The following is a 248,269-nucleotide window of genomic DNA, read 5'->3' on the forward strand; positions in this document are numbered from 1 at the left end:
GATAATATATTAAAATATTGCCGTATGATGCCGTCTTTTTTAAACATTAAAATCGGCCTTTTTGGCGACCAGGTTGAACGATCTTGAATAGCTCTTCTTTGAACGCCAGTCAGTTTAAAACCCGACATAATGACTATTTTTTCTTTTTTTCAAATTAAGATGCCAAACTGTTCTCTGTTTTAATATCGATGTGACAAATATTTATCCACTTTTGTAACAGCTCTAAATACAGAAATGTTAAACATCGATTTTTTTTTTCAAAATTCACGCAAATCGCAAATGGTATAATTTTACTCATATCCATATAACCAACTACACTGTAAACAAAACTGGCCATTTTTTTTTACAATAATGGTTTTAGAATGAAACGTTGTTGTTTACAGAAAACTTCACTTGTTTTAAAAATAAATTCAGTTTCAAAACTAACTCAAATCCACAATGTTAAGTTTAAAACCTATTTATGTGCATTTTTGAACACTAAATAACTTCATGAAGGTTGTTTCAACATTAAAACCCTGATAGGGTACTGTTCTTGATTCATGCAAAATTATAGGTATATTAAATATGCCCACAGCAGTTTTTTTCCCAATGTGTCAACAGTTTGATTCGTGGAGTTAGGCAGTTTTGATAATAAGATGTTCACTTATGGGCTGTTGTATCACTATCTTAAAGCTCTCAACACTTTACTAATAATAAACATAGATACATTATTTATTTCGCCGATGGATACCTCAATAACTATTACAATATGAATACACTCTCACTAAATTCTGATCTGTTTAAGAGAGTTTGTTCTTACCTACATATTACTTTTACTAGTTGCACACCTGTTTATCGATTTCAATATTCTGAAACTTTACTTGTGTAAGACATACTACATTGTATTGGACTGTTTACAATTAATAAATTAAGCAGCTTCAAAGAATATTAATAAATCGGAAAACATATTCAATTAAAATGTATGGTTAAGTGGCTGCCTAGTGGAGAGTACGATGTTTCGAATAACTCATGTTAAATTGCTCACAATTTTCTCGCCGCCTGGAAACTTGTTGGAGGAGCTTTAATGAATTTGGCATCACTTGTCAGGTTCGCTCGCTTATGCAAACTCGAAAGGCGAAAATAGATCGATGAGTAAGTAACATCTGCCGTTGCCCAAAGAAAATTCGCAGTTTTTTTATCATTCCTTGATTGATTTTCAAAATAAACTGAGTCATTTTTCTTAATGCAATACGACGATTGCAGTTTTTGTGAACATATAAAAAAGAAATCAAAAGACTGTTAAAATGTTTCTGTGTACGATAAGGATATATATAACTAAAAAATAAATATTCGACATTAACCATAATGTTGAATTTATAATCATAGAGCGATAGTTAAAATAATTGGTTTAAAAAGAAAAATACATAAGAAAAAAAAACTAAAATAATAAAATCACAGAACTAGTCGTACAATAAGTCACATTGGAGCCTGCGCATGCAACAGCCTCATGTTTGGCCTGGTATACTTATAATCTATATATAGGTATATTTTAAATTATTTTGCATTTTTTTACTGGCAATGCTAGACTAGTAGTTCCTTGAGAGAGCTTGACATTAAGTGACTTTCAATGTGGGAAATGTGGGACTAATTTTCGATAGTGAACAAAACCATTTCACGTCATCGAAAAGGCTGAAGTCACCTTGCTGAATGGTACGTACTGCGAAGGTGATCAGAGAGATTAGATGTTTTTTGTGTTGCCTAGTAAATACAAACTTATATCGCATTTTCTCACATTGTTAAAATATGGTTTTGACCAAATTTGAAAACTACTTGTTAATATGCAAAAATAATGAGAACTGACGATGCTGTCGATCCTTTGCCAACGTCATATTTCCTTCTTATTAAGTTGAGCCATCTAGGAGCAGTTTACGTTAAAATAACGAGTGATTTCTTAGAGGCGAGAGCACTCGCCAAGAAAGTTAAAGTTCGAGTCCCACTTCGTCCAACCTTTTTACCTTAGTATTTTGTTTTAATTATTTCTAATGTTTCAGAGGTTTTTGAAAACTATGTTTTTTTCTATACTTTTGTCAATATAGAATATAATATTATATAAGTAATTCATAAATCGATCGGGATACCAGAATTGCCAACATTAGCATCCCATATATCCATCAATAATATAGTATCCGGCATCTGTGAAAGGCTATGTGACAACCCTTTGTATGAACGAATCTATATTAAGCTATAAATTATGTAATATGTTATGTTATGTCATATTATATTAATTCGCGATGATTTAACAGCATGTCAGTTTTAAATCGCTCATCGTCACAATGTGAAGATTCACGGGCGACTTTTTTTGGCACGCCAATAAATTATATTTTACACTTTTAAAGAGTGTCAAAACATTTATCGCTGCTTGTAAACACACACGCAACGCTTTGATGATGGCATGACATATTTGGTTCCACCTACGGTACCATAACTAAGTTTGTAGAGACTGCTTGGTCTAAGAATTCCGGTCATTTACATACAGACCTAGATTTTCTTCGCATTGCCTCCTCAAAGATTTGCATGATCCTGTCTATCGCGCGGCTAACCCATTATCAGCATCATTATGGAATGTATTTATATTGGTTTGTATTTTCTCTAATATTGGTGACCGAATTTTTTTTTGTCGATAACATCTATTTTTTCTCGTAATGTTCTCATTGATTATCATGTTTTTTTTAATTATCTCTTAATGTGCATATAATCATTATCATCATCAGCCTGAATATATGCACTGCTGGATGAAGGCCTCTTCAAGCTGCTTCCACTTCTCTCGGTCCTGTGCGTTGCGCTGCCACGTACTTCCGCACAACTTTATCATTTCATCGATCCAGCGGCCTCTAGGTCTACCTTGCGGACGTTTTATACCTCTAGGATACCACTAGATGACTAAATTTGTTTCAACGATTGTCTCTTCTTCGAGCTATGTATCCAACCCATCTCCATTTGAGGCTTTTAATGAACTCTATCTACAGTATATTCTGTAAATATTAATTTTACCGGATTTACACTAAAAATACAAATAGCTAATTAAAAAGGCATTTTTCAAATGTTAAATATTGTTATAAGTTTTCTTGATTTTTTGCCGTACGATGTTGCACGTCTTTCAACCACTAATGATGTGTCTGATGTATGCAAATTTCATGAATATTGCATGCGTCTGTCTATTCCAACATGATACTCAAAAATCATGAAAAAATAAGATAAAAATGGTATGATGTATTCTATGCACCATCAGACTGAACAAGAAACATACCCGAAGCACAGCAAGGTCGAATTTCGGGCGAGACACTGGTACTAACTATATTTTAGACGACAATTTTGCACACAAAACACATCCGTAACACATTCCCTGAAAAAAAACTTGAATCTCGAATATATAATAAAATTGTGTTATTGGGTGTTATGGTGATATGTAGTTGGAATAGATCTGCTGGTATACAAATTTGTGCACAGTAAATATTTTTTTCCGATGACATGTTTTTTGCAATTGATTGTCAATAAGTAGATTCCTAGTCTTATCCTAATTATGTAAAATACTCGTACATTGACGTGGTGGCAGGTGTTTTGTCTGCCTGGAGGTTTTCATAAATATTAAAAAAAAAATATTTTTCGGACCCCAAAAACCCAGCCATGGCCCAGGCAATTTTGGGAAACACAACTTTAGCTCCATACTTAATATTTATCACCGGAATCACTCGAGAAAGTATGAATTCTATTAGCGAGATACATTTGTAATAAGAAGGCTTAACAGGACATCTCGCGTTGAACCGTGCGAACAAAATTTATCATTTATATTTGGACACAAGAGGTTTTTTTCGGTATCACTTACTCTTCGTATTATTTTTGCTGAGGCGTACAATATTGTATGTAATGTTTGATAATATTTTGATATTAATTAATATTATCTAACTATTGGTAACACATTAGTTTTAGTTAGAAGTTATATAACGTTCGCCTTCGTAGCCGTTTATAGCGGGCTTGCATTTTACTTGATAAAATTCATATGGTATTTTTAAAATGTGTTAATATTGTTTGGTCCATAGCAAGGACTTAATGCAGTGGGTAAATTTACTCCGCCAATTAGTCAACTAGTCTGATAAAGTGACATGCACTCTTTGGATGCTCATATTGAAGCATATGGAGCTAAAATGGTCATTAAATTTATCGATAATGTCCCAAGACTTCAAATATTCTGCCAGCAAGATAGGTTGACGACATGGGGGATCATAATTTTCTGGGTGAGATCCACATATATAGCAATAGTGCAAGACTCGAAGGAAAGAGGAAGACAAACGAAGGCATATACCCATGGCCCCCACATCCTGAAGCGGGCCCCCAGGCCAAGAACTATGGCGGGCCCCCTACCTATCGCTTAGGTTTAAGGCAGTGTGATTTTCTACAGTAGTATTCCCCAAGTGGTTTCCACGGAACCCCAGAGTTAAGACTATTTCGTTTAATATTTTTAATATTCGTATAATTTTAGCGATTTTTAAATAAATCCAGTTGATTTATTGAGTTGTCAGCACTCAGCATAATATTATGAAACACTGCTCGCGACGTCCTTTTGTGGTACCTAACCAAGTCACATGCAACCCTTTGCCATATTGGATAAAAACCCATTTTGTATGTCAGGAAACACACATAAATTAAGTAATTATAAAATAAAATTCTACACGTGAATTATCATTTAATTATATCAATAATTAACATATCACATCAAATTACATCACACAGCCACGTATTTTTTAAATGTTAATTCTTTCATTTAGGAAAATAGCGCCGGAGGCGACTTTTTTACTATTAGAGAAAAATTATGGTGTTTTTTTTCACTAAACTGGTCGACTCACCACGCCAGGCCCCCTCTAAGCCCGGGCCCCCAGGCTAGATACCTGTCAGCCCCACCTTTGTGGGGGCCATGCATATACCATTAAACTTACCAGAATAAATTTGTGATAATGACAGATATATAAGTATATATATAAAACAATACTATCGAGCGGGGAAGGGGGGTATTTCACGGAATTTGAATTTAAATTCTAATTGATTTAAGATTTGTACTGTTTTATTTGTTAATCTTCAGGCAATATGCACACTCACAGTTAATTCTCGTTTATGTAATAAATTAATACAACAAAAGGACACGAAAACGTCAATAAAAGTATAAATTTGAGGTGTTTGGAAATACCGAATGTATGTACCTACTTAGTATATTAGATAACCACTGTTAATATACTTAGCAAGCCTATTATAATGCAATTACACATACATTTTGGAACTCGGTAATCTATTGGAAACCTAATAAAAATAAGTAATGAGATATGTAACTGATGTTTTAAAAATAAAAGCAAATAAATGGAGTTCAGGTATAGTCCATAGTAGGTAAAGCGAATGCATTAATAATTATAATGTATTTTTTTCCACATTGATAGTTAGTTAGTCAACAATTTTTGATTCACTGATTTTAACTTTATATTTAATTCATGTAGAATATCTCAAATAATTATTGATATAAAAAATACATACCAGGTAAAAGTAGAAGTGGGTACTGGTAAAAATAATCGTGGTATCTACTCGTTAATCACTGCTGAAAGTGTGATATATTTATCGCAGTCAACATCGGCACAACAACCAAATATTGTTTTGGCCGCCTCCAAAAACGTCTCCACTTTTATCTGGCTATATATCTCCCCCAATCAATTAAGTTTTAGCGATTCTGCATTTCATTCAATATAGTCCAATCCTCTCCATCACCTGACTCAACCTTTCCCTTCTGGTCTGTTGAATTATAAACAGCAATATAAGTAATACGTCGTAGTATTAAAGATGTTATATTTGTAAACATTCAATGTTTTATCTAGTATGCCTTCATCATAAAATATTGTCATCTTTATTTAAGAAGAACAATAAAGAATTAATTATATATTACTATTAAATAAAACTACACCACTGGATATATTGTAGGTATGCTTTTAGTGGCGTAGGAAGTGTCTAGTAATAGAGTACCGCCACAAATGTTAATCTTGTCATCTTTCGTTTATGTACCGAGACTCCTTGCAAATGTACTGAAATAAAAAAAAATGTCAATTTGACCCAACCATGAGATTTGAATCCGCAACCCTCGGATCAATATGCAAGCATTCTATCAACAGCACGGTAACCGCAACGAAGACTTTTTTTTATTGAAATGCCTAATTTATGTATGTACACATTATGGTCCTAATTGTAAGTATATTATTTATGTAAAACTATTACACAAAATTTCAATTAAATCATACCAATTCTTTTCAATACAAACAAACGAGTTTCTTACTTTTGAAAGGGTAAATGTGGCTAAATTTTATGTAAAGATAACAATGATTTTTAATGCGCGAAAAAATACGCTCATAAAAATTTATTCATTGCTTTTAATCAGTAAGATTTCATTGTTTATATTTTGAAGAAGCAATATCAGTAAAAAATAAGTTTAAGTGAAGACAGTATGAACTACGGAAGCATCTAAGTGATTTTCCTTCTAAAAAAATAGTTCAATTTCCTAGAACCTTTCAGTCAACCGAACACGCTATAAAGAGATTCGGAGTATTTTTTCGATTTATATGTTTTTCTCTCTGAAAATATAACCGAAGCAGTGCCAGAAGAAAACTGTATGGAGACAATGAATTGGAAATGAATTTTCATACTTTCATTGGGTAAAATAATGTGATATTTATTGCAACGTGTTCATAAATCTTATATAAAATGTGTTTATTTCGAATTAAACAAGGTTTTCGCAGAATTTATCCATTTCAGTGGAAATAAACATTTTTTCGATTATAAAAAAAAACGTATATATTATATATTTTTTCCAATTTATTGTATTCAGCGAATAAATTGGGCGGTAGAGCTGTAAGAATTATTGATTTTTAAGATTTATGAATTAATTATGATTGTACTGCATAGGCAGATCTAAATGTGTATTTAATCAATACATATAATGTTTAAACAAAAAATACCTAAGTGAAAATTTTATGGCTATATGATTTAAGTTGAACACGACTATAGTATTTATTTATATATATAAAACAAAGTCGGGTTAGTTACACCATTTATAACTCAAGAACGGCTGGACCGATTTTTATGATCTTTGATTTGTTGGATTTGTCTCCGCCAGGAATAGCAGAATAACTATTAAAACATCGGATAAATCACGGAAAAAATAAATTATGAAGAAAATTCATTTTCTCATACATTTTGTATGGAACGGCTTTTGACTGATATCGATGAATTTGAACGATGAACCTTGCGCATTCGAAAAGTAAGAACATCACGAAAAATTAAATCTGTATACAACGCCATCTCTGATAAATGACAGAAACAATAAATAAGAAATAAACAAACAAAAGAAAGAATGATAATTCGTGCTTCATGTCAACAGCTCAATTTGCTTGAAAACGATACTCATTGGGATATGACAATCGCTGAAGCAATTGTTTCTGCATCTCCAAGTCAGATACGCACATTATTTGCTATCATTATTTCGACATGCTTCCCATCAAATCCACCTGAACTGTGGAACAAGTACAAGGATGGCATGTCAGAAGACATTTTACATCGAATTCGTGTCAGTTCAGGGAATCCCGATCTCGAGGTGAATGGGGAGATACATAACCAGGCTTTGCTTTTGACCGAATAAATGTGTTACCTCATGTGCGGAAGTTTGTTAGTCAAGTTAGGAATGCCAACGCCACATCGTGCAATGAACGACGCTTTCAATCGAGAATTGGAACGTGAACGTGAATGTGAATATGATCGAGATGCATTGAACCAATCAGTTCGAACGAATGTACCAATGTTGAACCCCCACAGAAAGAAGTGTACGATACGTTAATGAAGGTAATTGATGATGGAAATGGTGGCTTATTTTTCCTCGACGCGCCCGGTGAAACTGGGAAGACATTCCTCATGTCATTGAGTTTGGCTACTGTTCGTGCGAGATCCGAAAATGCTGTAGCAGTTGCTTCTTCTGGGATAGCAGCCACGTTGCTAGAAGGGTGCCGAACGTCTCATTCAACGTTGAAATTGCCCTTAAACCTTCAAACGACTGAAAAACTGACATGCAACATTGCAAAACACTCAGCATTTTTCACTTTCACTTCAGCACAGCCAAAGTTTTGGTAGCAAGTAAAATCATCAACTAGGATGAATGCAAAATGGCGCACAAACGCGCATTGAAAGCACTCAATCGAACTATGAAAGATCTGCGCAATGACTCAAAAAATTTTGGAGGCACAATGATTCTACTATCAGGTGATTTCCGCCAAACACTACCAGTCATTCCAAGATCGACCGCTGCCGATGAAATAAATTCTTGCCTCAAATCATCGACTCTGTGGCGCTATGTGAAGAAACTTCAGCTGACGACAAACATGCGAGTTGCATTGCTAAACGATCCATCTGCCGAAGATTTCTCCAAGCAATTTCTGACTATCGGTAACGGCCATGTTTCTGTCGATGAATTGAACGGATTGATTTCGTCTGAATTTTTGCAATTTCGTCTCAACTAAGGACGAATTCATCAACAAAGTGTTCCCAAACATCATTGCCAACCACAAAAATCACAATTGGTTGAGTGAACGAGCATTCTTGCGGCAAAGAACAAAGATGTGGATCACTTAAACTTCTGAATTCAAAATCAAATCGTTGGTCCACTGCATTCCTTCAAATCTATCGACTGTGTAACAAACGAAGACGAAGCAACCAACTATCCAACTGAATTTTTAAACTCATTGGATCTGCCTGGCTTGCTACCGCACAATTTACAACTGAAGGTTGGCTCGGTAATCATCATGCTTTGAAATCTAAACCAACCAAAACTATGTAACGGAACGCGTTTGGTGGTGAGAAAACTCATGGGCAATGTGATTCACGCGACGATAATCAAAGGAATGTTCAAAGGTGAGGAAGTTCTCATTCAGAGAATTTCGATGATCCCAACCGATATGCCATTCGAGTTTAAACGAATTCAATTTAACTTAAATTTAAACGTACAACAAATCACAAGGCCAATCCTTGAGTGTTTGTGGCCTGAATCTATAAAATGAATGTTTCTGTCACGGTCAATTGTACGTAGCATATTCATGTGTCGGCAAACCATCTGCTTTGTTCGTTTTCGCACCTGATAACAAAACGAAAAATGTCGTATATCACAAGGTGCTTCAATGAAGGGAATCGACCCGAGTGCAACCCATCTAGCAAATAGTTTAACAGAAAGTAGTGCAACAATGGTACGCGAATCATTTCGATTCGCTTCAATAAAGCAAATGCCTTGCTGCCACGTGAATTACATTCTTTTTTTTCCGTTTGACCATGTCCGATCCTAATAGGATCATATGGGCCTCCACAGAGTGGAGGTTTGTATTAACAGATTTACTTTTTTACGAGAAATGGATGTCAGCCACTTGCTCAACCTATTAGGACCATATTCTGACTAATGCACAAATTGAAAAACAATATGTGAACTTGCCAGACCCAGGATTCGAACCTGGGACCCTCGACACTATAGACCGGCGCTTAATCCACGCGGCCATCGTGGGTGTACAGTGTGTACAGTTGAATTTAATTAAAATACTTTTCATTTTGATTTGATTTTTGCACATTTATTGAACTTATTCATTTTGAGTATTCATTTTAACTTAATAAAAAACTGAATTTAATTCAGCTAATAAGTTAACACAAATTATTGATTCTGAGGCTCGTTATGTTCGCCGGGTCGGCTAGTTATGAATAAATTACAGTGATAACATAAATACAAACTAGATTTTAATAGTCAGCTCCATATCTATATACATTGGAGCTAAAATTCTGGAAGTCACACTTGCAAAAATTTAGAGCAGTTTGAACGGTAAACAATATATTTAATATCTTTACAAAAATAAACTTTTCCTGTATCCTGGATGTTTTTGTTAGATTTGTGAATCACTATGATTTTTAAATCCACCATTACATATTCTACGATCAACATATAAATCTATTGTATAATTTATAATGTATAATATTTCCTGCGATGAAATTAAAAAAAAAACAAACTTTGAAATTACATTTTCCAACAAATAATCAGTGGCGGATTTAGGCGTGGAGATCCGACGCACTGGCTAATTTTGAGACCCCCACGATAAAAATACAATTAACACCAGAATTTATTAATCAAAATTAATTATTATTGAAAATGACAGTGACGCATAAATAAAATTAGTGGTCTACTTTTTGTGTACAAGTAGGTACGTAACAGTTTGAGTGGCTATGTTATCGCTTCGTTTGATGTAGGATGAAGGGATTTTGTTATACTTTGGGTACTCAATTTGTGAAAAATACGAATAAAAAATTATTAAAAAAATAAAAATATTTAAAAATTTCTCATGCATACCTATACCCACTAGAAAAAATCTTTTTTAGAAAAAAATACGACACCTAGCGGGACATACACCTATAAGCGCTGGATTCGCGCCGGTGTGTTTTTCCAATTAATTACGACTATGTTAACTAGTAATTCTTCCATGAAATGTTTATGATGAGATCTTATTAAGGCCATGCATTAGTTGAGGCACGGTCTAAAAAGATCGTCGCTAGGCGATGCGCGGATTGCGGGTGGCGGGTGAAAATGACGCCTGTCAAACGAAATATTAATTGTCATATAAATCCAACATACGTCCATTTTATGTTCTGTTTATTGTTCTATTATTAACAATAATAATATATTCATTGACATGTTTTCTTTTTAAAGTAAATGGGTAACGTTTTTAGTCATCTTTACACGATTTTAGAATTAATTGGCCCGTCGCCATCACGCAGCAAAGTGACGTGTTCCCGGGTCAACATTCTCTCAGTGAATGGCAGCGAGTCCAAAATTTCGTCGCGCGTACAGTTGAAAATTATTTGGCGTTTCACTGATGCGTCACCTTAAGGTTTGTATGTTCATTGCCTTTTTAACCAGTGCAAAACCTACTACTGTGATTTTGAATAGAAATATGGGTAAGTCCATATTATAAGAAGTTGTGGTTAATTATTTTTATAATATGGAATTTATATAGTATAAAAACGTAATAAAGATAATTAAATTGTGGTTTTGGCCAGCCCAATATCTAACCGAAGTGTAACTTCTAGAATTTCCAATTTCATTATACCACATTGATTACACTATGAATGAGTATGTCCTTAACTTTTTTGTATAGTTTTTTTATTTGGCAATCAGTGCAATGAGTGCTCAAAAGAAGATCAAATCATTTTCACGACGCGGAATATATGAGAAATTGAGTATTTTTTGTGATCGTGAAAGACAAGTTAAATTAAATTTTTAACATCTCAGTGTTCTTAGCCAAATGTAACCCGTTTTTTCAAGTTGAAGAATGACAATGGGCTCTTCCATTATCATTCTCCCGTGGTAGATTATTAGATAGTAGATCATGGTTTATTTGAACTTGGGCATGCCTGACAAAAAGGGTAGTATTGAATCTACAAATGGAATGTAATTGAAAAATATGTAAAATTGAATTTAGGGCAATAAACAACATTTACATTTGTTAATGTGAAATATTCACAAACATGTTTACAAACAATTTTCATTTATCCACTACGAAAGACTCGGATCTGGCCATCTTAACAATATAATTTTATGGAAAACACTAAGGCTAATACTAAAAGTTCTGTAAATTTAGAGATAATGGGTATAGAGTACACGTTGAAACAAATTGAAAATATTACATTACGGTATCCTTGGCCATGTGACACTAACTTCTTATGTTCAAATTTTACCCTCGTGTATTTGGCAACGATATTATGAAAACTGAAGCTTTACCGTTTCCAACCTCTCAAACCAACTACGCTTAATTCCGATAAAAGCCGGAATTTCCAAGTATTCGAATGTTTTCAAAAATTTTGTGACCTTCGGTGAAATCAATAGAATAGAAAATTATTCGGGGGAAGGTTTAAATATTTCCACCGATAATCTTTTGGGTCATAAATTTACTGAATTAATGATTTTAAATAGAGAATATTTCAGAGAATAATGAAATATAAATAATTACAAGATAAAAAGAACTTTTTAGATACAGCGTTTTTAAATTTTCTGTTTAATCTTATAAATTTGACTCGACTAGCTTAAACGATCAAAAAAAAAATTGTATTTGATAGAAATAATACTGAAATGTCATTTTGACACTCATATTGATTTTCATAGTAACGCACGTATATTTTAATAATTTCCTAGCAACCAATAATAGTGGATTGGATTACGGATTTCTTCCGAAATAACTTTTCATACAAAACAGAATTAACTGAAAATGAATTGAATTCTACTTAAAAATGGCTAAAAGTATTAAAAAATGCATTGGCATCGTGTTCGGATGTATTCTAAAAGTTTCAAATGTCTAGCTAGTCGGGAAGTTAGTTAAAAATCGATTGCAAGATTTGTACCGGACAAATAAGAATATGACCTAATAAAAACGTTGTAAAATACGATTTTTTCACAGAACAGGTGATATGTAAAACTTTATTTTTTCATATGATCGACAAAGTTGATCATCATTATTTTCTTTTGTTTATTTGACGAGATACCTAGTTAACTTATACATAATTTGCAACAGTATAACAAAGTGGGCATTTCAACCAAAAATAATTTCTTACCCGGAAATAATTCCCCTAAAGAGGAGTTTTTGCATAATATGCACTATGCATATGCAAATTCATTATAATAAATTATTTACACGTACAACAATAATATGAGTGACAATTGAAAAACTTCCACGTAACCCCTACGTATTTTTATATAAAATATTTTTCAGTGCCCTCTTTTCTGACATAAAAATAACTTATTTCTTGAATAGTATTGTTTATATACCCCGACATTTGCGTTAACCCATACTGCAGTGTTATTGTTTATAAATGTATCTGAATTTCCTCACTATCTATGTGGACAATTTTTAGCGATCCATGTTTCTATCAGATAATTTGTGGTAATAATTTGTGGTAGTTTTTTGTACTATAAAAACATCTAATTGAACATGGAAACTTCTAACACTAATATAAATTACAACATTTTTTGGTTTAACATATTATGCCGAAATATTATTTTTACATATACGTCAGTTGTAATCTAATTTCATTTATTAAGCATTGTTTTTATTCATAAATTTGCCCATGATGACCACGTGGGTCCCGGGTTCGAATCCTGAGTCTGGCGAATACGCATATTGTTTTATAATATGTGTTTCGATTCAGAATGGACCCAATAGGTTGAGCAAGTGGCTAATATCCATTTGTCATTAAAAACAAAAATCTGTTAACATAAATCTTCACTCTGTAGATGATATTCTTAGGATCGGATAAAAAAATAATAAAAGCATTTATTATTAAGAGTTATGGATATTTTACAAGAGTGTAATATTGTTAAGATTAAATACCATAAACTTTGCTATTTAGCTGAAGGCCATTTCGTAATTTAGTAATACTATTAGGTAGATGATAATTATGAATAAACGATTTTTCCTTGATTATACTTATATTATCATTCTTAATCTAACAATTATTTCAAACACAATACCAGTATTATTATTTCTATTTTGTTCATTTGAAATAAACCAATTTCATTTCGGTTAGCTACAAAGTCAAGATGCCAACATTCTGACCAAACATAATATGTATGTAACTTTGATACTCATTAAATAATTTCCTTTGGTGTATGTATAATATACCTCTACAGTGAAGTCACAAATAAGAGCCAAATAAAATTTCTGATGATGCAGACAAAACCAAAGCCAAGAAATTTATCAACCTCGACTTCATTGTATTTCGCCATGTTCTTGTTTTCGTGGGAATAAATTGGACGCGAAAAACCTTAAAAATAACAGATATAGATCTTATTAAATGAATGTCTACATTAAACATGTACTGAAATTTCAGCCTCATAGTATCTTTGGATATAAATCTATTAATCTGATGTGTCTAGCTACGGTCGGTGTTTCGGAAAACGTTGAAAAACGACAAATTAAATCTACTTCTTCTCGTATGATGGCAGGGTGCAGAATATAACACATACATAAAACCACATACCTACATCAATAAACACGCTTAATGTCTCTTGATGTGGCTGTTATTGTTAGCATTGTCAATTCTATTTTGTCTTCTATAATAACAGTTATATGTAAATGGAGCTAGGTACCAAAATCAAGAAATCAGGGTATCTTCGGAAATTGGATGAATATTTGAAAATTGTTTGTCAAATCTTCAGCACACTGCAATATTGTCGTGACAATACGTTTTCGCGATAAGCCGATTACTGTTAATAAAATACCCCGTTTATAGTGACAGTACATCCTATTATCGCGGCCTTAACAAAGAAATGCACGTGTACTATCGTGAAAGTTGCAAGATTGCATATGTGGATCAAAAAAATCAGAATTTTCTGAATTTTCACGCAATAATTATAATTGGTAGGTACTGCATAAGTCCATTGCATCGCGTTCTCTTGCTCGGCGCCGGTCCGACTATAATATCTTTTTTCTAACAAAACTATCGAACTTTTCCCTAATGTGTTATGTTTATACATATTTAATGTTATTAAACGAAACTTTCATACATTTTGAGCAATAATATTCTTAAATTTTGAATGTATCGTGGACCACTTGAGTTTCAAGTACTTTTTAATGATATGCAATAACATGCACGTTATTGTGAAAATTGTATTTTGATTCTATAAATTACATAAGTTCTCTGACGCTAGATTACCTACATCAGAATATTTCAGACGAATAAAACTTTTCAATTGCTATAGAATTAAATTTAAAAATTTATTTTGATATATTAAAAAAATGACTATGGCAATTAATTTAACAAATAATATTATATAAGTACTATTCACAACAGTGTGACAAGGTTTATTATTATATTTCTCACATGGCCATGGTAAAACAAATAATTGAATAATAAAAAAATACACTAGAAAACAAAATCACAGCGTAACCGATAATGCAAACGCCTCTGGTTCGGTTTGTGTATGACTGAAACTCATTCGTGGAAAGCAAACAAGTTATGGGACAAACGCTAAATTTGAGTGGATGTCTAACACCAGCAAGCTTGTCCATAGGGTCTGGTATTAAGAAGAAATTCATCACGTTCAATGCTTGTCAGTCACGTCATCAGGCATCTTCCTGCTTTCTTTCAATCTGAAGCAGCTTCTCGTTTGCAATACAAAAAGGATTTTTGGGGCAAATACTCTTTCTTGATGAAAACGCTGCATATTATACACATACATCGCCAGTTTTTTCATTTGTTTGTATTCCCTCTATATGACCATGTTATGCAGAATCTTTGGTGGACATATTATTGACAACACATGCAGTCATGAAATCGGCGTAGAGGTTACTAATATGTAATACCTACGTTTGGTTGCTTAAAAGAAACAAAAGCTTAACGCAGGTTTTCAATACTGTACCCTATTGAAATGTAGGTTAATTTTTCAACTGTATTCATAATATGTTAACAAAACAATGGAATGGTTGGTGATTATTGCGCGTTAGCTGAAACTATACAATAGATAACGTTATGTACGTTATTCGGTAATAATAATTCCAAATTAATTAGTCCATAATAATATATATGTGGTTCAATGCTCTAAAAACGGACGGGATTGGGTTATAAAAACATCTTGTCGAGCTTAAAGATTAAGCTTACAGCAATGAACAATTGCCAGAATCATTTAACTACTTATTGAGATGTTCAAAAACAGTTTAAAATATTGATTTACATCGGGCTAGTTCATTCGTTGTCGTATTAGTATATTGCGATATGCAGCCAACGTAAATAAATTATGGACAAACAATGAAGGTTAAAATCACCATTGTCACTTTGTCGTCGCGTGTCAAGTGTATTATTTTATTTGTGGGATACGTTATATCGTAAGGCTGTATTGATCATTAATTTTCTTTTACTATATCGTAGTTAGTGAATCCAATCCCGAGCCAAAATCTATATCCCGGGATTTCGGGATTACAATTTGACGATCCCGGGATTGGATTTTTTTTTCAATAGTTAATATGAAATTTCTATATATACAAATAAATCGGCCAAAAATAAATTTAGTGTAATTTATACTATTTAAGATATTTATTGTTAATATCGTGTACGTTTAATCTTGGAAATACATAGGTTTAATGGAGTAAATAATATTTTAATATGTATAAATAATAATTTGAAAGTAAAACAGTTTTATTTAGTTATGAAAAGATAACAAGTTCAATTAAAATAAAAAAGTGACACATGCATTAAAAAACATGGTGGAATCACTTTGTTAAAAGTGCGAAGCATTATTTTTTCCAATCTTTCTCATTTTTATTAATTTATGTGAAAAAATAAAATTAAATGGCAACATATGGGTAATAAATCAAACTTCATTCAAACTCAGTTTATTTCGAATGTATTTGTATGTTATTAAACGTATTTTTTCCGTTACATTTTCGTTTTTATTTTATTTTCCATAAAAATTGATAAAAAACTCAATCCCGAAAGTTTCGGGATTATGTTTACCGATCCCGGGATTCATAGGTATCCAAAGTAGTTCAGTATCCCGGGATTGGAATCCCTGATCGTAGTGTTATCGAAGTATAAAAACTGAACCATAGAAGACCATTAACAAGTATTTTTATTTGAAAGATTGCGACTTAATTAGGTATTGAATTATTGTTGTTGTACACGGATGGTATGTAATACCTACTTACTAATATATAAATGATATTCTCGTGTGTTACTCGTAGAGAAATAAAACACGACATGCGTGAAAAAATCTTAAATTATTGTACTATTGCCTCATAAATGTATACATAAAAAGAAAACGCTAGAAAACCATTAACAAACAAAAAACTAAACGGAGACGAAAAAATATAATTTATTAATTTATAGCAGACTATAAAGTATTATTATATATTATGTATATATTGAGCATAGATTAGAAAAGTTGGTATTGTTCGGTTAAAGCGGATACAGCGGAAAACGCATTTTGAAAATAGCCGATAAACTGGATTATTTGTTAGGTTAACCTAACCAAACCTAACCTAACCTAACCTAATCCAACCTAGCCTAACCTAAACTAACTCAAACTAACAAATAATCCAGTTTATCGGCTATTTTCAAAATGCGTTTTCCGCTGTATCCGCTTTAACCGAACAGTACCGAAAAGTTAACTCGTACTAGATACGTATGAAGAAAAGGCATGCAAGTAGGCTATTATAGTTCGATGTGTAAGCGCAAAGACTTAGCGAAGCGTTTCGCGGGGCGGCGCATGCACTTTAAACAAGTGCACATAATATGCACGCAGCACACTCTTTCCCACAAAACGCTGCCACTGAGACCTTGCACTAAATGTAAGTATTATTTTATGAGGAATTTGATAGCAAGCTAGAGTATACGTTTTATAACTTTGCACTGTTTTTGGACTTTTTACTACACTGATGTGCTTCTTTGCCTGATAACCTCGCATAAAATTAGATCAAATGATATTCACTTGTATTAATATAATACAACATCATTTTCATCTTAGAGCCGGAGTGCAAAGTTATAAAGCATATACTCTGCTAAGGAGGAAATAATATAATCATTTTTTAGTCATTACCTCATAACTAACAAATTACGATCACTTAAAAATACAATCATTATCTTAGCGACCATGACTCCTTACAGTTCTCTGCTTCCCTCAGGGAAAAACGAAGGCTGTCTCCAGTATGTACGTTCTTTTTGTTTGGTTTATCGAGCTCATGCTCTTATTCTGTTTCGGCTTTCCTAAAGGTTACCCAAAATCGAGAATGCATTTTAGACACATTTCAGATAGCCATGTTTTCATTTTAAGTCTCTGAGTGAGTGACTTTTCGAAAAATATGTCAGAATGCATCTGACACATAATATTGTCGATGGTTATCCCTCTCTGGCCAGCTTCTCCAAATAATTCGAAGCGTTTGTAAAGTCCTAAAACGTCATAAAGAATTTAAATTTATATACGATTGTCAATTACCTACGTGTTCGCAGCCATCAACTATTCTGGGTCAGAACTGTTTCATCGAGTCAAGTCTATCAGGCACCATTAGAGAGGGGTGCAAGACTAATAAATGCGCTAGCTAAATACATACACATTTTCAATGATGTAGGTACCTACTTTGGATTTTGTTTTTGAAATTTTATTTTATTGTATAATTTTTATTATTATTATTACTGTCTTCTTCTCTCTTTTAGAGTAATATTAGTTATAATGTAAATTTCATGTTGTGAACGTCCTGAATTTTGATTTGTTATGTCCACAATGTTATGTTTTTTTAAATAATTAAAACAAAATACCTACTTCGAAGACATCAATATATCTTTAATATTTATGCAATATACTTTAATTACCTAAATGAAAACGATCGACTAGTGACACTTGAAAAAATATATAATAAAAATTCAGTTTCTTTCTATCAAGCTGTCAATAACAGTAGGCTGATATATAAATTATTGTTTAATAACTAGGCACTTACTTTAAAAGGGTCACCATGGAGAGTAAAATCAGCATGGTCCGAATGAAGATAACAATTCCTTACAGTATTATTCCACTAAAGTTGTAACGAGAATTCACACAAATGGAAGAAATGCTCTGCTATAATAATAAAATGATATTTGTAACTGACTTTTTGTGTCCACGCCGCTGCAGTGGAGTGGGAAGTGAGCAGACTGAAAGGCACCCTTTCTTTTTGCGTCGCTTTTCCGAGACTTCCTCTTCGCTCAGACACAGGGGTGGTTCGTGGACATAACATATTTGTCTGCTTTTTTGGTTTTATTAATTATAAAGAGTTCTTAAATCAAGGCAATGTAACAGGATGAAAGAATAAGAGTCGGAATATTTATTTTAGCCTGAAAATTGAATTCAAAGCATTTTTTATGGATGATAAAAACTTTAACATTAACCATGCTATAAAATAAATTTATATATACCGCAAGAGACTAAAAATGAAAATAAACATAAATAAACTTATACTGTAAAATCCTTCGTTACAACTATAATGGTAAACGATAATTAATAACATTACATAGGTACCTAATCTTTAAATTTTAGAACATCTATATATATAAAACAAAGTCGGGTTAGTTACACCATTTATAACTCAAGAACGGCTGGACCGATTTTTATGATCTTTGATTTGTTGGATTTGTCTCCGCCCCGAATAGCAGAATAACTATTAAAACATTGGAAAAAATTACGGAAAAGAAATTATGAAGAAAATTCATTTTCTCATACATTTCGTATGGAACGGCTTTTTTGATGATATCTCGAGAACTGATTGACTGATTTCGATGAATTTTTTTTTGTTCGTCTCGGCCTCGAAAAGTTTTCTCGCGCATTGTTAAAGTAAGAAAATCACAAAAAATTTAAATCCGTATACAACTAATATATCCGTATATAGCTAATAATAAACTGCGTTCGGAGGAGTATATTCATGTACGCGATGTAATCAGCACCGAGGGAGATACAGCTAATGTTGGTCGATTGACTATTCCACCGGCAATGTACATTGGCAGCCCCCATCATATGCATAAATATGCGCAAGATGCAATGACATATGTTCGTAATTACGGTCGTGCAGATCTATTCATCACCTTTACGTGCAATCCGAAATGGATAGAAATTTTTCAACCGCTACTCTCCGGACAAACATCAAGTGATCGGCACGACATCACCGCACGTGTCTTCAAACTAAAAATCCTGTCGTTTATGAATTACATCGTTAAGCATCGCGACTTTGGGGATACTCGATGCTGGATGTATTCGATTGAATGGCAAAAACGAGGCTTGCTGCATGCACATATTCTTATTTGGTTAGTGGAAAGAATTCGACCAGACCAAATAGATGACATCATATGTGCCGAGATTCCTGATCCCGAAACCGATCCAGACCTGCATGATGTTGTAATTACTAACGTGATTCACGGACCGTATGGCGCCATCAACCCCCAATCACCGTGCATGGTCGACGGCAAGTGTTCTAAGCGTTATCCATGAAATTTGACGGCGGAGACTATCACTGCTAACGATGGTTATCTACTGTATCGGCGTCGATCACCCGATGATAACGGTAGAACTATCACAACGAAAGTGAAGGGAAACGATATCGTGGTCGACAACACTTGGATTGTTCTGTATTCGCCACTTCTTTCCAAAACATTCAAGGCGAATTGCAACGTGGAGTTTTGCAATTTAGTGAAGTCCATCAAATACATCTGCAAATATGTCACCAAAGGAAGCGATATTGTGATTTTTGGCGTTCAAACTCTCAATACCAACGATGAAATAACGCACTATCAAGTTGGTCGATATGTGAGCTGCAATGAAGCGATTTGGCGTATTTTCTCATTCCCCATTCATGAACGTCATCCCACAGCTGTACATTTGGCGGTGCATCTGGAGAACGGTCAACGAGTTTATTTCAACGCATCGAATGTTGCTCAACGTGCTGAAACACCTAGAGCGACAACATTGACCAGTTGCTTCTTCTGGGATAGCGGCCACGTTGTTAGAAGGATGCCGAACGGCTCATTCAGCGTTGAAATTGCCGTTAAACCTTCAAACGACTGAAACACCGACAAGCAGTATTGCGAAACACTCAGCAATGGCCAAAGTTTTGGTAGCAAGTAAAATCATCACCTGGAATGAATGCACAATGGCTCACAAACGCGCATTGGAAGCACTCATTCGAACTATGAAAGATCTGCGCAATTACTCAAGATGTTTTGGAGTTTGGTTTTTGCAATGACTCTACTATATGGCGATTTCCGCCAAACACTACCAGTCATTCCAAGATCGACCGCTGCCGATGAAATAAACGCTTGCCTTAAATCATAGACTCTGTGGCGCTATGTGAAGAAACTTCAGCTGACGACAAACATGCGAGTTGCATTGCTAAACGATCCATCTGCCGCAGATTTCTCTAAGTAATTGCTGACTATCGGTAACGGTCGTGTTCCTGTCGACGAAACGAATGGATTGATTTCGTTTCCGCTGAATTTTCGCAATTTCGTCTCAGCGAAGGACGACCTCATCAACAAAGTGTTCCCGAACATCATTGCTAACCACAAAAATCACAATTGGTTGAGTGAACGAGCAATTCTTGCGGCAAAGAACAAAGACGTGGGTCGCTTAAACTTCACAATTCAAAATCAAATCGTTGGTCCACTGCATTCCTTCAAATCTATCGACTGTGTAACAAACGAAGACGAAGCAATCAACTATCTAAGTAAATTTTTAAACTCATTGGATCTGCCTGACTTGCCACCGCACAATTTACAACTGAAGGTTGGCTCTTTAGTCTCATGCTTCGTAATCTGAACCAACCAAAACTATGTAATCTATTTCATTTTTATTTTATTTTTGCACATTTTAACACAAGATTATTGATTCTGAGGCGGTACGAAGTTCGCCGGGTCAGCTAGTAATATAATTATTATCACTGTTTTGGAAATCTCCTATACATCTAACCTTTTCTACTATTTGTTTGAAAAATAAATAACTAGTAAATTATTAGTACATACCTAATATGAATATTATAATATATTATTATCATATAATTTTTAATAATTATTTTTTATATATTTTTATTTTATAGTACATAATTTATCTTATTACAATTTAATAAAATAATATATTGTACTATAATTATTTTGTTTTCGAAATAAATAGCGAAAGAAATAAATTATTTCGGAATACTGCCATCTATGATATATTTTTGTCACGTCTAGAATGGTATCACATATAATTATTACTATTTACCTTACTTACAGAATATTTCCTCAGATCCAAACCAAACAAGCATATCATTTTATTATCATATTTTTTAATAGATGGCGCTAGTCAAAAGTTTTATTTAAAAATTGTATAATAATCAAACCGATTGTTGATATTATTATCTACAATAAATTACCATAATAATATAATCAATAATATTTATATCTTACATGATTTATTTAAAAGTAATTAGGAAAAATTTCAAAATAGGTATATTGACGAACTGGTGAAATATATCATTATTATTATTAGTATTTTATGTAGGGCCATCGTATTGGTTCACTTGAGTACTGATAAAATAATAAACTAGAACTAGGTAATTAAAACAAGCTAAATAGAAAGGAGCTTGGGAACTGGGCAGGGATATTTTTTTTATGAAACGTACGGAAACGGATTGGTGGAATTCAAAACATCTCTTTACTCTCCTCTAATAGAAGGACTGATGCAATAAGACGTTTTTTGGTTTGAGCTGGAATAAAGTTAAAAATCACATTAGGCATATACAAACTTTGACAGTAGGCACCTACTTTTATTGTTTAGAGATGTGTTTTTTTTCTATTTCAAGATTTTCGTTTGCTTAACCAACTCAATTATTATCAAATAGTCGTACACGGGGAGCATTGGACGTAGACGCACTAATTGATTTTGAAGCTCCATACGAAAAAAAATACAATCCAATTTTAATTTTACAAATAAATTATACGCATTCAAACAGTTCATTGTTTTAATTTTGAGTAGACTGTAGAATATACAAACATGGTTTAATTGAAACAGTTCCCTTCTTTACAAATAATCACAATACAGAAGTAAATACATAATATGTACCGATACTGCTGTATCACACTGATATTGTATTTGGAAAATGGCTTTTACGAATTTATACTAAACACGAATAGAACGGAAGTGGGTGAATTACAAATAATAAAGATACATTTAATCAAAACCTTTTAAAATATATAAATTCCATTAATGTTACATCGTGTGATAGTAGCGTTGTAAGCAAAAAAAAACTCACAACCACGGAATCTATAAGGATATTGTGTATAATTTCTTCGTTATTTTTCTTTTTCTAAATAACGCCTACTTCCACGTGAGGTCACTGGTTTTATAAATTAAATTATATTAATGAATGCAGGAATTTTATTTTGCTTTGGAATCAGTTTTTGAGAAATATGTTTCTTTTTTTTTTATTAATTTCAATATAATTTAATAACTTTGTTTTAAAATTTTAAATTCCCCCTTTAAAATTTTCTGACGAACCGGTTGCGTTATTTGCATCAAATAAACCCGCCACTGATTATCAGATATTATTGCGTATTTCTCAGCACTGTTTGGAAATATTTCTGTACCAGCCCACATCAGATAATAGCAAAGCCCATCCTTCGCAGCAAGTCTTTTCATGGTTCATTAGGAGTACCTTGGATCCTGATTTTATCACAAGTGTATCGCCTCCCTCCTATCGGCGGCCATTGAGAAACTTAAATGCCTTTCAAGAGCTTGAACGCACTTCAGCCTACCATGGAAACGCCTCTGAGTAGCTGCTAGCTGATTTCATATTTTTCCTCCCCCGATTTTCTCTATACACAGAAAGGATCTTTTATATCGTTATAATATTATACGAAATGTTTTGTTTCACAAATACCTCATATTTTATATCTTATGACAAGACGTTGTACATACAAATTACATAAATGATAGATAAATATGTATCACTTGAGACATGGCGTATGCATAGTAGAATAAAATCAATAATGTTTTACACACAAAGTAATGAGTACTATAAAATATGTTTTCAACATAAAATAAAATTACCACCTGTCACGTTTTTGGATGTGGCTTAGTTTTACAACATAAATTATTTTAATTAAAATCACATTTAGACTTTAAATCATCTGTCAAACTGTAATGAGAGTATTCTATCATCTATTTTCTTTCAGGACCCAATTAAAGTAAAGGATTCTTTTAATTTCGTGTCAGTTTAATTTTCAAATATAGAATTTGAGTTTATGTGTATTTTTACTTATACCTTACCCTATTTAAAAGGTTTTTTCTCTGTCTTAATCTCTCCTACACATTTATATAAAATATGTATTCTCGTATGCGTTACAGACGATTAGATAAAATTAATTTTATACTAATACGGATAAGGTATACTTACTTGAATATAAAAAAACACTTTTGTATTATTGAGCAATGAGGTACTAATGAGAATTTAAAATATTTGTTAAACATCCCTTAACAATTTTATTATATCTATACCTATAGTTAATCGTAGGTAATTTAATAAACTCATTCAAAATTTTAAAATAATCGATAACTTGTAAATAATGCATTAAATATTATATATATGTATTTTCATTGACTAATTGACTGAAGCATTTATATAGTAGAATTCAATTTACATTCATATTTGAAAGCCATTTGATTTGCCACACAATTATTGATATGTTTTACTATTTCATTTGATTGATGATGATTGATATTATGACTGTTGACTATATTACTATTGTATTATACTATATATAGATTAGATAGCATATTAATTTAAAGAAAATGTTTACATTATTATATTACTGCTCCAACCATATTATATCCATATTGATACTCCTAACAAAGTATTCGTTGTTAGTTATTCAATCAGAGACTGGTAATAGAATTGATAAGGGAAGAGAAACACGTACATAATATGGCAAATTAATCGTGTTGCTTAAAAAGTTCAATATGGGAAAATATATTATATCCAAGCCAGTAAAACGTACTTTATGGATAGTGCGCAATATCACCAATAACGCTACTGGGGACGAATTAAAAATAACAACATATATTATATGACATAATAATGATATTTTTGATAAGTCTACATCATATTTTTTGTGTTACAAGCAGGGAACTCAGAAATAAGTGGAACTGAAAATACCTAACGGGCAGGCAACCGATCTCGAGTGCGGAAGAATACAGGATTAACTTAAACATGTGTCAAGAATACGCCATACGTAGAATACTGTCAACTGCTCTTGGTTTATGCAATGACGCTCATTTAATATTGGTGTATTGAAGGTTGCAACACACACTATTGCACGTTTATAATACTTGGTTCATTTTCGTAGGACACTCACACATTCAAAACCCTGCGTCAAATTTACTGTATTGGGATATAGCCTATCCCTATCGGAATTCTATTTATTAATCTGTTATATAATTACGTGCTTTATTAATTTGTATCTAGTCGTAGATCAGTCGTTAGAAATTACAAGTTTTTCAATATGTGTTTGATTATAACCAAAGGTATAATGGATTGAATGGATGGCTAATAACAATATCCCATGAAACTCTGGTAATATAAGTTATAATCTACTGAATTTATTTATAAAAGGAAATGGTAATTTAGGTAGTGCCGAGAAAATCTTTCAATGAAATACCTACACAATATTCAAATATACCAATATATTAATTGTTATGTATATATATCGATTCGATTGCATACATATTTAAGAGAAGGCAGAAATTTGAAGTTAATTGATACTCGTACATTAAATTAATCTATTGACGAATAGTTCTATTTAATTCATCCAAAATAAGTATTTATTTAATGATGTGTATTATTAAATCTGAATAGATGATACGTTTACTTAAGCCAGCATTTACTAGTGAATAAACTTGTTATAATGTACAATCGCAGAATATAAGTAGGTACCTAGCTGGAAGTAAAAAAAACCAAAATCAATGTAGGATATACTTAAATACATCTGTCCATATAAGAAAACGAATTTGTCGTTATATTTTATACTATAAAAGAAATTTCCTCCTGAGTAATAAATCATAACGTTTCCACAGATACTATCTCACAGAAAAATAATGAGTTCTCATTCTTTCCCTTAAGTCAAATACGATTTGTTTGATTTATACGTTCAATTGGCGAGCGTGGCGCTAAAGTTGGTACCTCTGCGGTGGCTTATCCTCGACAAGTGAGTGATAAAACACGACCCACTGTTGACACTCCAGATCGACTTCCACTCACAAGGATTACAGCTCCGAGGTTTGCCGGTTTCTTCTACTTAGGTGGAAAACTATTGCCGCCGTTTTATTTCACTGCTATGAACGTGTGGAATTGTCGGGATATGGGGCGTGTTTCGTTCAGATAAGGTAACACCGATAGTAATGATCATTGTATTCTTGCGTTATATGGTGGAAAAACCACTACAAGAAATGAATATATGAACGGTATATATTTTAAGTATGTAGGTATAAGAAAGATGTCTGCATACGAGTTGATATTGATAAACCACTGTCGAATTCAGGACGAATTTAAGAATATTTAAATAAATAATATAGTATGCTTTTATTTATAAAATGAAAACACTTCCGGTTTTAGTATTTATACAGAGTTTACAGAGAATACTTTAAACGGTACACAAAAATAGATTGACGAGATGACTCGTCGACCAAATACTCAGACGAATTTGTCAAAGAATTAGTTCAGTTCAGGTAAGTATCACATTTGACAATTAGAAATCACACTTATCACTAGAAATACATCTAGATCATGGTTTCCCAAACTATGGGTCGCGACCCACCAGTGGGTCGCGAGCGAATATTGAGTGGGCCCTCGCCACTGTATACATGAATTAAAAAAAAATAGGAAGTGATAAATAAGATATAGATAGATAGATAACTCATTGATTTATCAGAAGATACGTCATCGAAAAATAGTTTCAATCGTAAACAGTTAACGAAATTCTGGCTCTCAGTTGCTGATAAGTATCCTTGCCTGTTCGATTAAGCTATGAAAGTCCTCCTCCTCTTTACTACCTCATTCAATTCATTTTTTTCAATTCATTTATTTTTTTAACATATTGCGGACATTACAAATTATAAGTTTAAGACGGTCACAACATGACATTTAGAAACAAAGATATATAAATATAACAGTATTACATAAAAAAAGAGATATATCAGTAGATGAATTAGATAGGTACAAGGAAGTACACCGGATGAGTTAAGCAGACCCTATTTTAAGAATTTATAAAACAACATCCACCTAAACTCATTCTCACGTAGGTGGAATATATCAACACCCGAAGCAATTTCGTTGAACATAGTTATCACTCTCCCAATTGGCATTACCAGTGGCAGGTTGGTTCTGCACCTTGGGAGAATAAACAACTGGTGGTCTCTATTTCTAAGATAGTTATCAGGGACACACAGGTCAACACTGCCCAGAATGGCAGAGTTCTCATTTATACCTTGTATAAGTCGAAAAAAATACGTAGCTAAATAAAGATTTCTTCTAAATTGTAGACTGCAGTATGTAAGCATGCCTAAGAGAAAGTCAGTTGGATAAAGCCACGGATAGTATCCATACAACCTCAAGTAAAGGAGTCTCAAGAATTTCTTCTGTACCCTCTCCACCATAAGGCCATACTTCAACTGGTGCGGTGCCCAAACAATAGACCCACTTTCGGCTATGGTTAACATTAAAACTAAATACCGAAATAAATTGGATATATCAAACTCACTGCGATTAAAAGTAACTAAAGTTGAAGTTGATGCTAAAACTGTAATGAAGAAAAAAAAGAAACAAATACATCCTTCTCATTGAAATAACTTTGTAAAAAAACCTTGCAGGTGTAGGTATTTAAGTAATATTTTTTTTATTTAAGTTGTGTTTCTTATTTCAACAGTCTTTCATTCATATTGGTAACACTTATAAAAAATATTTTTTTATATCAATTAGAACAAATAAGACAGCATTAAGTAGTTACACGACTCGCCACGAGGGAATCTGAGCATTACCAATATTGATGCCCTCTTTTCTCTAAGACAGCTAAGAGGTGGGTCCCAAGATTGGAAATTTTTGTTAGATGGGTCGTAGCCCTGTCAACTTTGGGAACCACTGATCTAGATAGTGAAAGGGGCTAATCAGACTAAGCTGACTGGCTGGAAGACTACCTACGTACGTGGATATGCACGGCCGCCTTCCACGACGCTGTGAAAGTGTCTAATAAAAGAAGTGATTTTAAGTGCTCATTCCGTCCCGAAACGGAGCCGCACGGGATTGATGCGACAACCATGCACCGTAGTGCTTAAAGAGGGAAAAACATTTTTTTTGGACTGGCTCTGCTATTTGCTGACGTTAAGCCCCCTATGTATCCGCATACTGAGTGTCACGAGTTGAAATGTAAGACTGTGAAATAAAAATTACGGAGTTACATAGAGTTATATCCTAATTCGTCTACATAGCGCTTGCTGCGTCCAGTCAATGGGCAGCGCCATCTATGGGTCTCTTTTCGAAGTCACGCTGATTGTACAATATATTATTTTTGTAAATTACGTTTAGTCGAAAAATTGTAACGCGGCGGTCATAATTTTTGTTAATATCTATTTATCAGTGTCGTTTGGAACGGTCACGGGAATGTTGATCAGCGCATCTATTCTACACACAATACTGCTATAGGCCGCTATCGGCAGCTATCGAGGGTAGTTTTTCATTTTTTGTATCGAAGTATTAGCACTTATTGTAACAATTACAATATGCTATGTTTAATATCGTTAATTTATTATTCCGTATCGCTCAGACGTAAGGTGGTTTTTAGGGATTTTACAATGACACAATTTTGCTTAGTATTATTTGTCTGTTTTCAAAGTATACATTTGTAAAAGCTTACGTAGATAAATCGCGATACGACAGTATCTGAATTATAACAATAAATCATAAGCCCTGAACATTTGTATTTGGAAACACAAAGGATAAAAAATTACGCAACGCTGCGTAACGATGGTCTCCTGTCAATCAAAATCCTCTAAGCATTCGCAGCCTCCTTCAGCGCGCTTTGAAACATTATATCCGGACATCGCCAGGGGGAGGCTCTGACGGACGTCTGATAAAGTTAAAATTGAAATAATTCGACGATAAACAATAAGCGACGCCCCGGGTATAGGGGGCTGCTCCTCTAATGAGGGAACGTTCACAATAATCCGGAAAATCGCCCGGGGACAAAAGCGTCAATCAGGATATTAGTAAATTCGATGAATGCAGGAAGTCGTGAACGAACGAATGGGGTTGTGAAGTTTCACGTAATATTTTAACAAAAAACTAAACCTATTCTGCCATGAATACATAATGGAAAACTCAACTGTTCAATGAAATAGTATATATATTAAGGTGAATGCTCCACGTATTATTTTTAATTTACAGTAAGAGATAAACTTTATCGGACGGCGGACTTCAGGGATCACGAAAAGAAATACGAATACTTCAATATAATAATATTCGACATTTATAACAACTGACAAAGAAAGTCATCTTCGCAATCCAGACAAGTAAACGTAGTCAGTATTAGAGCTTATATCTCGACTTTTTAGAATTTAGAGCTAGGAATATTTTATTTTTGATGACCTAAGTCTGAGTTATTTTCCTTTAAAACACTACACGTGTTGCATTGGGTACTGTTATTTTGAAAAGGTTGAAAAGTCACTATATATATTTACTATCGCGCACTAGTACAATAATTACTACAATTAGTATATTTTTACAAAATTATTATTGGTACGCTATTTTTACATACTATACTACATATTTAACATTTTTATTAGGTCGTATTCTTATTTGTTCGGTGGTTGTTTATCCAGTACAAATCTTGCAATCGATTTTTAACTAATTTTCCGACTAACTAGACTTTTGAAACTTTTAGAATATATCAGAACACGATGCCAATGCATTATTTTAATACTTTTAGCCATCTGTAAGCAGAATTGGATTCATTTTCAGTTAATTCTGTTTTGTATGTGAAGTTATTTATAATATATACGTGCGTTACTATGGAAATCAATGTGAAATGTCAAAATAACATTTCGGTATCATTTCTATCAAGTACAATTTTTTTTGATCGTTTAAGCTAGTCAAGTCAAGTTTATAAGATTCAACAGAAAATTTAAAAACGTTGTATATAAACAGTTTTTTTTATCTTTTTATGTAGGTATTATTTTGTTAGTCGCTCGGATTGAAATTGGGAAATAATAATTTGATTCAGAAAACTTAATTTCAGGAGTTTTCAGACCAACGCGTGAAATACATTGTATTTAAAATTTTTAAATTAGTTTTGTTTCGTACGTCAAAGCAGACGTTCCTAAACTGTTTTAATTACGTCATATATGTACTCTAATTAAACGGTCCAAAGTGTATCCTGTCTTCAATGTTTACATTGCTCACCGTGAACATTTGAAAAGTGTTTACCCGTTTGCTACCCCTTGCCCCGGCCTACCCGCGGGATGAATATTCATTAGAGCGATTGAATCGCAACCGAAATGAAGTGTGATGGTGATGAAAGCGTGAGAGCGGAGAGTCGTGTGGGGAGAATTCGGAAGGGGGGCAAGTCTCCCGCTGGGAGATTTCCCAGGGGACGGCCTCAAATCCCATCTCGATGACTTTTAAGCTACGCGGTTTTTCCGTGGTTGAGTTTCAAATGTAATTGCGGCCGCAATATGCTTCCGCAAACATACCCAATGAAATATCAAATTTTGAGACTATAACGTTTTATTAATATTTATGTAACAGTTTATATTAAAATATGTCAAATTTGAAGTTATTTTTATTGTGTGATTTAGTGTGGATGTATGTCTTCGTGAATATACCCACCAGTGGTTATAGCTACAAGACAGGTATCAATTGCTAAGATAAATGCGTAGAACGCTAACCGTTACTTATTACATTTAAATGTTTAATTATTGATACTAAAATCACGCGGTAAAGAAGTTGATAGACCGTCCATATCTGATGCCTGAATATTATTGTGTATTTGATACAGAGAAAGAACCCAGTGGGTAAAATCATTCCGCTTAAAACGTGTGTTAATTTAACGTCCACTCTGTCGATACACATAATATTATGCTTCGGTTGAGAGTATAAATGATAATTTATTGAAGGCCTTCTTATATAATATATTTGTTTAGTAATATTGAAATATCTCTACATAAATATAACCGATTATTACTCCCAAATAATAATATCCGATTTAAGTACTTAGATAAAATTTGGTATAGTTTTTTGCCTCATTAAAAGTTAAAACCTAAGACTCAATCGATTTAATTTGCACGGAACGTTTTATGAACGGCAAAGTGACATATTTTTATACGAAATCAGTATAGAAATATCTATTAAAATTAATATAAAGAATCTTCTTATTCTTCGGCCAGATCCGCCCCTTAGATGGAGAATATGGACACCACGTGGCGCCTCCAAGAATCCCTGTCGCTCACCAGTCTTCTTGAGTCGTTCCAGGTCATCTCCATAGATAGTATTTAGCGCCCTTCAAGGACGCGGATGGCTTGAACAACAAGCAAGCCTGGTTGAAGTTAAAATGAAAGTTTGTGCACTGATAACAATACACGTGGCACTACAGCCTTTGCCTGGTCTTGACTTCATTCAAAATTTTCCTCCATTCTGTAAGATCCAGTGCCGAAAATTTCCAGTTGCTTTGACCGAGTATTTGTGAGTGTCGCAGTTCAGCTATCTAAGTTTTAGTCAAGCATGTCTTATCTTGCCTATATACTGCATTTTTATATGCCATGTGATCTTTTCGCCCCCATAGCGTGTATATAAGTCCTCATTATACCTCGGCCTCCACAAGATCAAATCAAATCAAATTTATTTATTTTACATATAATGAACATAACAAATTATAAATTCAAAGCGTTTAAAACATGACATAAAATAAGTGTTAACAATTTTTAAAAATAAAAATACAGAGAAGTGTGAGTTAATAATACAATACGTAATAAAATAAGAAATAAAATAGAGTAAATAACAAAAATAACAAAATAAAAGTAGATGGAAGCACACAGAGTGAGCTTTGATAGACCATATCTTAAAAACCTATAAAACAACGTCCACCTAAATTCACCCTCACGTAAGTGGAATATATCAATATCCGAAGCGATTTCATTAAACATGGTTATTATATCTTCTTGAAGATCCCGAATGATTCATCACAATACTATCATAACAGAGATATCCACATTTCTCTCATCCTGTTTGTTGAGTACCCAGAATTTTGATCCATACGTTAATACTAGGTGCAGAAGAGTTTTAACTCTATTGTCTACTTGTTACTAAAATTGATTTTAATCTTAATAATTTACATCGGTGTTATAAAGGTAATGTGTATCACTATATTTATTTAAGAAAACAATACAATAAAATATAACAAAACGCACAAATTATTATATAAAATAACGTATGTCTGTTCGAAATGAAATAATGCATGAAAGTTTCCACCCTTGCTTCCTCGTGAGTATCTTAAAACCACTATCAGTTCTTTCCACGTCAATGAACTTAAAAAGAATTGGGTGATGTGATGTCTACACAGTATACAGTCTATTTAGAATGGAAACAACTCCCCTAGTATTCAAAAGCTTATATTTAGTGCGATTTCTTTGTGTATATGAACATTCAATGTTTTGTTTTAAGTATATAGTAAATGCAATTATAAATTAATCCAACGGTTTGATGGAAATCTTACAGTTTATTTTCCAGCTAAAATTCATAGAGTTTGTATGATATAAAGAATTAATCACTATTTTGAACTACTTCAAGATATAAATAAAAGAAGAAAAAATGATAAAATTATCTTCTAAGTATATCTGTCTGCCTGCCTGTCGATTAAAGTAAAAGAACCCTATTCGGGTCGGTAATTCACATTAGATTTAATAGAAAATGATATGTATACTTTTAAATCATAGCACGTACGTCTAAACAAATTAATAGGTTTATTAATAGAATACTAATTTTATAGACCAAGGGAGTTTCTATAATTAACAATTATAACATTAAAAAAAATATATTTCGTCATTTTTATGAAATACATCTTACTCTCACGGGGAACACGACTGACTACCTGTTTTTTTAATGCTTTACTCTATCCCTTTTAGCATTAAATTTCGTGCAAGGCCTTCGTCAATGTAAATTCTCTCTACTGAATACTTTTGATTTGGTCTGTCCATCTAGAGGGAGCTCTTCCTCGCCTCTTCTGATATTCGATCCTACCCAGCATCACGAGTTTATCGAGGTTGTCATTTTCTCCGTGGGCTATATGACCAAATACACAGTCTGGCGAAGACATACCGAGGAGAATCTGTTTCAAATCTGGTGTTTACGGTTATGGAGTTATTAGTACGTTTGGTCACATTTTAAAATTGTCTAGTCACTTCCGTTCTCTTATCCAAGTCTCAGAGGCATATCTTATATACTTAATATTCGCCAGTTGTAAATTCTTTATTTTTCCGACCATGTCCGATCCTAATAGGATCATATGGGCCTCCACAGAGTAGAGGTTTGCATTAACAGATTTTGTTTTTACGAGAAATGGATGTCAGCCACTTGCTCAATCTATTAGGTCCATACCCTAAATCACACACAAATTGAAAAACAATATGTGTACTTGCCAGACCCATTATTCGAACCTGAGACCCACGGCGTGATAGTCCAACGCTTAAGCTTGTTAATTTTTCATTAATTGATTGATAATGTTATCCATTAATAGCCATGCCTTTATATAATCAGATTTATTTTATGTAATACTTTTATCGTTAGTTACTACTAATTACTACTAAATTTCACATTTGTTTATTACTATAATAAATCATCTCTAAAAAATATAGGTAAATACTCGAAATAAAACTATTTTATCTTATTTTATAAGGCCAAATGGATCCATAATGTAGTGGGTATTGAGTATTCAATGCCTTTAAAGAATTTCAAACAGCGGAGATTCAGTTTGGGTAAGGCACGCAAAGTCCCAGAAGTCTCTTTAACCCCAAATACTTACCTTACAAAGGGGAGAAAAGATGTGAAGTCTGGTGGCTGAAAAATCTGACCCTAGCATCAATCACACGTCCACGGGACCATTTATATTGGTTTGTATTGCTGTTCACGTGGTATGTGCAGGGAACTCTATAAAATATATTTCCCAAGTAAACCGATACTTACGCGACACAAGAACTCCATTTGCTGACCATTTTTCTCTCGCGGCAATAAATCTTTTTTATCGCAAAGGTGTACGGTTTCCATTAAACAATATATCATTCGCAGTTTTAGTATTTTTAATGTTTCCTATTTTTAACAATAATTAATAATCTCACAAGCTAATAATTAATTACATTATTAAAATGTCGGTCAATGAGTCTCTATTTTCAATTGATAGTTGAACTACGAGCATTAATCTGTACATACAATTTAAATACAATAATCTATAACAATAACATCAAATTCATTATTGTTATGTTTCTTAAATATTTTTGTTTATAAATTTTGTGTTTTTATTATTCAACTACTATGTAGTTATATACACAAAAAATCTCACAATTACAGTAAAGAAAATTTTTATCGATATAAAATTTAAATATGAATTACTACTAGGTATAAGAAATAGGCTAACAAACATACAATATAACAAAAATGAATAAAATAATAAACTATGTAGAAACTGTGAAATTAGATATATTAAGAGATATATCTGTTCATTGAACGTTTACGATAATTTGAATCAGGATTATGATACACTTTAAAAGTTAAACAATGTTGATATTATAAGGTTATGTTATTTATATTTACTTCTGAAATTGATTAGTCCTATGGTATTGTAACCACATTTTTAGAGTTACTGATCGTCTTCAAATTTAAATAAAATGCATTGCCATCGCAATAGAGCTTGAAAACTGGAATAGGTATCTTTTCGGAAAATAGGCAAAAAAAACTTTGGCAGTATAGAGGATATATTTTCGATATATATATATTGATATACTATAAATAATACGAGCGTGAAATTAATATTATAATGTCAGTAAAATTGACCACCTACATACATAACTACATAATAATAAATAGTAGCAGACATTATTATTTATAACTAACAATATCCATAATATTATTTTTTTATAATAAATAAAAAAATTAATTAAGATTTTTTTATTCAATGAATAATTCATAAGATTTAAGAATGTAACATTCTAATTATTGAACATACATGGAAAGCGCTTCAGTGAATATTAAACGCCATTTATTAGTTAAAATTATGACTCCTTTAGTATAGTGGTCTATTTGCGTAGGCGCGATACGCGAGAGATACAGGTTTGATTCCTGCGGTGTCTTACTTTTTCAAAAAGATTTTTTATATTTGTTATAATATATTTTCTCAGAAGTGTTTTCAAAATTATGTATGTTCAATAAATAAAATTGTTTTTTAACAGTATTTTGGGTTTAAATATCGATAATAAAATCGTTGAGCTATTTTAATAATAATAAAACGTAATATAATAATAACTGGTTATATAGGTATACAATATTATAAAACAATTGAAAGGACACCATTATACATAAAATATTATATATATTTATTTCATAACAAAAAACATAGTTTTCAATTATTGATAAAATTAAAATGTATTTATTCTATGTAAGAAACATGCTTCTGTTCACTTCTCTAAAGCTAAATGCAAATTAAATGAAGAGATCTCTTCTAGATTGCAGTGGGTAATAGAAATCCGAAAGACGGGGTAAATTGCAAAGGACATCGCTTCAAGAAGAATGTGAAAATTATACAGAGATGAATAGTTTAGATAAAACTTCTTAAGCAACAATGTCTTTATCTTTTTAAAAAGAGATTTCCTTAGACAATGCTGATTACTATTCACATAAAAGATATTTTATACTTAAATTATAATATCTAGACAGTTTTAAGTATTATTAATTTTCTTAATTATAATTTTCTACACATCGAAAGAAGAAGGTAACGACAAACGTATTAAAATTATATTTTTTAAATATTCGTGGCTATCAACGAGTTCCGTGAGAATAAGTATTGTCAGCAAAAATTCTTGAAATACGAATTGCGGAAATATTATAAAATTATTGTTTATACATTATGCGCAGGCCTATAATTGAAGTTAGTTATTTCTTTGAGTTTGCGATAATTGAATACTGGCTGATTCTACGTAAAATGAACTTTAAAAAATAATGTTATAATTGAGATTTAGGTCAGATGGATCCGATGACGGTCACACTTTGCTAAAAATATTTTACTACACACCATATACAATTTATTCATTGAGTGATTAATTATTTGTAGTTTTATACAATTGAAATTATTTACAAGGAAGTATCCAAAAGTCGCAAAATTATTTTAGACATTAACAGTAATAATCTCTTATGTATCATTATTTAATTAAAACAGTTTTTTTTAAATTACGTATTTTCGATAATAGTGCACGATGTAATATATAATATTATATTAAAAGCATTGATTCAAGTTTGATTTTGGTTATTATAAAATGCAAAAAAATATAGCAAAAGGATTGTTCGCAGTATGATTTTTTTTCCGTATAGGTATACTATTTAATTTCATATCAATATGAATGTAATATAAAAAGTAAGTGTAGGTATTTTTTTTAAATTGATATTTTAAAATATCATTTAATTAAAAAAAAATAACTGAGAAATTGTTTTTAGTAATGAATGAATGAATGCGGTATAAGAATGATGAGCCCAGGTAACTGGAGAAAGGCATATTGATATTTGAAAGTAAGTTCATACCTTACAAAGGGTATATTATTCAATGATGTTTTATTGACGGTTGAAAGTAGCAAACATGACTTTAATAAAAAAAGATGTTTGATATCACAGCCGCACAAGAGGGTTGTCTTTATTAAAAGCGACAGATAAAATCAGTAGTAACTCAATATGATCCGGTGGTCCTTTGTGCTCAGCACTGGGGCTTGTTTGTCCTGATGTTCCGATGCACCGTTTTACAGCCAGCAGTCGACGAGGGGAGGGAATGAGCTACAAATAAACAGACAGGATATAGTGAATTATAATGAATATTTGAATTTCCCCTATCGTTTATCGTGGACGTTGCAGTATGCAAAGTACAAAGCTAATAAATGTGGTGGAACGTTAGGGGGTAGTTTTTAAAAGCGTGTATGAATAATGATACCTAGATTAAAATCTAAAGCATCAGCAGAACAAAACGTAAAGATTAAAATAGGTACTAATAGTAATTTCTTCTTCTAATTATTTAAAAAGAATATTGACGGAAAAGATACTTCAATATTTTTATAATATAAATTGATAACAATAACATGTATATTTCTATACAAAACGTTTGTAATATTGGTTTATGCAAGGATATCTCATATTTAAAAATTACATGTATACTTAATTGATTTGGAAAAATACTTATAAAGTTTTTAAAATCGTTGTAATATATTTCTAGCACGTACTCGTTATTTCAATTAATAATTAATGGTAATATATAGCTGGTGTACTAACCAACGGTAGGTACCTGTGATTGATGAGTGGTAAACTGTCCACTTATAAAGTCACGGTTACGGGTTCAAATCCTGGTCTAGTAAATTCCCAAGCTATTTTTTAATGTGTACTCGGATGCAGAGGATGTACTTAATAGGTTGAGTGAATTGGATATTATCAATTTCTTATAAAATATTTGCTAAGAAACCAGTTTTGGAAATATATACTGACTTGAAATCGTTCTCATCAAGATATATGCAAATATAATCATTATCGATTAGCAATATATGGATTTTTGTATAAAATCATGAAATAAAATTATTTTATGTCAAGGCACATTTTACTATCCTTCAAACAAATCAAAATGCAGTGGCATGGGTCGAAATATTTCTAGTGAAAATGGTTTGTATTTTTGTGCGTATTACTATGCACTATAGATAGTTCACAAACGTGAACAATAATGAAACCTTTAAAAATAAACAATGATAAAATATATTCTAGGTATATATATATATAACTAATCTAAATATAATAATAATATAATAACTAATCTAAATATATAACGTTTAGCCTTGCAAAAAATTATCATAATACTAAAATGATACTTGAAATGTATATTTTATAAACTAGTAATAGGGGTGAACCACTTGCTTGTTATCTCGATTGACTTTTTCCATAAAAAATAGTCTACTAATAATTTAAAGTTCGTGACGGAAAAAAATTTTCTTTCGCTCCAAGATTGCAACTGACAAAACCGAAAATATGTCTCTAACGTTAAAAATATTAATGTGTTATGTAGTGATTTATATACTTATTAAATTAAGATATGAAATTTGGAATAACAATTAAATGTTTGGTAATTGATCAACTAATCAAAATTTATTAATCAATTTAAAATGAGGACATTCTAATGAGGACACATCTTCACATATACTTTTCAATTACTATGACTGTAGTGATAAATTATTAATAAAAAAATAATCTTTACTGCTTAGCATAGTTTTATGTGTGATTAAAATATCTTTAGTTTATCCTCTTCAAACAAATACCAGTAACTGCCCCAGAAAACCATTTGAAAAACGCTGTTCTACAACTATTTTATCTTTGCTTCATTTTACGTCCAATATTATTAATTTATATGTCTAGCCTTTATAGTCATTTAACACACTTTTAAAACTCATTATATATTCTTCTTGGCGCGAATACTTACTACTTTCCCCATTAAAAACTTGTGAGTAATCTACTGTGCACGCTCGATGCAGTCACAACCACACTATACATCTTTTATGGTGCAGGCCAGCTGTTTTGTCTGAAACCTTCATTTTTTACTGGCGAGAAGTGACCGATATCATAAATATTGGATATTTCAATGAATATAATTTACTTGACATTTTAAATTCACTAAATATAAGAAAAATACACGGTTACTAAAACATTGTAAAATTTGTATCACGATGGAAGAAAAATATTTTTAAATATAAAAATGATTATGTATTTTATTTAAATCAATATTTATTTAATTTTTAACTGTGCTAGAAGATTAAATCTTATGAAGGCCACATGCTATCTTGTATTTATTACCAATTTTCTTTAATAAAGTTTTTAACTACATTCTATATTTTATATATTAAATAGTTAACGATGTCTATATTATATTATTATTTTCCCATTGAATAAGATTTTTGTAATGGATCAATCCGAAAGTTGTTTTTAGGAGAAATGGATAATAACCACTTCTTCAACATATTACGTTCATCCTTTGGATTCTGGATTAAAACACACGTTGAAGAAAAATATGTGAATATTTTTGTGAGATTAGTACCTGTGAACCACGACTTTATACGTCACATTCTTTTACTCATACATACATTTGGTTACATTTTACACATACACATACATTCGGTTTAAAACTAGAATATATTTTTTATACGAGATTCAGTGTGTACCTACTGTGTGGTTTGACGATACATTAAAAGATTTATTTCGGCTTAATTATTTAAAATCAAAAATAAAATAACGATACAGTAAATAATTATTTAAATATGTTTATTATGGATCCATTTTGTTTGTTCTCGTTATGCAGTCAAATTCTTAAGATAAAACACAATTTAACTTTAAGACTATACCTCAGTTGAGGCATGGTCTAAAAAGATCGTAGCTAGGCGATGCGTGGATTGTGCAAATAACGCGTGCCGAACGAAATATAATTTGTCATATAAATCCAACATGCGTACATTTAATGTTCTGTTTATCGTTCTATTAGTAACAATAATAATATATTCATTGACATGTTTTCTTTTTCAAGTAAATATGTAACGTTTTTTAGTTATCTTTACCCGATTTAAGAATTGATACCCCCGCTGCCATCACGAAACAAATTGACGTGTTCATATCTCGACGTTCGCTCTCCGATTGCCAGCGAGTCCAAAATTTCGTCGCACCTATAGTTGAAAATCATTTGCCGTTTCACTGGAGTACCGTCTTAAGTCCCGTAAGTATGACTGTCCATTCGGTTACTCATAGCTTATTCTATGGCATTCTTTGTCACTAATATGAAGGTAGACACGAATGAAAACAATTGCATAGATGGTAGCGTAAGGAAGATGTCTTTTTGAAGATGGTACTCATCTTATGGAAGCATTCTCGTAGTCAATGTCCTGGCCGCGTGCATCGCTCCCGTTATTCAAACGTCTCAATTTCCTCTTAAGCCTTGGCCGTTTAACGAATTCAAAGCACGTTTACGGCGTTATGTCGTCTTTATATAACTAACTAACGCTCATTGAAGAGTGCCGTCACGTAGGGATTTCCCCACTTTGTATTATGTCGGCGAGAGGAGGGAAAAATTACCACATTGTACACTTTTTTTTAAAGAACAGCCTTGAAAAACACGTGGCACCTGCTGTTTTTGAAAACTTTAGAAGGTACAATAACCTCAAAAGCGTGGCTATTGTATTGAAATTTCAAAGGAAAGTTTTCTCCGCGTAATATTACTGAAATCCTACAAAATTCTTGAAAGTAAATAAGTATTAGAATTCAAAAAAATATTATTCAAGTTAATCATACTTACCAGTACGTAACGGTACTGACAATAATTACGAATATAAGTCCATACAAATTTATAAAATAATTAATCTAGTACCAATTCCTTACCAATTGACAATGTCCTTTTGAAGTGGATGAAGTCGGTCCTGATTAACATTTAACTGAGTGTAATTAGTACTGCATATAATCGTGTTTTATGTTATTAACATAATAATAATAATAATATTATTAAGACCTTTGTAATTTTTGAATATATTTTATTTATCATGATTAACTATTGTTATAGCTGGATCACCTCATGTTATTTACTCTTTTTTTAATGTAATCTTCATGTACTTAATTATAAACATTATTTCTTTTTGATAATTGAATTCTTGTATATTATTATAAGATATTTTTTCAGGATTTTTATCTAATTGGTATGTTTCTATAGTATATAAATATCTAATTCTATAATTAAAAATTTAACATTATTACATATTGTGTGTATTCAATATTAAATAAAACATATTGTTTCATTATTTACAAGTACAAGAACGTCAATAAGAAACATTTAGTATAATTTACCTTAATTGTTTACAGATGCCCATCGCGTCCTGATGGCCGGAATTGAAAGTACATAGCTATAAGAAATAATTTGCATAATAAAACTTTCCTGAAATGTGAAGCATATGAGTTCGAGTCCCATTCGGTCCATTTTTTGTTTATTTATCTTATCCCTATGCTTTTAGTAACGTAGTTAATGTAGGTAGTGAAAAAAAGATTGGCATATCTGTATATATTATATAAAACGGTACTATTATGATATATTTGTTTCTAAAAAGATATATATTATTTCAAATATATTATTATAGAAGGAAAATAAGTACACTATGACGTATACTACAAAAAGAATTATAATAAATATATCATGCTTTTAAGAATACGAAAAAAAATGCCAATGAATAATTGCCAACATAAATTTCAGCCAACCAGAAACATAATCTGTGAAATATTTTCGCGCGAATCCGTCCTTCACAGGAAAAGAATGACAGAGCGATATCGATTTTAGCCGAAATGACGTATTGCCTTGCCTCCTTCTTTGGTTCGGCGTCGCCGCCGAAGATGCGGGCCGGCGGCGGCGAGCGTCGCATCGCAGGCTGGCGCTGGCGGGCGTCGGAGACTGGCGTCGCGACGGCTGCCGACGCCGCCAAACTGTCTGCTGGCGGGACAACAATGCTCTCTACCTATCCGACGATATACCCTGACACACTTATCATATTTTTGTACTTCTTTTATAATTGCTCAGTAGAATCAGCGTCTTCTCTATAATCGATGGTATAATTCTCACATTATTTTTTATTGATTCGAAGATTTTTTTCGATAGTAAAGACGTCCGTAGTTATATAATGTATAAACAATTATATACGCCAACATTATATTGCATACATATAAAAATTCAATAATATGATTTTAGTTTCATTGATATGGATTAATTAACTAAGCAATGTATTTATTTTGATTAAAAAATATTACAGCTCTATAAACTTCCATATTAACGTTAACAAACTTTAAATAATTCCAATTTATATTAATTGGATATGCGCAGTCTATATTATTAATATTACATCAGTAATATATAATTTAATATTAACATACCAACACATCTTTTTTATTTATGTGTATTTCGAGGACATTATTTCACATTTTTAAATTAATAAATATTATTGTTGATTCAAATATTGTAACGAATCATTTTTTAATTTAAAATAGGTCTACAGGAGATTAGTCAAGTGGGCTTTGTCAATCGATATCCTCAAATAAACCTGGTAGGGTGAAATATTCAGCCCGATAAAAGCATCTCATGTGACTGTGATAAGATGCAGGACAATCATATCCTGACATGTCAAATTCAAAGGTGAAAAATACCTGCCTAAGTTGACTCTGTTAAAATATTCTACAAACAATGATAAGTATAATGAAATTACCTGTGAAATAACCAACATAGTACATACAGCGACATATATTTTTTTTCTTTTGAGTTGGAGACTAACTATATTATATTGTAAGCAAAGCTGATAATAAAATTACCGAGGCTAATGATTAAATCAGGTTGGGGTTATTTCGCATTGCAGGTTTATTTGGGGTGGATTTTTATATTACGATAAGAAATGTATTTTTTCGGATCGCAATTTCATCAGTTGGTTTTAAACCGTTTTGTGTGATGGCGCTCTGAAAGATTTCTTTACTGCACCCTAAAACACCAATTAATTGGATGCTTTTTGTGATCAGTGCTGTTTCTCACATATTGGAATCAAATAACATACAAATAAATTTAAGGGGGGACATGCTCGTCGAAGGTCAAAATTGAGTTTTTATTGTATTTTCTAACCATGATCCTGGACACTCCTTAAACGTTGTAGATAATCTATTTATATAATTTTGAAGCCTTATTATCCTTTATAGTTATTTTACACATTTGATGACTTCATGAAGTATTTTTGTTACATAAAATAGTATTCTTTTAAACCTCTCGCTCTAATGTTTTAGAATATAGTCATATTTCGGTACAGAACTGTGCAGTGGTGTTAAGATTTTTTACATTTATTAATTTTTAAACGCATTTATAAAACCATTAGTATAATTTATTACGAGATAATTTTTGTAAAATATTCACGATAAAAAATTATTTTGATAATCTCTGTGATCCCAAATTTGACAAGAATTAGGCATTTTATTATTCAAAAAATCGGCAAGATTAACACATTTGAAGATGATTCTAAAGATATTTATTATAAGCTATGTCTTTGACCATTCAAGTGTGATAAAAATCTTATGAATAATGATTGCTTTATAATAATTATTGACCTAAGAATAAGGTAGTGTTTTTTTGAAATACGCCATTTCTTTTGTCATTCCCTAGTAGTCAAGCTACAACATACGGCCGTAGCCATAAAATGACAAACTATAATTAAAGTAGGGAGTAAAATTATGTTAACGCGCGTGTTTGAACATGTACCTAACCGAATTTTTTTTTATTTTTTTTTTAAACGGTACATGTTCAAACACGCGCGTCAATATCATTTTACTCCCTACTTTAATTATAGTTTGTCAATTTATGGCTACGGCCGTATGTTGTAGCTTAACCACTGGGGAATGACAAAAGAAATGGCGTATTTCAAAAAAACACTACCTTATTCTTAGGTCAATAATTATTATAAAGCAATCATTATTCATAAAATGTTTATCACACTTGAATGGTCAAAGACATAGCTTATAATAAATATCTTTAGAATCATCTTGAAATGTGTTAATCTTGCCGATTTTTTGAATAATAAAATGCCTAATTCTTGTCAAATTTGGGATCACAGAGATTATCAATATATTTTTTTATCGTGAATATTTTACAAAAATTATCTCGTAATAAATTATGCTAATGGTTTTATAAATGCGTTTAAAAATTAATAAATGTAAAAAATCTTAACACCACTGCACAGTTATGTACCGAAATATGACTATATTCTAAAACATTAGAGCGAGAGGTTTAAAAGAATACTATTTTATGTAACAAAAATACTTTATGCAGTCATCAAATGTTTAAAATAACTATAAAGGATAATAAGGCTTCAAAATTATATAAATAGATTATCTACAACGTTTAAGGAGTGTCCAGGATCATGGTTTGAAAATACAACAAAAACTCAATTTTGACCTTCGACGAGCATGTCCCCCCTTTATTTTTAGTATTAAATATTATAAATTTTACGTACTTCTATCATATAAATTATTTTAGACGGATACATGCAAAGATTTTTTTTGAATTTTTATAATATACACATACATAGATTTGAGACTATTATTGTTGTTTGTTATTGTAACAGGTTTTTGGGTTATTACCATGACGTGTTCTTAAACTTACTTTTCTCGACGTTGCAGAGACTTTTCGAAAGAGTTTCTCATTATCTTCAGAATAGTCTCTGTAATGAGCGCAAAACGTCGAGAAAAGAAGGAGGAAAAACACGTGGCTACAACCCAGAAATCTATTACAATATAACAATATATAAATCATTAGCACTGTAGGCGAAAATTGGTCGATTCCAGGGAATCTATCATGGTGATCTTGCACTAGCGAGTTAAATTGAAATTTTCAGGAATTATTATTTATGCCACAGCTTGCGGCAAGTTTGAATACCACTGTATTACAGTTTATATGTATAATCGCCTATTCCTATTGCAAACAGATAAAAAGCTTTTTTTTTTTTTTTTTAAATAAAAATCATTATTTGGTCGAATAATTGCGTAAAATTGGAATTACGCAAGAAAAAAACTAAATTGTGAGCCAGCGGGCTACTGTCAGCATTTTATTTACAATGTATTCAAGTCTGCTCATACAGAGAGTACTAACTGTTATTTATTTTTAATGAATAATTCACAAGATTGGTAACGCTAATTGAGAAAGCGCTACAAAGATTATTGTAAAAACCATTAGTTAATTTTGACGCAATTAGATAGGACACCTACCTCGGTAGTCAAGGCATATGGGCGCGAATCTTAGAAGGCCGGATTCTTATATCTTTCTTAGAAGTGTTTGAAAATCATGTACGAGTATGTTCAACATTGTTCATAATTTTACCACACGAAAATCGTTCTAAAATTACTATTGTTAATAAATAGTAGGGTTGGAGTTGAGAAAATTAGATATTCTGTTTTCTTATTATTCCATACCCTTTGGTATAATACTAAGTTTTCATTAATGTTATCTAACATTTTTATTAATTTGTTCACCCTGTCACGTTCTAGTCGTGGTGAAAAGAACAAACGCAAAATGGCGTCAATCCCCGCTGGCCAGCATCACGCCCCGTGCCACTTGTAATGTAGGTCCACCATCGTAATCACTCTTAATTACGTAAATGTTGTTTACTAATATTTAATTACAAAACAAACATTTACGTCGTAATATTTGTTTACTTTCAAAAGGAATCATTAGAAATTCATTGTTTCAATAATGAATCCACAAAATTTTCGATCGTAGGCTGACTCTCTGATAAATAATTATGAAGCAAAGTCAGTGACGTTTGTCGACGACAGTCATAAGTCTTCATTAAATTTCCCCTGCGCGAAGATTTCTCGTCACTTGACGTCACGGGGACTGAGATGGGGGCGTCAGACTCTTTGTCTAAAGTGCTCCTAACGGAAATAACGTGACTCGTTCTTCTAAGGTATATTTTTCCATATGAAAAATATTTATTACGACGAGTATGATAATTAACTATAACAAACATATTACGACATAAACACTACTCATAATTATATATACATGATTGAAATTATTATGATTTACAATTATTATTTTGAATTTATTTTTTCTAATTTTAACTAAGTATTCGTAATTAATTTTAACGTTTTTTTATATCTTAATATATTTTGAATATTTACTTATTTAGGCTCTAATTATCGGGGAAAATATTAATTATTCCGTATCTATCTATTAATAAAAACATTTTAGTAAATAACCATTTTTCGATCCTTGAAATGACAAAGAATGGAAGTTATTATAAGCTTGAGTTTTACGTAGAATATATGTTAGCCATTCTATATAATATAATATTTTTGCATCGGATCAAACTTTAATTAAAAAATCCAGCACTGTTTTTAATGAACACGGGATTTGAACCTGCGGTCTCAATTTAATCACGGGTGTTTTACCAACAACACCATGAAGACTTTTTTTACATAACTAAATCACCATAGAATTATAATTGTTCAGTTATACCTACATATATTTTTATTGTTTTAATAAATACGTAAATTATTTAAACTAAATATTGAAGTTGTCGAAGAAAATTTTCTTGTATAGAGATTGAGTCTAAAATTACGAAAGTAAAAGAAAAAAATAACTCCAAGGACCTCCAATTCTTATACAAACTGTCATGAATGAAAACACACACAATGTTTTCCAGCATGTTATTTCTTTCTTCCAGACAAAAATATTACATAAAGTTACAAATGTTGAGGTGATGTCGAAGATGAAAAACACCAAATAAATACCTAATCAGAAAAATAAAATTCAGAAAGTTGGCATACTTTGGCCATATCATGCGGTATCTTGAAATATACCAACTTCTGCATCATATTATTGTTATGAAGATCTCCGGTAAGCAAGGCCCTGGTAAAAGAAGAAAAATCCTGGCTTAAGAGTGTCAGAGACTGGTTTAAGGTCAACACTCCATCCCTATTACGAATAGCGCTGACGTCCAAGAACGGATATGGCACAAAAAAAGAAACAATAAAAATCACTGAATTTTGTTTCAGTGAATATTATATGGAAACTACCTACTAATAATTCAGAAAAAGATTCGATATCTTTAGTAGGTACCGATATTATACCACTGAAACATAGTTAACATTTATGAAGTTTATATATTTTGTAAAAATTACAATATAATAATATGTTATGATTGAAATTTAACTGAAGAAAAAAAATATAATCTGTTTTATACTGATATTTATATATATTTTCATTACAAAACTGTTTTAAAGAGATATAAGAAATTTAACAAAATGAGAATTTTTATGTGCTTACTTGCTTATTAAAATTTATTTAATTTTTAAAAAATATTTTTTAATATGTTCGATCCCAAGAAGGGCCTCCACAGAGAAGACGTTGTATTAACAAATTTTTAAATTTTTTTTACGAGAAATGAATTTTAACTACTCGCTGAACCTATAAGGTCCATACTATTGTAGAAGATAATTAGATATTTTCCCAAAACATTGAATTGAGGTGATTATTTTTTATAACATATTGTATTTTTAATTTTTCTAAAATATCCGATTTCAAAATTAAAAATTATATTAATCTACGTTCCCTCTATATTATGTGTGATTTATGAATCCAAATAAACCATTCTATTTTACCGAAAATATTGCCATGTATATGGAAATAATAATAATATTCTCATGATAAATGGATGTCCAGAAGTATTGTGGAATGGGTTGTATTGCCAGTTCCCTTAATATTACGCTACAGTGAACTTAATAGCTATGGTCCAGCTTTCAGTATAAGTGCTTTTCAAACAGGGTATTACATATTGCAGAAACTGTGGAGGGTACCTCTGACAGGAATCGCAATTTAAAGTCTATATTATTTTATATAGATAGTATTAATACCCAGAAACAGAATATTATAATGAAATTGTCAGTAAGTAGAAAGGTACTTACATTTCTTAAGTAGATCCTACTTAGTTACTACTACATGTAAAGGCTATTTGTTTATATTGTGGCTGCCTACTGTATTTATAAATAAATATACGATAAACTTCGAATAAAAATTGGTAGGTGACTTTATTAAAACTATTTTAATATATATGGCTACATGTTAATTAAAGTAAACGCAAATGGTGTAACTTTATACATAATGCAATAATGATATGGACCGGTTTTGTCAAGGTTATTCTTATTTGATACAAAATATACATTATTTGAGCTAATTATACTAGAAAAAAGTGTGCAATTTTATTTTTCTTGGATCGAAATGAATAGTGTCAATTAGCAAAATCTGCCAAAATGTATCAAAGTCATACTGAGGTCACCTCACGCATATCATCTCACACCACCAACCTCACGCGTGATAGGACGTTATTTTATTTTTTGAAAATTAATATAACTATTTTGGAATCACGATAGGAGGGGATATACGGATGACATGTAATTGACACAACGTTTTTGCAGGATATCAGTTATTAATATCGAATGTTTTGATTGTTATAACACATGAGTTCACGTTACGTGATGTTAGTGTATTTCTTGCATAAACAGTATAAAATTAGGTATGTTGATATAACGCTTTGGAATGAAACCGGCTACAAATGAATTGGTGGAAAAAACATAAAAGAAAAAAAGTGCCTACTAATACATTACGTATGCGTATAAAATACTTTTTAATACAACACGTGTTAAAAATAAAATTATTTACACGAAGGAAAAATACAAGGGGCATACAAAAAATAAACATTATGGAAAATAACAATTTTCTCGTCAACCTCCTAAGAAGCAGTATTATTCCACAATCTATTTTCCAGCAATGAAAAAAGAAACGGCAAATAATGCCATGGAACGTGAGGGTTTCCATGTTTCGCTGTTTACACAGAAAACGGTGGTGGAAGTATCAAAGGATTTTCGCGACGCCTGTGACTGTGATAGGGAATCATGTCTACTCGTAGTCCGATCGCCTTTGAAATAAACACTCCCCAATGAAAAATGCAAATAAAACACGTCTGTAATATGATATACTGCAGACATTTCAAATTTTTTGAAGACATACTTCAAATTTTCAATTTAAATTGTTTTTAAAGAATCTTGATATTTGAATGAATGTTGACAAATACAATTTTAAAATTCTAGCGTTGACAAAATTTTTAAATATGTATTTTTAATACAAGAACTACAAAATAAAAAGAACTTTTTATATACAACGTTTTTAAATTTTCTGTTCAATTATTATGCTCAAAATGCTCAAACTTGTACTTGATATGAAGTATATAAAAAACAAACAAACAAACAAACAAATATAGAATACTGAAATGTCATTTTGATTTCCATAGTAACGCACGTGTATATTAATAATTTAATTGCTAGGACCACCCACTTAGCAATCAATAATAGTGGATTGGATTACGGATTTCTTCCAAAATAACTTTTCATACAAAACAGAATTAACTGAAAATGTATTCAATTCTACTTGAAGATGGCTAAAAGTATTAAAAGAATGCATTGGCATCGTGTTCTGATATATTCTAAAAGTTTCAAATGTCAAGCTAGTCGGGAAGTTAGTTAAAAATCGATTGCAAGATTTGTACTGGATAAACAACCACCGGACAAATAAGAATACGAGCTAATAAAAATGTTGTAATAAAAAGTAAATACATGGTTTATACTACATAAGTTTGTTGTTATCTTTGATACCTTTGAAGTCAAATATTTGTAATCCCTTGGACAGACCACAGGACATTCTCAAATTAGTAAACAGCTGTCGACAATGTTGATATATACATAAAAAAATAGTATAATTATATTGATCGTTGTGGTTTGGAGATTTTGAAAAAGCTAGTGGGTTTGAGTAGTTTCCAAAAAGCGCAAAACAAAGGTAGAGCGTTGGCGCAGTAGCTAATGGGGATAGTATTCACTCTGTCCTGAAACAGGCAAAGGATTATAAAAGGTGAAGAGTCGTGGACCCTCAAACATGACTATAGTTTACGGAGGGCGGTATAACGATCGTTGTCTGGTAAGTACACAGATAAGTATATACTATCATGCTAAATAAAAATAATATTGGCAGAATATATTTTAGATAATAACATACTGATTATAAAAAAATGGTAATATAGATCTTCAGTAGAGTATTGGCGGAGCGTCTATCTTTAAAGCTGTGCATAACGGATGGGTTCAAAACTCGCATCGAGAAAATTCATAATATATGTTATTTTTTCTATGAATGTTTAATCTCTGAAAGGACTCAATATTTTGAGGGAATAGCTAAGAAACTTTACACTGAGGATGCCAATATGATTCACTTATAGTAACTTACTTATTTTACTACGGTAATAAGAAATCATAGTAATCCGATGCGTAAGATGCTGGCTCTCATCCAGTGACTCCGAGTTTGATCCTGGTGAGATCATAAAACGTCTATGGGAGTTTTTTTTAGTAAGTAATTGTTTTACTTTTATTATTGCACTACTGTTTCACTGCACTAATTATAGTGCCTTCACATGGCCTGATATAGTGTACGTTAGTATATTTTATTGGTTAGGCCAAATTGGGGTCGCATTCATCCTTAGTCCCGCCCTACTCAAATCCCCTTATTTAGTATTGTCACAAAACCAGACGATGAGCATTTACGGGTCATAAGAAGACCGTAATTGCAAACAACATTCAGTTACTCCAAAACCGCCGAGCGCGTATGCTTTCTAAAGCTGTCGAGCTTTATCTGACACGATACGAACGAGGCCAAGTTAATTGGTGTGCGTGTTAGCCTGTTACCGCATAACCACAGTTTATTGATTAATTCACTTATTATATAGACTGATTCAGAAGTAGTTCGTGGACCCCGGTCGGGTCAGCTTGAGATAGTATGACCGTCGTTCAAGCGATACTTCTGAATACCTGTCGGCTCATCATTCATCAACCTCATTATCATCCATCAACAGTGTACCGTCACGTGCTGCACACCGGGTCACTCACACAAACAATACAACGCGAGTGACCGTGCAACCAGACCACGGAGCCCTCATCAACATCACAAAAGGTCAGTGTCTGGCATCCTGTTAAATCGCTCCCTCCATAGATCTACCATCCACCATCACCTTCAAATTTTACAATCCACTTGCTAAAAGCGCCACCATTACTTTAAAATAATATATACATAATGGATATCGTAAAATAAATCTGTTACGCGGTGATTTGGACCTGTTAGCAATGAGTATCGACAGAAAACGAGTAAAAGCGTTGTATACGCGCGAGGATCTCCAATCCGCGGCTTAGCATGATTTCCCTCGAGGCTCTTTGAATAGACATATCACTGCCATTGACGAGAGACGATGCCAGAAAATTATTTTTACAGACACAATATTGCCAAAGTAATAAACGTGTTGTGATACATATTAATGGGGAGAGTTTTTGCATGGTGAAGTGAATTTCTGACAAAATATGCTACTAGGTACCATACTAGTAGGTACCAGTGGCGAAGAGTGATTTTTGGAAGTGAGTAGACTACGGAAATCATAATGCATATGATCATAGTTAGGTATTTGCCACTCATAATTATGGGATGGAATAAAAATACGATATTACTACGGTTAACGTAGAATTAAGAAAAAAGATGATGTCATTACGTTTTTAAAATATAATTAAAGCCTGAACAGAAAACCATTGAAGATAAAATTTCAATTTTAAATTAATATTAAACTTAATTATGTGGTGCTTATAAACTATATTTTTCATTGAAATGATAGAATTTTAAATCATTTTCTTAAAGGTTAATAATGAGAAGTCGCCAACTCTACTACAATTTTCCGATCTGTTATGATAATTTACCAGTAGATATCACGATATTTTATAAGAAAAATATGATATATTTACGTATAGATTATTAAAGCCCTTAAACGTATGAGTATTCGTGGTAAATTTTGATGCAGCGCATCTGTAGGTATATATTATAAACTAAAACAAATAATAAATTATACAACGTATCGATGTATTTGTTGGTCTGTTACTGACATAATGTAATATAAAATTTATTTCTATTAAAGTAGGTTCTAAATAATCACCTACTAACGAGTTTTTGCCACTGTTAGGTAGAATTACCTACTATAATATATTGGGAGATATAAAGAAATAAATATTATTTTAGCTCGTAATTGTTATTAATTCTCGTTGCCGATGTTTTCTACACTGCTTGATTGTGCCCGACGATCATCTGCAATTTTTTTGTACACTACATATCACTGAGGTCCATTGATTGAGAAAAAAACTGCGGTTTCATCCACCTGATCTATCTAGCGAGTCGGAATCTTAACAGCGCTTTCGGTCTTTTGCTGATGATAATATAACCAACGAGAAATCAAATGACAAGCAGCACAATATCAAAGATCAATTCGAGTGCTTAAAGTCAGACAACGTTATCTACAAAAACTTTTTTTTTTTTGAGATAACGTTATTTTACATTTACGGCTACATGATAATCAAACAACGTTATGTCAATTTTTTCTAATTTCTTATTAAATCGTCAGTAAAGTTTAACGCTAACTACATAAGTTACCCTTGTTTTCAATTTTTTTAAAACTATCCCTATAAATTTTAACATCATCATAAGCAAGATAAATGTTCAATACACAATAAATTATGAAATATTAACATTAGGTTTTAAATAAACATTTCCCTTGTTGAGTAACAAGAATCTAAAATAACGATTATTGGCTCTCCTGTAAAGTTGCACTTTTGTAGATAGTGTTGTTTGACACTAAGCCCTCGAATTTAAACGTGCTTTCTATATTATACTACACACCTCTTAATTATGTAGGTTTTAGTATTCGTTTCACGCAAATAAATAAATTTTAATTTGAATCAGCTTTAGTACCTACGCATAATTTAACTCGGTGTAATTACTTTGAACTATAATGACAAAACATATTATATTGAGTTGAAAGAAAAATAATTGTGTTATTCATATTTAAAATAATTTATCTTACGAGTACAAACCCAATACAAATGGAAAAGGGGCATACTTAAATGATAAAAAAGCTTTTTGTTGTGAAAATGAAGATTCTACATATTCATCTATATAGTACAAAACAGAGCTAAAATAATCTTTTAACTTTATTTGTTAATCATAAAATAGTAAGGTATTTTACAAGTTTTTATATTTAAAATTTAAAGTCTATTCATATTTCAATATAATGAAGATATTACTTCAAATTGCCTTGCGTAGATATTATAACACTTCAGTAATAAATTAATGCTTACTGCAAACCGCAGAAAAAGTGATTCATGAAATGTAATAAATATTTTTATGCAAACACTAATGGACTCGATTTTCACCCTCGCAAAGCTCATAAAGTTTCTCCATTCGTTTTTTGAAAAAGCGTCGCGGCGCGCCGGGCGGCGATAGTCGTTTCCGTTTTGCGCGAAATCGGAAATCACCTAACGAGACAGTGCGCAATATTCTTTGTTACATTTCCTATTCATTTTTATAAGGGTTTGTATTATTTTCACAAAATATGTTCCATTATATTATATAACTGATAAAATGTAGGTATATATAGTATATATTTGGCATGAGATATAATAATATATTATACAAAGAAATGACGTAGATGATATTGAAACTCTATAAATTAGAATATCACAGACAATTTATTCGTAAAATAATAATAGTTATTTATCCTATAATTATATAGAACAACCAGTGGTGATGATAGGTATGATAGTAAATGATAATTTATCGATTAATTTGTAAAAAAAAATATTTTATACAAGAATTCGTTTAACCTTAACCCAATGTGATTGACGCGAATAGAGAAAATTAGTTTATTATTTCATACAAATGTGTACAATAAAAGTACAATGTGGAAACTAATATATCGTAAATTTGTATAAAAATAATTACAAGATAAAAATAACTTTTTATCTACCACGTTTTTAAATTTTCTGTTGAACTTGACAATTCTATGTTTTAACAAATACTTTTTTTTTGTACTTGATAGAAATACTGAATAAATATATTTATTATAGAATACTGAAATGTCATTTTGATATTTCATATTGATTTCCAAAGTAACGCACGTATATATTAATAATGTAGTTGCTAGGACCCCTTAACAACCAATAATAGTGAGTAGTAAATATTACTTTTAACGAGTTTCTTCCGAAACATACAAAACAGAATTAACTGAAAATGAGTTCAATTCTGCTTAAAGATGGCCAAAAGTATTAAAAGAGTGCATTTTCGTCGTGTTCTGATATATTCTAAAAGTTTCAAATGTCTAGCTAGTCGGGAAGTTAGTTAAAAATCGTGGACAAACAAGAAAAAAATTGTACTGCACAAGAAAAAATCTGTACCGGACAAACAAGAATACGAGCTAATAAAAACGTGTTAATAAATAGTGCTGCATATCAAAAATATAGAAAAAATTTAGAAGTTTCAATATTATGACAATACAATTTAATTAAAATATATTATTTTGTTCATTATTTTTCTAATAAAACATTCATCCAGCAGTGGATTGACCCCATATGATAAAAAATGGGCGATACTGTAATATTATACTGGATGTATAACAGATCGAATAATACCTAAGTTTTTTTTGGTTTTTTCTACAATTCTTTGCTCCTCTCTCCTATGAACATTTTAAATAGTTAAACTCAGCAAGCTTAACTAAATCAAGTATACTTTAGTTTTAAATATACAATAAATATTCTATTAGAATAATTTAATAACCAATAATTCGATATAATTTTATTAAGTTTTGATAAGTTGAATAATTTATACTCACCTTTTTGATTTCACCAATACCTAATGAACATAAATTGATTATATAAATATTATAATAAAATTCACCCAACTCACTCATTTACTAAATATACAAATTCATGTTTTCCTTTACACTAGATGATTACAATATATTCAATATAATAATTATGTTGATAAGGTTTTCCCGCCAAATAACATAGTCACTCTCTTTGTTCCGTAGAGTCGTCCCCGGGCCGTTGCTAGAGTCGTGCGGCGGGGAAAAGCTCAAGGGAAACCCCGGGAGGGCGGGGGCAGAGGTAAACAACGCCACGCCGGTCTGTCAGTGCGCGGCGAGCACGTGACGGTGACGCATGAGGCGCGGGCGGCGCGGCGGACACTTTCAAACTTATCTCCACCAATATTGTTATTCGAAAATATGTCAATTTTCCGGTATAGATCACTAATCTACTACGCGAAAGCTACTAAGTTTTTTTTTTGTTAAAATATTTAAGTATTCAAAGTTTTTTATTTAATCTTTAGAATGTTTATAAAGTTTTTATAACAAGCTATCTTGACATCTTGAAGTATTTTCCGATGAAAATGCAATATATATATATATACTGAACATATTTATCAAATTTGTTAAGGCTTATTAATTTTTCTTGTGATTATACTATTTATACAAATACATACCTATATTGGAAAACTCAAATTATTGAAATTGAAATGAAATTGAAAGTTTTTTAGTATTTAAATATTAAATTCATGCATTGTATCTAAATTAAAGACAATCTGATACCTATACGTATTATGAGAACAATATTAATCTTTGCTGTGTATAATTTATTCAATATTCATTTTTAATGATATAAATTATTATTCTGGATGTTTGATGTTGATTTTTTTTGATAAATAATAATTGTATTGATACAAACTCTATGATTATGAATAAGTTAATAAAATGGTGTCAATTAAATTTCAAATCTTTTCTATTTTAACAGGTCCTGGAATATTTGTGAAAGTGTCCGTCACGCCGCCATGGAATGTTTATCTGAATACAAGTAGTTTCCGCCGATGGTCGCTAAATATTTAACAACATTTAATTTATTATTCAACTTTTGAGAATATCAATTTTCTACATATCAAGTAAATAAACGATTGATATCTTATTAACATAAAACATATAATTAAAAATAACTGGTCGTTGTCTATGATATAAAAATAATATTTAATAATCACTTAAAAGTACTCGATGTTAGTCATTATTTTTAACAATAAGTTGGTTCTATTGATTCGTGCAAATGCTGAAGTTTCTGGCGAGATGTAAGTATTTTGATTTTATATAATTCATAGAATGTAAATATTACTTACTATTTTTATATAACTATATATTATACGTAATCTAGAAATATTTTTTGAAAAAAATACATATATCTGAACATCATTACCAATTATTGATTCATGGCTTGTTATCAATATGTGATTCGAAAACTCATTTTAATAATAACCTTTGTTCCACATTATTACACTTTAATAGTTTGGAAAGAAAGTGTTGTTAGCTGTACAATTTTGATATAATAATATTGAGATTGGGCTATAAAGCTATGTTCAGATTGATTCACCTTTGTTTGATTAAACAAAATAAATAAATGCTAAACACATTAAACAAAAAAAAAACAATGAAGATGAATTTAATGCACTGCCTAAAAAAATAATTAAAATTAACTACAATATAATATATGTCTATATTATATAATGAAGATACTAATAGATTGTAGTGACTATAACTGTATGTTAACTCCTATAGGATATTTTCTATATAGGATCTCTTTCTCTCTCTCACATTGTAACTATTCATGAATATGTATTTTTTAATCATTGCATATTTATAAAAATGTCTTATTTTACTGTTTGGTCTGCTTTATTGAAATTTTTGCAAAATTGAGACCCCGTTAAACTATAGAAGGTCTGCCGGAGGGGATGACGACTAGCAGCTCTACCATGAATCACAGCGTATGGGATCCTAATTTTATCCATCTTCTTCACATTGCATTCAATATTTTTTTTATCTTCCCATCTGTCTACAACTTAAACATTGCAAATTTATAGAATTTGTTATTTTTATATGATTTACGAGGGTAGTTTTTTTGGTATCATCGTTTCTAGGATTTGTAACATACATTTGATTCAGACTATGTCGACTCTGGCCTGGATCCCATATTTAATTTAAATACAAATATTGTAAATTTTTTCATAAATTCCCATAATATAAACACTGAAGTATTGAAAACAAGAAGTTGTCGATTCTTTTATACAACATTTTTTTTTGTAGAATTATTAATAATCGTGTCCTTGCTTTTTCGTACAAGATGGTTGTTAGTTATTTTGAATAATCACAAACACCCAGGCTTTGAGGAAAACACATAAATATTGCGTGTCCTGACCGGGAATTGAACCCAGGAACTCTCGGGTGGAAGGCAAGCGCCTTACGCACTGCGCCACGAGAGCCGCCTATACAATATTATTGCACTCACTTATTTGAATACGTACAATGAATGACTCGGTAAAATTTGAATGCTATTTTTCCCTTGTACTTAGCAAATATACTTTGGTTAAAAAAATAGCTAACAACAAATTCTCTTACAAAATTGTAAACTTATATCAACATTGTGAAGGGTCAAGCAAACATCGTAGTTTACTATCTATATTTTATTATAAAAATATTATAGATTGATCTTTGTCGTGTCGGGTTTTAAATAGCTACAATGTGTCGCTCCAAAAGTTGGTGAAGGCAACACTATTTTCCTTGGCCTGTAGGATCTCGTCGAAGTTGCAGCTTACTGGGTGAGCCATGCATGAAAATAGGTGTTACATGCTTTACATATCATGGCACTCGCAGGTTTCGTCATCGGAGATCTCTCATTTCACCATATTGTCTCGGGTTCACCATAGTTCTCAGTATATTTAGGGCTTTCCATGTACAGTACCCGAGACTGTTTCCAGGTGGGAGATGCTTTGCTGGATTTAGAGATCCTCAGAGTCTAGGTTCGCCTCCCATGCGGACAGTCGATCTTCTTGCGGCGGTCAGAAGTATGATTGTCGCAATAAAGATTTTTTTGGATTTATAGATGATAATTGTTAACGGCCCACATGCTCAGCGTACGTCAAAATAGAGCTTTTATGCTATTTTCAAAGCATGATCCTGGACATTCCTTAAACGTTGTAGATAATCTATTTACATAATTTTGAAGCCTTACTATCCTTTATATTTATTTTAAATATTTGATTATTGCATAAAGTATTTTCATTACATAAAATAGTATTCTTTTAAACCTCTCGCTCTAATATTTTAGAATATAGTCATATTTCAGTACGTCCATGTGAAGTGGTGTTAAGAATTTTTATATTTATTAATTTTTAAAAGCATTTATAAAACTATTAGTAAAATTTATGTTGACATTATTATAGTGAAATATTTACAATAAAAAATTATATTGATAATCTCTGTGATCCCAAATTTGACAAGAATTAGGCATTTTATTATTCAAAAAATGGGCAAGATTTACAAATTTAAAGATAATTTTAAAGATACTAATTATAAGCTATGTTTTTAACCATTCAAATGTGATAAACATGCTACGAATAATGTTTGCTTTAGAATTATTATTGACCTAAGAATAAGGTAGTATTTTTTTGAAATACGCCATTTTTATTGGCATTTCCCAGTGGCTAAGCTAAGACATACGGCCATAGCCATAAATTGACAAACGATAAATAAAGTAGGGAGTAAGATCATAGTAACGCGCGTGTTTGAACATTTACCGTTAAAAAAAATTTGGTTAGGTAAAATTCTGAAACATTAGAGCGAGAGGTTTAAAAGAATACTATTTTATGTAATAAAAATACTTTATGCAGCCATCAAATGCTTAAAATAAATATAAAGGATAATAAGGCTTTAAAATTATGTATGTTGATTATCTAAAACGTATAAGGAATGTCCAGGATCATGCTTTGAAAATAGTGTAAAAGCTCCATTTTGACATACGCTGAGCATGTCCTCCCTTAATCTATTTTATTTCCATTGCGATGAACGCACTCATTTCACGCGTAAATATCACCGTTGTTGGTTAACAGACAATTTCACTTTGATGTATTCATATCTAATAAAGTTAAATAGTAAACTAGCCATCTGTCAAAAGTTATAATTTATTATTTTACGGGTACATTTTGTTAAAATATTTATATCTACTCATTAGTTTTGTATGATTTTGCTTGTACGTATTTAATATTGTATATATAGCACCCCTTACTATAATAATATCATTATTAGTCTAGTGACATAGCTTAAAACTTGTGCACTTTTATATAAAAGCATAAACTTTAACATGATTAGTAAGCATTATCATAAGAGTCATTTTTAGATGCGGAGTCGCTTCAAATTTTTCTTATCAGTCAATTCAATTTTAATGAATTTTCTATAATTACCGCAGATTAGATTGATTTTCAGTATGTTTATGTATTTTATAGTGATAAAAACTAATTTGATGTACAAAAATTACGATTTTGAATTGAAAGCTCATAAAATACCAAGATGGCGGCCAAAATATCAATTTGCTATATCATTACCATCGGCTTTGATTCATTTTCGGCTTAGGCATATATTTTAAGATTTTCAATAGTAATTTAAAATTAACCACGATGGCCGTGCGGTTTAAGCGTCGTCGTATAACGTCGTTGGTCCGAGGCTCGAATCCTGGATCAGGCAAGTACACATATTGTTTTTCAATTTGCGTATAAGTCAGAGTATGGACCTAATAGGTTGAGGAAGTGGCTAACATATATGTCTTGTAAAAACAAAATCTGTTAAAACAAGCCTCTACCCTACATATGATCTTATTAGAATCGGACATGGTCAATTTTTTTTTGAAATTAAACTGAATATTGTATAATACGACCAAGAAATACTATGATGGCGGCTAAAAATACATTGTTTATTTTTTTTCTAATTAAGTAAAGTGATTATTTTTAAGGAATTTTAATAAAAAGTTTTCACACATTTTAAAATATTGCTAACTTATTCATATTTCTCATATTTGTATACATACTAATAGAAAAAGTATACTAATAATATTATAGTCTTGACGTTTTGTGTACATATTTTTATTATATAGAAAACAATGTTTTAAATGTTTCATAACATAAGCATACTTTCAAGGAAACTGAACTTTGTATTTGAAATATTTAACTAACGTACAAAAATAAAAATAAGAAGCTTCATTTTTTCCTATCTCATATTGAATATACCGTAAACGCTTTTATAAAATGGTATACGATATATAAATCAATGTAGACAGGTATTTAATATCAGTTGCCTAGCAAAAGTACGATGCTTATATTATAATATATATTCGTGGGTTCAAAATGGAAACCTATTTTCCTTTTCGTAACTCAGTCCATGCATTTTTTCTAACACATCATGTTTCGTTGATTTATAATAAATTGAATTAAACTTCACTTAAATATTTAGATTTCAATTATTATACGGACATAAGACTACTTGCTGGACAGAGGGCCGACTTTTTCATCTATGGGTGGCAGGTTGTAATGTCGCAGCAATTTTGAAAATTGAATTTACAATCAATTGTAATGCCACACTATATTTAATAAAGTAAAACATCAGTTAGTTTAATGGACATGTAAAAATATTTTAAAAATGTAGTGAATGACTCATAAATTAGTTAAGTTAAAAATACTGTATATATTACTTATTATTAATAACGATATTACAACTTAAAATCTAATCTAATTAAACAATTTTGTAAATGCTTGTAAAAATTACGGAATATGTAGAAATTATTCAAATGAATATCATTTTGTAAGTCAGTTTTTGAAAATAAAATTATTAAGACATATTGCACAAAGTAAAAATGCTTCTTTTAGAGACATCTTAGTATAATAGTAACTATTACAAAATATATAAGTTTATTAAAATAAAGTATTTTACAGAAATACAGATACAAATTGTACAGTTAATTCAAATAATTGAAACTTTTTAATGACTGAGTATGATTTTTTAGTAATCCTGTTCATTAAAAACCAATGATATAGTGTAGGTACTTTGAATTTAAATATAACACACATTTTATGACGTATTTTTTTTTGTTAATTGAAAAACATATTTTATTTATATATACAGGGGACATCGATAATTGATGTAAGGATTTATATTTCAAAAAAAGTTTATCCGCGTACTGTCGAAAATTCTTGTGTAATAGTTTGAATATATTTTACATATTTTACAATATCAGAATTATATTGTAAAATATAGTTACAATTTAGTAAAAACTTGAATGAGTTACTATAACATGTAATATATTATTAATATATGATTGTTTTAAAGAAATGGTTTAATTTTTAATATGCAAAGAAATTAATTTTACTAGCGTAAAAAGCGGTAACACGCTATATTACTATTAGTATTATATATGTTTAAATCAATCCATAATTTATATTTTGATGCGTGGAAAAAGCTATGGAAGGTAAGTATGTAGGTGTGCGGGGGAAAATCTCAAAGGCAGGTGGCTACGGCGGCAGGTAGCGTAGAGCTTCAATATTCCATTACGGCGTAGCGGTGGGCGTAGCCAGGCACGTAGCACCGCCTACCAGTTCCGCTTCAATTGTTTTCAACTACCCAGCCATACTGCCTGCAAAATTAAAGCAATGTCAACAAATTTGCATAGGAAAACGTTAGAAACCAATTTAAAAGTTAAATTGTTTTTATTTTAATTAAAATGGAAATATTTATATAATATTTCGAATAAAGGAATCATACAAGTTAGTGATAGTTAGTTATACATAATTTGAATAAGTATTATATCGGTATTGTGTTTTATTTTAATTATTACACAGTTTTTTGCAATACGTGATAATTATTATTAAAACTTAAAAATTGAAATAATTCGTTTTTATTTCCTTAAATTTAGTATACTAGATATTTAGTCATTGATAGTATAAATTAGTAATGTAGGTATCATATAATTGTCTCTTATATAAATATATATAATTGGCAATGTTCCATTGATATCAGTTTGTTATTGAATTTTATTAATTAGTATAATAATGAATGCATTTACGGTACTTCATGGTACTGTCATGTATGGTATTTAGATAAGGGATGTTTTTGTTGACTACGACTAAAATGATCCATTTCCTTTTACATCTTTATTCTATTCACTAAAGTCAATACTCACCAATATAGAACTGATCTCACGTTTTTGAGCTGATTAAAAACCAATTGTTGCATATCTGTAGTCTTAGAAATAAAAAAAGACATCAATAAATACACACATAAATATAAAAGCTATTGGGATGATAGGAAGATAACTTTATGTGTTTTAGTTTTTTGGAAATTATGAATTATTGTAAATGATAGTTTAAGATAAAAATGCGGGGCATTTACTATGAGATTTTTAAGAAGTATGTATTGTATTCTTAGATTGAAATAATCGTTATCTTTTCATATAAAACATTATCTTGTCGTTTGAATTTCGTAAATAACGGTTAGTAAATGTTGAATTAATTTTAGAAATATACTCAAAGTATGAAATAAATATATACCTCATCCAAATTGTTTTTGCTAACTGTACTCACGATATTTTTCAGCGGATGTTTCAGAATCGAAAATGATAAGGAAGTAACAAAGTTAAACTCAGTTTATAAGAAAAACTAATACATATATTATATTTTTCAAGCTGATATACGAGTATCATGATAAATAATTCTTTAGAATTTGATAAAATAGAAAAATCTATATGCTTTTTTTCCATATTCATTAGGTACTATAATTGTGTGTAAAAATATTAAACTTGTACTACCAATTTTTACTGTCTGGAATTTATTTATTTAACCAGTAATAGTTATAAAGCATTACAGCAACGGCCACAAATCAGTCCTGAAATCCTATGTAGGTATTTAACAGTGAAAATAGTTACAGATCAATAAAAAACATATTATTGAGTGAAGTAGAAGACATAATTGGGGAAAACTTTTATCCAGAGGTGGATCGATCATACCCTATGGTGGTATCAAATTAATGAGACAAGTTGCGTTAACGTGAAGTATGATTAATAAAACTCTTTTTCTGATTCTGAAAATTATTACAACTTTCATGAAAAACCGGAATATTTTATTATTTAAAAGTACGAAAAGTAAAATACATACTTTATATTATATAACTGTGGGTAAAAAAAAATAACATTAAACTGATACATACATTTCAGATTAGGATAATTTTATTAAACGTACCTATTTAGTTGAAATTGAAAATTATTTAATAAGATACATATACAGATAACAGCCATCTGTTGTGCTATTGTTACTATTGGATTAACAATTATTTTTATCAGTAATGTCAAATGAAATTAGATTACTTTGAAATATAATAAAACTCACATAACGTGTTTCTATTAGTTACCATCTACTTATTTAAAGATTTTGTTAAGTACGTAGAAGTGTTTATTAAGATTCTCACCCTAATAATTTCTCTCTAAGAAGGGGGAGAGAAAGAGATAAAAACTGCCGATCGAAGAAATCATTTGGCTTAACGACTTCCCCTTTAATGATATCGTTATCAAAATATTATCAAAGGTTGACGTAACGAGACTTATTGATTATGTTTTACATATTAAATTAAATTAAAATAAAGATTTATGATTTTCCAAAATATAATTCAAAGTGGGTACATGAATTACAATGACCGCTGGGCGCAGATTTCAAAAAATAATTATATTCAAAAATCTGATAAATAGTGGGATATGAACTCACATCTTCTATTATTATGGCGAAAGCTCTTATGTTTTGATTTATCTATCCGTTTATGATTCATCTGAATTATTAGTAATAGCTGCGCTATAATTATATAAGCTACAATATATTCCACAAAATGAAAGTTGACAAGCTTTTAGCGTCCAGTGTAATCCAATTTGGGAATTAGTGAATATATTGTAGTTATGATTCATTCTTTTGACCTGCACATACAGGTACACTGTGCATCCACGATGTTCCTCAAAGGTGAGAAGGCCGTTATTGGTGAATTTCATCTTTCTCCGCTTCCAAACCTTAATGCTGAAAAAGTATCACTGAGTAAGCGGAAAATACGTCAAATGACACTGGATGCGGCGTCAAAGACCTAGCAGCGAAAGTGGGATGGTTCCACCAAGGGCAAATACACATATTTGTTCCTTACTAATGTCCAATGGTGCTGTAGCACATGCAACTGTAGCGAGAACAAAAGATTGCTTCAAATTAGCTGAAATGTGCTATTTCTACTGACATATGCGCTAGCGCATCCGTTTCCACCACGAGTTGATTCCGTTCAAGAATCCGTGAAACTATACCAATTTTAAAACCATGTAAAAGTTTACTTTAGGCATTTGTAAAATAAAATTTTCATTTAATTCCGATTCTCTCATTATTCCGAAATTCCGGTATTTTAAATAATCTTTCATCCACAATGATCACTGATATTTCCAATGTTTTCTTCACACCTTTATCAATACTAACATAGCATCATCAATTACATCCATTGTAACTGGCTATATTGTTTGATGCACAATTATGGATAATTGAACGCATGCACTAAACAACTCAGTATTGAAAAGCAAAATTTTAAATTGAAAACGCACAAGTGTGAACATATAATATCTCAGTTTTTAGTTCCTCAGACCAGTACGTATTCGACTATCTACTATAATATTCTTAATAAACTTGTAGTAGGTAGTATTGCCATCTTTAACTTGAACAAGAAGGAGAGAGGATGGAGAAAGTGTACGGCTTTGCCAGGATGATAGTCACATGAAAGGTATATTTTGAATATATGGATTGAAGTCGAAATGCGGAAAGTAGCTTCCCAGCCAAAGTATGTTAAAATATATAAACTTTGAATGATACATATAAAAATTATGAAGCCAAACAGTTTATATGGCAGCAAAATATTTACTTACTTCGTGGCTGGACAAAAATATATTTTAATTAGCATGCAGTAAGGAATATTTTAGAATGTTGAAAAGAAACCAAAAATAAACTATACAAAATATACCATAGGTTGTGATACGAGGATGGGTTATTGTGACAAAAGTTGATAGGACGACAAGGATTCAGGCCTCAAATATCCTTTGTACATGCACTTAAACACATTAATGGATAACAAGATAAAGTAATATTTGAGTCGAATTTGTAAATATAGTTTTTGCTACAATGAAAAATTATTTCATTGTTTTAAAGCTACACACATTTAGTTATAAATATATCATTGCTTTGAAAGGGTAAAGCATTTTAAAATTAGCATACAACATTAAAGTTGGCTTAAACGGCATTTAAATAATAAGTTAGCCAAGCACAGAAATAAAGTTAATCGATGCAAAGTAGCTTCAGATGGATGGGGGTAGAATGTTACGGACGCTGGAGATAGAGAAGGTGAAATTTAGGGGTGGAAGGGTTGGGTGGCTGTCAGAAGGGTAACAAAATCGTAGGCGTAGTACGGCGTCATCACTTTAAAAAATATATCTATTCCTCTTCAATGAGTTAGTTGACAGTTTTAAATTGAGCATTTGGCAGACAAGAGAGTTAATAATAATTAATGAATGCATGATTTCATAAATCATTTGATTTAGGTAAATATTAAAATTAAAGATTTTTTCAATAAAAAATATTTAAACATACATTTCGGTTTATCCCATATCGAAATTACATCAACGGTTCTTGCAAGTTAAGTTCTATAATGTATCAAAAAATCAATCTTTCGAGCGCTTGATCGGTATAGATTAGGTATAATATTTTATCAATGTAATATGATTTTATTTTAAATTATAGAGTAACGATACTTAAAATAAAACTCTTTTATGGTAATTATATTATTTTACCTACCTTTAAAATGTTAATTAACCTGATGAAAAAGGCAGGGCATAATGACATATTTTGTAAAAAATCTAAAAAAAATCTTTACTAACCGGAATTCTTCTCGTGTATACTAACATCGCGTATTTTGAATAAAATATTTAATTATATATCCCAATAATTAGTTAGGTTAGGTTGACAATTTGCTATAAGGATTAATTTGGTACAATCTTGGATAATTTATATGCTACAGAAAGGATTTACAATTTAAGAAAGTTTATTAAAAATAATCAAAGAACTGAAATTAACTCAATTAACTTAAAATCAATAAATCCCAATTCTAAATTAGTATTGGTACATATCCCGTATCACCATCAATTTACGGCTGAATTAGCAAATTGATAGTTCAACTGACTTGAATAATTCCGGAGATTAAGTCCAAAAAAATATATTAAGTTAATATTATCTTATACAGAAGTTTGAGAAGAAAATTTCGGCATGCCTACTTAAATATTTTTATTTCAATACCTCGGTAATAATGATATAATGGATTATCAATGATATCACCATTTTAGTTTCTTCCGGCATTATACACATTTACCAATGGTAAGTATTATTACCGATTAGTTATTTTTTTATAAATTAAATGAACTTATTAAAAGGTTGTGGTCTTCCAAACTATGGGGAAATGAAAAATAGTGGGAGAGGATTAAAAATAAAATGCGTGTCTTGGGTGCTAAATATAAAATACTGGACTAAAATCAGATCAGTTGAGGAGCTGTCTTCGGGCAGTCATCTCGCATTTAAAAAATTTATATTGGAAATTTGACCTCTGCTAGTTCCAGACTGATAAGTACCTGAATCGAATATGCATAAACAAAAATATTTTTCAAGTAGAAATTATTTTTGAAAAATTACGTTAATGTTAATTATATTTTTTACCCGAAAATAAAAAAAAGTATTTTAACTGAGCACCCTGTTTTTAAATCTCAACCCATTTTACGTGACAGTCTAGCTGTAGAAGCAAAGTCGTATATTAAGCAAAAGGGGAGATGGTAAATAAATCTTCAAGTACTTGCTTGCCATACACCAGCAAATGAATTCATTGTGAACGGGTATTTATCTGATACTTAGTTGGTAATTGAGTTCTTTTACTTTAGATAGCAAGTCGAGGATTTAAAAACGGGAGATTTTTTCTGTGAGTTAACTAATCTCTAGGTGATATTAATTATTTCAGATTAATGCATGCATGTTTAGTAGGTATTAACCAATATGATGAAGGTAAAGCTTTTGAAATATATTATGAAAATGATGGCAAAAAGGACAATTACGACTATTAATTTTCATAAAAGTATTAATAAGATACATTTGAATTGATAAAAAGTGACACTTTGGATAAAATGAAATTAATATGAACTTACAGAAGGTCCCGTTTAAAAAGAAAATTGAACTGCCTTTAATTTATACGTGTGTATCAATAAACTCAGCAAAAGAATAAATTACTTACTAGTATTTCTTAATATTTTAATTATTTATATCAACCGTGGTTTGTATACTCGATAGACATTATCAAATGTGAGTATCAAAATATGTTTTGGAATAAGTTTATCTAAAAATATTAAATATAAAAAATTAGAGGAATAATTATTATCAGATAGTAATGTATTTAAGATATGACTGTGGATTATTAGCGGAAAATAATGATCATTAATGAAGATATATGTGTTTATTTCTCATGCTTGATTTATATAATACATGGTACATATATTGTTTAAATTTTTATTTATGGCTAACGTGAATAATTTGTTTGGTGAAGGTTAGAGGTTGGGGCTCCAAGCCTGATGCATCTTATTATAACTTAATGTTAACACAAAGTATTGTTAACACATTACCATTGTAGTACATACGGAAGGTTAATGCTATTTCTATAACAAGGTTATTTAAATTATTTTATTGTGATAATACAAAAAAAAAATAGTATAACAGGGCATTAGACCCAATAAAATTACCTAATAATAATGAATCAATATTGGTTACACTGAAGCTATAATATAAATAAATGCCCAGGTTTAGAGAAAATTACATAGATGTATTGTAACCTCATCGGGATCGAGCCCGGTGCTCCCGGATAAGAAGCCTGTGCATTACGCATAGAGATAAGAGGGTCACATTATAAATTTACTCATATATGTGATAGACTGCTGTAGTGACCGTTTCTGAAGTCATTGGTTGTGAGTTTAAATCGTTTGTCAGAAAATGTTTTTTTTTATTATTTTTTGATCCAGACGATGGATCCAGACGATGAAAGGTTGAGCAAGTAGCTTATTTTTAATTATAATTTAGATATCTCTTTCGGAATTCAGCCAAAATTTGCGTAAATTTGTAGTTCTAATGAAAAAAATGTAAAATGTTTTTATCTAAAATTATCATAAGTAGTATTATCTCTCTGACATATTATTAGGGATGTTGTATTTCGACTTCAGCGTATAGTATAACTTGTCCAATTATATTGTATTAGTAAAATCCACCCTTGACAAAATAGTCAAAATTAAAATAAATCACGGCTAATGAAGCGGCCATCCTTATAATCGGCTTCAAGTCACGTGCCTCTTCAATATGAAATATCCTGCTTCAAAGTTATCATCTACTTTGCCATTCGCACGGTTACTTCCATACTCTTTGATACTAGAAAGCTTTTCATAGTAGGTAGCCCCACAGGTATTGGAGCTTTCACAAATACAAGTTATTAGCTGTTCAAAGTGAGGTTGCCAGGCAACAGACGGTATGCAACCCCCGGCCCTCCAAACTTTCCCCGCCACCCACCCTAGATTGGAAATTAATTCCCAGAATGTGAAGTCAATTGAAACTAATGCAGTATACTACCGCTAAGTGAGTTATATTATAATATAGCATACACCTTAATACTGGATATTGCATATCAGAATAATATGAATATATAGCATTAATTACGAATTAGTGTTCATTTAAGATGTTTGTTTAATTGTTACGTTTGTTACATGATAATATAATTATAGCTAAACACCAAATATAAATTAAACTGTACCCATCACATTGATAAGGTAAAATCCTAGATTTTTTTCTGTTCAAGAAAATAGGTATTTTTAAAGCATGCTCAAAACAAACATTTAATGAATATTTATATAATTAAACTTTTTTTTGATGATAAATGAATAAAACACAAAATTTAAGAATTTTAAGTTTTTTTTTAAATACTGATAGGTACATAATTCGGAGAGTTTTTTTAACAGGTTGAGCAAGTGACTAATATTTACTTAATCTCTTGAAATACCTATACTTTGTAAGGCGATCAAGATTCATATCGGACTATAGAGTTAATGGAAAAAAACCTAAGCAAATACCTGTTTGAAAAAATATTTATAACAAAAATATTGGCCGGACGGGACTCAAACCCATAAATTCTGTATTATGTATGAGCTATGTGAAATGCATCGATAGTAATGAAATTTGATAACGCCTTTGATACATAATAATTGATAGTTAAGTTTGTGGTTATTATATATGCAAGTGCATGTGGCTAAATTTGTAAAATAAGTAAATTGCAACTAAAATTTTAGGAATTAACCTTGATTGAAAATCACAAAAGATCGTCGTCAAACGAAATTTGATAATGTGATGGATGCATAGTTACTATTAATTTTGCCATAGTTGGGTGTGGTGCAGGAGACTAAAGGAGTTGAAGTATGGCCTTATGGTGGAGAGGGTTCAGAAGAAATTCTTGAGACTCCTTTATTTGAGGTTGTACGGATACTATCCGTGGCTTTATCCAACTGACTTTCTCTTAGGCATGCTTACATACTGCAGTTTGCAATTTAGAAGAAATCTTTATTTGGCTATGTATTTTTTTCGACTTATACGAGGTATAAATGAGAACTCTGCCATTCTGGGCAGTGTTGACCTGTGTGTCTCTGATAACTATCTTAGAAATAGAGAACATCAGTTGTTTATTCTCCCAAGGTGCAGAACCAACCTGCCACTGGTAATGCCAATTGGGAGGGCGATAACTATGTTCAACGAAATTGCTTCGGGTGTTGATATATTCCACCTACGTGAGGATGAGTATAGGTGGACGTTATTTTATAAATTTTTAAAATAGGGTCTGCTTAACTCATCCGGTGTATTTCCATGTACCTATATAATAATATTTTTGTATGTACATTTATTTCTATTGTTTAATAACATACTATCTATCTCTTTTTTTATGTCATGTTGTGAACGTCTTAAACTAATAATTTGTAATGTCCACAATATGTAAAAAAAAAAAAATTGAAATTGAAAAATAAATTGAAAATTGAAATTAAATTGGTAAAGCACATTGGAAGAAATCCGATGGATGCAAGACCGAGTTTCACCCGGCTCCAATATTTTTTCGAAATATTTGTATCTAATCGGTATATTTCTGAGTTGTTCAGAATTTTGTAACTACCTAATTATTAGCTGAGTTTGCTTGTACTTGGTAGAAGTTTAGTTTACAAAAATATTGTACTACTTATTGTTTTATTAGTCGATAGATAGTTTGGTTGTCATACTGTTATTAAAGCTGCAAATATAAACGATTCATCTCTGTTTAAGTAGGTACTTTTCTCATAGAAAGAGATTAGATCTTCTCTCATATTTCATCTGGTGATTATTTCAGAAATAATACCTCAATATAAAGTATTTTTAGAAGGTATATTATTCATTATATGGGTATTTTATGAAGAAAATATACGATGGATTATTGAATATGAAAAAAACAAATAATACATTTATCCCTATAATATGATATTTACAATCTTATGTCAATATATATATTCTCAATGTTTATGCATGCTAATATTAATAATAAATAGCAGTCATAAGTCACAAATATATCGTAAAGATGTGTCACTACATGTCGTAAAATATTATTATCAATTATAGTCAGTAATAATAATTCTTAAAGATAGCCATAATCTATTTCCCAACCCTTATATTATTATATAACGCGTAAAAATAATTGCGATGAATTTATTTTCAATATTTTTTTATTAGAGCTATAAGTATGGTAGGTAATGATAAGTGGTGGACTTGTTTTGAAACCTGTTGACACTGTCGTCGTTTATTACTAATAATGGAAATACATGGTACGAGTATTATAAAAAATAAACATTTTAATGTTAATTATATTTTTAGTTTTTGTACTTTTTCCACAATTTTTCATTTAACAGACATTTTCATTGGTCTAATTGAAAATGTCTATTGAAATTGACAATGACTTATGTTAAATTAAAAATCGTGTAATAAGTACAAATCATGTAAATATTACTTTAATATTAAAATATTTGTTTTTATATTAATAATAATTCATCTCAGAAAGTGTATGAGAAATAGAAATGTAAAAAGAAATTGGTGTCAGACGGGACTCGAATTCGTATCCATCGGGATATACAATGGTACATTCTATAATATTATGTATTATTTAAAGAATAAAACAAGTTTAATTTATAAAATATAAATTAAATGGTTAAAAATATAATTTATTACATTTATCAGTAAAAGTTATTTTAATTAATTTTAATAAATGTTACATTTTGAAAAATATACCTAAAATGGGATTTAATATACTAAAACTTTTACTCTGATTATTTTTCCGCGTCATGGATTCTTTTACGAGCAGGTTATTCAGCATCGAAATCGCTCCTCTGGGAATAAAGGCTTATTTATAAACGCTTGAAGAGAAAATACCATTTTTCTAGGTTTTATTTTGATTATTTTTCGCAATATAATTTTCGGATTATTTTTTTATAATCTTATTATTATATATACTTATGTATTTTTTTATTATTAAATTCTGTAATAATTTAATACAAATTATGCATAATTAAGATTTAATATTTCATGCATAATCTTGTGTTTATAAAATACTAGATTACCACTGCAATATATAATTAGAAATTAATATATTCCTCAAACTATAGATATGAATATAACATAGAATTTATTATAATTTCTTTCAATGCGCGTATACATTTTTCAAATTTAAACTTAGTTAAGTTTATTTATTTTACAGTATTGATCACGGTGATAAAAAAGTCAAGTAATTCTAAAAAGTAATGAAAAAACCCATATTATATCTTGGGGAAAAATTGAGAGAGAAAATAAAGGTACCTAAGGGAAAATTTATTGCTGTATGAAAATTTAATTTCACGGGCTGGGCTTTCGTAAATGAAGCCTCCACGCTTCAATACGCGCGGCCATCTTTCACTGAATCTTTTTTGGTCTAAAATATAATTAATTTTAACGTGCCCTCTTTTTGGTATTATTGAAAATCGATTTTATTAATACTTTCATAACCGTTAACGAGCATGGGCATTGAAAACAAAGTCCGTATATCAAAATTGGATATAAAGAATATTATGAAATTAGAGCGGTTAATTTTACAACGTTTTTATTAAGTCGTATTCTTGTTTGTCTCTAAATCTTACAATCAATTTTTAGCTAACTTCCCGACTAACTAGACATTTGAAACTTTTAGAATATATCAGAACACGATGCCAAAGCATTCTTTTAATAATTTTAGCTATATTTAAGCAGAATTGAATTCATTTTCAGTTAATTCTGTTTTATATGAAAAATTATTTTGGAAGACATCCGTAAAAAGTAAAACACTATTATTGGTTGCTAGGGGTGTGGGGTCCTAGACACAAAATTATTAATATATACGTGCGTTACTATTATATTTATTGCGTATTTCTATCAAGTACAATTTTTTTTGATCGTTTAAGCTAGTCAAGTTAAGTTTATATGATTCAACAGAAAATTTAAAAACGTTGTATATATAAAGTTCTTTTTAACTTGTAATTATTTATATATTTTTATGTATATATAATATAAGTATAATATGTATGCGTTGTTTAACAACTTTCCAAATATATGAGATATTAAGCTAAAGTAGGTTTTGTATTACCAGATTTTTGTTTTTACGGGAAATGGAATGTTAGCCACTTCTTAACCAAAGAAGCTGAACAATTTATTATTACATTTTTATTTGGATTGTTATCTGTTATTGACTGCTATAATTTCAAAGATTTGCTTGCCCGCGATGGCCGAACGGTAACATATCTGCTTGGTAAGTCGGAGAGGGTCTCGGGTTTGAATCTCTGGAACTTTTTTCAAATGCTGTTTTTCAATTGAACTCTTAGCATGTATTTCATAGGTTGAGCAAGTGGTTGACATGCATTTATTGTGACAAAAAACTGTTACAAACATCGCTTCGCGAGATGGCCAAAATCCTCACCGGATTGTATAACAAATGAAAAAAATAATCATGTGTATCAATATTGTGACTACATAATATGTTTATAAATACGTTATTTTTAGAATATCACACATATACATTGAAAAGTTGTTGGTACGGAGCGGAACTAGAACTCAAATCTATTGGATTCCGGCTAGCGTATTTTACCAAATTAAGCCACCTGAACTAATTTCTCAAAAGACTATTTTTAGAAAAGACTATTTCTCATTCAATTAAAAATATGTAGTTAAATTTAAAACCATTAGATTAATAATTATTTTTAATTACTGAATATGAATTATTTATTTTAAAAATATAGGTAACTCTACAGTTGTCATAAATTAAATATGTATTCATCATTTTTTATAAACAGATCATAATAAAGTTTTAGAAAAGTTAATGAAATATTATTTATAGACCAAAATCATAAATTATTAGAGTAATAATTTTTAGGTGGGTGGCCCAAATAGAGATAACTCATTTGATGTCAATAATTAGTATTAATTAAACATAGCCGTCGAGTTATTGTATTGATCAGTGAAGACAATTATTTCAAAGGCCACCATTTTGTCAGATGCGTATTTCTAACGTTACATAACCATAATCCTACCAACATTTACGTATTCCATTCGCATACAATATACAGTTTCGGGTATACATTCAAATGAATTTCAACGATTTCACAGTTCCTGAAACAGTCGAAACCGCAAGCTCCGCCCTCTGGAAAAGCGGCGCCTCGCCATTGGTCGAAATAAGTGGAACAGTGGAATTTTCAGTAACGTTAACTACGTATTCCAGCTGGAGGCGGCCAATGGCGTAGCAGCGTAGAGGCACGGAGTCGGCGTAGAGGACCCGCCGCGGGGAAGGGGAGGGTGCCGTAAAGGGAAGCAGCCAGGGTCTACGCCAGACGCGCGTCCTGCTACGAAGAGTTCTCTGCATGCCTACGGTAAGTTTGATTTTTGCTTTATTTCTCTTTGAAAATATGAATTTTAACTGTATTTAATATTTAAACTGACTCTTAGTATTCAATGTCTCATATTTTTACTCAAAATGAAACAAAATGACCGCCATAATCCCTCCCATTTGCTTGAAGGTACATTTTTCAACCGAGGTACATAACTTTGATATGTATATGTGATGATTTACACACACACACTGAACTGATTATTGATTTTTGGTATCTGTATAGTACTTTCATATAATTAGTATAGCATTGACATTTCTGAAACTCATGCTAATTAATTATTTGTTAAATTTACTTGTGCAATATTAAGTGTCTTATTAAATATTATTTATTTTATTTAATTAAATTTTTTTCATAAAACATGGAATTTAACAAGTAGTTAGCTTTTATACAATGTGTTAAAAATATTTGTAGCAATATTTAGAATAAATATTTTAATATTATACCTAAGATTCTATTAATAAAGTGAAATTTTAGAGTTTATAATATGAAATAAGTGATATAAAAAAGTGTGAAAATAAAATATAATTTATATAAAAACTAGTTTCATATATTGGATAATTGTTAAAAAAAACTAGTATATTAAAGCAACTTGATATAAACTTGTTAATTAACCATTTATTCGTGATATCAATTTTTCATCTTTTTTTACGTCTAAAAATAACAATATAATTTTTTTAAATCTGCAATTTGTATTCCATCAATGTTTATGTATTATTTTTTATGTAAATAACTTTTATTATTTACTTCTAAGTCAATTAAAATTTATATTTAAATACATTGATGAGTTATTGAATTTCCGTTTTGTTCATACAGATGGCTGTAGGGTCTCAATAATGGGCCTGCGAGTGTAGATTCCTGCAGTATGCCGGGGCTAGGATCGCTGGGCGCCTTTAAGGAGAAGGCGTCCGGCGTCTTCGGCCGGTGAGTTAATATGCATTTTATTATTTATTTTCTAATTCTTTAAATTAATAGTGATCCGAATGAAATGTATAAAATAATAAATACTACAAGAATACAAAAATCTTTGCTCTTATAATTAGAAGAAATTCAAATTGTGATATCATTATTTTAAAATGCTAATGCAAAGTCAGTAAATTTAAATTATTAATAATCAACACAATTTTTGTTAAAATATTTTCATAAAACCATTTTTGGGAAATGTTTAATATCTTCAGTCAGTTAGACATTTATTTATTGAAAAGAAAAAAGTACAACTAGGTAAGCTAATTTAGGAAAAAACTGAAAGGAAAACTTTTCACAAAAAGAACCCAATACACACAAAGTAATTTTTCCCAATATAATAATTAAAACGGTCGTATAATTAATTATTGAAAGTGATTAAAATGAATTATAGTTTTAGTTTCTAATTAATAATATTTTTGAACTATTCCATAGCAATCGGTTTTAAAGGAAAAGGATTCGCTCTTTAGGGTTTATGTACGTGGAAAACCAACATAAATTAAAATTTGTTACTGTTTATATCCGTAATTAGATAGTTAAACAATCATATACTTAATCTATATTTGAAAATGCAAAATAATTAACCTGGTATTGGAAAGTTTTTAGTATTAGAAATTTAGTAATAATGAACATCATATTAATAAAAGACAATTCCACAAACATTGACAAACTATTAGAAATAACTTGAAAACATATTTTTGAAGAATAATATTGGTACCAAGCAGGTTCTAAATTATGTATTGAATAACGATTGCTACATTCTTAAATATTATGGATTATTCATTTAGTAAAAATTGGCTTATTAACATAATTCGTGTGCTAGTGTGTTGATATGTTAAAATGAACGCGTTAAAAAGAATTGACTAAATTATTTTTTTGTTTATAGAAGTGATGCAATTTTAAAATGATTACAAAATTAGATTTTTACAGTTTTTATTATTAATATTTGTATAATATTTTGAGTGAAATAATATAATAAATATAATTTTTCATGCGTATATTCTAACTAAAGTGTTCTTGGTTATAAAAATATAAATATAATATTATTATTTTACTATGGACCCACTCATGTATGCCTCTTCATAATTCAGGCTTATAGATTTAGCGAGTCTTCAGTATAGTCATTAGATTAAATCCGTTTGAATGGTGCGCAATAGTCAGGGTTTGGTTCCCTCCATCAGATCCCGGTGCGTTTCCGCTAACAAGCGTTCAGAATTGATCCCTCTTTACTGTTGACTGCGCCGCGCTGATAACAAACAGACATTATCCCCGATTTATGTCATCATTTCTTCTGCCCAGTCTGCCTTTTTGGGTGCACCTACCGCCCTCACCTACGCTTGCGAAAAAATCTTGAATTTTCACGTGTATAATAATATTAAAACAATATAACATATAAATATCTTAAGATATTATTTTTTAATAGAAATCAAATTAAAATTATTTGCACATAATATATCAAGCATTAGTAGGTATGTACAGAAAAAAACGTACAATCCACTGTACAATGTAGTTATTAGAGACATTTGTTTTATTGGATGGTTCTTTTTTACAAACGAATACTGACTTAATTTAATAATCCAATACTAGAAACTGTACCATCCTATTTATTTTCTAAGATAACTTAACGATTATAAATTAAATTATTTATAAAAATATCGTCATAATTACCTCTTTCCTTATATCCTCACATTTTCTAATAAAATATAGTCTGCTGAGTGATATGAAAAGACAACCTATTGTAAAAGATGTAATTATTTTTAATTTTTAACATCTGTATAAAACGACTATTTGTTTTTTTTCTATCTATCTCCATATTTATTATTAAATTTTACATTCACAGTTTGTTTGATCACATTTAAACTTCATAAAAGGAAATTAACCGACGGTGCAGATTTTAAGAGAACTATCTATAATTTACCTTTAATTTTCATAGCTATTGACTGTTTCAAAATATTTATTTTTATAGTGGTATTTTATAACGAACTGGCAAACTCAAACTAATTAAGAAAAACCTAAATCATTTGATCTCTACTATAACTAATAACAGCTAATTATTACATTTATTTATATTATTTGTAATATTTATATAAATTATTGTTCAATAAAAATTGATAATTGAAATAATCAATAAATATTAATTATTATTCAGCTGAGATAATATGTAATATTTTCAGTATGAAAAAATATTTTTCTTTGATTTGTGTTATAGTCATAAGGCTGATGATTTCATTTTTAATGGTTTTTGATTTACCGTCGGTCATTTCACTGATACAAAATCATATTTAGTCTGTGCACAAAGCATGAAATTGAGTTACCTCCCTAAAAGCTTTCTACCGTATCGAACGATCCGTGAAAAATTGCGATAGAAGCGGTAGCAATAATATTCGGTAGATGTCTATACTTAGTATACCTAAATATGTATGAATACATGAATATTTTTATGTGGATATACATATATATATGAAAATATCAATAGAATATTGATGTTAATTGATAACAAACTATTGTGATGAAGTATGTTTTTAGGCATCGTAAAAATATCATAAACATCTTTTTAATTCAACAGTACTTATTAAATAACTTTTTTATATTAAGTAAAGTAGCAAATATTGTCTGTTCGATGGAAGTAAAACATTTTTTCATCACAAGGAAATTTCATAATGAACTGAATAGTTTAAAATGTTTAGAATTTAATTTACAACGTACGCCTCTGAACGATTTCAGACCCAATAATTTATTAGTATTTAATAGTGTCGTTTGTTTGTTTCTCACATTATAATTCCTTTTTTTAAACTAACCCTGTTTGTGACAATTGTTTTCTTTTGGGTACTATGTTTAGATTATTCATATTCAAGTGTTTTACGATGCACATAAAACTAATAATCGAATTGTATAAGTTCTTGTCACTGGTATAACAATAGTATTTTAAATAAAAATTGCTATTCATTCAAAAATAAAATTAAATACAGATACAGTATATCATTTTTTGTGTGTGACGAATGTGAATGTGGATATTAACTGCCACCCAAGGATTTTTTTAGAATTCTCATAAAATTGGTTGTTAGCCATTTGTTCAACTTATTAATTAAATTCTCGATCGTTAAAGTCATTATCTTGCATTTACTGCCCTAGTATCTGAAACATTTATATAGATAGAGAAAATAAAATATATCATTAGACGAGATTTTTGTACTAATTTACAAAAATAATTTATAAACTACGACGATATTAAAAAATAGAATAAAATTTTAAACCAAATTGTGTTTACTACTTCGTTTCGGTAAACCAAAATGTAATATTATCTACAATCGCTATTAAGTACTCATGAAATGGTGGGGGTCGTAGTAGGACGATTAAGTGGGGACTGAGTAAAGTCCTCTTAGCATCGGTATACATGTTTCCTTGTTGCTAATGGCTCACTAATGCACGTGGACTTAAACTGTCGTGCCCTTGCATATTGTTGTTTAACGGTAAATTAGACTCGTAGACAGGAATGCAGACATTAATATTTCTAAAGTTGTTCTTCTAAATACGTAAATTATAAATTATTTATTATATAAAATTGACAAGAAAGTCTTTCAGAATATTTATTCTACTGAAAACAAAAAACCACGGCAGATAATTTAAAAGACTACTTGTCTCTTAAGATGTGGGTGCAGGGTGTATTTGATTTGGAGCAAGGACCGATAAAATAAATAGCTGACAAATTCATTATTAAAATTTAAACTTTATGGTTGCCCACATAATTTACTTATTCTTCTTGTGCCGCTTGTGTGCCACTCTTGTGGAGCTTGTCCACTAACAAGACGACCTTTAAATTACTTTGTGTTCGTGGAATAGTTCGATGAGCTGCACTCGTATTAATTATAAAAGTTATCCACAAAATAGGACGACTTACTATGCTACGTTTTTTGTTGATCTTATATTGGACATGTTTGGGGAATGCTGTAATTATTAATATGTAATCGAGGCACTTTTTTGGTTTTATAAGTACACAGAATTTTATTTACTATTTGTTTGAATATATTCGATAAGAATGGTTTTTTTAATTGCCAATGTTAAGAATATAAACATTATTATTAATATTACACTAAAAATGTAGTGTGATTATTTATTACAACTATTTTTTAACAAAGTAGCTTTATTTCAAAACTATGACAAGATTTATCAGATAACTTAAATTAAATTATATATTAGCAGTATTATTTAAATTATTTCTTTAGAAATTATTATACTGAGCAAAATATAACTATATAGTAGTGTAATTTTTCGCTTGATATTCCGAATACTAAATTTGTATGCATGCTGTTGTTTGTGTGTTACAAAATACAGCTCGAATAATTGAATGAAAACTAATTCAATCTCAAACAAAGAGCAAATCCACTTTTGTAGGTATCAATCTCTTAATCAATCCATTAGCGCCCCTCTCATTTAAAAGCTTAAAGCTCCGCAGGAAAGCTCACTGAAAGTTTGCGACGCGCGCTAGCTCTCATCTGCAAAGTACCTGTCCGTAATAATTATTGTTGTATTACTTGGTTGTCATCAGTCTTCATCAGATGAATCAAACATAATGGCTTTTGTCTCAAACTTATCGAAAGATTTCTAATCAGCTAAGAGCGTTTTAAGGTATTCATCCTGCTCATTACATTGATTAAAACTTAGCAAATAATGAACGAGAGGTTTTTAGAACAATAGCTCATTTAAAAAAATACTTTTTACTAACAAGTTTTTTTAATAAAATTTTAAATAAAATCATGCAGCAATGGAACGCTCATTAATATAATATCTTTTCTGGTATATTTCATCTTTTTCATAGCAATTTAGAGTTTTTAAGTGTACAAGTACATACCTAGTAGGTATTGATTATTTTTATTAATTATTAATACGTAGGTAATAAATATTGTAGAACATCAATCATTATTTTTAAAAAATCTCAGTATTTTCCATTAATTAAAATAAAACTAAATATGTATTACTTATTCTACTTCGTTTATTAGAAATCAGGACCAGTTTGGGCGACTTCAATAAGACATTATCAATTGATACATGATATTGAGGGTATACTGACAGAAAGCATTATATCATTAAAACAAGTTCTGAGATAATCGCAAAAAGGACTTTAATTTTTTTTATGATTTAAAAACATTTTTTCTACATTATAAAGACTAAACTTTATGGCAAACACAATATACGACATGTAACAAGTCCTGTATTTTACCTATTGTCATTATCATGCTTTCTATCAGAATAAAAAAATAACAATATGATTTAATAATGTTTCTATTTTCTCACCATTATATCCTATGTCTTTCTGCGTTTTACCAGGACGTAGAGCGTAAAATTGTATACATTTTGGCATTTAAAACAAAAACACAGCAAAAACTGAAATAATGCGTTCTGTCAGTAGACCCTCGATATACAATATAACAGATATTAATTATACTAAAGAGAATTAAAGACAAAATTATTTATTCAATATATCAATAGTGACTTCACCGGTATCAACCCCGGAGCCCCCGAAGTGCTTGGATTACAATGGCCGACAATAGGTACTTTTACTGCATGAAATAAATTTTAATATAAAAAAAAATGCAAATTAAGATAAATTCAATAAATCATCACGAATGAGAAGAAAATTTATAGCCATTAATAAAAAAACCCTTGATTCGTAGTCATTGAAACGTAATTTCAATGAAAACCCCAAAAAATTTTTAGTAAACTAATAATATAGGAATAAGTATTCAATTTCGTCTTTAATTTTAACTAATATATTCTTTCTACCAATAATTGTCAGATAATACCACTAAATAAATAAGTTATTTTTTATCATACATACCATATGCGAACACTTCATCTTAAATTCTGTTTAAATTACAAATCCCTTTAACACATAATCACCCTCTTTGTTAAGCCTATCATTATCACAAAGCTGTTTGGTATTGATTCAGTTTCTCTCGCTGGTAACGTATATCGTTGTCTTTAAGTTATATATGAGATTTAAATAAAACTTCCATACCTTATCCTGTTTATTATAAAAATAACCATAATCAGTACCGGCCCAGAAATATATTTGATTATAATATTTTCAAAATTAAATAAATATGAGTTCTGTCTTCATGCATATTTAGGCGCTTTGTATATCCACGTATAGTATGCATACAAGAAATAATCTTTGTAAGGAGTTATGGTGCAAATAATAACAAGATACACTCAGATAGTAATCAAACGCTTAGTTTCAAACCTCCCTATAACGATTCCAGGTAGTTTTGAGAAAAAATGAGAAATACTCATATCTATTAAATCAGTTAACTTCATGTATTTATTATTTAATTCGTACATTCTAAAGAGTATTTTGTTTAATATCTTTTACTCACTTGAAGCTTTGAAGTTAACACGTATGATTTTAGGAGGTTCTGAAACTTACACATTATAGCGATGCATGAAGAAATCGACGACCAAACGACGATACAACCAAAGACGTATCGTGGTTATTTTTACTGGAGAAAAATAATGTGGTTGGTACAAGCTAAAATTATATTTATTCAAAAAATAGTCAAAGTAACTAAAATTATCAATATAAAATTATGTGTACAACATAAAATTTATTGAATTTTAGCGGGTTTTGAAAATTACCCTGATTTTTGATCATACGCATTAATGGTTTTTTATGTTTTTTAAAGTTCAATCGTTGTCCATCATATAGATTATTATAGGTAACAAAATATACATCCAAATACATATTGGTCTCAATTTTTTTCAAAAACCGTTTTAGGGGATTTAAAGCTTGGCGATTCAGTTGTCAATTTGTTGTATTAGAACTACAGTAAAAAAGAGGCTAGCATATTGAGTTCCGTCAAAATATTCTAAATAAATATAGTTTTGTAGGACAACTTTTGAAATTTTTCGAAAGTTGGCTAGTGAAACTAACTATTGTTATACAAATATTAGTTACCAATACAGACTAATAATTCCATACTATTTAAAGATGTAGCTAATGTAATTACTTATATATGGAATAATTAATCAATTTTCATTAGTCTTAAATTTTAGCAAACTCAAATTGTATAATAGTGTAAGCGTTAAATAATCACTAACTTTGTAAATGAATAATAAAAAAACATATATTTATAATACCTTGTTTCAAAACTAAACGCTTTATATTTGATTTTGTATTTTAAATGTCCAGTGGCAGAACCTACAAGTAGGGCTGTAAATATGATAATTGATAAAGGGGTAAAGTGCTGGCTCGAAATGTTTGAAAATTCCCATATACGTTCAAGGGAATGCATAATGAATCAGTCTTTTAGCACTCTCGATAATTGTTTTGGCCATTTGAATATTGCACCCAACAAGGCATTTAGGTGATTGGCCGACCATTGTCATCGCCACTTAGTTATGGGGGAAAGAAGAGATGCTTTATTTCACTAGACAAATGTCACTCGTGAAAAATTATAAAATTAGGGGTGTAGTAAAACATAAAAAGTACATATTTTATGATTTGTTAAATTTGTCAAATACTTGACAAATGTAATTTTAAAAAATGGTGAAATTTAATTACAGAAATTATAAACTATTTTATTAGCATTATCAGCTGTGGTAAATCTACTGCTGTATGAAGCGCCCCTAGCCCCCTCCACTTCTTGGTCGTTAGTTCTTCGCTGCTATGTAATCTACCGAAATTTGTGACTTCGCCTATCCAACTGGTTTAATGGTGTACCTGTGGTCATTTAGTGCCCCATGGGTATTATTGGGCAGAAAACATGCTAGATCCATTTTCATTTAATCTGCTTAGCGACCTCTAGCACATTGCATACTCTTATCTGTATTATTACGCATTGATTTATTTTGTGGTCTTTTTGCATTATGCCCAACATGTCACGTTGCGCGAGTCGCAATTTTTAGATTTCTTTTACATACTTGAGTACTAGTAGCATGCATATGTTGAACATTTTGCGGTTAAGGCACATTTGAAAATAGTATTCAGGCGCCCAACTCCATGTCAGTTTAGTTCTACGAGCAATCTTGTCATACATACCACCATCAATTGACATTTATTGTCCAAGATAGACGTAGTTGTTGACTTTCTCGATTTAAGTGAAATTATTGATTCAATTTAGTATCAATAAAAATCGGTGTGTGTACTTATGTACGCGCGTTAAAAGTTATACTTCTTTGGCGTAACAAAATAAGCCGTTACCTGAGTCTATTAATATAACAGTGGATTAGGTTGATGAAAACGTACGCGATTAATCTGTGTCTCATATAGCACATGGTAATTGTAATTTGATTATTGTATTGGACCAAAACTCATCTTTGCCATACAGCGGTTATAATCGATTCAGAAGTGCCCATGATGAATTAAAATTATTTACCAATTCAACATTCACAAAATTAATTTATTTATTGATATATAATTTTACTCATAAATAATACTTATATAAATATAGCCTCAAATCTTGATACATAATCTTTACAATAAAAAATAAATAAACACTCCAATATAAATAAAGTTTTATGAATATAAATTAACAGTGTAGAGTATTAGTCTCCAGAAATTTCTTTATAAATATATACTTATTATGGTTATATTTACAACACGTGTTCTTAACTTGGTTGTATTAAATGACTAACTAAATGACACTATACGCATGCGCATGTACCCTTGCAACCGAAATGGATATAATTATAATAATAAATTATGTGTTACATTGGTGCGCGCAACTTTATCACACGCTAAATATACACTCTGATCTGTTTTCCCAAACGCGCCAAAAGAAGTATAACTTCAATAATAATGATACAAATTAACAGTTTACTATGCGTGAGGCTAATTAAAGTGAATTGTTCGTCTACCTGAGATACCAAGGAAGAAAATACGATGCCTGCAATTTTCAATAATGTATAGATACTCGTTGTGATACTTATTGTGACCATGTGAAATTTGATATGCATAAAAAATTTCAAGTGATATATAATTTTATTTATTAGAAAAATCGTTGCTTTTGAAAATAAATATAAACTACATTAAAAACTATGAATTATTCAAAAATATTTTCACTGCATTGAAGAAAAATTAATAACGTAATTTTAATCATACACATAATCATATAATATAAATGTGAGATAGTTCGATGGGATCCTATAACGAATTCATATTTAATAACGTTTAATTATCTTTTAATTAAAATAATATTTTTAGTTTTAATCTTTTTAGTTACGTGCCCATTGATAAATTAAAACACTTTTAAATGTAAATTATCTCAAATTGCAAGTTGGAAATCAATATGAATGTCAAAATGACATTTCAGTATTATTTCTATCAAGTACAAATTTTTTTGATCGTTTAAGCTAGTCAAGTCAAGTTTATATGATTCAACAGAAAAAAACGTTGTATATAAAAAGTTATTTTTATCTTGTAATTATTTCCGTATAGGTGCCAAGTTAATATTTATAACATTTATCTTTTAATTAATACGTTTTATTAATTTTTTGCCCATTGCATTTGGTATAACAACATTCTGTAGCATGGTAAAGGTGTAAGTTTAACTACAAGCTGTGAAAAATTAACAGCTCCATTTCTTTCAACGGTCGTCTGTTATTTCTTCCAAAACTATGCAGCTCTAATAGCCGGTAGATGGGAAAATCCCGAATCGAGATATTTGTTGTTTCTGGTGCAAAGATAAAGTGATATGGTGATAAAGCATGCTTAATTTATAAAGTTAATATTCATAGCGTATACAATTCTGACAATATTCTCCTTCTCTTTATGATAATCTGTTTGTGATGACGTCAGCCATCTTTTCCTTATCTGTTGCTGCTTTGAATAGGTATTGTGTGCTAACCTCAAAACAGTCTTTGAGAATTTTGAGATATTACAACGTGATAAATAAATTTAAAAAAAGGTTTTACTCCAATGCCTTGTTTACTGGAAGTTTGGCAATATTATTAGAGAAATAATTATTATTGAAAGAAATTTTATCATCTTCTCACCCTGTCACGACCCAGCATTGAGACATAGGGCAAGCACAAGTTCGCGCCACTTCTTTCGGTCCATCGACAACTCTTGCACCTCCCACCATGCCAGACCTGCAGTTCGTAGATCACTTTTGTAGCACCGCTGCAGCCTTGAGGCTGTGTCAGAAGAGTACTTAAAATTTATTGTATTTTAATTACATTTTATTGCACGAGTCATTACAGGAAAGAAAATTAAAAAATATTTAATAATAACAATCAGAAAAGTATAAAAATGTGCAATATAAAATGAATAATATGAATAAATATATATATCTCTCAGGTAGTTAATTGCCTGAATGGGACTCACCTTTTTGTCAATCAACCGATATTATTATTTTAATACATTACAGAAAATGTTAGGTAACCAAATTATGTCAAAATAACAAAAAAGGTTATTGATTTTGTTATTTAATTTATAAAAATAACGGTTCTCTAATTATTTTGTTTTAACTATTTATATTTTTAACTAAATATTATTATTACGGTTACATGTAAGTTGTACGTATGCAGTTCATCGTGGGACACTTATTCGTACGCCGCAGTACGTGAAACATGAGTTCGTATAACATTTTATCAAATGACGAGTTCCTCGTTGAACATTTCACTGTGGAATACATTTGTACGTATCTTACAAAATGCGGCAATAGTTTGCAAATAGTACTGTTCCAATTAGATTAACCCTAACCTAACCTAATCTAACCTAGTGTAGACATCTCCACGTGTTGTAGCATACGTACAAATGTATTCCACGGTGAAATGTTCAACGAAGAATTCGTCATTTGATTAAATGTTACACGAACTCATGTTTCACGTACTGTGGCGCACGAATAAGTGTCCTGCGGTAAAGTGTTTACGTACAAATTTCCGGATACGTATTATTACATACATATATACAATTATTTGGTATCTTCTATTAAACGGCTAATCATATATAATGTAGTACAGATTATGCGGTCCATTGACAGTACAAAGACTGTTTTCATAATGACTCTGTAACATGATACGTTTTAGAGGAATTAATTAAAACATGAAAGCTTTGAAAATGTATTCACCAATCCTATGAAGGGATATTTTAGCGTCATTATAAAACATCTCATTGAACATCGAGGGGGAGGAGTAATTAAAACTTTACATATATTACAAGAGACACCGAAAATTATAATACATTAATTAAAAATAATATGCGCTATTTATCTACCTATGTTGGTCAGTAACTAATTAGATAATGTAAATAAAAAATGCGATGGAAATTAATATACTCGTAGTTAGTTATACATACTCGTAGTTCAATAATAATTATATTATATATTACATTAATTTATTTTAAAAGTAGTCTAGATTATTTAACAAATCTCTATAAAAGTGATACCTGTCAATTTTCACGTAAATTAATTTGGTACCTATTAATTAAAATAAAACAATGTACAAATGTACTTTCCATTTGGATTATTTTAGGCAACCAGAATTTCACTTTTTGAAAAACATACAACTTAAAAAATATTGAAAATACACTATTCCCAGTCAGTCAAAAAAAAGTTTTTAGTTGTAAAAAGAAAAATGTTCTATAAATCGATATTAGTAACATGAATCACAGAAATTTATAATCTTATTAACAACCATTTCCATCAAATAAATGATACAGATATTTTATATATAATCTCTCTCTTATCAAGTACACGTAAGTACAAATGTTTTACGTTGCCCGTGAACTTTATTTATCGACAAATATCAGCTGAATTTAACTCCACTGAATAGGTTTTTCAACTGTATGAGTTTCCATATCAACCGCAAGCTATTTCCACGGAATTGATAGAGCAAAGAATATGACTAAGAAAATTAATTGGTGACGTTTCTAAAAGTAGGGCTTGACTATTTAGGGGTTCCGACGGCAGTAAGTTATAGATAAATCAGTCGGGAGCGTCCCGGCGCCGCCGACGCCCGGGAGGCTGTCGAGCTGACGGCGCCGCGGCGTCGCGACGCTCCGGCTGCAGCCCCACAAATATTTTTATTGTGCAAACTTATTGTCTGGTCGGATCGTCTTTATATATCTATACGGAAAACTGTTTCACTTGGAGATGCTTGTTTTGGTTTATTCATTTCCAGCTTTCTGATTCGGGGATATTGATTTTTTATTCTGATATAGTTCATTTTAGTTTGACGAGTGTTTCATATTATGTAGTTTATTAATTACAAATAAATCAATTATTTATTTATACTATGAAAGTGTTGTAATGGTAATTTATTGAATAATATTTTGAAATCGTATCCATTTCTATTAGATGCTTGATTTTTCAATAATGATTTTTTTTATTAAATATGTAGTGGTAGTGAAATAGATTCGCGTGACAACACTCAAACATGTCATCATACATCGCAGGCTTGAGATTTTTTTTTTAAATTTTCTCAAATTTCTATGCGGATCAGTAGGCCTATTCTATACTTATCGACCGCTTAAGTGATAAATATTATCACTTTACCACATTTATAATATATTGAGGTATTATAATAATTATAATACCTTAATATAAATACAATTATTGTTACATTAAGTTAGCCGTCTAAACTGTCAAAATTGTCTATGTCGCTCTAAAGTTAACACGGCCAAGAGAGGTGCTGTTAAAACATAGCACTTATTGTAACAATTACAACAAATTTATTGTAATTGTTACAATAAGTGCTAATATTTCGATACAAACCTACCCTAGATAACTACCGTAGAGGCCGTAAGCAATCTTGTGTATAGTATAGACGCGGAGGACCATATAATGAAAATATTACTCAACAGATTTTTATTTTACGAGAAATTGATGTTAACCACTTGTCCAACTTATAAGGTTCATGCTCTGAGTCTAAGCACAGATTGAAAAACATTATGTGAATTTTCTAGTCCCGGGATTTGAATCCGAGATCCACGACATTATCGATCGCGATGTCACATACCTACTAGAAAAAATATTGAAAATAGTTCAATAAGACAACGGTTAAATTTTCACGTATATTATGGAAGATACTAATAATAATAATTATTAAACAGATTTAACACCAAATTGAGTGAATATGTAACTTTAGCATTGATTGAATACCGGTAAAATTTACATATATATTAATGTATAATATTTACATATCTCTACCTATTAGTGGGAGCAGATTCGGTGCATGTTAGATAGTAGCTACATTATTTCATAAGGGATGATCTCTCCTCACCCCCAGGCCTCCGTCTTTATCGAGCATTTCAAATAAAACTCAACTGTTATTAAACCGTGGGGCTATTGACACAAACGCGATATGGATCGATGTGTACTCAACGTCTAATGCCCATCGGAGTTTCTTTAGCAAATATTGACACAGCCTCTCCTGCCGTGGCAATATAACCGGGTGGTGGGGTTGAAAAGTTTGAGCATCCGACGGTATCAGAATTTTGATTATTCTTTGTTTCTAAATGAGAAAATATTCTTTGATCAGTACAAATCTATGGAGATTATCACAAAACATCACTAATGGTATTATAGATTAGTGTAAGGGCGAGTGAAGGTAAACTCTGGAGAACAACGTTGTATTATATTGTTATGTATCGATGCATATTATTAAAAAAAACCAAATTCCTATTATATTACATTATATGTACATGTTGTAACATTTAATATTATATTTTACATTTGTGAGTTTTATTAGACGTGATAAAATATTAAAGTTTATAATAAATTCTAATTATTCAAATCACCCACAATATTACTGAGTGGTAAAGTATTCAGACACTTCTATAAAATCTATAAAATATTTTTCAATGCTTATTAAGTAAATGACTCTCAGTTATTTCTAATAAAATAAATATAAAGAAATGTCTTAGAGAGGCAACCGCCATCCAAATAGTACGACGTATATTTTAAAAGCGAAAAGATTATAATTTAAATTCAAGGTATATTTTATAGTAAATTATACATACACACTATTTTTATACTGGATGTAAAAAAAAACAGATTAATTTATGGTGACGTATGTCACGTATGTGTATATTTAGTGTTATTCGATAGATAGGTTCGATTTTTAAATTACCATGGATTTTTAAAAACAAATGACTGTACATTTTTAGTTTAAAGTTTGCATTTGATCAGAGTAAAATATGGGGGATATATTAGAATGCATAGTCATTTTCAGCAATGTTACTATTTATTTTAAAGAGAGTTAGTCATCAGGAACCTAAGCTATCCCATGATAACATGGTGAAAGTGAAATCCCATGAGAACTATTACAATATCCCCAGTGAAATAAAAGGAAAGTGCAGTAGTTTTCTACCTTACCCGGTGACACTAAATGGCGTCACGGGCTACTAGATGGCGCGTCGATAGCAAACGGCGGGAAATGGAAACGTCTAGAAGTGGAAAGGGCTTTTGCCTAATGGACAGGAATGGCTGCGATAAGCGTCAAATGATAAATTGAGCGATAATTATTGTCCTGGTTTTGTTTGAATATAAAAGCGTGGGAATGGTATGTAGTTTAGGGTTTAGAGCTTTGGTTTATTATGTCTCTCCCACTAAAAGGGTGATGGCTGTGGTGATTGTAAAATTATAGCATTGCAAAAGTATGAATAAATAATAACGTAACGTTTGTTTATTAATTAAATTAACTATCATCTTTTTTAACTATTCTGAAATATTCTACATATTCACCATAAGATAACCGAATAAATATAATAAAAATATAAGCTTACGTACAAAATTAAGTTACACGGTAGCATAGACATTGAATTATTTCAGTTATTTTAGAACATTTTGGAATGTGACGTATACAGAATGATAAAACTGCGTATGTTTAGATGCCAAAATAGTTTTACACATATTTTTAACAATAGATGGCATCCCAATCAGTAAAATTATAAAATAATATTAATTAGAAATAGGATTATATTATACATAATTTATTAGTTGTAGGTATTAATTTATTATTGTAAATTAACAGAAAAATATATTTTATTAGCACTTACCCCTCCCCCTCCCATAGAGTGAGCACGATGTATCACAAATTTAAATAAAATGACACACACTAAAAACAACCCCAATGACATAAATGCAATGTTTGTATATTTAAATGTAGACAGAACTGATCAACTATTTAAATTATAATATGCTTGTTTGTAACATAATGATGCTTGTCCAGTTGACTCTGTTAAACACACAGTATTACAAGGGTGATAATGACATAATATTATAAACAATATATTATACATAATGTAAATAATTTAAAATGTAATTATGTTGCGTACAGGTAGAATTTATGTGTGTAACAAAGAAGGTTCGCGTGCCATAAATTCACTAATAATTACTAGAAGATAATAATTTGTTTTCTGAAGAAATAGTGTATTAAATATTGAAATATGTATAGAGAAATATAATTTAATTCGTAAGTTTTTTAATAAATACAATTACTATTGTTAATAAGTGGCAAGGTAAAAAAAGCTATAATAACTAAATTATCACGAGTTGTATATCATATAATATGATAGTCAATACTTCCATACAAGAATAAAGTATACGGTCCTACATAGTGTAACTACATTTTGAAAAAAACAAGTTTTTAAACGAGAATTGGATCTAAACTATTCACTAAACTCATTAGATTCATATCTGGATCTAAATATAAAGATTATTTTTTTATAAAATGCACCGAATCCACGATATACCTATGTGGCGAACGTTCTGGCTTCTGCTCCAAGATTTAAAACATAAAATATATAATTATATTGACCATTTTCGATCCTAATAACATCATATGGATCTCCACAGGGTGATGTTTGTTTTTACTAGAAGTCGATGCTAGTCACTTGCTCAGCCTATTAGGTTCATACTGTGACTCCAAACACAAATAGAAAAACAGTATGTGTCAGGTGTATTTTGCCAGACCCAAGAATCAAACCTGGGATTTAAAACATTATAGGCCAACGCGTAAGCCGCTCGGCCATCGGAGCGTAATACAGGAAAATAGGATGCATACAATAATATTATTGCTAAAAGAATTACTATAAATTATTAAACATTAATTTGAAAGTCATTTTATAAAACGATAGCATCTGGATATTTTCAATTAATAAATAATACCTATTTAAAGACGATTTCAATTTATCAATATATGGAAATGTATTTCCAATAAGCGCCTTTGAATCCCATATGCATGATAAATAGAAATAAGGACATATCGTGATATAATCATATCAAAGTGAGTTATCTGAATCCGATGGGAATGCACAATAATGTTATCAGCTTTGGCTTACAACGATAGTTATTACTTGAACCGGAAATTCAATCAGGACTCTGTGCAAGGACGGAAATGCTACAATGAGGCTATCAGCGAGATTCTGCCCCCTCTTATAGAACCTTTATACTATCACATTTTGAATAAATCTAAATCGAATCATATAATATTGATGGGAAATATTCAAGCTAATAAAAACAGAAGTGAAAATATTTTTTATAAGCTTTGTACCTAGTTAAATTTTACGATATATATTTAGACTAATATAATAATATTATATAGTGTGGTTAAGTATTGTAAAATACTTTTTGGATATATTTAAAAGAAATATTATACTACTTTTAAATTAATAAACTTCCTGAATATATTATCAGTACAAATATTTTGGGGTTGATAGATTGCATATTGTCATCATTAGCTATACAATCCTTTACTGTTTTGGCTGTATCTGGAAGCGGGGTTTTCCTCAAGTTATTATATTATATGAGTGGGGCACTGGTTTCTTATATTAGACGTTCCAGTGAGAGTACAAGACGTATTTATGATTTTCTTATGCTTTAATACCTCTATGATTGTTTCGCTACTGATATTAAATTATAAAACTATTACTGAAAAAATGTAATTGAGCCTCGTGGCAAGATGTAGTTTTAAAAAATAAAATAAAATACTCACTTTTCTAACGTACATTGTAAAAGCAACACATGAATTTATTAGACACTGGACTTGAATCCGCTTTTCAAGGGGATTTCGCAAGGGGACACACTGTAGATTGTTATTATTATCGTAGAATCTCATGAGAATAGTTTGAGCTTAGCACTCCATCCATATTCAGATCTGTGACTGATAGGGAAAATATGGTCAAACTTATCACTGATTTCCGGTATTGAATATGGCACAGAAAGAAGAAATTTGACTATCTGCTTATTTTTTCGTAACTTATTTAACTCTAAATACCTAGCTAACATAAAAATTGATCTAATAATAAATTTTAAACTAAAACAAATATAAATAATTAATAAAAAAATAGTGTAATGTACAATAAAAGATTGAATCAATTTTATGCCTCTCCTGCATAGTTGGTAAATTTGTAGATAAAGTTTATGAAATATTATAAGACCGATGTTATACGGTGGAAATACCTTCACCGAAGATAATATTGTTAATATCAATGTCAACGCAATTTACGAGTGAAATTCGGCTTATGCTTGTCGTGGATGCAATTACTTGTCTCGTGCGTTTACGTCGCGAGCCGGGAGTCTTCAGTTACTTATCCCATAAATCTGTTTTCCCTCCCGTTAATCCCCGTTTTGCCTGCACGGCGAAAACATAATCCGACTGACGATCCCATGTCGCGGTCTTTTTGGGGAAATCCCCTTCCCATCCCCCAAACTCGTTCGTCTATCGCGGCAGACAAAATTTGAGATTTTATGTTTCACTTCACTAAAAAAATTTATCATGGCGCGGTAAGCATGCTGCGGTGAGTCCAAACTCTAGTGTATTGTAACAGAATAGTATATTCATTTTAGATTTTTTTTTTAGATAATTTATCTAATACAATATGATATTTTAATAAACAATTTTTTTATTCAACGAATAATACACAAGATTTGAGAATGTAACATTCTATATATTGAATAAATATAATTTGAAAACAAAAAAAATACGACACCCGACGAGATTGGGACCTGTATCTGCTGGATTTGCGCCAGTGTCATTTTCTAATTAAACTACGGGTATCTAATTAAATTACGGCATCTCTAGTTAAAGTAGGCACGGATGAATATATGCAAATGTAGGTAGGTAACGTAAAAGTCTGATACTGCAAGCACTGAGGTATCCCATATACAGAAATATAAGATGTCTTACAATACGTCAAAATAACAAAAAAAACTCAAAAACTAACATTTAAATTATATCGGTAATTATGTTATGTAATTGTTTTAATTGAGGTGTGCCTATAACCAAAAAAAATATTAAAATTTCTATAGAAATACTGTAAAATTATAATTCTATTTCACTTTATACGAATAAATATATCAATTGTTGGGTGAGAATATATTGACTATTGTGCAAATATTTTTAAGAAGACGTTCATAAAGTGAATCTACTATTAAGACTAAAATTTAATTAGCTTTAAGTCATTTCGCATTGACGAGTCACTAGAAAACTCAGGCTATTATCACCTGCATTTTTGTAAAATTTACAAGCAGTTCTGAAGGGCTGGTCATGTTTTATTAACTATTGCATGCAATGACTATTTTTAATTCGGTCTTGTACCAAAACGTAAAAATTTCACTTACTATTTCTAAATATAGCTAACCAATATAGTTATGATATCTATTATTATAATGTATGTGTATCCCGTAGAAAAATAGACCACTCTAATAGTTTTACATACATATGCATAAAATATACTCAATCATATTTAGAATATTTAGATAAGTAATCCCAAAAAATTATACCCACATAAAAAATACTGAAATGTCAAAAAGTTGCCAAAGATGACGGTAACATAATGTTATTTATGTTCCAACCTACAGTATAATATTTTTTCTACAGATAATTTAACTAAAGTTAAAATTGTAGAGAGTCGGTACTAATACTAGAAACACATTACCATCACATCACGTAAACTCATGTGGTAATACCATCAGAGCATTCAAAAATAAAAACTGACAACCTGTAAAAATATTGTGTCAAATAATTACCTGTCATTTGTAGCTTCCTCTCAAAACACTCAAATAAAAAATACGTCATGTGATTCATGAATGTGTAAGCTCACAGAAAAAAAAAGTTCTATCACGTGTTGTGTTTTTTGTATGGCGCGATATGCGTAAAGTGATTTTAGTGTAGTTGTCATACCTTTTGGACGATTTTACACGATTCGTTTTTGGTTCAAAATGTGCTACGAGATGAAAGCATCTATCTGGTAATATTTTATACACCAAGTAAAAGGAAATTGTACCTTTAGTATTTCCTGTTACTAAAGCTTGTGTTGGATTGGTAATGTGTTTTTAGCATAAGAGTTGTAATACGAAGTGTTTATAAAACTTCTTACAGTTACAAACACTTAGTTTTTGTGCGTTATTTCTCGAATCACGTACTGCACTGAGTATCAAGATCCCAATCCAAGGGATGAGTGTTGAAGGGTAAAAAGTATGAAGCCAGGAGTTCCCTTTCTCCCGCGTTACCTCTCTCTGTCATGCCTCATCCCTCCCTCTAGCTTCAACACTCTCCCCGCTCGCTGTATTCATGCGAAGCCATTAACATGATTAAAACTAGACCGGCAGATTCGCGGCTTTTGTAATAGGAATTTAGTAAAGATATTAAATTTATTTTGACCAAAGACAAAAAAAAGCTTTCTAAATGTAATCAATTATATTATGGTGTTTAGGCGAATAGAGAAATATTAATTATTAATTTTATTTAATAAGACGCAAATTTTTATCGTTGTAAAATAATTATTTAATAATGTTAATAATTTTTTCAACTCAGTTGAGTTGAAAATGACTGAGGCGGACTAAACCGGTCAAATATTAATTAATAAACGTAGAATAAGTACGATAAAAATTTGAGTTATATTAAATTAAATTAATAATACAATGCATTTCAACAATGAATTGATAGCTAACACAATAAAAGAAATTGAGAAACAGTAACGCGAAATGAATTTATGTTTTAATTTTGAAGTCACCGTTGTTCATTTTAAAGTTGTATTTGAACTTCTATAATAATATAATATTGTATCATATTTTTATTTATTGAAAAAAGTTTTTCCTATATCACGCGTAGGTATAATACTATAATGAAATAACAATAATTATATACCGACAATAAAAAATCAATAAGCACTGACCTTGGCTTTGAGATTTTAAAAATTGAGATTATCAATATTTTATATTTAAAATGATGATTTAAGTAATTCTAAAACCACAATCTGCAATCTATAAGAATATATATCTTTTAGTTTAGATTTTTCGCAATTCTTGGTTTCATCTAGTATAAAATAAATTTTTATTATTTATTATTTTCTATATACATAATTGTCATATATTTTTAAATATGAACCACATTTTTTTTAATTTTCGTGAAAATTATTGCGTAGTGATAAAACTATTTATAAATTATAATATATATACGTATAAAATCCCATATAATGTGTGGTTGCAGTTTCACAGTTTTATCATGTCGTTTATCGTATGTATAAATATTCTATGTAAAAAGTGATAATACGATTCACTTAATAAGACTATGAAATAATTTATATCGATTTTGAACATGGATAATGAATGCGTGTTTACTGTAATAATCGTAATAAAATTGTCATATTTTACGATGTATTGTAGAAATGTGAAAATTTTCACGTGTGTATTTTACATTAATTTGGAAAATTAAAAAGTTTTCCATGTGGGATGTCACGGCGAGCAACCGTACCACTCTGTAGCCGGTCCATTGTTAAGCAGTGGCGCGCCACAACAATGCGAGCAGATTTTTACTTTTTCATCATTTGCAATGTTTATATGTGAATCCCTATATCACGTTTCATAAAACTTCATTCTTTAATAGTCTAACAGGGTGTTTCTGTAATACCTTGAGAATAATAAATACACGGAATCTTGGGTCATTCATATTGAAATAAGTAATGTAAAAAATAAATAAAAATGAGTATATTTTAACAAAAAATGATTATTTAAATTAAGTTTATTTGTAAATGCGAGTGAATGTTACTTGAATATTGGAGCCATTGGCCACTTTGTTACATTACGTGATTTGGTTTGCTTAATTAATAACGTTTAATTTAATGAAGTTACTAAACGAGGAAATATATATGTATCCTTAAAATAAACTGTCATGTCACTAATTTTAACATCCTTAAACAAACTAAAACTGCATACAACTAGAGTTCGGTATTTCCCGAGAAAATCTCAATCTCGAGATTCGGGATTTCCCGAAATTATAAAATTTTGAATTCTCGAGATTCGGGATTTCCGAAAAAGAATTCTCGAAAATTCCCAAGAAATCCGAAAATTTAAAAAAAAACTGTAAAAATCCTAAAATCGGTGTAAAAAGAGACAATTTCCAAAAAAATATGATTTTTTTTATTTATGTAAGAAGACAAACAAAACAGAAGTAGGAAAACAAAAATAATTGAAAACATTACTTATTAAAATAGAATTTCAAAAAACACAGACTGTCAATCGCTGCGTCTGACAATCGCGTACGCTTTTGAGACACAAAATTCCCTGATGTTGCAAAAATTGCGCTCATTTTGAGTCGACGTTGGCTTAATTGTGTTAAATGCCCCTATCAGTCCTTGAAAGTTTTGTGTTTTATGTCCTTTTTTTTCACATAGAAAATCGTTTTTTCAATTAATATTTGATAATAAAGAAATCCCGAATCCCGAGAAAAAAATCTCGAGGTCCGGGATTTCCCGAAATGTTAAAAATTTCAATTCTCGAAATTTGGGATGGAAAATCTCGAAAATCTCTCGAGAATTGCCGTCGGGAAAATCCCGAAACCCAACTCTACATACAACTATAAAGCTATCTTCAGCCGCATTATGAGAGGATTCAAGTCAAGGGTTAAGTCATTTTTTAAGTCAAAATCAGTGGCATGTGTAACGGACGAGACGACATAATATTTAGTGGGGTGGGTATTTATTCTAAAAATAGTATGAAGCTTCTCTTCCTATAAAAGATAGGAATATTGAAATTTTAGTCAATTTTTATTATTATAACAGCATAATTACAGTAGATGTGGATAATAATAATAAGTAAAATTTACAATAAAAATAACTCACACTGCTCTCTTGATATTACTTATCTTAGTCTCAAGCTATTACAAAGAATGGTCAAAGCATATCTCAGTTTTTTTTCTGGTACTCAGACATGGAATTTCAAATTATATGAAAATAATCCAGCTTGAAGTGTAATATTTTGAATATGCGTCAAGAGAAGACTCGAAATTAAATATATCGATTTAAGAGACAATTATTTAACTACATCACGTGTCGTAAAATTTCATATATATTATTTCGACTAGGGAATTCAGTCCTGGGCCAAAATTTCGATCCCGGGATTTCGGGATTACAATTTGACAATCCCGGGGTTGGCATTTTTTCCATAGTTAATATAAAATTTTTATATATACAAATAACATTGATAAAATCGGTCAAAAATAAATCTAATATTATTTATACTATTTCAGACATTTATTGTTAATATTGTGTACGTTCAATCTTGGAAATACATGAGTTTAATGGAGTAAATAATATTGTAATATAAATAATAATGTGAGAGTAAAGCAGTTTTATTTATTTATGAAAAGATAACATATGAAATACAATTTCAATTAAAATAAAAAATAACATATTTTGTTGAAAAAAAATAAAGATTTAAATAATTAAAATATTATTCTGAATAATATGCCCGAGTAATCTCCAGAATACCATTTTCTGATAGTATGCAATGGTTTTCTTTCTATAAAAAGAAGACAGCTTAGGTGTAAATGGCCGAAACGTATAACTAAATATTTCTTGATTTATTTATTATATTTCTCAAATTCACTTTAAGGATGTTACCTGCAACGTACATATTTTGTGGAATTTTTATTTAATGTAACTATTTACAAATCTGAACGATTTTCATTTATAAAATTTCGTAAAATCAATATTGTGTTTAGTGTTAACATATATTATATGAGATTGCTGTTTCTGATAGTAAAGACTTAATGAATGGGTTAGCGAGATTTAAAATAGTATAGCAAATCATGGTGTATGGCCTTACCGCTTCATAAATCTAATAAGTCAGCTTAACATGAAACTGCCGTACAACGTATGAGATCATGGTGGAATTACTTTGTTAAAAGTGCGAAGCATTGTTTTTTCCAATCTTTCTCATTTGTATTAATTTATGTGAAAAAATAGATTGAATTGGCAACTTACACATGGGTAATAAATCAAACTTCATTCAAACTATTTTTTTTTCATTCAAAGTTTTTTCTAATGTAGTTATTTGTTATTAAAAGTATTTTTTCTGTTATATTTTCCTTTTTATTTTATTTTCCATAAAAATTGATAAAAAAGCAATCCCGAAAGTTTCGGGATTATGTTTACCAATACCGGGATTCATAGGTATCGAAAATAGTTCGGGATCCCGGGATTAGAATCCCTAATTTCGACATATAAATACGATAATTAGGTATTGCTATTGTTAATATAGAACGGCAAAAGTGCTGGGGTAAAGAAAGTAATAAATCCTCAAAGCTTGGACTAGAATACGAGATGCTGAGAAGCTGTTTCTGAGAGTCCCTAAACGCCAAGATCATACGAGGTGCTTGGAGAAAAAAAAGATATTATAATAATTATCTTTATCATATTATTCTAGTCTTCAGATTTAGCGGTGAAGGTTTTTTACTGAAAGAGCGTAGTCTAAATTGATTAAAAAAAATTATACTCGTATCATTTTGCGTATAGTCTACTGATATAATTCGATTTGATCAGCGTCCCCTACTAGCCGTATAACGTTGTTTTCAGGCGAGACCATCGTTTAATATAATTTTGGTGTTTAATAGTAGTAGAATGAACTTGGACTAAATTAATTTGTTTTTCAAGTCAGAGAAAAACAAAAATAGTCAGAAGTTAGAAATATTGTTTTATTTACATGTACTAGAAACAGTTTTCATATCAGCACATATCTAATTTGAATGGTTTAATTTCATTTACAACTTTTAAAATACTAATAAACCAGCAAATATAAATAAATTTAAATATTTTTTCTTTGATCTCTTATATCATTTAAGACTAGACCCACAGAGTGATGAAAGCAGTTATGTAGAATTGATAATGACATACTTAGCATTGAAATCGATTAACTTGACTTGGTTACCTGTACACAAGTATCTCTTTAGTCTCTAGTTCCTCATTTTTTGAATCTAAAGAAAATATTCTATAACTAGTGACTTGATCATGTAATACATATTTATATGTATAAACCAACTTAGATTTCTTATTATATGCCAAATAAATTTCTACTGATGTAATTATGTATGAAATTTTAAGTATTAGTAAATAGGTTCATTGAGTGTTTCTTTTCTTCAGTGGTTTATTTTTTTAGCAACTGTAAAACATAACATAAAAATAATGGCTGACAAAACAGACAGGGGCGAGGTTAAAGAGGAAAATCTAATCTTGATAATGCAATAGTAAAGCTTTTTCGCTTGAACGGCAAGTGCAAACGTTGTCTGTAAAGATTTTGGGATTACGATCATTTCCTGATGGACATAATAAAATCTGAATCCAGATTGCGCTATTATTTTCAATTGTGTAACGTAGAAATGGCCATAATAAATCCGTTAAGATTAATGAGAAAAACTATTAATGTATTCCATCTCCCCTTAAATATGTTTACATACTCAAACATAAAATCTTATATTGGTACCTACTTATTTTTTGTAATATATACTTATATATCTATTTTTAGAGTCTAAGACTATCTACTAAAAAACCTTTCAAAGTATATCAATACTATATCGTCAGCCCCGCTCTGTCTTAATTTAAAGTACGATTCATACATGTTCATAAGCATACGGAAGATTATAATTTGAGCTAGCAAAGTCGATAGATCTATAATGTGTTGAAACATAAAACATTACAAAACCGTGTTAGCGGTTATTTTTGAAAAATCTCAAATAAAAGATAGACCACGTGGACTCGAATCATTTGCATTACACCACCAAGATGAGTGTTCTTGTCCTTTGAGCAATCAGTTTGTCTATGTCTTATGCAAATTATGTATATCATTGAAGAGTTTCATAATATTTTAAATTACGAAATCAAATTGAGGAGACGATATAGTAATACATTTCAATGAATGAATTATCTGCCTAATAAAGAATCGCAAGATGTGATAGATATACAGGTATCGATTTACGATAGTAATGTGAAAAGCGATTTAAAAGACATTTTTAAGGGTTTTTATAAATTTTAAACAACTCTATTTCCCATGAATTTGGAGAAACAATACAGATATAGAAATAGGTAATACACTACTGCCGAAAAATCACAAGTGTATTTCATTTAGACAATATAATTCAAACCGTAGACTTATGTATATCTACAATGAGTAACCTTATAAGCTAGATGCATGTAATTATTTTTTGATTAAAAATTAAGTATACAAAATACAATATAACAAGTTTAATAAACTAAATAGTGAATCATGCTGGTTTATTGCATATTTTTGAAGCCGGGAATTTGAGTTCAAATCCTGAGTTACGTTTCCATATAACCTCCAGTCAGTTAAGGCCCATATACATCGCTTATGAGTGAACATATTAAGTTCCTCAAATATTGAGAAGAAAAATACTTGGAGTGATTAAGTTAACATTTCGTATTTCTAGAATGAAGCAACACTTTATTTTTCTCTCCCCTTTCTTCCAATGTTAAAAATGGTTTTTGATCGTGTGGCAGCAATAATGTAAAATATATTGAAACGTTTTCAGTCGTACAATAGAATCGAAAACAATTTACATGAGCAAATAAAGGTTTCACTCCATATAGATTTTACGGGGTTATTTGCAAATGCAGCAGTTTTCAATCACAATACGTTCTCTCTATGGAAGTTGATATATTGTATTAATTTTATGAAATAAACTCTTTGCATATGTAATGAAAAGTAAATATACGCGGTTTTAAATTTTTATTAAGTTAAAATTTTAATTTGTTTTGCGTTAAACTTATTTGCTATCTGATTATACAATAAATATAGATTTTAGCTACCTTCTGAAATGGTTTCTGAAAAATTTTGAATGATAAATGATTGTTTGAATTTGGCGGCATTGCTTGGAAAATCAAACAAATTTTGCACTTTTATATAAAAGCATAAACTTTGGCACGATGAATAGGCACATTCTAAGGTTCATTTATTGGTCAATATATTAAGCCGCTTTAAAATTTACCCAGAAGCCCGTAAATTCCAAAATGGCGGAGAAAATTCTATTTTATATAATAATCATAAAATGATTTGATTGATTTCCAGTTTGCACATATATTTTATGTATCTAATTCTTTGCTAAGGGTGTATTTATTTTACATAAAGAAAATTAACACAAAATGTAGAACAATTAGATGGCATACATAAACTTATAGAAATGAAATAGAACATCGAAGCAAACGGAACAATAATATTAAAATTTTACCTAGAAAATACAAATTATCATTAAATGACACATTAAAAAAAACAATTTCCGTAGATGACATAAAAACAGTTCATTTACTGGAGTGCTTGACTAACTACATTTTGAATAGAATAACTATTCAAAAGGGAATGAAAGTTGGTTTTACATAATATTGTTATTCATATTTTTTTTAAATGCACATTTCATCTTTGTATATTCATATTATAATAGTCTTCAATACAGCATCTTAATTAAATATGTAGTTTAATTTTTTTACTAAAATGATTTAGAAAATTTAAAAATACATAGTTTTGAATTCTTAGAAATATACATATTATTAATTAAGATTTCCTTGAAACTATAATAGAGAGTTGCGTCTTATTAAGTGCATTTTATAGTGCACCAAAATATAGATGCAGTGAATAAACAGTTTGAAACATTTTACAAAGCTTTGTATTGAGTAGAATTGAAATTGAGTTGAGTATTTAAATGGGTTTCCCATTTATAGACCGTGGAACATGAAAATAGCGTGGCTTTTAGAGACGCTTTCTCTGTTAGGGGCGATATGCTGGGGGGTAAGGGGTTGCTGAGTGCTGCCGCTAAAAGTTAGCAAATTTGTCATACACTAAATAGATGCTGGCTTTCTTTATATTGCCACCATGGTAATAAATAACTTTCCGGAAGTTGAGACTTATAATACATGAAAGCTTCTATGAAATCAATGACTAATGGAGAGGGTATTTGGTTACATTATCATTCTGACTTTGATTGTTTTTTTAATGAATACGTTTCACGTGAGATACAAGAAATTTACAAGAGTGAAGAGAGTGAATCTCGTTGATTTTTGATAAAAATTATAAGTATTTACTCAACAAACGAAATAAAATCTAAAACCGTAGACAAAATCGATCCGTAATTTACATTGGCAAACGCGCACGTCGCCAATTGTGCTATTCTGGGCATCGGATGAGTAACATTTTTTGTACCTACTTATATTTTTTTTAAGTATCAGGATAATCTATTGTATTTTATACTGTTAGCAATTTCAGCATATTTATCATAATTGTGACTGTTATTATTAACCCTGCTAAAGTCAGGAGATATTTACTATCTTCGATTACGTTTTGGTGGAAACTTGAAAACCCAGGAACCTAACTCATCCACAAATACATCGTAAGCCTCACCCCATACAGTGCGTATAACTTGAATATTAAGTAAGGCTCTTTTTTATATGAGTGTGGAGTAATCCAAACCGCTGAGCATGGTCAAGATTGGTTATGCATGCCTTCAAGGTCATAAAAACTGCATTTTTGTAAATTTAGGCTTTATCTATGCTTTTTTATTGCTATGTCACAATGTGATTTTTTGTTTGTGACTATAATTATCTACTGTGGTTTTATGTGAATATTACTATGCTGTTAATAACACTTTACCTTCTTTTTTGCGAATTAATGAATAGTAACTGTATATTATAATATAAGAAGTTGTTTCGACAATTCGCATACAATCTAAAAAACCATCCCTTAAAAAGAATCTTTCCGAATTTCACAAATAATATGTGACATTTCAAGTAAAGTTATAAGAAAATATGTAACAATAAAACTCTTCTAACAATATTCCTTCCGTTTTTTGTAAAGAAAAATATGATACGATTTTTACTGCCATTTTTAAAACGTCCACACAAAAAATGGGTTTTTGTTGTACAAGTAGAGTAGGTAGCCGCGAGAGCTTTTAAAAATGTGAATTCTTGTGACGGTCATACGGAAAAAAAGCTTTCGGTATTCAGGCGGCAGGTTTGAGCGGGAAACGGTAGTTAGCTGAGGGGTGACTTCCTTTCTTCTACTTTCCGGGTGATAATATTTGCATCATAATGAGCTACTGCCTCTTTCGTTTTCGCCTTTACATCATTTACTGCATCTAAAAATGGCTATTTAGTAATATAACATTTATATTTATGTTATAGATACAAAATGTAATACATATTTTGTATCATTACTTCAAGAATATAAAGTATTCAGTAAAGAAACAGTTAATTTTTCGAATATTTTGTAATCAACTCAATTATTATTAAATAAATGTTATTATTTTAAACGTAAAATCGAATGCATACATTTTAAAATAAGTATGCATATTAAGTATATCATAAAAAGCGATGTTTTTCATGTATTCGGTTAATCCATATCCCTCCATATATTATGTAATATGGAGTAATTTCATTAATAAAATATTATTACAATACACAATACACTAATATTTTTTTATCAAGAGTTACATCTTATACTATCATAATTGTAAAACTATTATTTATTTTCTAATTATTGATCTAAGTTTTGTACTATAATATCTGACCTGATCTGATCAAATATAATAGTACAAAACTTAAATCAATTAAAATTTAAATTGTCGATAGTATTTATTATTTATCTGTTGATGTTACGCAAATAGTACAAAAAATATAATACTATTCACTAAAAATATCTTGTAAAGAAAAAAAAAGTTATATTTAGTTCACTAAAAACGTGTTGAAATATTTTTTACTAGGTACTCTTAATTTACAGGTGTCCACAATTGAATCTAATATGTGCAAGCATAATATAAACATGATACAGTATTAGTCTTTTTAATATTCTTAAGATTGATAACAAAGTGTCTTTTTATACTCTCTTACTAATCTTTTCATTTTAATCACAATATCATCTTATTATTCTTTTAAAAAAATAATTTAACATACATATAAGATAAAGATGTCGTTTATTAATCCTAGAATAAACGTTTACAATGTATTATGTACTTATACGGTTTCATTTGTGGAAACGTACCACAGAACGGGTAGTCGAGGTAAAAATATATTTCAATGGAAAAATCCTAGTGAAACCGTAGTAATGTGCAATTCTAAGAAAATGCCCCTAAATGTTTTGGCGATATTTGAAGAAGTCTTGCAAGTAACAAATCTATCCCAGCTCTTGATTTTGATCTCCGTTCGAATACGTTACTGTTATTTTCAATTGTATTGTGGCTGGTCTTTGAACTGAGTTGAAGAGATATAAAGCTTCTATTGTAAAGAAAAAGCGATCTCTAAGCTCCATTTCCTTGATAAGCAAACCTCATTTCCCAAATAGAGTTCATTCGTATAAAGCTCGCTGATCGTAAGTTGAGCTTTGACAATGAATCATTGATACTTGAATTTCATTTTATACACTATTATAATGGAGTTACGGTTTAATGAAAATGATATGATATCAATTTAAACTGAACATTTAGTTGTATTAAAATGCTGTTTTATGTAGGTGCAGTTAATATAATAGCGTGAGATAGATATCACTTATGTTTGTATTGTTGTTTAATTTAATAAAACGTATTTTTTTGTAGTACTTATTCCACTTTTAATAAATAAATTAGGACCGGTTTTGTCCGCCTCAGAGGGACATTTTCAACTCCGGACGAAACCGGTCCTAATTTATTGATTAAAAGTGGAATAAGTACTACAAAAAAATGCGTTTTATTAAATTAAACAACAGTACAATGCAATTCCACCATGAATTGACAGTTAACAAAATAAAATAAACTTATATTTGTATTTAAATATAACGATACTACCTATAATATAACTAATTTATTAATAATACACATCAATTCTTATATTTTTAATTATATCTACAATCCTTTATGTATCTGTGCCACCTCATAAATGGGTTTCTCAATAGCACTTGCTCAACCTATTGGGTTTTGAAAACAAAATGTAAATTTTCCTACTCCGGTCAGCGTGGCTAACGATTCATATACTTACATAACAACTTTAAAGTATATAGTTACTAAAAGGATGCTAATTTGCCATGGGACTTATTTATTTATTCGTATTATTAGTTGCAAAAATTCGACGATAAATGCACTAGGGTTTCATTTAAATATTGTAAAAACAACATTCCTTAAGATGAAATATTCTCGCTTTTGGAAGATATAATGTTTTTGAGCCAAAAATATTCTCGTATTTAGAAGCCAGTGTCAGTTATTATTTGTATTTTTAAACATTGAAATTTTTCCTTCCTTAACATCCGTTAATGTTTTTTCCTATTATCGTAGAATGTAAAGTACTCACAAAATTACTCACACATAACTATATAATATAATAACCTACAGACATTTAATACTGTAAAACTCAAAAATAACTATACATTCTTAAAATAACTGTTTAGTTAAAATCGTGTGTAAAAGTTCTATAAAAACTCCATATTATTATCATTGAGGCAGTCTTGGAATATGTAATACTAGTTGAAGTATTCGGATTTGTACAAAGTCTTTTTATTGATCGTTATAAATTTATCATACTTAACAAAACACTAATGTATTGTTGTTTTTATTTAATAAAACGCAATTTTTTTGTATTACTTATTCCAATTTTAATCAAGAGATTAGGACCGGTTTCGTCCGCCTCAGAGGGACATTTTCAATTCTCTGAGGCGGACGAAACCGGTCCTAATCTCTTGATTAAAAGTGGATTAAGTACTACAAAAAAATTGCGTTTTATTAAATAAAAACAACAATACAATGCAGTTCCACCATGAATTGACAGTTAACAAAATAAAAGAAAAAAAACACTAATGATTACATTTTTCAATATTAAAATAATTATATCTAGGCATACAAAATGTCAAAATAAAAATAATTCTGACAGCGGTAAAAGTCACACAGAAGAAGAACCAAATTAAAATCAAAAAATTCAAAATTGGAAGGAACAAACAAATAAACGTTGTATATGATATTTAGATATAGATAAACATTTTTTACGTTTTCCTATATGTCGAAATAATCAATAATAACACGATTTCCACAGCGTTCGAGATATTTGATTATCTTGCGTTGTCATCTAATGACTTGCAAGTGCATTGATGCATAAGTTATAATGACAGCATTGATGACGCTCTGCAGGTAGATGCACGTTCGATCACGTGGAAACCGCTTGTTTGAGAAACTTTACATGGATTTTGATGATGTTATCTTAATGTTAAAATGAGAAAAGTTTTATTCATAAACTATACAAAATACAGCGTTTTATGTCTGTAATTTATATATACTTAGTTATATTTGATGTTTTGATAGTAAATTTTTTTTTTTGGTTTTATAAAATATTATTTGTAAAAAATATTTTCATCTAAGGTCAATACTTCGCCTACCTGAAGCAACTAGTGAAGAAAATACGAAGCTTGCTTTTTGAGACAATCTATATTGATACATTACATTTAAGTATGTTGAAGTCAATATTGTGATCATGCCGTTATATTTTTTTAGACGTTCCAATGCTTTTTAAAATACATCTTACGACAGATAACATTGATATTAAAACATACAAAAATATTACGTATTGGAAATAAATTAATATAAATAAAATAATAATTACGTATTTCTTACAGATTATGAACTGGTATGTACTTTTATGTAAAGTGTGAAATAGGGTGAAATTTTAATCAATATAATATGATAAAGAATAGTACTTTCATTAAATATTTTGCTAACCATCTTAATTATTATGTTGTTCATTGTATATTTCGCATAAGAAATATCAGTATTTGATTTTAGCAAAAATATGATTTAAACAACCATGAATTTGACATATATATACATAATGTCATGGATATGTATTTGTTTTCATTGAATTAAGACTCTAATGTGTAGAAAGTGTTTGTTAGTTTTTAAAATTCAATAAACCCTGACTAATCTAAGCCGTAGTAGATAATAGTAAAAAAATTATGTATCTATAAAATATTTTTTATCGATAATGATGTCGTTAATCAGAGCTTGATAAATTTAAAAAAAACCAACCGACACCATTTGTAGTATGTATTCTTAATTCAACGAAAACAAATAAATTTGACTGAAAAACTGTGCAGTATTGCCTATAGCATACTTAAAATATTATGGTTTAATTTAGGCAGGGTTAAATTAAATTTTAAAAACTAACCAGCACCATTTTCAAATTGTTTTCTTAGTTTAATGAAAACAAATATGTAAGATTGACAAAGTTTAGTGTGCACTATTTACGTCGAATCTTAACCTATCCTACCTCCACCCGTCGCCACTGATATATACTTATAAATGATGTCAATAAAAATTACTGCAATCGATATCGTACATACTCGTAGATTACCATATTAATTCTTTGTGTTAATCCAAATCCGTAAGTGATACTGATCGCTTTAGCTAATTAAATACAATTTTATTTTTATTTTTTAATCAAATTATTTACATGTATCTGAGCCAAATATTTATGTGGCTAGTAAGACAGATATATAAAATGTAATGGACGAAGTAAAACAAGATAAAAAATACTAGAATAATGTAGTATAAAAATATTTTTTGCGGAAATAACTCAAACAAAAATGTTGATTAATTTAGATGGAAAATTCCGGAAAAAAGCATTATTGAGAACATGAATGTATTAGCTGGAATAATAAAACAGTAAGATAAAAGTGTTGTAGGGTGCTATTAGTATATTTACTTCCTGACGTGGCTAAGTGTTGATCGGAAGAGGAAAGAGGACGACCTCGTCTTGCATCTCACTCCCTGCAAAGCTTTCTATCTTTCTGAACTAGGGGGCGAGCTATCCCAAACATCACACGCATTTTAACTATGCAATAAGAAAAAAACCTCAAACTATTCCACGGCTTCTATATTTTATTGTACGCACAGGAATGACTTGACAATGCGATTCGCTTGCGAAAAATAACGTGACCAATTTAATCGTATTTGTAATACAGTTTGCTTTTACATCTTAAAGTAATATATGTATATATATAATGTATAATGTTGTAGAACAATAATCATTATGTAAAATAGAGATTGAAAAATGAGTGCCCTAATATTTTTAAACATACAGAATAAAAATTAAAGTCATAAATGAACGATTAATATATCTATTGAACATATGAGTTTAAGTTTTAAGAGATTTAGTGTTTACTTGATAGTAATACACGATAATTTTTAAAACTACTTAATAAAGTACAGTATGATAAAAATATGAAATAAAAATATAACAACGTAAATCAGAGAATGTAAAAATGCTTAAACAACAAGTAAAATCAATTAATAATACTAGTACTTACTTATATTTGTATTATACCGTATGGATACATATTAAATACAACATTTTAAATAAAATATATCAAAATAGATTGAGTTTAATCGATCAATACCTAGTACGATATACAGCATAATGAAATATCAATTTGATATTATGTGCATACTGCATAGTCTAAATCATTTAAAAATAATTACAAGATAAAAAGAACTTTTTATATATTACGTTTTTAAATTTTCTGTTGAATCATATAAACTTGACAATTCTATGTATTAATAAATACTTTTTTTGTACTTGATAGAAATACTGAATAAATATAGAATACTGAAATGTCATTTTGACATTTCATATTGATTTCCATAGTAACGCACGTATATATTAATAATTTAGTTGCTAGGACCCCCTTAGCAACCAATAATAGTGTTTTACTTTTAACAATTTTTTTTGGAAACATACAAAACAGAATTAACTGAAAATGAATTCAATTCTAGTTAAAGATGGCCAAAAGTATTAAAAGAATGCATTGTCATCGTGTTCTGATATATTTTAAAAGTTTAAAATGTCTAGCTGGTCGGGAAGTTAGTTAAAAATCTTCAATCGTCCAATACAAATCTTGGACAAACAAGAAAAAAATTATACTGGACATACAATAAAAAAATCTGTACCGGACAGACAATAATACGAGCTAATAAAAACATGGTAATAAAATAGTGAAGTACCTTTGTAAACTTATCAAAATAAGTCTATATCAAGGCAAGGCTTTGTATTTTTTATTAACTTAACTGTTCCACCTCACATTGACTTAACTGTTTCTCCTGTTTATTCCAAAGATGATATTGCAAACATTATTTACTAGATGCAGCCTAAAATCTATGAATTTGAAACTAAAAATTACTCATGTGATTATATTTAAATTAACTATACCTAGCTCATTTTATACTCTATTAATTTGTAGCAAACTTAACTGTCTTTGCCAACATTTGTGAAAATTAAATTTATCGAAAAATTTTAATTTATAAATAATCAAAATTTTATAATGCCTAATTATTCATGAAATGGCTTAACCTAGTATTATTAATACAGTGAAAAAAATGAAACTCAAGCTATCGTAAAATGATTTTTCTTCTCAAATGGCTTTAGAATAATCAATTGAATTGTAATATACATACTTACATAATATATTAGCTAAGTTCACGGCTTTATTAGAACAATTTTACAAATATTGCCAAGATATATCAATAAAAAAGTTACAAATATCGAAAGCTGCCATATGTCAATTTTAATCCGCGCATTTACAAAATATACATTTTGCTTTGGTTACTAAATCAACCACACTAAAAATATCCCAGAATTGCCAACAATAATTGTTTCAATACTAATGTTTCATAATGCTCTCTCTTATTATAAATAGTCAAATTATTTGGAATTAACCGATAAATAAATTATGAGTAAGTATATGGGTTTTTTGCAGTTATTTAGGATTAACCGGGATGACAACATATACTATATTTGCAGATTGACGTATTCTTACGAAATATGAAGTATATACCAATCACTCACTTTTTTAAAGCAAAATAGTTTTGACTGGTCCAATTATACTAGTTTAAGTCTTTCATTGATTCACATAATAGTATATAAAATTATTTTTTGTTAATCGAATAAGATTTTTCGCGAGGGTCAAATGTCTTTCAAGGACCGTTGCTATGTGAAGATGCCTCTCCAGAAGTACTCACTTTCCTCGTAATGGGTTTTCATTTTACGTTCATTCACCGGAACATTTCCATTGAAAGGCCGCTTAGCAACTGGGAGAATAGGGGAACAGAAGGACTGGCCTGGCGCGTGGAGTGAACGTTAATTTGGGTTAGGAGATCGGTGGGTAAATATGATAGCCCATGGGACTAGCGTGCATTGAAATACGATACGGCGATGGTTACATTCAGGTGAAGGACGAATTGTTTACATGTATTAAGGTTGTTAATTGAATATTAACTTGGGTTTATTTTGAGTGAAATAAATGAAACCTTTTGATAGTGTTAAAAGTAACTTTCCGTTGCTTAATGATGATATTTATTTATATTTGGAGGGTTTCGTTGGAATTATATAATAATGTCTTATAGACACAGGGAGAATGTTTATAATTTCATAATAAATATATTATAATAAAGATTGCGAAAGAATAAATCAACCCAAATTGACGTTTTAAGAACGCGTTTTTTTTTAAATTATAACGTATTGTACCATATCCCATCTTTAACAATCTAATATTATTTGATTCGAGTTTAACTTTTTAATAGGATTATAATAACTTAGGAATGATCTCTCATAATAATTACTTATGTTTACGAATATTGATTTATGATTTTACAATGTCATTTGAAGTGAAATAAATACGAATAAATGAGTGACATATAATGAGGACAATTATCATCACAGCAATGAATGAACGTGTAAGATTCGTTATAAATACAGTAATACTATGTATCGGAGTTGGTATTAATCTTTTGCTCATTCATGGTATGTGTATTTTTTTTATTAATGGATCAGTATAATAATAATAAATAGCCATTACTACACTTTTTCCCATTATGCTATAACCTTCACACTGAATTAATAACACTGATAAACAAATATTTATCATTTATCAAAATTTTAAAGCTATATTTTTGTAGTATAAAAAATACTTATAAAAGTAAAAATTGTGTTCATTATAAAACCAGTTTTTTGATCATTTGGTACTGATATTTTATACACTGAATGTTTAAAAATAACAATAAAATATTTTGCAGATTTAGTTAAAGTTATTATTATTATTATTAATATTATATTTCTAAAAAAACAGAATAATATCTTATCGTGAACGAGATATGAATGTAAGAGATGTGTGTCTATAATAATTTGATATTGACAGTGTGTGCTATTTTGAATAATCGCTGAGTTGTTTAAAACGGAGGCGTCGAAACATAAATGATTGTGATATCTATTCACGGAATTGAGTATCACTGTTTTAAGAGAGGCTTTACACATCTAAGGGTGATGCGCTGCCGGCAGTATGCTGGACCCAGTCGAGCCGGGTTAAACCTGCTACGCCGACTGTTCGCTCTACGGATCTCTACGGATCTCTACGCGCCGGATCATCCAAATTGAATTTTATTGACTAAAATGCCCCTCTGCGGCTCAGTGTCTTCTAATAAAGACTGAAAAACGTATTATAAAAGTATTCTAACAGTCGTAATTGTAATTGGAAGTTATCTACCGCAAGTGCTTTACGATATAAAAAAACAAAATGTGGAAATGGATTCTGTGAGTTGTTATTTTTATTATAATATATAATTCGATTTGTGAATCTGCAAGTTTCAAATTATTACAAAAATGTATTTATAAAACATACGGTAAATTAAAAATTAAATTCAATTTGATAAAAATCGTATGGGTGGTTTTATATGAGATTTTTTTGTGATAAACGTCAAATTTACACTGGTATAAATAAATCAAAAATATGTGAATATTTCAGTAGTTTTATGATTACACACTTGGTTTATATCATTTTGAAATAAAATCTACGAGAAAAATGTTAAAATGATGTGTTGGGAACATTTATCACTTCTGAATGTTACACAAATATCACGTTTTCACCCCTTGAGTCTCTCGGGAGCTATCACACGGTTGTAACAACCTGTTGGATTCAACGCGGCTTCAGCTATAGGTAACATTATACGTTACAAGTGTTGAGTAGAGTAAGCAACCTGACAGGTGGGGTTTTAATTTTTTATTATGTATTTTTAAACGTTTAATGCTGAGCTTCATATTTATATTCATTTTTATTATTTAATTAGAATTACCATTCCGTGATACTTTTAAAAATACAATAATATTAATAGGATTTTGTGATTATTTATTGTAATCAATAAATAAATTGTTTTAACATATATATTTTTTTGTTAAAGAGAGGAATTATATATACAATTTTCAAAATATTGTCGCCTCAACCTCGATAAAGTCGACCATGTTGTGTGTGTGATTTATTAGTTTCGAGTGAATATAGTTTAAAAAGAGAATCAAAATATATATATGTACGATATTGCTATATAAGTATAGGGTAGTATTTTAGATAGCAATAATTCAATTGATAGAAAAACTAAATACATATAAAAACTGATTCAATGCAAACAAGTATATTCCGTTCATACATGAAGTCAGAAACGTGGTGGTAATATAAATAATTTATTTTCACGTGCATAGTAAATGAAATATTATAGTTTACACGCTGTTTATTTAGCATTAAAATCACTCATAAGAAAATATTTAAATATATGTATTGTAAACCACTTAATCAATTTTAAACACAGTTTATTAAAACGACTTTTTATATCATGCCTTTACAGGCATGCAATAATTAAATTGATGCACAACCGAACAATTGGATTTCATCAAGAATTACAGCGTTAGATATATTCATGGATTGATTACTATCATCTTGTTATAGATAATCGTGTAAATTTTATTTTTATTTACCTAATTCAAAACTAAAATTCATTTTCTCTCTCAATGTATTTTTATTAATATTTTACACCTTGTGAGTTTTTGTTCGCAGACTAAGGTTTGCAATAAAGTATAATTACGTCTCTTGTGCGACAAATTGAAAAGATTTCTCAGAGGAGTAAGGTTTGAGATTTATGTAAATCTTCCCTCTCACCTGGTAATTGATATTTACTGCTGAGTTGAATTAAATAAACTGTGGAAAGTTTTTCTCAAGGCGTGAACAGAGGAACGAGAAAAGTTGGCTTAATCTTATTTTAAAATGAAAGTACACATTGTTCAAGTATAACATTTAATTAATATTATACCTAGTTACTCTAAAATTTTATTTAATAGTAAAAAGTACAATTTAATCTAAATATACTAGTAATATTCAGATAGGTACTTTACTAAATATGAGGTGATCTTTATTTTTTTTTATTTGTTTTTTAATTAAACACCACAGGCTTGAGATTTTTTAGTGAAATCCTATTGTTTGGTTGATTGTTGTGGCGTACAATTGGAGGCCCTATCAATTTGGTAGCACTGAGTTATAGCCTCTTTAGAATTATGGATCCGGATGAAAACGGAATCCGAAGGAATTACGGTCCCCGGATGAAAACGCCAGCGCATGACGTACTGGACTACGAAGGCCGCAAATGATATGAATGTGGTATTATTGTTAGAAGTCGTGATAGGTAAATTCTTTTAGTATTATTATCATTTACGAATTCAGAATTTACTTGGAAGAATACCATTTTACAAAATTTTGATGTAAATCCTAAAAAAAGTTATTTCAAATGCTATTTTGGTTGTCACACCAATATCAAAACTTGATAATGGGCTAAGAACTGAAATTATGTATAGACAAATGAACCAAAATGTAAAATTTTATATAAATTATATTATTTTCATCAGTTTCGTTAATATAATATTTTAAATTAATACAAAAATATTTTGATACATATAAAAAAAATAATCATATTAAAGTATACTTAAATAATTTTTCAACGGATCGCTGAAAATTGACCATATATTTTGATTTAAGGATTTTTTAAAACTGTTTTTACTTTATGGTTAATAAATAATTTATTAAAAATTGGATTAATACAAAAAAAACCTTGTGTACCTATTTTAATTCGCTATATACTCAAAATATTTAATATTAAAAAATATATTCATGATAGTAGCCTGTATATTTTCGTTCATGAATTATGTGACATACATAATTAATAGATTATGGCAAAGTTAAAAAAAACTACAGGTGAATAAATCATAGAGTTTCTAGGTGGGGTTGATGACCGGGGAGGCGTCATATTGAAGAGTGTTCCCCTAATCTCCGTAGCTTGGTTCTTCGCACGTCCGTAAGATATTCAATACGCCATTTTATTGCCTAACCTAATGCCCTACAACTCTGTGAGGAATCGATCCCTCTGTTACGATTGCATTGGACTTCGTATTATTTCTCATCTCCCGATACCTTCCAGCAAGAATCGCCATTTTCTTAAACAAACTAAATATTTTGTTTACATAGCATGTTTATTAATATAATATGAACCATGAAATTATTAAATACCATAGAATACAAAAATAGTGGATCTTGCACATTATCTTTGTGTGGTTGTTAGAAGGTATGGTCCTTGAGTGTGAAGTGGAGAAATATTCGATAAACTTAAATACGTGTTGAAGAATATTAGGATATTTTCAATATTTACGTATACACTGAAGCTTGTTACGTAAACGTAATGCGTATTCAATATTGGTAATATTTATATACGTAGACAGTTAGGGAGTTCTATATTTCTTGGTTTCATTGTTCTTTAATGGGCTGCCTCTCATTACGTCACAAACCAAAACTGCCGTCATATTATTATTATATGGTGACTGGCTTTTTTATTTATATTTTATTAATCTGTTATTTGTTCAAAATATCATATCGACTGTAGAAAAAAAAAATAACACAAATCATATTTTATTGGAGGCACAAAAACTTTTTTGTTATGGTTTTCGTTAAAAATACAAAATAGACATAACCTTGATAGTTAATAATTTGGTTTTTATATTCCTAATCTGATATTCTGATATTAATTATTGAGTTACTTAAAGAAAAACCAAAAAATATGATGGTTAAGTCGTTATTCCTACTTTACTTCATTCATCCTTGGTTGAGCTTTTTAATTGGACAGTAATTATTTTGTGGGAAGATGAGGAGGTCAGATCTAGGGGTGGAGGCGATGGAACAGAATGCCAGACACTGACCTTTGTGATGATGTATGATGGCTCCGTGGTCTGGTTTCAACTTTCGCTCGCGCGGTATTGTTGTTTTGGGTCACCCGGTTCGTACACTCACGAACTTTGTGACACAGTTTTATGGATTATATGTAAGGATGTATGAATGATGATGATAGATTCTGAATGAGTCTGTATCTATTGAGTCAATCACTTAAGCGACGGAAAGCTATTAGAAGCCCGCTCATGCCCGCTATCGAGATGCAACTGAATGTTATTTATAACACTGACTCTCATGACCCGTAATTGATTATTGATTGTCTGGTGACAATAACACTGGGGATTAGGAGGTGGATGAGGAGATAAGGACTGGAATAGGAACATAAATGGCCCAACCAATCCTTATTTTTTTTTTAAATTTTCAGTTAAATTTAGATAATAAATCGGCATTTGCAGCTTACATCTTTTGAACACCACGTGTATTTTTAGTCGCGTACAACGTTATCATCCAATAAAACCTTTTTTGAAAAAAAACTGAGGGTTACGTCCTTTTTCTTTTTCGACAGTCGATATAATAAAACCAATAAAGCCTTCAAAATATATGAAAGGTATACTTACAGCAAAAACAGGCTCATCGCATTTTTTATTTTTTAGATTTAAATGCCAATTTGTTCAACAGAGGAAGTGCTCAAGAATGGTATAATTAAAACTAATAACATCGATTTCATTGCTTCATAAATGAAGGGAGAAGAAAGTGTAGTTAAGACAAAAATCAGCTCATTGTTTACATAACTGCACAAAAACGTAGGATACTCGTATGTTTTTATTATGTACTTTTTCCATTTTTATTATATTTTAAAATAAATGAGAAATTAATAAATAAATTATTTTACTTAATATTAAATCCATTTTCCAAGCAATAACGATTTCATTCTTGTCTTTGCTCTCCAGGACAATTACATTTTGTCGATGATCCTATTTTTGCCGTGTACCTTTCATATATAATTTTAAATTACTGAAATTGTCTGATGATTTTTATGAATCAAAAATACGGTGTCTGTATTGGCTTTAATAATAAATAATAATATGAATCAGTGGCACACCCAGAATTTAATATTGGGGGGGGGCAAGGAGGAGAATGTAAATTAGTCCCATAGACTCTTTTTCTTCTTCACAGCTTAATTTCTCGTTTATCGGTCTTTTGTATATTGCACTCGGTGTACCTACACCATGGTCCCCACATCCTGAAACGGGCCCTCGGGCTAGGATATTTGGCGGGCCCCCTACCCACCGCTAAGATTAAATGCAGTCTGAAACACTACATTAACGTTTTTCAAATTGTGTTTTAGTTCAAATTAAGGGTACTTATACGGTGAATTATTGGCGATTTTTAATACATCTACTTTAATAATGGACCTGTTGAGTATCGACACATATAATCAAAACATATATTGCACAATTATATAAGTAATTGAAAATGTTCATGGCCATGAAGAGTAATAGCGCCGCAGGCGACTTTTTTACTATTTAAGCTTATTTATGATGCGTGTTTATCTCACTTATCTGGTCAACCCGACATGCCGGGCCCCCCACAGCCCGGGCCCACAGGCTAGAGCCCTGTCAGCCCTCCCCAGCCATGACCTACACCACTCCGGAATTCGGGTGGACACCGAGAATTTTTTGACAGTTCCCTTAGGTATTGGGTTTCTAAAAAAACCTGACATTAGTGTTTTGAAATTTTTGTGTTAGAAATTAAAATCTAAGAAATTTTTCTAAAAAGGGTGATGGAGAATTATTATTAATCCTTTTTTTTGCCGTGTTTTATTGGCTTTCGATGTCAATGTTTAAAATCATTCAGATAATGTTCATGTTTGGGGTGCCAGGGCCCCTTCCTCCCCCCTCCCTGAGTGCGCCACTGGTGTACACCACTCCGGAATTCGGGTAGACACCGAGAATTTTTTGACATTTCCATTAGAGATTGAGTTTCTAAAAAAACCGACATTAGTGTTTCGAAATTTTTGTGTTAGAAATTAAAATCTAAGAATTTTTTCTAAAGAGGGTGCTGGAGAATTTCAAATCATTTTTTTGCCGTGATTTATTTGTCTAATCTATTGGCTTACAATTTAAATGTTGTTGGGGGGGGCAAGGCCCCTTGCCCCCTTCCCTGGGTGCGCCACTGATATGAATGCATTGACATTCGTTGATAGATAAGAAATCACCATGAATAGTAGGTATGTAAAAAATGAATATTACATCATTAGGCTATGTTAGAATAACGTATTGAAATTTATGTAACAAGATAAAGTTATACTATCGTAGTAAGTATAATAATTTATATTGACAGCATGTGTTTTAGATACACTCACGGAGACGTCAAATTTATGGAGATAAATTTCCGAATAAATAGATACTCATTTTACAGAATTAAACCCATTGGCTATGTTCACATCACATGATATTATTTCAGCCATATAAAACAGTGGTGAAAACTAACCATTGAATAGACTTAATTAATTATTATACCACATGAAAAAATAATGATACATACGTATTGAATTGGTTATAAAATACTAGGAAGCTCGTTCTTTCGGAATAAATATAATATTTAAATATTCTTTTGTTTATCGTTTCAACCCATAACAGAGCTTGGCCACCATCAGGACGATCTTTGATCTATCATTATTACCCGGAATGTTTCGGCGAAATTGCACTCTTACCAATTCCAGAGGTTTTTTAATCACGGAATGCAGCGTCGTTCTCCGTTGTATCTTTCCTTATATAATAAATTGCGGAATGCTGTATTTTATACTCAAAATTGGTAATCCTAATTAATAATATTCACAAAAATATGTCCACGATGGCCAAGCGGTTACGCGTCAGACCTATATTGTTATGGGTCCCGGGTTCGAATCTCGGGTCTCTCAAATTCACATGTTGTTTTTCAATGTGTGTTTGGTCCCAGTGGCGAACATATATTTCTTGTAAAAACAAAGATCTGCTAATACAAACTCCACACTCTAGATGGCCATAATATGATCGTATTGGGATCGGAAATGGTTTAAAAAAATACTATTTACGGATACAGATCGAATAATGTCATAATATTATTTAAAGCTGTCACTAGTTTTTCATATTGTAATTTCATTAAATAGTATTTTGAATGATTCTTAACGATTGCCTTAAGGGGGATCATATATGCCAACAGAGAACCTAGCGAAAAAATACGAAGCTTGCAATTTGAGTTTTTTTATTTATTTACAATTTCAACTGTATTAATTAATAAATATGTATCTGAAAACATTAAAAAGATTTTTTTTAAGTCAAAGATAAACTTACAATTGTTGGAAAAAATGTAATAAAATGTGAATTTGTTGCAGGGTCACATCTTATTATTACATTATATTTTATGGTCATATTTATTGTTAAAATTTAGTTTATTAAGTTTTCAATTTTTCGTCGTGTAGATTTTTGACTTTGATTAAAAACCGTGTTGAAATTGTAAATTATGAAAAAAAATCTCGACCCCCCTTAAAAATATTATGAAAATAATTTTAAGGATCTAAGTTTAAGGTAAACGTTAAACTATTGATTAATATCAAGTCTTCATCAATATTATGACGTTAAAAGTCTGGCGTTATGTCTGGCATAATACAATGAGGATAGCCTATTATAATTAAATGATTGATTTAAAATCCAATTTGTAGTTTTACTATAAAAACATTGCATTACAAATGGTGATAAAATAAAACAAAGCAATGAACCGCTGACGCAAAATAAAAGTTCTGACCAGTATTGGGTAGGTATGACAACCTTAAAGCTATGAATTTCCACGTCATCTCTCGCCAGATAGGTAACGATCCCCTGTGGCGGCTGAGCTTCTCAATTCACTCGCCAAATCCCCAGCGCACATAAAATAAATCTGCTCATAAATAAAAACCTCTAACAAGGCAATTCTCAGGTTCCAAACTCATAATTCTTATGACGCGGTCATAAGAAGCCCGCTGTATCCATATAATGCGAAAGAAATAATGCTAAGAAACAGGACTTGGTACGGTAGCTCGTAAATCAGGTGGGCGGGGTTCGGTTCGAATACCGTCTGCGTCCAGGGACAAGGATGTGATGACAGGGATTTTTTTATAATAAGGGGGGTGATTTGATTCAATCCGGGAAAACTTTACTTATACTGGCGATCGGAAAATTCACGTTATATTATATTACACATTCGGTTGCTTGTGTATTGATTTTTACAACGTTTTTATTAGGTCGTATCCTTATTTGTCCGGTGGTTGTTTATCGATTTGAAATCGATTTTTAAATAACTTCCCTAGCTAGACATTTGAAACTTTTAGAATATATCAGAACACGATGCCAATGCATTATTTTAATAATTTTAGCCATCTTTAAGTAGAATTGAATTCATTTTCAGTTAATTCTGTTTTGTATGAAAAGTTATTTCGGAAGAAATCCGTAATCCAATCCACTATTATTGGTTGCTAGGTGTCTGGGGTCCTACCAACTAAATTATAAATATATACGTGCGTTACTATGGAAATCAATATGAAATGTCAAAATGACATTAATTCAGTATTATTTCTATCAAGTACAATTTTTTTTGATCGTTTAAGCTAGTCAAGTCAAGTTTATATGATTCAACAGAAAATTTAAAAACGTTGTACCTATATAAAAAGTTCTTTTTATCTTGTAATTATATTATTTTATACATTACACATTTTGAAGATACTCTGTGAGACTATTTTAATTTTAGTTAATCTGTTTTAGTAATTTCAACATTTCTCTGAAAGAAAAATGATTTATTCAATTACTTACCACAAAGTCATTTTGATATTTCTTCAGTAAGCATCCTTACATAGGTACCTACTATAATTATAAACCAGTGTAAGTCTTTGGTATCTGTAATTATACTCTGTCCTATATAACTTACTTACTTACTTCACCCAGTCACCCACCAGTGTTGGGGCAAAGGGTAAATATATAGTCGTGCCACTTCTTTCGGTCCATCGCCACGTCTCGCACCATGCGAAACCGACAGCGCGTTGATCGTTTTGTAGCACTGCTTCAGGGTGAGGGAGAGTTGGCCTTGGCGAGGGAACCCTTGAGGTTGTGCACAAAGGGCACTATATATATATTTATGTAAAGTCTCAAGCAATATTTAAACTGAAATTGTTGAAGAAAACTAGATTTTTATGGAAAGAGGAAATTATACGTTAAAAAAGGTTATTAAGCCTGATTGTTAAATTAGCTGCAAGTCATTTATTGAATGTTTAGTTTTAATAAACTTCACGCTGTTATCATCATCTGCATTTGTCAAAGACCTCAAGTATTTCAAGAGGATGGAGGAGGAACTGTCAAACTTGATTTGTTATGAGTGGATGATGAAGCACCGCTGTTTAACAACGTGTTAAAACTGGTCGAAAATCATATATTTTAACAAGCCAAACATACAGAATATTACTTTTTCTATAGCTACCAATTCAACCATACGTACCTATTTAAAAAAAATCGGAATTTTCGTCAAGTATTGTAATAAAAATGATCATATTATTATGACTCTTTCTAGTAATAGTTCAAGCTCTGTTCTGCAAATTTTAATATTACACAATAAACTTACTCAACTCTGCTTGATTTAAATTTTACCAACAAGTGTTTGTCCTAAATACCAATTATGCAATAAATTAATATGACAAAAGCGCTCCCAATCGACAAGCTAGTTAGCGAGGGCGCCGACAGATGGCGATGTGGACGTTCAGCACTTATAACTCGATGGAAATATACAGCGCCGGGGCTGAAGGTGTGGGAGCTGAAAGCAATATAGCGGTGGCCTCTTGATGTCACTTCCGCCTGTTTTCCGTGCAGAGCTGTACTCAGATATCAAAAATCACGGCACAATTCAATGCATCGAATGACGTCAGAATATAGTGCAGAAAATTTGCACAGTCAAAAGAAATAACAACAACAATTTATTGATTTATAATATTTTCTATAATTTTATCTTCATCAATCCTGGGGATTTTTCCAAAAAATATTAATCTTTAAATTGGTATTATGCAGAAAGACACCAGTCCAAATTCAACATGAATCGATATGATGAAGTTTAAGTATATTATAAACAGAAACTTTTGATTGGTTGATTCTACCAAATTTTAAAAGTCGCACGAAAAAACTTCTACGGCCACTATCAGAGTGATCCTCATTCTATCATCTGATACTCAATTCGATGGTGCTGCAATCACGAAGATTTTTAAACCAAAAAATGCAACACTCTCTTCTGACACGTTTATCATTTATATTTCTTTAGATTATGGGTGGAAGAAAGTTATACTTTGTCATCTCATAAGAATATGAACGAAGTATTGTAGTTTTCTGTTTTTGATACCATGCATACTTTCAGGTCCAGGTAATAGATTCAGGTATTTAAGTAAATTACTATTTTCACTCTTAAGCGGATTACACGTACCTGACTACATGGGAGTAGATTAAAAGTTATAATGGTATACTTTGTTTTTAGGAATGGTTATTAGTCACTCGTCATCTATTGGGTTATTGCTCTGAACATACTCACGCTGGAAAACAACAATGCTTTGTTAGCAAACTCTTAGCCAGTACTCTACCATGGGTGGGTATATCTAAGCAACTTTTAAATTCTGTTTCTCATGCGGAAAACATTGATAACTAATACTAGTGAATTATTTCCCTACTTTTTCTCATACACATACATAACTAGCGCAGTTTCTCAATGTTGATTTATTGTGTTACACTGGTATAATGATGTAAATCGAATGGCACTATATCAGTCTATTCTATATTATTCTCTTCATTTGCCATCTTTCATACAAGCCCATATAGGTATAGTGGAGAATTTTTGGATGATTTTAGAGTATTTTAATATTGCGGTATTAATATTCTGATATAATAGGACTCAGTCACGAATGCATATGAAACATGAATCCTTAATATATAATATATGAAAATACTGTGAGTAGCGTCACGTGGTATCGAAAGGCGCATGTTGGCTATAAATAACGCGGTAATACCACAGAAAATAATAATGGTGGCAGGCAAGTGTATGCGGTGTGATAGAGGTCAATGTGATGAAATAGCAATTGGGTGGACATGTCACTCAACTGGACAAAAAAAAACTCGACAAATATAGTGATACAATAGTACCCAAGGACACTGCATGATAATATATATTTACATAGGTAGATATGCATAGTACCTGGAGATGTCGAACGCGTCGTTTAAATCAATTCCTATGGAATAGTATAGAACTCATAAATTAGAATTCGATTATGATTAGGTATCTGTTAAAATATTATGGCATTGAAAGTGAATGAAAGAAATCGATATAATTTATTTCTTAATACACGTCTGAAGGTTTTAACTGCAGAGTTATTCATACGCAAGGCGCGTGCTACGCCGATCTGAAGATTGTGAAGTGCATATTGTGAACCACATCTCGCTGGCGCCATCGCCTTCTCATTCTGGGGGTTTTATAAGTGTACAAGTGTATATCTGGCAGCCAGATACACTAAATACTTCTCAATAAATATTTAAATTGCCGAATCTTACCTATTGTAGGTATATTACGTAGTAAGTAGTGGTAATTATTACGATTTCCGAGATTTAAATTGTAGGACCCACTTCACCTTTCAGGAGTAACGATAGATTTTGTTTTAACTAACTATTAATTCATGGTACATTTATTAGGTTTGTGTATATTAATTATTATTATGTGCTCCAATTATATTATTCAGTATGATAAAAAATAAAATCATAAACATAAGTTTCAGCTACCGACGCAATCAATGAAAATATCAACGTATCTTTTTCCTGAAATCACACCTTGTATAATATCAGTGGTATATTTTTCAGTACATATATGTTTGAGTGGTAATGTTATATGTTTGAGGCTAGTTGAAAATATTTTGTTGTGCTTCGTGTAATATTTTATACAAAATTTGTGAGATTTTGATATTTATAAGCGACATGAGTTTGAACTATTTCGAGGAACCTTTTAAATCATTTGATAAATCAATTACTTCATCTGCGCCAAAGATAATCTCCGCTGACTAAGGGCTATTAGGATATGGTCTTATATAGATTAACAATCACCTCTTCTATTTAGTAGTATGATATTTCAATATATATACATAATAATATTTTTATTATGTTGTGGTAGGCTTACTTATACTAAGCTCACAATGTTAATGAAATCAAAGTTTAATAATGATGACATAAAAATCATTATCTATTTTTTTCAATGATTTTACCGAGGCTTTGACAGCGACTCGATGTCATATCACCTCTTTTCATCTAGAAAAGGATCCGCCGATCAGGTTTTCATTCCAATTCTGTTAAACAACTTTACAGTTTTGCCAAGTTCTTCTGTCTTACCCACCGTCACTTTTCAATTCGTCGACATTCTCAAAGATATTCGTAATTTGCAGTTTACAGTTACTCTGTGTCGTTCATATTTAGGGTATTGTACTGCTATATGTACAATGTCTTCCAAAACATCACATTAATCGCAGAGGACATTAAATCTTTTACCCATTGTGTGACCTGTTCTTATCCTCAGTATCAGCTTAAGCTCATTTCTTTCCAGGGCACCAAATCATTATCTATATAATTTATGGTTTTATCGCATCAAGTCTTAGACATCCTCCAAGAATCTTGTCTATCTCCCCGTATCTTGTGCAAGTATCGTCCCGGTATCCGAACTAACGGTTCCAACTTCCTACTTGTGCTCCGTCTAAAGACCGAAATTTTCTCGCGCAACTATCTGATCTGGTATATTAAACAACTGAAGATTAAGTTAGATGTAAAATTAAAAACATTCCGCTTTGAATGTTATTCTTATTTAACAGAAAATAGATTGTTTTAAAGATGTATTATTGTAATAATATGTCCACACATGTTATGTGTGTGTTTGTTAACATTGTTTAATTTAAATGAATTTATAATACCTTTGAAGATTAGGTCTGCTATACAGGATACACCTTATCTGCACATGTGTATCCATGTGCTAGAGATAGCCAAGTAGATGATATGGTAATGAATTGAAAAATTCGCTCGTTGAGTAGACAAGAGCTGGACAAATACAATCATACAGTGAGTGATACCCAATGCGTACTAATCGACCACAGGATATCCTAAATTCGTTGTATCGATGATTTTTTATAGTCAGTAAATATACGTGGCAGCGAATAATTAGGAACCAAGAAGAGTGAAAAAAGCTGGGGCAGGTAGTAGATGATACAATTTTTAATATTGATTCACTGTTGTTATACACATAAATACTGTGATATAATATTATAATATAATTAAATAAAAGATCTCCCTACATGGTTTAACTTAATTATATAGATAACATTACGCTACCGTTCAACATAGAAAAAAAACACGACAAGTAACGCCCCATACCACGCACCCCGCAATCGATTCCTAAAACGTTGTTAAATTTCTGAAATTATACGTCACAGAGTTAGGGGAGCATTAGTGCAACAAAAGGCGACCATTACACCCATTCCCCAAAGGAAGGGGGTTCCCGATCGACTCCGCAACGCCGGGGGATGTTTTTTCACATTGAGATATTTTTGCCATATCAAATTTATTTATAGCGTGTTCTTATGATTCTATTGTGAAAACTTTGAAAACCTTTATCGAGGGAAATCAAATATCGGAGAGTGATTTTGAAAATCAGATATATTTTTTCGATAGTATTATTATCATCCAGAGTCAAATAAAACATGGTTATCATTTTGTACGTATCAATTTTTCGTTGAAAAAAAATATATATAACACATTTTTTTATCTTTATCTATATATGAAAATTTCAAATGAGCTATATAGCTTTAGTATAATACATATTATTATACTAAAATGTATTTTCTTCGCGCGTTCGTATTTTGTCAGTTATATCAGAATTGTATTAGTTTAGTATTTATGTAGACGTCATTACTATATATGGCGCCCACGATGGCCGAGTGGTAACGTATCCGCTTAGTAAGTCGAGGTTTCGGGTTCAAATCTAGGGTTTGGCAAAAATTCACATATTGTTTTTGACTGTGTTCTTGAATATAGAGCAAGGACTTACTAGGTTGAGCAAATAGCTAACATCCATCTCTCGAAAAAAAATATCAAAACCTTTTCAACCTAGCAATTAAATATACATCATAATAATATATTATATCAAGATACATGCTTATTGTTATTGTTTAATTAATAAGTGAATACATAAATTGCACAAAAAAATTTGTATTTTTAAAAGCTACGTAATAATAATATGAAAGAGATATATAATATTATGTATTATACGTACATATAAGATACGAGTATATTGAACATCTTTTTATAAATTATACTTTATTTCAGGAAAAGATTTTTCCTGCGGTACTATTTTCTTATATATACGTTATACTCATCAATATAAGAAGCAGCTTTTGTTTGTAAAAAGGTTAGACTCATCTGATCTACTGCGTGAAAATCCAATGTGTAAGTTACCGAACGCTACGTTAAAATATCACTTAAATCTATAAAATTTTAAGATTCATTTTGCCATTCGTCAAAAATATCTGAAGTAATTTTCGATTATTCATATTTATGCTGGGATACGTCGTATATGTGAATTATCCATTGTATTTTTACTTAAGATTATCATTTCAAATTCTTTCAATTTGTTTATTTAAAAAAATCCATCTATCAATTAAATATTTGATGTTAATAATAATTTAAATTACTGTAAGTAAAAATAATTAGCATACAAATTAATGAGTATTAATAACACCCTATATATGATCACTAAAAGGGTATTTAAAAAGTGAATCAAAGTCAGCAACACGCGAACAATAAATATCGTACATAGATTTGACTAATGCATTTCGTGACATTGGTACATTGATGTCACTTTACTGTCGTATAATTACAGCACTAATGGTGGACGTGTTCTGTGCATATATATATATACATACTTATATTATTTATCATCATCGTCAATTTATTATTGAGACTCAATTAATATATATTACAATAATAAATTTGGCATCTATAAAAATACTGCATATAAAATAATGTATTTTTTTTTTGTTATCGAATTTTATTTTTGACACATATACGTTCAGTTGAGGAGTCTGGAAACAAAAACGGCAGTTTTTAAAAATTGATAAAAACAAAAATGGAATTGTTCACCAGCTGCCACCAGAATATTGCCGTTTTTGTTTATATCGATTTTCAAAAACTTTCGCTTTTGTTTTCAGACACCTCAGTTTATTTATAAATATCGTATCATCATTAAACGATTTTTAATAGTGTCATTTTATATTTTTTAAATGGTGATACGTTCCGATTATAAAAAATAGAACCATCAAGTGTTGTCAGCTCTTATTCACAAAAATATGAAATATTTAGAAACTAGCATCTCAATAAAATATTATAGTTATTGGCAACAAAGTAACTACTTAATAAATAAGACGTTTGATTAAAAATATGCAAGAACGAAATTTGGTAATGACATAAATACTCTAAAAGTATGTAACAAATAATTATTTTAGTGCTAAGATCTTAGTAGAATATATGGTACAAAGGCTGGCATATTAATTGTCATGCAAATTTAGTGTGATATTCTAGTTTTTTTTATGAGAACTTTTAAGTTATTTTTAGTATCGAAAAATGATAGATTAAACATCATGCGACATGTGCAACAGATGCAAATTTTTCAAAACTGATGGATCCAAATTATAAAAATACTAAATCTAGCATGAAACTTATAACAACCACTGGAAACATAGTATTTAGATAGATTTTAACCAGTCTGTGTCAGTTTTTGTGTTTTTAATTCGTCGTACGTATATACATATAATATTGTTAATCCATATTTGCTGGAGATTATTAGATATTTAAAAAACACACAATCAGCGATGGAAAAAACGACAGATAAATGAAAAAAAATGCTAAAAATAGTTATTTCTAATTTGCGTGTATATATTTTCTTGCAGGAATCCTCAATACGAGGAGTTCGAGTTCGACCAGAAGGAGGGCTATGAGAAGACTTTCGGCGGCGGGGCAGGTTCCCCGGAGTCCCTGCCCTCTCCCGAGAGGCCCCCGCTGCGCCACATCGACCGTTACGTCAGGGCGGAATGCCCGTGCCTCAGCAAGCGGTTCACCATCGCTGTGCTCACCTGCATCGGCTTCATCATCTCTTTTGGCATGCGATGTAACATGGGCATGGCGAAGTTGCAAGATGCACATCAGGTACGTTACTAAAATATGGACTAATAACTAAAACTGGAAGCGTGACCTCATCGATAGCGGTGTCGTGTTTTGAATATTGCCCGTGTATTGCGAGCTATTAGTTTTCACAACCACCGCACGCTAAGTTATATTTTGTAGTATATAAAAGGTTACCTCTTCATAACTCGTTACGTTAACCATAACAATTTCACGCCGGTTATGAAGACGTATAGCGTGACGTACCTACCAAAAACAAATCCGTATCAAATACCTACAATCAATTATTATCATAATCGAGAATAGATATAGCGATTGAAAAATATATGGGCTATCTTTAGTAGTACTATTTATAATTGAAAATTAATATTATATAACAGCTTTCAGTACGTTTATAATATAAGTGTTAATAATATAATAATATATACTTTATAGTCAGTCCAAAAAGAACATTTTTGGGAAAACGGAATTAAAGATTTTTCACGTTATTATTGATTTGACAGCTTTGGGATTTTATGAAATTCGGATTTCTGTCATGAATAGACTCATGGGGTTAATTGGATTTGAGGAATATAAAAAAATAGGAACATGTCTTATTTTACGCAAAATCGAACTTGTGACATGTGCTTAGTTATACAGGTATAAAATAATAATAATTATCTATGAGAATAGCATCTGGAAACAGCGCTACAGGGAATGGGACAACTGGACGCTAGGACAATTGGACGCCGCACTGTCATAGACACGTATACAGAACGTAGACGAGAAATTTTAATAAGTTTCTATCAACTACTTAGAAGTTTTAATTCATTTTACTTTTAACATATTATTTTTTATTGCGGATTGAGAATAACCATACCTAAGGCTTTATATAAAAATAAAAAATAAACTCTTTTTTACGTTGGAACTTAAACATATGCACGATTAAATAATTATTTACGTGTGGATATTTAAATTCTCATTAACTATTTTATCATAATATAATAATTTAAATATAAATAATAATACTAACATTAAATATTTTTTTAAAGGTACCTATGAGTACCTAACGTTTATTTATTTTCGAATTCCGTGGCGTCCAGTTGTTTTGGCGCCAAATCGTCCTAGACCCAGCGCTACAATCATGAGCTTAATAAGCTCTTTAATGAGTGTGATGTTGTCAGATTTATCAAAATATTGAGTTCAACGCATGCACTGAAAAAATGGCTCATATTGAGTAAAAGGGCACAGAGTGCAGGAATACCATGAATTTTGATAGTTTGATCGTCTATAAAGAGATTTGCGAGTGGTAAAAGTGATTAATTGGAGAAGAAGAGCGAATAATAGGCAAGAGTATTTAATGGATGGAGTTAGCGTCAAATTGTCAAGACAGAAAAGAAAAACAAATAAGGGTATATTGAAAAATCCACTGGCAGATTATAATTTAAAGGTAATATATAAGTAAATTATATAAAATAACTATAAGAATGAAATTCAAGCTTTGTACAACTTTGAATCCATATAATTTCCACCCTTTTATTCTACATTATAATCTTTTTGCAAGGATGCTGCAATTAATGTCCGCATCATAAATTTACAAAGTTCTCTTTTAATCAGCTTTTCCACTGGTCCTTTTTACCTCCGCCAGAAAGGGGCGGTCGGGGGAAGCATTTCGCATCATAAGGGGGGCTTAGAAGCAAAGTGGGAGTTGTCTCGGCCGCCCCCTCGGTAATGCCCGATGCGTGTATTCAGTCCAATATGTGGACGTGACTCTATTTTTGGCTACTGGACTTAGGTTAAATTAACACTACAATTTATTGCGCTATTTTAATTCTAAATAAATTACAGGTAGGTATTCTAAATAGCTCTCCACCCGACAAAGGTTTATACATAATTTTGTGATACGCAGGTGATAATATACAATACTACATATTTACATACATGTAAGATATATATAATTTATGTATGAAACAAATAAGCGTTACGACTTTTGTTTTATTCAGTATTTAACAGGCTATGTAAACATATGTATACATTTGGACATGACAATGTTTGAATTTATATATCAATTTATTTATTACCACAGTATACCGTAGCCAAAAGGTTAATGCGTTGCTATTTTGATCAGTAAGTCACGGGTTTGGATATAAAGAATTGAATGAACACACGATTCTTAGTTACTCGGTTGATATATTACGAAAGAAGACGTTATGTTACCTTAACATTACTCAAATCTAATAAAACAATCGGTGTGTACTTATGTACGCGGGTTAGAAGTTATTCTTCTTTGGCGTCACAAAACAAAAACAAAACTTGTGATAAACTAGATTCTTTGACTAGCTCTTAATTATCTTGATAAATTACACACTCAAGAAAAAGGACCGCTTGTTAGAACGCCGTTGGTTTATTTATATACATTTTAACTTATATTACTAAATTATATAATTTTTCTCGTTGTTTTTATTTTTAAAGTACGAACTGTCACTTTGGCGTTGAATCGTTTATTTACGTAATGAATTGCAAATGGTCGACAATAATAAATTCGCTGCCTAGGCAACGGAACAATTCTAAACTATAATATTATACTGTATAATCGTCACGATTGCAGTATCATACCATGGCGTAAAGGTAGTACGTTCGGCTGATAACCGAACAATCGGTGGTTTGAATCCAATCGAGTGCGTTTTTTTCGTGTGTCACACGTCAAAAATATACTCTGATCTGATTTCCCAAAAGCGCCAAAAGTATAACTTCGAAATATCAATTATTTACGTGTTGATGCAAGTGAATTCAAAAAATATTCTTTATAAATCAAATTTAGATGGCATGATAATGAATCACATGTTGAAACAGTCACAGACTACAAAAAATAATGTTTTAAAAAAATAAACATTTTTTAAATTATTATATTTTAACATTATTAACAGTATTTATATCCCAAACAATTGGACAAAATGAATTAGAATAATTTTTGTGCACAAAATAAAGAACCAAGCAAACTTAATATATTGACATATTTTACAAAGGAAAAATCTGACCAGTAAGAATTATTACAGACTGAAGAAGATATCTGACGTGGATTAAAATCTTAAAACTAGATAATTATAACATAGTGTAATCTGTCAGTATTATTCATGTTATATTGACGACAACGTCATGTTACAATAAAATAAGTATTAAAATGTGAAAAAGGTGTTCACTCCTTTATTTCAAAACTATTTTTTAATATTTGTGGTCGTTGACCATATCATAAGAGAAGAGTTGGTTATTTCAAGATAGTGAGTACCTATACTGTTTTACTAAATTTTGTGAGCTCTTCCATATTTTAGTAAATCCAGATTATTAAAATAATCATAGTATCAATTGATTAGTTTTAAGATCTTTTCTCCCTGTAAATAGAGAGGGAGAGAGAAAAGGAAAATATCAGTTTTGAACTTAGAACGAAAAAAGTATGGCATTATTATGCGAATGTAATATACTAGTCAGTTATTGGCTTGTTGGGATAAAATAATCAATCATGGGATGCTAACTTGTTTTTATTGTTGTTGTTAACTCGTTAACTTGTTGTTAACTCGTTTTTTTGTAATAAATTTAATTTTTGCATTCATCATGGAACCCAGATATTATTTCATTCAAGCCATCAAACATCAAAATAGGTGTAGTGGTTTTTACACTATTTTAATTACAATACGAAAATATGTATAACTACTAATAATTCCTCATTTAGATTCCCTATAAATTTTGAATATCTCAAGTCATGCAATAGTCGCCTCAAAATTTCTTTTTTTACTTTATGTAACATTATATTATACAAATATTATAATATGTTCCCAAAAGTAAATAGAAAACCACATCGTTTTTTTCCTTTAAATGTCACTACATTTCGAATAAAAAATAAGTGTCTGGTATAATATTTCCCTTATGTTGTATCAACTCACCCCCCGAGCAGAGTGTTTTGTAATTCTGATTGCATTGATGTCCCAACTAAGCGAAAAGGCCGCAAACACCCGTGTCCTGGATGGGAGATTGGGGGTTCACGAGGGGGTAGTAGGGGATCTTCCGATGAATCGCCACGAGGGGAGTCCCGCGGACTTCTGTCTACTCTCTGGCCATTAACAACCCTATACGCAAATCGGTGTTCCTCGTAAATTGGAAATGACGATTAAAATGTGGCTTTAAGACAGCACATGTATAAGTCTACTAAATATTTATGTAATTTAATGATACTTATTTTAAAATGATTATACAATTTATAAAAAGTATACAATTTTAGAGAAAATGAGTCAAATACGAAATATGTGCGTACCTAAATAATTATGCATATCAGATTATATATTTGTAATTTCTGAAAACAAAAAGCTGTAAGTTCATAGACATTATGCGGATAAAAAAAGCTTAAATTGTGAACTCCCAAAAGTTTTCTTTTTATACATATAAGACAGTTGCCCTCAAATAGAGATATACACATAAAAAAATAAATTATATACCTTTAAACCTACTGTACATTCAGTTTTGAAGAAAAAACATAATTATTATCAAGTACAAGAATGTTAGAACCCATTTATGAATCAGATTTAGTAAAAAAGGCACTTGGATCGATATCTTAACGGTTAGAGCACTGACCATGCAAGAAAAAATATATGTTCGAATCTCACTTGGTCCAAGAATTTGTCAAAGAATTTTCCTAGGGTTTCATACGTTATCTACTTTTATTTATCTTTAATTTGTTCGAAAAAATGCAGGATAATTATTGTAGTGCACTAAAAGTCGTTGACTATTTAGATATAATATATCAGATGTCATCAATTAGTAATTTTACTATTGATATTTCAATATTATGCCCACGTTTATATAAAATAAATTCAGTTAGAAATATGCGGAAAATGTATGTGTAAAATGTCTAATTAGTATCTAGCTAATTAGTATTTACTAGAAAAAAATACCAGGTGGCAGTGCCACCTGTCAAAATTGTTATTTTTTGTTAATTTTTGAACACTTTCACTTCGATTCATCCATTGCCGAGATCTCTTCAATTTGAATCAAGAATATTCTTATAGAAATTTACATTTTCACAGATTTATATAATGTGTTCAAAATCGTGTTTATTTATCCGAGACCATACTTATTTTTACCATTGCCTCAATCTGTCACAAATTAAATGTGATGTCGTTTAATACTTTCTATGTACTCGATATGCTAGTACTGCACTGTAAACATCTGTCAAACTATTATAAGAGTATTCTATCATTTGTTTTATTTTCCGACCCCATTAAATTAAACGATTCTTTATTTACGTGTTTATTTTTCATATTTAGAATTTACGTTTGCGTACATGTTTTCTCCCACCCTACACATTTTAATACGTCTTCTTCCTATCTCGCTCTCTACTACACATTTACATAAGTTTTCTCTAGTCTCTATTACAGACAGGCATATAGATAAATCAAGACAAATATATTATATTATATAATACAGGAATTTAACTTTTTTTTTTTCTTTCAGAAAGTGAAATTCAACTGGACTGTTGGAATCGAAAGTGCGGTGGACTCTTCATTTTTCTGGGGTTATCTGGTGACTCAAATACCTGGAGGTTTTTTGGCTTCTCTGTATCCAGCCAATAGAATATTTGGTACCGCTATTGCCTGTTCAGCCTTCCTCAATTTACTAGTTCCTGGAGCAAAAGTACTCCATCCTGCAGCTCTCATCGTAGTACGAGTAATGCAGGGACTTGTAGAGGTAAGTTACAATTATTGCGACTTTCAGTAAAATATTATTTCAATAATGAACCACCTAAATGATGTTATGAACACCAACATTTTTTTATAATCACGATGGTTACTATCACGAATGAAACCTGGCTTTCACTAACAACTCTCTTTTTATACTACCTCCTCAACGTGAATGTGATTACCCCATAAATAAAGCCGAAAATAGTAATATTGTTATCTGAATAAATAATGAACCATATTTATTTATTTAAAAAAAGAGAAATAATATTGATACATTGCTATTATTTTTATGTAGACAACATACGTGAAAGTGAAGCTATACTAATTCAATTAGCTGCAAATAATTTTGAATTGCAGATTCATGTGTAGTATACTTTACATTGTTAATAATGCCCGCAACTGTCAAAAACCCTAAACATATCAATAGTTTTAACATACTATTAAAGCGCCTGTATCTACACGTGCATGGATTAACTTGCAGCAATATAGTGCATTTTAAACTATCGCGATAATAACTGTTTACACATAAAAGTGCTGACTGTCTCTCGTTTATCATTCCTCAAGAGTAATCGAGACGCGATGTTGTCATTTTATAGTACTATTTGACAAGTAGTGGAAATCGGTTAACCTCAAAACAAGTCTACGCGGTGTAGTTCGTTTTTTTACTAGCAGGTTCTCCACAATCATTCTACTGTGTAGGCGCAGATATCGATCGAACCAACTGTCGTGTGAAAATTCAGAAGCCTCCGAACTTTTTTGAATCATGCATGAAATCTTGCAACTTGCATGATAGTACATGTTTATACGTGCATTTTATTGTTATGACCGCGATCATACGTACTATCCGCATTAAATCCATAGGTATTGGATTCAGTCGTCACAAGAAGTAAAATAACTGCTGATGCTTCACATACAAATGTAGGGCCTCGTGATACGCTCGATTAAGACCGAGTGTGGTACTGCGTAGGTTGGTTTTGAGGGGTCTGTGTTTGTGTTGAAATAAAATTTTCATTTATATCAATAATCGTAAAAAAATGTAATTTTTAATGTAATACATAATAAATGAGAACAAAATGCCAATAATTATGATTGACATTTATTCCTACCTAATGTAATTCTATCTGTAAAATAATAATTTATGATAATCATCCCTTGAATTCGATTTTCTGTTGCTGCGTGACAAAATACTGATGACACCAATTTGTAATTCCAGTTGTTCATTTCTGTCACGTCACGGTTACTGGTAACGCTTTAATTTAAAATATTCACAATAATAAAAAAAAAGTTCAAGACAAAGACATTAACAACGCTCAGTGGACCGATGGGATAATTTTTATTTATTGTATTACACGTTTGGCGCCCTTTTATATTCAAGTCTTTTGAAATATAAAACCGGCTTACAGGAAAAAAGTTTTGAATATAATCTTATTTCGTACCCAGTAGTCATATTCCGATTTAAAAGATAAGTCTGAATAGAGATTGTTCGTGCGGACGCGCTGAATATAGGCGCTTAATATCAGATTTTATTGTAAGTTTATTCCTTTGATGACATAAAGAAACTGAGCTTGTTTGGCAGGGTTCCTACTGTACAATACAAAGTAAATCTCGGCTCATCTTATGGGCTCATATCCGCTCGGATAGCTTGCTATACAAAGCCTATGTTCTATATTCGCTGACGTATGCCTATATGTTCGTGCCATTGACGCCGATTCTTACATAGAATTGCATTCTACTTATGATATTTGATGGTTCGTACGAACAGAATTTTATGAATTCCCAAGTAAATAGCGCCAAAAGGGATTAATTTTCTTATATTATTATGGTCTATCTTATAAATAATGTACTAATTGGGTAAGGGATCAAACAAGGTTATACGATGTAATATACTTTGCTGAACAAAATAAATAAAAAATGGACAAGATATATAGATTGAAGATAAGACAACCATTCGACAGATCTAATTATGTAGTTGTACTCAAGAGGTAGAGAATGTGTTAAATGTACGTATAGCAGAAAGCTACTGAATTGATGGCTTTACTTATAAGACCATCAAGAACGGAATTAGAATCGAGAGGCCTTCATCCAACAATGTACTGATCTAGGGTGATAATGATGATGACAAACTCGTATTCCAATAAGAAAAATATTGATTTCTTATCCGAAGGCTTCATATTCGATTACCATGATGTTAAAATACATCTTAGTAATTCTATCAAAACTTGGATGTGTAATAAATTGTTACTACTATAATTACTGTGTAGTGTATTAATCGAACTAATATAATGTAGTAAATGATCATTTCACTCCAGCGCGGTGACAGATCTCCATGATGTCGATATAACTGTTTTCGCCAGCATCCTTTCCATTCATTTGCCGCTAAGTCTCCACGTCATTTTTTAGTAGTATAGTATGGCATAATAAAAAATAAACTCTTTTCAATAATGTGTGAAAAGCGTCCCACGAAAAACTTCTCAAAGCCCTTGTAAATGTCGCGCGCTAGAGTGTGTAGGATTCTATGTTTGATGTAAGTATATTGATCCTACAGTCGACCCTAGATGTGAAGAGATTTTTTTTTAAAGACACCGCAAATTTGTAAAATGCTAAATAATATCATTTTATACGAACCAGATCGCAAAAGCTGACCTGCCTCACTGGAGGCGGGATAAGTAGGACATATATTTCAACTGACATGTGTGAATACTGAATACTCCCACAGGATATTATTGAAATCTTACGATTCACCACTTGGATATGTATGTGATTCTATTAGGCTACGCTGACAAAGTTTAGCGGTCATATCGGTATAATGTACATCCTCATTAGATAGTAAGTATTGAAATTAAATTAATACAATTTCCAATGTTCAGGGAGTGACGTATCCCGCTTGCCATGGCATCTGGCGTTTTTGGGCGCCGCCTATGGAGCGCTCGCGGCTCGCGACGCTCGCCTTTTGCGGTTCCTACGCGGGTGTTGTGTTGGGGATGCCTTTATCGGGATATCTTACTGGCTGGATCAGTTGGCAAGCGCCGTTTTACTTCTACGGGGTGGCTGGGCTGGTATGGTAAGTCTACAACTAAACTTGTAGTATTAATCATTTCAATATAATAAAAGCTAACCGAGCATTGTACCTATCGAAGAAATGTTGCACTTGCATTTTTAATTAAAGATTTCTATGTAAGAATTTGCTATTTGCACTTGCAGTCATGCTGTGATTAAACATACTAAAATATGGAATAGTATGTAAATTTAATATTGAGTAACAATACATTTATAAAGTTTGCTAACAATAAAAGGTTTCATTTTTTTTTTGGAAAAATGTAATTGTAAAAATTGTAAATCAAATAATAATACATTATTATATTTTCTAGTTTACCTTTGCCACTATACATTGTGGGATAGTTTAGAGAACAGATAATTCACTGGGATAGTTATTAAGTTAATTTTTCAATAATAAGGAAAAAACTGTTTCTTTATTTTTGTAAAAGTCTACATAAGTATTATTTCATTTACATTTTTATTTATATCCATTCAAGTTTGGTAATATCACGATGTGAAATTATTCTATTATACATTTTTATACTCATCGTGTGTCTTAGTTTTTCAATGAACATGTCAAAAAGCTTTAACTTAATAAGTGTTTGTATCTTATTGACCAGGTATCTCTTCTGGCTATGGCTGTCATTTGAAAAGCCATCGAAGCACCCTACCATATCGGCCAGAGAGCTGATGTACATCGAGCAGTCTCTCGGCCAGTCCACGCAGGCGCCCATGCCAACGATCGCCACAACGCCTTGGCGTGACTTCATGACGTCACTTCCGGTGTACGCGATCATCGTGGCCAACTTCTGCCGCTCGTGGAACTTCTACTTGCTGGTCCTGTTCCAAGCTTCCTATTTACAAACAACATTTGGCTTTCAAATTGAGGAAGTAAGTTTAACGTTTGTCATTTGTTGTTCAACTTTGAAAGCTTTCGTTATACTCTGATGCCAGCATAAAATATCAGTGCATAAAACTGAGTTCATTATATTTTGAATAACCTAAAACAAGTATTTTGATTAAATTAGATGTAGGTGGCTTATTATTATCTTCCAATATTTATGTAAGGGAGAAATTCGGATTTGTATGCAAATAAATTCTTCTTGTATTAGATAGTTCTAACTTATAATAAAATTGTTATTTCTACGGAATATTATTCAAAATGTCAATTTCAATAAAACGTATGTTTAATATTAAAGTATTTGCTTATGAATGTACATTTTTTTATTAAATTAAAACAAAATCTTCAAATAGTGATATTTTATTATAAAATGAATTAATGTTATATCACCGATAAGGGTAGGTGTTGCACCGGAATAATTGTGAGGAAGCATAACATTAAATATTTTTCCAGACTGGTTTGGTTGGAGCGCTACCCCATCTTCTCATGACTATCATTGTACCACTTGGTGGTCTTTTAGCAGATTACGTAAGAAGATCTGGTTACCTCTCCACCACAAATGTGAGGAAAATCTTCAACTGTGGCGGTTTTGGATTGGAAGCAATTTTCTTCCTTGTCGTTGCTTACTCCAAAACGGCGGTAAGCATTCATATATTAATTAATTCATGTAAAAAAAAATATTTTATCATAATTAAGCTCCAGTACTTTTTATACAAAATATTTCAGCGCCGCCATTTCAACATGTGCCAATTGCACAATACAATTTCAGTGCCAGAAATAAATGACGATATTGTTAATATATTTTTAAGCTGTCATAAATTTTAAATATTATATTGAATTCAATGAAACTAAATCTACTTATTTAATAACTCAATTATTTTTTTATAACCAGATTGCTGCAACGACTGCCCTTACATTTGGCGTCGCATTTAGCGGGTTTGCTATCTCAGGATACAACGTGAACCATTTGGACATAGCACCACGATACGCCAGTATTCTGATGGGAATGTCTAATGGTATAGGGACCATTGCAGGACTCATTTGCCCCATAGCCATCGATAACATCACGCAGCATAAGGTTAGTTCTAAATTGTTTAATTTAGAATATATCACAATGACTTGTTAACTGTTCATAAGAAATTAGAATTGTAATACGTAGATTATATAAATCACAAAATAAGATATTGGAAAATACAAAATATTTTATTCACGGTTTTATTATAAAAAATAAATACTTACTAAATACCATTTACAATATAATTTTAATATATTACAAATATCAATTATAGATTCTGAATACAAGATTAAATGAATTATTAAACACATTTTAAATTTATCGTATTTTACAAATACCAAGTATAAACGTTATTACATATTTGGTATGATATTTTACATTCATATAAAATTGTATGGCATATGTTAGGAATCATTTTAAAATCGCCAAAAAGCAAATGAAAATTCCTAACCGATTCGCTAGGAACGTTGTTTGATGTATATCGTATAATATCCAGAAAACGCTTCCAAAAAGCACTAAGTCAGACCATAAAATCATATTGTTATAAAAAATACACTTTCGTGACAAATATTAATATTATCTAAATATGCTTGTTAGATAGATGCGGTCCGTTTTTATTTAGATTTAGAATTATTATTAAAAAATGTGTACAGGTGGATAGAGTATTTATGAAAATTGATTGAAAAGCTCAAAATAAGTAAAGTGTGACTTAGTGCTTTTTGCTTGTAAGGCTCCGATATGTTCACGATCAAATAACTTGCGCTCGCCGCCTCCAAACAATGCTGCCGACGCGTTTTGGACCCGGCGATGGATACTTCCTCAATTTCAGTGATTCCCAATAGCTCGTTAAAATTTTCATAATAATTCAAAAAAATTAAAACATTTTGAAATAATACAGTTATATTGATAATATAGATTATAGTAATATAGATTTTTACACATATAAGCCATTCTATTACACGATTCATTAAAAAGTCTTTGATTTTACATACATATTTTGTATGGCTTAGTTTACGAAAAATATTTTAATAACATATAAGATAATTATATAGCAATACAAAAAATATAATCTGCAAAATAGTGTTTATTTCGTTATATTTTAATTTATAGAAAGTTATGTAGATGTTTAGTACTAACCTAACTTAGGCAAAATGAGAAGAAAAAATGAGGCCGTATATCTAATTTAATAAGTTAAATCACCTAAAAATGAGATAATAATAGAGTCACTGAGTCGCGAAACCGACTCTGGACATTTTAAAATCCCCCTTTTGTTATAAATAACATGACGTCATTTGATTGCGTATTAAGGTTTTGTCATCACCGATTTATGTCACAAAAAATATAATATACCTATTGAAGTGAAACGGTTTTTTTGTGATTTCATAAGTAGAAAAAGTTGCCAGAGTACGTTTTGTGGCTCGTCGACAATAATGCGCCAACTAATATTTTACAATCACTGTGTAACACATCCTTAACTTTATCATCTGTTAATTTTTAAGTGGTATCTGAGGGTATTTTCCTTCGCTGCATCCATTTTTTTTTTGTAGGCTTTGCAACATAATATATTTATTATTTACTTTTGATGATGTCTACTCTGGCCTCAATCTCATGTATATTATAATTGGTTTTATATTACAATGTGTTTTGCGGTATATTCTATTTTTTTTAAATCATGTGATTGGGGCATTCAGTAGGCATTCGTGGAATTTTAGTTTACGGTTGGTATTTTGATAGCTGAAGAGATCTATCACTAGATATCTTAATTGTATAACTCAATCCATCGATGTATCTTGAATATTATGTTTGAATCTAGCTGGCTGCCTTGAAAATGTTGGGTACTTTGTTTAAAAAAAAAAAAACCATATTAAAGTTTTGTACTGAATGACATCTCTATAATATTTTTTTAATGTTGTTTACTGATTATGCAATAATTGAGGAGCAAACATCCAACACGTGATTTGTCACACAGATGTTGAGCTGAGATAATCAAGAAAAACATATTGTACTCAAAATGGTTTTTTTTTATTATAAAACTGTTTAAGGAAAGAATTTAAACCTGGTATTTTGTATAATCCAAAATTCGCGGAAGTGGTTCATTTTTTGATTTGAAATTTGGACAAAACACGATTTGCATGAAACTTGTGGGCAAAACACTATTTGAATGAAAATCAAGGCATTATATTTTTTTATAGGATAAAAGGTTCTTTGAACACTGATTCTGGTTTCCTTTCATAGATTTAAATATGGACTATCAGAATTGACAATAAACGGCATTTTTCAAAATGTGTGACAAATCACTTTTTGAATGTTTGCTCCTCAATTATAGAGTTAACATATTTTTTATAAAAAGTAAAAATAAAATAAATAAATAATTATCGGTATTTCGATTGAGAAGCTATGGCAGATTCGTCGCCGTCAGTATATTACATTCATACCACATTATGATCACGTACAAGGGGTCACGCATCACTGGCTTTTCGCATTGGAAAACTCAATGCTTTATAAAGCGGGTGTGGGTTGGAGGGTGGTTTCGAGGGGCGCGCCGTAGACTGCCGAGAGATTGATGGCTGGAAATGAAACGGCCATTCATACCGTATCGCTACACAGCTTCTTCACGCTTCTATGAATAAATTTGTGCCTAATAATGGCGTCTCCGTGGATCTTTCCCTAAATCGTTTTTCTATATCGTGCAACAGAATTGCAATAATTCTGCATCAATTACTTTTCACTTATATATGACTAAATGAAGGCCTCTCCAAAATTTTACGTGAATGTGCCTTCAGACCAAGAATGACAGATACTTACTAGTATAGTATAGGGCTATAATAGCCCGTATATTTTTTATTTGAAGCTCGTATATCCATCATTTTTTATTTAAATAAAAATAATAATTTTATGTAATTAGCAATATTATGTGGTTATTATTTTAAATTATAAATAATTTATGAATAAATATTTAGTTAAAGTGGGGAAATCACAAAAATACACATGTTTTTATATAGTTTTACTGGCTTCACAATGCGTAGTGTAATTTTTTGGTTGCTTTCCAAAACAGGCTTTAGGTATATCATTTTTTTTGTTATCAATATGGTGCATGGTTTGGTTCTAAAAAAATATTGAAAAGCAAGTATATTTTTTCCACAAGCGGAATTCAAATGTACGGGTTAAGAAGCGAAATCTTTACCACTTGTCCATTGTTTCTATGGAATCTGCGACTAGATTGCTTATAAATTATTGTATTAGATTGCTTAATAATTGATTATAAATATATATATATATATATATATTGATTATTTCAGGATCGGGAAAGTTGGAAGACGGTATTCATAATGGCAGCAACGGTGCATTTTGTTGGTATAACCTTTTATGGTCTCTTCGCATCAGGAGAACTTCAACCTTGGGCTGAACCAACTATGGAACAACAACTAAGCTGGGAGAATGGACCTAAGGCTGTAATTAGGCCAGAAACTGAAAAGGAAACCAATTTGGTATGACTATATTCACATAATATGTGTATTATTATGGTACCTACATAATATGTAGCATATTTTTTTGTTTTGTGTTCGATATATATCTAAAAATATTCCAAAGGCTTTCTCATAGAAAAAATGTATTAAATCAATTATAATATAGAAATACCCGTAAACCATGTTATGAGCAGGTTTTTAAGCATGTTATTAACTTTTATTGACCAATTAAAATAACAATAATTTTAATTATTAAATTTTGTTTTGCAATACTTATTCTCAAAAGTTCATTTTATTTTAATATTATGTCGAAAGGTAGCTAATTAATTTATTATTATATTATGCGGCGTATTATTAGCTATATAAAAAAATAATAAGACCAATCTTCATATCGAATATTGAATAAAAATATATGAAAAAAACGCGAATTGCGGGGCCGAAGGCACGACAACCAGTGCAATGTTGATGATTTTGAGTAAATTGGTTTTAAAAAAATACAAAAATAGTTTTGACATTCTGTAATTAAGATATATGAGATATATATATATTTTTAAGATATACAGCATTACACTTCTACTTAGTTTGAACTGTAAAAAGCAGCGGTGATTTTCTATATGAACGAAATTTATTCTCAAACATATTATTATCACTCACTTTATGATGTCACAACAGAAATCTAAGTGACTAAAAAAAAAACATAATATGTACCTAATCATTTATCTATGAACGCATTTCATTGGGTCCAGTTTTTTACGGGTCTGAGTGTGGTTTTCGGATATTTTTGTTCATATGCGTAATAGAAAATTTATGGAAATATGTTGATGTTCTAGGATTCCAGTCCTTCATCCCAGATGGTAAGTCAGCAGGCACCGCCGAGTTATGGAGCCGTGAAGCACGTCGCTGGTAATCCGTTCGCCTCAGGATATGTGGAAGAATCGTCGGTCCAGCCACAGGCGCAGGATACTTATATGCACGGAACAGTTGACGACAGAACCTATTAGATAAATAATTATCGCTATAATATCATTAAAAATGAAATTCATAAGCCACCGGATTTTTGTAACCGCCTAATAATGTTATAATCTGTATATTTATAACACTACATTTAATAAGTGTTAGCTTGAAGAATATAAATATAGTATCTTCTTAACTTTCGGCCTTGGCTCCATCTTTTAAATATTAATATATATGCGATAAACTTTTCATGTGATTGTTTAATTTGATGATTTTCTTGTTATATCTACATACTCGTATTATAGTATTATATGTATAAAAATTGACAGAATCTAGCCAGTGATTGCCAAACATTTTTAAGCTAAAGACATATACCAGCTATCCTCATAACGTTCATTCCAATCTTTATACAGATATAAAAATGAAAAATCTCTCGTCAAAACAACTATTATTTGTTTGTATTTTAATTAAAATTAAACAAAATGTCACCTGGGTCATACTGGTACCTCCAAATAGCTTCGCGGGTTATCAGGATTCTGTCAGTTGTTGCTTAAATATTACTGGTCAAAGGTATTTCATCAAGTTTTACAGATAATTTTATTCATCAGTCAATCAACTATGTATTTTACTGTCGATATATTATATATAATATGTTCATCGTATTCATACGTTAGGACAAATCTATCCTTGGACATTGTCGCGAAAAATATTCTTGAAAATCTAATCGGCTTATGAATTTCATAATGTTTCATTGTTAGAGTTTGAATATTTAACTAAAATATAAACTTAGTTGGACGCAAAATATATTATATAGTATTATCGTAGATGGATATAATGTATTGAAGTATATAATATCTTATCAACGACTTTGTCTGTTTCTGATTAGACCTTTGAATATTATATTATAACATTGTGTATTATAATACTTAACATTGTATATAAATGAATTTATTGTTGTTGAAAAGTATATAATATCTATCTAGTCTATCTTGGAAAGAAACCAAAGAATTATCTGTGTTAACGTTGAACAAAATGACTAAAATAATTATTTTGGGTGGAATTGTGTAATCATGTTAGAATGCTTGAATGTAAATATTTATCAAATTTTGAACAATTTTTTATTTATTATTTTTTATTATTCAAATAAAGGACACATTAAGAATCATAATCTAGTTAGATTTTGTGAAAATTAATTGTTTTGATTAGGAGTTCAGATATTTTTATGAATACGTAATACTTAATGATTAAGAACAAAAAACTGTATAATATTTTAAAATGTATTTAATAATATTGTGTATTCAACTTTATGTGCACGCTGTGGTTATATCACTCACACATTGCACAGCAAAACTTTGGCTTTATAATGGCAACATTGATTACACACATTTCCTTAACAAAAAATATTGTAAACGTAAGTATTAATATTTAATAAAATTCTGTAAATGTAATATAATTTATTAAATTAAATCCCATTGGTATTCACAAACAAACGATAATCTTTTAGTTAGTTTAGTTTTATTATTCGAAGGATTTGGTTCGAAAAAATATCACAATTTTGTATGTGTTATGTATCAGAAAAATAAAAGCATCCTAAAGAAAAAATACGCACAATAATATTAATAAATGAATATCAAGAATTCTTCGAATGCATAAATAGTTAATTATCGTTGACAAGTTTTAACAAAGAAAAAAGTGTATGTAATCAATGCTACATTATGGGATACTTACACTTGATGAGGCGATGGTATTTATAGGCACTGCATTTTCACATTAAAAACTTCTGCACCAATTAAAGACATTGCACGGAGTCTAATCTCTTTGGCACCAATACTATTGATTTAAAATGTTATGTTAATTAGTAATTAAATTTGCACTATATATTTATATATATTTATAGTTTTAAATTTGCACAAAATTAAGTATTATTCACTTTAATGCACTTTTACTTGCAATTTGCACAATATAATATTACACAATTAATTGCACACATCACATTTTTATTAAATAAAATGCAAAATGCACAATAATAATATATATAATATTTATTTATATTTTTTCTATTTTTATTTCTGCACTCAGCAATGCTTTGGAACACGCGTTTTTTAAATGTTTTTTTTTTAAACTGAAAATTAAACGAAATTGAAATAGTTTTAAGGGAGCAGCTTTTGTGAAACAATGCCTTAAAAATATAATTTTTGAAACATATGAAAATGTAGAAGCTTATACATGGCGAAAAGGGTACAAGATCCCCCTGCAATTGTTAATCGTGCACATATAAGATAATATATTTATTTATGAAATGTAATATATAAGAATATTAGTTGAAAGAACTATACGATAGCTACAAATATGTCAATTTATAAAATTATTACTATCAATCTCCACTAAGTGATGGACTTCAAATGACATCCTTGGACTAGTCTGACCTAGTGCATCGCATTCAATTAATCTGATGCTTCCCAGCTGTTAATTTAACATCACATTAATTCTTAGAATATTCCACATTAAACTCACTTGATAATAGTTCTAAGGAGTGGTTCACCAAATTACGTTCATTTATTATTTACATCACTTATTTTTCTCTTCGACAATGAATTTAAAAAACATAGTAATTTTCATTAATAAAATCTAGTGATAGATCCATTTAGTTAAAATTAGAACCTCAAAATTAATTTCATTTATGACTTGGTGGCAAACATAAAATATTGGTAATTTTTTTTGTCATAATTTTATTATTGAATATTGATGAACCTTTTCCATTTAACCTTGTTTGGCAATAGCGATCATAAATTTAATAACATATTCGTAATGTTAGTGTTACTTAGTTTCATTATTAGGTGTTTATTATTGTTATTATGGTATGGGGTGATCTCACTCTATAAGGCTGTGTGGACAATAAACGGATGCGTAGGTTACCACCACGCTCATATTTAATAATAACGCTATAGTAATAATTACATGCATACATAGCTTTATAATTAAGCATACATTTTTGGGTCAGTGTGCAATTTATAATATGATAAGAAAAATATTGTAAAAAAAATATATTAATGGACACTTTTCTCAGTATTTAGCCGTTCCTGTTGGTGGGTCCTTAATCAATAAAATAGACAGTTGTCTTCTATCTAATTAATAATATTATGTCTGTCTCCCGCGTGAAATTAATTCAGAATAATAAAGGTATTTTATGTCCAGGCTTTGTATAAATATCTTGAAGTCGTGGATTAAATTACAAGATATTTCAATTACCTATTTTTGTTATTGTTATAGGTATTTTTTGAATGCTCGGGTTGAATTGTATGAGTGAGAATATTTATAAATTGTTTTGCGGTTAATTTGTGTTGACTCAAACGTGCAAACACATTCTGTTGTATTTTTTAAACACTGTTCGACAATATAGGCAGAACTTCAGCTAGATAGTTGTTTATGTACATTCACAGATGTCACTATGCTCAAATTTAGAACTAGAGGTATAATTTTATTACTGTAATAAATTCGTTGAGTAGTCTAGAGCTTTTTATAAAATGTTTTATGCATTTACATACAGTATTAACTTTTGTTTGGAATAAATTTTATATAATTTTCGTCTGAACATCATTCCAAATATTGAAAATAATTTTGGAAATGAACACAAATATTCAAAGAACCAACACTGTTTATCGATAATAAAATGATATTAAAATTTATAAGACACAATAACGACACTCAGATTTTATATTACTTACTACATAATTATTAATATTCATTGTATATCTAATATTATATATTATAATGCAGTTTCATTAAAAAGCTTTTATTCTTTCGTTATGTATGTATGAAAAATAGTAAGTAAATGATTTTTAAAGAACATGTACAATGAAATTTATTTCCACCAAATATAATACTATAAATGGATGTAAACTATTTGTTGTAATCAATAATCTATTGATAATATTATGAACTGTCAGGAAACCACTGGCTGTTGCCGGATATTCTGCTAGTATACATTTTTTTCTATATTTAATAGAAAAATCTATTAAAAATATGTTTTCTTGAGTATGGCTTGCCGACTTTGAGATAATCAGACCTACAAAACGTTCAATATATATGAAATGAGTAGATTGTCTTTATATAAAGAAACATAGCGTTTCAAAATAACTTATCATACTTATAATTCATGCACTGTTTATTCAGTTTTAGAAGTTAGTTAGTTTATGGAAAGACTTTTGGTTTGCGACTAACAACTGGATACACTGCTTGAGAAAATTATGAATATTTCTATCAAGCCTTTGAGATTCATAATTATTATATTATAATATTATCTTACACGTCATGTTTTGTCCATGTTGTTAGTTGATATTCAAAGCACTTTATAAGGGTTTCTTCTCAGTTTTTATTAATTTAAATTATTTCTGACGTAGCTGTTATTTTCTTGCACAATTTATAGAATTAAGCGACTTAGAAATTTCATTCGCAATAAGTATTTTAGTACAAGAATAAAAAATAATTTTTGAGATTTGTATAAAATTTAATTTATTGTTTTATGCGAAAGAGCATTTTCACCTTTTAATTCGATGTATATTATTAATTTGATTGGTGATACTAATTTTCAATCAGTAGCTTTCCAGGTTGGTATTATATCTCTTCTTTGGCATATCGCAGATATAAAGTATATGAAAAAATATATATAAATCCATTTTTTCGAAGATGTTTTAGATCTGTAAGTATATAATATTGAAATATATACATATAATATTCATTATATTTTTAATTCTCTGCATCATTGTTTTGTAAAAAGTATAACTTTTTAATATTGAGTTGTTCATAATTGATGTATGTATGTACGTTAACATCAATAATTGATAATAAATTAATTTCTTTCTTTTGTGTAACCAAGTATGTGGTTTCAGGTAGGTATGTTATAAAGTTAAAACAAACATAAATATTATTACAGATGTGTATGAAAGATTATTAAAATAAATTATGTGCATAAAAACTGAAATGCTTTTTTTCTTCTGTTTCACTTTATTTACAATTTAACAATTTACATTATTGTGTATATCATACATTTTGTAAATAACAATATTTTTGATATTTTATCAAACTACCAACAGGTAACAATGTAAGTGTTTTATTTGAAAAACATAGACAATTAAGGATTATTTTATACAAAGATATTTCAAGCAAGTGGGTGGAGTAAGATGGAGTGTTATATTTAGCATTGAGGCGTAGTGACAAAATTATAAGTGGTTTCCAGTGGTGTGCAGTCCATAGATGCTGTGGAAGTGCAGCATCCCCAGAAATACTCGATAAGTAACAAAGTAACTATATAATAATATTTTATATTTATTACATAATTAATTATTGTATAGTCAATTTTTCTCACCTCTTTTTCTAAGCTAATAGTTAAAAATTTATTATTGCTTGAGACTTTCACAGTTGGTTATTCACTTATAATATTATTATGTAAATATATACTTAGAATTCCGCAGACACCACACACTATAGCAGGGGTGTCAATAAGGTTGATCGTGGAATGATTTTTGGATGTTCGCCAAAAATATTTAATTTAGTTATTTATAATTTGGAAGTATATTGGGATTGTATTTATTATTCATATTTCTATTATCCAAATTTTTAATTATCTAATTATCTGGTAGCATTACTGCCATCTATTTTTATATTTAATACTTATATCACTACTTATGGCAGTGACTCATTTCGTAGGAGTGGTTTCTAAGAGGATATCACTACAAACTGTCAAACAAAATTGACATGTTCGTTAAGTCGTTAGCTATTATTTGTCTGAATAATTGTCGATGTGTAATAACTTTTGTTTTTTCCTTCCTTTGCTATGCGAGTAGGCAATGGTCTAAAAAGATCGTGACTAGGCAAAGCGCGGATTGTACAAATGACGTATGCCGAACGCAATATAATTAGTCATAAAAATTCAACATGCGACCATTTAATGTTATGTTTATTGTTACCTATATTAGTAGTAATAATAATACATTTATCGACATGTTTTCTTTTTCAAGTACATGCGTAACGTTTTTTAGTCATCTTTACACGATATAAGAATATATTCCTCCGACGCCATCACAAAACGAATTGATGTGGTCACACCTCGACTGCCGGTCTCCGATTGCAAAATTTCGTCCCACCTACTGTTGAAAATTATTTGCCGTTTCACTTATGTATGCTCTTAATTGAATTTTAAATCTTGATAGAATGAATAGTTCCGAATCAGTTAGACTCCATAATAACTAAAATATTGTGGGTTTGCTGCCAAAAGTTGGTATGCCGATAATTTAGGTATTCAGAGTTAACAACTGATTACGTATCTATATAATATAAGTATGTATGCTAGAAAAAAAATCAAGGTCATCAATAAATTAGCAACATGCCTGATTTTAGAGGGCATGTCAAACTTAAATTTGTAATTCCTCTATAACATGATTTCGAAACTTACCAATTTTTGGCATAAACCCCCCCCCCACAATATTATGTAGCAAATAATAGGTTTGTATGTATTTTTTTTATCAGCATCCCTATGAGTAAAAATCACTGCATGCACCTGGTGGTTTCATAAAACATAATTGGAAGAAATAATACCCATAAATTTCTTTATAAAACAATGATTATAATCTACTTATTATCAGAGTAGCCTCAGGAGTGGAGTGTTATACATTATTCTGTACGATTTTAGTAATAACCTATTGCATACATGTCCAACGTGTCATTTACGATCGACATGTCGACTATGAGTTGGATTTTGGTCGATTGCACCATAGGCACCACATTATTATAGTTAAGTGTTGATAATGTAAAAAGCATGTATATACAGTTGTGATATACCTAATATGATTTCATTGAGGTTTGAAAGGGAAGTCGAGCCTTGCATGATCTTGTTTTGTCAAATGATTCATATTGCATCAACCATGGCATGCCGTCAAAGCGTGATAACGAGAAGATGTGAATCCCTACGCCTTAAATTTTCACAACGATTGGGAAATACAAGATTGTTATTTAATTTGTAAAGCCTTAATCTTCTCAGCCAAATATAATATGATTGTTTAAGTTGAAGAATGGCAATGGCAAAGTAAGATCACTGCCTACTTGAAGTTGGACATGCCTGGCATCGGGCACCTACCAACCTATCTAAACTCAATATATTTTTTACACATTCTTAAAATTCAACAGTGTTTAAAATGTGATAAATTGAGGGTCCTTGAAAGCATTAATCTTATTATTACATATTTTTATGAATGTTTTATTAATTCAATTTAGTATGATTGTTTCTCTTATCCGTGTAGGACAGATTTCTGAATCATTCATAGTTTTAACCCTAAGGATGCATGCCAATTATTTTACAATCTGTTAAATATTAACTGGTGCAAAATCGGGCTTAAATGCCAATCGCAACATAGACTCGATTCGTTTGCGCATATTTACATGCCCAGTGCAGTATAAAAGTAAAGTATGTTTTTGGTAAATTTCATGTTTCGTAATTCTGTCACTAGATGTCGCTAGTCATTACACTTCCTCTTATTAACGTTTTAGGCTTTACACACTATATTATTATCATTATACAATATACACTCGCTTTATTAAAACCTTAGGTGACATGTAAAAATCATAAAAACAATAAAACCTTTCAATTAACTACATTTACAGATAATTATTTACAATGGTTACAATAATAATAAATCATACACACTTAACATATAAATTACCTACACACATTAATTATAATTATACATATTATATTAAAACTCAAAACTAAACATGGCCAATAACCTAAATCTAACCCTATGCAACGTGACGAACTGCCTATAATTTTATATTATTGTTACTGACGAATGGTAAATTATTGACATATATTTCTAATCACAGTTCTACTACATAATATTGTAATGACTTTTTATTATTCTTGTATTTTATTTTCGGTATTACGTCTTCTTCTATTTTCATCATTTCTCTTTCCCGGGAATCCTTTTGCATATGGTTGTTTTGCATTTGTAGAAACATAGAAAATTCCTCTGGCTCTGAAAAAAATATCATTAATTATTATATTATAATTTAAGTTTTTTTTTCTTATTTTATTGTTTAAAATTGAACAAAAAACTTGACATACTCGTGGTTTAAATGTTCTCCCATTAAAACATATTCTGTGTCCTTTGGTTCGCACCATCCAATTAGATATGAAACCAGGTTTGGACAAGGGCCTGCCCAAAATCCTTCTGGACTATTTATCGATTCAATGAAATATGGCGTCACCTTTGTATGATCACATGAAAGGGTTTCTGAAAGAAATGATAGAGTAATTAAAATTAATAAACCCATCCACTTCCATCTATTATTTGCTTTCTGCATTAACTAATAAAAAGGTGTGAATACTTGCTATGTGATAATATGATCTTTATAAAATACCGATAGAGGGCAGAAATTTTTTCAAATATTAAACTAGAGTAAAAAACATTCTTACTAAATATAGTGTCATGTGCACATCCTGGCTGGCTTGTGCCTCCATTGAGATAAAAGTCAGCATGGCCATTAGGTCCCCATTGACCCAATATTCCAGCTCCAGTATGTAAAACATCAACAAAATGTGCATCGGTGGGATCGAGATCCCTGGAACTATTGTTTCCCATATAGAACACTATCGTTGGATCAAGTCCTGTAAAATAAAACGAATGAATGAGGTACCTACTTAAAAGGATATTTATATTTTTCAATGTTTATATTTTGACAATGACCTTCAAATTGAAAAAAAATATATCTAGACAATAATTATTGATAGGTAGTAGGTATGTACATATGTATTATATTTTTATTCACAAATGCAGGAGAAATCTTTGGCATGGAGTCTAAGGGAATAGTGAAGTCGCTGAAGATCATTGTTACAAATATGGCTGACTAAGATACGTCAACCAGTGGCGAAGGGTGGAGGTAGGCTGTTAAGATCCGACATAAATAGTACATACTGAATTTTGTCAGTCAAACTTATTTGTTTTCATTGAACTAAGACTACCATGTAAATAATAGTGTTTGTTAATTTCTAAAATTCAATTATGCCATTAAATAATCATCCATAATTTTAGATATTTTATAGATAGAAGAATATTTTTTGACTATTTGACGACTTGGATTAGGCAGGGCTTAATTGAATTTAAAAAAACTAACGAACACCATCGGTAATATGTATTCTTAATTCAACGAAAACAAATAAGTATGACTGAAAAAGTGTGCACTATTTTGTCAGATCGCCCATAGCACACCTAAACTACAGTCGAGCTTGGTTATTACGATCACGGATATAGCGAGATATCGGATGTAACGAGAAAACATTCGTTGACATTTTAGTTTATGATTTTCTCCATACTTTTATTCATTTTTCTAACAACCTACTTATCGGGTATACTGAGCTAAAATATCCTAAAATTTTTTATTAAGACTGTTAATGTGTCGATCGTTTAAAAACATTTTAACCCTAAGCAATAAAATCCATCCAGACAAGATGCCGCCGGGTTCGGACTACGTTTATGACACTAGTTAAGTGCCTAAGTACCTACCTAATTGGTGTTTTTGCCGATAAGATTGAAAAAGTATCCACGCATATGGTTGAAAAAAAATCCAAGGTTTGTGAAGTAAGTAGGTACCTACCAGCGTTCATTACAATAAACAACTTCTTTTGTAGTCTTTTTGTGTTATGTGACCGCTCATTTAAAAATACTTATTCTCTGATATAACGAGTAACACTTACAACGAGCAAATTCAGTAGGTCCCATCTTCCTCGTAATAACCAAGTTCGACTGTATCGTGGTTTGTTTTAGGCAGGGTTTAATTGAATTTAAAAAAACTAACCAGTACCATCTGCACATTGTATTCTTAGTTCAATGAAAACAAATAAGTAAGACTGACAAACTTTAGTGGGCACTATTTATGTCGAATCGTCACAGCATACCCCTCCACACCTCGCCACTGACGTCAATCATATATGATATGAAGGGTACAGGAGAAGAACCTATCACTATGTCACACCAATGTCAAACTGAGATATCGTTAATTGAGATAAGCCAATGACTCTAAATGGCGTCGGTTTTTGTCTGGTGTTGGTTATAGCACTCATTCGTTTGTCCGGCGTTTCACAGAGGGAGACTTTTGGTTTACGATTCTTATGCACTATCAAGAGTGTCAAGTGTAACGTGAATGTAGACCATAGACAATATATGTTTTTACTTTAAACAAAATGGACATTTCTTGTTTTTAGCCTGTAGGATAATTTTCAATGCTCTATAATGATTTGACTATTACTGTTGATGCTGAAATACCATTTTGTAATAATCGCTTCGATCTACGAGACTGCATTGCCAGTTTAAAAAAAATTAAAAATGTGACAACATGTTCTTCACCTTACCCTTCATATGAGAGCTACCAAAAATGCTGTTGAGAGCTACTAGCTTATGATTGACGGATTGGACTGATCTAGATCTTGGTAATTCAATAAGAGATTATTATAACGACACAATGACAAAAAACCACAAAACAAATATGGATAATATAACGAATCATATATTGAATTTAAAAAAATATTGTCTAGTTGACAGTGACTAAAATCACTTACATAAATACTGTCATTATTGTTAAAAATAACATTTGTAATTGTTTACTAGCCTGTTATTCTTCCAAGTTTTCCACTCTGTAGATGATTTGCTACCAATCCAGCAATGTGTGCACCGACACTGTAGCCGATCAAATGGAGTTGATCTGGTTGCACTCCTCGCGGGTGATACTGAAGATATTCCACGAGTTGGGCTATGCACTGGCTGCAGAAGCGTGGACCCCATGCTATCTAGTTGTAATTTTTGTAATTTATTTCAATAATTTAATAGAATCATTCAATTCAATATAAATTTCATTGTAATATCTGGGATACCTAAAGAATGAAAGGATTGAATTGAAAAGAAATATTATTAATTTATATATTATACAACAGCTGTGCCGTCAACGCTGTAAGGATTAACCATTCATTTTGTTAGTTAACTCAATAATTAATATCAGATTAGGGATATAAAAACCAAATTATTAATTATCAAGCACTTCACGGTTACGTCTATTTTGTATTTTAAGGTTGACCGAAAACCATAACAAAAACATTTTTAAAAATACTTCTGTAAAATTTGATTTGTGTGGATTACTTCTTTTTTCCTTTCTACAGTCGATATGATGACAAAATAAAATGATATCCGATTTACGTAGTAGTAACGAAGTAAAAATTTTTTTGTGACTGTGAGTCGAAAAGGTGGCCTGAGCAGATTTTGTGACTCGACAATTCAATTTACATTTAACAAATTATTTGGATAAAATAATAATTCGAAAACACTACAGAAACATACAGATTAGAAAAAAATGTTCAGGCTAATGTCATTTAACAATCTAGTCATCTGCATTCTATCAAATTACAACGAAATTAAGTGCGGTGCAGGTGGCTAAATTGGTAAAGTACATTGGCTGGTATGTTTCTGAAGTGATGTTTATTAAAGAATGTTACATTCTTATATATAGTGAATAATTCGTTGAATAAAAAAAGAGCTTCTGAAATGTCCTGGTATGTATCAGAAATAATTGTCCATCTGTATTTATTGTCCGACGGCGATGAGAAACATGGTTCTGTAAGAACACCTGTAAGGTTCAACTTTTAATCTCACTAAACTTACTATTAGTACTGTCTATTATTAAAATAATCACAGCGATGGTAAAAAATTAAATGCCTTTGCTCTCTAAATAAAGTATTTCATCGTAATGTTGAAAACAAATATTAATGATGGTATCCTAATATTTACCAATTATTGCACATTAACGTTACAATGAATTTCAAGTAAGAAAAATATAGCTGAGTTACCAATAAAGTTAATATTGTGAACACTATTATACGGTAATCACGATAAGAATATATTATTATTGTTTTCATTCATTGGCAATACTACCGACAACACAATCTGAAACGAATAACAATCAATAATAATTTTATTGTGAAATGGATTTACAAGACATTCATATCAGTGTCACCTGACTAAGGCAGGGTTCCTTGACTAGGGTTCCAAAATCCACGATGAAAATATTGTAATTTCCTCGGGTGAAGTAAGCTTTTCGCATATCAGTACTCGGCGACAAGTTTCTTCCTCCGCCAAATCCATGAATAACAATTTTCACCGGATGGTTAGGATTAAATTTAGACTTGAATAATGATCTTTGATCAGTGACATCTATGAGTTCACCCAGCGCTTGTGTAGACCTAGAATGAAATTGTGGAGATTGGATTACTGCCATCTTTGAAATAATAGGTAAAATATTTTAGATACAGATGAGACTATAGTATTCAAATAATTTAATTGTAGCATTTAATAATCTCTATACTATACTATAAAACACAAATATTGTCTGGATATAAAGAATCCGAAATGGCAGGCTCTAAAGCATTGAAATTTTTACTGAAGATTCCTTGGCCAAAATAACAATCAACACATATATTATTATTTATATTCTTAATAATAGGTCACCTTGGAAACGAAACAACAAAATTGTCTGTATGCATTATTCAAAATATCATGTTTTGAATTCAGAATTCACCGACAGTACAGGCCTACAAACTTATCTGAAAAATGGGATGGGGGAGCCACTGTCGAAAACTACCCAAATAAGACTCGTAACTGGACAAAATCTGACATTCGAATGAAATTTTCAAAATGGCGTCCTATGATAGTTCATAGTTCCGTTTTTGGCTATTCTACAAAAAAGTTTGTAGGTCTGTAGCTAGGTATCTGTAAGCCAATGAAGATATTCTTGAAATTACAAGAATATTTAGAATGTCGACGGTTATCATTCCGGAAACATGGAACCCGTCAAAGATTACACCAATTCATAAGAATCATAGGTACCTACAGAAATGTTGGATTTACCATAGGGCTCTATAGGGGTTATAATCCAAGACCCATAATATGGTAGGGGCCTCGTAGCCCTAAAAATTAATTTGAATAAATTGCGTTTTTTGCGCCGTCCAATACGTTTTAGCTTAGTGTCCTTTAGGTTTAAATGTGATCCTGCCTACAGAGTTATCAGTGGAGATCAACGTGTTGGTAGCTGTTATCCTGTACCATAAAAGTTCTTGACATGATCATGCACAGCCTGATTTATTCAAAATTTGAATCATTTACAATGAATGAACAGCATAGGATTTAGGGCAGGCCGATCAACGGAAACTTACTTGATGGTATTTATCAAGAACGTATTTCAGCAGTCTGACAAGGCTTCAATTTTTGATTTGCCTTACTTTTGCAATCAATCGATAGAAATACGTAGCATAAATAATGATTGCTTCTCCCATGGTAAATTTTATGGTGCAGTCTAATGAGTAGGTAATCCAAAAAAATAATAGCAGATGAGAAAAAATTCAACAAGATTGCCTGTGTCTGCATTGCAGAAATCTAACCAAACAAACATAAAATCAGAACTATTAAGTCTGACACTTTGGACAAGAGAACTATCGACACATTATTTTGTTTTAAGTAATATGGAAAAGTAAAAATACACCAACGGCAAAGAAAATCCCCAAGCGAAGCTGGGTAAAAAACCCTAGTAATATTATAATAGAAAGACGCTTGGTATACTGCCATCTTTGAAATATTTAAATAAGCATTTAATTGTCGGCCTTGACGGTTTTCAAACTAACGGCCAATTTTCTAGTACTAAATTTAATAGTATTCTATTACAAATTTACTTAATTTACTGGAAGCGAACCGAAGAATATGTAATTTTTTTACCTAGTATACATAAAGAATTGAATTCTTGGATGTGGACATCTGTACGGAGGATTAAGGCAAGACGAGGTATTAAATAGATCCCTGACATTTTCAGGCCTCTTTGGTTGATCATCTTCTTGGCCATAGATACCTGTAAATATAAAGAAAGAATCTATTAAGCATATAGATTTTGAAAACTTAATGTGTACCCATTTGTTGAGGATTTTTGTACATTTCAATTAATTTCGAATACATACTTAGTGATGTAAGCAATAATTATTAAAATGACAACAATAATAATTTGCAGTCTACCAAAAAATAACTGGCAATCATTATTAATTCAAGGTTTTTTAAGTTTGAATTATTACCCATTATTTGTGTATTACGGAAGAGGACTCAATTATATTATAGAGCACCTCCAGAATACAGTAGTTATAATAATCAATTAGCATAACCATTTGTATGAATACAAGGTCAGTGGGGTCTTCCAGTTAATAAGTGATGGTTTAATAATATAATACATGAAGCTCATTAGTCCGTGAAGGTTTAAAATAATTATATGTACAAAAATCTTATTATTTATAATACCTACTAGTATATGTCACTATGAATCACCCCGCAACTATTTATTTAAATATGGTAATAAAAATACACATAGTTGCAGGCCTGGTCTTATAGTGATTGTAACGTTTTGACTCGATCAGGCCTGGCATTTGTGTGTTTTTAGAGATGGGAAAATAAACAATAACAAAGAATGAAACAACATGAAAATATATGGTTGTTCATTGCAATGTAATGTTTGACTTGATTGTATACTCGACATTGACCTCCAGAAACAAAATAAAAAGTTTTTATAATTTTTTTGAGGAAAATAAACATTTAACAGTGTTATAAATAGATTATAGTAGATAATAATAATATTATAATATACTAATGAAGCCTAAACATGATAGTAGGTACCTTAAAGGTATTTAAAAAATAACGAGAAATAGAAAAAAAATATTAATAATTATAGGTAGGCGGATATGTAAAATTTTTTTATTGAATGAAATGAACTCAGCGTCTGAATAAAATATTGAACAGTGGCCTTCCACCATCCCTGAAACATTAAGTGTATAATGTAAATATATTATATACTTATATTTTATGTACAAAATATGGACCAGGGAACTCAGAAATAATGGGAACTGAAATACCTAACGGGTGTGGAGTAACAGGCAACCAATCTCGAGTGTGGAAGAATATGGAATAAACTTAAGCACGTATCAAGAATACGTTATTCTAAGCTTGTCCTTCGTTCTGACAACTGCTCTCGGTTTATGCAGTATTCAATATTGGTGTATTTGAAGATTGCAACACACACTATTGCATGTCTATATTGTGTCGTTCATTTTCGTAGGACACTCATACATTTAAACCCATTTAAAAAATATAGTGTATATCCTGGGGGTATATCCTATCGGAATTTTATTTATTAATCTGTTGTGTGATATGGGCCTGAAATTAAAATGAGATTAAAAAAATAATAACGTAGCTCGGTGTGGACAGTAAGTATGTTAGACATAACGCGGTGGGATCGATAAATACATAAATGTTTAATGAACCAAACAGTGGTGGAAATAAAACAATGTGTCAAAACCTTCAAGTGAAGATGGGTAGGGAACAGATTACCACTGGACGAATCACAACATCCAATAAATGCTTAAAGGTCCTACCGGTAGTATGTACATGACGTTTCCATGAATATAGCACATGAAGTAACAGAACATGAAAGAATAGGATACTGTCAAAACAGAACAGCGATAAATAGAACTACGACCTTTCAGGAAAAATATAACAATTAATATTGAAATTGTCGTATTTCTATATTATGTTGTATAGATTTTTAATAACACAGGTTTTCAATACGCCGTAAAAAATCAAATTATATAATTTGTGTATTCCTAATCGCTGAATAGCCTCAATTATACGGGACTCAAATCGGTGTTACCGGCAAGGTACCTAGGTATACCTCGTCTTAATCAATCGACTATGTTCAAAATGCTTGGGTAACTGGGGACAACGATATAATGAGTTTAATAATTCTGTGAAGTTGTGTATGATTATCAAAATCAAGCAAATAAATATTGACGTTTTACGCCGAATAGCCAACATGCAGAAATTATAATATATTATAATATTTTTCTTTTATAAACTTCATCTAATCAAATTTTATTTATGTATGGTCCCAATATTGAAGCTTGATTTGAAATAAATAAAAAGGATTTCAAGTTATACACATTTATATTTTTTATAAAAATCGATGTTTTTTAAAATAGATATAAAAAATATTAAAACTATGAACTAGTCAAAAATCTCTTAGGCGATGCTTAGAAAACTTAATAAACTAAATTTTAATAAGAAATATGACCATAAAATATATGTAATAATAAGATGCGGTCCGATTCAACAAATTAACATTTTATTACATTTTTTACAATTGTAAGTTTATCTTTTCTTAAAACAAAAAATATTTTTCTTTTTAATGTCTTCAGATACACATTTATTAATTAATACAGTTGAAATTATAAATTATCAAAAAAAATCAGAAATTGCAAACTTCGTATTTTTCCGCTAGGTGCCCTAAAAAACGGCCCAGTAAAGGCTTCACCTTAAAGATGGCTAAAAGTATTAAAAAAATGCATTTGCATCGTGTTCTGATATATTCTAAAAGTTTCAAATGTCTAGCTAGTCGGGAAGTTAGTTAAAAATCGATTGCAAGCTTTGTACCGGACAAAGAACCACCGGACAAATTAGAATACGGGCTAAGAAAAACGTTGTAAAATAGAGAAAAGTGAAGAAAGAAGAAGATGTCTTAATCAGGAAATGAGTCATAAGTGGCTGTGATGATTATTAATTAACCTATATTCGTAATTAAACGAAACGAATAATAAAATTGTGATAGTCGAAAGTATTAATTATAGTAATAATAGCTGGTGAAAAGTAGTAAAATACCGTAGTTTCTTGTCTACCTTGAATAGTTATCGAATTCGTTCAACTCATTATACATGAGTGACCTAACTATCTAGCAATGTCAATATTTAAAATACTTCCGCGGTTCGAAATGAGCCTCTGGCATTAAAACTCTCACGCAACATTTTTAAAGGTACGCGCACGAGAGGTAACCGAGAGGCCGGAACCGCCTGCAAAATTGAACAAATACCCATGCCGATTTTTGAAAAAAATATTTTTGTAATATTCATTTGAAATTATGAAATATATTATAAGCATTGCGTTACACCACGGTGCAGTTATACTAGAACGCCATTGTTTTGTTTTAAGCGCGTTTAAATCACGTATCTGTCAAAAATGATATGCTTCTTTTAGAATCTATGTTTGATCCAGAGCAAATAACCAATCAGATAGGCCGGTTAGGTGAATGGCTGACGATCATTCGCAATAAAAATATTTTTAATTACCTCACATTACGTGGAGGCATATTATGCTACGCTTGGGAATCGAAATGGCAATTTACTTTACGTTATTTATTTATATAAAGACAGAGGTGCAAGTTATATTAAAGAGATGGCCGTATATCATTAGGATAAAAAAACGCGTTGTTCATAGACCATTGGAATTTTATTAGATTCAATAAGAACATTTAAACATCCGATGTTAACGTTGTCATTATTATCAGATATAGGTACGACTTGATACTTACGAGCCCCTACCAGAATTTAATATAAATATAATATAGTATACAATATGATTGTATTTCTAATTTACTTACCCACCTATTTTCTTCTGTTTTCCCCTTGTATTCCGGTGGTTTTATCACGTATTTTTCAGTGGTTTATTTATACATAAAATTGATATCAATACAATACGGCCATCTATTTGCGATTCAATAACTCACGGTTAACTGTGATACGGCCAACTGCATGTTGATAAATTTACAGACACGCTTCAAAAGTGGCCTACTACTGTGCCTAAAATGCAAGTTGTTCAACCACGCAAATTTGCAGTTCCCGTTATCACAATATTATATCACGTAGGTATCTAATAGAGAGTTACAGAAACGTGAGTAGCATAATGTGGCAAAGAGATGTTTGCTGGACATTACGTCGTGTAAAAACAAAAAAGGAATGATGGGATAAGGTAACAAACAATAATGTATCTACATTGAGTTTGTTAAAAACATCAAATCAAAATAGGTTGGATATTTGAAGAAGAGACAATTATTATTGCTGGATAAATATGATCATTCCTTGGTACCTAAGGCATAAAGCCCACCAAAGCGGCGCTTGGTGCGCTCTCCACGAAGTTGTCCCTTGTACCCTTCACCTATGTAATAAGGGGCTCAAGAAGCACAAAATAATTATTATTATCAGCGTCTCTCATAACAAAGCAATAAAAATATTATAAAATTTCTCGGGGCTTGTAATTAATGTTCACGATGACATCATTCTACCAGCGAAATATCGGACACGCAATAACTAAACAATGACTTCACTGTTATTAAATAATGCCTTCTCGCCCGTCTATCGACGACGCTTCCAGGAGCGTGATTTTGCTTGCCGTGTTCAATGAATGGACTACGTTGTATTTTCGTTAATTCGTATCGCTGAGAAGCCAAAAAACGATGAATCATGGGGCAGGCGGGCACAATGCGTCGTCAAATCCAGTGTGCGCTGGCGTATTTGATAACATTGTATTTTCGATGATTTACGTGCCACTTGTGAAATTTTGCGCGAGAGCCCCACTCGCTGCGTTAAGTGGGTTTTACGCCTAAGAGGTATACAACATCGGAAACAGGTGGCGTAATCGACAGGAGTACAGCTACGGTTTGTAAAATCCTCGAGACCGGTGCTCCATCTTGTGGACAAATTAACGACGATATTATTAGAGAGAATTTTTCGCCTGCGGCACAAATCTTTAGAAGATATGAATGTAAGAAATTTTATATTGCATTTATTCATCCAAACTAGGTACCTTTATAACAAAAAATCGAGCCCCTATCAGTAAATTTATTAAGCGGTTCGGTTCATAAAATTTCTCGAGCGTAGGTCTTCGGTTTAGGTGTAAAGGATGCTCGATCGACGAATAGTTAAGTAAGACCAACATAAGTGAAATCATCACTGAGAGGCATGCATACAGAAGTGCATAGCAGTGGCAAAGACTTCACACTAGGCGATTGTTTAATCTTTAAACAATCGGATTACAATCCCTTAGTATAGAGTCTTCGCCAAGTCTTTTTAAGAAGGTAGGCTTTAAATAATAAATATATAGCCTACCTTCTTAAGAAATATAAATTTGAATAACTTAAATACATTGTAAGCGAAAAACAACATCAATAGAGCCATCCGTCTTGTATTGAATTTAAGATTCACATACACATCGATATTCTGTATCCAAATATATCGAATCTTCTACTAACACATATAAACAAAGGCTTTGTATATGTATTCCAAAGTTATTTTGTATGCAGGTCGATGGTGTCTGGATTTGTTGGCGCACGATCGATTTCCGGTTGGCATTACTTTTTTTGTATAATATTTATTTTAGTGCATGTTGTGTTTTCAGTAAAATACCTATATTTTATAAAAAAGTAAACTATACGTATCTAATATCTTATGTTCAGTAAATAATAGTCCAGTAAATATGGTTACACAAGACTTTTTTCAGTTACCTATCTACTACATTCTCACTTTCTTTAACATGCACTCTTCGCCATGGGTGCATAGATACACGCTAATGATGATGATGATGACGTCATAACAATAATGTAGGTATATAAGCGATTGGAGAACAGCGTATGTCAATTTCTTATTTCGTCACTGTTCTGGCAGAAGACACTAATTCGAAAAAATTACATATTGAGTTAGTTATACCAAAATGTTCCTTATTTCAAACTTTACCGTCTGGAAACCTTCTTAATAAATAAACAGTCTTTATTTTAAAGTCAACCTTTTTACGATTACTTAATAAACTCACATGATAGACCATGTCAAACACTTTAACAACTTCAAAGTTAAATTACTCAAAACTAGTATTCTCCAGTTAGTGTGTTCTGCCAGAACAGAGACGATTTGGTTTCAAATAAAGTAAAGTTATGAACAACTGCGTACAGGTAATAATAATAATGTATATTCCTGCGGTGGCGCTTATAGCCATGAATTTTCTTTTCACATAGGTACCTACCACACTTTTAAAAGGTAAATACATTAGCGCAATATATTACGGTCAGTATGAAGTACATACAGATCGTAATAGTTTAAGACGCGTGAGCCGAGACAAATAACTTTCACTACCAACCAAATAACAGTCACTTCACTTTCATGCGATTAACATCTGCTAACTCAGGGATCGGCACGCGTGCAACAAAATGACACAATGAACAAATTCGGTAGGCTATACATTACATACACAATTACATTATATTATTATATTATATTTATGTAACATTTTTAATAAACAGGTAATTAAATAAAAATTCCATAACTAGTGGGGTTACATCTCAAGGGCAGTGGAATAACAAGGCACCAATGCAATTGGGCGCCGACGAGGAATTTTAACTAGTTTCAATATACTATTATAGTAGTTTTAATTTATTTTGCTCATTGAGGCTTTATATAAAAATAAAAAAAACTCTCTTCTCATTGGAAATTAAACATCTGTATAGTTCAATCATTATTTACGTGTGGATATTTAAATTCTCACCAAGAATTAAATAATAATATGATTATTTAAATATAAATATTAATATTAAATATGTATTTTAAAAGTAGTATCAAAAGTGTTGTCGAATGATTTCCGATTATAGTTAGTTATTTTTTATGATTATGTTCATCATTGAAATTGTCTCAGAGATATTCATATACCATCTATTTCATTAAAAAATGATGATTTTATAGAAAATAATAATAAAATTGGTTTATCTGAAAATCGATTATATTTATTTGAGTTTCGGTATTGTCATAATAAGGAAAAACTTAGGTAAGCCACAAGTTTTGTCATATTATAATGTTGTTTTAAAAATATGTGCTGTAAAAAACCTGCTCAGAACAATACTTTAATAGTATTTGCAATCAAATATCTGTTGATTTAAAAAAAAAAATATTTGGGTGTCTCTTTAGAATGCCTAATGCCGTGTCCACATTGGCAACAAGTTGCAGGCAACCTCATTAAATTTCGATTAAAATAATTTTTGGTCAAACAAATTCCTGAAATTTAATGAGGTTCTTATGTATGTAATAGGTATATAGATACTATTATATTTTGCTAATAACACACTTGAATATTTAATTATTTATATTTTGGAAAATTGGCACTCGGAGAAAAGGCAATATCGACTACCGACCCCTGCGCTGCAGTGCAAGAACATCTTTTTATACTGAACGCCGTGAGTTTTAATTTAGTATACCCACTTGATATGTTTTTTTATACGTCATATCGTCATAGGAGAGGCGTAATATAGAATAATTATTGTGGCAGTTACCGAATACCTGCTAAATATCTGAGTCATGGCTATTTCTTAAAAAAAATACAAACACACGGAAGAAATTCACTTTCATTAACAGCTTGTGTAAGATGTTTGCAGTTTGGGTTAGTACTCGTACATAAATGTAACTAAACAAATCGATACGAGTACAGTGCTCAAGTCTGTTATTTAGGTAATATTTATGGAAATCTGGGCATTTACTTAGGCATATTAAACAGGCAAATAAGTTTCTTTTATTTTTCATAGATTTTTGAAACGTCAAAATATTATTATTTATACTCAGTACATAATATCTACTTGAAGATTATATTTTATTATTACATCAAAATATACCATTTTAAATTTACTTCCCAATGTCATAATTTGAAAATAATTTATCAATTCAGTTTATATAATTAATCTGAGATAGTTGACATTGAAAAAAAGCATCGTTTTCAAAACTTTAAATAATGTAGGTAGTACTTTAAAACATTCAATAAAGGGTAATTACTACAAAATTTACACCACCGTCCAAGTAAAGCATAATATGGGCTTCCATAGAATGAAGGTTATCCACATATACATTTATTTTTATTTTGCGGAGTAAAAGCTATTCGTTTAACCTTAACACATTAGGACTAGGTCAATGCTCTGGATCTAAACAATATTATAATATTTAAAAAAAAAATGGCATCTGAATTTGATTCAGCTGCAGCATGCGATTCCGCGATTTTAAAGGACGACTTTCTCCCCACTGTGGGCGTGATTTAATTATTATCTATATAATTACCTATGTATTATTAATTTTTATTTTAAAATTCAATTATAATGCATTATTTGTATTATTTACACTACAGGAGGAAAGGATTTTAGATTTATGAATATTATTATAATCAAAATGGTAATTATCATTTTATCAGTATTCAACATTGTCATTGACTCGACACTCCAATGCAGATTTTTGCTACCTCCTGATTAAGTAAGTTATGTAAGTAACAGATTTTTTTACGAGAAATGGTTGTTTTGTATTCGATGATTGGGTCCGATGGTCTGGATATAAATGCAAATTAAAGTATTTGACTTTGTCAGATGCAAGATTCGAAACCGTGACCTTGGCTTCGGAAGCGGAATTTCGATAAATAGTGCTACTCGTCTACCCCGATAGCCTCATTAATTGTGGGTTTGAAAAGAGCTAGTTTGAAAAGTAGACTAATTTTGCAATGACGTATGTATTTAAATAATTACATTAGACTAGCGATAGCTTGTGATGTCGTGTGTATGAAATACGGAACTATGACTATATTCAAAACGCTGATCAAAATGTTAATATACAAAAATTACAAACATACAGGGGCGCACCAAACGAGGGGCGTTGAGGGTATGCAGCACCTGGGCGGCAGCTTTTGGGAGAGGGGGGGAGGGGTAAATATCCGGATGAAATATTTTTTAATTATATGTTATTAAATATCAATAAATTCAATTACTAAAATCGAATCTTATGTTGAAATATACGACGCACTATCTAATGTAAATATAATTTAAAATACATCATAATAATAATTCTACCTAAGATCTGCGATCTATGATAAAAATTCTTTATATGGCATAGGCTGTAAGGTGCCATGGAATGAAATGAGTCATAAAGCCATTCATTTTTACGCATTCGCGGATAGCGAAAAAAATTACCTGCGGCGCAATTTTTCTTCATAACCAATATTATTTAAAAAAATATATGTTACAATTTTTGTTTTGAGTGATATAAATATTTAGGTAGGTGAAAAATATATAATATGTATTTGAGAGGGGGGGGGCAATATTTGGGTTGGAACCCGGGCGTGTCAATCACCCTTGGCGCCATCCTACAGACAGATCCTCAATTTGTTTATAAGTACGTATAGATTATTCAAAATATCAAACACCCAAAAATAGTGATATCTTTCATTTATGTTCATTTTAAGTTTACTTAATAATTATTGTATTAAAACATAGACACGCAACGCTTCACGCACCAGTGATAAGAATGTTGCACGTTTCCTTTACAATATGTAATTTGCGCAATAACGCATTGCCTGCAATCACAATATAGACACTAATTTATTATTAATAACCTCAGTTAATTCATTGAGGTATGTATGAGCTAGGCTAGCCTGCTTGTTAACCTGTGCGTTATAACTTTAGTATGTGTTGTAACTGTTACTTCTATTTTGTTACGTTCCTGGTATGTTTGTTATTTAGTTACACATACAGAAACATAACTGATTTTAACTCAATCAATACTCAAATCACGTTATGGTTTTTTTCTTATAACTGGTTGATCCAAATTTACCGCGAATTGCCGCAAAAGCAAGGCGTCCAGCTCGCGGTAACTTGCGGTATTCTGGATGAATGATCGCATGATTGCGCATCCAATTACACATTTTGCATCCAGACGACGTGAAGCGATAGCAAGAAAATTGACACATCATATTTTACAGGATTTCTACATTGTACAAATCAATAATAATTAATTTACCAGAACAATACTACTGCCATACAATTTCAATAAAATAAAATAAGTTTATTATTTTACAGCTCTTGTATAAATAAAAAGTGTAGTCTTTAATTTCATTTTCATTTCTTACAGATATATTTCATGACATTGTAATCGTTTTGTTATTTTATTTATACTGTTACCCGCTTTGACTATGGACCATTATACAGTTCAATTTTTGAGTGGACATGGTGGCTTCGCTGGCAGGCTCCATGGGCCTGGTCTTATTTCCCATTCAACATGTCCATGGGCAGGGAAATACAGAATGCAAGCCACATTCTCTAGAAATGTCATGGAAAGTGTACGGTGAAGGAATAACTGTTCAAATCGGGTACATCAGCTTAATCAGCTCAGGTTAATCAGCCACAAAGGCCTTTATAGATTTAGAAAAATTACGGGGTCATACGGCCAACGTGAAAAACTCTTCACTTAGATTGTTCGGCAGTATTATATTAGTTTTTGACACTTTTATAATTTTGGGTAATATTAACTTAAAGTCATGTAAATTGACTCAAAGCACATTTAAGTGCACGGAAATCTCAATTTCAGGTAACTGCTATTGAAACATTTCCAGCCATATTTTTTTTATGCTTCACATACACATGTTGGATTCCATGATACGCTCGATTAAAACCAGGTAAGGTTTGATGGTGTCACTAACTTCAATGTGCTGGTGAAACCCCAATAATTAAAAATAATAATGTAAAATTAAGGTATCCTTTTACAATGATAATGTTAATCTTTTGTATGAATTATAATAATTTTATTTAGTACATAATTTGCAATAATTGGTTTCAGAGATATGAGAAAAAGTATATTGGCTTTTCGCGGTTGGCCCTGGGATGTCGTTTAATAAAAACCGGTTCTGCATTGGAATTTCTATATTCAATTAAAGGGATTATAGTGCCAATTCTGAGATTAGTATAATATACTAATAACAGAGTAAATTTTAAACGACCAAAAAAACCTAAAGAATAACCCGTTTCAAATATATTATCATAGAAAACCAAGTATTAAATTACTTATAGTACCTAGTAATGATTGTATTAACAATAAACGTTATTTGGACTAAAATAGCAAAAAAATAATGAATTGTTTTGACTAAGGCTTAGTCACTAAGCATTCAAATAGTTTAGAACGATTTATTTTTAAGCTATAATTTGATGGAAATTTATTCAAATATGCAATAGTTTTAGCGTAATAATAAATGTGGATTAGGTTGATGAAAACGTACGCGATTCGTCGGTGTCTCATATAGCACATGATAATTGTAATTTAATTATTGTATTGGACCAAAGCTCATTTTTGCCATACAGCGGTTATAATCGATTCAGAAGTGCACATGATGAATAAATAAAAAATCAAATTTTATTGCCGTGTTGTTATGATCATATTCATTTCAGTCTCAGGGGTATTTTATCGATATAAGTACCATCGGCAATAATATAATGTAAGCGAATAATTGATATTATTGCAGAATGTACCTACTTTGGAAGAAAAAAATCTCAAAACCTGTGTTTGAAAAATTTAGCAAACCGCTATTTCGACCATCTGCGCTTAAGGCGAAGTCTTCACTGAGCCTTTTTTAAAGAGGCACCTAGCGGAAAAATACGAAGCTTGCAATTTGAGACATTTTTTTGATAATTTACAATTTCAACTGTATTAATGAATAAATATGTATCTGAAAACATTAAAAATAAAAATATTTTTTATTTTAAGTCAAAGACAAACTTACAATTGTAAAAAATGTAATAAAATGTGAATTTGTTCTATCGGTCCGCACCCTATTATTACATATATTTTATGGTCATATTTATTATTAAAATTTAGTTTATTAAGTTTTCTAAGCATCACCTAAGCGATTTTTGACATTTTCATAGTTTTAATATTTTTTATATCTATTTTAAAAAACATCGATATTATAAAAAATATAAATGTGTATAACTTGAAATCCTTTTTATTTATATCAAATCAATTATTTTTATAAATATAAATAAAATATTTATATTAATATAAATATAAAGGATTTCAAGTTATACACATTTATATTTTTTATAAAAATCGATGTTTTTTAAAATAGATATAAAAAATATTAAAACTATGAAAATGTCAAAAATCGCTTAGGTGATGCTTAGAAAACTTAATAAACTAAATTTTAATAATAAATATGACCATAAAATATATGTAATAATAGGGTGCGGACCGATAGAACAAATTCACATTTTATTACATTTTTTACAATTGTAAGTTTGTCTTTGACTTAAAATAAAAAATATTTTTATTTTTAATGTTTTCAGATACATATTTATTCATTAATACAGTTGAAATTGTAAATTATCAAAAAAATGTCTCAAATTGCAAGCTTCGTATTTTTCCGCTAGGTGCCTCTTTAAAAAAGGCTCAGTGAAGACTTCGCCTTAAACAGATGACTGTACAGCTATTTTCATTAACAATAATAATTTATCACAAATCAAAAGTAAAACATAGCCTATTTAATGGTTTTATTAAAACGTGATATTGGCTTTTGTGATGAAACATAATAATTACTATTGTCTTCCACAGCTAATATCCGACAAATATTATCCAAAACTGTAATAAAAATATGTATTTTTGTGTATGAAGTGTCTAAATATTGTCAATTTACAACAAACCATTGTTTGAATTATTTACCAACTCAACATTCACAAAATTTATGTATTTCTTCTTCTTCCACGGCGCCACATCCCGGTGTGGGATTTGGCCTCCTCCACAACCGCTCTCCACTCACTCCGGTCTCTCGCCACACTTCTCCAGTTACCGGGTCTTCCTATATGAAGCCAGTCCACTTCTACGGCGTCAGCCCATCTCTTTTATTGATTTTTATTCAGCACTATCTCTTATATTTATTGATAAATAATTTTAATGAATCCTAATGAATAATCATAATAGTAAATTGTGTTGCATCGGCGAGCGCAACTTTTCTCACACGTCAAATGCGTTACATCGGCGTCACACGCCAAAAATACACCCTGATCTGTTTTCCCAAACGCGCCAAAAGAAGTATAAATTCAAAAATCAATTATTTATTATAGCTCATTTTGTATGTTTTTTGATAACATAAATTTGAATAATCATTTAAATTGTATAAAATTGTAAACAATTATATCTTCGTTTTCACAATAAAAATTAGCGTTTTATTTAAAAAAAAAAATACGTATTAAATATTTAATTAGACGTATTTTTTTTCATTTATTACATAATTAATTATTTATAAAAAAAATATTGCATACGATGAATATTCAAAAACACGATGATAAGATAAATATGACGAATTATTAATGATTATTATAGAGGAAAAAAATGTTATTGAATGTAGAAAGATAAAAATTATTTATATTATGCACTAATAAAATTAACAAGGCCTTAAACCTCGATAAAGTCATTTATATATGTATGTCTAACTAAAATTATTGATAAGAAAATAGAGAAAAATCTGCAAAATGGTAATTTTATACTGAATGTTCGGACTTCACCTCACTTTTGTTAGATAGTCAAACTTTGAAAGTTAAAAAAAGCTTTGTTGTGCGACCCGTATAACTATGATTAATATATCCAAGTGAGCTTGAAGCTTTCACCTTTTTTTAAGTTAACATTATTTTCATAATGGTTTTAAAATACATAGCAAAATAAATAAATAAATAAATAATACAAATAAATGTGAACATTCACATAATATTATATTGAATTCTCAGTAACATGCACATTTTTGGTACTCAAATGTTTACAAGTAATACTATTTTGAATTAAAATATTCTTTTAGTTTTTAAAAGCGATATTTACACCAAAATCGAGGATTTCAAATAATAGCTTATGCAGATTAAACCATAATAAAATGTAACAAGATCATTTTTGTCGGAATTTATCGAAATGTAGCTTATTATTTAAACTACTGCTACATATTATTTAAAAATAATCTTCCCTTATTTAACTTGAAATCAATGGCAGTGGCGAAGACCCCATACTAGGTGATTATTTAAAGCCTACCTTCTTTAGAAAAATAATTTTTATTTTCATTTCAACAAGCTGTTTCGTTAGCGCTTACGTCGCGAGAGCACATTTATTCAAAATAATTAATAAGAAGATAGTTTAAAAAATAATTTCTATGGGATTCAATCACATAAATATGTATTGATTGTTGTTAAAAATATAAAATAATTTATCTCGTGATTTTTATTTATTTATTAGTTCACTCATTAGACAAATTATATATCTGATATTATACCTACCTAAGTCTGTGTTTTAAATATAGAAGTATTTTAAAATGTCTAGTTTTACGGGTTAAATTATAAATTGTTATGGAACATAATATATACACAACAACGGATATTTTCAAAGATGATAGGTAATATATTTTGAGCGTATGTTACGTTTATAAATGTTTAGGAAAATACATAAGTAATTCAAACCAATTGCTTATTTTTATAAACTAATTATAACAAACCAATTAAGCTTTTGAAATTTCTTCGTTTTAGCGTACCTATTCATCAGTAGTAATATTAGGTTATCTTCTTATTTCCCGCAAATATATCTGACAAGCATGGTTACTCCCACAGCCTACCTCTTTCAAAAAGTCACCCTTCGCCATTGATCAATGGCATACATACATAAGGGAATTAAAGTTAGGAGCAATGTACTACTTAGTTTTTAAAGTCATAGTTTAAATAAGGCACACTAACAAATTAATTACTTACTTTAAATATGCATTCTATGTTTTATTGAATTCAATAAATTGTTGGAATACTAACTTATATTCGTATAAGGATAAGGGAAACTCTCGTAAATGTTTCACACTACGAATAACCTCGTGTCTTTTGAAAACTTCAGTTAAGGTGGGGTATAATAGTTATTAGAGATATCTAGTTGTTATTAGTGATGTGTTATAAGACAAAACAATACCGTAAAAATGTAATTAAAGATGTTTAAAAAATACAACGAGTAAATGTAGTTTGATCAGTTGTCCCGAATATAATATCAAATATTTTTAATCGTAATATTTTATAATTTGATTGTCGACTTCACTTAGAAGCATTTTTATTGATATCAAATTGAGCATCCCTTCTATGACAATAATATTTTCAGTGTTTTTCCGGATAGTTTGTAAACACTAATAATAAAGTTTCCAACATATATAGTTATTTCAAATTACATACTTCGATAAGAAGTATTTAAATAAAAAATTATAAATGATATATATTATTTCTTCAAATATTTAATAAGTATCGATATTTTTTTGTAAATTTTATTTAATTATTATAGTTGGAGGTGGTATCTCAAAATTCCGTCACTCTTATAACTATTACGCTCCCCCTTAAGCCAACAATTATTTATTGCGTGTTGTAACACCTTCCGTCTAATGCTTGCCATTAAAGGTGTAGGTGCCTACAATTATCTGACAAGTGGGGTAGGTACCTGTAACGATTTACGATAGGGGCTATAAATGTATAAAACATGGCACCATGGTAATACAATGATTTGAATCGATAATATTATCGATATTTTCTTATAACCTTTTATGGTAATTAGTTTTCTATTATTTAATAATTAAACGGTGTTCGATTTATTTTCGTAAGATTATGTAATGATCTAAATAAGTCTTTCCGGTGTAAGTACTGTTATTAATGGTAATAAAATATTATTTATAAAACATTCTTCTTGATTAGGTTGTGTAATGAAGTAATCTATGTCACATTACTAGAGCATTACATAAACTGCCTATATCATAACATTTATTCAATTTACAAAAATATCATTACGTAGTTTAAAAAAAACTATACTTACTTACTGAATATATCATGATACCTAAGTAAATTATTATGCTTACTGCAAAATAAGCAAAATTCTGCAAAATTATTTCAACCCTGTTAAATCAAGTAACAACAAAAGAAAACATTTCCAATGGATGCACTTCCATAAAGATCGCTATTTCCGGCTTAGCTTTTGTGTACGTATATTGTATTACACCGATGTATATAACTGACGGATATAAGAATTCTCTTCTGTTTGCATAATACTGAAATGTATATTAAAGTGTAGTTTTGCATTATAAAGTAGCACGAAAAGTGTTTTAGCAATACAACAATTTATCACAAAATACGACGTGCTTAATCGTAAATCTGAAATTACGCGAAGGCTATTATATTAATTGGACAAGTGACATAGTTAAGTAATATTATTTTATTATGAAATTATTACTATAATTCTATAATATGTTTTAAATGATTTCCTTAGTGTGTATGTCATTATTCATGACTATTTAAATAACGGCATTAATGAATTATTGTAACATTGTGAGTAATTCAAAGTTAAATATACCTACATAATAACAAGATTTTTTAAATAACTTTTTAGTATAATTCAGAACTGCATTTTATAATAAATTTACAATTTATTGCACTAATTTTACACGAGTAGTATAACAATATATTATGTAACAAAATTTTATATTTTCAATAAATACAAAAAATTGAGACAAAAAGGCGCACAGGTCTTCTGTAAAGTTCCAATTTTAAAAACATTATTTTGAAGTCAATGACAAATGAACAAAGTAAATAAAAAATAACAATGCAGTTGCTACGCAACAAAAATTGTTATTAATTAGATTATATTACGTTCATAATATGTGGTAGTTCCTTTAAATATTAGGGAACATTTGCATAACATTACAACGTTTTATTGGAATGTTTTAGAAGATATTTTGGCCAGTTTGGTGACTTCACTAATTGTTATCAATTGTGCTTGCAGTTATCCACTCGGCGAATGGACAACCGCTGGAAAAACGCCGTCATACCCACCATAGAGATTCCTTAAAACTCGATGTATAGACGAGCTCATAAAGTTCGTCGGATATACGTTCAGCAAAAAACTAAGGACTGAGAAAAGAGGAAGACCGAGAGAGCTAGGGATGCCTTCATCCAGCAGTGGATCGACCCCGGCTGATGATGATGGAAATAATATTTTTTTGTCCTTAGCAATAGTAAAAAGATGATGATGTGATAAGGTAGGTCCCAACTTTTTTCGGGGATTTAAGGCAATCTTTTTTTGTTTTATTACATGAGGCAATTCCTTATAATTAATGATAATTTAGATATTGTTTCGTACATCTGGCTATTATTACATATATTGTTAAACAATTTTTCAGAATTCATATTGTATGTATGAAAATCATTAAACCTTGTTTTGATTTTGTTATAAAGGGGTGATGTCAAACTTTTATATCAATAATATGAATGTATATTAATTTATCTACTCGAAATTTAATTATTTCAAGTATGCAAGTTCAATGAAAATATTGCGTATTTCATATTTCTACTACGAATATTCAATATAATATTTTGAATAACTGTATTTAAAAAGTGTTGAAATATAAGACGACCAGTAATAATTATTATGTGCACGTTTAAGATGTTTTTTGATATTTAAAGGTTCATTCATATAATGTATATTACCTTTATTAAGGCCATATAATATATATGCGCATCAATCAAATCTGTAAGTAATTAAGAATTTGGCTTTATAATATATAAGTAGGTAATTTAAAAAAAAACCTTCCAACATGTTCATCATGTCAGTTTTCAATGAAAAGTTTTCGTAATTAGGTATATTATATTAATATTACTTTAATAATAATTAGTATTATCGTTATCAAGGATTTTTAATATAATATATTAATTGGTTTATAATAAATATATTTTATATAGCTATAGGTGAGTTTCTCGGGAAACTATGAGGTTATAATATAGATATCCATTACGTATTACAAATTCAGTTAAAATTTAGCTCCTACTGAGTGCTGAACGTAATCAAAAAATATAATAAGCTGGATTTTTTTGAAAGGAAAATATTGAGATAGATATATGTTGCCGATTGAAAACCACACACTGTATGTTTCCGGTAGAATGTAGAATAATTTGTTAGTGAGGTGGCAGTATTGGGTAATCTATGTTTTAAAGAAGGAAAACATTAGACAATCCAATGGATTCCTCTTTACGAAATTGGAAGGGTGAGGAAAAATGAGTGTAGGGTGACATAAACTAAGGCTAAAGCAGTGGAAGGAGCTTGAGGCAGGTAAAGGGGAGTAAATATATTTCTTGAAAGTGGCCAAGACTCGCTTTGAAGTGTATTGTTGATCATAATAATTTTAATGAATTGTAGTTGTAAAAAATGTCAATGTATGAATTGGTTTTTTAATAGTTTATTACTACTAACCTTGTATATGAAATGCCAAAAAAAATATGCATACGCATTGTATCATAATTGATTTATAGCACCTGAGACACATTTTAGTTTTCTAGTTTAACAGCACATTAATCGGAATAGATCGCCTTAAAAACTCATAACACTTTAGTTAAGTATATGTATCACTGTAACACAATAAACTGGTAAGATTTTTTTTAAATTACGTTTATGTAAGTCGGTAATCTTAAAACGATTTGAAATGTTTCATACAAAAATTTGAATGAAACATGTTGCAAATATTGAAATAATGGAATATTTAGGAAAAATGTGTAAATAAAATAAATTCAATATATAGCGAGGAAATCACTGCACGTCTGTTTACGTTCGCTGACCGCGACCGATTGACATGAGAAAGTGCGATCTGTGCTTATAATCCACCGCCTTGGTCTGACTTAACAAAATCACCTGTCAGAGATGCTCAAGCAAAGTGCATTTGCTAAATAATTTTTTACACCTGAAACATCAAATATATTATGATGAGGTGAGCTGAAGAGCAACATATAAAGGGAAGGGGGGGGGGGTCCTGACTTAATTATCGCACCACAAATCATTTAGTGGAATCGAGTATAATCATCGCGGTTATCGTATAATTTTTATATCATATCGCGGACGACACAAATGGACACTAACCAAAATTTTTCAATTGTCTTCTAAATGGAACATTTTGTGTATTCTATATAAAGCGTTGAATCCATGTTCTAGTTTGCCATGCAAACTAAGATGTAAAAGCAATCGCTCATATCAGAGTTTGTATGATAATTAGGGATCTCAGAGGTTTGTATATACTCCATTTACATATATTCAGGAAAATATATTACATATATTCAGGATATTCAGAACAAGGGTTTCGTCAACGTTTTGGCTCCAATGGTATATTTAACTAGAACCGTTAGACCACGTACACACGACATATAAGTCAATCAATAATATTTTTTTAGTCAAAAAGATTTTTTTTTTCTTATGTGCAAAATATCTTAAGCCAAAGAACACTTGCATATTATAACGTTAGCGCCGCACGAAAGTTTTGAAAAAAAATGCGAAATTTAATATCAAAATCTGTTTTATACGCATTCTATTCATAATTTACCGCCCCCAAGGAATGCTTGCAGTCCTAGCGGGGTTAATCGTCACTGCAGTTACCCTCAATATATGCTTTTGAATATAGAACTTTCCAAATTATCTTCATGAAAGATTTTGAAAACTAGTTTGATTGGTGCTGTTCAAAAACAGTTTTTCATGAAATTTAGGGTTTACAAATATTGAAGTTAATGGCCCCACCAAACCATACCCGCTCTGGACTTCGAATATCACAGGAGCAGTTATCCAAGACTGAGGTCGCCATACAGTCAAATTTGCTTTCATTGTATTTACGTGACTTTTAATTAAGAAAAGTGAAATACCTACTGGGATCTATCACTGTGATTGTATATCAGCGCGTTGTATTAAGATTGTCTGGGATTATTTAAAGGCTTGCAGCGCCCCTGGGTATTGATCGCCGCTGCGCACAGTTTGAATATCACTCCCTCAAAGTGCTGATATTCTTAAACCACTTTGACGTATCTACAAGAGTTGCATAAATCTGGATTGCATTCCGATAAAGAAAATTATGTAGCTATCAACATTTTTTTTATATCTCTCAGGTGGTAGTGGTAAATTGCATTTTCCATTATGATATTTTCTCATACTTATCTGTCGAAATAATGTCTCGATTATCGCAAATGCATAATACATGCTGGTATCTATTTAAAAATGACAACTATATAGCCATGTGTTTTTATATCATTTATCACAATCGTTTTATGCGATATATGTATATTCAGTATTGCTGTTGAAAAAATCTATGGTAAATTTAATATTAAAAGTATTTTTTTTCTGTATTACATAATATTATATAGTATTTTATTGCTTATCTTCTAATCTACAGCGCCGTTATTAATTTATTATAATGCATTTTATATAAATTTTTGTTAAAAATTTTGGAATTTGAAAAATATTTAAATAACTATACCATAAAACTTGACGTAATATTATATCAACATACATATTTTTTTAATATCTATGTGATAAAATACAAGAGTGGAGTTATCATATAATATGATTAAGTTACACGCATACAGATTTAATAAAGACGACATATTATTATATTATTAAGTATTTCAACCAGAAGAAGAAGAAGGTAACGTAGGTATAACCATATATTTTATCAATTTATTTTTATGTAGACCCACGATGGCCGAGCAGCTAGCATGTCGGCTTATAATGTTATGGGGTCCAGGTTCAAATTCTGGGTCTGTCAAATACACAAATTGTATTTCAATGTGTGTTTGGAGTCAGAGTATGGACCGGTTGAGCAAGTGGCAAACCTCATTTCTCGTAAACAAAAATGTTAATACAAACCAACACTAAAAGGATTCTATGAATATACGTCTGTCTCACCCAGGGAACTCAGAAATAATGGGAACTGAAATACCCAACGGGTAAGGCGATAGCAGGTAACCGTCTCGAGTAAGGAAGAATCCGGGTTAAACTTACACACGTGTCAAGAATACGTTGTACGTCGAATACTAAAAACCGCTTTCGGTTTATGCATTTACGCTCATTTAATGTTGGTGTATTACATACACTATTGCACGTGCATAATGCGTGCTTCATTTTCGTAGGACACTCACACATTCAAAAATCCTGCTTCAACGTGCGGCGTATTGAATATAGCCTATCGGTATTCTATTTATTATCTGTTCTGTGGTCTCACCCCATCACTCTTCCATTGCTGTGTGACTACTTTATACTTGTTTTACTTATTCGTATCACGATTATTTTCGAGAAGTTTTATATTGCATTATCGGAACCTTTGAGATATCAAGATGAGACTACTAAATTGGTAGGTACCAACAATATACTTGTCATTCAGAAAAAATAAAAACTATATTTGATACTTGGGTATCATTTAAACTGCACAAATAAGTGTTTTTATTGAATATTTGACACATTGTTCCGATTTCATGTTGTGTATTCAGATTACTTATATCTCTATCAAATTTTAATAGTCACGTAATAAATAAATATTATGTGATATATTGCCGATCGTTGAAATCTAGTGAATATAAATAGATTACTATCTGATTTAGTAAAATATACCTAAGATTCTAGATATACATAATAATATAACAAATATCTTGATTTATTAAATAACTGTATTTCAAGTAATCGTTCAACTATCTGTAGTTTTTCTACAAATAAATATGATTTCATATTGTTAATTAAAGTTTATAATAGTTTTTGGGTGTAACCCACACTTTTTTTTAAATTAACACATAATATATAATATTAAGATTTTTTATTTATAATACATTTTTTATATTAGTACCTACCAACCTAGAATTTAGATATCCTATTAAGGTTTTTAATAAAATATTATTTTCTGTTGTAGTCAAAATGTCGCAGGATTCTTCTGAAAAACTTCTTCTATGACATGGATTATTTGTCAGGTAAGTGTACCTTAGCATTAGCAAACAATGAAGAATACGTGCTTGATGGACGCTGCTACAGATTTAAAAATCCATACAGATGTGTTATTAACGCGGTGATGATGTATATAGGTACTATCAATATTTAAACATTAAGTTAAGTTGCTCCAAAATCCACGACTTTTATTGCATTTTTTTCTTATGTCTTCTCTAGATATATAATTTCTTATGATTTTCTGTATTTTTTTCTGTTTTTCTTATGATTACTCCTAATCTGTTTGTTTTCTTTTTCAACCATTTACAATAACTCTCCAATTATATTCCTTACAGCTGTACCTAATATTTTGAACTAATTTAATTTGATTTATTATGGTTTTTGTGTCCGCCTGCTGTTGGGACTATCACATATTATTCTATTCTATATTATAATTTATTATACTTATCTTCTGAGATTGATCCTGCTGGCTGACCTAAATAAAAAAAATAAAAAAACGACGCTTCAAAATTAGCTCCATATATTGTATATTATAATGCTCTAAAAAGTAATAGCTGAATTTAAAGATATTGACGTTAAGTTAGCCTTCATTTTTTACTAGGAATAGTTAAAACACACACCGGTAGCTATTTTTCTCAGTTTTACCTATCGATTTTGGTGACTTAAAAATACGTGGAGGCTTAAGTATGATTATGCATGGCCCTTGTTTTTTGATAAATTTAGATTTTAATATTTCTATATTCCATTATATTATTGTAATACTCGTATTTAGCTTACACTGATGCAATGCATGAATGTGATGTATTTTCAATGGGTATCCCTGTTTTATATTTAAAATGTATCTTAGTTTAGATTTACTATTCTGAAATTATTATAATAGGTACACATCAATTCTATAGCCAAATATTTTGCTTATAAATTAAATTTAATTTCATTAAAAGTTTCTTCTTATTTCCTAGCCTCCACAATAATCAAAATTGATTCAATAATATTAGGTAAACGCACATCACCGCTTCCGCTCTAATACGCACGATATTGATTTAAAAAAAATATATCTAACTTACTATACACCTAAGATGATTGGTTGTCTTTTGGACTGTAACCTAAAACCTTTTTGCCGATATCTTCAATACTTTGTTGGCCAATTTTAATAGTATGCACATGATCGAACAGTATTATTTATAATACAGCATAATCTCCAAAATGAAACACGTACTGGTAATTTGAGCTTCGATTAACTATTTATAGCCACTTTTTACAGTATATGAAATCACCATACAACCATATGAAAAAAGTTAAACCATCAACAGATATGTCAAAAAACATTAGTTAAATTCTCAGTCAACATCTGTGTACTATTGGATCAAATCAATGTACATCAATCTATTTTAGCTCTTGAAAATTACCTCATCAACGATCACGACACATCGAGGAAAGAAGAAGAAAAATCACACGACAAATAGTGGTATTCTCAAGCAATGTAGTATGTTTTTACATATCAAAAATATATTAAAAGAAACTATAATAAATAGGAAGGAAAAATGTTTGGCAAAAAACCACCGTGTATGCAAAATCAAATTGTTTTTAAATGATAAGTTATATGATAATACTTTGGTATTGCTAATTTTCATTCGATACAATACTAGTATTGATGTTTTTTTTCTGATACCCTAGGAATATTATCATTAATCGGAGATTTTTACCATATGAAATAAAAAAAATCGCGATTTAAGAGCACAAAGTGGGACATCCTAAACACCGCATAGTTCAATATTTCCAATGTTTATTGTATGTTTATAAAATAATAATATTACATCATATTTTTCCCGACACTTGCCTATTTGTACTTGGCCAAAGATTTTACTTCCTGAAAAGTTACTTTCTGCTGCTTAATGTATTGGTAAAATTCAGCACAATCATAAGTATAATATCATGTCAAATTGAAGTAATTCAGATTTTATCAACTCAATATGACATCTAATTCTTGCATCCTGACTATTTCAAATTCACATGAGAATACCCGCTCGGTAAAGCAATTAGATGTTGGTATGCTTAAAATAAATCTTTTTCCGGGAATTATTTGAATAACTAATGCCATTTCTGTGCAGCTGAATCTTTCGATTTTTGCAAAAACATAAATATAAGCATAAGGTTTCAGCGAGTTAAATTATGTACTTATACATAAGATCCATATCAACGTATTCAATCAATTTTGCATTGTTTATACTTTAGAAACTTATTTCGTTCTTCACGGTTATGAAACATACATGTGCATTACGCATCAATCGCGTTCTATTGTCTTAACCTAAACGTCTTATTTGTATTTGTGGAATAATCGTGAATTTAGCTGTCTTGCGCGGGACAATCTACTTTTGCTTAGAAATCAGGACGTCTGAAAACGGTGTTTGGAGGTCCTAAACAGTCTAATGGATACATTTTTCGATACTTGCTTGAATTTGGAAAAAAATCGTATGAAATGTCTGTTCGACATATTGATACTTCTCTTCCAATATGACAACCCTGTATCCAAATACGTATATTAATGTATTACAAAATATGTGAATTGCTATCCAGCCAGTAGGATACGAGCACATGACCCACATATCATAAATACAACGTAATCACCTCTGATCCACAGTGGGCGTTTATAACATAAGAAGTATTTTTTGTATCCACGAAGACCTTTATATTGATAGTTATTACTAATTACTGTATTGCCTTGAATATGTCACACCATTATAATGTTTTTCAGATATTTTGAATATTGTATCTTATAGATTGTATTTAAAATATCAATTTATATTTTCTACAATTAATAATTTTTTTAAATAAACATTATGAATTACTTTAATGTATCAATCACTTATATTATATTATGTAATAGAAATTGAAAATATGTATTGCGAAATTTGATGATAAATTGTACATAACTTCACATATTATATAAATGTTTTTTAAATACTTTTAGAATAATATATCAGAGCTACCACGCTGTAACAGCAACCATCATAATTATTAGGTATCTACCTACAGCCCGGTTGCACACAGAAACTCATCTCGGTTACGATTACACGTCGAATTTTTCATTGTGATTTTGTTATCATTCACAAAACGTATGCATCTTAATGTACTACCGCACAAATGCGATATTTTTGGTATATTTTGAGCGAAACTTCACTCGATATTACATCTACAGTATTTAATCATCTACACATTTAGATCACACTTGGCGCCCCAATTACTAAAATATACAACTACAAAGCTTGATTATTTAACATATTTTATATTCTATTTATATCCTTATTTTATATATCCTCAAGATTCAAATTTCACTGATAGTCAGATCCACGTGACAGCGCGGTCACACGCCTTGATATCAAGAGTCATTTAATTAATCTTGCTTTAACCGTTTTAGCATCCTTTCCTCTTTTTTACACATCTGCATTACTTTCATTTCTCCACCAACATAATACACATTTCAACTTTTAATAATGACAAGATAGATCTGCATCTATATTTGAAATAATGCTTGTTATTATGGTAAAAATACTTCCATCGAAGTAAAGTTTTTCGTGAGATTCAGACTGGAAAGTTTTGTTTATTTGTGATTTTATCGTTTGTTTTTAAGTAAAGATTGAATTTAGCCACTTCATTAGCATAGCTTCATTTTTGAGATAAATGAACGGTTCGTTTACTTTCATTTAAGTAAAGAAATATTATTATTATGGTCTTGTTTGAAGGAAACCGAAACAACGACAGATGCACAGACGGGCGCGTTCACTTTCAACCGTGAAAGTGAATGTTGCGATTGCCGCGAGATGCGCGACAAAAAACTTCATACAACTATTACAACTTGTTTCTTCACAAAGCTCTGAGACAAATCTAAGAAAATAAATAATCAGTCCAATGTCGCGACCGCTAATTCTTGTAAAAAGAAAACTGAACAAAATAGTAGCCGATTGATACATACTATTTCAAAATGAGTTAATATTATTATTTTAATTTGATTATTTGTTTATTGATTTTCGTAAAATATCATGCCATTCAAATATGTTGATAAAAAAAATCTTATTTTATTGAGATGTAATCTAAAAAAATGAAAGTAAAGCAAAAGAAGGGACTCCTGCTCCATTGATTTAGTGATTAATTCTACAAATAACTTTATATTGGATGTTAATTTGAAAACAACTTCTATCATGAGATTTATTTGCCAATTTGTAGGCGTATATAGACAATCCGTTACGATGCGCAGATAACTAGCCAATGGTAAAGTACTTGATGACACAAATTCTAGTAAAATCGTATATATTATTATTATATGCACTAGTAAGCAAGCATGCACAAAAGGGGGGAGAGATAAAATGACAAATAATTTATGTAATTGGAAAAAATTATCATTTTTCTTCTTTAGTACCTCAAAACTGAGGATCGCGACTCAAGAAATTTAGCCACCTAGCAGCTTTGTCCACAGCACGTAAGGTATATGTCAGTGGAATACTCGTGACATTTTTAATTTGGCCAATCTAGCATTTATTAAACTTGAGATAAAACGACATCCTGTTAGACATGTCGGTACTCGCTTTGGTATTTACTATCATCTCCAAAGGTGCGGAGAGAGAGATGAATACCGTTATCTGTTATTTGTGTATTTCGGATGATGAAAAAAATACGGGTGATGGAAAAATACGAAGGATGACACCTTTTGGCTGTGTTACTACCTAATGTGTTTGATTTTCTAAATTTCCAAACGTAGCAATGTTATTGTTCCTTCATATCAGTTCATCCAGCTTTATCAGGGATACTGGAGCCGGGATAATCATATTATATACCCCAATACCCAAGATGACCATCGCTATGTCTTTCAGCTACAGACTGGGTTGCTGTATAATGGATAGTATTATTACGATATATTATGAACATCAGTTTTATCTAAAAGCGATGATATAGAAAGAAATGTTTACTTTGAATATTCCAAGATGGTATATCTAAAAGGTCGCATCTACTCACATGTAAGCATAGTACCAGTAGTTATAGTTGCATTTTAGGAGGTATTCATCACTAGAATCAAATCGCGGTCTAACTGGGAAGTCGATGATTCAATCGATAAGGCGTGGTAAGTAGTATGTGAGGTAAAAATGGAAATCAGTGAAACTGACAAGCTTTAGGTAATCCCCCTTTGCCGTAAAAATCAATAATAAATTATCATATTACGGATACTTTTATAATAGACACTCCTCAAACCTTTCCTGTGCTCACATGTTAGGAAAAGGTGTACGCACAGTGAATACCAAAAGGTTATAGCAATTGAATGAGTTAGGAAATGGGAAACGCCAATTTAGAGATGCAGCGATCTATGTAATTTACCTATTTATTCGTGCTTCGTTTGTTTAGTAAATTATGTTCAAATGACATAAAAGGTAGTAGTATATCAAACTTTTCTAGTATGGTAGTCCAAATTCATTGATGGCATTACAGTTTTGAAAATACAATAAATAACTCTTGTAAAAAACTGTAAGACAATGAAAAATGTACCTATATAGAAGTAATCAGAGAAAAAAGATCATTAAGCAATGGATAGAAAAAAAACCAATGAATTATTAGTAATAAAATTGTAAAGTTAACCTATTCCGACAAAAATTACATATTTTGTAAAAAAAAATATATAACCTCAATGGTATTATAAAATAGGCTAACCGCACAATAGATAGCGTCATGAAACACCACATCCGTTGTGCGATGGGGTATCTTAAAGACCGCAGAGTTACGAGTGACCTTGTCGGGAATATGAAAATTTACTTCCGAGTATCGTAGGATTGTAAATCAAACTAGGAAGAAGGGAAATCGTTTGTTTAAGAAAAAAATGCTTTTCGGATAGATAGAGATTATATTGTATAGCATAGGTACCCAAAAAAACGTTTAGGATTTTCTGTGATAGGTAAACAATTCGTTTGTCTTTTAATACAAAATCGAAGAAAATAATATGATGTTACCATAAAAAATATGTATCATATTACTGATACTTATTTTATTTAAAATTAGCGATAACCCATTACTTCATCTGCATGAAATAGGTATGGAGTATAAAGAAAAAGACTTATTCGTTTTGAATGTTCTCAAAATAATGACCTAGATGACGGTTAGACCAAAACACGTGTTTTACTATCTAAAGCTCCTCACCTCACCACTACAGCGCTGCTAACGTTGTTATCGTTGCTACCATTGTTATATCTACAGGATAAACTATTTCCTACAATCTTATTCTTTCTTTCTTTAACCGTGTCTATATAATTGTTATATTGCTGCCAATTTAACTACACACATAACGATAAGGGTCCGCCATTAAGAATAATTGTAAAATAAAAAGTTTGTTAAAGTACGGACTGGAGTTGACAACATCATAATAACGGCAACTGACAACTCGGCATGTCCACCCCTGAGTTGGAGTGTACGGACCAGGGAACTCAGAAATAATGGGAACTGAAATACACAATAGCAGGTGACCGACTCGAGTAAGGAAGAATCCGGGTTAAACTTACACACGTGTTAAGAATACGTTTTACATCGAATACTAAAAACTGCTCTCGGTTTATGCATTTACGCTCATTTAATGTTGGTGTATTACACACACTATTGCACGTGCATAATGCGTGCTTCATTTTCGTAGGACACTCACACATTCAAAAGCCTGCTTCACCATGCGGCGTATTGAATATTGCCTATCGGTATTCTATTTATTATCTGTTCTGTGATATGGACACTAAACGGTACCTCCAATAATCCCTGTCTTTTGCCAGTTTTCATATGGTGGGGGGGTTACTGCCAAAAGTTGGTAAGTCTCGAAATCGTGTTATGGAGTAATTGCAATTTGAAGTTTGACATGCCCTCTATGCTAATTTTTTGTACTCTATGTGTATGTATCGAATGACCTCGGTATTTTTTCTAGCATTCATATTTATATATATACACATAATCCTTTGTTAACTCTAAATACCTACTTAAAATATGGACTTACCAACTTTTGGCAGCAATTTACACTCTGTTAGGGCCTTTTAAGACGCGGAAATCTGCATGGTATACAGAAAAATAAAAAAAACTATAAGTCAAGTAGTTAAAACACTTACCTGTCAAAATACAAATATTTATAAAAATAAACTTAATTATTAGTGTGATAGAGTATAGACAGATATATAGATTTAGACGACACTTGTCCAATGAGCAAAGAAAACGCTCAAATCTATGAAGATGGCGTATTCACGATGTATTTATTATAAACTTCTGATTTTTTTTAGAAATTGTTACATTAATTTTTAATTTTCCCAATTTATCTTTTGACTTCCACATTTAAAGCTTCACTTAAAATGTAGTACATAGGTTTACTTATACAGCACAGTTTAATTGAGATATTCAATAATAAAATATTTAAAGTAAATTATCTCGAAAAGTCAATTGACAATGCCCTCTTATTGCATTTTCTCCAGAAATCAATTATTTTGATAGATATCATCATTAACAAAAAAAAACGTTGTGTGTTGTTAATGAGATTGTATGTTGACACCATGTTTGGAGCACCAAAAGAAGATGAAGCTGTATTACTAAATTAGTAACAATAATGTATTCTATAATCTATGTAAGTTTCATTAATGTTGCTTTAAAAGTGTTTTAGTTATACACAAATAAACGAAAACGGACAGGTAGACAGACAGTCAAATTTTAAGCAGTTAAGAAAATAAAATATAGAATTATAGATACAATATTCGTTAATTATTAAGGAAAGTAAATCGATGCCATTTTTTTTTTGTTTATTAATGATACAATTATAATTGTAGCGATATCACAATACTATGTCACAAAAATATTATAAAATTTTAACAGTTTATCTATATATTATACCACGACATATTATTAATGCCTCATTTTGTAAGTATTTTATATGTATAAAAAATATTTTAAGTAGCTAGTGATAAAATCGATTATTATTTTTTGCGAGAAAACTCTTTAAAGAATAAAAAAGGGTCTTAAAAATCTATTTCATGTTTATCAATACGAGGTTTTATTTTATTTTCCTGTATTTTTTTCTGAAACTTCAATCAAAGCAGTAATAAAACCTTGAACTTATATTAATTACATTTTTAATGTACGCAATTAATTTGTATACTTTTTTGTTTTCTTGGTGCAAAAATTGGTTTACAGTCGGTTAGTTTTCAAGGAGAGACTTTATAATATGATAAATATAATGTGAAACAAAATATTTTATCCTCATTAAACAAACAAACCATCAAAGCAGCCTCTCATCATGCTTATAGTGAAGGGGCGACGTTAGTCCTGGCTAGGCCACGTGCTGCCAGAAGCCAGAAGAGAACTTCAACCTGGCTTGTCTGTTCTTCAAGCCAACCGGATTCAGGCGTAATGTAAGGCCGCTAAATACTATATATAGAGTGTATACGGCGGAACTACGGGATGCTTGTTTGACCTGTAACAAAGAAAGCAAGAAGACTGGCGAGCGACAGAGATTCTTGGAGGTGCCGCGTGGTGTCCATATGGTCCAGTTAAGGGGCACATATGGCCAAAGAAGAAAAAAAAAGTTATGTCACTATATTAATATATATTTAATTAAAAAAATATGCTGGACTGGTACCAGTAACTGTTTTTGATGTTATATATTATTTTAAATATTCTGAAGTAATTGGTAAATTTCGAAAATTATCAATAAAACGGGTTCTTGTTATGCAACCTTTCAAGTATCCCTTTTGGACAATTTTGCAAAACGTGTTACGTTGTTTGCATGGTTTACTTTTTTAAATGTGTATAAAATTATATAATTATAAATCCTTGAAAACAACTTTCGATTCAGTGAAGAAGTTTTTAACTTATTCATACCAGTAAGACTCGGATAATGATTGAAATCAATTACCTACTGTAGGTAACAAGGTTCAACCTGACAAGGCAGATTGGTATACATAAATAAAGATATAACGTAATCGATCTGAATTATAAATTTTATGGCAGTATTCTTTGTATTTACATGGCCAGAGGGACGAAGTCGCGACAGTAGTCTACGACTTCTGAGGAATCGTGGAAATCATTGCGTTTGTCCCCGCACGCACGCCTGATTTCCCTTTTCACCCTTTTCACCTTTCCGCCATGCCGTTTGTAGGAGCAATACGGTAGAATATGTGTTGCGCGGTATATATAGAGGGCGAAAGTTGCTGCGAAGTGTGGTTCACCATAGGCGGACAGCCTCAGACCTTGTCCAGATGGCGCGTGTCTCACCGCGCTTTATGCTCGAGTACCAAATGTGTGCCTGCGCCCATATAACGCGTTTCATTTGGCAGTGAAAAGGGTAGGTGACGTAATTCATTTTTGAATCAGCATAAAAAACAAGCGCAAGTGCGAGAAGAAAAGTCAACAACTCAATCATGACACATGGTTCCTTTGAGATGTTATATGTCGCGATAGCTGGCAAGATGTATTCTTGCCATTGTATTTATTTAATTTTCAATAAAACCGTCGTTTCAAACTCGAAGCGATCATAATTAATTTTGGAGTGGCCATTAAAATTCCGCGTTGTCGAGATTCGGGCGATCGCTTGCACTTATCGCAAGACAGACGTCATACCGCGAGTGCATGTAGACGGCTCAATGAAGTCACTTGTACCTGGAAAGCGCATGAGTCAAATTGCGCCATCTAGACTTATGACCTAAGATCTAAGCGCCACTTGGTCATGAATTCACCAGCGCTCACCTTGAAACAGTCTCGATTCTACTCGATGTCTTCATACCTTTTTTTCCGACCATCTCCGATCCTAATAGGATCATATGGGCCTCCACAGGGGTATAGGTTTGTATTAACAGATCTTATTTTTTACGAGAAATGGATGTCAGCCACTTGCTCAACCTATTTGGTCCATACCCTGACTCACACACAATTTGAAAAACAATATGTGTAATTGCCAGACCCAGGATTCGAACCTAGGACCCACGGCGTTATAGTCCAACGCTTAAGCCGTGCGGCCGTCGGCCGTCAAAATGTATCGTTCCCAAGGCCTGAACAAAAACGATGCATGAGTGTGAGTGAGAAAGTATTCGGCACCCTTATAATCTCTGCGACACGCGCTAGAGTAAGATAAAAGGTCTACATATGTGTGAGTTAGTTTCCAAAAGCGTTTCCAAAAGCGAGCACTTTGGGCGAGCACTAGCGAAATGGTTTATGGTCTCGAACATTTGTAGACGAATGCTTTCGCTCGCCCACAACCCAAACGCATGGCACGCAGCTTCATTTAGCAATGCAACGGGTGTCGTCTAGATATATCTATAGTCTATGATCGTTCCTCTTGAGTATCAATATTTTTTACCAATATTATTTCATTTTTTTTTTGCGTTTTTTTATATGACAGCCCTACTCATACCCCACCCCAGGACGAAACTTCTACAATAATGATAAAATCATTGTGGCAGCTCTCTCATAAAAAGTCACCTGTTTGCCCATGCCATATTTTTAAACAGGAGATCGGCGCCAATTATTTCCAGAACGTTCACCCTGGCAAAGCACCTGGGCCAGGATGTATAAAAAATTCGACGGCCACTCATTTTTGAGGTGTTGCAGCACCGGAAATAACTTTTCTCTTCTACGAATGATTTGCTAGTAGTACTTTTATGGTAATCCCCAAAGCCGGTAGCCGTCTTTTTTCTAATCCCAAGGTATAATACTACTTTCTGACATTCTTGTCAATTCTGATAAAATAATATCTTGACCAGAATATGTTATATCAGAATAAGAATCATGCGCACTCTATTAGACACCAACCGTGGTCTTAAGAAGTTGCTCCTAGAACTCTGGAGTGTATATTGATTGATAAAACAGCACGATATTATATATTTTACTCAATCCATGACATCTTGAGTAATGGCATTTGTATTATTAGCGTAGTCATTGTTGTATAGTGTTGATAAATTAAAAACAACAAGTTTTCTAATTAGTTTTTATTGAAAATATTAATAGATTAGATTACAAAAAACATTTACAGTCAATTCGGTAAATAAATAAAACTTGAACCTAAATAAAAAGCAACAATTTAATAATATTATCTTCACAGATAAAAATAAGATTCAATGTCGCTAAGTTCCTTAATGTGATACAAATACTTTGCCATTGACATTCAAAGTCAAACTGGAGCAAAAAATTCTTATTATGTAATATTCTTTGTCTAATCTGTAGCAAGTTTACAAGCGGAATAAAATAATCAGACTATAAAGAGTTTTTTCGTTACATACGTATTTTAAAATTATTTGTATTCTTTATATTGAAATAAATCGGCCTGTGTATTTAATTGCTTTATGTTAGTTTATGTTTATACGGATTCTTCTTGTATACAATAAATTATTTTGTAATTATTTACCTACTTATTCATTTTAGAAAAAAATATCTCGATTGAGATATTGATTTGCTTTATTTTACAAAATACGAAACTTACGAAATAGTTTACCAATATTTTTACGTACCTACATAAGTAATACTATAATACTTAACACAAATAAAAATTAATAAATATTTTTTTTATAAAATACTAGGATATTTTAAAAAATAATTAAAATTTTTGGCTATTGAATTTTAAAAAAAGAAACACGTGGAATAATACAAAAAAATAAACAAAATACTGCATAATTTACGATATGTTATATAATAGACATAACGTAAACTCTAGCGACAAATTTAAAATAAATAATCTATAAATAACTTTATGATGTGAGTATACTACTTAATTAAAATAAAATCTTTACCGGGAAATTTTGAAAATTCATGCAAAAGGTGACAAGGTAGTTTAGTGCCTAGGGCCGTCATATCGATACCGGTATCCTATTAAAGTATTGGTAAAAATTATCTACACTACAGAGTATCAATACTTTTATGACGGCCTTAGTAACACTGCATAATTTAAGTTTGATAAAAACGAGATGAAGATATCATCCACGCACGGATTCATGGGTATATGACGGCGTAATTATCTACTATGAATTTTATGTAAGTACTATACTGTTTTCATTAATTTAAAATACTCTTGATTGCTTTGCTATAATAATTATACATATATCTATAGTATACAATTATATATACGATCATATAAATATATTGTAGATTGATGGTTCACAGTTGATGCTTATATTATTACTTCTCATCGTGCGTTCGTCCCTTGGCAAATGGTGATTCAGAATTGGTATCAATGAAGTATAGTCCTTCGGCTCTGTAATAATATAACACATCTTATTAAATGCATTGCAATAGTTCCTCTATTGTAATTAAACTATATTAAAATGGTTAAAGTTTGTATAATGGAAGACACATAATTTATTATTATACTCATATCTAAACCATAAAGGTATTTAAATTGACAAAAAATCATAAATGTAGGTACATATTTCTTCTAAAAAGATATTCAAAAGAATATGGCGACAAAATTTTATCGTGTGGTTATGTAATGTTTATAAAAAAGAGCAGAGGCTAGACATGTCCAGATATCGCGATTTGACGTGAACATTAAAATTCACGGGCATTACAAATACAATATGTGACCTTATTGAACTGTCTACATGCACTCGTGGAGTATCGCGGCGAGACACGCGTCGTATGGACAATCTTTAAAGCCGCATTTAGACCAAGCGAGCGAATGTTTGTTTTTTCCTCACTCCAGCAAAATTGTCTTTTTCAACAACGATTTTTGTTGAGCGAGAATAAGAATTTCGCTGGAGTGGAGGAAGAACAAACATTTACTTGCTTGGTCTAAATGCGACTTAAGACGCTGATCACGAGTTCGTAAAATTCATATGTTATTTTTTAGTTCAATCTATATGTAGATTTGGTTATACGGCAAGCACCTACAGGGTTGAAAAAATGGCTAATAATCAATCTTTGTAAAATATCTGCCCGTAAAATCCGTATATTATTCTGTCTAGTAGCTGAGATAGGGATATACTTTTACTGTAATAGTGAAGTTGCATAAATCGGTTAATAAATATTATAATAAGAAACATTTCCATTGAAAAAGAAAAATCTATACGTTCTGAGAATTCAAAAATTCAACCAGCCGGATATTGAGCCGACATCTTTCATTAAATGATTGCATATCATTTTTTCCTACTGGATATGGATATTTTTTTTTCATTACTACCTCGTGTCAAAGATAAACCAAAATATATATGATAAACCATGCGAATATGCACTTATCAATTTTAAATTAGTTAATAAACAAAGCATGTTGAGTGGTATATTTAAAAAAAAAATCTGTTTTTGACTGAGATTTTTTGAACAAGAATTTGTCAATGCTTACACATTGTCAGTACTTAATTACTTTAAGAACCTGTTTTTAATATTGTGTAGTAAACAATAAAATTATTTATATAAAAAAAACATATAGGGTATCCAAAATATACAATAGTACAAACAGTCCCAATAGATAGAGACTGACAGAAATAATAAGGAAAGAAACTCCAGTATGCGTGTAAAATAATAATAGTGTAATCGATGAGAAACTTATGTTACATAAGAAATAATCAATAGATCGTGGAGTTACATTAACTGTACTTTTTATATTCATATACGACAGTATATTAAAACACGGGCTCTAAACCTTTTCGAGTAGTTTCGGCCACATTTACATAAAAATATTTTTCATGACGATTAGCAATCGTAAACTTTTCTCTCGGTTTTTAGACGTTTTCACATGAAATTGCAAACATCGCATTCTCTGTTTGTTTTTTACGTGTGAATTATTAATCATCACATTTTCTTTCACTTCGTCTATGTTTACATAATACACTAGAATACGCAACCATAACATTTTCTTTTATTTTTTTTATGATTTTGTCGAGGCTTTGACAGCGACTCGCTATCATATTGCATCTTCTCACCTGGAAGAGAATTCGCCGATCAGGCCCTGTCTCAAATTCTGTTAAAGAATTTTACAATTCTACCGATGTCTTTCGTTTTACCCACCGCCATGGCACATTTCAATTCATCGGCATTCTCAAAGATACCCGCAATTCGCAGCTGTATTCTGTGTCGTTCATATTTAATGCATTGTACTGCTACATGTACAATGTCCTCCAAAACACCACCTTCATCTCAGAGCTGCAAATCGCTTCTTCCCGCGAGGACATCAAATCGTTCACTCATTGTGTATCCTATTTTACAACGTTTTTATTAGCTCGTATTCTTCTTTGTCCGGCTGTTGTTTGTCTAGTACAAATCTTGCAATCGATTTTTAACTAACTTCCCGACTAGCTAGACATTTGAAACTTTTAGAATATATCAGAACACGATGCCAATGTATTCTTTTAATACTTTTAGCAATCTTTAAGCAGAATTGAATTCATTTTCAGTTAAGTCTGTTTTGTATGGAAAGTTATTTCAGAAAAATCCATAAAAAGTAAAATGCTATTATTGGTTGCTAAGGGGGTGGTAGCCTAGCAACTAAATTATTAATATATACGTGCGTTACTATGGAAATCAAAATGAAATTTCAAATTGACATTTCAGTATTCTATATTTGTTTGTTTGTTTGTTTTTTATTTACTTCATACCAAGTACAAGTTTGAGCATATTGAGCATATTAATTCAACAGAAAATTTAAAAACGTTGTATATAAAAAGTTCTTTTTGTATTGTAATTATTTAGCCTCAGTATCAGTTTAAGCTCATTTTTCTTCAAAGGAGATTCCACAAACCAGGGCACCGAATGTGGGGAAGTTATGATGGACTCCATTTTCTCTTTTCCCTAGGACTTTGGTACATTTTCTTTATGCCCTATTCCAGTCCAGGCATTCTGGTACCCATTGACATGGCATCCCTGATTGGCAAGCTTTCTTTTCCAGATCATCCGCCTTTTCATAGCCCTCAATACCCGTGTGCGATAGAATCCATTGAATTCATAGGTCTCCCCATATTTTTTTCTTGGCCTTGACCTGGACAAGGATGTCAAAGCCGGCAGTCGCTCTCCTTGTGACCCGAAAGTGTATATACCGATTACGCTCCTTCCCGTCTTGGGGAAGATATTGGAAAGATTGATAAACAGCAGGATTGAGTCCCACCTGTCGGAAAACTGTCCAATCTCGCAAAGACAATTTGGGTTTCGACCCGGAAAGTCCACCGAGGATGCGATTCTCTTTGTGATCAATTCTGTGGAGAGCTCTGGCAAGGACCCCGTTGCCGGGATTTTTTTCGACATCGCGGGCGCATTTGATACTGCGTGGTGGCCTTTGGTTCTGGCAAAGCTTCGACTGAGACAGATCCCGGGGACCTCTTTGCCTTGGTTCAAAGCTACTTCAGCAATAGAGAGATAACGGACGACTCCGGCCCCAGCCTGATTTACAGAGGACCACCATGGGGTGTCCCCAAGGCTCCGTCCTGGGACCCCTTTTGTGGAACATACTGTTTGACGACGTTCTGTCCCTGCCACTGCCTCCGGGCTACACGCTCGTTGCGTATGCCGACGACTTGCTCCTGCTTTTTGGGGCGACGAGCCGACCAGCACATGAGCGTTAATTGGGGGTTGCTGAACAAGTTGACCTTTGCCAAGAGCAAGACGGAAGCTGTCCTCTTCAGGGGTAGTTCTTGGGTCAACATTACTCGACGGCCACCCACGGTTTGTTTTGGCCAGACCTCAGTGCGTTTCTCCGAAAGGGTTACGTATCTGGGAGTAATTCTTGATAACAAGCTGTCCTTCGTTCACCACGCCAAGACGGCTGTCTCTAAGGCCAATTCGGCTTATAAGAAAATGGCCCGAATGGCGAGCAGCAATTAGGGACTTAAGCCTAGAGCCCTTAAGGTTGCATACGGCGCAATTTTCATGGGAATTACCAGTTACGCCTCCAGCATTTGGCATTCCCGAGTAAACTCCTTAATTCTCGTGAGACGTGCACTACTAACCGGGCAGTGACTTGCGCTAATCTCGCTTACCAAAGCCTACCGCACAACTTCTACTGACGCGCTTGCCGTACTCGCGGGGGTGCTACCCGTCAATCTGCACGTCCAAGTCAGAGGATCGATCACCCTCCTCTTGAGGGGGATCAGCACAACACTCGCCGGTGTACATCTGACACCACCGCAAAGATCCGAGGACGTTCCTTACAGGCAGACTGTAAGTGACATTCTGTACAAGACCGCATTTGCGGCATGGCAGGCGAGGTGGACCGCCTCCCCCAAGGGGCGGCACACTTACCGTTTTTTTCCAGACGTATTTTGCAGGCACCAAACTAGAAGACTCCAACCTTCGCACTGGATTAGCCAGTTCCTCACCGGCCATGACAACTTCGCCACCAGACTCCACGAGTTTGGTTTGATAGTAGATGGGCCGGGTTGTACCTGCGGGCATGACCACCAAGATGTTGAACACATCCTCTGGGATTGCCCGCTTATGGAACTCGAACGAGCGGAGCTGTTTGCCAGGGTCCTTCCTCACACGGGCCCAATTGGTCATGAAGATCTGATGCAACTGGTAGCAACCGAGGCCAACTTTGCGGCATTCGAGAAATTTGCAGCGTCGTATGGGGAGCGGGATAGTCCCGACTCTTCTGTAGACTCATCCATTTCAATTCGTGACACTCAGTATGCGGGTACACTAAGCGTTTAACGTCAGCGGACAGCAGAGCCAGTCCAAAAAACAAAAAAATTCTTTCTTAACTTTCTTCTTTAAGCACTATGGTGCATGGTTGCAGCATCAGTCCCGTGCGGCTCCGTCTCGGGACGGAATGAACACTTAAAATCACTTCTTTTAGACACGTTTAAAGCGTCATAGAAAGCGGCCGTGCATATCCACGGCTGTGCATATATTATGACGGGTGGTGGTGGGCACTTTAACGTACTCGTAGTTCTGTGAGCGAGTAGCTGCGGCAAGGTGCTGTACACCGCTTTTGGAGGTTGTTAATTGACCACGGATTACACAGAGAAACCGTCGTTCACGTTATTTTCTTGCTTCTATTTTTACATAAGGAATCATTTAATTAAGTTAAAATTTACTAGTCTCTTGTTAAGGAAGATTTTTAAAATGTATTTTTAGTAGTTGTATTAATTGTTAATCGCCTTTACTTTAATTTTATACTAAAGTAGTTGGTGTCTCCCTAAAAAATATCTTGACGGCATCTTCGGGGTCCCAAATTATGGGTTAGGAGCCTGTGCATTGAAGAATCAAACAATCAAAATATATTGTGTTATTACTCTAGGTAACTATTTTTTTATTACTTCCTGTTAGGTATATATTTTCTTCGTAAGTATTTATGAATAATAAAAAGTGTTAGGACTTTAGAGTTTGCCATAGAAATCTTAAGATTAACATCTAAAAGGTAATTTGAATAGGAGAGAGTACGGTAATTGTCATTTTATTGTAGGTAGGTACGTAGTTAAATTATGAAGAGATATTATTTGTGTCGCAATAATGATAGGCATAATAATTTGAAATAATCGCTACTGAGACATTATGCGAACCGTGAACCATGTAGAATCGTACATTGGTTTTAACTTTCACTATCTCCGCATTCTTATATTGCGACTTCCTTGAAAAATAAACAATTCAGTTTAAATATAATATAAATATTCATAAGAATAATATATGCTTAGTCTTTTTTGTTAATATTACATTTGTCAATCATTTGTTTTAAGTAAAAATGCATTTTTTAGTTTACCTATATTTGCTTTGAAAGACAATTTTCATGCTATTTATTATGCGCAAGTAATAATTATTATACTACTAATGATTTATAAAAAAACCTACTAAATGAAAGGAAATAACAGAGAACCTAGCGGAAAAAATACGAAGCTAGCAATTTGAGAATTCTTTTTGACAATTTACAATTTCAACTGTATTAATTAATAAATAAGTATCTGAAAACATTAAAAAGATATATTTTTTTAAGTCAAAGATAAACTTAAAATTGTAAAAAAAATGTGAATTTGTCACATATTTGGTACATATAGGCATATAGGATCCCCCTTAAGTTGAAAAAAAAACAAATTTTAAATACATTTTTCGATCATCAATATTAAATTAATAGTAAAAGGAAACGTACATACTAGTGCAAATAATTGTTATATGCAGAAAAAATCTCAATACGTGTGTCGAATTCAAATCATAGTGACTATTCACTAAACCTACTGTCGGTTTCATACTAAGCGAATAAACAAATTATCAGTGATGCTTATAGGCACCACATTCTAGGGCAGCGGCAAATTGATGAAGGAATATTAATGAATATAACATAGGTAATACGGCTTTTTTTGTTTAAAAAAAACTTCGCCTGCGGTTAACCGAATGAATGATTATAAATGAGTATATCATATTTCTCCAGTTTCCTTAAGTGGCGACAATTAATTTATCTAGGTACCTATGTCACTTCCTACCAAAACTGTTAATATAATAGATATCAACACTTGAAACCATTATAACCCTTTAATTATTTTAGAACCGAAACGGGGAATAGAATCCATGATTACAAATCTTGCGAACCTCAAATGGAGTCCTCTAAAATGATAGGGTTCCCTTTACTTTTGATCACCAGTCGCTTATGCTCGAGTCATTTATTGAAAGAAGTGATTAAAATCCTATGAATATTTTAGTTTTACATTTTTTTATTATTAACGTGACTTAATATCTACTAATCATGGTGTCTATATAATCAATATTAAAATAATAGACATCAACTTGTTTAGTTGTTAAATCAAAATAAAATATCCGTAATATACATAATTATAGTTAGTATATATTTAGTATATATATTAGTTATATTGTTTATTAAATAACTGTAACCGAATCCCGGAACCAAAGTTCCAATTTTTTCAGTTGATAGAACTAGGCCCTGAAACTGTACCTTATTCAAATTTTTGACTGAAATCAAACCATGTTTAAGGTTCTGCAAAACTTCTTTAAACCTCAATTATATATTTTTATTTAACTCTATCCGTGTCATAATATGTATCAGCCAGGGAGGGCTACGTGATTTTTTTTAATATGTCAAGGGATGTGAATGTGTGACTTGTATTCAGTTAATAGTTCATAAACGCTTACATTCGTCAATGATGGCACTGATCTCGTAAATTTATTTTACATTCAATATCACAATAATTTAAACATAAATATTAAGACCCCTCATCTTTTTATAATTGCAAAAAATTCTTATTAAAGAAAATATTATTATGTATTTGGATAATACGTATCCGCACTATCATTATACTCGTATGTATACAAATTGAACACGGAGATAATATGATATCTAATGAGTGACACTATCATTGCCTTATAAACAAACACTATCGGAAGACATCCCAGAAAAAAAAATGAATAATTTAGAATACTTCGTGTATTTAATAATAAAAATATATAAGTACATATATTTTTTTTAAATTTTGATTATATATGCACAAAGGATGATGATTTCACGCACGAAGAAAAAGGCAAGAGGCATAATAATTAATTACTTTTGGCCGACTGCATCTAGATGAATTTATTATAATATCAAGGTAGGCTTAGTTAAAGACTTAGATGCTCAGTAATACAGATTTTTATGACGCCGAATACACACTTGATTCTTATAATTGAATATATTTAAATTAAAAAACTTCAGAAAACAGACATATAAGAAAAAATTGTGCCCATGAAGGTGTGTCCAACTTCGCTAAGACAAAGCGATCAGCTGTACGAATAAATAACATGAGGAGGTGGTCCATTAACTCAAAAAATGAGTTGTTTTTGAGGTTTTATAAAATTACACATATATATTTTTCTAGTTTTAAGAGGCTATATGCCGTGTAAAGGTCAAAAATGAAGAAATTGAGATATCTTAAAGAGCTAAACTACATTAATCTATAAATGTTCTAGGAAATAATATGTAAGTATACGTTATTATGATATTCTGTGTAACCAAAAAAGGCCCAGCCCACATGCATCATGCGACACGTGTATTTGGGAGCTATGCCTGAATAGTCTTTTCATTTTCTCTAATATTTACAATCTCTAAAGCACGTTGTTTAAATTATCAAATTAAAATAATAATATTTGACATTAAGCAGCTAATTTATTGTTGACTTTAAATTTAGAGGTATGTAAGAATTAAGGTTTTATTTATAGTTTAATATTCAATCAATTAAAAAATAATCTGTGAGAAATAGAAACTAAATATACATAATGAAACATAGAATAAAAATAAGTGGCAATGTATATCATGTCATAAAGAACACAAGAAAGCATAATAAGATTTAATATATAGAATGGGTTTTTTTCTAAGAATATAATATATTTATTTGTTTTTACTATATAATACCGTTATATTGTGTGTCATTAATCAATTAATTTATGAATGGTTGCTATATAAATTAGGAAGGTTTGTATAAATTAAATAATACACAATGAATTAAATATGAATAATCTACAAATTTATTATAATTCGGTATTCCTTTATTCGGCATATCGAAATATGTAAGCGGCTATGACTTAGTTCAAGGCAAATAAAATTGTTCAAGGCACTATTTGCATTGAAAAAATGGTCAAGATCTTGATTTCACTCAAATAAGTGGCTCGTCGAATTTCGAAGGTGAGGAATGTTACGCAAAAGCGTTGCGAATTCACCGCGCCGAAAATCAGGTGAACTGAACCTAATTAAACCAAGTCTTATAAATGTATCAACTGTGACAACCCAAAATCCTTTTTATTATAAAAAAATATATCTTTAAAAAAATAATGATCTACTACAGCAGGGTTTCCTAAACCTTTTCTGCAATGGAACACTTCGCAAACCCGGAAATTTTAACGGAACACTTAGTTTATTTTGTAGGTTATTTATTAGCGCAGCTAACCATTATGCCAATTTTGGCAACTGTCGTTAAACTGACAAAACTTGTCAGCCGGTCAGATAAAAACAAAAGTCCCCATCTTTTTCATGCGCACCGTGTGAGAAAAAATGGTCCTCCGCCTGTACCTAGATCATGGCCCCCAAATAACGAAGCGGGCCCCCAGGCTAGGATCTTTGGCGGGACTCCTACTTATCGCTAAGGTTAAAGGCGATGTGAAAAGACGAGGTAAAATTAAGGGTATGTTAAGCGATTTTTTATATTTTTAATACACCCACTTTTATGTTGATATACCACATATTATTAAATGTTAATATGCTTTAAGGCGACATTTTTTACTATTGGTGCATGTTTGTGATGTGTGTTTATCTCACTTGGCTGGTCGATCTCTCACACCGGACCCCCCGTAAGCCCAGCCCCCCAAGCTAGAGACCTGTCAGACCCCCCAGCTCTTGTGGGAGCCATGACCTATCTATATACTTGACGTCATAAACATCAGTGGAGATTGACCATCACTCGCCTTTCAATATGAAGAAGATTCTTTAATTATTTTAGTTTTACTTATTTTACTTCTACTTAGTAGAAGATCTTTAAATGTGTTGCAGTGTATAAAACCTTTCCAAATGGAACACTTGAGTTCCACGGAACATAGTTTGGGAAACCCTGTACTACAGTATACATACATCTTTGAGAGCTAAGTATTACTATGCTGAAATCGTTCAATGAATGTTTATTTAGGAATGAATTTAAATACATATGTTATTACAATATAAGTACACCGATTAATTAATGAAAACTTAACGGGAAATTGCCATTTAATTGTATTTACGTGTACGGGTATGTTTTGCAACTTCGACACAAGTGGGTCTATTCTATGCTTATCGACCGCTAAAGTGATAAAGTGAAAAATATTATCAAACTTAGGGTAGGTTTGTATCAAAATATTAGCACTTATTGTAACAATTACACGAAGCCGGTTTTTATTGTTGCAATAAGTGCTATATTTTAACAGCACCTATCTTGCTGTTGTTAAAATATCGCACTTATTGCAACAATAAAAACCGGCTTCGTGTAATTGTTACAATAAGTGCTAATATTTTGATACAAACCTACCCTAAGTTTGATACTATTTATCAATTTAGTGTTCGATAAGTATAGAATAGACCCAATGATGTCACCAATTAGTAGTAGGTACATAGTACGCCCATACACGATAATATCGTAAGACGAATAGATGTTAGGATCATATAAAATACGGAAAAAGTACTAAAAAAATAAACACGTGTAAGTAGTTAGTATTTGTTTTTAACTATCATAATATATTTACAGCTATTATATTAAATATGATTAATATATTTACAGTAAATTAATTGAACTGTAGGTATTTGATTTTAATATGAAAATTAAATGCTCGCTGTTGGAAATATTTTTTTTATGTTGAACTATAAAAATATAATTAAGATTGCAATATGATGTCGAAGTCAGACAAATGGTTACTAAATAGTTACTTAGGTAGGCAGGTATGTAGATTTTCTACTACAGTATGATTGTTTATAAATATTTGTGATCTTAAATGATTCGTATATCAAACATAAATAATATTCAGTTTAGGAATTTGTAATAATTAATCATAATCTATATTTTTACCTGTCCTATCCTAATAAGACTAGTGGAGGTTTTGTATTTATATATATATATATACACAATATGTGTACTTGCCAGTGACCCAGGAATAAAGCCCGTTGCCTTATTCATAAATTAGGCAAATTATCTGCCGAGTGCAAGAATTCGTCAGTAATTCTTCTGCCTAGTTCATGTATTGGGTAAATTAGATAGTGGCGGCTCCGGTGGTGTTTTTTGCAACTTATCAAACTAACCAAATGTGTCAAATGTCATTGATTATATAAAAATATACCAATCAATAACTACAATGACGTTCATTTCCATTTACTATGCCCAAAAAAATCTAGAACTATAATATGATAACGGAAGAATTTTATTAAAAGGTATTTTCGCGATTTGATTCGTGCTGCTTGGGTATCAGGCAATGGTCGATTGTTTGTTTGTGATAGTATGATTTTATAGTTTGTTGACACATGTTAGCTAACCTCAAAATATACATTTTGTTGAATTTCGAATTACAAAACCTAACATAACCTAATCTAACCTCAAAATTGTATATCACAATTAGTGCATATTTACTTAAATGTCACCACATGCAGAAAATTTACTAAAACTGTTACATGTCCAATTAATAATTACTAGTATATTATATTATTATTAATGAAAATAATAATAATATATATTATGTTATAATTATATTATGTCCAATTATAACTAATAAAACCATCCGTATTAAACTTACTTTCTCTACTGTCATGTTGACAGTTTAAGAATTCCATACCCTGACGAATTCACGCACTCGGCAGATAATTTACCTAACTCATGAATAAGGCAACAGGCTTGACTATTACATGAATTAGGCAAAATTTTGCCAATTTCTTGTAATAGTCAATTTCGCACATTCAGCGAAACATATACATATCAATGGCATGTTTGATGACGTAGGGGGCCAACGCACTGACCTATCACAGATTTTAGTATAATTTTATTTAATAATTGTATGATTGATTTGAACTATTTCGAGGCTCCCCTTTAAATTTACTGCGAAATCGTTTGCGTTATCTGCATTGAAGAAAATAGCCGCTGATAAAGATGGCTAGTTGATACCTACTTATTTAAGTTTTATAACACATTGTTTTGTCCGAAAAACTAAGATGTTATCAGATTTGTGTCCGATACATAAATAAGTACCAATATTATAATTAATAAAAAAATGTTTCAGCTATATTCGGATTTTCAAAATGTAAATAAATACTTGTGGGCATATGAAATATTTAAAGTTGAGTTCACTTTCATTTTTTATTAAAAACTTGTTTGAAGTGACAGGATAAATTCAGGGCTCGAAATGGACCGGAGCGCACCGGAGCGCCGTTCCTGTTCGTGAAATCGGTAAAAATATCGCTCCGTCTCGTGGATAAAATAATTTGACCGTCTGAGCTAGATAGGTCATATAATAGAAAATCTCACACACTTATTTTTATGAAATACACATAAAATATCTTTAGCAAACTGTCGAGCGCTCCGGTTCGTAAACTTTTCCATTTCGAGCGCTGGATAAATTATATATTCATCAAATGACTTAACTATAACGCGTTTAATAATAATTCCACGCATCTAGAAGCTGTCATTTAAAATATTACGTGTAATGTAAAAAAACCGTCATTAAATATACGACATTGCTACAAGTAAGAGGTAAAGTGTTCCGTAAAGAAGTTTTGTCTAGTCATTAAAACTGCTTCCTGGGACAATAGTAGTAAACTATTCGTTAGTAACATACATTACTATGCTTCGAGAATTGTTATATGGTTAAATTACTTGATATTTAGTTATTATATCACGTAAATGCATTCCCATAAGCAATTACCTACGCTCGTTTTAACCATTTGCAATGAACCATTTTGCAATCGTTACATCTGGATTGAATGTAAATTTCTTTTGGACGAAATGAAAAATAAGTACTACCAAAGCGTGCGACAGTGAAAGCGACTCTACAGATAAGTGCTCATTGTAAGCAACATAAACGCTCACCATATTATGCTACTGATACGTTTATATTACAAAAACATCAGTGAAGCTATTAATTCTATACACAAGGCGGCTATCGACGGTAGTTTATCATATGTATGTATTGAGGCGGTTAATTGTTATAATAAGTTAACCGCCTAAACTTTCAAAAAGTACTATATTTTAACAGCCCCTATCTTGGCTGAGTTAACTTTTAGAGCGAGATACCTAGACAGTTTAGAGTTTAGATCAATGATACTCAACCTTTTTTTTCTTCGGGCCAAATACATATATTTGTAAAGTAACGCGGGCCGCATCACTACAGGTGTGACGAAAAAAATTATGAAACCCCTCCTTTTTTACAAAACATTTTTGAGATTTTAAAATTATGCGTGATTTTTTAAATTAATCGTGTGCAATAGCAACACTGTTATACCAGATCTGATGTGGACCATAATGAAAATCCTCTTCGGGTGTCACTATCTGTGCGTCAAAGTCGAAACGAATTTCAAGATATACAAAATTCCTGATAATAAATGTGTTTCAGGCCGCACATAAAAGCATAAAGGGCCGCATGCGGCCGCAGGTTGAGTGTCGCTGGTTTAGACGGTTAACTTATTGCAACAATTAACCGCCTCTATACATAAATATGATAAAGTGATAATATTTATCACTTTAGCTGTCGATAGCGACCCACTGAATACATAATATAAATCGAATAATTTATTAGATTAAAAGCAAAAGGGCTTATCTCCATTTTATAAACTCACAACGACACTTTCTGAAATATTAAAACTATAGGTACTAACGAAAAAGGTTATTTTTAATTTAAATAATTTTTGAAGCAGATCAGTATAATATAATATGGTTGAATTAATATAATATAGTTGAATTTATAATGTACCTACTTAAAAATCTTTCAGAAATATGTACTTAATCATTTTTATGTGAATATCCCAATGTGTAAATGATGGTGAGGTGTATTTTTGATTCTACTCAATTGAGGTAACAACTTTTGAAATTATACATAGTAACTTTTTGGAAAATTGAAAGGATGAGTAAGGAAAAACAAATATTGATTATTGATTAAACTTGAATATGCCACAAGGCGCTAAAGATGTTGGGCTTTGTCTTGCGTACTTCCCGGGTCTTTTCGGATGTTACGGTATTAAAAATTCTCTATAACTCCTTAGTTAGAAGCAGACTTGAGAGTGGGTCTATCGTTTGGGCCCCGCATCAGTTGAAGTACGGCCTTATGGTGGAGAGAGTCCAAAAGAAATTTTTACGACTCCTTTACTTTCGGTTGTATGGATATTATCCGTGGCTCTATCCGACTGATTTTCTCTTAGGGATGCTTACATACTGTAGCTTAAAATTTAGAAGGGATCTTTATTTAGCTACATATTTTTTCAGACTTATACGCGGCGTAAATGTGAACTCTGCCATTCTTGGTGGTATTGGCTTGTGTGTCTCTGATAATTACCTTAGGAATCGAGGGCATGCGTTGTTTGTTCTCCCACGGTGCAGAACTAACCTGCCATTAGTAATGCCAATTGGGAGGGCAGTAACCATGCTTAATGAAATCGCTTCGGATATTGATATATTCCACTTACGTGAGGGTGAATTTAGGTGGACGTTGTTTTATAAGTTTTTAAGATAGGGTTTATCAAAGTTCACTCTGTGTGCTTCCATCTACTTTTATTTTGTTACTTATTTAATTTATTTTCTTATTTTATTACTTTTTCTCTGTATTTTTTTTTTTTTTTTAATTATTAACACTTATTTTATGTCATGTCGTGAACGCTTTGAATTTATAATTTGTTATGTTCATTATATGTAAAATAAATAAATTTGATTTGATTTGATTTGATATTTATATTTGACATGGATTTAATTGATTTTGATTGTACACTCGGACAACTGGATTTACACTGGCTTTGAATCTAAGCAATTGTACAGTTTAAAGTTAATATTATAGACACAATATACTAGAGGCTGTTATTGATTAGTTGGTTCAACATATTTGGCTCTGATTGACCGTATGGATGTTTTTAAAAACTGAGGTTTTAAAACGCTATATCTTCGGACTTCGTAACTTTGTGAACAAAATCAGATATTCTACTTATCCAACTAGCTACCTAGTTAGTGGCGTACCTACGTAAAGTACCATAATTTCATCATCCGTCTCAAAATGTATGCAAATTATTTGCTAGTGGCATATATAATACCATATACTGACTACTGAGGATTAAGTCATTTATATGAAATCTACTCTCTAATAGTGGGGGTTTTAGATAATTGGATGTCTGAAAATCTGACTAGTTTGAGGGCCCCCTTATTATTTTTTAAATAAAGATGTCAGTATTTTCTAACATGTCATGGCCTATCTACTCCCATGGGATATCGTTGTGCCTAGTGGGCATATGTCTACATTAATATCATGATATTTTTGTTTATCAATGATAAAAAGAAGATAGATAAAATTATTATTAATTCACAAGATTTTTGTGCAATCTATATTCGGTATATCTATAGTCAGTATAATTTAATATAGTCTTATGTAAAATAGTTTTGAGAAAAAATACTCTTTGGCAATTTTTATTCTAATTAATTCAATTATTAATCAAAATACTTATTTATGTAGTTTTGATATCAATATTATCCACATATTTAACGTGAGTATCATAAACAAAACGATTTCGTCGAAATGGAGAGCTGATACGGTGAACTTATAGCGAAATATGGTATAACCACGTTTTTTTCATTGAGACGATAATAATATAATTATGTTAATACCTGATAGGCATGTTGTGTGGTAAATCCTATGACATAATTAATTTAGACAGCGTGTTATTAAAAATTTATTCAATATTAATAAATATAATAAAACTAGGTAGATACTGAAACATATATCTATGTATAAAATATGTATTCCAATTTGGTAACATGTTGATAGGTAAAACAACATTAAATTAGATTTCAATTTGATTGAATGAGGTCGACAGATAAACAAGCGTTAATGTAATCATCTCACTGTAGTAAGAATGCAAGATAAACAATTAGCAAATATTTATTACAAAAATACATATTTTTAACTTGATGTAAATTGCAGAAGTGTGAATATTATTAATTATTAATATTGAGTTATATAAACTATTATACTTTATTATTTGTTAAGTACGTATTAATACTTTATTTATATTATAATCTGTATTAAAATATTAACTCCTTGTATAATTTGGAATTTATTCGTGAATTAAAAATATTCGATTTATTTTTTACTGTCAACATAAGTTTTAATCGATTAAAATACAACACAATGTTATATATATAGTATTATGGTGAATACTCCACTTACCAGAAGAATATAGCGGACAAGCTTGCAATTTGAGACATTTTTTTAGGATTATCATTTTAACGTGTTTTAATTATTAATTACATATCTAATAACATTAAAAAGACATATTTCTTATTTAAAGTCGAAGATTAACTTAAAATTAAAAAATCTATTATAAAATGTGATTTCGTTAAAGCATCCCATCTTATTATTGTCATATTATTTTGTGGTCACGTTTAGTTTTAAAATTTATTTTACTTATTTCTTATAAAAAAATATCTATATCTATATGAACATACTTAAATTAGATTTAATATAATTATAAAATGATTTCAAGTTGTACACTTTTTATTTGTTTTATAAAAATTGATATTTTTTTCAATAAATAAATAAAAAGAAAATTCTATACCTACATTGAAGAAAACTTAATTACCTAACTAAATTTTAATAATTAGCATGACCCTAAAAGATAATATTATGTAATAATAAGACGAGGTCTTTTAAGGAATTCACATTTTATAACGTTATTGTATGTTTATCAAAATGTAAATAATCCTGATAGCAGTAAAAGTCAAGCAAAAGAACGTAAAATTATAATCTAATCCAAAATATGCTATGTTAATCTATGATAAAAATAAAAATTTGGAAGGAAGAAACAAACTAACTCGAGCTCGCTTTGATTTATTTATATCCTCAGTAATCATGAGAACTTCATTAAATATGTTAGGAGAATTTTTTAATTAAAGAGTTAGCTCTGCACTGTTCTGTAAGACTGTTTTCGCTAATACTTTTTTGCTATCAGCTGGTATCGAAAATATCAAAATAAACGAGCTTTTAGATTCAAATATTAAGAGTTTTCTACTTTTCATTAAAAGTCGATTTTAGCAACAAAGGTTTTGCCTTTTGCATCTTCGTGTATACTCTTACTTGTATACTGTTACTTTTACTCCTGTTTCTGTTTAAATTATAATAAATTATCTATTATTGAGCATACTCACGTGTTCGGGGTGAATTCTCCCATTAATATGTCATCTGTTGGTTTACTTTCAGCGCACCAACCCATCATATAAATGACCCAAGAAGTACATGGCGATGCATAAAATCCAGATTGTGTGATGATAGATTCACCATAATATACGGGAGCCCTCCAATGACTACAGCTGGACAAACCTTTAATAACACAAATACAAAAGGAATGTTTATAAAATGATTTTAATTAAGTCGATATTTTTTTTAACTTAGCCATAAAATTCACGGTGGATCAGAATGTAGCCATGATAAATTCTTTTATCTCTAGTAATTCATTCCGACCATGTCCGATCTTAATAGTAGCATATGGGCCTTCACAGAGTGGAGGTTTGTATTATTGTTTTTTTTTTTACGAAAAATGGATGTCAGCCACTTGCGCAACCTATAAGATCCATACTCCGACTCATACACAAATTAAAAAAACAATATGTGTACTTGCCAAACTAGGATTCGAACCTGGTATATGAAGCATAGAGCAAATGATTTTTTTAATCATTGGCTGTACAATCTGGCGTGGATCTTGATTAAATTACAAAAAGGTTTCTAACGCTTAACCTATTATTCGCTGGGTTAAAAAAACATTGAAAAACTACATGTGAATTTGTCAGACTTGGGATTCGAACTCAAAACCCATAACTTCGTCATTGGGTACATTACCACACGTTATACTGTGGGCGTAAGCATTAGCATTACACACAGGTATTATAGATAACTGAAAAAAAACAAACTATTTCATAAAGCCTTTCCGATTTACAAGAAGCTTTTCTACTTTAGTATCTCTGGCTGGATTTTTTTACTGATTTAATTATTTGTTTAATAATCATTATTAAGAAAACCAAAGTCACAAAAACTATTTTTTATACAATTATGAAGCTTGCTTGCGTGACATTTTATTTACCATCACAGCCAATGATAATTATTTTGATAAAAACGTTTGTTTTTTAGTACATACTATTAAATATAATGGATGCTTTTTAGAATGTCGTATTCCATAAGTGAATTTAAATATATAGTAAGTATTAGGTACCTACATAGATTTAGTTTAGTCCACGTTATAAAATCGCACGCTATGCATTAACCCTTTCAAGCAGGCGAAAACATTGTTTTTTTTTAATCTGTCGATTGAACATCTAGCGATAAAATATTATACTAACGTTATCACCAAAGCCCAATTCGATATACCGACACCTTCTGCGTAAAAGGTCGGAACTGCAAATTATTAGGGAAAAAAATCTTCATGACATCTTAGCTACATTTTAATGATTAAAATCTATAAAATATTATGTAGGTACCTGCCAATAAAACTCTTATTATCAACGAAAGCAAATTTCGCAATGGTTCCTAATTACAAGGTTATCTTTAAATGATTTTTTAAATGTATTTTTCGATGCTATCAATTAATAATTAAAATAATTAATTAAAATGTTAATTATCAGTAAAATTTTATTGAATTGCATGTTTCCTTTTCGGTCACTAGATATCGCTAGTAGCGGTAACCATAAAGTTGTAATAAATAATAAAAACGATGACTATTTCAACGAATGCTAATTAATAATTAAAGTTTATCTTTGATTTTTTTATTAATGTTTTTAGATATAAATCGACTATTTTAAAATATAAATTATAATAATTATAATTTACTACATTGCATGTTCCATATTTTGGAGCCATATGTATTTAGATATCTAGTAAATTTTTATCATATAATTATAATTCATTTATACTAAACATTAATTACCATAAAACACTTTTTTATTACATGGAATTGAGCTTAGAGATGAGTATAATAATACTGAAGCATGAGTTCATATAGATAATAATGTTATATAGTCAATCCACGCTATTAATATTAAATTAAATACATTTTAGGTATGTTGTATGAATTTTCATTTTATCGTAAAACTGATGGTTTTTTATAACATTAAAAATGGATTAGAATTATCAATTTTAATTTACATAATTTTTCAATTCATTTTTTTAATCCACGTCGAAAATGTAAATTATCGATGAATTATAATAGGTAAATTATTTTTTTTGCATTCTGTCGCTAGATATTTTAGCTAGTAACAATGCATGATAAAAATATATTAATATACTCAATTCTTCTGTTATATTTCATTGCGAATAATTTGGAATTTATATGAAAAAAAATATCATGAACATATTATAAATACCTATAGTCTAACGATTGCATAATATCATTCAGTCATTTTTGGTCACAAAGTCATTTTAAATTGAGGTTTGATTTTGTGTCCGCAATTATTATAATCAATTATGGCTTATCGTATAGTAATGAAAAAATATATATTTTTGAAATAAGTGCATTTCCGTTTTAGATAACATGATATATATTTTATATAGCCTGAATTACCTACATACCTACTAATGTTTGTAATAGTCTATTGAATTTAGTATAATTTATTTCATAACGAGGGACTGGAAGAAGTTTAAGCAGGTAGGGAAGCCTTCATCAAGCAGTAGATGATTTTATATAATGTTTTATTTAAATTCAAATCTTGGATTTATTATAACGATCTTTAGAAATTCCAGCAGCAACAATACAATTATTATGGCTAGTGCTTGAACGTGTTAGTAATTATTATACTGTTAAATCAGTCAAGCCATATTATGTAATTGTATAGAAGGTTCATTGTTCACATTAGCTAAGACAAGACTGCAATTTGTAATTTCAATGAGAAAAAGTTGGTGGGAAAATGCTGAGAATGGTAATGATTTCAGAATAAAAATAACTATACTTATTCGAATTTATTTTTTCTCAATTGAATAGTTTAAAATGTTTAAGTAAAATTATAAGTAAGTATTTTGTACATGAATGGATGATTTCCAGTAATGTAAAGTTAATAAATTGAAATGGCGTTTACTTTATTCAAATCCATTATAATTGGTTGAATAAAACGTTTTTGTTCATTTATTTATATAATAATTCTGCAAATTACTCGTATATCGTGAAAATAATAAGTTTTTACTTTGATTAGGTAGTGTCAATTTGTATGTAATTTTATTAAATATCTATGAATGTATACATACGGCGATTAGAGTTTACTCTATGACTGTGGTGATTTTGAAAAATTGTGGGTTTTAAATATTAATATTTTTATTATGTTGAATGCTACGTATTATTATAAAAATTACATTATTAAAATATCATACAAATCTACAGTGAGTTTTTACTTACTATGAATAAATAAGTAATATATAGGCCGAAAAGTAAATAATCACATAAAATTGCATGACATGATGAATCGAAATGATATTACATTACCGACTGCAATAAAAATGTTTTTTTTAATGTGTCAAGATAAATAAATAGGTTGGAACGAAAATAGTCAAAAGTACATAAGTGTACCTACGAGTATACATGTAATTATTTATAATATATATATTTGTTATTACACAGTTGATATAATAAACATTTTTCTTTTATATAAATGTTTTTTCATACTCATATCCTTCTCATTATCGCATCCGGGCTGTGTCATTCCTCCGTTGACGAAAAAATCCACATGTCCAGATGGCTCTAGTTTCCCTTTTTCTAAAGCATTCGTGTGAATCACATCAACAAATCTTGCATCGCGTATGTCCAACTTCCTTGATGCGTCAGCTGTCACAAAGAGTGGCATCGCAGGATCGAGACCTGTGTAAAAATTGTTGAATATATTCAGTACACCTTGCTAATTGGTTTATCAATCTCTTATATATTGTTTCTTTATAAAATTAGAAAATATTTTGTGCATTTTTTAGTGCATGAAGTATGGTTAAGTTGACACACTCTATAAATATTAACATCGATCAGTTGCCATTCCGATTTTCTTACATACGAAATCGCGGCCATTTTTTATGTTTGTGAATACTTGAGTGCAGTTATAGATGGTTTTTAACATATGTTACACGGTTTTTTTTTAAAAACTAAATAGTAATTCCGAAGTATAGTATTATTAGCTGACTGTCTACTCATGATAGAATGTATTTGTATAATATGCTCTTAAAATCGGAAAATTAGTGTCATAGTAGTAGTAAGAAGTTAACCTAATCATTTGATTAGCGGTCCTTTATTGCTTCAATTCCATAAATTCAAGTTCCATGTCTATACAAAAAGGTTTTTAAACATTTTAAGCATACACTTAAAGAGCCTATTGCATATCAAAATTTTTCGCCATATTTTTATATGCTCACCGGTAAAAATGTAGTATTTTCAAGAAAACTGTAGTACATCGAACAGTAAAGTTCTCGCTATAGTTATTGTACACACGGTTAGCAACACTGATACCAGTTTAATATGTTAGTTATAGTATGCGCATTATATACTTAGATAATTATTATAGTAAACTACAGTTTATATGCCAATAAAGGAAAATCATCAAAGGAAATATAGCATATTTTTCTCGATGTGGTCAATATCTACAAGTAACTAATATAAAACGATGTGGTTAGATAATAATCAATTATTTAATTACGTGCATATTCATTTTATAATACAAAACCATACATTACATAATTAACTAATCTATGAAGATTGCATGTATTGTATTGGTAGAGATAATAAGTGTGGTTAAACTATTGGCATGTTATAGGCCAAGGTATTCAAAAGAGTCATAGCACTGGATCAAGGGCTTCTTATTGAAGTAGGCATATGAAAATTAAATCGATTACAGTTTTATGATTAAATACAAAAAGTCTATGAATAGTGTAATTATATTACATAATAGTTGTACATACTACATAGTCTATGTGATTATAACTACAGATATTCTCAAAATGTCTCATCAAATCTAATAAAAAGTATTCGTAATAATTATATAACTTATTTATTTTAAACTGGTGCTAAAACTCTATTATTATAATTTTGAAAGATTTTTGTCAATTCTACGATATTCAGGATATTTATTATGACACATGTTTTGAACTATAGAGTATAAGTCCATCTTGAGAACTATTCTAAGATAACTAATTATAAAAGTTCAAATGAGAATACGTGAAGTCGCAAGTCACGACAAAAAAATGTGCATTTTGTTAAAACTGTCTAATATTAATTGATATTTACATATTTGACTAGAATGATTTGCTAATATAAAAATAAAGTATCTTTTAGTATTAAAACAGTTTTAAGAAAACTATGCTCGGTTATCAGGAATACAGCGGAAAACACATTTTGAAATACCCAATAAACTAGATTATTTGTTAGGTTAACCTAACCAAACCTAACCTAACCTAAACTAACCCAAACTAACAAATAATCCAGTATATCGGGTATTTTCAAAAAGTGTTTTCCGCTGTATTCCTCATAACCGAACAGTACCGTATTAAATAATGTGTATATAATTAAGTCATATAACTTAACTGAACATTATACTTAGGAAAACACAGGGCTCGAAATTGACAGGGCGCACCGGAGCGCCAAATCGGTTTATGAATCAGTTGAGTTAACATTTTGTCTTGTGGAAACCATCTGAGCTAGATACGCCATACATCGAAAATTCCAATACACTTATTGTTTTCAAAAAATACAAACAATTAGATAACTATGTTAATATTTTTGAAAAACTATTGAGTGCACCGGTTCATAAAATTTCCCATTTCGAGCGCTGGGACAACATAGATATTTAACGATGAAATTATGGCATTATGGGTAACGTATTGAATTAAACGCAATTAATTTTATATATATTTTTAATGGAGTTATCTATGAGAAAACTTAATATTTTGATGTCATCAACACTACAACATGGCCTTTAGATGCATTCAATATAAATACATATATACACATATATTGTTAGGTTCAGATATTTATAGAACTGAGTTAAAGATGTTAGTCATTCTAATAAATAAAATTTGTATTACTTTCCTCAAGTCTTCAAGATGAAGATAAACTTATCATTTGATAAAATTTAAATAAAATGTGACGTACTCGCGTGACCTATTTCGGTGAAATAAAATTAGACGCACACTTTATTAAAATATTATGATTTCAGTCAAGATGGGTTTCAAAAAATATTGCGTCGTACAGTAAAAATTGTCAATAATTTGATGAATATGGATAATTTCGCTTATTAAAATCAAAATCTCTGAAACTGACCTTCAAAATGGGGTCAAACAATATTGGTATTTTTTTTATTAATTAATATTTTTAAGATAAGTGTGTTATTATCGTCTACTTTTTATGATAGATAGTGATAAACATTATTTTTCGCAAACGTAAGTACAGTATGACTACAATCAAATGATGGAATTTACTACACATTTTTCTGTTTATTGGTATTGTTTAATTTAAATTATTTCTATATATTCAATACTGACCGTAGGTACTATCTAAGAATATTACATTATTTTTTATAGAAAATACATAATTGTATTAGCATTTACTAGTAAAGTTAAATAACAACACTATTAATATTATTATTATCTCTATTAAATATTTTTAATAATTGTGGAAACCATTTCACAATAATTATTAGTTATGTATATATCGTTAACAGTTTTGTATATATCATATCAATTTGATATAAATGTTCGAAATATAAACAATAACAATAAAAACATTATATTGCAATATACTCAATCTTTGCTTTACAATGCTAATAAATACCGTCCGTTCCGGTGATGTCATCTTGTGTTACCATAATAAGAGATTGACAATATTACACTAGGTAAAAGGAAAAAGCCTATTTCGGCAACATATTATATAAATCTAACGATGTCTCAATATAATCAGTTGCTATTTGTTTTATCTTTAAAATGATCAAGGCGTCAAAACTTAATTATAACCTTTTCTATACATTATTACAGCTTACAAGCTATAAGACTATCTTTATCTCACCATTCTCACCACTTACTTTCATATCTCTTATTCACTATTGGGTATGTCTCCCTTTGTCGCATATACTTTTAGATCTATCTATTTTGTTCGTAATGCGGCGCTCTGTTTGCAATGTGGATTATTATAATTTATGACAAGTAAATGAAATTGTTTCAGAATATATTTATCAATCGAGTAGGTCACCTGAAAAACGTTGTAACCTACAAAAGGGGCCAAGTTGACTTTTCAACTAAAAAACGTTTTATTGTAGCTTCCGGATAGTTTGATCTATAAAAAGTTACTTCAGGATTTTTTTTTCATGGCAAAACTATCGCTAAAAGTTTGACAGTCAGTGGAATAATATTGTAAGATGATGGACCGTGGTGATATTATTATTGTGATGAGTCTCGGTGCATCAAAACTTATAAAGGTAAAAACAGCAAAATATGTATGGAAAAATGGCGGATGTAAAGAACAAGATTCTCAGGAATGCCGGAAATATGGCTTTCCGGCATTCCTGAGAATCTTGTTCTAGCAGAAAAGGCTATAATGTACCAGCTTAATCAGCTAATATTTTGGTAAGTGGAAAAACGTTCTATCTAGCATTGTATGAGAATATTTTTTTTTGAGAATATGAAAGATTTTGGGTATGAGAGGCTCCACGCAAATGAATGTCTGAAAAAAGAAAAATAATCTGATTTCGATGTGTCAGTATATATTATATATATGAAATATCGAGAGTTGCTTACTGTGGGATGACTGATGGCTAACTATACAGTGGAATAACGTTGTAACACAAACAGCGATGACGCTGAATTAGACATGGTAAAACGTTGCAACCAACGTCAGTTACAACGTTTCCCCACGAATTTTAAGTTATTTTTGTTTATTTTTCAGTGTTGAAATGCAATTTAGGTATTATTTTTTTAGTTTGAGGTCCAAGATAGTCGAGCAAATTTTTGTAATATTCTGTATAATTAATTCTATACTAATAAATTACTGCAAAAATAAGAAAAATGTTGTTTTCATAAAAGTCATATTTTGTTGCTTACTACCTTTTCCAGGTGAAAACTCAATTATATATTATATTTACTGTATAATGCTATCGATTTTGAAAATATTAACATTTTAATTAGATATAATATTGTTGATTCTGGGAATAGCCGAAATATTAAGATGACGAAGTACATTTTAACTGAAATATTTGCAGTTTATTGGGGTGGATAATCTAAGGTGACATTATAGTACCTGACGATAGTGTTACACCATCGCGTTTTTTAATCAAGAAATATTATTGAAGAAAATAAAAAATCGTTATTATTTAAATGTAATATGAGTACACTAACACAGGGTTTCCCAAACTATATTCCGCGGAACACCAGTGTTCCGCCGAACCTGAATAAGTGTTCCACGACCATTTGGAAAGGTTTTATTCACTGCAACATATTTAAAGATCTTCTAATAAGTAGAAGTAAAATAATTAAAACTAAAATAATTAAAGGATCTACTTCATATTGAAAGGCGAGTGATGATCAATCTTTACTGATGTTTATCACGTAAGTATCTAGATAGGTCATGGCATCACAAACATGCACTAATAGTAAAAAATGTCGCCTGCGGCGCTGTTTCACTTCACGTTCCAACATTTACTAATAAGTGGTTTTGCCATATTTACAATTTTTGATTATTGCCGATATTTGGCATGTCCATAATTGTGCATATCAACATAAAAGTGGGTGAATTAAAAATACAAAAAATCGCTAAAAATACCCTTAATTTTATATAAGTTTAAATAAACACCATTTTATATAAGTAAGTAGGGGCCCCGTTTCGGGATGTGGGGTCCATGATCTAGGTACAGGCGGAGGACATTCTCACACCGTGAGCATGAAAAGGATGGGGCATATTGTTTTTAACTGACCAGCTAACAAGTCTTTTCAGTTTAACGACAGTTGCCAAAATGGCCAGAAAGGTTAGCTGCACTAATAAATAACCTACAGAATAAACTAAGTGTACCGTTAAAATTTCCGGGTTTGCGAAGTGTTCCATTGCAGAAAAGTTTGGGAAACCCTGCACTAACACTCCTTTTTATTTTAAGAAGATTTATATGGTTCATATATTTTCTATAGATACCTGTAATTCTTTCCAGTTTTCCAGATTTAATATAGTTAGAGATCATCCCAGAAATTTGTGCTCCGAGACTAAATCCAACGACATGTATGGTCTCAAGTGGAATCCGTTGAGTTTGCACCAGCGCATCCAGTAGTTGTGCGGCACATTTTGCTATAACGGGTGCGTTATACACAGCCGCCACGTAGCATGGCTCGCGAGCCAGAGGGTTGTAGTCGATGGATATCACGTTGTATTCACCTTTTAGGAAGTAAGCTGAAAATATTGATATACAGGATAAACCATTCCATACAATAGCTGTACATAAATGTGGGTACTTTTTCCCGAAAAGTTTAAAGATATAAGTATGACAAAATTCTGTAAACCAAGCCATGTCTACAATATTATGACATCGTTAATACTGAAAATATTTATAAAAATGACATCCATATTTTATCGACCGTATACGATCAGTTAAAAATATATTACTATTAACCTGTTTTTATTATATTCATAATAATAACTTTTTACATGTTTTGAAGGCTAATAATCTAATTTTCATCAAGTTTATTCACATTTAATATTACCAATTAATTTTATTTAGCAGCACTCTCAGTAAATTAGTTTATGGTCTCTGGTGTCATTCACCAGCGATCTAAATCAGTAATCGTTCAAAGGCATTTTGTTTCTGTCAAATTGTAAAGTGTGATGCAGAACTATACTTAGGCGCGTAAGTCATTAAGGGCGCAGACACACGGCATTGCAATCGACGTGTGTAGACGTGCATCGGTAGTCTAAGATACGCATAATTTTGATGAACTAAGTTCAGTTAGAAATATATATATATTATTCTTATTAGAACGCCTAAGTGAAATAGAGAAAGAAGATGTGACGTGTTTTTCTTAACGTCCACAACTCAAATAAATTGGAATTTATATTTAAACTCCATCAAATACTCTTTTTTAGCAATATCAATTTACAATAAATTAGTTAAGTCATAGAAAGTGCATGAAAACTGGTTAAGAAACAAGGAAATTACACTAATCTCAATCTATTATATTATATGATCTCATATGATTAATACTGGTGGTTAAATATTAAACTATTCAAATAGTCGTTAGTAAAGTTTATTCCTCCCATTACTCGATCAATATTACTGAAAATATTTTATGGTACTGACAGTAATACTGATCGTGTACATATAGCTTAAAAGTCATGTTTATATGTAATTTAGGTAAAGTTAACTTTAACGATAATGCTTGATGAAAACTTATCTCACTTACTAAAATAAAATCAAATAGTAACTTATAATATTTAGCCATAAGTGTCTACATTGGACATTCTGGGGAACTAACTAAAAAACTTACATTTCTAAGCATGATATTTTTATATTATAATATAATATATTATAGTAATTTGTGAATATTAATAAATTATTTATTTTTGTTATGTAGTATTAAACTAATACAAAATAGCAATACATGGCATTTACTTTTCATGGTCCATATAATAAGTACTTATATATAAGAGTGTTATCTATACAAGAGTGAATCTAAAATTTCTATTTTCTTACACATAATAAAATTAATAATGCCTTATAATGAATAATACATAATATTTAAGAAAGTGCCATTCTTTGAGAATATGAATATAAGTTCCAGTAACAACGTATTAGACTATTACTTAAGGAAATTTTGAACTGGGTACTTTTTGAAGTTACATCTATCATCTATCGCATACCAGGCAAATCTTTTACTAATTAAGCTATCGACTCAAAACATTTTGGATTCTAATATTTTATCGTGATTAAATAAACTATGCATGCATAAGTAATTTAAAAAAAAATCAGACACGTAGTTATTAGGAATCACATTCTTAAAATACTTGCCTGGGTATATTACACGTTTAACAATTCGCTCGGCATACGAAAAATGTTTTTCGAATCCCACTCAGTGAAAAAAAAATTCAAGGATTTTTCTAATAGGTATGTTCCTGGAGCTTTTCTAAGTCCTATGTTTAAATGGTTTTTGTGTGTCTACAGATACTGTAAAAAGAGCAATAATTATTACATTTAACTCGATTTGTATCAGATAAACATTCTTAATAAAATATTGTGGGTTATGTATATTTTTTTAATATTTCTCATTTCGTGTATTAAATAAGTGTACCTACTCTGCGAGTCAAAATAATACAAATAGTAAAGTTAGGAACTTCCATTACTGTATTGAAGAGAATGCTTAGTTTACCAGGGGCATCTAGCAGTAGTAAATAAAACATACCGCTTAATAAATTTTATTGATAATTCACATGTATGGAATTTTATTTTATCAATATATTGTCACTTTATACAGAAACTAGATTTCATATAAACAATAAAAAAAACATTTTAAGTTAAGCACTTTCTTTAAAACTTTGGATTATTCAAAAATCTCTTCAATACTAATTTAACTAACTACATCAAAATATATATTAATAAGATGAGCAAACGCACATTATATACTAAAAGGTTTTTCAATTGTAGGTTTATCTTTGACTTAAAAAAATATTTATTTTTCTTTACAATGTTTTCAAATAATACGTATTGCTTAATTGTTATACTAAATAAAATAAATTTGTCAATAATTTTAATTAAATTAGCAGCTTATTATTTTCCCGTTAGGTGCCTCTAGTAGGCAGAGCTTTTGCCTAATTGATTAATAATACGTAATAATAATTATATGAATGTATATTCTATAATTGTTTTTTAATTGTTTAGTGTTTTAAGTAGGTACGTTTTGATTAATTTAAACATTAAAAATGTAATTAATAATAAAAATGTATTAAATTGTATGGTATTCTGGCGCTAGATTCCCCTAGTAAGCTGAGAATTTACCTGAAGAATGATTAGAAAATTGATGGAATACAGTTAGATGTAATATTGTTTTATTTCAAAAATAAATAATTACCTGGTCTTATTTCTGGGTTAGGGGCGTAGTCTCTATGTCCAGTGTATCCATGAAGAAGCAAGATTGTAGGCACGCCACTTGCAAAATTTGCCTCCTCTATTGTACTTTTGTCTGCCACAGTTAATTCTACAGGATTATTTTGAGTATGTCTTACGTGAGAAAAAAATAAAATAATATTAGAGAACGTATAAAATTTATTACGGAACGTAACGTAATTTTTTTATTACAAATCGTAGAAATATTTAGATTTTTTTAGAATGGAATCTTTCCTGATATGCGTGGTTTTGATATAACATGCGTCAAGGGTTGTCACACAAATATTTTGATATTATATTATGTTATTTTGTTTAAATATAAACATAATTTTAAATTTACCTTTGCAATAAATATAAATTTTAAATTAATAATTACGCAGTATTAAAAGGTGGTGGTAATTCATAATAATTTATAAATTGGATATCTCCCACACAAAGATATTGTTTCTACTTCAAATGGGTTTAAGTTTTGTACTACTCCATTTAAGTCGTTTTTTGCGACCCGGGTTTCGCCTTTCGGCATCTTCAGGCGCCGTGTACACTCACCAAAGGCAAACACACCCTGTCAACGAACACTCTTAACTCTTAATGACTTAAAATGACTTAAATGGAATAGTACAAAATTTAAATCCATTAGAATTTATATTCAAATCCCATCAAGCAACTTCAGTCGATAGTATTAATATTGTTTCTACGTTAACCTGTCGTAGAAATAATATTTTAGTAAATAAATAATATTATAAATTTCACTAACCTTGTGTAAAGCCAAAATGTGACATTTGAATTTGGGCATTGACTTGTGACGTAAACACAATTTTCTGGGATCAGTGAGTAGTATCCTCGGAATGAGCATAAAAACGCTGGAAAAATAAAACACAAACAAGATTTATAACTAAAAGTATTATCAAATTTTAGTACCACAACAATTAATTATTAATGGCGATTATGCATAATTTTAAGTGTGGTTGAGGAAAAAGCTACACGGTCGGATATGGACGCGTCGAGATGGGCGACGCCGTTTAGAATAAACATATTTTTATTTATCAATCAACTGAATATGAGCATTTTCAAAAACATTTTCTACTGGGTACAATATTTCACAGTTGTCGATCAAACAACACTATCAAATAAACCTAATCAATAATTGAACACAATTATTGGTAAAGTGTATTTTGTCCAATTTGAATATGTTTGTGTAGTGTGGCATTATGTTTTCTTATTATATTAAATGGTAAAATAAATTATAATAAAATCACTAAACTAACATACATACTTATTAAATATATAACACTCAGTTAGAATTTTATAAGATTGAACTCATATTTGGTAATGGTTTTTATCCTTGTACAATTCCATTTCAGGCGAATCCTCTACCTAGCAGAGGAACCTAGCGGAAAAATACGATGCTTGCAATTTGAGACAATTGTGTGATAATTTACAATCTAAATAAGATTTGATATAAATAAAAAGGATTTCAAGTTACAAATTTTTAAGTTTTTATAAAAATTAATGTTTTCTAAAATAAATATACAATATATTAACACTATGAATAGTTAGAATTTAGTTATAATTAGTCAAAAAATCTCTTCAATACAATATATAAAACTTAATGAAATAAATTTTAATAATAAATATGATCATAAAATAATGTAATAAGAAGGATGGGATCTTTTAACAAATACACACTTTTTTGAATTGTAAGTTTATCTTTGACTTAAAATAAAGAATAATTTTCTTTTTAATGTTTCCAGATACATAAGTTTAAATTGTAAATGTCTCAAATTGCAAGCTTCATATTTTTTCGCTAGGTGCCTCTGGTAGGTAGAGGATTAGCCTTACGCTCATGAGAAAACAATACCTCGTATGCCACAAAACAAGAGATGAAGAAAACTCTCTATAGCCACTATTAATGCATAAAAATTCTTCGTTTTTTTCTATTTCACTATTAAGATTAATAGTAGAATACAAAAAATACGTTATAAATTTGATGGAATCATAGAGATTATCAAGATTTTTTTGATTTCAAGTACAAAAAGTGTTATGTTTCGTTTTCTCATGAGCCCTTAGCTATTTTTTCCACCTGATTTTCGCCTTTCAGAATCTTCAGTCATGACTATGTACATGAATGCTCATCAATAGTGATATCCCTATGTAGACTGTTGACCTTAAGTAGACATAATATAATGTAATGCAGTGTCATCTTTCATTTTTATAGTTTCTAATTATTATCTGCAAATTCGTTTTGTAATTACTTACGTATGGTATTATTTTTAATCTTAGAAAAAAAAATCATTTATTGAATAAAAAAACAGTTTATTAAATAATTATTGGTAAGTGTAAGTACCTACATTATAATATATTGTTTCATATTATATATAATATAATGGGAATAATCAAAACGCTGATAAATTTTATTGTTAGTATTAATGTGTACGTAATAACAACTTACTGAAATAAAATATAGTAATAATATAATACAATGTTATTTATTTTATTTTCATTCAGTGGATGGGTATTTATCGATCCAGAACATTTTATACTGTTATACTATAAAATTTGGTTTTCATTTTCCGCTCTATGATTTTATTAGTGAGATTATCAATAAAACTATAAATTGCAATATTTATGACAATTTTACTAGGCACCTAAATATTATTTTTTCTCATACAAAAAAATATATGAAATTGAATAAAATGGATGAAAAATTAAAAAAATTAATATGGTGTATATATTGTAGGTGCGTTGCAATCTTGGCAGCCTTGATACCTTGCAAAAATAGCCCAAGAAAAAGTGGTTCCAGTCAAAACAGCTTCAATAATAAAAGTACCTATCCATATATATACCATCATCATCTCAGTCACCCTTGGTTCACTGCTTTACATCACTCTTCACAGTATTAAGTCTTTTACTGTTACAAATTGTTGGATTATCTCGTCAAGGCATTAGATTCTTGGTCGGACGTATTTTAACATTTATTTTGGCTGATGATTATGAAATTTTCCCAGCATTTAGACTTGGAGCGATGTGTCTTTTATCACCTTTAATTATTTTTCCTTTCTCATTTATTTATTTTTATGATCTTTGTGCGTTATGCTCAATATGCTTCTATCCATAACGAATTGTGTTACTACTTAACGATTGAAGAATGTTATCTATGTATCTGATTAAAGCATAGTTTAAAAAAATCATACATGGCAATCAGTGGCGTGCTGTCCATATATGCTGTGGATGTGGCGCATACCTTAAGTATTCCAAGATATTCATTTGATAATAACCACAAAACCAATAAATAAATACAATTACATACTAAATTCCCGGTACTGCTCCCTTTGAGGGTAAATGTACTGTGATTTGCGACTTTTTGTTTGATAGAATTTTTTTATGCGGTAAAAACGGTTCCCTATTATTTTATTATAGTGTTGTTAACGTATAATTTCAGCGACAGGGCTAATAAATTAATTTGGTTTGAAATTCAGTTTTCGGTTACTCAATAGAAATAATGTATTTCAAAATTCCATAGGTATGTCAAAATACTATTTGCAATTTCAACATATAAGCATGTACCGTTTTAAAAAAAAAACAGTAAGGTACATGTTCAAACACGTGCGTTAACATGATCTTACTCCCTAATTTATTTATCGTTTGCCAATTTATAGCTACAGCCGTATGTTGTAGCTTATCCACTGGGAAATGCCAATAGAAATGGCTTATTTCAAAAAAATACTACCTTATTCTTAGGTCAATAATTATTATAAAGCAAAAATTTTTCGTAGAATGTTTATCATATTTGAAAGGTCAAAGACATATCTTATAATCAATATCTTTAAAATGATCTTTAAATGTGTAAATCTTTCCCATTTCTTGAATAATAAAATGCCTAATTCTTGTCAAATTTGGGATCACAGAGATTATCAATATATTTTTTTATTGTAAATATTTCACTATAATAATGTCAACATAAATTTTACTAATGGTTTTATAAATGCTTTAAAAAATTAATAAATATAAAAAAAAAATTAACACCACTTCACATGGACGTACTGAAATATGACTATATTCTAAAACATTGGAGCGAGAGGTTTAAAAGAATACTATTTTATGTAATAAAAAATACTTTATGCCGTCATCAAATGTTTAAAATAAATATAAAGGATAATAAGGCTTCAAAATTATATAAATAGATTATCTACAACGTTTAAGAAATGTCCAGGATCATGCTTTGAAAATAGCATAAAAGCTCCATTTTGACGTACGCTGAGCATGTCCCCCCTTAACAGTAGCAAGAGAGGTGCTGTTAAAATATAGCATTTATTGCAACAATTACAAACATCTTATTGTAATTGTTACAAAATTTGATAATATTTATCACTTTATCACTATAGCGGTCGATAAGTATAGAATAGGCCCACTGATATAACAGTCAGTAAAAATATCGATTAATTGGCAAAAGATGATGATTTTTTTTATTTATAGTAATAGTGGAAAATACAATGTTATTTTAAACGTTTATTATAATATACGAAAAACTAAGTAGGCATCCAATACAATGTGGTTCGGAATTTTCATAAATTATCATAAACCGAGCAGTAAACTTAATTAATTATGTGTGTACAACTCATAAACGCCATATTTTAATGTTATCTAAATTGTAGGTACTTACATCCTGTTGAACTATAATAAACTACTTTTGTATACTATTTATGTACTTAAACGCACTAGCCAATTATTTTTGTGTATGAGAAAAAGATTCTATTAGAACGAAAAAAACTAAACAAATCACAAGATTGATTCAACAATCTCACGTGTAGGCAATGGTAACCTCAATTGATTTATGCACAATTAATTACGTTGACTTTTATTAAAGTAATGCATGTTTAATAATTATTTATAAACAAAAACCGTTTACAGAGTTATAATAGTTATGAATAATTTAAAATGTGACGAATACCTCAGTCACCTCTGTTTGTCTGAGCGAACGACCCAGATGATCTTCAGAACAGGATGAAAGCCGTAAAGTAATTTTAAAGATAAACGTCTCCGTGACAAGAGTAACGATTAACTATTTTGCTGAACAAAAAGCGATTCTCACTAATATCACTTAAATCGAGCGACTATTTTTCTTTGACAACTAATGTCAATTGACGTGAGACGTATGGCGAGATTTCTCGCAGAATCAAACAGGTATATATTGGATTTGGGCACCTGAATAGTAGGTATATTTAAAAGTGAACTCCCATTGTGTCTTAAATGTGTTAAACTAATGTGTGCTACCAGTGCTCACGTATGAATATAAAACATGGACCCTTGATGTAAGAGATATATAAATATTTACAAGATAAAAATAATTTTTTATATACAACGTTTTTAAATTTTCTGTTGAGTCATATAAACTTGACTTGACTAACTTAAACGATGAAAATATTTTTTACTTGATAAAAATAATACTGAAATGTCATTTTGACATTTCATATTGATTTCTATAGTAACGCAAATATATATTAATAATTTAGTTGCTAGGACCCCAGACCCCTAGCAACCAATAATAGTGGATTGGATTACGGATTTCTTCCGAAATAACTTTTCATACTAAACAGAATTAACTGAAAATGAATTCAGTTCTACTTAAAGATGGCTAAAAGTATTAAAAGAATGCATTGTCACCGTGTTCTGATATATTCTAAAAGTTTCAAATGTCTAGCTAGTCGGAAAGTTAGTTAAAAATCGATTGCAAGATTTGTACTGGATAAACAACCACCGGACAAATAAGAATACGACCTAATAAAAACGTTGTAAAATTACGAGTAGCGCAACGTGGCATGGAAATGTAGGTGTTGGATAGAATGTGGAAAAACTACAAAATAAACCAATATTTTTTGTGGGCAGACAGGAGTGCTCGATATCATAGAGATCGATAAGCAGATTAAATGGCAATGGGATGGACATGCCGCTCAACGATTGGACAACAGTTGGAAAAATTAACTAAAACGTATCATCTCAACTCGTAAATTTTGGTGGATGTACGAAGCAGTGAAAAACTAGGAACTGAGAGATCGAAGGAGCTAGGGAAAGCCTTCTTCCAGCAGTAGATTAAACTCGGTTGATGATGAATTAAAAGGTATCTATTGTATTCGTGGTTTTAAAAATATTTTAAGTGAAAAAAAAAATTGGTATAGTGACCAAACTGAAGCGCGATTCGATATAAATAAAAATGGTTTCTTTTATTTTGTTAACTGTCAATTCATGGTGGATAATTTATGTACCTATTGTTATATTATTTCTGTCGCTTTGGATTTTGTTTGACAAATATTGTTTTAAAAAAATGTATTCAGTTGAAAATGTCCCTCTGAGGCAGACGAAACCGGTCCTAATCTATTGATTAAAAGTGGAATAAGTACTACAAAAAAACTGCGTTTTATTAAATAAAAACAACAATAAAAATGGTATCAAGTTAAATAAATTTGAATTATTTAAAAAACGTGTTTTTTAAATTAAATAAAAAATAAGTATATCAAACTGTGAATTAGGTATTAAAAAAAACGTTCAAGAGACATAATGATCAATGATCACACATTTTATTTAAGTTTATATTTTAATTTAAAATTATGTAATATTGTATTGATTATACATTATCAGCAAAATGTGTTGAATTACATATTTAGTAGGTACTTCATCGATATATGCCTCCAGTGACCTTCAAGGTATATTTTTATATATTATTTTGAGGATTCAGTATTTTTATCTTTTCTAAGCTACCGATCGACTATTTCCATTAGAATCATTTGTAGAGGCTTTTTTGTACATAATATATAAGAAGTTTTATAATTATGTATGCATTATGCATATTATCATAATTTTATCCCACATATTTGTTTTTGTCGAAAGCAAGTTGTTTTCAAATACATATAATTAATTACGATTCGTTTAGTAGCACCAATTATTGCATATATAGATTGTAATGACTAGGTTTAGTCGCCAGCGATGGCCGAGTGGTAATGTATTAATTTGCTAATCGTGTTCAAATCCTGGTTATGGCAAAATTCACATATTGTTATTCAATGTATTTTTGATTCCAGAGCATGGACCTTATAGGTTGAACAAGTAGCTAACATTCATTTCTCGTAAAAAACGATGTTACGAAATCTCTTTATGAGGCGGCAAAGATCCACATCGGATTGTAAAGTCAATTAATAAATGGACAGGTATGAGATCATTTTTGGTAATCATTGTGTGTATTTTTATGTTTACTTGTATTTAAATTTATTGTATATTACAGTTTATTGATAAATAATATAATATATTATGTAGGTACTTAGTATATTCCTATCATGAATCCGTAAAAATATAATTTAAAGTGTGGCCACAATATACCTACAATAAAATATTTTTTTTAATGCTTTTTATTAAATATCATTGTGTTTGATATTGACAACTGTTTCAGGCTATAAACTAATAATATATGTGTTTGTATCACCGTCTCCCGAAGAGGTTTAATAAAAGCTATTTTTCAATAAATCGTGGCTAATCATTCGACAAACTTATTACGTTAATATTCTGGATTCCATACACGTATTGAAAAAATAAACATGTGAATTTATCAGACGTGGGATTTGAACCTGGAACTAATGCTTTAGAAGAGGTTACTCTGCCATTCGGCCATAGCAGAGTAACGTAGGTAGGTACCTACCGTTTATTGAAAATTATTTAAAAATATATGTTATTATTTATTACAATATAAGTTTTGAAAATGAACGGTGAAGAATTTTAAAATAAAATATTTATGAAGCATGTAATAATGAGAGTTTATAAAACATCTGTATTTCAATAATAAAACAGACTTTTATTGAATATTTAAATGAAGTAAAAATACAATATTATGATTATTTGTTACAATATAAGCTTTGAAAATCAAATGTAAATCATTTTCAAGTCAAATATTTATCAAGTTAGTAACTATTATTTAATTAATGTTTTTTTTATTGAGTGAAGTTTAGTGGGTGCACATGTATTAGAAAAAGTGGTTAAAAATATATATTGTTCTCTGACTCTTAGTAAACGATTGACCGCTGATTTCGATCTAAATACAGTTAAAAAAACGTACCTGAAAGGGTAATTAAGATGCGCATTTCAAGAGATTAGTTCCGGTTTTCTCAATATTTGATTATTCCTAATACCGGTGACACATTACTTGCTAATAGTTTCACAATTAGTTTACACTCTACCATTGTCTGCAGTGAACTGTAGGAAATGTTTACTTCCGAAATTTTCAATGTAGGTAACTGCTTCCATAATATTAATTTATCGTGTATGTGTGTGTCACAGCTAAGTATGTTATACACGGACCCACAGGCTTGTTAAATTCAATTCATTCCAAATAGGTAGGTATCGTTCGTATTAACCGTATCAAAAATGATAGAATAAATAATTGATACTCGGGCGATATGAAGTGAGTTACGCGTAAGTGCATTGAGGTGACCAATTGGAATTTGTGAAAGTCATACTAAATTCGCTTGAAGTTATCATCGAAAGTACCTACAAAAATTTAAAATTATCTAATATTAATTACTCAGGTACACGGTGTATTGCTAATTATTATTATAATAACCAAACTTCCAGTTAGACAGTGTAGGACTCGTCGCTACATTTGGCATGTAAATTAACCTGTTTTAAATAAAATAAAACAAAACAAATTGTACTTAATCAAGGTAATTAAAAATCAGGATGAGGCCCAACTAAGTGAATGAAATCAGTTGATTAAATAAAAACAATATTGGCTTTTCTTTTAGTAATAATTAACACTTATGTAAACTTAACCGTGTGGCAGTTATAGTGATTTTAGACATACTATACTCTGTGAACGCCTTAAAATTCGACTATATTAATTTATTGCATACAAAATAAAGCAGAGACGTACAATAAAATTTGAGATGTAATCTGTTATAAGGAATATTGTAGATTGTTAATATACATAGGTACCTATCTCGTTTTCACATCATAAGTATTAGTATTAAAAAATAAATGAGTACTTACGTATATTCATAGTCTTACCAGTCAACTGGATGTTGTATCAAATAATAGTCAAGACATAATGAATTATAAATGCAGCTCTCGAAATAGACCGGAGCACTACTAAAATACTGTGGAAAAAATAGCGTTCCGGTCTAGGAACTGTTATGTAAATAATTACATTGATTTAGTTTACGTGCTATTTTATCATAAAGTTTAACAAGAAACTTGACATGTCACATACGCCAATTACAAACAATAATGAGATTTTGTCGTGTTTTATTACCAAGATATTTTAAGTGATTTAATTTTTTATTCAATTTCTGCCTTCAGTGAACAAGCAACGATGTTTTTATCGGGTATTTCTCATAAAACCAAAGTGTTACCTACTCTAGTAATAATAATTATTGATTGATATACATATTATATGAATATACGTTGTTTTTTCGTTACCATGTTCGATCGTCAGAAGATAATATCGGCCTCCATAGAGAGGGTACTTATTGTGTTAACAGGTTTTTGTTTTTTTACGATAAATGGATGTTAACCACTCGCTCAACCTATTAGGTCCATACTCTAGGTCCAGACATACATTTTATGAGACCCGGGACCCACAACATTATAAGCTGACGCGATAGTAGCTCGGTCATCGTGGGCATCAAATATGATGATTTACTATCAATTCTTATTGTACAGGGTCAAGCTACTTCTACGTATAATTCTTAGAAACTTTGATATATTTAATTCATAATAGAATTTCTGATTACTAAATGTTTTATGCCATTCTATAGGATTTTGGTTTCGCCGTCCGACATCTTCAATGTCTATCGCTTATTTAACGAATTACATTATTAAAATAAAATAACATAATTAAATGGTTAATAAACTCATTGTAGTGTCAGAATTGTCACAAATGTATTAGCAAAATAAATAATCATGCTAGCTAGTTCATGCGTACTTATTTATGAGAGTTATTGTACCTACCTACCCATCACATATTGAATAAATCTGAAGCAAAATGTACCGTGTCTATAATATCAAATGGGTACCTATATCGATTCTTGATCAATTAATTTTTGCTACAATGGCGATCTGTGAAATTCGTCGGTTAATTAGAAAACAAAGCATCTGAGGCCAATCTATTCTACAGGTAGTTTAATTTCAATCTAATATTCCACTGAAAGTTTAGTCTGTTTTATCCTTTCGTATTTCTTTGTCACTATTCAGGAATTAATAAGTATGTGCATCAAGTAAATTACTTAATTAGAGTTAATCTTTATTTTACAAGCATTCATAAATATATAATAATATATAAATAATATATAATAATAAATAAAAATAATATATAAATATACAGTATCAATTGATAAATGTGTACATGATATTGATATTCTTAGATTTTAAGTGGTGCTTTTACTTATACGATTATCGTATCCGAATAATTGAATGTGTACATTCAAATGGCATGTTTTGATCGCATGCGGTCATTGCGATAGATTCTAAATTTTGTGAATTTCTATGCATTTTGGTTGAAACATTACAATGTGATATGTGATGGTAAAAATTCGATCAAGAAGAAAAAAAATCGGAATTATGGAAGAACATAACGCCTGGAAAGTTGATATTACTGAATTGGTAATACAGCCAATGGGTCTTAAAAACTGGATAACTACAATTCAGTATAAGTAAGCTTAGTGAAATAGCCTGGAGATCACCAAAATACACACATAATGAAGATGGTTAATAAGATATTATATTTACTTATTTAAATAATTTGAGGATACTATAAATAAACACATACACATGTATATTGTGTACAATCATTTAATACTAATTTAAAACGTACAATACGCTCTTTACAATCCCAAAATACTTTAACACATTTCAGTTGTAATCAATTCGAAAATGCAAATATAATTACTAAATTACGTATTTTATGCAACAGGTTGAAAGCGCATACATTATGATAAGAGCTGTGTTTTGCATTTAATTAACAATACGTTTTACCTACCTATATAATTTTAATTTATTTTTCCCAATAATTATCCTTGCTCATAAATAAACAAGCCTGCTGATATAATATCAACCGGCTTGTAATAAGTTATAACTTTACTACTTGGTCACTTGGTTTAAATATGATAATAAATAAAATTGATGTGTATTAAGTAGGTATTAATTGTTTTTTTATATTTTAATTAACATATAATACGTTAAGTGATATTATACTTAAGCAACAGTGTGTCCACAGTAGCTATAATGAGATGATACAAACATAATATCATTTATATTACCTATGTTCTCAAAAAAAAACATTAATGGACCTTTTGCTACACCTTTGTACAGTGACGTCCCTAGACAAAATGCCGCCGCTAGGCAGTGCCAAAATGCCGCCACATTTTTTTATACAGTATTTTTATCATCTTTTCATGACTACAATATCTAATAAATGTGTTGTATGGATACATTACTAACAATACCACTAATTAATCTAATTTAATTGCCATTTCTGCGTTTATAGACAATATTGCGAATCTACGATTTCAGATAGGTACGTTTAATAATACGCCTGGTAACTTCCAAAACGAGTAACTAGCAAACATATTTGGATAAATTTTAAATTAACTTAAGTACTTATGTACCTACCTACAATTCAAATATTATTTGCAAATCTACACGTGCCATTGCTGTTCACGTGACGTCCATGGACAACGGAAGTAAACAAGAAATCGCGAACCCGACAAAAAAAATAAAGTCGTTTTAAAACTTTTATAGTAATAATTAATACATTTTGTTTCCAACCAGTGTGCTGAATTTTTTAATGGAAATATATTTCCGTTATTACTGAGTTTAGGGAGCTATTTCTATACATAAATAATGATTCTCCTCGATTTGCCGCCCTTCGGAAAAGTGCGGCCCCCAAGCGATGCTCAATTTGCCTACCCCCACAGGACGTCACTGCCTTTATAACCGATATGACGTCACATGAAAATATCTAAAGAGATAAACGTACCTTAGCCATGTCCCTGCAGTAGATCAGTGGCAGAATGTCCGTCTCCAAAGCGTATATTCTCTCTGATTGTAACAATAATGCGTTTAATTGATAATTTAAGAATTGGAAAAGTACTTAACTGGTTTTGAAATGAAGTTTTTTTTGTTAATTCTCCTTTATCTGAGTTGTTTCTGACGATAATCACATCTTCGGAACGGTCGATTTTAACCAAAGTTGAAGATTCGTACTGCATTTTGCCGATCTAGGACGGTTGTAATAGAGCGAGAGGGTACCTATATATTATTAGTCCCTCTTCTCATTAGAAATAGTGGTCTAGATCATCTGTTAAATAATTGATTCGCATTACGATTAATTCAATGAATAAACTCGTGATAAAATGTATTTTAATCTTCAGTGAACTATATGTTTCGTAATTCTGTCAATATGTCTCTATGTAATCGTAAGTTTTATTGTGATCACCCTTAAACTCTTCAAATATCTATTCGAATCCGTAGCCAGATAAAAAAAAATACAAGATAAAAAGAACTTTTTATATACTACGTTTTTAAATTTTCTGTTGAATCATATAAACTTGACAATTCTATGTATTAATAAAAACTTTTTATTGTACTTGATAGAAATGCTGAATAAATATAGAATACTGAAATGTCATTTTGACATTTCATATTGATTTCCATAGTAACGCACGTATGTATTAATAATTTAGTTGCTAGGACCCCCTTAGCAACCAACAATAATAACTTTCTATACAAAAAACTGAAAATGAATTCAATTCAGCTTAAAAATGGCTAAAATTATTAAAAGAATGCATTGTCGTCGTGTTCTGATATATTCTAAAAGTTTCAAATGTCTAGCTAGTCGGGAAGTTAGTTAAAAATCTTCAATCGTCCAATACAAATCTTGGACAAACTAAAAAATATGTACTGGACACACAAGAAAAAATTAGTACTTACTGAACAAACAAGAATACGAGCTAATAAAAACGTGGTAAAAACATTAATAAGAAACAACTTAAAAATCATATATCCATAGAAAAGTCTAAAAAAACATCAATTAAAGTCGAAATTGTTTGTCTTATTCAGGAGTTCGGTGACGTGTAATTTCAATTTAAATCGAATATTGCAGTCAATTTTGATGAAAATTACAAACTATCTCTTGAAGATGAGATATTTACTAAAATTCTGAAGGCATACGCTGGAAAAGAATAATTTTGTCAGCTCTGTCTTGGATAAAAAAATGAAGATTCAAAAAGATGTACCTAGTGAAAATTTACTTATCTTTCAATTCAACTTATGTATGTACTTTCACATAACAAAAATGACGAACGTTCCAGCATAAATGAAGATCACCTTCAGAACCGTCCCATCACGTCCGATATCCAGTAGATAGTGAATGAAATGAAGACCCAGACGTCACACAAATGACGGTGGTAACTGGTAACCATATTTCTTCAAATACATATTTACTTATAAAGAACTTTTCAAGTTTTATGGAAACAACTATAATTTTTTATTAGCAGTCGAAATGTACCGGAGCGCACCGGAACGCAGATCTGACTCGTAAAACCATCAATATCAACCAAAAAAATATTGCGTTCCAGTATGAAGTTATTAAATTTACTTACTTTATATCAAAGATTAATGTTATTAAACTTGTCGAAGTCATGATAAAACATAATATTTATGACACAAAATCCCACTTTTATAGTGGCTGAATTGATCTAACACACGTATTTTTACAACGTTTTTATTAGGTCACATTCTTATTTTTCCGGTGGTTGTTTATCCGGTACAAATCTTGCAATCGATTTTTCACTAACTTCCCGACTAGCTAGACATTTGAAACTTGTAGAATATATCAGAACACGATGCCAATGCATTTTTTAAATACTTTTAGCCACCTTTAAGTAGAATTGAATTCATTTTCAGCTAATTCTGTTTTGTATGAAAAGTTATTCGGAAGAAATCCGTAATCCAATCCACTATTATTGGTTGTTAGAGGGGTCTGGGGTCCTGAAACAAAATTATTAATATATACGTGCGTTACTATGGAAATCAATGTGAGTGTCAAAATGACATTTCAGTATTATTTCTATCAAATACATTTTTTTTGATCGTTTAAGCTAGTCAAGTCAAGTTTATATGATTCAACAGAAAATTTAAAAACGTTGAATATAAAAAGTTCTGTTTATCTTGTAATTATTATATACTACACATAAATTTAGAGAAATATGTTGATATTTTTTTAAATTATCAACCGCTCCGGTTCGTAAAAATTTTCAATTCGAGTCCATATAAATGTTAAATATATTATACAAGCTGTGTAAGCTTTTTGATAAGTTAAGCACATGACAAAACTAAAATATTTTGCTTCATTGATTTCAGCATCTTCGATGACGAAATACACATTTTTTGCAAAACATTTTTATTAACAGTGTGTGTAAAAATTTCAAATATGAAAATAAACACTATTCACCGAGATGAATCGTAATAATGACTGCCACCAGGGAACTCAGAACTTTTCTGTGACTGCCACCCTGCAGTTACATTTGTATCGTTCTACAAGCGGTTTAATCAGTGACGTCCCTAAACAAAATGCCGCTCCATTTTTTATACAGTATTTTTATACAATATCATCCTTTCATAACTCCAATATCTAAGATGTTGTATGGATACATTTTAGATACTAACAAAATTTATAGATACTTACCATTAAAATATACAAAATTTAAATTATATATATTTTTTGCCAAAAGTGCGTTTTGTTCCTTGATAATACAGTCTTACACATCATGAACCAGAAAAAATACAGTCCTGTTAAACCTTTTATGTTAATTAATACATTTTGTTTCCAACCAGTGAGCTGATTTTTTTAATGAAAATATATTTTCGTTATTACTAAGTTTTAGTAGCTATTTATATATAACCTGTACGAAATAATTATCCTCTATTTGCCGCCCTTCGAGTAACTGCCGCCCCGAAGCGACGATCAATCTGCCTACCCCCACGGGACGTCACTGGGCTTAATATTCAATAGTAGGATTCAGCAATTATCATGACAATAGGTAGGTAATCTTTTTATATGTAGGTACTTATTTCATATGGATAATATAATTTTTAGTCGATCGGCTAGAATTTTTCCATACGTCGTAGGATACTAAAATGTATGTTGTAATCTGATGGGGAAGTAATTATTATTGTACCATGTTAATATGGTAATTTCCAAAGAGATTGGTAATTTCTAATTGATTTCATTATTGTAGGTACAATTCCATTTGAGTCATTCTTTGCGACCCGGGCTTAACCTTTCGGCATCTTCAAGCATTATTCGCACTCACCAATGACAAATACGCACAGACAACGAATAGAGTCAATTCTTGCTTATATAGTAAATACTCATTCAACGGGCACTAACCAATCAATTATTTCATGTAAGTATACAGAGCACTTCTTGAAAACAATAAAAACAGGTTCCTTTTTTATTAATCAGCAATCAAATCAAAGATTTTAAAGGGGCCTCGGAACAGGTCAAACCGGTCATATCATTAAGTGCAAAATTATACTTACCAACATTTAAAAAATATACTTAACTCACAAAATATATAGTAGCTACCTACCCATACACTATTTCCAAAAGCATACAAAAACCCCTGAAACTAATATCAAATTAGCCTATACACTTGACTATACAGTACCTAACTATTAAAATATTGTACCCTGTACCCAAAAAAACCATGTGCTATGAGTTTTTGTTTTTATTTTATTTTTTTTCGTGAGGGGGGGAGCTTAAAATCTGTATGTGCCTCCGGCGTCCGCGTCCCTAAACCTGCTACTAGTTTTATTTTATCAATTTATTGTTAGTAGCGATCCAAAATGTATTCCTATTTAATTTATGATATTTATTGTAAAAGCCTATTAATTATTATAATCATTACTTCAGGAAAGTGGTTTGGCTTGCAGTGTTTCTATTACTCTGACCAACTAACAATTTTCTCTTTTAGTATGCAAGTAGGTATATCGACTAAGTAGTTAAATTACTATCATAACATTAATATAATTAACAACATAAACTAAAATAAATTAAATTATATGAATACCTACTTACTTACTTAAGTATTATAACGGATGCATACAAAATTAATCTCGTGTAGATTATAGGTACAAACCGCTAATGTATTAATCGCCTCTAATAATTGTTGACTTCTCCGTGACACAAATCTAGAGTCAAGACTCTCAGGAGGTGAGGTGAATTAAATGGAAATCATTTTTATTGTACGTTTTCTTATACAGATTCTCTCTGCGTGACATTTTTGTATTAAAAAAACGAGACGTGTTATATTATTTAGTCTGAGATCTAAATAAATTCAACACCTATGCGACAAGTCGTCTGTTTCCCAACTTACCGAACCATTAGGATTAGACCGAGCGTCGTGGAATTAGCCAAAACAATACCGTGAATTTATTAAATCATCAGTTTTAACGTCTTACTTATTAATTATTAAAGCACATTATAAATTTTGTGTTCTTCCGCTAAATGCACCCTGTAAACCAGGGGGAAATCAACCTTTTTACACCTACCGCCCACTTTTGTATCTCTGTTAGTAGTAAAATTGTCTAAGCGCCCACCGGTTCCACAGTAATGGTGGTTTATAAAGTAGGGAAGTAACTTTACTTTATAAAATTTATAAAGCAGAGTTACAGCAAGTTAAAGCATATAATAATAATTACTTACCAAATACTTTATGTCAGACTTTCGCAAAATTTGGCAGAATATATCTTTATAAAACAACTTACTGTATTTAAATCTATCTTTTTATTTATACGTTGCATACATAGAAGCATGAAGTCTAATGAAATTATATTTAATTAATTAAATTATTAATAAGATCCTTGAGGCTGATGCTGCGAAACTAAATACTGGATATCTGGCTCAATTTGTGTGAGGAACAAACGAAGGTCTCCTCTTTCGGAAATATTCAGGCGGTTTCTTTCTTTGGTCATAATATGATTAACAGCACTAAAGCCTGATTCCACTAGACATGAGGTAGGGAAAGGTGTCATTAAACTGAATATCATTTTCCACATATTTCGATATAAGACAAACATTTATCTATTTTGCAATACGTTTTCATAAAACATAATGAAAATGTTTTTAAAACCCCTACCGCCCACCATGAAACCTGGATCGCCCACTAGTGGGCAGTAGGGACCAGGTTGACTACCCCTGGTAAACAGTGTAAAGTGTAAGCATTAAACTCGTTCATTTCACGTAAACGCACTGTAGGTACCTACTTACGATTGCCTATTTTATGAAGATTACGTTGTAATAATGCAATGACATCTAGAATAAATTGATACTAACTTTAATAAAAAGTTATTTGATGAAACACTATCTTTTACTGTTTATGAATAATAATAATATCTGTATAGAGCTCGTGTTCACAGATGTCGATATAAAATTTAGAGGCATCGCCGTATTTTATTATTAGCGACATCTGTTTACTGACATTCAATAAACTTTCATTCTTTTTTAATAATATCTACTATTTCATAGATAGCGCAATGTTATAAGAATTCTTTTTTATTGTAATTATTTTACATAAAAATATTATTATGATTCTCAGAACCCTTGAAGCATTTTGTAAAATCTCGAAAATCTCAATTTAACTCACATATCAAGGATATGGGTAAATTACAAAATATAGTGTAAAACATTACATTGGCATATTATGGGGAGAGGCATGCCAGCAGAGAACCTAGCGAAAAAATACGAAGCTTTCAATTGAAGATTTTTTTTTTTTTGATAATTTACATTCAACTGTATTAATTAATAAATATGTATCTGAAAACATTAAAAAGATTTTTTTTTAAATTTCAAGATAAACTTACAATTGAGTCGTATAGTATCAAAAGTAGAACTGTCGCAAATATATCGAAATTTAACTCATCATCATCATCATCAGCCGGGGTCAATCCACTGCTGGATGAAGGCCTCCCCAAGCTTTCTCCAACTCTCTCGGTCCTGTGTCGTTCGCTGCCACGTATTTCCGCCGAACTTTACCAGTTCGTCAATCCAGCGGCTTTTAGGGCGACCCTGTGGCCGTTTCGTACCCCTTGGGTACCATTGGATGACGGCATTAAGTATGCCAAATTATTATTCTGACCATAATGTACGACTAGCAATAAAATTTTCGAATACAAATCATATCTGTGAGGTATAAAATTGTGATGGGAAATAGGGCTTGGTATCAGAATTAGAACTGTTCAATACTTTGGAAACAAAAGTAGAACTGTTGAATTTGAATTGAATTTTTAATTTATAAATGTAGAAACATATTTCATGCTATTTATTATAACACTAAAAAAACCCAACAAAACGTTTTTCGTCATTTTCTCGAAATGATGAATAACGCACAGATCTATTTCTGATACTATACTACCCAAATGTAAAAAAATGTAATAAAATGTGAATTCGTTGCAGGGTCACATCTTATTATTACATTATATTTTATGGTTATATTTATTATTAAAATTTAGTTTATTAAGTTTTTAATTTTTCGTCGCTTAGATTTTTGACTAATTCATCGTTTTAATTTTTTTTTATATTTATTTAAAAAAACATCCATTTTTATAAAAATATAAATGTGTATAACTTGAATTCTTTTTTATTTATATTTTTAGTAATCTTTACACGATTTAAGAATTAATACCCCTGTCGCCATCACAAAACAAATTGACGTGTTCGCAGCTCGATTTTCGCTCTCCGATTGCCAGCGAGTCCAAAATTTCGTCGCACCTATAGTTGAAAATTATTTGCCGTTTCACTGAAGTACCGTCTTAAGTTTTAAATTTTTACGGTTTAGATTTTTGACTAATTCGTAATTTTAATATTTTTTATATTTATTTTAAAAAACATCGATTTTTATAAAAAAAATATAAATGTGTATAACTTGAAATCCTTTTTAATTATAATATTGAGCGTTCGTTAAAATATCCCATTTTATTAATTATTATTATGTCTATGGTATGATTCAAGATTGTTCTTATATACTAAAATGTTATATTTATTTTGTATATCATAGTTTTAATGTATTTTATATTTAATTTTAAAAACATCATAAGTTTATTTATATCAAATCGAGCTTTAATATTGTGACTACACCAAAGATAAATTACATACTTGTTCTAAATGTTTGTGTCTCAACAAACTTTTTTATTGAGAATTGTTGTTAACCATTGAACAAAATCATTGTCATAGCATGCGAATTTATCAAAGGAGAATTTGACGACCAAAGATGTGGATTTCAGGAACCTACCTATTTATCTTTTATTGAATTTCTAAGCGAAATATTTTCGTAATAACAAATCTCTATTTTAGTATGTATTAATATTTTCAACTCTTTCGATTTAAAAAATAAATCTTTTTTGACATGTATTTTAACCATTCATTCGCGAGTTAGATTCTGGATATTTATTACTTTAGGCATAATCAGAAAAATAAAAAGACGTTCTTCGTGGGCCGTGCTCCTAGACATCTGGGTCTACTTACTCAAAATACCACTCCTTCGTAAAAATATTATAAACACAGATGAATGTGGTTGAAAAATGAACTCTACTCATATTGCAATACGAGTATTATTGCAAACATCCGTTCGTATCTTTATAGTATTGTTCTATTCTGAAAACGAATTTGTAAGTGTCTGCATATTGTATTATATAAAACAGTGTTTCTCAACCTATTTTGGGCTGTGGCCTCTTTTTTGATTATTATATATTTTTGTGGCCTCCCATAATAGTTGCGCGGGGGAAAATGGAAAAGTAAACAATAATAGTAATAAAATAGATATTTAATAATAAAAAATATTAACATTTTTTATGAAGTAAGTGCGTGTACCAAACTGTTGATTCCTGTTTTTATGTACCTAATAAATTGACATTTTCTTTATTATTAGTGTGATCCTCGTGACTAATTGATTTCAAGCAAGCTTCTTAAATGTATGGTTGTAATATGTGAGCAACAAACTCTCTACTAGGGCTGTGGAAATGTACTACTCGCCATTTCTAACTGACTTGAGGGATACATCTAACTTGAGCTCTCGTACCACTTTACATATGTGTTGTAATTTAATTAAGTATCAATTGCATTTTAAAAATGGGTATAATATTGTAACTCAATCCTGAATATTATCTATCATAATATCCAAATAATATAACATTTTGAAAATTTATATATCTGTAATACCTTCTGAATTTTAATAGTTTTCATTGCTTTTCATATAATTTTAATATTTCATGGCCATGAACATTTTCAATTACTTATATAATTGTGCAATATATTTTTTGATTATTACGTGTCGATACTCGACAGCTCCATTATTAAAGTAGATGTATTAAAAATCGTCAATAATTCACTGTATAAGTACCCTTAATTTAAACTAAAACACAATTTGAAAAACGTTAATGTAGTGTTTCACACTGCCTTTAATCTTAGCGGTAGGTAGGGGGCCCGCCAAATATCCTAGCCTGAGGGCCCGTTTCAGGATGTGGGGACCATGGTCTAGGTACCGAGTGCAATAGACAAAAGACCAATAAACGATAAATTAGGCTGTGAAGAAGAAAAAGAGCCTATGGGACTAATTTACATTCTCCTCCTTTGGCCCCCCCCAATATTAAATCCTGGGTGCACCACTGCTTATTGGGGTAATAATTAGATTCATTTGCGAAAATTCGCGTTCACATTCACTTGAAGTAATGGTAATAGAATTCAATGCATATAATATATCAAACGCGATAGTTTTTCAGGATATGTATGTCTTTTCATATAAGATGATTCAGGATAATTAACTTGTACCTACCTACTACGTAAGCGCGAACATTATTTCGTCTAATTCCTTTTTTATAACTGAGAATGTCTCAGGAGCAGTTACCCAAACTGAGGTTGCCATGCACTCAAGTGTGCTTTAACCGAATTTATATGACTAGTCAAGAGTGGCCATGAAAGAAAGGAACACATAAGCAAAATTATAAAATTTGGTAGCTCATACAAAGCTGATAATTATGAATTATCTAAGGAAGTAAAAACATCTTCACGTTGACAGTATGACGCCGCAAATTTTCTAAATGCAACAAATTGGCTTTTGTATCGGGCGTTTTACTTTTTTTCTTTATTTCCTATTTTTTTATTTAAGTAGGTACTTCAAAAATTATCGTTGTTAGTGTTATTATTATATAAAATCGCTGAAATTAATAAATAGATACCTACCTTAACAATATAAGTTTTAATGAAAAATTGTATGTGTTTGTTTGTGGGGGGGGGGGGGTGTAAATTTACCACACCGGCTGACGGGTGACACCAACCCTATTTACGCCACTGCTCAAATGCGTGAATTGATGATCCGCACACACACAATAGAAAAATTAGAGGGAACGTTGCTAGCAGTGTATTGAAATTGACTGATGAATGTTTGCTTTATTTTATCAATATACAAGTAAACAAATGAGAAGACGGCTTAATATAAATGCTAACATAAATTTCTCAAATTGTTTCAGACCATTCGTAATAAAATATATTACCATGTGCATGCATACTAACCGCACGTATCTACATACGAGGTAGGTACCTATTATTCATGCGAACTAGAATCTAATACAGATGACAGTTATTTCGGTATCGCACGTTGTTGCCGCTAGAGGCAGCACGTCCTTGACGACTGTATTTAATTTGAAATTAGTAAATAACATAATAAATATAAATTAAAATATTACGTTAAATATATCTAAAAAGTAAGAAAAATATATTGAACAGGCCCACGTTTTCGCTTGATGCAATTATTGAAAATTGAACATTTTTATTTTTCGTAAAAATCGATTGATTTTAGATTGAAAAAAAAACATTAAAACTATAATTAATTGACAAGAGAGATTCACTAGTTCCAAGAAAACTTATTAAACTACATTAAATCGATAATTTTGTTTCAAGAAATTACTTGGAACAATAAATATTTATTTTAGTAAAACCCTTATTTTTAGCCATTTTTTCAAATTTGTCGCTTTCTCTTTGAAATAAAAAAATATATTTTATTTTTCCCATTGTATTTAGATAGGTATCGATCGATTAAAATATGTTTAAAGCTTTAATTTGATAATGAATTTCTATGCCTCTCCCCCTTAATCGCTCAACCTGGGATATTCATAATATTAATCATATCACTGAATCAGTGGCAAAGACTCCATACTCGGCGATTATCTAAAGATTTTAAAGCCTACATTCTTAATAAAAATAAATTTTACTTGCTTAATATTGTATTTAAATAAAAACTTCATTATTTTACATTCTATAAAAATGTTATAATTTGCCGACGACACCTGTCTGTACCAATCTATTATAAAATGACTGCCGGTTTGCTTAACTGGAAGGACATGTAGCTATTGGCATTAGTACGTATGGACTGTGCAGCTATTATACCAACGTCACCAACACAATCCAACAAAGACTTCAAGTTATTTGGTACATTTCACGCAAACAACACATACATAATATCTGTATCTCAGAGGCAGACGGATGCAACTCCATTTTTGGGGAAAATGAGTTTTTTTAAGAATCGTCATGCTAAAGGCTTTATCTATTAGTGGCAGAGAGATGAAAGTCCTAGTCCCAGATATGCATAGCATAAAGATGCAAATGCCATACCTACCTTAGAAGCAAAAGGATGCAAATCCAATAATCCACTAAGATAAAATTCTCTCAAACCGTCTGCAATATGTACTAGACGAGAACCAGCCAAGAGAACGAGTTTTAGAGGAGACCATATTATCCAAGTCATCAGAGAAATCAGAGCGGTAACAGGAATACAAGCTGCCGCTATCCATGGATTTTATAGACTATGAGAAAGCGTTCGATTCCATAAAGAAATTTTCAATACTCGATGCACTCAGAAATCAAGGGATCCCCGGGCGCTATATAAATATTTTCAATAATATATACAGTAGCGCAACAACATCTCCATAAACCAACGGAGTCCGACAAGGTGATACAATGTCACCTAAACTATTTACAGCTACATTTGAAGACTTATTTAGACAACTTGACTGGAACGACACGGGTCCCCATAAATGGAGAATACGTGAGTCATCTACGCTTTGCCGATAACAATAAATAGTAGTTTGCAAGACTCAGAAGGCCTCCAAAGCAGAATGCAGTAACTCGCTGGAGTAAGCAACAAAGTAGGCTTGAAAATAAATGTATCAAAGAATAAAGTCATGTTCAATTCTTTGCGGGCCAAAAAGAGATCCTCATCAATGGCATTCAGCTCGAACAGGTGAAAAACTACATCTATCTGGCACAATAAGTGTCTATAGACGGATGTATATTTGATGAAATTGTTCGCAGAGTAAAGCTAGGCTGGATTGCTTTTGGCCGCCTGAATAATTTCTTCGAAAATGCCTAAAGTGCAAAGTGTTCAACCAGTGTGTACTTCCCGTAACCACATGCGTGTGAAACATTGGGCCTAAGTAAAAGAGAGATCCAGAAACTTAGAGTAGCACAACGTGGTATGGAAAGGTGCATGCTGGGCATAACGCAAAGGGACAAAAAAAGGAATGAGTGGATAAGGGAACAGACAAGGATTAATGATGAGTTTGCTAAAAACCTCAAATGGAAATGGGCTGGAACATGGCTCGAAGAAAGAACAATTGTTGGACAAATTTAGTCATCCAGTGGTATCCAAGAGGTAAAAAAACATCCGCAAGGTAGACCTAGAGGCCGCTGAATCGATGAGTTTTGCGGAAAAACTTGGCAACGCAACGCACAGGAACGAGAGAAGTGGAATCAGCTTGGAGATTAGCGAGGCCTTCATCTAGCAGTGAATAGATTCAGGCTGGTGATGATGATGATGACATAATAAAAATTTAAAAAATTTGTTATATTTATACCTATAAATTTTTTTAACTTATAAATTGTTTTATTTTGGCTAGGTAAATAAGATACAAATCCACATTAACAAAATATCGTTAGAGGCAGAAGGATGCAAATCCACACTACGTTTTTTATTTTATTTTTTTAAAATATAAAATTGTATTATATTTATTCCTTTCTTACATATTCCAGAAGTACTTTAATTGAATTAGAATAAAAAAATAATTATCATTCTATCTTTATTTTCTTAGTATGCGTTTAAAATAAAAATTGTTTTTTGGCTCTCCTGAACAATTGGGTATTTGGATTTGCATCCGTCTGCCTCTGAGGTACAGATATTAGGTACACACTTATCGTATAAAAACACATACAAAAAATGTCAAAATCAGTTTCATACTATCGCGTGACCTGAGGATGAAGGTATTTAAGCCTAATTGACCTTCCGGTTGATAGAACGATGTAATTTGTTTAAAAATATACATTCGTTTCGGCTCGCCGGGTCAATACAGAAAATAGTCTCTCGGTCTAAGCGCCCGACTGCTGGGAAAGCACAATTTTCTAGCCCGAATTCAAATCGCTGTTACGTATTACTTTTCTTTAATATCAAAGGTAATATGAAAAGGTAAAAATATAATATTTTTGTTCAATAAAATACTGAAGATGAAAAGAAAATCAAGTATAGGTACTGTAAATATGGCTGTTCTAGGACTTGTTTTCAGTTATCTACCACATCCTACCTACCTTCATCAGGCACCCTTTGCCACTGCACTGAATCAAACTTGCATATCCCTATAAAACTGTTTCAAATATCTTGCACAAATTCACGACCAGTAACAAAGTAGGGGATGTGCGTGTCACTATTTGTTTAATAAATTAAGTTATTCGAATATTATAGATAAAATATATTATGTTTAGCAAAGGCAATCTCTTCTTCAGATAGTTTTTCACTCATTAATGATACAATAATGTCACAAAATGCAACAACGCGACGAATAGGTGTGATTAAATTTGATAACCAATGAACCTATATTGCGTCAATTACATTGCGCTACTTTACAAGCTGTTTGTTGGCGAATTTAAAAACGTGCGATTCAGCTACTGCGATTGTGATGATAAAACACAAAACTTTCCATTCGCTGAGAAGCCAACAAGCTAGCGACTATTTTGACAGAACGTAGTTCGTTTTTTACCAGGAGGTCGCTACTACGCTCTACTGCGCAGACGCAAAAGGTCCACACGCCGGCGTGTAGCGTGTAAAGTTGACCAGCTTTCAACTTTTCTCGGTAGATTGTTTACAATCTGCTTGTTAGCTTGTTCGATGATGACACTGGGCAACTTTACAGGCAAATTGTAAATTCACCAACAAGCAGCTCGTAAAGTAGCTCAATGTCATTGACGCTTAACACATAGGTAGTACGCGGTCAAAATTCCTTCATAGGCGATTTCAAGCTGGACTTGAATTAACATGAATTGTCTAAGAATATTTTCTTATCAAATCGACTCCATATTACGAGGGTGGGTCAATAAGTCCTTAGAAAAGCTGACAGGTGGCGCGACTAGTACTGCAAGCGGTTTGTTTTCATGCAGCGGCACTACCGATTCAGTATGCTGCGAAGTTTCAATCAGATTGGTCGGGTTGTTGTGTGTTTCTCGTACATTTAAAAAAAAAATTTGCTTGTGGAAAATGGAAAAATGGAAAATGGAGAAAATTGAGTTTAGAGTTGTTATTAAACATTTTAATATAAAAGGGTTAACATCAAAGGAAATAAAAAATGAGTTGGATTTAGTTCACGGCATATCTGCTCCTTCACTTGCAACTATTTATAACTGGTTAAATGAATTTAAACGTGGTCGTACATCAACAAAGGATGAACCACGCTCAGGACGTCCTGTAGAGGTGACTACACCAGAAATGATCAATAAAATCCACAATATGGTGTTAAGTGACCGAAGATTAAAGTTGAGTGAGATAATTGAGGTTACAGGGATCTCAAAAGGTAGCGTCATTTCTATTTTACATGACAAATTGGGCATGAAAAATATTTCTGCAAGATGGGTGCCGCGTTTGCTCACAGTCGACAATAAACGCAATAGGGTGGTGGCCTCTAAAGCCCTGTTGTCGCTCATGCAACGCAATCTGGATGAATTTTTTCGTCGCTTTGTGACTGTAGATGAAACATGGATACACCACTATACTCCCGAGACGAAAGAACAGTCAAAGCAGTGGATTGCGAAGGCAAACCATGTCCAAAGAAGGCGAAAACCGTAAAATCAGCTGGTAAGGTTATGGCTACTGTATTTTGGGATGCACGTGAAATTATTTTCGTTGACTATTTGGAAAAAGGAAAAACAATAACAGGGGATTATTATGCATCTTTATTGGACCAGCTAAAAAACAAAATTGAAGAATAACGGCCTCATTTAAACAGGAAAAAAATCCTCTTTCATCAGGACAATGCCCGTGTTCACACATGTTTACGATCAATGGCTAAAATTGAAGAATTAAAGTTCGAATTGGTCGACCACCCACCGTATTCGTCAGATTTAGCCCCCAGTGACTTTTTCCTTTTCCCAAACTTAAAAAAATGGCTAAGTGGACAACGTTTTTTTTCAAATGAAGAAGTCATCGATCGGACAAATACTTATTTTGAGGACCTTCCGAAAACTTATTTTTCTGACGGTTTAAAAAAAATTGAGAAACGTCTAACCAAGTGTATTGAGCTCCAAGGAAATTATGTTGAGAAATAAAAAAAAAATACAAAAATAAAACCTGTTTTAATGCTTTTTTCTAAGGAATTATTGACCCACCCTCGTACATTCAATTTACATTTGATATTTTTATGAATCTATATTTCTATAATATTTCAATTTTATTGAATTTCAACCATTTTCATTGGTTTTCATTTAATTTTAATATTATTTGACTATGACACCCCCAAAAGTTGATCGTTTAACAAATACGTTGTTTGTAAAAAAATGAATTTAACGTACATTGCAATAAGGGTACGTTCATACCTTTGACCTATTCTATTAAAGTGTATTTTTTTAGATAATATCGAGTATTTTAATATAATATATTGATATTATCAATATCCTAGAATACCATAGATCCCGATGTTGAAATAACATTGCCCTCTTTTTATACCATATCCGATCCTAATATCATATTATGGGACTCTATAAAGTGGAGGTTGTATTAACAGATTTTTGTTTTTACGAGAAATGGATGTTAGCCACTTCCTTAACCTATTAGGTACTCTAAATATTGAAAATTGATTTTTAAAAAAATCGCTTGACCTAGGATGCGAATCCGGGACCCATGAAATTGCAGGCCGTCACTTTACCCGTGGGGATCACACCCTACCGTCACGTAATTTTAATACAAATACCGATTTAATCAACGTATTTGGATTATCCTAGATACCTGAAGGAATCGACCGTTGTCAATAACAGTTATTACCTACTAGCTACTACTATTACCAATAGAGGTTGTATTATAATTGAATTGGTAAATATGTCAAAGATTATATTGTTCTCTATGTTGGCAGAGTTTTTTGAAAATAAATTGAAAATGTTGGTCCACTTTTATGTCCTGCTCGAATTAATTATGGGCGTATTTGTGAGATTATGTGATTTTTCATATAAAAAATGCTACCTAGTGATTTTTTGAAATAAAACTTCTTTTAAGACTGTAACACAGAAACAAGGCGTTTTATTTAAGTGTGGTCTTGACAATTTAATTTCAGAGCTGATTTATAAAGCTGGCTATAAAAGAACCTTCAGTACAAAATTACTTGCGAATTTATTCATTAGCATTAGAAACCTTTTTTTCAGCTTTATTTCGTTCATTTTCTTACAAATAACATGAATGAAAACGGTTGTACGTAGCGGCAATTTTATTTGACGCAGTTCACGCAATCGATTCGTCAGACGATATAAAAGGTGTCTCGATTCTGTTCAACCAGTCATGCAATTATTAAATTATAATAAAATCCAAAAATATGCGTAATTCTTACAAATTGAGTTTAAAAAAGCATAAAAAATCGTTGTAACTAATAAGGGGACCATAAAATAGCCAATCAAACAGATACGTACTTGTTCACAAAAATAAACCACTATTATGTGTCTCAATAATAATTATTTTTAGATAAAGGTTGTGAATTATGGTTTTTATTTAATTTTTTATCGTAGGGGGCTTAAAATCAGTTAGTTCGTCGGGCCTCTGCGTTCCTAAACCCACGACTAAGCAGGGGTAAAATGGTGCAAGCGAGAAAAAAATGAAAATCTTTTGTTAATAAACATATAAATTGCACAAAAATGTTATTTAATAAGTGAAACGAATCCAATCTATATGGATCATTTCTTTCAAAATGTCATGTTTTAAGAAGGTACATTTTATATTAGTTAAACATAAGTACTTTTATGTATTATTTATTAAGAGATTTGTATATATTTATCTACTATACTATATCTTTTTTTAAATTATACTTACCTTTGTAGTTTATTTTTTATTATTCGTTTGATAGACAATGTATTTTATTTATAAAAATTATTTATGTTACGTCTGCAATATGTATGCACTTTTTATTCGTCTTATGACTGTATTTTCCATATAATCCATATAGGATTGAATAAACTATATAAAATTTCAATGCTCTTACAGTTTTCCAAATATTATAGAATTTCAGAAAAAAAATTCTCACTTTCAGCTCGAGGAAATGATATCGCCCCGCACCACACCCGATCCTAATCGGGTGCATGGGTATTTTTTATGACTATGAATGTCGTAAAAGCAGTCACCACATCAGCAGTCACCATGAACCCAATTGTGCTTTAACTGAATTTCGATGACTTTAAGACGTAAGTGCTCATGGGAGAGGCAAAATAAAAAAAAATGCTAAATAACAAAAGCAATTACAAAACTGCCGAACAATCTAAGTGAAGAAATTTCTACGCTAACAGTATGACGCTGCAAATTTTCTAAATGCAACACATTGGCGTTTATGGCGACCCGGTCGGACGGTCCGATGGACCCAACAAGAAGTTGAACCGACTTGAGCACCTCTTCACTTTATGTACAAATTTTAGGACATAGACACACAGAGGATGTGGTTTGCATGGTCATAGAGCCTGCCAGCGAAGCCAGCATGTCCAGTCAAAACAAGTTGAAAACAGTCTAGTTAACACACAACCAATTAATAAGATTGAAATGAAAACGCCGGTCGCTATGGACCAATATATTGAAGACAGTCAAGCAACAAAATACAAGAAATACAAAACCTGCCCGATTGTTCTTAATTATTAAATACCAATACTGACGGCATGTTTAATTTATACGGATACAGTAACTATTGAAAATAACATATTATTTAACACATGTTAAAGTTTATCTCATATTTATCCAAACTCAAGAATAATTAAACTTTGTTACAGCCTTCTCTCCTTCACTTCTCTGGTTTGTATCAACCAACGATAAAATAATTTGTTTAGTGTTAAATAGTCACCGAATAACAACAAAAAATGATTATTGATAAAATAAAAAAATATTAAAGAATGAATTTATGTTCGCCCACAATTTCCTACTGAATTAATTCGCATACAGCACACTCTTCGATTGCATACATATTGTCCGCGGGAAGATGGAGAATAGGTAGGTCAAAAGTAGAAAGAAATTCGGGAAAACTACCAATATGTAGTCCATGGAAACTATTGAATAGGAACCAAAAGATATGGGGAAAATAATTATGATGTTAAGTTATGGGATTGGTATATTCTTAGAAAATGTAAAGGAGTAGTGAAACAAAACGAATAAATAATTTATTTAATCAATGCTTTTTTTAGTTAAGAAAATTTTCATTTATCATTTCTTAAATACTTGACTGTGAAATAATCTGGTGATTAAATATAAAGAAAGGAAAACTAATTGAATTATTGGATATCTGAATAAATATTTAATTATTATGACATAATACTATCACATAAGTCATAAATGCTACCTACTATCTAATAATGTTTTGAATGTGACTTTAATAAAAATTAAATCTAACAAAAAATATATTACATGAGTTCATATTTAGATATCTATTTTTTTTCATTACTCAATACTGAAAATATACGTGGCTTAAAAATCGCATTAGAATTATTATAATTTATGTAATTCTGAAGGTATTCCATGTAATGTAGGTAATTTTTAAAATATACATATTTGACAGAATATGACATACTTTCATTTAT

General features: G+C 30.6%; 3 protein-coding genes across 5 annotated transcripts; 1 reads left to right on the forward strand and 2 right to left on the reverse strand.

Moving 5' to 3' along the window:
- Positions 1–54,537: 54,537 nt before the first annotated feature.
- VGlut (Vesicular glutamate transporter) lies at positions 54,538–146,770 on the forward strand. 2 transcript variants are annotated; one of them, XM_085959773.1, is made up of 12 exons: positions 54,538–54,636; positions 55,188–55,509; positions 73,175–73,322; positions 74,157–74,264; positions 126,570–126,825; positions 132,283–132,516; positions 135,377–135,570; positions 136,166–136,436; positions 136,900–137,085; positions 137,339–137,524; positions 140,761–140,949; positions 141,759–146,770. In XM_085959773.1, the coding sequence occupies exons 4-12, from the start codon at positions 74,206–74,208 to the stop codon at positions 141,927–141,929; spliced, it is 1,746 nt and encodes a 581-aa protein (XP_085815899.1). In that variant the 5' UTR covers positions 54,538–54,636; positions 55,188–55,509; positions 73,175–73,322; positions 74,157–74,205; the 3' UTR covers positions 141,930–146,770. The 2 variants fall into 2 exon arrangements, with proteins under 2 accessions (XP_085815899.1, XP_085815907.1); XM_085959781.1 differs by having other exon boundaries at positions 54,603–54,636; positions 55,334–55,509.
- Positions 146,771–147,712: 942 nt separating this feature from the next.
- Positions 147,713–174,269, reverse strand: LOC147078464 (pancreatic lipase-related protein 2-like). 2 transcript variants are annotated; one of them, XM_085959793.1, is made up of 7 exons: positions 173,897–174,269; positions 155,685–155,814; positions 153,934–154,159; positions 152,539–152,716; positions 150,350–150,541; positions 149,999–150,167; positions 147,713–149,909 (listed from the first exon to the last, which is right to left on the reverse strand). In XM_085959793.1, exons 1-7 carry the CDS (start codon positions 173,967–173,969, stop codon positions 149,789–149,791), a joined length of 1,089 nt encoding a protein of 362 aa, XP_085815919.1. In that variant the 5' UTR covers positions 173,970–174,269; the 3' UTR covers positions 147,713–149,788. The 2 variants fall into 2 exon arrangements, with proteins under 2 accessions (XP_085815919.1, XP_085815927.1); XM_085959801.1 differs by lacking the exons at positions 147,713–149,909; positions 149,999–150,167; positions 150,350–150,541 and having other exon boundaries at positions 152,534–152,716.
- Positions 174,270–206,171: 31,902 nt separating this feature from the next.
- Positions 206,172–222,737, reverse strand: LOC147078465 (inactive pancreatic lipase-related protein 1-like). The gene is made up of 6 exons (XM_085960476.1): positions 222,722–222,737; positions 218,864–218,969; positions 218,075–218,223; positions 215,154–215,405; positions 209,670–209,861; positions 206,172–206,347 (listed from the first exon to the last, which is right to left on the reverse strand). The coding sequence occupies exons 1-6, from the start codon at positions 222,735–222,737 to the stop codon at positions 206,172–206,174; spliced, it is 891 nt and encodes a 296-aa protein (XP_085816602.1).
- Between the last annotated feature and the right edge of the window lie 25,532 nt (positions 222,738–248,269).

Source organism: Rhyacophila brunnea, unplaced genomic scaffold (assembly GCF_057557595.1).
Source record: "Rhyacophila brunnea isolate RB1 unplaced genomic scaffold, BYU_Rbru_1.0 scaffold_11, whole genome shotgun sequence".
NCBI classification, from domain to species: Eukaryota; Metazoa; Arthropoda; class Insecta; order Trichoptera; family Rhyacophilidae; genus Rhyacophila; species Rhyacophila brunnea.

Coding starts and splice junctions, on each gene's coding strand:
- VGlut (XM_085959773.1), top strand. CDS start 74,206: ATGCCGGGGCTAGGATCGCTGGGCGCCTTTAAGGAGAAGGCGTCCGGC. Junction 132,517..135,376: donor TAATGCAGGGACTTGTAGAG/GTAAGTTACAAT, acceptor TCCAATGTTCAG/GGAGTGACGTATCCCGCTTG. Junction 137,525..140,760: donor ATAACATCACGCAGCATAAG/GTTAGTTCTAAA, acceptor TGATTATTTCAG/GATCGGGAAAGTTGGAAGAC.
- LOC147078464 (XM_085959793.1), bottom strand. CDS start 173,969: ATGTGTCTCAGGTGCTATAAATCAATTATGATACAATGCGTATGCATA. Junction 155,815..173,896: donor TTTGGCATTTCATATACAAG/GTTAGTAGTAAT, acceptor TTATATTTACAG/GTATCTATGGCCAAGAAGAT. Junction 154,160..155,684: donor CAATTCTTTATGTATACTAG/GTAAAAAAATTA, acceptor ATTTCATTCTAG/GTCTACACAAGCGCTGGGTG.
- LOC147078465 (XM_085960476.1), bottom strand. Junction 218,224..218,863: donor ACATTTTGGCTTTACACAAG/GTTAGTGAAATT, acceptor TTCTCACGTAAG/ACATACTCAAAATAATCCTG. Junction 206,348..209,669: donor CGATAATGAGAAGGATATGA/GTATGAAAAAAC, acceptor GTGTTATTAAAG/GTTTGTCCAGCTGTAGTCAT.